We start from the raw sequence: 231,366 nt of genomic DNA, 5'->3' as shown, positions 1-231,366 counted from the left end.
AACATACTGTAACATGTGTAACATTTACTTTTTGGCCACTGAACCTACTCTACCTCTAACTATGGCTTTAAGCACACCACCACATGTGCGTAGACTGTGCCAGGGTGGAGTGGTAGGTGATGGACTAAGTGAAGTTGTACACACACTACTAATAGTAGATGATGATGTTGCCTTTATTAGGCCCCTCTGTCCTACTAACTCTCTGTGAAGGTTTATAAGTGCTGCAGTCTGTGCCAGAATAGCCTGAGTGAGGTCAAGCAGCCTTAAATCAATATTGTTATTCGTGTACCCTCCGCCTTTCTGTTAGCACTAGATATTTTTTTTAACATATGATTAAATATCCTCTGATGAGATTACCAGGTGTAAAGAAACGCATTAGGAAGACTGCGTACACCTTGCACACCAGCTCTCCAATATTGTGACATCATACAATACTGCCACAGACTGTGGGGACCCGATCAGGAAGCCTGCACTATTTGTATCCACCGTGATAAGAACAAGCGGCTATTGGAATCCTTACTTACCATCTTACTGACTCTGCTGCAAACCACAGAAATTCCCCGTGACATTCGGGAACTCCGGCAGAACACAGGACCATCCGGCTATCACCATCTCCCACAGGGTAGAGACAGCGGTCTCATCCTAGTGAGTGCACGGAGACGCCAATGTTGTACACAGATCCCGGAGGCAGACAAAACAAACAAATATAAAGGAGACGGAAGAGTCATGGGTGTAAAGTACATCTATTATCTGGGTAAGCAACCTGGAACATCCATCCATACTTATTTCTACATATTCACATTGGATCATATGTAATAATTTTGTTGCAATTCAGTGGAGTTACTATTCATCAGAGAACTGTTTTTCTTATACATAAACTAATATCTTCAAATGACTGTTTAATTGTATCCATTGTCTGGAACTGCAGGATTATTTATTAATTTTGGACATTCAAAGGACATCTACACTTCAATACTCTATATCAACAATTGGATTCGAACAAGGGTCCTTTCTGTGATGATATTTGTACTTTTATTGTATGCATACATATAGATTGTTTATGTTATTTTATAGTTTTTATTTTTATGCTGGGACCCATGCATTTAATGTAATTTAACAAGTGAACATTTTAATAAATTGTATTACATTTTTCTTTGTGGTATGTGCACTTCATTAAATGGTCAATTCAGCGCAGCTCTTATTTAGTATAATCTGTGCCCGAATAGCCTGAGTGAGGTCAAGCAGCCTTAAATCAATATTGTTAGCCATTCTAATTCATGTACCCTCCGCCACTCTGTTAGCACTAGATATTTTGTTTGCATATGATTAATGGAATCCATTTGCTGTGTTTGTCTCGCCATAAAGAAGACCTGTCTAAAGCTATCAAGGACAAAGCTATTTCCTCTACAGAAGGGGGTTATTGAGGTATAGGTGTAGGCTCTGGTGATGTGCGGTTCAGTTGCTGGTTGTTGTTAGTAACCACTTCTGTATTTTCATCCACAGCTATACCAGGATCTACTGTGACTAAAGGTGCCTACACACTTAGCGATATTTTACACGATTTGTCCAATTCCGACGCATTGTGACAACAAATTGTGTAAAATATGCCCAAATCGTGAGTGTCCACTCACGATCACGATGTCGGTGTGCATCCCCGCAGGTCGTACATCGCATCTTCAGAACTGCCGTGCTGTAGGGCAGATTTGCAATCTCGTACACGATGTGGTGCAGGTCGTGAGTAGTTTTTACGCAAGATCTATCGCATGTCCCATAACTTGACTGACAGATCCCTGTACATGCCCAATCGACATCTTGTGCAGCAAGAAATGTACCTAAAAATGTAAATCTATACATTACAATACAACCAAACATATAAACATTAAAAATCACAAAACTATTTAGAATTATTGCTAAAACTGTATATGTTCATATTTTTCTTCTTCCTAGAAATGTCTATGGATAAGGAGAGAGAATTTGTCAAGAGATTACTGAAGCTCCTTGAGTCCAAAGAATGTCTATGGTGGATAAGCTGTAGAGACTACTCCAATAAGTCCAAAAAAATTACAGTGTTGGAGGAATTGCTCAAGTACAGAAAGAAGTATTGCTCTGATGCTAGCATAAAAATGGTCCGCACCAAGATCCAGAATTTGTGCATGGTGTACGTGAAGGAACTGAAGAAAGTGGAGGAATCCAAGCATTCTGGAGCGGCCACCGATGATACCTATCAGCCGACGCTGTGGTACTACCACCTGATGTCCTTCATAAGCGAGCAGGAGCCACAACGTCAGTCTCTGGTGTTGATGGCCAAGCGAGAGGGAGAAGAGGAGGCGGCAGAAGTGAGTGGACCGTCTGAGGCTGTTTTGGTAAGTAGAGACATAGGCCCAGATTCAGAGCCGGACGCTCTGATCAGAGCGCTCGCTCTGAATCAGGGCTGTCCTATTTAATTTTGAGCGGCCTTGTGGACGCTCGCATAGCTGTGGGTTACCACCCACAGCTTATGCGAGCGTCCATGATGATGGTCGCGATGGTCAAGACCATCGCGACCATCGGGCTTGCGACGAGACCCTGCGGTAGGGTCTCACTGCCGCAAGCCCTGGAATGATTTTGGCTCTATCAGAGCCAAAATCACTCCCACTGACATCACTAGTGATGTCAGTGGGGCCAGACCCAGACGGTAGGCGCCTCCGTCTGGCAGCCATGCCCCCGGCACGCCCACCAAAGGGGGCATGCTGTCAATCACCATCAACAGCACGCCCCCTTTGGTGCGAGACCCGGAGCGACAGCTTGGATGTCGCTATCCGGGTCTCGCGCATGCGCACGACGGAGCTCGCGCATTTGGGTACCATCGACCCACTTGCGAGCGTCCTGCGCTCGCGAGCGGGTCTGAATGAGACCCACAGTTCATACAGCAAACCCTTTTTTTTTAAACAAAACATTTTTGAAAAATCAGAAATGTCCCCTTTAGTCATTTATCTCAGACAGTCGTCCAGCCATGACACCGCATCTGGTCCATTGAAATAGGCCATATACTCCTCCCTCACTTCTTTATGTGTATTAAATCTAAGGATAATGTCCTCATTAAAGCATGTTTGCTTTGGGTCTATTTCATCATTAAATGCTCATGTACATACTAGTTTGACGTTTTTCCAACATTTCTATTTTAGCGCATACCTGCAGCATGTTCTTTCACACGTGGACGAGCCCTTTTTGCCATTTAATTCTTCCTCCCTGAAGCAGCTGCGGAACAATTCCGGACATTATTATTTGCCCCATTACATGTGTTTAAAAATTATTTGTAGCAGTGGGCAAATAAAAATAAAAAAAAACCAGTGCAACCAAAAAAATGACTGTGGTTTTTAAGCTAACAGTGCAATGGCCCTTTCTGTGCTAGCTTATCTCAAAAAACATATTAGTGTTGAGTTCAATTCTATTTGTACATGCTGTAGCACAACACATCCCATCATGCCAAAACATTGATACCTTTGTACTCTGTGCAATCTAGGGGACAGCATACATATGTTTAGTTGTACAGCAGCAGCTTATTGTACAGTAATAGAGCAGTACCTACACCCCTGAAAATTATGCTAATACAAATATGTAATATGAGTATTGTTATGTTACTAACCAATAGGGGCTGGATATGGAGGTTTGTCTGTATCCTCAATCTGAGTTCCGGGTAGGATCTCTGGGGGAATGATCTGTTTGAGCTCTTGTTCATAAGATGTGCGTGTTCTCCCAGGAGACGTGTGAACACTGGTACCATAGCATATTGCGCCCACAGCGCGTCTTCCCAGGTAAAGGACCAGCAGACTCAGCCTCCTCTTCATCCTCCCCCTCATCTTCATTTTCCTCCTCCTCCTCCTATGTGTCATAATCCTCCTCCTGCACTTCCTGGTCGGACAAATCTTCCTCCTACTGATGATTGTGACTCTGCCTAACAAACACCTCCGGATCCTCCCCCAGCTCTCCTGCTTGCCATGCTGTCTCACTGTGTCTGCAGACCACACCTCTCCTCTCATTCACTCAGCTCCTCACTCCCTATCAAAGCACAAAATGGTGGCTATGGGGTTTATATAGTGTGTGTGATGCCATGGGACTTGGCACTGCCAATGGGTGATTCTCTTTTTGTCAGTATGCTTGCTGAAATGAATTTCGCATACCGGTTGGTCTAAAATTTGCACCTTTTCCTGGGAGTTTCCCCGCGAGATGTCGCATGTGAACGGCATATGGGGCTGAAATATCGCGACCTATCACATACATGATTTGAGAGTGATATTCGTACAAAAAACCTGCAATTTGGTGCGAATCCATATATGCGAATTGTCAAAGCCGGATAATTGGCTGAGACAGGCTCGTGTGGAATTAGATCGGGACGACGCCATTTTGCGAATGGCAATGAGACGCCATTTTGCAACTGGCCGCCCAGTGCCATTTTAGTGAAACTCGCCATTATAAGTACATACGGCGATGCTATTATTTAGCGTTGTGCGATTCCCAAGCAATAGAAAGTTAAAGGTCCTCACCATACAAATACAGTCATTAAAACATATAAAATGATTATCCCTGCAAAACACGTACCATGGTGTACTCCACAAAACACATAGTCGCACAATGCTAACTAGCGTCTTTTCCCAATTCCCCAATACTTACACACTGCACACTTACATAAAAGGTTCCCTAGCATTAAAGTGTAATATCCAAGGTTATGCAGTAATTATTAATGTTGTGTAATAAAGGTTATTTGATATCTAAGGTTTAGTACATGGTAAGCAGACCGTGTTTGGTGTTGTACTGATCCACTGTGTCTCCACAGATTTCCGGTATCATCGGTGAGAAGATCGCAAAATGCGTCTGCAAACTATGGACTACAGAGAGTTAAAACACTAAAATGTACTCTGTAATGTTGGCAACTTAGATCAGCATGCAGCGGGGAAAAGGACACAAAGGGTTGTTAGATGCTGTTTGTGTCCATTCGAATTGACCTATGAACTATCCTGTAACAGAAGCACCTTTAAGAAGAACCAATGGAATCATGTCAAACTTGTCTATTGTATTGCCTATCCCTGTAAGAGTATATATGTGCGCTCTGTGAGCCCAGTCTTGAGTCTTCTTGCTGTGCTGTTGACGGAGGTTTCTAATGCTGATGCCGGTATCTGGGCCCAGAGCGCATGCGTATATAATAACTGTACCTTGGGTCTGTATGATTTATTTGCAGTAATTGTCTTTAGATCACAGCGTGTAATAATAACTTTTTGTGCTTTGGAACCACGTTCAAAGTCTGAAAGCAATTATTTACTGTGCGACTCATTACGTTAAATAGCGACAATTTTAGAAGGTATAGGAAGGATTTTAGAAGGTATAGACAGGATTGCATAGAGGTTTTAATTAGGTATCCATAGAATAAACTCACAACCTATTACATTTGGCCCATAATCTTTTTTTTTTTTTTTTTTTTTAAATCCCGTGTGTGTGATTTTTTTTTTGTGTAATTGTAGTATGATTGTTTGTATTTTTTGTTTTATATTTTTATTTGTTTGTGTATTTCTGTTAAAGTCCAGTCATGTCTGATGAGAGACATCATAATCCCCCATAGCCTAATTGGATGATATTCCTAAAACAGGAAAGGAAATATATCAAAATAATCTGTTTTGATACCTGTTTTTAGAGTGTATCCAATAAAATGATTGGTTTTAAATTTTAATTTAGATTTAGACGGAGGGATATAGTCCACCCTACTGTAAAGTTTAAACTGATTCTTTCTTCTCCTCTAGTTTAGTATGGATGATATTCCTGTCAAACAATTGTTGCCTGTCAAAATCAATTCATTTACCTGCTGTTTCAGCAAACACACCTGTCTGAAGCTAGTCATTTTTTGGCAGATTTGCCAGTGGTTTTACAACAGTTTTCAATGACTGCTACTTTATAAATCATTGGTTTCTATTATATTCTTTCTATGGTCTAAAATACCGATGGTGCTTTGATATTCAATTCTGATTTATTCTACTCTAAAATGTGCTTTCTCTGCGGTTTTGACCTTAGTAAATCAGTAGATTACAAAACTGACTGGATTTAAAATCCGCTGCCTAGTAAAGTTAACCTAGTATCTTTTGCCAGTAATAAGGCTTTTTGACCTTTGATAAATATTACTTAATCTCCCAATGACATTTGTAAAACAATTAGTGGAGATCTCTGCTGTGGGACTTCAATGTTACCACAAAATCTCTTTTTCCCTTGACATTTCTGGGAAATACATCTTTGGAGCCTTCTATGGATGTAATGTTCCAGGATGATAAGGGAGGATAATATACTGCAGTGTGCAATTCTAAAAAAAAACTTAAATTGTGCAGTTCTAAGAATACCTTGCTTACAGCTACAGAGGTATTAATGCCCTCCTATCAGGACTTGGGGCCTGATTCAGAGCTGAACGCTCTGACCAGAGCGCTCGCTCTGAATCAGGGCCCTCCTATCTTTTTTTGGAGCATCCTCATGGACGTTCACATAGCTGTGGGTTACAACCCACAGCTACAGCGAGCATCCATGATGATGGTCGCGATGGTCTTGACCATCGCGACCATCGGGCTTGTGACGGAGACCCTGCGGTAGGGTCTCGCTGCCGCAAGCCCTGGAGTGATTTTGGCTCTATCAGAGCCAAAATCACTCCAACTGACATCACTAGTGATGTCAGTGGGGCCGGCTTCAAACGTTAGGCGTTCCCATGGGAACGCCTCCGTCTGGCAGGCACGCCCACCAAAGGGGGCGTGCTGTCAATCAACATCGACAGCACGCCCCCTTTGGTGCGAGACACGGAGCGACAGCTTGGCTGTCGCAGTCCGGGTCTCGCGCATGCGCACGACGGAGCTCCCTCCATCGTGCGCATGCGCAGTGGGGAACATCGACCCACTTGCAAGCGTACTGCCGCTCGCGAGCGGGTCTGAATGACCCCCTTGGTACACTCTCCTCTGACCTCTGATGCTCAGTCTGTGATTAAGGCTAAGCCAATAGAGACACTGCAGCAGGAATAACAGCCCCTGCTGCCCTCATTATAGCTGCCAAGCCAGCATCTGCATGTAGAGGGCTGGGACCCCGGTGTCAGGGGACCCAGCCACGGAGGTCGTCATTGGGCCAGGACCCAGATGGAACCTGGCCAGCAGGCTCAACAGTGGGGCTGGATCCATTGGGATACAGCCTCCCTGGCTTGCCCAGCGGGATGTGATGGCAGGCACACGGACAGCCCCCTGCTGCCGTTGCCTCATGTGGAGTATGGCGGCTGGCTTGTATCCACAGGGATGCTGGACCCGCCAATCTCCGCACAGTGCACCAAGTCTGGTGCCGGCCAGTGCCCCATCCCAATCACCCCGCCCCTTTGTGCTGGCTTATAACAGCCAGCGTGAGGCGGCGGAAATCAGTCTGGCGTCCGGGAGAAGAGCTCTCAAAGAAGGAAGAAAGAAGATGACGCTGGAAGCCCTGGGTGGTGGCAGCCATCGTAAAAGAGCTTAACCAGGCTGCTGCCCACAAGGTGAAGACAGAAGAGCCGATGACCACTATATTCATGGTTTGCTGTGTCTTATGTATACGCTGTGGCATATGTTAGCCAGTATAGGGCCTCTGGTGCGCGGAGCAGCTAGGCAGGAGTAAGTAGACTGATGCACACGGGGGTGTTGTTATGGTGCTTTGTTGCTGAGTGTGATCAGGACCAGCCGCCCATCAAGGGGACAAGGGTGACTCAGTGAATTTAATTCCTTTTGTATGTAGCCTGTGTTGTACATTGTCCTCACCCCTCTCCCTTTGGGCTTTTCCGTCCAGGTTGCACCCTTGTGCTTGGCACATGGGTGTAACTAGTCTGAGGCCAAAAGTGCTAATGATGACTAATCACTTATCCCAGTGGAGGTCATCTGGATTTAGCCGTATTATCTACCATAGGTCAGTCTCCACCATCCTCACCTGTCCCGGATCCCAGGACCATCCACCAGGGGAGTGACGACGGCCTGAAAGTGCGAGTGAGTGGCAGAGGTAAGTGCCCAAGGACACCATCACGGCAGCAGGCTTTTAGCACAACACCCCCTGTCACTCCTCCACATTCACACTGCTGTTAACCCTTTAGATGCTGACCCAGGGCACAATCAGAATATGCAGACCCCTTTTCTCCCAGTCTCTCTATAAGAAAGACATGTTCCACACAGCTCCAGAGAGACCCTACAATATAGCCTAATATATACATCCTAAAAGGCTGGCTTGTATATACACCATTACCCACATACATCACTGGCTGTTGTCTGTATGTTCTTCTCAGGCTCCTTCTCATTCAGGATAGAGGGTGTATGTATCTGCGAATATGGCGGCACAATCAACCAAACCCATGGTTAGGTCCTGCACCGTATAGTACATTTGGTGAATCTGCTGGTGTATACTATTTATTCTTCTTACTACCGCCAAATAGTACACACATATCAACAATACTCCAGGCTTTGGCTAAATTCATTGTACTTGGCTCATAGACAGTTGATGGATGGGGAGGGGAGGGGGGAGGGAAGGGGTTATGGGTGAGGTCTCTGGCACTGGGGGAGCCCTGCGTTTCTTTTGTTCTACTGGCTTTGGTATCTAGGAAGGGGAGGGGTGGCAGTGTGAATGTGGAGAGGTGTGGGCCCATTCATTCCCTTGCTTGTCATTTTGTTGCCTGTGCCATTAAATGGTTGCCAGGGCACTTCTAGTGAAAGGTGATTCCTGAGCGCAACCCCAATAACTTTTAATACTTTAAATTCAATAGGAATAAATTAAAGAGGCAGCTACACAGTCACTTACCTTACCTCTATAGCAGTGGCTGTTGCTACCTTTTCCAGACTGGGGGGGCTGCACGGGCTGCATCTTTGGTAAGTGCTGACCCAGACTCCAGAGTCCCTAATCTTGTATTGCGCATGTGCAGAAGCCAGGCTCAGGGAAGAAATAAAGGGGATGACAATTGTTTTTGCATGTACAACTGGTGTATAACAGCTTTAAGGGCTGGACAGTGTGCAACCCCTAAAGGCACATTACAGCCAATGAACAGCACAGACCAAGCTTCCTGCTGGAAGCTCTTAAGCTGGGTACACACTTATGCTGGGCATACACTATACAATTATCTGTCAGATATCTGTTCAATCTGGCTGGTTGGAATGAAAACCTGGTAATGTATGCGAGCAAATAACAGTCGATCATATTGTCTTAAACACTGGAAAATGGACAAAAAACAAATGTTCAATTTGTCTGTTTTAACTTATTTGTCTGAACGACCATTTTTGTCTGTTCCCTAGTGTTTGTGAGCAAATTGACAATTGTCATTTGCTCCCATACATTACCAGGTTAAAATTCCAACCAGCCAGATTAGACAGATATCTGACAGATAATTGTATAGTGTATGCCCAGCATTACTGATGTGTGTCCCCAGCAGTGCGACGCCCAATGGGCCAACATACTGGGCGACTGGTACACATTACATGATCCGGTGTCCGACTGCCCGATATGTCAGTCACCAGCTCCATTCACCTGCCTGGTGTTGGAAGCTCGGTTGTTCCGTCCGCCATACATGCAGGCTGATGGAATGACCCCAATGGATGACCTGTGGGGAACGCACATGGTTGTTCATAGTGGGTACACATTTGCTGATGTGGATGATACTTTAGCCCGATCCGCCGGACCTAGCAACATATTATCTAATGTGTACCCACCTACACTGTGCTAATCACACTCCGCAATGGCAGTCCCAAAGGAGGAGGACTTTCTATCCCTGAGACTGCCAGCCCTGTGTGAGATTAGCAGGTAGGGCTTCCAATAGAAAGCCACTACACTGCCAACACATGTAGGGCAGATCTAAACAGGGAGCCAGTCTCCTGCTCCGTGCCCTGCTAGCAATGATCGTACTCACGTCGATGAATGGGGGATACCAGAGCCAGGACTGGTCCTCACTGGGGACTCTCAGTGGTGAATTTTTACCTTTGGAGGGGGCTGCAGTCCCGTAAACCATAGGTAGAATCCACAACTGCTCTATAGTATCTGTCACACTCCTCTGCTGCTCTGCCTATAAACTTCAGTTAGGACAGGATTGTTCTCTTCTGACCATGTTGTCCGGCTCAGCCTATGGAATTGCACCACGTCATTGAAGAGGGCCCTCAGCATAGGACACCTCACCTCAATGTAGGGTTACTGGTCAGTATCACTGTTGGACTATTACATCTATATTTGACTAGAAAAGGGACGTTGATTATGCTGATTTTAAATCGCTACAGATATCAATTGCTGTACAGTTTCCCTGGCCTAATAAATAATGAACCAGGCTCCCAAATTTAACTGCCAAGGATATAAATTGTATATTTATCCACCTATAATTTGTGGTACAATAAAGCATAAGGTAAGGTTATCACTTATCTTCCTATTTGTACATAACAAGGACAGTTTTACAAAAGGAGAATTTGCCTACAAAGTTTGCCATTAGGCCTCTTAGGAATAATCAGTGCCAGATTAAGGTCCTCATGGGCCTCAAGCTGAAATCTATGAAGGGCCTATTGTGTACAGTCGCAAGGGGTATGACTACTGGTATGGGGGTGTGACCAGTGATGTGGGGGTGTGGTCTATCATGGGGTGTGGCTAGCACCATGGAGCATAGCTACCTACTTACATTTAAGCATCTTCATCTCCCTCCCCTCTTTGGTTATGAAGCATACACTAAGGACCATATTCAAATTGAGGTGAAAAGTCAAAGTCCGGACTTTTCGCCATCATCACCATTCACCATCACCGCGTGCCCGATTATCCCCGTATCCAACTATCATCTAAAAATTTCGGGAAACCATCCCGCCACCCCCCAAATGATGGTCTGACATGGGGGATCACTATGGGTACCCACGAATTGGCCAGCTAAAGGTAATTCAGGTTTTTTAAATGATCGCGGCAGGTGCTTTAATGCTCCTTTAAACAAGTGGTGAAGAATAGCATTTTGCATAATTTTTGGGGAAAAATAACTAGTCCCATCAAATTTGGGGTAAGATAAAAATGGGTGCAAGCATATTTTTAAGTCCCTAAAGTTAGTTTTTAAAATTCTTCAAAAATCCACCTGCCGCAACCAGCCGCATTCTAGAAAACACCTGCTGCATACTTGGGGACCCCCCTGACTCTATTTCACTAGTTTTTAACTTTGTTCCCCATCTTTTTTTTTACACCCCCAAAACGAAACCCCTTTTTTTGGGGTGTTCTAGGCTACTTTTTTAATTTTTTTTTGACACAGATTATTTTTAGGGGACATTCCAAAGGATGCAGGCTACTTTTTTTAAAGTTTGCACCCCTAATCCCCAATTCTGCACTTTTTTTCGACACCTATTCTATGGTGAAAACTTATCCCCGTTTTTTGACAAAGATTTTTCGCACCTGGGGATAAGTGAAAATGAAAATAATGGATTTTTCGGATCTAATTGAATATGGCCCTAACTGTTCTATAAAAAATAAAAAAAACACACAAACTATGGTTTATTAATAATATGCAACATTTTTCTATTAATAATGTGCCTTAACAGAAACATTCCTGAAAATTGCTAGTTTTCAAATAATTAACCTTGAACAAAGTAAAAGGTGCAGAACATAAAAACACAAATACTTAATAAACACATATGTACAATATATGTTTATACACAGTATATATATATATATATATATATATATATATATATATATATAATTTATTTATTTTTATTACACACCCACACATACAGTCAGGTGCATAAATATTGGGACATTGACAGAATTTTCATATTTTGGCCTCTATTCACCACCACAATGGCTTTGAAATGAAACAAACTAGATGTGCTTTAACTGCAGACTTTCAGATATAATTTGGGGGTAATTACATTCAAATCAGGTGAACGGTGTAGGAATTACAATGGTTTCTATATGTGCATCCCACTTTTTAAGGGGCCAAAAGTAATGGGACAAACTAAACAATCCTAAATCTAACTTTCACTTTTTAATACTTTGTTGCAAATCCTTTGCAGAGAATTACAGCCTGAAGTCTCTAACGCATAGATATCACCAGACGCTGGGTTTCATCCCTGGTGATGCTCTGCCAGGCCTCTACTGCAAATGTCTTCAGTTCCTGCTTGTTCTTGGGGCATTTTCCCTTCAGTTTTGTCTTCATCAAGTGAAATGCATGCTCAATCGCATTCAGGTCAGGGGATTGACTTGGCCCTTGCATAACATTCCACTTTTTAGCCTTAAAAAACTCTTTGGTTGCTTTTGCAGTATGCTTCTGGTCATTGTCCATCTGCATTGTGAAGCGCCGTCCAATGAGTTCTGAAGCATTTGACTGAATATGAGCATATAATATTGCCCGAAACACTTCAGAATTCATTCTGCTGCTTTTGTCAGCAGTCACATCATCAATAAATACAAGGGAACCAGTTCCATTGGCAGCCATACATGCCCACACCATGACACTACCACCACCATGCTTCACTGATGAGGTGGTATGTTTTGGATCATGAGCAGTTCCTTTCCTTCTCCATACTCTTCTCTTCCCAGCACTCTGGTACAAGTTGATCTTTGTCTCATCTGTCCATAGGATCTTGTTCCAGAACTGTAATGGCTTTTTTAGATGTTGTTTGGCAAACTCTAATCTGGTCTTCCTGTTTTTGAGGCTCACCAATGGTTTACATCTTGTGGTGAACCCCCTATATTCACTCTTGTGAAGTCTTCTCTTGATTGTTGACTTTGACACATATACACCTACCTCCTGGAGAGTATTCTTGATTTGGCCAACTGTTGTGAAGGGGTTTTTCTTTACCAGGGAAATAATTCTTCTGTCATCCACCACAGTTGTTTTCCGTGGTCTTCCGGGTCTTTTGGTGTTGCTGAGCTCTCCGGTGCGTTTTTTCTTTTTAAGAATGTTCCAAACAGTTGATTTAGCCACACCTAATGTTTTTGCTATCTCTCTGATGGGTTTGTTTTGATTTTTCAGCCTAATGATGGCTTGCTTCACTGATAGTGACAGCTCTTTGGATCTCATATTGAGAGTCGACAGCAACGGATTCCAAATGCAAATGTCACACCTAGAATCAACTCCAGACCTTTTACCTGCTTAATTGATAATAAAATAACGAGGGAATAGCCCACACCTGTCCATGAAATAGCTTTTGAGTTGATAGTCCCATTACTTTTGGCCCCTTAAAAAGTGGGAGGCACATATAGAAACCGTTGTAATTCCTACACCGTTCACCTGATTTGGATGTAATTACACTCAAATTAAATCTGAAAGTCTGCAGTTAAATCACATCTTGTTTGTTTCATTTCAAAGCCATTGTTGTGGTGAATAGAGGCCAAAATATGAAAATTCTGTCAATGTCCCAATATTTATGCACCTGACTGTATATATCCTGACAATAACACTGAAACTTGATATATCCGTTTGTCTATGCCTGTTATTGGCCGAGTGCCGCACCTTACTCTAGTGCCTGCGAGACTCCGAGTGCCGCCTGCACATAACTTTACTACATTGAGTGCCGGATCATTGTTGGTGTATGTAGTATATATATATAAATATATATATATATATATATATACACACACACAGGTTGAGTCTCCCATATCCAAATATTCCGAAATACGGAATATTCCGAAATACGGAATATTTTCAGCATGAGTGAGATAATGAAACCTTTGATTTTTGACGGTTTAATGTACATAAACTTTGTCTAAGGCACAAATTATTAAAAAGATTGTATAAAATAACCTTCAGGCTGTGTGTATAAGGTGTATATGAAACATAAATGAATTTCATGTATGTACACAAACTTTTTTTGATGCACAAAATTCTAAAAATTATTGTCTAAAATGACCTGCAGGCTGTGTGTATAAGGTGTATATAACACATAAATGCACTCTGTGTGTATATTTGGGTCCCATTTCCAAGACATTTCATTATAATATGCAATTATTCCAAAATACGGAATATTCCGATATCCAAAATACCCCTGGTCCCAAGCATTTTGGATATGGAGACTCAACCTGTATATATATATACAGTCAGGTCCATAAATATTGGGACATTGACAGAATTTTCATGTTTTGGCCTCTATTCACCACCACAATGGCTTTGAAATGAAACAAACAAGATGTGATTTAACTGCAGACTTTCAGATTTAATTTGAGGGTAATTACATCCAAATCAGGTGAACGGTGTAGGAATTACAACAGTTTCTATATGTGCCTCCCACTTTTTAAGGGGCCAAAAGTAATGGGACTATCAACTCAGAAGCTATTTCATGGACAGGTGTGGGCTATTCCCTCGTTATTTCATTATCAATTAAGCAGGTAAAGGGTCTGGAGTTGATTCTAGGTGTGACATTTGCATTTGGAATCAGTTGATGTCGACTCTCAATATGAGATCCAAAGAGCTGTCACTCTCAGTGAAGCAAGCCATCATTAGGCTGAAAAATCAAAACAAACCCATCAGAGAGATAGCAAAAATTCTGTCAATGTCCTAATATTTATGGACCTGACTGTGTATTATATATATATATATATATATATATATATATATATATATATAAATATATATATACATACAGACAAATCAAATGGACCGGCACTCCTCTGAAGAATCAACTTGCTCCAGTGCCATCACAACCAATGAAAATTAAACAGAACAAAAAACTGCGGCACTCGGAGACTGATGTTAATCAAATATATTAAATTGTGTCACAAAAAGAATCCAACGTTTTGGAGCTCTGTGGCTTCTTTGTCAAGGTCACGTTGACCTTGACAAAGGAGCCACAGAGCTCCGAAACGTTGGATTCTTTTTGTGACACCATTTAATATATTTGCTTAACATCAGTCTCCGGGTGCCGCAGTTTTTTGTTTTTATATATATATATATTTATATACACACACACACAGTATATATACACACATATATGTATACACACACTATATATACATAACATACACAGTATATATATATATTTTTAGAATGTTCAATAATTTAATATTATGTATAGATATGCATAGATATATATATGGTTGATATGCATACATATCAATACATAAACTATTATTATACAGCAACAGCCTGGCCAGAGGGACTGAAAAGCAGCTTACCTTGGGGGGACTCAAAAGATCACACAGACAGTGCTGCTGCTGTCACAATGTCACCAGCCTTCACGGAGGAGAGGTGAGCCTGAGAGGCAGGCTATGCTGCTGGTGGTGGTCGGTGCACAGCCTGGGACAGGCTGCGTGAGGGCGCGGTGCGGTGGCGGGCGGCACCTATGTGACGTCACACGCAGTGACGTCACATGACCCGCAGGCGCCGCCGCTGCCAATTAACTGTTAGCAGCACTGGGAGGACTAGAGAAGCCCAGCCCTCAATGATCTGCCATTATGACATACTTGCCGACATTCAGCTCCCTCCTTCCGGGAGGGGGCTGAATGTCAGCTTACAGCGGGGGGCGTGGCCGCACAATAACGCCGTTGCGGGGGCGTGGCCAGTGCGGGCCGGGGGTGTGGCCGTGAGATTGCGTCATCGCGGCTCCGCCCCCTCATCATAATGCCGGAGTAAACGGCATTGTAAAGCAGGGGGCGGGGCCAGGATGACGCTATTCAGCGCGAATCGCGTCACCGGGCCTCCCCACTGCGGGGGTTTCCCTAGTAACTCTGCAGGGGGATAGGGAGGGATGGTGGCTTGCGGGAGGCTTGCCTGCCTTACCGGGGGGCCGGGAGCGGCACCCTAAAAAAGGGAGGCTCCCGGCCAAATCGGGAGGGTAGGCAAGCCTGCATTATGTTTACGCACCGGTCCGGTGTCACAGCCACGGCCGGTGGAGGGTTATGCGTAGTCGGGAGGGGGGGGCGTGGTCGGCCCTCAGGCAGCTGTGGAGGAAAGAAAATCTTTCTACCGCAGCACACACACACATATCACAAGGCTGTGGGCCTATTCTGATGGTGAGCCTGGAGCTGTAGCTCCATCAACCCCATTATTAATCCGGCCCTGGGAATAATAACACTAATATAATTGTCCATGGTGACGGACTGTTAGAAGATACACTATATAGGAACAGCAGAAAGTATTATCAGACAATTATGTACGAGTATAATAGGATCAAACAAATGCTTTAAACTTAACATGCTGCTTTCAATATGTAGAAAAGGAAATAAGGAACACGTTTTATAACGCTCTGTATAAAAGTATGCCCCCTGGCTACCTATTTTTTTAACTATCAACAGCTAAACACTGATGAAAACTACAGGTATAATAAATAAAGTTGATAAGAGTGGTTGCAATATCAAAATGACACATGTCTAACACCCCCACTCAACATCTGCTTCTCAAACCAGTCCCCATCTTGGATCTCATGTCCTCACACTTTGGGATTGGCTTTGTCAAAACATCTGCAAACATATTTTGTCTCACAATATGTAAGCAGAATCACATCACATCGGTGCAATATTCGATCAGTTTGGAATGTCAGAAGCAAAAGGGTAACAACACCAATGGATGCATCATATCTTAAATTAGAAGAAGATCTCTTACTAAATAATGAACAGTACAGACAAGCAGTGGGGGTGCTTTTATATTGAGAAACCTCTACAAGGCCTGATATTTCAGTAGCTATGTCTCATCTCTGTAGATGTGTGAATAAACCTTGTCAAAAGAGATTGGATTGCACTTAAGAAAGTGAGTCAGTACCTGAAACACACACATGACTTGAAACTAACATTGCCAGCAGAATATAAACTTGGATTGCAAGGATATGTAATTGCAGATTGAGCAGGTGATTACAGGGATCGCAAGTCAACAAGTGGCTACTTGTTCAAACTTGGGAACAGTCCTATCTCATAGTCTATTAAAAAGCAAATGTCAGCTGTTTTATTATTAACAGAAGCTGAATACATTTCAGGGGCCTAAAACCATGCCAAGTTGTTTGGTTACATCAGCTATTACAGGATTTTGGAGAGTCAGCAGCTCAACCAATATCATTTGAGAACAATCAAGGATGTATAAAGCTGGCAGTGAAAAGATAAATGCTAGAACCAAACATATTACTGTGAAGCATCATTACCTTCATGATTCTGCTTACATATTGTGAGGCAAAATTTGTTTGCAGATGTTTTGACAAAGCCAATCCCAAGGCCAAAGTGTGAGGACATTAGATCCATGGAATGCTGTAGATGGGACTGGTTTGAGAAGCAGTTGTTGAGTGTTATTTTGATATCTGCAAACACTTTTCTCATCTTTATTATACATGTAGATTTCATCAGTGTTTAAATTATGCTTTGTTGTTCTATAAATTATAGGTGGATAAATATACAATTTACATCCTTGGCAGTCACTAACAAAAAAAAAATTTTTTTCTTGCCAAGCATTTAAGATCGGTTAGAGAGTACTCGCAGGTCCTGTTTTCGCATTAGATCTTCGCTATAGCTGAATTGGTTCCAGTTTTCAAATTAAATGAAAAATTATAAAATTCAATTATTTTCTCCATTGGAAGTACCTTACTAGTCTAGGCCTGTTTTACTTAACAGAATCGACTTAGTTTTGCTTTTTTAACAACTACCCTCTTTTAACAATAACAAGAATTTGTTTTATTTGTGATAATGTAGCTGGTAGTCACGTTTGAGACACATAACACATTCATATCTCTTCACTAATGCTGGGAGGAGGCGTGGCAGTGTACTGCTGAGCCTGCTGGGACATCCTCAGACCACAGCCACGCCTCCTCCCAGCATACAGAGAGGAGCAACGGAGAGGACCGAGTGACGCAGTTAGCACACCTCCTGTTCCTTTGTTCGGCCACCACAACCAATTTCCCGCTGTTTGGGCTTGTTTTGTTCAGTACGTCTTCAGCTTTTGTTGGGAGTTAGCACTGAATGTGTGAAACAAAACATTTTCACCATAAAAAATGAGTTCTTCTCGGAGATGGTGTACTAACAACCCTGATGTTTTTGTGTTATATTTGTAGCAGATATAGGGGCATATACAATTGGGCGTGAGGTTTAATGATGAAAAAAACATGCTCCCGATACTCACGGTATTCAATTAAATAAGTAGTAGTCGCGGGAATTTCAGCTCTGAAAACCTCACGCCGCGTACATAAAAAAAAGAAAAAATTCTTCACTTACCTGGCCGGGGGTCTCCGGTGGTCTCCGTGGTTCCCCGTGGCCTCCTCTCTCTCTTCCTACTTGAAAGGGGGCTGCTGGGAGTCCCGGGGGTGCCTGGGAGGCTCCAGGGTCTAGCCGCTGGTGGGAGGGGAAAGGGTTGCTGGGAGGTGTAGTTCTCCCAGCGCCCATTCCGGGGGCCACACACATTCATGCACACACACACTCGCTCATACACACTTACAAACACCACACACGCTGACATACTCACTGCTGCTGCAGAAGAGCCGGCTCCAGATGCAGGATGCAGAAGATAGCGCTGCAGAAAGTAAGTAATTAGTAATTATGGGCTAATTAAGCTAATTGGAAACTTCCAATTGCTTAATTAGTCCTCAGGGGGTGTACCGCAGGGGTGCCAGAGCAAATCACTGTGTTTTTTCCTAAAATTAATGATTTTAGGAAAAATCATGCTTGCTCTGGAGGTGTGTGAAAAAAATCTTCCCGTCATGCACAAAAAAAAACCACACATCTAATTGAATATTAAAAAACCTGCACCTGCAGGAAAAACCTCGCAGGTGTGGGTTTTTTGCTGTTCTCGCACCCAATTGAATATTCCCCATAGTGTTGTAAAATAAAGAAAAAATATAACTGTATTCGTAAAACAAGCGTATCAGGCTTATTTTGGACATCACATAAGCCAGCAAGACAAGATTTGGGTGCCTCACAAAGTTTGTAAAACCTGCGTGGAATCACTCCGCAATTGGACTAAAGGTGATCGAAAAGGACTTAATTTCGGCATACCTATGATGTGGTGTGAGCCAAAAGATCACTTGAGTGACTATTTTTGTGCTGTAAATGAGAAGGGTATGAATCGATTTAAGAAACGCAAATGGGAATATCCAAGTATGAATTCTGCAAAACAACCGATATCACATAGCAAAGATTTACCTGTACCATCATTCAGTTCTTTGTGTGAAGTTGAATATGATGATGTGGAAATGTTAATTTCATCCAGTGCAGGTGACAACACAGATGAAAGCGAGTTTGAGGAAAGTTCCCCTACTCCAAACAAATTTACCAAAATGAACTAAAACAATTTAATTTGTGACTTAAATTTATCGAAAAAAGGAGCTGAGCTTTTAGCATCCAGACTTCAAGAAAAGCACCATCTTGAGCCGGATGTTACTATACTGTTGGAGTCTGCACAGAGACTGCCGGCAACAAGAATACAAAAGAAAATCCTACATAAAAAGGTTCTCATAGCTTCCTAACACTTATGTATGTAATTATCCTGTGTCTTTTTATAACATTTTACGAATCAATTAAATCAGAATAAAAATATATCTTTTTAACATTGTTTAATTTAATTTTTCATTAAAATATTAAAGACATATGCAGATTTCAAAAAGTAGAGCCAGTTGAAAAATAAGCATGGTATATTCATGATCAGGAGCACAACATTAATTGAAATCGACTCAAATCCCTGGCAACAGATTGACTGTTCCCCAGTGTTATTTATTAGCCCAGGGAAACTGAACAGCAATTGAAATCTATAGCGATTTAAAATCAGCATCCGCGATGTCCCTTTTCTAGAGGTCTATTAATTATGTTAATTATTGTGGTCAGAACGGACCCCGATAATGAACATACTAACTTGATGTGAGTGCTGGAGCAATTTACCATTGCTCCGACACGGAGACAGCTGATCCGAAAATCAGCTGTCCTGGCAATCGGCTTCACTGCTCCTTTCGGAGCAGTGACACTAGTGCACATGTGGGACGTACAGGTCACACATGTGCACAAAAGCATTGGTGTCCGGCGGAAGGGCTGGGCAATCCCCCATGTGACAGGGGTGTGACACATGGACACGCCCTCAAAATCTCATTTAACAGGGGGCGTAGCTTTGCTGACACAAGGCCAAGCCCTTTTCATGAGTGAGCATGCAAGGAATCCACAGCGGGGGATGACAGGGTGAGTAGATGCACTGGGTGACACCAAACCCAGAGAAGCCACCGTGCATATTATTTGATAGGGGCCACGTATATTATTTATTAATTAAAAGGGGCCACAGATATTATTTATTCTTGGAAAGGAGGCACAAATATGAATTAGTTAGTAATGGGAGCAAATGCAGCTTAACTTTGGCCAGGTATCACTCCTCAAATGTATACATTTCGAAGGGTGAATATAACAACAATTTAGAATTATCCACTCTCCTAGTAGATGCCAGCATAAAGAAGCATACCTGGGAGTAATGAAATGTAATTACACTGGGTTGTTTTCATTATTTATTTATTACCAGTTATTTATATAGTGCACACATATTCCGCAGCGCTTTACAGAGAGAATATTTGGCCATTCACATCAGTCCCTGCCCCAGAAGAGCTTACAATCTATATTCCCTACCACATGCTCACACACATACACAATAGGGTTAATTTTGGTTGGTAGCCAATCAACCTACCAGTATATTTTTCCAGTGTTGGAGGAAACCGGAGCACTCGGAGGAAACCCAGGCAAGCACAGGGAAAATATACAAACTCCACACAGTTAGGGACATAGTGGGAATCGAACCCATGACCTCAGCTCTGAGGCAGTAATGCCAACCATTACACCATCTGTGCTGTAGTCCTACACCAAGTTTTTTTGGGGGGAGAATAATGTGGCTAGATCAAGTGCTTGGGAATCTGAAGTCTTGTTTGGATGCATCTGATATTATATTGACTTTTCTCTAATTGAGAGTGCGCGTGTTTACTTATTATTTTTGTATGTCCTAATGAGGGAGCCCTTGTTCATTGATTACTTAATACTGATTCATTTTGCCATTTAAATGTTAATAGCTCACTCATATAACTCTATTAACATATGTATAACTGACACCCATCAAAATATTATCCATGTTGAAGACGGCCACGTTACTAATAAGAGGGAGGTACCTTCTACCAAACATTTGGCTCTTTCCAATGTTTTTGTAACCCAGCACTAGAAATGTCTAACATCCACATCTGATAGGTTCGCTTCATTTTCCCAGTAAAAAAAAACACAAACCACAACCTCTAAATCAATGAGTCTGGATCTAGTGGCTTCAGTTCTTCAGAAAACCAATGAGATGCAAGTCACTTCAGATGCAAACCTGATAATTCTAAGCATATACCATTCTAAGGTTCCATAAAAGATGATTGTCCCTAGTGGTTATATTCAAATAAAGAATTTCTGTCCCGCCATATAGATTTGTTTCACATATTTTCATAGCAGAGCAGCGGGTGAATAGTTGCCGTGCATATCTATTCAGGCCCACAGTGAAGAAGACTTCACTTTGTAGGGAGGGAACAGGGGGGAGCCTAGCATCTCCGGGGATGCTGGGCTCAGCCCTGGAGTGATGAAAAGGGAAATGTTCTGCAATGTCACGCCCCTTCATAACAAGACCACACCCTCTTTCAGTTATGCCAGACCCCCCTTTTGGACATGCGCGCCGGAGTCCCAATTGTCATTTGTACAAAGTTAGGAGGTATGGTAATGGGAGCTAATTACTTAACATTGGCCAGGTATCCCTAGGTTTGGGGGCCGAGCATATGTTTAGGCCCTCTAGAACAGCTTTTTTAAAAATAATATGAGATATGGTAAGAACTTACCTTTGTTATCTCTATTTCTACGAAGTCCATAGGGTTCCACAGGATACCTTGGGGTATAGGTGTGACGTCAGTCCTCGGGCACCATAGAGTTAAGCTTTCAGCCTCCCAGGATGCACTAGGGTCCCCCTCCTATACCCCGCCCCCGAGCCAAGGCACATCAGTTAGTTACCAAGCCATAGGCCGGAGGAGGAGAAGGAAGAGAGAGAAAGAAGATCTGGATACACACAAGAATCACACTCTCACCAGAGGGAGACGGGAAAACCGGTGACCAGACCAAAGCCCATCTGTAGCACAGGTGCGACAGTGCGGGAGTCCTGTGGAACTCTATGGACTTCGTAGAAATAGAGATAACAAAGGTAAGTTTTTACCATATCTCATATTTTCTACTTCAGGGTCCATAGGGTATCCACAGGATACCTTGGGGATGTCCCAAAGCAGTATCCTTTAAGGGTGGGGACGCTCCTGTGCTGAAAGGAGAATCCGCCGCCCGAAGGAAGCATCCTGAGAGGCGAAGGTGTCAAACCTGTAATACCTCACGAAGGTATGGACAGAGGACCACGTAGCAGCCTTGCAGATCTTGACTGCAGAGGCACCACGTCGAGCTGCCCACGAAGGACCCACAGACCTAGTGGAATGAGCCTTCAAAGAAGGAGGAACCGGCAGACCTTCATGAAGCTTCAGAAATAGCCATACGGAACCAGGCTGCCAAAGTTTGCTTTGAAGCAGGCCAACCCTTTTTACGGAAGCCACAGAGGACAAACAAGGCGTCCGACTTCCTAAACGAAGAAGTGCGGTCAACATAAGTCCTTAAGGCCCGCACAACATCCAAAGTGGCCTCACCCACTGAAAGACCAGGTGAGTTAAAGGCCGGAACAACTATTTCCTCGTTAACATGAAACTGGGAAACAACTTTGGGAAGAAATTCAGGCCGAGTGCGGAGCACTGCCCTGTTCCCATGAAAAATCAAGAAAGGGGGTCTACAAGAGAGAGCCCCTAAATCAGAAACACGTCTGGCCGAAGCTATGGCCAGAAGGAAAACAGTCTTAGCTGTTAGCCATTTAAGATCCACTGAGCCCAGTGGTTCAAACGGCGGTCCCTGGAGAGCCCTCAGGACCACAGCCAAATAACAAGGCGCCACAGGTGGAACAAAGGGCGGCTGAATGCGGAGCACACCTTGCATAAAGGTGCGCACATCCGGGATTGTAGCAATCCTACGGTGAAACCAGACAGACAGGGCCGAAACCTGTACCTTCAAAGAAGCAAGGCGAAGCCCATGATCTAGTCCCGCTTGTAGGAAGGCAAGTATCCTAGACAGACGAAACTCCCGCAGTGCATAACCTCCCGGTCGACACCATTGGAAGAACGTATGCCACACGCGATGGTATATCCTCGCGGACAACGGTTTCCGAGCTCGCAACATGGTACGCACCACAGAGCTGGAAAACCCCCTGGACCTCAACACGGCGGTCTCAACAGCCACGCCGTCAAAGACTGCTGAGCCAGGTCCGGGTGAAGACAAGGACCCTGCGACAGAAGGTCCGGTCGTAGCGGCAACCGCAGAGGACTGTCCACGGACAGACCCTGAAGGTCTGAGAACCAGTGCCGTCTGGGCCACGCGGGAGCTATCAACAGGAGCGTCCCTCCTTCCTGTTTGAATTTCCGGATTACCCGTGGAAGAAGGGAAACCGGAGGAAACAGGTATGCAAACCGGAACGTCCACCGGAAGGACAGAGCATCCACCAGAGACGACTCTTCGTCTCTTGTGCGAGACCCGTACACCGGCAACTTGTTGTTGTGCCGGGACGCCATGAGGTCAATCTCTGGAAGACCCCACCTGTCCACCAGCAGTTGAAAAATGTCCGGGTGCAGGGACCATTCCCCCGGATGAACGTCCTGGTGACTTAGAAAGTCCGCCTCCCAATTTAGCACTCCCGGGATGAAGACCGCTGATATGGCCGGAAGATTGCGCTCTGCCCATACCAGGATCCGAGACACCTCTACGAGAGCCGCCCGACTTCGGGTTCCTCCTTGCCTGTTTATGTAGGCCGCGGTGGTAGCGTTGTCCGACTGAACCTGCACCGGACGACCCTGGAGAACCCGATGTGCCTGCTGGAGAGCACTGAAGACCGCACGGAGTTCCAAGATATTTATTGGAAGCTCCGCTTCTGCCGGCGTCCACCTGCTCTGGAACAAGTGTGGACCCGAAACTGCTCCCCAGCCCCGAAGACTGGCGTCCGTTGTTAACAGGACCCAATTTGGTACCCAGAACGGACGTCCCTTGCTGAGATGGGTCGTCTGCAACCACCAGGCAAGGGACAGGCGAACCTCCGGGGTGAGCACTATCGTCTGGGACTTTAGAGACTGAGGCAGCCCGTTCCACTTGGACAGGATCAGGTGCTGCAGAGGTCTGGAGTGAAACTGGGCATATTCCACCATGTCGAACACCGACACCATGGAGCCCAGTAACTTCATCGCCGAGTGTAGAGACACCCGGCGGCTGTGCAGACAACTGCGCACCCTCGACTGTAAAGCAGAGATCTTTTCCTCCGTCACAAAGATCCTTTGCTGTCCCGAGTCTAATAAGGCTCCGAGGTGCAGAATCCGCCGAGACGGGATTAGAGTGGACTTCTGCCAGTTGATTAACCAGCCGTGCCGTTGCAGCAGCGCACTGGTCAGGTCCAAGTGGCGTAGAAGGAGCTCTGGAGATCCTGCCACTAATAACAGATCATCCAAGTACGGCAACATGCGGACTCCCTGCAGCCGCAGAGAAGCCGCCATGACCGCCATCACCTTGGTGAACACACGCGGTGCTGTCGCCAGGCCAAAAGGTAACGCCCGAAACTGAAAGTGGTCGCTGCGGATTGCAAACCTGAGGAACTGTTGATGGCGCAAAAGAATATGGACATGCAGGTAAGCGTCCTGTATGTCCAATGACACCATGTAGTCCCCAGGTTCCAGCGCCAGAATGATGGACCGTAGGGTCTCCATCCGAAACTTCAGCACCCGCAAAGACTTGTTGAGAGCTTTGAGGTTGAGAATCGGACGATACGACCCATTGGGTTTCTGCACCAAAAAAAGATTTGAATAGAAACCCTGGCCCCTCTGGGAGAATGGAACAGGCACTATAACTCCAGCCTGGAGCAAAGTGTGCAAGACCTTCCGCAGCTCCGTGGCCTTGTTCCGGTCTGATGGTAGACCCGTGGTGAAGAATCGAGCTGGGGGTCTGTGCCGGAAAGAGAGGGCGTACCCGTGGGAGACCACCTCGAGAACCCAAGTGTCTGTCGTGGTGACCGACCAACACCGTGCGAACTGCAGCAGGCGGCCTCCCACTTTGGGATCCCCAAACGGGAGGCCCGGACCATCAGGCCGCAGGCTTGTCATCAGGCTTAGGGGCCGGACGTCTGGTACTCCATGCCTGCTTCCGGGGCTTGGCCGATTTCTTGGGACCAGCCTGTCAGGGAAAAGACTGTGGTTTGGGCCTGCCCTGGGCCCTATAAGACCGAAAGGACGATGGTCCTGAACCAGAAGAAGCCGCGGCCGACGGGAGATATGCCGATTTGGCTGCCGCCAGCGTGGCCACAATCTTGTCCATATCTGGACCGAAGAGAACTTCTCCGTTAAAGGGCAACGCCTCCAAACCCTTTTTGGAGTCAGCGTCCGCCTTCCAGGATCGCAACCACAAAGTGTGATGAGCAGCCACCGCTGCTGAAGAAATTCGAGACACCAGTGTACTAATGTCTAAGGCCGCCTCGTTGATATATGTGGCCGAATCACGGAGATTACTAATCAACTCCGTTTGTTCGGCCGGACAGTCGGAATCAAAGGACGCCTCCAATGAATCCGCCCAGCGCTCCATCGCTCTGGCAACCCAGCAAATGGCCATAGCCGGCCGCGCTGCCCCCCCGCGAGGGAATAAGCGGACTTCAGGCAGATCTCCACCTTGCGGTCCGTAGCATCCTTAAGGGAGGACATGGATGGCATCGGCAATGTGGCACTACGGACAAGACGTGTCACATGAGAATCCACTTGTGGAGGGGATTCCCACTTAGCAAAATAATTATCCGCGAATGGATAAGCCACTGCCAGGCGCCTCTGCGGCTGGTATCGCTTGCCAGGCTGTTTCCACGCCTCCTCTAAACGGTCCATTAACTGACCCGAAAGAGGAAAGACTGTGGCGTCACCCTTCACATCCTTAAAAAAGGCATACTTGGATTTAGCAGCTGGGGGAACTTTGTCCTCAATCACCAAGGCTGTGCGGACTGCCCGAATAAGTCCAGGAATATATACCTTGGACCTAGCGTCAGCGTCCTTAGTATGGAGAGGTTCCTGATCGTAAGGATCCAGAATCTCCCCATCATCAGACGTCCCTTCGTCATCCTCATAAGGAGCCGACAGAGACGCCACCGGCCGTTTATTTGGCCGCATCACAGTCTCCCCCTGCAACACATCCGACAAGTGCTGTACAGAACTCGTCAAGGAGTTAACCCACGCCGGCTCCTGAGAAACCGGGAGAGGGGAAATAGGGAGACTGCGGGGTACCACCAATTGTCTTGGGAAACCCTGCATGGGTGACGACACCACTGACTGCTGGGACAACCCCATCTGTGTAAACACGGATTGCGGAGCTAACTGGCCCACTAAGGTTGTAAGCGCCTGAGCGAAACAAGCCCAGGGCGGCTCCTGTACCGGTGCTGTAACCGTAATAGGCCACGCCATTGACAAACACTGCCGGCAGAGGCCCTCCGCGCTACCCTCCCCCTCCGCTAAAGGTACTTTACACGTAGTACACTGTAGCCGGAGAGGAAAATCACTTTCAGACATGATGGTACTAAGTATGTGACCCCTCTCACCAATTGTATTTTAAAGAGGTGAGAGACCACCCTGCAGCACCGCACCGCAAGGGCTTAGCAGAAAGAACAGGGACAGTAATAAAGCTGACAGTCAGAAGACAAGATACAGGCAGCAGCGCTAGCACAGTCACATACAATGCAAAGAAAATCAATTCCTGCACTAACCAGCGCTGATCACTCAACTACGCAGACACAGGGTCTGGTAGGACACAGCGCTGCATACACAGACCTGACCACAGCGGAGGAGAGGTATGCGGGGGGACCCAGACCAAGATGCTTCCTTCCCGGCTTCCAGCAGCGTTCACCATGCGTTCAGGAAGATGGCCGCCGAGGAGCAGAGAGGAGGCTGGCCTGGGGGAGGAGCGCTGCCACAGGGCCAGTCGGCAGAGTGCAGAGAGGGCTGTGTGCAGCGGGGGAGGCGCCGGCTGTGAGACAGGGAAGGCGCGCTCCCCTGGCATGCATTTAACCCCCGGGACGCCGCAGCGCTACCGCTCTGCTGCGGTCTGCTGTCCCAGGGGGGTAGTGGAAGCGCAGGTTCTTACCTGGCTCCACGCTGCAGCCAGTCCCCAGGGAGCCCCCTGCCTGGGGACTCTGGACCATGTAACAGCGGGGACCCACCGCGGGACCCCGCTGCTTACCTTGCTGTCCCCCTTGAATCCGGCCATGGTCCGGAACATCTGGGGTCACTGCTAGCTGTGACCCCAGATGCTCACCAGCATCCCCGGATCGGTACCGGCGTTCTGGTACCGGCGGGGGTGTAGGGAAGACAGCATGGACGTCAGGACTGACTGTCCATGCTGTACATCCAGATGTGCAGCCACAGCTGCATGCAGGAAAGCTTCAGGGGCTCTTCTTAGCCCCCACTCCAACAGGTGCACCCCACTCCGGCCGGGCACCAAACTAAACTGAGGTGCCTTGGCTCGGGGGCGGGGTATAGGAGGGGGACCCTAGTGCATCCTGGGAGGCTGAAAGCTTAACTCTATGGTGCCCGATGACTGACATCACACCTATACCCCAAGGTATCCTGTGGATACCCTATGGACACTGAAGTAGAAAAACCATGTTATCTAATGCTGCGTACACAGAGTACGATGGCAACGATCAGATAATGATCAGACGATCGTTGTCTGATCGTCCTGCATGTGTTGGATGTTCATCCAACACATGCAGTAGCTCTATAAAGACCCGCGAATGCCTATAGTAAGCAGGCTAAGCTGGTCGATATCAACCAGGTCTGCCTGCTTGCACAGACGACGGTAGCTGGTCAATAACGACCTTACATGGCCACCCATCGACCATCGTATGGTCGTTTGCAGGGGCCAGAAACTGTCAGATTTTAACGATAATGATAGGATCGCTAACGTTAAAATCTGACAGCTTATCGTACCGTGTGTACGCAGTATAAGGGTTTGAAATTGATATACATTGGCAAGAATTTACATTTTAACCCACAGGACCAATGGATAATAAATCTGGATGTTTGGAGGTCACAATCCCTGGTAAGGTGTGGTAATATGCAGTGATTTCAAACCCAGGAAAACCAGCATTTGGTAAATTTACCCGTCTCTTCATTAAGCTGCCTTTATGCAGCACACAATTATTTCTCTATACAGTGGCAAACACAGGATTTCTAGAGGCTTGATCTTAGAGTGAGTGTGGCCAGTCCATGAAGAGGGCATAATTAGCACTTAACCAGCTTTAATATGCGTCATACAAAGTATATTGTGTGTCATAATTCCAGCATATACAGGATCAGTGATCACAGTAAGCCATTAAATGCAGCAGTAGGGCCATCCTGCCTGAGCTGAATGTTTTTATTAGATGTGGGCACCATTCAAGAGCACGGGAGCAAGTCCGGGAGCCTGGGAGCAGCAGCAGAACTTAGCACTGCCCTGGACATATATGTACATATTGGCAGGGGCACCGAGAGGGGGAATGGGTACACTTTACCCGGGCTTCCAGAGGGGCCCAGAGGGCAGGGCCGCCATCAGGAATCACGGGGCCCAGTACAAGTGGATTATACAGGGCCCTCTCCAGGGGCGTAACTAGAACTTTTTGGGCCCCATAGCAACATTTTTAAGGGCCCCCCCTAACTTAGGTCTTACACAATAACCACAGTAGTTCCCCTAAAACATTAAATGCCCACTGTAATGGTGCCCCTTATGCAATGCCCACTGTAATGGTGCCCCTTACGCAGTGCCCCCAGTAGTGAGCCCCCTGTAGTTGCCCCCAGTAATGAGCCCCCTGTAATGCCCCCAGTAGTGAGCCCCCTGTAATGCCCCCAGTAGAGAGCCCCTTGTAATTGCCCCCAGTAGTGAGCCCCCTGTAATGCCCCCAATAGTGAGCCCCTTGTAGCTGCCCCCAGTAGTGAGCCCTGTGTAGCTGCCCCCAGTAGTGAGCCCCCTGTAGTGATCCCCTGTAGCTGCCCCCAGTAGTGACCTCCAGTAGCTGCCCCCAGTAGTGAGCCCCCAGTAGTGACCCCCTGTAGCTGCCCCAAGTAGTGAGCCCCCAGTAGCTGCCCCCAGTAGTGAGACCCCAGTAACTGCCCCAGTAGTGAGCCCCCTGTAGTGACCCCCTGTAGCTGCCCCCAGTAGTGACCTCCTGTAGCTGCCCCCAGTAGTGAGCCCCCAGTAGTGACCCCCTGTAGCTGCCCCCAGTAGTGAGCCCCCAGTAGCTGCCCCCAGTAGGGAGACCCCAGTAACTGCCCCAGTAGTGAGCCCCCTGTAGTGACCCCCTGTAGCTGCCCCCAGTAGTTTCCCCCAGTAGTGAGCCCCCTGTAGTTGCCCCCAGTAGTGAGCCCCCTGTAATGCCCCCAGTAATGAGCCCCTGTAGCTGCCCCAAGTAGTGAGCCCCCAGTAGCGACCCCCTGTAGCTGCCCCCAGTAGTGAGACCCCAGTAGTGACCCCCTGTAGCTTCCCCCAATAGTGAGCCCCCTGTAATGCCCCCAGTAGTGAGCCCTCTGTAATGCCCCCAGTAGTGAGATCCCAGTAACTTCCCCCCACGCGCGCGGGCGCGTGCACACACAAAACAAAAACAACAAAAAAAAAATTTCCTTATCCCCGCTCCTGTGAAGCCGCCGACCGCCCCGTCGCCCGCTCCTCGGCACTATGAGAGTGACGTCATGACGTCACTCCCATAGTGCACTGCGGGACCCGGAAGACGGAGCTCATTCCTGAGCTCCGTCCCCGGCGGCCGCTCCTCGGCACTATGGGAGTGACGTCATGACGTCACTCCCATAGTGCATTGCGGGACCCGGAAGACGGAGTGAGCTCCGTCCTCCGGCTGCCGCCGGGGGTTTGAGTGGGAGTCGGGCGTCCGCTGGTAACACAATCTCAGCGGGCGCCCGGCATATGGAATGTGCAGGGGGTGCGATCGCTGGGCCGGCGGGCCCCTTAAGCCGCCGGGCCCCATAGCAACCGCACCCCCTGCACCCTCCATAGTTACGCCACTGGCCCTCTCCCAAAGCCCTGAGGGTGTAAAAGTGTAGTGTAGAGTGCTGAGTGATTTAATAAATAAGAATCGTACTTACCTGGTATCCTCAGATTGTGGCGTTAAACTTGGTTGTGCTTCCCCTTCATCCATGCCTCTTCTGATCGCCAGCCAGCGGCCATGGTTCTATGTAGAACATTCAGGAGACGAGGATAGACAGACATAACGAATGGAGACGTGGTAGATGAGGAGGTAGAAAGTTGTGGCATAAGAAGAAAATGAATAATGTGGACAGACAGCAGAAAAAGATTTGGGAACAGATGGGATGGGGAAAAAGATGGATTAATGCAGTCCTGACCAACCTGTGACAGCTGTTGTGAAACTACAAGTCCCAGCATGTTTTACCAGCTAATCACGGGAGTGTAATCTGGGTGTTGTAGTTTCACAACAGCTGGAGAGTCACAAGTTGGACAGGTCTGGAATGTGACACATAGGAATAAAGAAAGTAAAAAGGTGTTAAGAGTCACACAAGTGGAGTGGATGCAGAGGCATTCATAAGGAGGGAAGGAGGTGCATAGGTACACATGGGAAGTGGAAAAGAAGCAATGGCACAATTGGGATTTGCAGTAGGAGGCAGGCACTAATGGGAAGTGGAGGGGATAGAGGCACTCATGGAGGTGTGAGGCAAAATCACCCAAGGAGTGGGATGGGGAGGGGCAGAGGCACACATACTGAGCTGCATAGAGTTCACTACAGTCAAATACAGAGTACAGACAGGGGAGAGAGACAGGGATAGATATCATGGTGGTAGGGAGAGAACATAGAGCTGCAGACACAAGAAATGAGATCCATGTGGTACTTACTGGGCTGTGTCTGCAGCGTTCTTCCTGGGCTGTGAGGACGACAAACCACCTGACCTCCAAGCTGCAGTGTGGATCACAGATATGCTAGGGGAATCCAGCACCTGAGAGCACTAGCTTGTGTGCTGCTAGTGATGTCTGGAGAGTTAATGAATGACTCATCACAGCCAGGCTCGGACTGGGCCACCGGGGATTCGGAGTAATCCCCGGTGGGCCCCGCAGATTCTTAGATACGCCCACAATTGCGGGAGGGCGGGGCCTACAGCAACTTCGCCTTTTATTTTAATAGAACAGGGCACTTGCCGGGCAGTGTATAAGACTGTTTTATATGCTGCCAGCGGTAGTATGCAGCGGGCTCAGTGATGACATCAGCAGTGGGGAAGAGCCCAGCTGCAGGCGTTCCCTGCACAGAGGAACCAGGTCCAGAAAGCAGGACCGGCTCGAGGGGGGGCACAGTGCGGCCGTTGACAGGATCAATGACCCTGAATCCGGATGTATACATTGCCGCATCCAGCAGCAGATGGACTGCAAATACTACTGTTATTATAGCGATCACTGTCAAAGTTCTTCATATTGCCACTGACTGCGGTGCAGGGATGATTGAAGTCAGACTGCACTGCCGCTACAGACATCAGTAGGAGGACTCTGTAAGAGGGCTTCATATACTGTAGAATAGATCATCATCAGACCACCCCCAGCATCTGCGGAAATACTACCGTGGATGTCCAGTGGGTTGGAGACAAGTTAACTACAAGTGAGTACTCATTCAGATTTGACAAGCAATCAATATAATTGCTATCTTTAAAAAAACAAAACACTGTCACCAGCACAATAAATACTTCTTAAAATCTTAAAAGACTCTTATTTGGCTGTTTATCAGCACTGCACTAGTCCAGCACAAGATCACTGCATTAAATATGGTTATATGAGAAAGCTACGTAACTATCTGTTAGTCCAATATTGGATCTTAACCACAGAATTAATTACCTGATCCTGTGATAGGATGATAGGAGTACAATCTTTGATGGTCAGAGGACGATCACTTAGTTTACAGAGAGAGCTGCAGTTAGAATCACGTTACGCTGCTCTTCAGATGTGATTTATTAAAGTGACATCAGAATTGCAGTGTTACGGTGATAAGGGGCGTGTGTGATCTCATAAATCCTTATGCTCGGTTTTATCAGTATGTTACGGATCAGGGAATTTGAAGGCTAACTTAAATCTTGGACTTGTGTGTGTTTTAGCTGACCTCTGATCAAATTATAAGCACATAACACATCTTACAGGAAAAGCTACAGTTATAATTATACTGCACTTTGTTTAAACTACTTCTAAATGACTGACATTAATATTAAATTGCTAAACTATATGAGATATAAGAGGTATGTGTGACCTTTCTTAATTTTCATGCTAAATAATACCCACGTAGAAACAGTCCAAGGAAGCAAAAACTAAAGCTGGGCACACATTTTATTTTACTATATATGTTGTACTGACATGGATCGGAAGGATACAATATGTCATTCTGACATGTGTACATCCGATTAGTAATGAACGACATTTGTTCATCGTATCATCCCATCTGCTGTTCAGCACAGCAGATGGGACGATGCAATGAGTGACTTGGTGCTGTTACATGCAGCATGGAACAACACATCACATTGTTGTACTCCATATTGTACAATGTGTACGGCGCAGTGTATCGTTACATTGCATCGCACCATTGCTGGGTACACATCGTATAGTGTGTACCCAGATTAACTCCTGAGCTTCTGCTTAACTATGATTAATACCGCTTTCACCCCGCATTGCTGGGTCGCATCCGGGATTTTGTACACTGGTCCATCACAGATGCGACCCTGCTGAGAACACATTCAGACTGGCAGCCCGACCCGGCTTATTGCCGAGTCGATGACGTCACCAAAGGCATGCGCCAAGCCGGCGCTTGGAGAGCACCGACTCTTCCTATGCTGTGAAAGGGACCCGGGTCGCATCGACCCAGGTTACCAGTTCACACTGCACCTCGAGCTGGGTTGAACACTTGTTCAACCCTGCTCGTTACCCAGGTTGAAATGCCAGGTTGCATGACCCGGGATATTTCAACTGGGCCATTTCACACTGCACAGTAACCCGGGTTATTGCAGGTAGTATGAAAGGGGTATTACTTTGCCCAACACCAGGATAATTAAGATTTAATTACAAGGTGCAATAAGAATCTTACATATATCCCACATCATATACGAGTACTGCTGTAGTCACAGGAGCCAACTTATTTAAAGAATCAGGGGTCCTCAAGTACCACCCATGCACCATATAATCTCTATGCCATGCGTATACATGGTTTGCAACAGCACAAGTATTGTAGGTGGCCGCAGAGCAGGTTTTTATTCCTAATCACAAATTATGGCAGGATCATGATGCAAACTAATGTGTGCTGAATTATGTCTATTGAAATAAATATGCAGTCAGAATATCGCAGATCACAAGATTGACAATATGTACTAATAGCTTTACTAATCGAACATAAGTTAAACTACCTTTTGGACTGTGTGTATCTTGGATTGTGTATGTTGTCTTGTGTGTTCAAGTAGGACTTGTGTACGCAGACACCAGTGCATCTTACACAACAGTGCTATGTCGGCATTTCTGAGGGCTTGTAATATTATGCCTTGTCCTGTGTGGTTTGGCCATGCCCCTCCAGTTGATGTCCACACCTACCCAATGGCTGGTCACACCTCTTCAGGGGGCCCTGCCATTGCATTTCCCTGGTGGGCCCTGCAGGCCCCAGTCCGACACTGATCACAGCTTAGCTGTGCGATGATTCATTCATATAACTCTCCGGTAAGCACTACAGCAGCGTTAGCTGTCCCATGTTACAAGTAATTAGCAATCAACTCTGCCTGTGGCCGGGCCCCTCAGCTGTCCGGGCCCGGTACAGGAGTACTGGCAGTCCCCCCCTGATGGCGGCCCTGCCGGAGGGGGCCCGGGTCTGGCTCCGCCCCCCCTCGTTTCCTTCCACCTCCCTCCCTCGCAGCAGCCCAGCACGTGGGAGATTACTAGCGGCTGCTAAGCAGCAGCACAGCAATCTCCTCTGCCTGAGGGGGGGAGAAATCACACTGATCGCGCCCCCCTCTGGCTTTGCGCTGGGCTGAGGGGCTCACAGTGCCCCCTCCCCGGCGCTCTCTACGGCCCTGCATATTGGGCTCTATAGCAGCACATCCCTACCAGTGAATGTTTTCCAGATCTCCTAGTTGGTGCACAGGTTATTATTACTGACTGATACATGTTAAAAGATCCACAGGTGGTGCTAATTATTTAATTTGTGATACTGAGAAGAACATGCAGCACTAGTAACAGTCTATTATATTACTGTTTCTATTGTGGTCATGGTGTGGGCTGGGGACGGGGGTTTCCAGGCAGATGGAAACTCCCCATGCGTTTGCCTATGCTATAGATAGTGGAAGATGGATTTATTTAATTGACTTGCCGAAAATCATTTTTAATATTGTTACTTAGTTAATTCCAGGAAATCTACACCAAGCACACTAACATCCCTCCTAAATACAGCTTATGCATTATGTAACATATACATTCACTAAGACTGGCACCAATGTCTAGGGAAGGATGACATAGGAGAGCACATCATTTAACGCAGTGCTTCTCAAACTCAGTTCTCAAGACACAGTAACTGTCCATGTTTTAAGGATATCCATGCTTGAGCACAGGTGACTTAATACCTGTAATTTTGAGAAGCACCGATTATGATATAGTACAGAGGTTCCCAAACTTCACCATTACAGTCCAGGTTTTAATGATAAGGATATTCGTGCTTGAGAATTTGGGGAACCTCTGATATAGTATATTTCTGATGCTTTTTAAGCATGATTATAAACTCAATGGGTGCTTTATTATGCATACCTGTACACTTGCTCATTAAAGCAAATACCCAATCAGCCAGTCATGTGGCAGTAACTTAATGCAGAAAAGCATGCAGATATGGTCAAGTGGCTCAGTTGTTGTCCAGAACAAAACCAGAATCTGGGAAGAAATGTAATCTGTGACTGCCTGTGGTATGATTCTTGTTGCCAGGGGCTATTGGAGTATCTCAGAAATTGTTTCCTGGGATTTTTATGCACAAAAATCTATCCTTTGAGAGTGGCAAGTTGGTCACTGCCCAAAGGGGGGACCTGGTCCCTGTCCAGTGAAGGGCCGAGGCTGTGCCAATTAAGGGGGGATGGTACTGCCTCAGGTCGGTCTACGCAGGGCGGGGATCCGCCCCTATTATTTATTATTGATTTCCATAGGGCTGTGGCCTCGGAGCACTGCTTTCTTCCTGCCACCTATTTCTAATTTCAATTCAATCAATAAATTCTGGCTGTGACCTCTTTTAATCGCATACATTTGTCGGTGTGTTTATTTCTCGGCTTAGGTTAAGTTAACAAAAAGGAATGGTAAAATAAATGGGTGACTTATGGATTCCACTCCCATCAGCTAAGAACAGGAAACAGGCTACATGCTCACCAACCCTGGATAGATGAAGACTAGAAAAACAGTGCCTAGTCTGCCGAATACAAATTTCTGCTGCAATATGCAGATGGTAAAGTAAGAAAACCATTTAAATCTATGGATCCCTCCTGTGTTGTTTCTACAGTTCAGGCTGGTAGTGTTGTAATGTTGTGGAGAATGTTTTCTTGGTACACATTAGGCTCCTTAGTACAAACTGAGAATTGTGTAAATGCCACCACCTACCTGAGTGTTGCTGACAATGTGCATTTCATTTTCTTTATGGCCACAGTCTAATGGCTACTTTAAGCAGGATAACGCACCGTATCACAAAGCACATCTCAATCTGGTTCCACAAGCATGGCAATAAGGCCAGTGTGCTGCAGTGGCCTCCAGAGTCATCAGATCTCAACCCAATATAGTACCTTTGGGAAGTGGTGGAACAGGAGATTCACAGCATGTGCATCTGACAAATCTGTGGCAACTGTGTGATGTTATTATGTAACCATCTTGAATCCATGCTACAAATAATTCAGGTCGTTCTGGGAGGAAATGGATCTCCTAGAAAGGTTACCTAATAAAGTGTCCACTATTCATTTGTAAAGATTCCCTTTGAAGAGGCATAAGTATAAAGGCAACAACATTCCTCCCAACTGTCCTGAATTTAGTGGGACAGTCCTGTTTTTCTGGGACTGTCCTGCTGTGCAACTCCGGCGGCCGCTCTGTCCTGCGTTGGGGGGAGTTGGGGGACAGCACAAACCGCTGCTGTGCATAGCATAAGTGTAAGCAGAGGTAGAATAGATGCTGTGCACATGCGAGCGGCATCTATTCAATAGTGTAGGGAGAGCCTGGATGCTGTCCAGCATATCGGAACGTGATGGGCATGCCCCCGGTGATTGTACATTTCACAACCCAGTAACATTCAGTTAAACATATACATTGAGATATGAGCAGGGTAGGGGTCCCTCTTCTGAGGTAGGTGAACACCTCCTTACACACAGCAGCCAGGAAACAGCATTCCAGTCATTGGTTTTCGTGCAAGCTGGTCGGCACTAGTTTTTATTGTGCAACACCAATAGTCAAATAATCCAAACATAAAATAACTCCTAGCCCGGCTGGGCACTGACTAGACAGGTAATTTCCTCTCTACAAGTGGCAAGGCCTACTACCTCACCACAAACACAGCACTTTCAAAAGGTCAGTGTGTCTGAACAAACCTCTGTGTCTGTTCTCCCCAGGGTATATGAGACACTGCATCTAAACTCTTACACAGCTATATTGAGCCACTTCCAGGTGTAATCCCTAATTAGCCTGAAAGGCCTAACACCTGAAACGGCCCTGTGGATGGAGCCCTCCCTTCTCTCTCACATCCACACCCCCAGGACCCATTCTCCGGCTTTTACCAGAAGACAACACTCAGATCTGTTTGTAAAACAGACTTTTCCTGGGGGTTAAAATACATATTACAGGAATCTGGGACACATATATACACCATCCCTAACTTCTCCAGTGCTCCTATCACATATCCCCCCCCTTTGTTTCGACCTATTGGCGGAACAACTGCAGCCCCCAAACAATGAACACGTGACAAAGCATCTGTATTGGCCATCTGGCTTCCTGGCCTGTGTTCTACTGTGAACTTGAAATGTTGTAATGCCAAGAGCCACCTTGTTATTAAGCTGTGGCTTTATTAAACCTCTGCCAATGGTGTAACCAAGATACGTAACTTCTTCCATCCCAAGGCAACATTTATTTGGGTTGGCTGTCAATCCTGCCCTATAGATGGAATCCAATACTGCTTGTACTCTGGGCAAATGAGATTGCCAATCAGGACTATGAATGACTACATCACCTAGACAAGCAGCAGCATACCCACTATGGGATCTTAAAATTCTGTCCATCTTCCTTTGGAAGGTAGCTGGTGCCCCACGTAACCCAAAGGGCAACATCTTGTATTGGAACAACCCTTCTGGTGTTGAAAAAGCTGTTTTTTCTTTGACACTTTCAGTCAACGGTACTTGCCAATACTCTTTGGTTAAGTCTAGAGTGGTTAAATATCTGGCCATCCCTAGCCTTTCAATTAGTTCATCCACCATTGGCATTGGGTAGGCATTCAACTTTGACACACTGTTCAATTTTCGGAAATCATTGCCGAAGCGTACACTCCCGTCAGGCTTTGGAATAAGCACAATGGGACTTGACCACTCACTATGCGATTTTTCAATTACACCCAATTCCAACATTTTTTTTAATTTCTTTAGACACTGATTCTTTTGGGGCTTCTGGTAACCTATTGGGCTTTAGGTTAATCTTAACCCCTGGGTCAGTGATTATGTCATGTTTAATGACTGTGGTTTTGCCCGGTACATCTGAGAACAAAACCCTATTTCTGATAAGAAATTCCTTAACTTCCTGCTGTTGAACAGTTGACAGGGTTTTAGCTATTGTCACTTCAGGAACCAAAGGCCCTAAGTGTACTGGAGGGGCCGGGACGGCTGACAGAGCTACTCTATCCTTCCAAGGTTTAATAGGATTTACATGGTACAACTGTTCTGGCTTTCTTTTCCTAGGCTCAATGACAGTTTTATAGGGACTGGACAGCCCCTCCCATGTCTCCTTGGTAATGTCAGGTAATCCCCTTAGATGTCTCCCGTACTGTGAAGACATAACAACGGGCTATCAGGGTCTGCGGATTTTCCACCAATCACGTTTACATTTTCCCTGGCTTTTACCAGAGTAGGGTCATTTAACTGCACCACTGCAAAGATCTCTTTTCTGTCCTCAAGATCAGACAGACAATCAACTGGTTTAACCACACTTCCCACCTCAGAATTCTCTGATTCACCAACCACGCTAGAAAAAGGGAACTTCTCAGACTCGGAAGAAACTTCCCCTGCAACATTCTCAAATGGGTCGGGATTATTTACTTCGGTAACAAATCGGCTTTCCCACAACTTCCAGAAGTGAGCAAAGTCTCTCCCCAACATTATATCATACCTCAAGTCATGCACCAAACCCACAGAGACTATAGCGGAACCACACTGTGTTTCTATGTTCACTTCCGCAGTAACAGCTGGATTTTGATCCATGGGCACCATGTAGTTAAAGCTTTGCTGCTCCCAGGATGCACTGGGTCCATCCTCCTATATATCCCGCCCCAGCCACAGGCACATGTATATAAATTGTGTCCTTGTCCTACTGTAACTTTACACATTTGCTTATTTGTCTCAGCCTGTCGGTCAGCAGCACAGGCAGGCTGTGCAAAGAAAGACATTCTGCGACGGACATAAGCAGTATCACATTGCATAGGTTCAGAGGTAAGTGGACAATTAGCAGCAATATGGCCCAATTCACTACATCGAAAACATTGTAGCAGATTATTATCAAGTCTCTTATGGGGTAAGAACCTTTCTGGCCTGGCTGGCCTATCCTGAGGTTCCAAACCCACAGTCTTAAGTTCATTCCACCGACCAGCACCCTTCTCCCCTCAAACAGTCTTACCAGTAGTCGCGGAAGATCGCCGTTTCGGAATCGGGGCCCGGTGGGACACACTCAACAGTTCCTCAGCTGCCACATACCTCTCCACCAGTTCGACTAACTGGTCTGTGGGACTTAGGGTCTACATGGCTCACCCACTTGCGCAGAGATGCAGGTAGCGATCGCAGATAGCCGTTCATCACGACTCTTTCCACGATCTGCGGTCCTGTCAGCATCTCGGGCTGTAGCCATTTTGTGGTTAGATGGACGAGGTCATGCATCTGTGAGCGTGGAGGTTTTTCCATTTGGAACTCCCAGCGGTGGACTCGTTGGGCCCGAACAAATGAGATGACTCCCAAGCGGGTTAGGATCTCCTGTTTTAGCTTTACATAGTCCTTGGCATCAGCCAGGCACAAATCATAGTAGGCCTTTTGTGGTTCTCCAGACAGGAAGGGTGCCACAAGACTTGCCCACTGTTCCTTGGGCCAACTCTCCCTTTCTGCAGTTCTCTCAAAGGCCGTAAGATACGCTTCCACATTATCACTCTCGGTCATCTTTTGCAAAAAGTGACTGACCCGTATGGAGCGAATGTTGTTTGGAAGTCGAGTGGAAGCATCTCCAGACCGGACTACTAGCTGTTTTACCACGTCTTTTAAGGCTTGGCGGGTTTCCTCTATGGCGATTTCATGAGCTCTGTTAGTTTCTTGCAAGGCTTTGTTAGTTTCCTGCTCAGTTTTGTTAGCTTGGAGCAAGGCCTTAACAATGTCCTCCATGTTGTCTTTAGGTGTAAGATGGAAGTGGAATCTTGCTTCTTTAAGCATCTACCAATGCTTCCTTTGTGGATTTCACCAAAACACAGGTTGACATCCAAACAACAAATTTGTGTCTGTCACTTTAAATTTTAAATGTAGAACTTTTCCTCTTGCTGCAATTTCCAGTGTGCATTGCCCGCATTCTCCACCAATTGTGATATGTGCGGGGTAGAGGTACCTCTTCTGGGATAGATAGACACCTCCTTACACACAGCAGCCAGGAAACAGCATTCCAGTCGTGGGTTTTCGTGCAAGCTGGTCGGCACCAGTTTTTATTGTGCAACACGATTGTCAAATAATCCAAACATAAAATAACTCTTAGCATGGCTGGGCACTGACTAGACAGGTAACTTCCTCTCTACAAGTGGCAAGGCCTACTACCTCACCACAAACACAGCACTTTCAAAAGGTCAGTGTGTCTGAACAAACCTCTGTGTCTGTTCTCCCCAGGGTGTATGAGACACTGCATCTAAACTCTTACACAGCTTTATTGAGCCACTTCCAGGTGTAATCCCTAATTAGCCTGCTCTCAGGCTGAAAGGCCTAACACCTGAAATGGCCCTGTGATGGAGCCCTCCCTTCTCTCTCACATCCACACCCCCACACCCTCCCTTCTCTCTCACATCCACACCCCCAGTCCATTCTCCGGCTTTTACCAAAAGCCAACACTCATATTTGTTTGTAAAACAGACTTTTCCTGGGGATTAAAATTCATATTACAGGAATCTAGGACACATATATACGCCATCCCTAACTTCTCCAGTGCTCCTATCATAATATATACAAGTCAGGTAACCCGTTCTCTACAGCTGCTGTAACGAATGTCCTCTCCCCTCTAATCTGTGTAAGATTGAATTTTTCCCCAGAAGATGATACTGCCTCCAATGTATACATCCTCCTAAATCCAGCAGATTATATCCTACTGATATCTTCACATGATTTATAAGGTGTCCTGTGATTGCAGGTCTTGTTACATTAATCTCACACAAGATTGCATGTCTGAGCTCTTAACACACTATCATCTGAGCGTGAACAACAGATTTGTACTATCTGTTGTATTGTTTTGCTTAGAATATATTTCTGGTAAAGTAAATGAAAAAAATCTTTAATAGAAAAGAACTAAATCTAAAATTGCCTTTATGGTAATACATAGCACTGTAAATATTTTCTTATATCCATTTCAAAGTGACACCTAAAGAGGCCTAGCGTTACCACTAGGGCCAATGTCATAGCGTTACTCATCCAGTGTATTTATTTTATTGTGCGCCTCTGCAATACACGTCAGCTACCGACATGAATGGGCAGCAGTCGGCAGCTTCTTACCTGTGTTCACAGAGAGACAACTTCAGTCGACAGGTGGGCGCAAGCTTCACTGCAAGTGAGGACACCTGAGGAGGATGTGGAGGCACTCTGTGGGATATTAGAAAGGGGAAATCCCCAACAGTGGAACAGTCCAACTTCCTAGGCTCTATTTCTGGCTAGAAAGTCCTGGAAAGCTTTATTTGGTTACGGTGCACAAAAAACACAGCAAAATCAACCCCTCATAGATCTTGGCCCATATGGGAGCAACCACGGCTTTTTTGATCAGAGCAGGTGCATCAGCCTTGGAAAAGAAAACCCTTTCAAATATATGATGTACATTTTATTAATTATTGGAAGGACCATAAATCTTTTTATTTTGTGAACCCAATGACTGGAATAATGATGAATGTACATGCAACACTTTAGTAGCTGCGGAAGTGCAGGAGGCAAAATACAGATATATTCTCTGAGCAGTAAGGAGGCACTCTTGTTATAGAGCATGTCATATTCTAGGGGCGGGCTAACAGGGCCATCGTCCGGAGCGCTGGCCCCTAGAGGGCACTGCTGATCCGCCCTGTCATTTTCAGCCTTTCAGGATTTTTTTTTTCATTAGAATTTCTGGCTGCCGGGCAGCTGCTGCTACTGGCTGCCTGATTTGTATAGCAGCATCAGTAGCATTCTCGGAGGCTGAGCCTGATCAGCTCCGCCTCCTTAAGCTCTGCGCTCAGTGCACTGGGAGTGTCCCGCCCGGGCATGGCTGCTTGCAACAAGGAAGTGTGTGGGAGGATGACAGCAGTACAGAGTACAGAGACTATACAGTCGTCCGGAAGGAGAAGACCAGCATCAGGTAAGAATTTTTTTTAACTAGTGTACTGCTGTAAGTAATGCTGGAGTTTTGGAAAGAGGGGGGGTAGTGTGGTGCTTGGGTGTTGGCAAGGTGGGGTGTGCTGGTGGTGCTGGGGTGTTGGTAAGGTGGGGGAGTGTGCTGATGAGGTGTTAGTAAGGTGGGGTAGTGTGCTGCTGGGGTGTTAGTAAGTTGGGGGAGTGTGCTGCTAGGGTGTTAGTAAGTTGGGGGAGTGTAATGCTGGGGTGTTGGTAAGGGGGGTGTGTGCTGGTGTGTTGGTAATGGGGGGGAGGAGTGTGGTGCTGGGGTGTTGGTAAGGGGGGGATGTGCTGGTGTGTTGGTAAGGGGGGGGAAGTGTGCTGGTGGTGCTGGGGTGTTGGTGAGAGGGGTAGCGTGCTTCTGGGGTGTTACTAAGGGGGGGAGTGTGCTGCTGGGGTGTTAGTAAGGTGGGGGAGTGTACTGCTGGGGTGTTAAGCAGGGGAGTGTGCTGCTGGGGTGTTGTTAAGTGATCGGTATGAATTACCGTCGCATGCATGCCCAGCGGCTCTAATGCAGACAGGTAAATATTTTCCTATTCACTACCCTAACCCTCCCTTAGGGGTGCCTAACCTTAACACCCCCTGTAAGTGCCTAACCCTCCCGCGGGGTTCCTAATCCTAACTCCCCCCCGCGACTGTCCGCACCCAGCTTACATTTGATCGGGATGCCGGGCGTCAGGTTCCCGGTGTAGGTAAAATGACAGGCGTCGGGATTTCGACGCCTGTCATTATACCCTTGCCGGGATTAGACAGTCGGGACGCCGACGGTCGGCATTTAGACCATCAGCATCCCGATTGTCATGCCGTTGTAAAGGGGGGGTGCTGCTGGGGTGCTGGTATGGGGGGGAGTGTACTGCTGGGGTGTTGGCAAGGTGGGGGGGTGTGCTGGGGTGTTGGTAAGGGGGGGGAGTGTGCTGCTAGGATGTTGGTAAGGGGGGGGTGCTGCCAGGGTGTTGGTAAGGGGAAGGTGTGCTGCTGGGGTGTTGGTAAGGGTGGGGAGTGTGCTGCTGGGGTGTTGGTAAGGGGATGGTGTGTGTGCTGCTGGGGTGTTGGTAAGGGAGGGTGTGTGTGCTGCTGGGGTGTTGGTAATTGCGTTTAGGTATGGGGGGAGGCTGGTGCTGGGGTGTTGGTAAAGGGGGAATTGTGCTGTTGGGGTGTTGGTAAAGGAGTGCAGTGTGATGGGGTGTTGGTAGGGCGGGGAGTGTGTAACTGCTGCTGGTGTAAGGGAAGGGGGTGTTGCTGCTGGTGTAAGGGGGGTGTAACTGCTGCTGGCATTAGGGTGTTGGTCAAGGGGGAGCAAGTACTGGAAGCAGGCTCAGCAACATCCATATACACCTGTAGCACCTTACACCTCCGTAAGTGCTGGGCACATCTCAAAGTGTGATGAATTGGGGGTGTTCCGCAAGGACACGCCCCCTTTCCGTAAGCAGTAATTACTTTTTTTTTGTTGTGGGGGGCTGTTTACACTCCTGCAGTAACTAAACTGAGGACTTGATTCATCAAGGATACGAGTAGCAAAGACGCACGCAATTGGTCGATTAATTCATTAGCGCATGCATCGCAGTGCGTGAACTAGCAATTGCGATGGGAAATGCATTTGCAGAGGCTATGCAGACCCAGAGCACATTGATTGACAGGAAGTGCCGTTTGTGGGTGGCGATGGGGGGGATGGTTGGGAGAAGGCAGGCGTGCCAGTGCGTTGCCGGGGCGTGCATAAATTATCCACTGCAATACCATATGCAGCCTGAGGTATCATAGCGTGTACTGAAGTTAGCAATTCCTGAGTGAGGTCTGACCTGCCTTAACTGTGCGTATGGATCCGATGTTACAGATTATTGTGCTATGTTACCCAAGTATATGGATGTGTGTAAGGGGAAGTGGGCGTCATTATGGTAAGCTGTGATCACAATGCGATTGCAAACATTTGCATTTCACCGCTAATATTAGCAACGGCGGGACGTGCGTTCTAGCAGAATAGCGATCCTTGCTGAATCAGGCCTGAGTCCCCAAATTTGAGGTCTACCCCTTTCCTCCATACTTTTGACAAAATGTGCTGCTACATTCTCTAACATGGCTATTCCGTATTTTTTACTTCTGTTAGGTTGTACATAGGTTTTGGTTCTACTATAGAAACCAAACAAAAAAACAACAACAAACAAATACAATCCTTGCATGGTAAAAAAAGAAAAGAAGTAACAAACCATATAAATGATACAATCAACAGTCTGTCGTAGTTCAGTTTATTAATATGTGTATCACAAATGCTCACAATATCAAAGCATTTTCCTCAGCATGCTAGATGGAGACATTATATATAGATATATAAAAAAAAATTATAATTTGTAATTCATCTTGAAAAAGGTTTGAACATTTCCAAGTTCTGTCCTTACTTATATCTAAGTTTTCACACTGTCCTGAAAATATCATTTGGTTGCTGCACGTCCAAAGCAACAGGAGTAGAACGAAAACAAAAGGGAACATTAGCAAGGAAAGGAAAGAATAGTCATGGATGCACACTGAGATTAGTTTTACACTAAGGATAAAAAAGCATCAATATACTGCCTTCACAGTAAGCAACAACAGTTTAGTACAGTGAATCACAGGTTCCTGGAATCTGAAGCAAAAAATTCACTAGACAAAGATCATAAAGCATTAGCCATATAGCACAGAGCCAGGATCCAGGTCTCAGCCTAACACAAGGCTCCTGGAGTCCATTCGAAGCACAACGTAGTTCAACATTACTCTTCAAGTATTATCATATCACAGATTTATTTTAATTATTGTGGTATCTGTATGCAGTATATGGCAAAATAAACCAAAATAAGTATGCCTTGTAAATAAATATATATATATAAAAAGATTAGATAGGCTATATCTGTTTTTCATGTACTGAGTTATATAAATGTGTGGGACATTTAATAAACCATTGTTCAGGACATCATTGTCCCTGTGTTTGTATCAGTTACTGCATGCACAGGCAGGTCGAGGCAGTTAATGGATTATCATAGTAACATTACAACTACAGTATGACTAAAGAACACACAGAGTGCCATCATACGAAAAGCCTTCCCAGAAGGAAGTGTGCAGATAGACACTATATAGGCTACTCTTCATGGCACGACTTTACTGGAACGGATGGTTACACTACAAAATGGGAACACGGAGTGCTTGGTGGATGCGTTGTGTGCTCTAACATTCTGTAAATTCCTTCTTGATTCTATCAGCTCCTGACAAAAGAAACTGGTGGCCCCTAGAAGAAAAGAAATACAGACAGATTATACATTTATCAAAAAAGTATAATCCTGATCATTTATTGTTCCCTCAAAAACATTAGAAAATAAAATGGAGCAAACATTGACCTATGTCTTGTAGCTCTTACATATATAAATGTCTACAACAAATGGCCTATTCCCAATGGGTGGGTTTGCAGTCCAGAATATCCTGAGATTTGTGGATTGGATTTTTTCAGGGTTCATCTTAATGTACTTAGCATTGACATGTGTGTTTAAGAGCATACCAAAAATGAAGAAACAACTGACATGATTGTTTAAGAAATAATTATACTTTAAGTTCTTTAAGATTTTGGGGATCATTTAAGTTTATCGAGTGCACATATCAATGCACGTAAATGTGCAAAGGAAGTGTCCACTACTTGCATGTAGTTTAAGCTGGAACTGAGGTCTCCTAATGGTGCTGTTGCAGAATGAAACGCAAGTCAAACGTAATTGTACTTGCATCTCTATCGCCTAACTGTCCTGATCGGTACTGTGGGTTTAATAGCCATCATTACACACCCTTACTAAACTTACTAGCGCCCGTTACCATCTAGTTACTCTGTTTCTGCTGCCAGTGGAGAAGAGTCATTTATGACTCAACATCGCCCTTAGAGAAGTACTCGTGGCTACATAGCATGCGCAGTTCAAAAACACGCAAGATCCATTCACAAAATTGACGTGTTGAGTTCTGCACAAGACCCAAAGTGAGCAGGCCTCTAGATCAGGCCTGGCCAACCTGTGGCTCTCCAGCTTTTGTTAAACTACAAGTCCCAGCATGCCTTGCCAGAGTTTTAGCAATCTCTAATAGCAAAACTGTGGCAAGGCATGCTGGGACTTGTAGTTTCACAACAGCTGGAGAGCCACAGGTTGGCCAGGCCTGCTCTAGAACATGTCATGGGGTTTAGGCTAACTTCACTAAGAATTGTGTTTGACTTCTACAGCATAATCGCTGGACATCCCTGGAATGATTTAGACTCAAAATCACGAATTTACTAAGCAGCGTATTTAACTGTCTATTTAGATCTGATCCATCGGTTTCTGCCATGTGTGATTTCAGTCAGATTGCCTCATTTACAATATAATCTGCTGACAAACAGAAGCATGAATTAACCAGCCATTTTGGTATAAATCTCTGATTTGCCAAATCAGGGGATATCGCAGAAAATGCCCATATCGACCAAAAACGATTCTTAGTAAATTTATCTCTTACAGATGACAATATCCTGTCAGTCTCACTTCTACAATGGTAATTTAATTTCACCAGACACATGGTAGCTTTGTCTGTTAGTGTGCATGGCATACTGACCAGATGTGGTCTATGGAACGTACAGGCATGGAGCTAGAAGGTTAAAATTAACATTCTATTTGGATTTGATACAAACATTTTTCTATGGCTATCTAATGTATTAAATAAACCAAGTTATAATAGCCGACAATATAGCTCCTAACATGAAACTGAAAATAATTTTCACTTAGCTCATCTCCTACACCAGAGATGAAAGCCCATTAATAAATAAATAGCATGAGCTGTGTATGCAGGCCACGCACACATATAAATAAGGAGACACATGCTGTTACCAGATGAATTGATTGGTTTTAAATCAAGGCATTTGCTTAAGTAATTTAAAAGCAAATGTGCTTTATAGCGTGAAAGTGGTGCTGGAAGCAAGTGGTGCCTTGGTGCAAGAATAAAAGGAAAGAAATTCACCTTCTTACACCATCTCGTACTGATTTGCAGTGATAAACCGGGAAAGACAACACGCCAGTAACATTCCAATTAGCTGGAAGAGAATGAAGCAGGATTAATATATTAGGCTGCAATCATGTTCCATTTTATTTTTATAAGTATCATCTACTTTCCTGTGTAGATTGTATTTATAAAATTGCCGCTTTGTTTTAAAACAATATCAAATAATGACTAAGGGGTCTATTTACTAAGCAGTGTTAGGAGACAGAGTGAAAAGTGATAAGAAAGTGATATGGTGCCAGCCAATCAGCTCCCGTTATTTTTCAAACACAGCCTGTGAGATGACAGTTGGGAGCTGATTGGCTGGCATCTTATCACTTTCTTATCACATTTCACTCTGTCTCCTAACACTGCTTAGTAAATAGACCCCTAAAGGACTACTGCTTCATATGACAGGTAGAACATTTATACATATTATGTAACTGATTTATTCACAATCACGCAATGTTTATATTGGACATTGGGCCTGATTCAGTAAGGATCGCAACTGCTAAAGTGTACGCAGATGGTCGATTGTTGCGTACTGCGCATGTGTATGCATTGCAGTGTGAGTGAATACCTCACTGCGAGCGAGGCTGTGATCGCAGCGAGTACGCAGACCCATTGCAGAGTGATTGACAGGAAGTACCATTTGGGGGTGGTGATGGAGGCGTGGTCAGAGAAACGCAGGCATGCCAGTGCGTTGAACGCTGTTACAGGGGCGTGCATGAATTAGCCACTACGATGGCATACGCAGCCTGAGCTCTCACTGCGTACAGGAAAGTTAGCAATTTAGTGGTAGGGTCAGACCTGCCTTAAATGTGCGAGTGGTTCCGATGTACTTTGCTGTTACCGATGTTTTGTCTGGATTATAAGGTATTACAGATGTGCGGGAGGGGAAGTGGGCGTCTGTATGGTGTCTGTGCAAGTGCTTTGCGACTGCAATTATTAGCATATTTTCGCAGCATCCTTGCTGAATCAGGCCCATTGTTTTTTCTCTGTTAATACATTTTGTGCTTTTCAGTTATATTTTGTATGTGTTTTTTAATTATGTGGGTACCATAAAGCACACTGTATATTTGTACTGTATACTAAATTACCAAAACATATCACATAGTGTGCAGACTACAGACCAGAAGGAAGTGTGATACCGCCTTTCCATACTGTACTAAGCAGTTATATAAGTAAAATTAGGTGCCTCTCTATAGTTGTTAGAGCGGCTAATGCATATTGAAGTGCTGCCGGAGCAGCTCTGGCCACGTGCCCAAGGGCTAATTGGCTGGATCATGTACATCCTACATAATTAGCCAAATTGGACAGTGATCCTGTCGCTAAGGCCACCATTAGACAGAGGAAAAATGTAACTCAAATTGCATTACAGGACATTTACTTTTCTACTTTATATTAGTAAGGAGTTAAAAAAGCACCTGTGTGCATTATCTAGGGGTGCACTATGCGCCTCCATGTTACAGTCAGCCTTAATGCCTTCCATTTGCTTCATTTCAGTTGCGCACAGATCATATTAAGGGGCCACTAAACCGGAAGGCAGGCTGCATAATAAGAATGTGCTATTAATAATATTGAGAATATGTAACATTTTGGGCACTAACAGAACCACCGTACACCAGGCAGTCTCTCCTCCAATACACAACAGACTTCTGTAATATCAAATGTCAAAGGTAATGCTAGCCGCTTGTGTGACTGACAAAGGACAATAGCTTATGGTGTATTGCAGGGGTGGCCACCAAAATGTTGATCATGGTTGACCGTGGACACATGACCAGTCAATCCCGGTGGACGTCCGGGAGCCGCCAGCAGCAGCCAATAAGAGTCAGGCAGATTCTTATTGGCTGCTGCACCCAGATCCGGCGTAATGCTCTTAGCTGGCTCTGTGCTGCAGGGAGGCACCAGGCTGGAGAGGTGTCACTGCTGCCTACTCCATTTTCCGGGTGCTGCATAAGGGGCACTACTACAGGGACATTGCATAAGGGGCATTGCATGAGGAGTACTACTACTGGAGGTATTGGAAAAGGGGCACTACTACAGTGGACATTATGTGTATAAGGGGCACTACTGTGGGCAATGTGTATAAGGGGCACTACTGTGTGTCGTAATGTGAATCAGGGACACTACTATGTGGTGTAATGCAAATCAGGGGTACTATGTGCATTGTAATGTGAATAAGATTGTGCTACTGTGTGGCGTAATTTGAATTAGGGATACTGTGTGTGATTTCGGGAGGACAGACCCCAATCCCCTTGCTGTGAGGTCACTCCCCCTATTTGCATACCACGCCCCCTTTTCGGTCTTGGTAGATCATGAAAGGTTTTTAGCTTTATAAGTAGATCACAGAGTCAAAAAGTATGGCCACCCCTGGTGTCTTGCATAACAAAGTCACAAAGCCAAACATTAACTGCTGTCATTATTCATGTAACATGTACATTTGTGACTGCTGCTTCAATATGCCTTCCCACATTGGAACATGTATTTCATGTTTACTGGCCCTTTCAGCTCTGATTACACAGTCTATTCATACCTGTGCACTGAGGGCTGGTAGCGGACATGGCATGGCATATAAGCCTGAAGATGAAGAGGAATGTAACAACAGCAAGACAGGACATTAGAGGAGTTGAGAAATGAATAGGCAAATCCAGTTGGTATTTTATATCATAACTAGGATGTTTTGCTATTTTTTTTTTATTTTCAGTTGTTATATGCAAGTTAAGAACCATTGTACTCGTGGTCGTGGTCCTAACTCCTTTATTGAGATAACAAGATATAACAGACCTATTACAGACAGATACATATAACTTCATGGTCCACAGCTATTACAACAAATTTAAGACAAATATCATGTTGCAATGACCATACATGACAAACGATTAAATGCAATATAATGAATATTAACATGAACAAAGGCCTATAGAGCAACGTAGTGAGCTGCTAGATAACAAACTTGAGAAAGGCCAATGATGTTATTGTATTAATACTTCCATACATTACACTCACTGACCTAGTAAATTAATAGAAAGTATCTGCCAGAAAAGGAAATGGACAAGGCTTTGATAAATTCCTCAGGGAAGTAGAACTCCATTACTGGATCTGTTCTTCTGCATGAGACACTTGTTTATGCAAGCTCATGTGAGAACTGCATTAATGCAAAATGGCTGCTTCTTACCAATTTGTCTACTATCTCTCAGCAAGTTTAGAATACATAATACATATAATGTGCGCAGAAGTTATTTTTTTAACATAATTACTATCTAAATATTAACAAGCCTTAAAAAATTATGAAATATGGTTGGTCGTCGAAACCTTTTATCTGTATTACTAGTGTTCCCTCTAGCTCGTCCGAAAAGGGGGCGTGGTTATGAAAAGGGGGCGTGTCTATAAGACGCGTCCCCCTTTTCGTCATACTTGGGGGCGTGCCTGGCGCTTACGGACATGCCGGGCAGCCCCCAAGCGCTGCAGAAAGGGAGAATAGACGCCGGGCGCATGCGCCCGGCGTCTATTCCCCGGCGGTGACCGGGTCACCGCATGTTTGTCCACCCGCAGGACACTGCGTCCCGCGGGTGAGAACGGCTCCCACAGGCTGTTAGGGCAGGGCGCTTTTTGCCCTCCTCCTGGAGGGCAGGGTGCTTTTTGCCCTCCAGAAGGAGGGCAGGGCGCCGCGCCCCGCTAAAACAGCCTAGCGGGAACACTATATTACTCTGCTCAAGAATCACAATAAAAGTGTTTTGCGACTCGGAACATAGAACAGAATATTAATACAGAAATATGTGGCGTCAATGCCTCCTAACCATCGTGTTAATTGTAAGTTGTGATTCAGCTCTGTGAAATGTAGCGACAGGAGTGATGTGATAGACAATGGAAGCTAAAATAGAATTTCATCCATAAATAACTGTCACAGTGGTCTAGCTGAAGTCTGTTAAACAATTACAGTGTAGAACAAAGGTCGCTTTCCATTCTAGCAGCAGATAATGTGGACACCACAGGTCGTTCATTCTGTCCAGTGATCAATCCTGGCTGCGCAGTCAAAACATATTTTCACACATCAAGTCAATATTTTCTCTTGGTTTCTATCAGCTCCTGCGGAGTAATGAGAGCGCCTGGCACAGCTACTAGATATGACATCAGTGTAAAAGTGTGGAGGGTGCAGCACTCTGATTTTATCATTAAATCTTAGCCGCATGAAGTCCTGCTATTTCTTCCCTACCGTATGCTATAAATTGCATTTTTAATTATAAGGAACAAAAAAAGCACCTCCTCTAGAGGTTCAGCTAGGGGCCGACAAGCCTCAATCAACCTGTAAGCCTCAATCAACCTGTAGAGTAGGAGCTAGTAGTAACTGTACCTTTCAACTGCTGTTGAACTACAACTCAGTTTACTATGAGTTACTTACAGCAGAGGACTGGCTAGGCTAGGATTTGTATGTGTACAGCTGAAGAGCCACATTGTACTGAAATTTGTTTTATTATGATTATCATCTTTTATTTATAAGTGCCACAAAAAATCTGTAGAGGACCCACCAGCAGAGGTAATGGTTAGCATTACAGCCTTACAACACTGAGGTCTTAGGTTCAATTCCCACCACAGCCCTATCTATGTGGAGTTTGTAGATTATCTTTGAAAGTGCAATGATTGTTGGCACTCGCAGCAGCTGGGACTAGGGTGTTGGGTAGGAACGCTGAGCCCCAGCGATGAATGAACACTTGGATAAGGGATTTACTATCTATAACATGTTGCTGGTACATGTGTTGCCTTAAAGACGTTTTTTTCACTATGGATATTAAACATTTATAACTTAATGGAGTGCTGGTCAAATCTATACATGAGCCCCTGATTGGATCTCCGGGATGGATAATTTTTGTATATATATAATATACATACACCTCCGAATAATTAGTAGACTAACTGATTATAGGCTGAGTACACATCAGAACAACGTCCAAAAGAAGCGATGGTCTTTCCAATTTCCCTTCATCCTAGAACACACAATACAGAGCTTACACACTGTGTAATCTTCCGAACACCGGCACAATATATCATGTCGGAGCATTGCATCCAATTACTCTTTTCTCCTGTACACACTATGCAATCATCATGTAGACCACTGGCAGGTCAGGGGATGTCTTCAGAGGAAAGATTGGACCAATATATCTTGTGGTGTTCCGGTTGAGTGTACACAATGCATAACATCTTCCCATCTGATGTGCAGCGTAACAGATGAGAAGATGCGATGAACAACGCACATGAATGCGCGATTGAGAGTACACATGACAAATCAGCCAATATATTGCCTAATGTGTACCCCATCTTAGGGCCATATCCAATTAGGTGCGAAAGGCCGTTTTCTGCAAAAAAGTATCGCGAGTGACGTCATTTCGGCATGCAAAAAGTTTCCTCCATATTCAATTCCAGAGACTTTTTGCCATTGCGGAAACTCAATGCATTGGAACCTGAGAAAAAGTTTCGCCTATGATTAGGTGTCGGAAAAAAGTGCAGAATGGGGGTTTTGGGGTGCAAACCTCGGAAAACCCCCGTGCACCCTTGGGACAGTCTCCCAAAGGTAAACTGCAGCAAAAAAAGTTTCAAAAATACTTTAGATCACCCCAAAAAAGTACTTTCATTTTGGGGGCGAAAAAGTCCAAATTTGACGGACAAACTTAAAAACTAGCGTAATAGACTCCAGGGGGGGTCCCAAGTATGCCCCAGGCATAAAACTTCACTTTAGCAACTTTAAAATATGCTAGCACCCATTTTCATGTACCCCAAATTTGCTGGGACTACTTATTTTCACCAAACACACAGCTAAATGCTATTCTTCAACAGTTATGCAAAGACGCAGCTATTGAGATCATTTAAGTTCCCCAAATACCTTTAGCAGGCCTATTCGGGGGTATCTATAGTGATCCCCAATGTCAGCGCATGTTTTGGGGGGTGTCAGGCTGATTTCCCCAAATCTGACAGTACTTTTCGCATGTTACAGTTTCGCCGGGTCCCGTTTTCGCCGATTTCTAATTGAATACAGGCATAAGCGGAGAAGTGCGCAATACTTTTTCGCATGGAAAACCAGCGATGACGGCGAAAAGTCCGGCATGCGAAGAGTATGGGACTTTTCTCACCTAATTGAATATGCCCCATAGTCTGAAGATAATGATAGAAGAGAACTTGGCATGGTAACAGCATGTTAACGTTAAAAACATAATTCTGTTAAGGCCTCAGCATAGAGAGAACAAAATGTCTTTATTACACCTCTCAAAACTATTCTCCATTCTGTGGCCTTACCATATCAAAGAGATTATAATGCAGGTGATTTATGTCACAGCGATATAACTTGTCACAAGACCCAATTATCCATTATGTCAGGAGTAGCCACACACTTAGCACTGTTCCAAGTGTGGAATTACCGCTGACATTCTGCAAACGTATGTTCGTTCTTTTGGCAATACCATTATATTCATCCAGGTTAACATTTTACAGATCCCCAACCGTGACTACAATTTTGGGTCTTTCTTCAAAAATGACATAGTGTAGTGTTATATGCAGCCACTTATCACTACACTCTGTTCAGCTTTAAAATGAGTGTGAAGATTAGTGTTAATACACTGCTGCTGTTTTGAAAACTTAATTTGTGTTATTTTGTCTAACGCATCCAAGAAGAACAAAACATTATCATTTTTTTTCTATGAAAATCAATTTGCACATTTTGATCTGAAAAAAAACATTGACAATGCTTTTGATCCCCAAGCAGTAGTGAATTAATGGACCTACTGTATTTGTACACAACACAATAGTGTATTAAAAATAAAATGTGTTTTCATTTAATTTTTAAATAATAGTGTAATGCCTCTTCTTCACTGAGGACTCACACAGTTTTAATGCTTGTATATCCTACATTGCTATACCTGACACGTACTGCTCATTTTGAGCTGTTCATACTGTAAAATAGTTACAATTCTACATAAAAATGAAAGTAGATTTTATTTTGTGTGTATTTTATATGTACACCAAAAGGCAGTGAAGTATATATCATGGGTGTGGGGTCTACATCCCACGCCCAGGAATGACCACTGTGTCTGCCTCTAGTGTGGTTGTTAGTGATAATTTCAGAAAGATGGCACCACGCAGGAGCTAGCAAAGACTCTCTCTGCTTTCTAGTGCACATGTGCCAGCTTTACTGTTATCACTGGAAAGATGGCACAGTGGAAAAAGCACAGGGAGTCGGCGCATTTCCACAGGTACAGGAGGGTGGTGGTGGGGGGAGTAGGGGCCTGCTTCATGGTGGTGGTGAGGGTCCGCTGCATAGGTGTCCCCAGTTCTTAATACCCCCCCTGGCCAAAGGCATAAATGCATTCATCTCTACTGTGCCATGCAAATACTATAATTGAGCAAGTGCAGTTTTCAGTTTCATTAATGAACCAGATATGTGCAGAACTACAATTTGACTACTGCTTTGTGATATCTTGTTCAGTCGCACAGGAAAGCTTATGCAGGACTGCAACTAGCGGGGGTGGAGGTGCACATGCACCGGGTGCGCCGCTGCAGCCGCCGCCAGTGTCCTCCAGCCCGGCGCCGCAGGGAGGCTCCAAGCCGGACGCCCGCTGAGATGTTATTACCAGCAGGCGCCCGGTTCCTTCCCTGCATCGCCGCAGTAGCCGGAAGCTGGAGTTCTCTCCTGAACTCCAGCTTCCGGCTGTCCCCACAGGCACTAAGGGAGAGACGTCATAACTCCATAGTTCCGAGGAGCAGACGGGCGGACAGGACGGCGGCGGATGTAGGAGCAGGGTTTAAGGTAAGTAATGTTTTTTTTCTGTGTGTAAATGGCACTACAGGGACATTACTAAGGGGGCATTACTATATGGGCACTACTACAGGGGCATTACTATGGGGCATTCAGATATGGGCACTACTACAGGGGCATTATAATATGGGCACTACTACAGGGGCATTACTATATGGGCACTACTACAGGGGCATTACCATATGGCACTACTACAGGGGCATTACTATGGGGGCACTACTGCAGGGGGCTTTACTATGGGGGAATTACCAGGGGGGACGCCAAATTACTGTTTTGCCGCGGTTGACAAAAATCCTATTTTCTGCCCTGGCTTATGGACTATCAAATGGAGATGGCAGTGTCTCTGGGTCTGCAAAAGATTACACTAACCAATCAGAGAATTTGGGGGGGACCAGGGAAGTGGCTTGCTGTATACTGATCAGACACATTAGTGTTCCTACTTTTGGATTGTATTCTGGTGGCAGGACGAGACTATTTAAATAATATAAAGTGTGTGCGAAGGAAACTGTTGACAGCACAGTGGGATCAGGGTCGGCGCTACCATTAGGCAACTGCCTGAGGGCGCCACTCAATCTGTCAAACATGAAACTGAAGGATGTCTCTGTATGAGACATCCTCCTTTTACAGTGAACTGGCGGCGGCTGCGGGTCTGATCAGCTGCAGCCGCTATCAGGCTGTGCCGCAGCGCTTCCTTTGCACTTGTAAATAGAAGTCCTGCGGTGCTTCACCATGGCAGCCCCTCATAGCTCAAACGCACCTCCTCATGGCGCCTGGATCCCGGCACCTGAGTGACTTCATGTCTGCACCCAGCTTGACGCAGCTGTAAGTACTAATCATGTTGATTTGGAGTCCGTTGTATCTGAAATACAACACTGTTCATAGTTATATACAGGGGCCGGATACGCGGGTTAGATTGACGGTGAAGGGAAGCTGGGATAAGCAGGGTAGATGGACTGTGTAGGTGATGACAGTAATACCACTGCCGTTCCTCAGAGGAATCCAGCCAAATAGGAGGGTAAACAAGAAAACAGCTAAGTTACTTATGGGGCTTTCTGCAGGACTGCAGTACAGATCTTACAGCCCAATGGGGGGAGGGGGTGTACTTGTTAAACAGAACGATAGGAAAAAAACACAGAAGAGCAATACTGAAAACACAAGCACTGATGTAGAACATATGGAGGAGGGGGTAAGCAATGAATTTACAGATGGGGGGATGGAGCACATTAAGGAGCATACATATATATATGTATGTGCGCAATACACACACATATATATATATATATATATATCACAGGGGCTCTGCACTCACCATAATAACTAATAATAATAATAAACATAATAAACAGTGGGGTTTTAGTTCATGAATTGATCAATGCATTTAAGCTTGCAGCCCATCATCACGTCACCCATTTTAACTAGTTTAATTAACTTGTGTCAGCTGTTTTCCTAGGTGCTTAGCAACAGGTGTGCTTGGTAACTGTCACACGTTTAAAAGCAAAGTTGCTGTGAGCTTTAAACCTTGACAGCATACCCTGAGTTTAACATTTATGTGATGGCTATGTCCATGCTATAATTCTGAGCAATAGAGTAGGGACTTGCAGTAAAGTGGGGTCCAGTGACGATGGGCTGCAAGCTTAAATGCATTGATCAATTCATGAACTAAAACACCACTGTTTATTATTATTATTAGTTATTATGGTGAGTGCAGAGCCCCTGTGATTTCTATTTAAACAATGTGGTCACATACCATGTTGCACCCCAAATCTAGGAATGGTGAGTGCCGTGGATTAGTGCTTTTTATATATATATATATATATATATATATATATATATATATATATCCCAGCCCACCTAGTGGCCACCTGTATACCCCTTTAGTAGTGAAGGCACTAGGCTGAAGCTTTGCCTAGTATGCCAATGGTGGAACTTGGGGTGTACCCCTCATCTGGGGGAACCATATTCACAGCATCCAACCCATCTCCTGTAGTTGCGCCACTGGTGCCATGGACGCTAAAGGACACTTTCTAATGCAATAGGTGGGCGAGTAGATAAGTAAGAATAAGGAAGTATTTGAGGTCCACACTTTCTGCGATTCATGAAAGAGCCTTATTATGTGTGATTCAGAACAGGCAGGGCCAGATTAAGGTTTGGAGGTGGCCTACATATAAAATTGTTAATAAAATATGCTGGGAATTTTGCCAGTGTCCCCAACTCTTGGTATATAGCTATGAATTGGGGCTCCTGGGCGAGAGCTTTTGCCACCATGTTGTTAATCTGGCTCTGAGAATAGTGGTGGCCAAGCTTGGTCCTCAAGGACCCCTAACAGTTATATTACCAACTATCCCATTTTAAAACATCCACAGGTAACCTAGAATACATACACAGTTAGGGGTCCTTGAGCACCAGTTTTGGCCACCCCTGATCTAGAAGAGTGAGTCTGCGTGATCCTGTCATGACCTCATGATCAGGTTACAGATGTGATACAGGACACCAGTTTACATGTAATGTGGGAAAGATCAAGTCAAGTTATATTAGCCCAGTATTGTTCATATTAGAAATTAGAGGACACAGATTGGTAACAGGTGCAGAGGAATAAGTGATATATAATTAAAAATGCCTAGGACACATTATAGTCTTTATCTTCTACCACCGTACTGTACCCATGCCAGAATAAGTTGCCATTTTTTTCTGTGGAAATTTTTTTTGTAACTACTCCTGAAGTTAATACATTGTAGTTGGTTTTTCATTCATAAAATAGGAACAAAGCATAATATTTTGTTACTAGCAGTAGTACAGTAGGAATTATTGAATTTTCATCTAGTGTTCATTATGCATCAGCAAAATAGATTGCCAATGAGCCTGTGCATAGAGTCCAGTTACTCTGCAGGAAAAAAATACACCTGAAAATGTCCCATTTCATCTGCCCGTTTTCTCACATATACAGGGGAGATGCATCAAATCCTTATACGGTTAACATTAACCTTTTCCTTATAAATATAGAAGTTGCCCATAGACACCAGCTTCTAGCCATTGTTTAGAAGCTGATTGGTTGCTAAGGGCAACTTCTTCACAGCATCTCTCTTGAAGGTCTGATGCATCTCCCCCATGTTCAGGAGCAGAGCATAGTGGGAAAAGCAGAAACATAGTAGACGTAACACCTGCCCTTACCTGTGAGAATGCAATTCCAAAGGCAACCCCAGCAATGATCCCCATGTTAGTTTCCATGAAGTTAGTGACCAGCTCATAGCAGCCCTAAAGAAATGAGAGGCACATTGATTTAGACATAAGCATCATCTTTATATGAAAACAGGTTGAACAGACCAGAAAGAATCAAGACCCATAACATCAGATAACCAATATAAGCGTGCACTGCAGAGGAGTTATATATGTGAATTTAAATAAAATATTTAACAAAATGCATTTAAAAATATATCCTATAATACACTTTCTATTTCTACATATACTGTCTATTGCAAGGCAGTACAGATTCTTATATAGAAACCACTATCTAGGACAACATGGATGAGCCCTGACAGCAGCATCTGTTTGGTGCATATTAAGTGATAATGGCAGTCAGTCCCTCCCAACATTATGCAGACATTCATTATAGTCTCTGAACCCTCATACCTATATAATAACTAGCTGTAGTACTGGGCGTTGCCCGGGCAAGTCCGTGACCAAACGTCATTAGAATGAAATTGAAAGGGGATTTTGTATGCGGACATCTGAGTGACGTTTAAAGTAATATTAGCTACAAACATTGTGGATTTTACTACGTGCAGCTACTCTATTCCGTAGTTCTGTGAGAAGCAATCTAGACATTCACTGCTGTGCAGCACATTGCCGGAAACCTGTGTATCCCTACTTAATATCTAAAAAGGAAATGTATGTTTGTTGCTGAGTCACGGCCAAAACTTTTAAATGCCTGACTTGATAATTTGCATAAGAGTAATTTACAGACTGGGTTAGAACATAGGCTACGTGTTTTCCCATATCTCTCACTCACATTCATGTTTTTTGGTACTATAAAAAAAGGTTTTGTTAAAATATGTATAACTGTATTGGTAATCAGTGTGAGATTCAAATACCGACGCTGGAATGCCAAATGGTGCAGAATCCCGACAGGTGCAGGTAAGGACCCTAACCCTCCCCTCTCTCCCCCTAACCCTCCCTTAGTGGTGCCTAACCCTAACCTTTCCCTAACCTCCCCCCCTCCCCGTGGTGGTGCCTAACCCTCCCTCCCCACAGCCTAACCCTAACCATCCCCGGGGGAGGTGCCTAAGCCTAAACCTTACCCCGGGGGTGCCTAATCTTTACTTACCGGTATCCTGATGTCCTTCTAGGTATCGGCATTATGGGAAAAGGATGTAAATGGTGATCTTACATAAATTGGAGGGAGGGGCCTGTGCTAAGACGGGTTGTCCAGTGACAGATGACTTCTTTAACAGCATAGAAAACAAATTTCACTTTCACTCCTCTCAGGTATACCCTTAACACTGGTTCTCCTGATCTTTTGCTAAGTATAGTAAGACCAGAAGGCTCTAGGCATCCTTAAATTTAGAGGGGAAGGGAGTCAGGGCGAGATTCTCTTTCCCTACTTGAAGATCTCTGATCTCATTCTGGTAAATGGGTTGTAGGACTGTGAGCCTGTGACAGAGCTTCTTTGGGAGGGAGCTGAGAGAGGAACACACTAACATAACAATCTCTGCCCACTCAGGCACATTTCTTGCAGATTCAAGGACTCTGACCTAGAGATGAGCGGTTCGGATTCTGTGGAATCCGAACGCTCCGAACATTGGGGATCTGAGTCCACCCGAACGCTGTTCGGGTGTTCCCTGCCTGACTCGGATCCCCGTTCGAGGCCGAGCCGCAGCCTCCTGATGTCGGATTCTCGTGAGAGAATCCGACGCCAGGGCTCCTCTAGTGTGGGGCAGATCTGCCCAATACAGATCAAGCACACAGCCGCCAGCGGCAGCTTAGTGTTCGTAATAGCAGCCAATGAGAGTCACACAGACTCTCATTGGCTGCTGCACGGATGGAGCCAGTTTTAGCTCACTCATGAGCTCCGTCTTCCGGCTCCCTCCGCGCGTTATACAGCAGAGCAGAGCGGGCGTCGGCGGGAGCGGGGATTCAGGTAAGTTTGTGTGTGTGTAAGGGGGCATTACTGGGGGCCTGCTAAGGGGGGGCACTACTACTACTGGGGGCCTGCTAAGGGGAGGCACTACTACTACTGGGGGCCTGCTAATGGGGGCACTTCTACTGGGGGACTGCTAATGGGGGCACTACTACTGGGGGACTGCTACTGGGGGGCATGCTAATGGGGACACTGGTACTGGGGGGCATACTACTGGGGGGCTTACTACTACTGGGGGCACTGCATAGGGGGCCCTACTACTAAGGGCACTGCATAGGGGGCACCACTACTGGGGCCATTGTGTAAGGGACACCACTGCTGGGGGCACTGTATAAGTGGCACTACTACTGTGGGCATTGTATAAGGGGCAATACTACTGTGGGCTTTGTGTATAAGGGTCACTGCTGTGGGCATTGTGTAAAAGGGTCACTACTGTGGGCATTGTGTAAAAGGGTCACTACTGTGGGCATTGTGTAAAAGGGGCACTACTGTGTGTCGTAACATAAATAAGAGACACTACTTTATGGTGTAATGTGAATCAGGGGCACTATGTGCAGTGTAATGTTAATAAGATTGTGCACTGTGACTCCTTGGGCCGTAGCCCACTTTGTAAACAAGTACTGTGATTCTGCTGGCCATATCCCACTGGGTGGGTGCACTACTTTTCATTTCTGCCACTGCTGTGTGGCAATGTTTCATAGATGTGCTTTAAATTGTGGTGTCTGTTCCGCTGCTTTGTCGCTTAGTAACCAGTCAGCTCACTGCAATCTTTGGCCAATAATGTTGAAAACAATACTATAAGCTGTGAGGTGGTCTAAATTGACTGTAAATGACTGGAAATTAATGTTATTGAGGTTAATGATACTCTAAGAAGACAAAAAGGACCAATTTATGTGATTTTAGCTTTAAAAAATCCAAATCCAAAGCCAGTCACCGCAGTTTGGCAAATCCAAATCCAAAGACGGACGACGAATTAGAACCAAATCCAAATACGGCAAAAATGGTCCGGCGCACATCCCTACTCTGTCCCCACATTATGCAGAGACCAGGCAAAGATCACACTGCTAGATAGACATGAAGTTTCTCTAAGCTGCCCCCAAGCCATCACGGCCAAGACACCACACCTGCCCTGTGTGAAGTAAGTTCACCTGATTAGATCACAGTTCTTATTAAATATATAATTCACAGGCAGCCAAGACTAAGGGGTCTATTCATTATTTTAATTATCGGACTCGATAATTAATATACTAACTCGCCGCGAGTGCCGGAGCAATTCATCACTGCTCCGGAGCGGATCCGAAAATCAGCTGTCTCTGCGAGCGGCTTCACTGCTCCTTTCGGAGCAGTGAGACAAGTGCGCATGCGTGATCTACAGGTCAAGCATGCCCACAAGAGCCCCATCGTCCATTGGAAGGAGTCGGAGAGTGGTGGAGGGATCCGAAAGGATCCCTTTTTGAGACCCGGGACTCCTTCCCATAGGGAAGGAGCGGGTAGTGGGAGCACTTGCCATCTAAAGATGGCGAATGCAATCAAGCTCTGAATATATTGTATATATTATACTAGTGTATGGAGACAGAGGGCCATTCGGGAGAGAAATGGCCCGCTTTATGATGAATGGCCCAAAACTTAATTTCTACAATTGCAGGTGAAAAATGACAATTTTCACCTGCTTTTGTAGAAATTAAGTGATGATGAATAGACCCCTAAGCGATGATGAATATACCCCTAACCGATGATGAATAGACCCCTAAGACACTGACTTTTCCCCGAGTTCTCTCAGGGGCAAGAGGTAAGAATGATCTCATGTCTGCATCCCGTGCTGAATACAGGTGGTATATGTTCCACTGGTGCAGGCCGACAATCCCTGCTGCATATGGAAGCAGGGCCATGCAGTTCTGACTGGCAGCCAGGGATTGGTCTCCTTAACTCCTGCCATACCTCATTTCTGCTACTCATGGATATGTGCTGCCACATTTATACTTGGCTCCATTCACACCCAAAATGTCTTTGAAACCTATTGTAAAGTGCTGGGTGATAGGTCTGCTCTATAAAAATACTTGATAATATTAAAAAAAACTCAGCCAATACAGTACAAGGGTCACATCTGCTGTCTTGTAAACCTGAACAAACACCGTAAGTGTATATATTATTGTGATTCACGCGGTTCCATAGCACTCACCCTCTGATACACTTTAGTTGGAGCAATAGTCATGTTGCGCATGTCTGATGGGTTGCAATCACTCATGTTGGAGCAGCAGCTCGGGGGGATCCCATGTTCATGGAAGTAAATGCTACTGGTCCAGTTGGTATAGCTCTGTACTCCACAACAGCTCAGCTGCAAGGAAACAGAAAAACAACAATGACCTCCGGACACTAACGTCTAATGTGTCGCACTTTGTGTGGTTCCTGCCGGGAAGTACATGAGAAAAGATTCCACAGCAAGCAGACACTTGATGTCACTGTTTAACTTTGCACTGTACAGATAACTGAAAGGGATGAATAATTGCTAACAGGTCGCTTCTATGCAAATGTTGCACCTAAATGCAATGTTTACAAACAAAAGTCACAAGTGCTCATTTACTCCCTACATTTATATTCCGGTGTACTGACAAATGCACAGTACTACTACTCCTATTCTGTATGCTGGGATGTGTGACAACACTACAATCACAGCTCCATCATTATACTATCCGCACCATAACATTAAATAATACACTACTTTGCACAGCTGTTGTCACTACCTTTTGCAATGTGATTTGTATGTTACAAATACATTCACCCTTGTGACTGATGTAGTTCCTGCTAATTAAGGTTTAGAATGACCTAACGGATTAGGAGCCTTTCATCCCAAATGGTCACAATAGAACAAGTAAATGTGAAAAACACTTGCTGTTTTTATACAGATAGTACATTTGTGAGGGTGTTAAATGAATACAACTTTAACATATTGATATTTACTGTAAATATCTGCTTTGGATGTTATGTATAATGTCCATTGTAAAGCAGTGATGAAACAAAAGCAAGTAATGTGCCATGTACTGTGTAAGACTTACACTTTTCTGAACATCATCAACTGCACGACTCCTCTCATCATTGCCGTTATAGTCCTGGATAGCTTCCGTGTACGTCCTCAGAAATGTGTCCTTTATCTAAATCCAAGAGAGATTTAAATTCACCTCTGACAAGTAAGGAACATTGAGTATCCTATAGATTACTTTCCGCTATGGATTAGGATTATTTATCTGCTACATCTAGGGCAGTATAATAGCAGAATTACATTTAGCACATCAAAAGAAAATGGCAAAAGTTGCAAAGAATAACAGATAACATGCACTGTACTGATGATCTACTTTTCCACTAGACAGAGTAACGCGGCACAGAGAATATAGTGTCACGCTGTGTATCCAGTATAATCAGACACTGCCGGTTTGTTCTAATAACATTACTCTGTGGCTCTGTATTACACTACGGAATAGGCGCAGACAGAGCAGCTTTGTAAGGTGACCCCTTGGCTTTGTGAAACTGGCCCACAAATTATATGTTACCACAATCACGAGGCCTTGGTCTAGAATTAGGACTTGGTTTCTGCAAGAATAATGAAATCAGACACTGTTCTAGCATGTATCATAAGCTTCACAAAATTAATTTCTAAGAGGAAGGGAACCTTTTAATGCCACCACTAATAAGCCATGCACTGCAATGGTTAATGTGCCCATAAAACTCATGTATACCTAATAAACTAGAGGCAAATTACCTTTGGCCTAGTGCAAGTCTTTAAGTAGACCTGCCAGCATTACCCATGTCCACTGTGTGATAGTGCTCTTGTATTCTACAGTTTGCTTTCCCATTGCTACAATGTTGGATGCATTATTCCACTGTGGATAAGGGTCATAATGTCAGGTTTGCTTCAAAAACTCAGGTTATGTTTTCTAAAATTCCTTATGTGTTTACTGTAAGCAGTTGGGCTTATGCAACCCTGTAGTGCACAACGTAAAAACAAAATCATTTAACCCTAGCATGTACAGTAATATATATATATATATATATATATATATATATATATATATATACATACATACATATTATATATATATATATTTTTTTTTTATTTTATTATTTTTCAATCAATCACTTGGAGGAGTTCAAATAGCTTAATTTGCCCAATAAAGACATGTCAGCTTTCAGGTGAATTTTGCGAAAAAGCTTAATAATGGGTTAAATGATGTGGGACAGGTATGTGGAGGTGCAAATAATGTTTGACAGGTATGTGGAGGTGTAAATTATGTGGGACAGGTATATAGAGGTGTAAATGATGTGGTACAGGTATGTGGAGGTGTAAATTATGCGGGACAGGTATATAGAGGTGTAAATGATGTGGGACAGATATATACAGGTGTAAATTATGTGGGATAGATCTATACAGGTGTAAATTATGTGGGACAGGTATATACAGGTGTAAATTAGGGTTGTGCAGGCTCGGATAGGTTCGAGTTTGCACGTTGAGTTCGGATTTTTCCCTCCAAAAAAACGGAACTCAGAAAGAGGCAAAACGTCATCTTACATGGACGAACATCATCATTCCTGGAAGTCCAGGAATGATGATGTTCGTCCATGTAAGATGACGTTTTGCCTCTTTCTGAGTTCCGTTTTTTTGGAGGGAAAAATCCGAACTCAACGTGCAAACTCGAACCTATCCGTGCCTGCACATCCATAGTGTAAATCAAGTGGGACAGGTATGTGGAGGTGTAAATTATGTGGAACAGGTATATAGAGGTGTAAATGATGTGGGACAGATATGTGGAGGGGTAAATAATGTGGGACATATATGGATAAATGTAAATGATGTGGAACAGGTATGTGGAGGTGTATATGATGCGGGACAAGTATGTGGAGGTGTAAATGATGTGGGGCAAGTATATAGAGGTATAAATAATGTAGGACAGGTATGTGGATGTGTAAATGATGTGGGGCAGGTATATAGAGGTATAAATGATGTAGGACAGGTATGTGGATGTGTAAATGATGTGGGGCAGGTATGTAGAGGTGTAAATGATGAGGGATAGGTATGTGGAGGGATAAATAATGTGGGACAGGTTTGTTGAGGTGTAAGTGATGTTGGACAGGTATGTGGAGGTGTAAGTGATGTGGGACAGGTATATACAGATCTAAATGATGTGGGACAGTTATATAAAGGTGTAAATTATGTGGGACAGGTATATAGAGGTGTAAATTATGTGGGACGGGTATATAGAGGTGTAAATTATGTGAGACAGGTACATTGAGGTGTAAATGATGTGGGATAGGTATTTACAGGTGTAAATTATGTGGGACAGGTATATACAGATGTAAATGATGTGGGACAGGTATGTGGAGGGGTAAATGATGTGGGACAGGTATATAGAGGTGTAAATTATGTTGGACAGGTATATAGAGGTGTAAATTATGTGGGACAGGTATATAGAGGTGTAAATTATGTGGGACAGGTATATAGAGGTGTAAATTATGTGGGATAGGTATTTACAGGTGTAAATGATGTGGGACAGATATATAGAGGTGTAAATGATGTGGGACAGGGATGTGTAGTTGTAAACTATGTGGGAAAGGTATGTGGAGGTGTAAATGATGTGGGACAGGTATGTGGAGGTGTAAATGATGTGGGACAGGTATGTGGAGGTGTAAGTGATGTTGGACAGGTATGTGGTGGTGTAAATTATGTGGGACAGGTATATACAGATCTAAATGATGTGGGACAGTTATATAGAGGTGCAAATTATGTGGGACAGGTATACAGAGGTGCAAATTATGTGGGATATGTATTTACAGGTGTAAATGATGTGGGACAGGTATATACAGATCTAAATGATGTGGGACAGTTATATAGAGGTGTAAATTATGTGGGACAGGTATATAGAGGTGCAAATTATGTGGGATATGTATTTACAGGTGTAAATGATGTGGGACAGGTATATAGAGGTGTAAATGATGTGGGAGAGGTATGTGGAGGGGAAAATGATGTGGGACAGGTATGTGGAGGGGAAAATGATGTGGGACAGGTATGTGGAGGGGTAAATGATGTGGGACAGGTACGTGGAGGTGTAAGTGATGTGGGACAGGTATGTGGTGGTGCACATGATGTGGGACAGGTATATAGAGGTGTAAATGATGTGGGACAGGTATGTGGAGGTGTAAATGATGTGGGACAGGTATATAGAGGTTTAAATGATGTGGGACAGGTATGTGGAGGTGTAAATGATGGAGGACAGGTATTTGGAGGTGTACATGATGTGGTACAGGTATGTGGAGGTGTAAATGATGTGGGACAGGTATGGGGAGGTGAAATTATATGGGATAGGTATGTGGAGGGGTAAATAATGTGGGACAGGTATTTGGAGGTGTAACTGATGTGGGACAGGTATGGGGAGGTGAAATGATATGGGACAGGTATGTGGAGGGGTAAGTAATGTGGACAGGTATGTAGAGGTGTTACACTGATGGGATTTGCAGTTTGGAGCTATAAGTGTTTATTCTGACTTTTTACAAACTTGTATAACACTGCAAAATGACTGGTCAAGCATTTTCCAGTACTCCAAACTGCTAGAAAAGCATTAATTTGACGAAAAACACGTGATTCCTATATTTTTTAAACCATTATTAAAGAGTGCAAAAAACAGATATGTTAACACCTTTTAAGAACCTTCAGTACTTTCCATATGGCCACTAACAGCCTTCTATATGGTCCTGCTTTGCAATTTGAGGGCCAGGATGGTTTTCCCACTTTTCAATGCTCTTCTCTTTTGTTCAATTTTGTTCACTTTTTGCACAAAATTCCTGCAACTTCACCACAAGTAGTGCAAAGTGGCATTGCTAATTGGATCTCTTGTTTCTTCTAAGTGCACATTAGTGCAAAGTGTGAGTTTCATGAAGCAATTTCACACCTAATTATATTGAGCACTTAATGAAGTGATCACAACATATGCACTATAGTGCGTTTTTATGCTCTACAGGAAGATAGACACCCAGTTTTTAAAACTGAGAGGGTCCTGCAGGATGCGCTGTGTGCAGTGCCACTACAGCCAATCACCGGTGGCACCGTCTTCTCAATCAATCGCAGCCTTTGGGTTCTCCTCAATCAATCGCTATAGGCAGCATCTGATCCAATTTCCGCCTGACAGCACCTCCCTCACTTCCATGCCCACGAGCGCGTTCTCCAGAGAGACTCTGCATCCACCTGATCCTCCCCGGTGAGACAGGGACAGCGGTCGAGACTCAGGTCCGGAGCTACTGGGGGGGACTCTTGGCGTATATAGGTATAGGGGACGTGCGATTCCAATTTACCCTGACTGTTAACTATGTGCACCCCGACCTTACCCCCAGCACTGCCTGTCCCCAAACTCCTCCTTGCCTCCAGACCTGCTCCAGCTGCTATCTACCCTTACCCCTCCCTACCCTTAGTACTGCCTGCCCCTAACCTCTTCCTTGCCCCCAGTACTGCCCCAGCTGCTAGCTACCTCCAGACCCCTCCTTTCCCCTTGCACTGTCGCAACTGCTTTCTGCACTTACCACTCCCTAACCCCCTCTATCCAAACTGCTACCTTCCCCCAACACTGTTCCAACTGCTGCCTGTCCCTACTCCCCATAATATGTGATGGGACCCAGACACAGTGGAGTAGAACCCCACATTTTTAAAGTGAGGTGTTCCTGGGATTCACTATTGTTTGCACTCAGCACTATCACTGTTAATGTAACATTGTAAATGTTTTTATGTTATGGGATCATTTTGTAGCCTTTTTATGCTCATGTGAAAAAAAAAAAGCATGAGCAGCTCAGTCTCCTAAAGACGTAATGAAGCTTTAGAAGCCACAGATGAGGTTGCCCATCAAATGTTAAAAGTATACTATCACCGCAAATATATTGGTTCTACAAAAAGCTTGAAAATGTCCTATTGTGCTATGTGGAGGGTGTCATTGGTTATAAGAAGGAGATTTGCAGTGGTTTAAAATTTTGATCATTGAGAATCACAACACAAAGCTGTGGCTACGTTATAGATTATAATATATACTTTGTTGTTCTGCTTGTAACTGCAACTTGCCCTAACCTCCTATTTTATCAAAGCAAATTCTGTGGGTAGCCAACAAATATCTTTTTATACACAAGGAGCATGGCATTATGCTGGAGATGGCAGTGGGGGTGATTTCGGGCTGCACATAACACACACGGATTAATGGTATCTGTTTCACTTACCTCATGACGGAAAACAAAACCTGAGATTCCAGCAATAAGTTCCGCCAAGAACACCAAGGATAAAAACATGGCATACTGCAAGACACAGATAGATATGTTATGTAATAATACTGCAGGTGTTTGTACAGTGTGGCACTGTGAGGAGATAGCTACATTACACAACAGAGCATTCATCAACTATGAAAAAGTTGTTCTATATGCCAAATTTATTTACACATTTGTACAGTCTGTGTACGGTGTGTTGTCATTACTTTATAGTACAGCGAGGGCATTGGTGACAATGAGTGGGTTTGGTTGTTATCCGGTGCTGTCCAGAGTTTGCTTTGCATTCCCCGCCAACGCTGGTTTCTTAGCATTAGACTATTGCAGAGCAGCATTTTGCTTGTTTTGAATACAGTTCTCAGTGAAGAGTCTATCACGTACTCACTGTCCAGAGTGATTGTATACTATACTAAAACAGTAGCACCTAAGAATCTTTAATAATGGTAATAAGGCTTACTTACCGACTTTGTAATAATCCTTTCCGGGAGAAGTGTGGTTTGGGGGCAGGGCCAGACTGTCGATGCAATTAGGCCCCACCTTTCCCAGGGGAAAATGTGATGAGGGGGTGGGGCTAAATTAGGCAAATCATGTTGTTTAGCCCCGCCCCCTCTATGCGGACCAGCAAATTCCCCGTTAAATCTCCCCATCCTGCCCGCTTCACTAGGGAAGAATGCAGAAGATCCGCCTACACTTCCGGGGATGCGGGGGATTACCTGACCAATCCTGAGCCACCCGCCACTTTTGGGAGTGTAGGCAAGTATTCAATAGGGGTATCTTTTTATAGAAAAAAATATATACTTCAAACATGTGAGAAGATAGCAACTCATTAGTGATGGTACAAAATGACTGCCATGTATGCTATAACACACATACATTTATTGTGGATCAGTTCCAATGCAAAACTTTCCACCCAAAAATGTGTGAATATTTTACCACCAATAAGATATTAATGTGACTAATGTCTGTGTCAAGAACCAGAGAAGCATAATGACTGACTACAACCTCAGTAGTATTCCCTTTTATGTGACAATTAAAAGTCGTCTTTACAAAAACAACAAAAAGAAAACTGTTAAGTGTATTTAACCCTTGTACCACATACATATTTTTAGAATTTTGCTGTAATTTTGTCATATTGACTAATGCTGGAAACACTTCATGTATGGGAATATCACACCAGCCCCCACACAATGTACTGACAAAAGTGCAGAAATTAATTGGTCTATCTGTGCTGGAAGGAAGGAAGGATCAGACTGTGCTGGCTGACTATAAAAAGATTCCTGAAAGAGAAAATAAATAAATAAATAAAAAAGAGTATATTGATTTTCTAATCAAGAGAGTTGGAAACATTTGTCTTAAGGCAAGACGTAACTATGTGATCCACGGTACAGCAAACCCCATCACAGGAACAGGAATAGGATATGAAGAGAAAGGATGATAGGGTAACTCATGATAGGCTGATGATGGCTCTGATCTTTTTCAGGAAACTTGTGACTCTAGTCCCATGATGGGTGAGATTCATAAAATAGCCAAATAGGAGGTGTATGAGAAACAATATACTGGCATTATAATATGCATATCCACATTTGAGGATAGATCTTCCCTAGCTCCTGTCACAGAGGTGGCATTCATTAAAAACTAGGAGTAAACAGCTTGTACAGCTGCTATTTTATTAGTGCAAGAGGAGTCATGGTGCAAAGTAAAGGACAATAATACAGGAAAAAGGAAAGAGAAGGGTCAGGGAGGAAAAATGAGCAAAAACTGTGATACTGCTGCAGAGATAGAAGGGTGTTGGAAATGATGTGTGTGCAGGTGTTGTTATTGCAGAGTTATATATACACCAGTGGATGATTCAAACTATGAACAGCCCAGTTACTTAACCAGTGGTGTTGGTTTACTGATAGATAACAGGTACAACTGTACACACTGTTACATGCACACTTGTAATGAAGCGAAGCTTAAGCAAAGCATAGCCCTATAGCTCACCAGCCAGTGAGTGTATGGTGCTTGCAGGTAGTGGTGCAAAATTTCTGGGACAGCATTAATAACAGATAATAACCAGATTTCTCATATAGGAGCTAAGTCTGTTTCCCACCACATCACTCACACACAGTACTAAAGGCCCCCATACAATAGCAATTGATTGCAGCAATCGTGCAATTTGCAATCGATTGTGTATAAAAATCTTTCCCTTTTTCAATCGATTGTGGCAATTCTGCAATCGATTGAAAAAGGGAAAGATTTTTATACACGATCGATTGCAAATTGCACGATTGCTGCAATCAATTGCTGATGTTTGGGGGCCTTAAGATGGATGCAGTCACATGTGCAGTAGCACATCAGGTTGGAGGACATACCTCCTGCAGACTCTGGGTCCTAGTGTCCAGCATGTATGTTTCTACCAAACACACAGATAGAGGCAGGAGAGCAGGATAAAGGAAGAAAGGCTAACACTAATAAAAAAAAAATATCCTCAATACTTAAGCCATTGGATCAGGGGGGTATTTATGGTGGGTGCAAGGTGTGTGGCGCACACGGGCCCCTGGGTACAGGGGGGCCCCACTCACTGCACACCCTGCACCCAAATATACTTACCGCTCCGTCGACCTGGCTATAACTACAGAAATCACTGGGAAAATGGTCACCATGGGCATTTTCCCGGATATTCGCACATGCGCAGTAGAGATGTCCTGTGACGCGGCATGGGTGCCCTGTTACCGGAGACGTGCGCATGCCCAGTAGACTCTAGCATAATGCCAGAGTTTTCTGCACCGCTGGAGAGGATGGGGCCCGATCGAAGCCTGCACATGCATTGGATGCAGCCTGCTATCAATACTCAGTAATCGTATCAAGATGGTGGGGGAAATGATTCAAAGCTTATAAGTTGCCCATAGCAACTAATCAGCTCCTATCTTTCATTTTATAGAATGTACTTGATAATTGCTAGCTAAAAGCTGACTGATTGCTATGGGTAACTTCACCACGTGTCCTCTTTAGACGATTTCCTACATCTCCCACAGTATGAGAACATCAGTGAAAAAGGGCTCTGCTCCCGCCGGGGTCATGCCACATTAGAGGATTGCTTCCAAATTGCTAACACCCCTTAAAATACCTCTGCATAACCACACGCCCCTGTAGCAGGGGACTGGGATAAAAGTCCAAGCTTTTGGGGTGGTGGGAAGTTCCCACTAAATACCTGGTGTGACCATGAGCTTATAGCTACAAAATAACTGCTCTACCTCTCAATCTTTATAACGCCTTTGTAGTCACTTGTTGCCTTGTGAAATAATGAATAATGCATGCCTAAGGTACAGTAAATAACATATAGAGCATATAATATGCAAGTATAATACTGTATATAATAATAAAGCCAAAATGATACATTTGAATGAAATATGTACTAATAATTGAAACATTTACATGGTACAATCATTTGGGCAAAGAAACAAATTCTTAAAACTCTGTACAGCTTTTAGCACGATATAAGCCTAAATATATTACGATTATAAGTTTATGATTTGTGTCCTAGGTGAATGGCCACTTTACCATCTTGACCCTGATTAACCCCTGATGTCCCAGAGGAAACAGTCACATGTGAAACTGGTCAGGTCTGGTTGGAGTTAGCAGTATGTACTGGATAGTGCTGAAATAAGCAAAGTTGGTTTTACTGCAGCAATATTCTACTGTGGAATGAATGTAACGAGGAAACTGGTAGTAAATGCCAGTGGAAGAATAAGTGCAACGTCGAGATGAAGTGTTTTTAATGTGTTCCAAATGATTAAACAAAACTTAGAGTGTCTGTTCATCCTTTCTGTACAGTAATTTATACTTCTTTACACAACCAACTTACAATAGGGGCACAACTAGTGTTCTAGCGAGGGTGGTGCTAACGCGAGTGTCATATAATAAATGAAAACATTATATTAGAAACTTTTCTGAAGATATATAATGTGGCAGTATACAATTACTATTATTACAATTATTAATAAATGTCCTACCTAATAATACTAAGAATATTTTTGGATGTTGTCTGTATTTTTGGTGCTAAAACCACAGAGAGCCTAAAACGATGATTGAGCTCCTCCAGCAAGTCTCTCGGTGTTATTGTGTGTTCTTGTGATATGGTTGTTTATGGTTCTGAGGACTGTTCTCACACGCTACATGGCGAGGAAAGTATGGCAGGCATTCTTTTTTCTTTTAAATGCAACTATGCACCCTCAGAAATACGTAGCAAGAGAAATTCACCGGCCTTCCTAGTTTTTACCTCACTCTACACTTATGCTGCATACACACGGGACGATTCGCTCCATGAGCAACATCGTCCAGTGTGTCCCCGGCAGGGGTGTGCTCAGTGTCGTTAACGACACTGAGCAGAAACACTGAATGATATCAGGAACGATATCGTTTAGTGCCGGGCTAACTCCCTCATCCCCGAACATGCTACAATCTGACAATATCGTCAGGTTGAACAGGAGGTTCGGGCGATGAACGTCAACGGCCAATGACCAGCAGGGGCGCGTATTTGTCGTTATCGTTTTGGGGCAGAAACTGAACGATATTTTGGACGACTGAACGATAACGTTATCGTTCCGTCGTCCAAAATATTGATGCATGTGTAGTATGTGTACGCACCTTTAGGGGTATATTTACTAAACTGCGGGTTTTTAGAAATGGAGTTGTTGCTCACAGCAACCCATCAGATTCTAGCTATTATCTTCTAGAAGATGCTAGATAAATAAGTAGAATCTGATTGGTTGCTATGGGCAACAACTCCACTTCTATAAACCCGCACTTTAGTCAATATACCCCTTACTGCCAGGCTGATCAATTTTTAAAAACTTTAAACAAAATAATTGACAAGTTTGAAAATTGTTTTGAGATATTTTCATAATGAATTTTTAAATAATACAACTCACACTAGTAGTAACTAGTGTTCTAAAATCAGATTGCACATTATACATAGCAATGGTGCCATCACTACTACTTCACACATAATAGATACCAGTACAATATCTGGCATACCACAAATAAAAAGCAGTAATGCAAAGCATAAAACAACTAGGCTGGGCATCTGCTTTAACATGTGTTTGTAAATCAACTACATAAAATGGTTAAATTGTTTTTTTTTTAATAAAGTTTTTTTTTTCCCACACTGAATTTCTGGTAAACCATGCTTCTATCTTTTTTTACTTTAAGGGTGGGTGGTTATGTTTTTGGTTTTTTTTTTAAAGCTGCGTAAAGTTGACATGTGATTTTTCACTTCTTTATCTCATAGCAATAGGTCTGTTGGAACAATGCCTCAGCTGTGTTACAGTTTTAGTGATAAATAATTTATTATTGTTTCATGTGAACCAGCGATAAGAAGTGGACATCAACATGTTTCTGCTGGCCCTGCTCCATGGGAGATATATTAAATAGTGCATAAAACATGAAAAAATTATTTATACAACTTTATAATAAGAAGTTAAAATAAAAAAAAATGTATAGAGCTAAAAAAAAAGTTTAACAAAAATCCTTACCAGCTTCAGCATCCATGGGCTACCGCGACAAGTGGCAAAGCATCCAAAGAGTCCGAAGACGATGATTGTAGTTCCAGTTCCGATGAGCACATAGGGAGCATTGGTGGAGTTTTCAGCAATGAGGGAAATATAAGTCCCTAATGTGAGCTTCCCCCACACTCCCACAGCTAGAAGAATAACGCCAGTAATCTGTAAGACATTCAAATATTAAGGTTAATAAGACAGACAAACCATAAAGAAAGAACATCCAAATACTTGGCCGACTATTAAGATATTTAAAACCAAAAACAACAATTTAGTAATGATCCATAGCACATTATTAGACACATGGGGTAAGTACAAGATTTTCATGGACAGAATTCAACCTGTATTGATGCGTAAGAGATGAAGAATTCCCACAAAATTGCTCTGCACAGATAAGTGACACTCACCGATTCACCTAATTCTGCTACATTTTCAGCCAACAAAATTTACCAGTAACTATTTCCAGTCTTAACCCAGCAATGCCACTCGGCAGGATTGATTAGCTGAAAAATTCTGGCCCATTTCTATTCATAGACAAAACACCATTTTTTTTGAAAATTGTACTTATTAAGGTTTTCACATTTTTTTGACATACATATACTAATGTAGTGGACAATAATAAAGGCACAATTGAAGACAGGACATAATAAGAAACATTAATCATGGTGGCATAAAAAAAGGAATCTGCAATCCTGCCTAGTGCCATGTAAAATAAGGTATGGAAAAGTTTAGAGGGTGTAAGTAACTTAAGGGCCCCATACATCAGGCGGCCGTTTCACCGATTCCTAGATCCAACTGTAACAGCTGGTTGGAAATGCCGATCCTTCTGGGAATCTGTGAAATTCTTAATGTTAAAATTCCCTGATTTGCTCATCACAATCATATTTTGATCGTGATCGGCAAATCAGTGTTGGATTTCACCGATGTACTGACCTGGCATCCAGGGATCAGAGAATTGGCTCAATCCATAGCTGATGTATGGTGGCCTTTAGAGAGTAAAGGGCCCAATAAATCTGGGGGTCGTTTTACCAAACCCCAGATCGGTGGGGATCAGTCGGGAATTCGGTCATTCATGTTAAAGACTCCAGATTTGCACATCACTGTCATATTTTGATCGTGATTGCCAAATCAGTGAATTCAAGATGCTGGATTTCACTGATGCCCCGACTCCGGCGTCTGGGGATCGGGGAATTAGCCCAATCAATAGCTGATGTATAGGGGCCTTAAGAAACATAGGGGGAAGGAGGAAGACAGAGAAATTAGGAAGGTGAATAGGGGGAACGGTGGGTGTGTATTGCCATGATTGATAGATTGTATCCATAGGATGGTGGAACTATATAGATGTTAGAGGGGTCTTAGTCTCAAAGTGGCTGGTCCATGGAGTCCAGACTTTGCTGAAGTTATCTGGGGTGTCATGCAATAGTGAGGTAATTCTTTCAATTCTATAAGTAGACCAGATTGCATTAATTGTGTCTGATGGAGAACATGGTGTAGACAAATTCTATCCTATGTAAGGTTCATTAGAAGGCTGGACTAAGCCTTGGCTGGGTGCCCTATCTTTAGAAGTGCCCTATTTTAAAAGTGTCAACTTCTTTTTAAATCGATTAATTGGCGTTGTATCAGCGTTAAACAGCAGTGAAACAGAAGGAAACCCACCAATCTACAAACAACAACCTAATTAATTGGACAAAGTGGAATGAACAATTGTGAGTTCAGTCTCCATACTACTAGCTCCTGTGGACACATAACCAGGACTTTCATTATTGAACTCCCTGTCTGGTGGCTGCATAAACCTGGTGCCTCCCTTGCTACTATTGCTGCTGGCTCTGTGCTTTACATATAATCCTAATGCATACTTATCTGTGTTATGTCAGTTTACCTCTATAATAATGTACTTTTACCTTAGCTCTTTTTCTAAGTCTTATATCTAGCTCCTACCACTGTATATTTTACTATTTAATTTCTGCTCACACCAAATCTCCACTTTTATATACTCAATAATAAACTTTTGCAGTACAGACTTTTCCCACACTGCACTATTACTTGCGTTTCTGGAAATCTGCTCTCTCCTACATTCTGTCTTCATTCCTACTTTTAACTTTTCTTCCCCTATTTACATCATCCTCACTATTACCATGTTTTCTTCAAAACCCACCTTCACTCAGTGTCTACCTAATCTTTTGTTCTGCCCCTTGCTTCCATCTTTATCCTTTCCCCCTTGTCTCTTCCATTTCCTCTTCCCCTTATCTCCTCTCCTCTGTTTACCTTCCTCCCCATCTTCTCCCATTACTCCACTTTCATTCTCTTATACTCCACAGGGGTCCTACAACCTCACTGCTAATCCCTCCTCCCACTCCCCTCTCCATGTCACTTTACCCCACATCATTAATTTCCCTTCCTGCCCACCTTCTACTGTCTCCCCTTCTAGCACTGGAGTCCGCACCATCGCTACACTCTATTCAGCTCGGTCCCCCAAATTAATCTCACCCCCACGCTATAGCAACCCTGATAATCTCATTCAAATCTCTCCAACAAACTCTGTCCCTCTATCCTGTGCCCTCTGGAATGCCAGGTCAGTCTGTAATAAAGTGGTCCCAACCCATGACCTTTTCATCTCCAACTCCCTGAATCTCCTAGCTATTACTGAAACCTGGATTTCACCCTCTGACACCGCTTCTCCTGCAGCTCTCTCCTCTGGGGGCCTCACCTTTTCCCACACCCCACGACCTGGGGGTCGCCATGGTGGTGGTGTTGGGGTCCTTCTATCCCCTGGTTACTCATACCAACCCATTCCCTCTGAACCATCCCTCACATTCTCTTCATTTGAAGTCCATGCTATACGCCTCTTCCACCCAGTACACCTCCAAGTAGCTGTCATTTACCGTCCCCCTGGCCCTCCCTCCAAGTTCCTTGACAACTTTGCTTCCTGGCTCCCTCACTTTCTCTCCTCAGACCTTCCCTCCATTATCCTAGGTGACTTCAATATTCCAATTGATATCCCCACAGAATCCTCTGCCTCCAAACTCCTCTCCCTCACATCGTCACTTGGTCTCTCCCAATGGACCTCCTCACCCTCCCATGTGAGTGGCCATGTGCTTGATCTGGTCTTCACACACCATTGTGATATTTCTGACCACCTCAATTCCCCATTCCCTCTTTCTGACCATCACCTTCTCTCTTTTAACCTGTCCCTCTCTCCTTCCCCTCCTCTACCTTCAAAAGCCTCCATTACTAAGCGTAACATTGACACTATCGACACAGGTTCCTTTTCTTCCCTGCTTGACTCACTTCTCTCCCCTATCCTCTCTCTCTCCTGCCCTGAACAAGCCACCTCCCTATACAATGCCTCCCTTACTTCTGCTCTGGACTCTGTTGCCCCAGCTATCACTATTCAAACTCGCAGATCTACTCCTCAACCCTGGCATTCCAAATGCACCAGATACCTGCAAAAGTGTTCTCGAACTGCCGAGCGACAGTGGAGAAGATCACGCTCTAAGGCAGATTTTCTCCATTTCAAATTTATGCTCTCATCCTATAGTGCTGCGCTCTCCCTCTCTAAACAGTCATACTTTAAGAACCTCATCTCCTCTCAGTCCTCTAATGCCCAGCGTCTCTTCACTACTTTCAACTCCCTCCTTCGACCACCCCCTCCTCGTCTCCCCTCCTTGCTCACTGCCCTTGACTTTGCTACCTACTTTACATCTAAAATTGATTCCATACGTCAGGACATCATATCCAATCAGTCCCCCAGCTCTCCACCTCCTCCTTTCCCTAGTCACCCCTCCCCATCAACTTTACCAACTCTAACATCCTTCTCCCCTGTATCTGGAGAGGAAGTCATGGCCCTCATCCGGTCCTCCCCCCCTTCCACCTCCCCCCTTGATCCCATCCCCTCCCGCCTCCTCCGCTTCCTCTCTCTCTCAGCCTGCTCCCATCTTGCCCACCTCATTAACCTCTCCCTCTCATCAGGCACTGTTCCTTCTGCATTCAAACATGCCCTTGTCTCCCCCATTCTTAAAAAACCTACCCTTGATCCTAACCTTCTTTCTAACTACCGTCCCATCTCTCTCCTCCCCTTTGCCTCCAAACTCCTTGAGCGGATTGTCTACAACCGCCTTACCACTTTTCTTTCCTCCCACTCCCTCCTTGACCCTTTTCAGTCTGGCTTCCGTTCTCTCCACTCCACTGAAACTGCCCTCACAAAAGTCAGCAATGACCTCCTTGCTGCCAAATCCCAAGGCCACTACTCTCTTCTCATTCTCCTTGATCTCTCTGCTGCTTTTGACACTGTGGACCACCCTCTCCTGCTGAATATCCTTCACTCCCTTGGTCTACGTGAAACTGCCCTCTCCTGGCTGTCATCCTACCTCTCTGACCGATCTTTTTCAGTTTCCTCTCACGACTCCTCTTCCCCTCCACAGCCTCTTACAGTAGGTGTTCCCCAAGGTTCTGTTCTTGGTCCTCTCCTATTCTCCCTCTATACTTCCTCTCTAGGTGAACTCATCAGCTCTTTTGACCTCCATTATCATCTCTATGCTGATGATACTCAAATCTACCTTTCCTCCCCTGATCTCTCCCCCTCTCTTCTGACTCGTATCTCCAACTGTCTCTCTGCTGTCTCTTCCTGGATGTCCCAGCGATTTCTTAAACTTAATATGTCTAAGACAGAGCTAATCATCTTCCCACCCTCCCACATCACCTCACTTCCCACTATTTCTTTATCAATTGATGGAATAACTATCTCATCTAGTCCCAAGGTGCGCTGTCTTGGAGTTATCCTGGACTCATCCCTCTCCTTCAAACCACATATCCAGAACCTTTCACAGTCCTGTCGTTTCCATCTCAAAAATATTTCTAAGATCAGACCCTATCTCACCCAGGATGCTACTAAAACCCTCATACACTCACTGGTCATCTCCAGATTGGACTATTGTAACCTCCTCCTATCTGGCCTCCCCAAATCCCATCTCTCTCCTCTCCAGTCTGTCCTCAATGCTGCTGCACGGCTTATCTTCCTCTCCAAACATTCTGCATCTGCCTCCCCTCTCCTACAAGCCCTACACTGGCTCCCCTTCCCTTTCAGAGTCCAATTTAAGGTTCTCACGCTCGCTCACAAAGCCCTCACCAAATCTTCTCCCATATACATCTCTGATCTCATCTCCCTTCACGCTCCTCTCCGCCCTCTTCGCTCAACTAATGCACGCCGCCTTTCATGCCAGCTGATTACTTCCTCCCACTCCCGCCTCCAAGATTTTGCCCGCACTGCTCCCCACCTCTGGAACTCTCTCCCACTCCACATCAGACTCTCCACCTGTTTGCAATCCTTCAAACGGGCTCTCAAAACACACTACTTCATCAAAGCCTTCCAGCCATCATTCTAACTCCTTGCTACATGCTCATTCGTCCCCATCTGTGTCAACCACCTTTGTCTTCCCCCACCTTTTTAGAATGTAAGCTCTCACGAGCAGGGCCATCTACCCTCTTGTGCTTCTCCTTACTATAGTGTCATTTACTTCTTACTCACCACTAGGGCACCTAACACTTGGTTGCTTATGCTCTGTTGCTTATCTGGGTGATATGGTCACTAATGTAGCAATATATATTATCCATGTCCTGTATTGTATTGTTCTGTAAGTCACTTGTATACAATTTGTTTTTGTACTTTGTAAGGCGCTGCGGAACACTTGTGGCGCCATATAAATAAATGCTAATAATAGTAATAATAATTGTGACGCAATATGGCATTTAGCTGCACTTAGGATATTTTTGCTAAGTTTTACAGAAATGTTGGCCTTTGGGTCGCCATTCCGCACTGTAATTGTAAACTTAATTTAGTGATATTTATAGTTGATGACGATGGTGTTAATGGAGGCCTGATTCAGAGATGGATTCAATGCTGAAGTATACGTAGTTGAGTGATTCTGTGCATACGTCTGATTTGCACTGCGCATTTGTCAAGTTTCGGTACCGTTGTCGCTCGCAGTCAGTATTTATTTGTAAAGTGATTGACAGGTAGGATTCGTTTGTGGGTGGCAACTCAAACGCAAGCGTGTTGTGACTGTTTTTGGGGCGTCTCAGTTGCCACTGCAATCCCGTACTCCAGAAAAATTGCTCCTGAATCGCAGTTCCGGCAGCCGTTTTGCGTGACCATAGGTTACTTAGAAGGCTGATTATCGACTGGTCTGCTGCCGATGGTGTGTGTTTGTACACAGGCACTTTGATTTGCGAAGCCACAGACGGGCATCTCAATACAAATCTCAGCGGCTGCGACATTTGCATATTTTTACACAACCGCTACGTACAAGTGCGAAGCTGTGGTGGCATTAGCAGACATCTGTGACTCAGGCCCTCATTCTGCTCTCATGTGTGTTTGAGGTATAACAATGGAGATGATCTCTTGGAACAAAAATCATGGCAAATACACACAGACCATTTACCACAGAATCATGCAGACTTTTGGGGCCAAATGTGGATAACCAAACACTCTGCAGAACAGGGCGAACATTTCGCTCATACTGTATGTGGTAGGGAGGCATGCACGTCTACCATAACACTAGCTTAATACAAGTGTATGTTATTTTCAAGTGGTTAACTGTGATGTTTTGAGTGAGAAATGAGTGTTGGAAAAAGTCTCATGTAATATTATCTGGAAACTTATATGTTTCACTGCTGCATAATTACAGATCTAATGAAGCATAATAAGCATACACAGTGCACCCATTAAACAATAATTACCAGTCATACTATCATAGAAACAGTGTATGCTGTGGTTTATGTCTACGTAAGCAAACTTCCCCAAGTCACATGGCCTCACATGCTAAATGCCAGCAGGATAAAGAGACAGTTACACAAGAGAAAGGGATGAGAATACACTGTTAGTACTATCACTGCTGCATGGGAAAGATGTTCTGTACAGCATAGACTCTTCTGAACTTAAAACACAAAAGAGAAACATAAAATTGAAAAAAAAAAAAAAAGTCAACACACTGTATTAAAAAGCTGTTAACAGCATGCACATCTCTTTATTCCTAGTAGTATTCAGCATGCATCCGATTTGCTCTATATCAAATCAAAAGATCCCCATCTTTATCAGCCTCCGCCCCCCTAGTGGTAATAGATCTCTGGAGCAGAGCCTCCACCCTCACCCCCAGTGTCAATGGGCCCCCAGTTTAGTACTATCCCTCCCCATGTACATTTTTATTTTTAATATATTCCCCCCCAGCCAAATAAAAATATTTTTATGGGGCAGCACAACCCCCCCCCCCCCTCTAGTGCTAATGATAATCCTTTGACCATCACTCCCAAGGGGCCTGAGCAGGAGGAGAAAATCTGTTCTGCACATGTGCAGAATGGATTTCCTCCATTTACACAAGGGGGACGCAGCAGGACAGAACTAATCCATCAGATACGACCTGATCAGGTAACGCAATCCTGGCTACCGTCGCATCTCATGTGTTACTTCCAGGCAAGTGGTTAAATGTAGTACAGAAGTTGTGTTCATATTAAGCAGTGATCCTGTCTATTGGTGGCCATTTGTCTACATGTGATCATACTGGAAAACCATTAGCCCTTCAATTTTGTAACAAAATAAAAAAAATCAGATTGAATGACCGGGCTATATCCCTACAAGATACATCAAAAAATAAATGCAACATATATATAACCTGATCCATGACATAGCATGCTTGACTGCGCCAACAAGTTCATGCATGTCATGAATGTCTACTGTGATGAAAGGGGTTTTTAAGCCATGCCCAGCCCACCTGAGATCTCCGTCACACTAAATACAATGCCATAAATTGATTCCCCATTTGTTTTTTTTAGTCCAATTCATCAAGTGAGTTTTCCAAATGAGCCAACATGTACACAGATTCCATATCCACTCATTAGATGTTCCCACGCTCTAAACTTTCAGCAGGGCGGTGATACTAAAGAAAATACCCACCAAGGCTTTAAAAACACCCATACGTCTGTCTTATACTTGCGTCTGCCATGGTGGCCTAATAGTCCCCATCACAGAAGTGCAGTCAGGGTAGGCAGAGTGTTACCGGATGCCCGTGCCCAATACACCGTCTCATAAGTTTATACAATACATGACGTTCTTCTGAACTGCTATAGAATTTTCAGAAAATTCAACTTTAGTTTCCACAATTATATGTCCCACCTATGTTCCTGGAGAAGGTGATTACCAATTAATCTTTAGTAATAACAAATGATCCATGGTCTAGTGATTGAATATGTTCAGGAGAAAAAAAGCCGGGTGCTATGTTTAGCTGCAGCTAATAATTAATGGTCAAAATCACAATACCAATCATACCGGGGTCAGTAATCCCACCGACTTTCGTTGGTCAGTGTAAATTCTATGGTTTACAACTACTGGTAGCTATAAGAGTCTTATATTAATAGTCCAACTGAGCGAATCTATTTAATTTATCATTAGTATATGTTATAAATACTTTAAAAATATGCACACTTTACGTTAACAATTTAAACTCTAGAAAAACAATCTTTCATAATTAATCTGGCTATTAAAGGATTCCTGTACTCTACAGCAATTCACGGCCAGCTTGTCTGGAAATTTCAACTAGGAAATTGGCCACTAGATGGCAACCAACAGAGCAATTCAATTGCCCCGTTTGGGTGTGCACAGCCACTGGCGCTGACACTTCTACTCGCAGCCCCCCCGCAGAAATGACAAAAAGAGACCTGTTTGAGTGCTCAAACTGGACTTTTCACAGGCGTGACAATGTCCCGTCATTTTGACGGGCTGCTAACTAGTTAACTATAAATACTGAACCTAGTTCAATGTAGTTGCAATGAACATCTTCTAAGAGAAGGGCACTTCAGTTTTTCATTGCAAGGGGTCAATCCTATTTTGCAAGAGTTCCCATGCGGTACGAGTACAGTAAGTGCCGCATTTACCGTACCTACAGACCACATCTATAATGGGTGCAGCGTGTGCGGTGCACCCGTACACACTTTATACTTACCTGTCCGTTGTCTCCAGAGTGCTGCTCTGCAGTAGCAAAAATCACGGAGAAAATGGCGGCGGCCATGTTCCTGGTGGCTTGCGTAAGCGCAGTACTGCTGTCCCTGGGAAAACGGCATGAGTGCCATTTTTCCGGAGACCCGTGCATGCGCAGTAGATTCTGGCACTAAGCCAGACTCTACTGCACCCGCCACGGCACTGCTAGAGAGAGGAGGGGGCCCACACTGAGTCTGCACACGGGCCCCCTCCTCATTTAAAACGCCCCTGCCCATAGGAATACAACTTTCCTCCCTCGTGGCTGATAAGATTGACCCCTAAGTCTGAAATAAAGTGGAATTTAATTCAGCGCAATGTCCTGCAACTATGTGCGGCTCCGCAACAGTAGCCTAACTTTGCTAATTTTCTGTCTCATGTATAGAGGTACGCCAGAAACTTCATTATGTTACGGTCTGTTAATGTCATTGTGCAGAACTGAATGCCAGCCTTAGGTTTTATTACAATTAGGGGTGAATTTGCGAATGTGAACTTGCATCATCAAACTTGCAAACACAGCGAATGCGCGCACCAGAGAAATGCAAAAAATTCTGAACCCCCCAGAAAGTGGAAGCTAAGATAGAAGGAAAGACCATATAGAAGGCTGTTATTGACAAAGTATTTGAGGCTCTTTAAAGGTGCCCGGCATCCATTCACAGTGACCGCGGCGCTTGGGGGCTGCCCGGCATGTCTGTAAGTGCCGGGCATGCCCCCAAGATCGATGAAAACGGGACGCGTCATAAAGACACGCCCCCTTTTCACTGGCCATGCCAACTTTTCGGGGGCGCGCGTGCCTTTGGCGCATGCAGAAGTGCCTTTATTCTAGGTCTGGCGCGCAGGGGGACCAAACTACCACCGAACGTGCAGTGATAGTCAAGACACCTTCGATGCAAATTTCAGCCCGATACCTTGCCAATATTTTTGCCATTGTGAAGAGGGGGCGGAGCCACGATGATGCAATTGTGTGGCTCCGCCCCCAAAACCATCTCATTACCCAGCCACGCCCCCGCTGTGTGCAGACATTTAGCTCCCTCCCGGAAGGAGAGAGCTGAATGTCGGCAAGTATGGCAAGAAGGTTTCTGCTTCCTACAGACACCTCCTGCTGCATTTGCACTTTAGATGGAGGGAATTGCACAGTCTCTTGTGTGCAGGTCTGCAGTTCCATCCATCTCTGAATTAGGGGCTTGATTCAGACCCGCTTGTGAGTGCTATGCCATCGCGTGTGCGCAAGCCCTGGAGCGAGTGAGAGATCACTCGCTTCGGGGCTCGCTACAAGACGGGGCGGCTGTCGATGATCGACAGCTCGCCCCGTTTTGTAGGTGGGGAGGGGCTGTGGCTGCACAAACGGAGGCGTTGCCATTTGTGGGCGGCCCTACTGACATCATTAGTGATGCCAGTAGTGGACTTCCTGCTCTATTAGAGCAGGAAGTCCACACAGGCTTGCGAGATCTGAGACCCTATCACAGTGTCTCCTCGCGAGCCTGAAGGTCGCGATAATCGATAATCAGCTGTGCGAGCGGCCTGGAGGCCGGACAAAAGAAAAAAAAGGGACACCCTGATTCAGAGCGAGCGCACACAAATAACGTGCGCCTCTGAATCAGGGCCTAGGTCCACAATCTGTTCACGTTACAGCCATAACTAGACATCGTTATGGAATATATTTTCTGTCAAACCATCATACTCTACTACAAATCTGAAAATTGTTTACTAAGCAGCTCAAATGTTAAATTCTAGAACATTTACATGAAAAACAAAACCAGAATGGCTTCAGTATAGATATAAAGAATTCTCTTGTGGTCATGGGGACACCTCCAAAAACACCAGAGGAAAATATGCAAAAGATTGTATAACACAGACAAAGTATTAAGACATTATTCTTGTTTAAGCCACAATTGTAATGTGGTCTACAATTTGGCTTCTTCAGTAGGAAATCCAACCTTCCAGCCACCCACCAATGGGTCTGGCTCATGAACAACGCGCCAAGATGCAGGCTGCTGTATGTAAATAAATTCACCCCAGAAAAATGATAATGCACTTATAGTTATAACCAAGAGGAAAGAATGACTTCTATGACCAAATTAAAGGGTATTTAAGCATTTCAGAAATTGAAAAACCATCACATTATTAACAAGAAATAGATCTTCAATTAACTTACGCTTACGCAGACCCATCGCAGAGTTATTGACAGGAAGTACCGTTTGGAGACAGTGACGGGGGGTGGTCGACAAAACGAAGGCGTGCCAGTGCGTTTGAACAACGTTGCAGGGGCGTGCATAAATTCGCCACTGCGATGCCATATGCAGTCTGAGCTCTCACTGCGTACCAGAAGGTTAGCAATTCCTGAGTAAGGTCAGAGCTTGTGCACGTGTGCGTGAGGCAGGAATGGTACTTGATGTTACTGATGGTTTTGCAGGCTTGCTAAGTATTACGGATGTGTGTAAGGTACGGTGAGAGTCCTTATGTTGTGCTATGACGGCATAGCGACCGCAGAGGATTAGCATATGATCACAGTGAGACTGCGTGCGTAGTCACTATTGAAATCGCATCTGCGATCCGTGCTGAATCAGGCCCTCAGTCCAGGGTTGCTGATATTTAGCTCCCTCCTTCCGGGAGGGCGCTGTCGGGCTTCTACACGGGAAACGTGTCATGGCAATAAGGGGGCGTGGCCCGGCAAATAACGCATCATTTGGGGTGGGGCATGGGGCCCGTTGATGGTATTGTGAAGCAGGGGGCGGGTCTACGAAGACGCAATTTGGTGTGAATCACCTCACCGGCCTCCCTCTGCCAAGGTTTATACAGATGGTCACCGGGGGCCAGGAGGCTTGTCTGCCTTTTCGGGGGGCCGGGATCGGCACCCAATTTTTGGGAGGCTCCCGGGAGGGGGGGGGGGTAGGCAAGTATGCTTCAGTCTCTTGCATGCAAGTGTTCAGTATGTGGCTCTATTTAACAATCTTCTCACTCCCAATTTTGGATTACCACAGGTAGGCGCGTTCCAAACACCGGTGGCATATAATTAAAAAAAAAAAATTGGTTACAGGTTTTTTTTGTGGCCAACTCCCTCCCCCCCTCCATATGCCCTGTGCCCAGTCCTTGGAAGCTATCTGCGATGGTGGAGAAGAGATGGAGGAGGAGGACAGCACTGCAGAAAGTGAGTAATTAAGGACTAATTAAGCTAATTGGCAACTTAATTTGCTTAATAAGTCTTTTGAGGGTGGAGGGGTGAGGTGTCCAAAGGGATCCAGTGCAGATGCAGACAATTTTTCCTTAAAATATGGATTTTAGACCTGCTGGAGGCATTCAAAAAAAAATTGATCGCTCAAATAAAAAAAATAAAAAAAAAAAACCCCGCACTCAGGGCCTGATTCAGTTTGGATCGCACAGCTGCGTTCGTAAGCAGCCGGTCGATGTTTGTGCTCTGCACATGCATCGCTGTGCGCGAACCAGCCGCTGTGATTGGGAAGCGCTGTGATTGGGAAGCATTCCTTCGACCACCCCAGGGGGGATGGTCGAAGGAATGCAGGCATGCCTATGTGTTTGAATGCCATCACAGGGGCGTGCATAATTAAGCCCCTGTGATTGTATACGCTGGCAGAGGTCTAGATGGCAACAGGAAGTTTAGCAGTCTGTGAGGTAGGGTCAGGTCAGCCACATCTGTGCGTATGGTTCCGATGTTACAGATGTTTTTGCTGACTTGCGGATGGGAAGTGGGTGGCTTTATACAGTGATGGGCATCTTGGTATAATGCTGTGATTGCCGTGTGATTGCATTCATTTGCATATTTTCACAGCTAGCGGGTGCATGCGAACGTAGCCGTGCGATCCAAGCTGAATCAGGCCCTCAACCGGATACCAAAAATTTAGCATCTGCGAGACAAACTCAGCAGGTGCAAGATTTTTGCTACACTCGTACCTAACTGGCTATGCCTCATTGTAGTAATATCAACATGCTAGGCATGTAGACTGATGAAATGTCGAAACAAGGAAAGAAGTCCGTGGCCGCACAGGTACACCAATACAAAAATATTTCTAATATAACAAATTGTGACTAAAAAACGAGTAGTATAGTATAAATAATTGTGGTGTATTATACTAGAAATCCCTATGTATCTGTATTCAAAAGGGAAACAGTATTAGCCTACTAGTGGTGCACCCCAGAGTCAGATATAGGTAACCTGAAAAAGTATCCAAAAGGGGAAAAGGATCACAAAGGACTCCTAGTAGGGGGCACACTTGAATAGTCACAGTGTAGTTAAATAATATACGTAATAAGAGAATAATAGTTATGCAGTAGCTATATGGGTATCGGAACACCCATATAGCTACTGCATAACTATTATTCTCTTATTACGTATATTATTTAACTACACTGTGACTATTCAAGCGTGCCCCCTACCAGGAGTCCTTTGTGATCCTTTTCCTCTCTTGGATACTTTTTCAAGTTACTGATGAAATGTTGTCATGATTGAAATATTGACAATAGTGACTTACGTGGTACTGCTGCTTTAGCAATGTCTTCAGGATCTGGCAGTCAGATGATGTGGACTTCCGGTGGATCTAGCAGCACTCCAAGCAGTGAGGATCCCTAACCCTCGGATCCCTAACCCTCCATCTGGGGCCAAACCCTAACCTCCCCTTCCGAGGCCTAACACATACCTTCCAACATCTTGGCTCATTAACTAGGGACCCCTGTGCACAGCAAAGGCGCGCATGCCCAAAAAGGAGGAGTGGCTACATTACCGCAAGTCCACACTCCCTTAAGTATGATGCTTTGGGGGTGTGACACTCGTTTTTTCACATCACGCTGGAGGAGAGTTTAGCACTCCAGCAGTTGCTGAGCTGCCCCCAGCCTCCTCCCTGCTTTGAAGGGGCACCGCTCTCATGCTCGCGGCATCCATTCAGCTTAACTGGCACCGCTGCTCTGCATAGCAGAGCAGATCTGCAGCAGTGCCAGTGTTCCCCAACCTCCAGCAGGACACTGCAGCCTGCAGGTGGGACATTGGGTCCATGTAGAATGTCAGTATTTCACATGTTGACATTGTGAGCATGTCAACATGTGCAATGTTGAATTTGACTACATCCTGCTGTCTTTTATGAACATTGCAATGTTTATATTAAGCATTGTATAACCGTCCTAGAAGTAGTACAGCCATGGCCAAAAGTTGAGAATGACACAAGTATTGGTTTTCACAAAGTTTGCTGCCTCAGTGTTTTTAGATCTTTTTGTCAGATGTTACTATGGTATACTGAAGTAAAATTACAAGCACTTCATAAGTGTCAAAGGCTTTTATTGACAATTAAAAGAGTCAATATTTGCAGTGTTGACCCTTCTTTTTCAAGATCTCTGTAATTCGCCCTGGCATGCTGTCAATCAACTTCTGGGCCACATACTGACTGATGGCCACCCATTCTTGCCTATTCAATGCTTGGAGTTTGTAAGAATTTTGTGGGTTTTTGTTTGTCCACCCACCTCTTGAGGATTGACCACAAGTTCTCAATGGGATTAAGGTTTGGGGAGTTTGCTGGCCATGGACCCAAAATTTCGATGTTTTGTTCCCCGAGCCACTTAGTTTTCACTTTTGCCTTATGGCAAGGTGCTCCATCATGCTGGAAAAGGCATTGTTTGTCACCAAACTGTTCTTGGATGGTTGGGAAAAGTTGCTCTTGGAGGATGTTTTGGTAACATTCTTTATTCATGGCTGTGTTCTTAGGCAAAATTGTGAGCGAGCCCACTCCCTTGGCTGAGAAGCAACCCCAAACATGAATGGTCTCAGGATGCTTTACTGTTGGCATGACACAGAACTGATGGTAGCGCTCACCTTTCCTTCTCCGGACAAGCATTTTTCCATATGCCCCAAAAAATCTGAAAGGGAATTCATCAGAGAAAATAACTTTACCCCAGTCCTCAGCAGTCCAATCCCTGTACCTTTTGCAACTATCAGGCTGTCCCTGATGTTTTTCCTGGAGAAAAGTGGCTTCTTTGCTGCCCTTCTTGACACCAGGCCATCCTCCAAAAGTCTCCGCCTCACTGTGCGTGAAGATGCACTCACACCTGCCTGCTGCCATTCCTGAGCAAGCTCTGTACTGGTGGTGCCCCGATCCCGTAGCTGAATCAACTTTAGGAAACAGTCCTGGCGCTTGCTGGAGGTTCTTGGGCGACCCTGAAGCCTGCTTCACAACTATTGAACCTCTCTCCTTGAAGTTCTTGATGATCCAATAAATGGTTGATTTAGGTGCAATCTTACTAGCAGCAATATCCTTGCCTGTGAAGCCCTTTTTGTGCAAAGAAATGATGACTGCACATGTTTTCTTGCAGGTAACCATGGTTAACAGAGGAAGAACAATGATTTCAAACTCCACCCTCCAGTCTGTTATTCTAACTCAATCAACATGAGTGTCTCCAGCCTTGTCCTCGTCAACACTCTAACACGCTAAGCTGTGTTAACGAGAGAATCACTGACATGATGTCAGTTGGTCCTTTTGTGGCAGGGCTGAAATGCAGTGGAAATGTTGTTTTTGGAATTGAGCAAAGAGGGACTTTGCAATTAATTGCAATTCATCTGATCTCTCTTCATGACATTCTGGAGTATATGCAAATTGCCATCATAAAAACTGAAGCAGCAGACTAGGCACTCCCCGAGGGTTAGGCTAGGGGAAGCGGGGTTAGGGACCACCCCTGGAGTTTTAGGGCTAGGCACCCCTAAGGGAGGGTTAGGGTTTGGGTGGGGGGAGGGGTAGTGTTAGTTTATTTACCTTCCCCATCTGGATTCTGGTATTTTGGGCTTACGGCATCTGCAGCTGAACAGCTGCTGGGATTTCAAACCCAAACCGATTCAGCCAGTGAGAGCATGATGCAGCTTCTAACAGCATAGTGTACAGTTCACTTCTTCATCACTCCAATTAGCCTTCACTGTAGTGACAGTAGTGGTATTAACCCCCTCCAGGTTGCCAGAATACTGCCTCTGCTGTTGTCTGCAGTGTGCTGCCTGTGTGTCAAGCTGATGACATCATCAAGTGAGACACAAGAACATCCAATCAGTGGTGGCCTGTTCACACTGCACTGCAACCCAGCTTATTCCCGTGTTCAACCATGCTCGATTGCAGGGTTGAAATGCCAGGTTGCTCGACCCGAGAATTTGTTTGGTGGCACGTTCACACGGCACCTCGACCGGCAATTTCCTGGGTTATTTTAGCAATGTGAGAGGGGTATTAGTGTACTGAGAAGCATGCTATTCGCAGATTCACAAAATCCTGTTTTTATATCAGTTCTACAAGAGGGGGTACAAATGAATGTTTCCAACAGGCCGCAGAGTCATATAACCATTACTGTCTATAATATAGTCTGTATATATCAGTCATAGTACTTAGGTTCATGAAGTGTGCATAACCCAGCACTAGCATTATGACATGCATGTACATTGTAGAGACACTGCAGTTTATCAGATATGTCAGCGCTGGCTGATTTCCTGATACATGCTTATTTAGGAAGTATGCTCGGCCGCTTATCACAATTTACTTGTTACATAGCAAGTTATGTCCTTATAACAGTGTCTTGTCCTAGAGAGAACATATGGAGAAAACTTAAGAACATGTAGAGAGATAATGCTCTTTATAAAAACACAAAGTAACAGGTTTTCATTTTCCTAGTGCTGGCATTATGCTAATGATAAAAGTTCTGGCTATGGGTGGATAAGTGTCTATGAGTATAAATGTACAAGTACATGTACGAGACCAAACTTTCTATTGTATATTTTATTCCATGATGTACCAAAATACGAATGGTACAAAAGAATTTGCTTCAATTAGCTGTGACTTGACTTAACGAATAAATGCGACCATGTGCCGCCCTTACTAAAGCCCCTGACTCGCGGATCTTTTTGCGCAGTCCCTGTGTAAAAAAAATCTGCTAGCCCAGGGAGAGATGGGGGCAATAAGTGGACGAGATTAGGTGCTGTTGCAGCAATGCACTTTGCGCTGCTCGCCACTCATTGTATTGACCCCTATATGTGCACATTAGAAAAATCTCAATAATGCTAATATATTTTAACACTCCTTCCTAGAACTTGTTTCACCAGGACAGGGGCACAGCTAAGGGTGGAGCTTGCATGGCCCCTGCCCTGGGTAAAGGAGAGAGGGTAAAGCCAGTGGGTGAGCGTGATGGGGCAGCACCATAGGGGATCAATCAGTGCCCTTCAGATCAGCGTTTAGCATGCTGACATTGTGCAAGCTCAGTGTGTCTATTGGCACAATAACCACACATGGGTCAATCCTATTCCATGCGAAGGGTGCGAGTTGCAGTTGTATAAAACGCCAGCAATGGCAGCACACCTTGCACCCCTTCCTGGCCCGCTCAGAGGCCAAATTCACTTATTTTTCCTCTGAGCTCTATGGGGCTGCGAGCACTTTTAGGAGAATCCGGGCTGCCGTCAAGCTGGCCGCCATTGTCGCGCTGACTTGCACCCGCGAGTACATCACATACAATTGGATTGACCCCACAGTATGTAGAGAGGAGGAGGGAGGCGGGACTGGGCAGTCATGCAGGCAGCTGAGGAGCAGTTGTATGAGCAGACTATCAGAGACTGGACTCAGAGATGCAGTAAGTGAGACTGCTGTGCTGGCCCTGGATTTGAAATAGCAAAATTAGGTAAGTTAGTTACAACAATAAAGTGGAGCTAGCACTGAAAATGGAATCTTAATGTTTACATTTATTCAGACCTGTTAGCCTTTCTTTCATTGCTCTGATGTTCCTGCATGATTGTAGGAGTGAGATAGAGTGGGAATAAAGAGATGAAGTATGATGTACAGGGTGAACCATAGGACAACTTTTACACATTTTGGTTTTTTACACAATGCCACCCTATATACCCTATACTGATGCTCTCTGTATTATATTGGGGTCACTACAATGCTCTCTATATTATATGGTGGTCAGCAATGCTTTCTGTATTGTATGGGGGCCACTGATGCCCTCTGTATTGTATGGGGACCACTGATGCCCTCTGTATTGTATGGGAGCCACTGATGCCCTCTGTATTGTATGGGGGCCACTGATGCCCTCTGTATTGTATGGGGGGCCACTGATGCCCTCTGTACTGTATGGGGGCCATTGATGCCCTCTCTATTGGCACTGATGCCCTCTGTATTGTATGGGGGCCACTGATGCCCTCTGCATTATATGGAGACACTGTGATTTTCGCTGTTTTATATGGTGGTCACTTATGCTCTATGTATTATATGGTGGTCACTGTGATGCTCTGTGGTTGATAAGAGAGTGTGGTATAAGCAGTGATACTCCTCTTTGAGTCTTGAGACAGAGGACCTCATTCAGAGTCAGTCGTTGCGGCTGCACGGTCTTAAGGGAAAAGGGGCCGGATATGCAAATGATGCACTCGCAAGTTGCGTCGTTAAGATGGGATCGTTAGCTGGACGACCAAGGGGAGGATGCGGCCGTAAGACTGAAAATACGCCCCCTTCTCGTTCGCATTACACGTCATCTCCGGGCATATAAGGATTAATCGAGACCATCGGGAACCATCGGAGCTGGTCGTAGAGCTTAAGTTTGACCATACCCTCTCTTAAGCTCAACGATCAAGTCAGTGTAAAATCCTCCCATGTCACGTGTGCTATGACACTACTTTGTTAATTATGCACTCCCATAAAATGCCGTTTGCATAGTCAGGCACACCTACGTTCGGATCTCCACTCCCCCGTTCACAAGCACCTTCCCCTGTTACCACCCACAAACGCCTCATCCTGTCACTCAAACTAACGACCTGGCCAAGTTCAAGGAGAGAGATATTTCCGATCGTAACAGCTAGTTTGTGCACGCGCATTGCGAATTTTACACATGCGCAGTTTAGCGAACATCGGCTGCGTACGACCAAGCGGCCGCAACGACCGACTCTGTATGAGGTCCAGAGAGTCTGCATTATGTTGTGTGACCTCACTCTACAAACATTTCAGTACTATCTACAATTAGTGGAGGTGCCGAGTTGAGGTTTTTCCCTGGTGACAGATAGCCTAGCGTAATCCCAGCACCAGACTAATCAGAGCAGGTAGACACTGACCACAGGACTGTCAGTAATTTAGTAGTGTACCAATTTTTGCATTGTACCGGCATCTCTTTTCACAAAAAAAGGCACTGAAAAGTAATTAGCATGAATTCCAAGAAAAGACATTGAGTACAAAGGGCAATAAAGCACAAAAGATTGAAAGCCACAGAAAGCTATTAATCAAAATAATCACTGTTTCCAATGCCTTGTATCCTTACATCACGTGCATCATTTGCAATGTGTTCTCGGTTTACCAGCTAATACACTTTCATAATGATTGCACTCATGCCAGCAAAAAATGTCAATATTTTCTGAAAAATCACAAGCAAGATCCATTAAACCACAAGCAAATGAACTAGAGAATAAGTGCTTAGCGACCTGCAAAGCAACACAAACAGTAAGACAGCCACAGAAATCTACAAAACTGCTGCCGGTATTGTGACGCCCAAATATAATTGAGTAGCAGAATTTGTGTTTCCCAGTTGTGCAGTTCTGGTGATACTGTACAATCATTGAGTTCTGCTTGTAATTTGCCAATTCATGGAAAGCGCTTCAGCACTGTATTTGTACATAAATTCCCTATCGGCAGATAAAGAGACAGACCAAGTATATATGCGATCAAAACTGTATTTTACAATCAGAGTATGGTGGCATAAGAAAGAATGGGCAGTAATCTGACGCCCCACTTGACTTATGCAAGGATGTAAAACACTCACTGAACGAGCTACTATCCCAATTCAAGTGTAATAGTGATATAAAACTTGCAAGGGCTGATATCCCTCTCTGGCAAGTGAAATGGTAACCAGCCACATCCCAATGCACTATTATAGCCCTCTCCCACGAGAGGTGCCGCTGACCCCAGTAGGGTAAAATCAGCCTAACCAGTGCATTGAAGGGGTCGCACCGCTCATACTGCAGCAAGGTGGACGCTTTATATATACTGCCGTTCTTTCCCGCCCTTGAAATAAAGCCGACACAAGAGGAAAAAAGGGGGAGGGAGGGTGGGAGTTAAGATTCAATAGAGGCAGTATAACCTTACAGACCTACCCACACTCCTATTAACCACACCCCTTGACACAACACTCCACCAATCCTTTCCTAATGTCAACCTGACCATAAAAAACTGACACTCCCCTACCTAACTTTATTAACACCACGCATCTCTGCCTAGGGGTTTATGTGCCCTCTGTTCTATCCGAACCTCTTTGAGGGGTCTATTTACTAAGCAGTGTTAGGAGACAGAGTGAAAAGTGATAAGGTGCCAGCCAATCAGCTCCCAACTGCCATCTCACAGGCTGCGTTTGAAAAATGACAGTTGGGAGCTGATTGGCTGGCACCTTATCACAGACTTATCACTTTTCACTCTGTCTCCTAACATTGCTTAGTAAATAGACCCCAAAGTCTTACAGTCCATGAATAGAGCTGGGACAATGATGTGCTATTAATTATACTGTGTATCGTCGTTGGGGCAGGTCCGTGGAAATCCCACAAGCAAAGCGTGCAAACTTCTGTGGACTAATGCGGAATCAGCAAAACAGCTTTGAAAATTTCACTCATCTCTGTTTCGTTATTGGTATCTGTGGTACAGAACCTTGGCTAGGATTTGGCAAAATTTGCAGTCATTCAGAGACAAGATAAAATCATAGTTATGTAGTAATAAATATTTAATTACATCACAGACGTGCAAAATTATGTTGAATTCAGGAGTTACCAAATTTAAGAGTGAGCAGGATCAGGTAGATGTACATTAATTGGCCTGAATGAGTTACACTAGTTAGGCAAAGGCATTCATTATGATTGCATATCGTCTACTTGTCTAACGGGATAGTTCAAGCTTGGGCCGTACCTAGAGTTGTGCAAGTGGCGCTGTCACACAGAGACCAGAGTCATGAATCGATGTTGCAGTGACGCCTGGAGTGTCCTCTGGATGCTCCAGAAAGTACTGTTCTTCCGAGTGCTGCCAGCCCAATCCCCTTGGCATGGCGCCGTTCGCTAAGGGGGTGTGGCCGGCACAGGGCGCTGAAAAGCCCTGTTACGGCACTGGGCCCAACACTGAATATGTAATTTGAACATATTGCAAAAACAAAGTTTCAAATAGCTCTTTATGATAAATAGTAATATACACTGAAGTGCCATAAAATCATGGGTCAGCAGTATGTAAAGGTAATGGTAGGTGGCGTCACCGTACTGTGACTTCTTGGAAATGCCCAGACCTGCATCTATTGTAATCTGAAATCTTGTGAGTCAGTTTGAACACCGGCTAGGCTGCTCACGGCAAGGTGATGTGAATTATCGGAGTTCGAACGGGGCATGATAGTGGGTGCCCGATGGATGGGACATTCCATTTCCGAAGTCGTACAGACATTCAACATTCCTTGATCTACGGTGTCACGTGTGTACCGGGAATACCTCATTGAAAGCATTTACCTTCCACCATGGACAGCACAGTGGCCAACCATAGGTGCTTAATGATCAAAACCAGTAGCGTCTAGCCAGAATTGTGCATGGTAACAGACAAGCGACACTGGCTTAAATCACATCCACATTTAATGCAGGAGGTACCACATTCATATCCAGTAGGTCAGTGCAGCGTTCTTTAGCTTCCATGGGATATGGGAGCAGAAGACCCTCCAAAGTGCCCGGTAACACTACAACACTGGACACAGCACCTTGGCTCGTGACGTTGCTAATTGGACCCTGGAGGACTGACAATATGTGGCGTGGTCCAATGAGTCACAATTCCTGTTGTTTCAAACTAATGGTAGGGTTCCGGTGTGCCGTAGTCTCCGTGGGGCCATGGACCCCAGTTGTCAACAAGGCACCATGCAAACTGGTTGTGGTACCATAATGGTGTGAGGTGAATTCATGTGGCATGGGTTGGGTCCGTCTGAACATGTCATTGACTGGTAATTGCTACGTTGCATTACTTGATGATCATTTGCAGCCCTTCATTGACTTCATGTACCCCAACAATGATGGAATATTCCAGCCGGATAATGCACTGTGTCAACAGTCCCAAGTTGTTCAGAATTGGTTTGAGGAGCTTTCTGGAGAGTTCCGACGAATGGTCCTACACGATACTAGGCATCTATCCCATGACTATGTGTATAATACCTAAAGCAAAATGTTATTGTACTATAACAAAGTAAGAAATACAGCTGCTCCCACTGCACTTAGCAAATGAAGTAATACAAAGAAATAAAAGTTCTCTCTGTAAAACTTTATATAACAGTTATAAAGGGGAGATTTACAAAGCCTATAAAAGAGATAACATGGAGAATGATGAAGTACCAACCAATCAACTTCTATCTATCATTTTACAGGCTATGCTTGAAAAATGACAAAATCTGATTGGTTGGTCTATCTGTATCTGTCTACAAGGCTTGATACATCTCCTCTTTAGAATTATACTACTTTTCCCATTAATCTTACAAATATACTCCTCATTAGCACATCAAATGCCATTTTCCATTTAGATTAACAAGTTTAACAAAAAAAAAAGAGAATGCAACAGATAAAAAGCACTGTACTGATCAGTGAATATGTAATACAAAAGAACTCTTTCAATTTGAAAAAGGGTAGAAAATTCACTAAACATAGTAAACAGAAGTGATCTGTTTTAGAGATGTGACGTTCAGTTCCCCAGAAATCCGAATCCACTTGAATTTCGTAAATCCGGACAGATCCAAGTCGTGTTTCTGATCTTCCCGTGGTTTGGAATTCGGATTTTAAATCTGAATATTGGGTTTTGGATTGCAAAAATTTCATGATTTTATTTATTTATTTTTTTAAACCAAGATCCATAACACTTGAAGGTGGTTTTGCAAAACCAAGGCCAAAATACGAAGATGAATCCAGATCCAAAACCAAAACACGGGGCTCAGTGCACATCTCTAGTTTTAGTTAATTCTATGTACATCAAACCACCCAAATTAAATACTGTGGAACTCACTCAAGGGCATAAAAAAATCAGCCTAAATTGGTTATTATGATTTGCGCTCAGACTCTGAATTTAACATTCCTTATCGCTGCATATTAAAACGATTTGCAATGTTTATTTCAGGGCAATTTATCAAGGGGTAGATCACTTTACTTTTGGGTTTGGACTCTGCTTCCTTAAAGCACAAGAGTGGTCATTGGGCCGCACATGTGCATCCTGAAGTTACTGGACAGATGGCGTTATCTAGCAGGGCCAAGGACCTGATGCAGACCCGTTCGATAGGCTACATTCGCACGTAGCCTGCCGATGCTTGCAATCTGCGCATAAGACGCAGTGCACGTGCTCTAACTAGTCCATGCAATCGCAAAACATTCGCACCCTTTACATAGACACCTCACAAGATTGAGTGACAGGACGAGCCGTTTGTGGGTGGTGACAGGGGGTGGTTGATGGAAACGGGGGTGTGATGGTGCAAACGCAGGCGTGTCTGAGCGTCTTAACGCCATTTCAGGGGCCTGCATAATTAAGACGCAGTGTCAGCATACACGTCACATGGCTGAATTACACACAGCAGCACTTGCAGTGCTTGCTGTAGGGTATAGTCAGCCACAAGTGCTGCGTATGGGTCTGATGTTACCGATTGTTGAATACACTTCCTGGACATGACGTATGTTACTAAGGGAAAGTGGCCGTCTTTTGACAGGCTGGTGGGCGTCTAAATACATACCGCGATCGCACGGCAAGACATAGTGAGCGTGCTAATGTCTTGCCATGCGATCGCGGGATTTGCATACTTTGGCAGCTGACGGCTGCCTGCGAACGCATCTAGCGAGTGGGTCTGAATCAGGCCCCAAGTTCCAAAAAGTTAACTTTAATAGAGCTTGGTAAACTGGCGATTCTCGCAGTAACCACAGAAATCTCAGGAAACTACTCTTGTAATCATTAGGAAAGCATCCCTAGCAGATCATTCCAATATCTACTGCGGTACCCCCTTGTTAAATTGGCCACATAATAAATTACTGTGGAAATCCTCTGAAAATGGCCATTTGTGGTAAGCTAGTACATTTAAATGAGTAAAACTACTCACCTTGTTATTGATTGTATCTCAAAGCATAAATCCGCAACATGCTGTGGGAATAATAAATTGTCTGTCCATGCCCACTTCATTATTTTGAGTAAATTCAACAGCCCATAACTTTCAGGTGATAAATAGGGTACACAGAGTATTGAGGGTAAGTGACAGTATAAACTATACAAAGGAAGCTTATTAAATCATACATTTGGTGAATCATTTGAGATTATGGTATACATCAATATATGGTACACATCAATATAAGGTATACATCAATATATGGTGTACATCAATATATGGTGTACATCAATATATGGTATACATCAATATATGGTGTACATCAATATATGGTATACTTCAATATAAGGTATACATCAATATATGGTATACATCAATTAAGAACATTTTATCCTCTGCAGTTTTCCTAATATACATTTTTTGCTTTGTTTGCAGTCTGCTACAGAAGTATATAGAGATGCATATAAGCGATCGATGGAACTGAATGACATCAAAAACATGTTTTTAATCATTTTTGGAGTATATTGTTTCTTTATGTAATTTATTATATAAGTAGTGTCCTTACCTCGTTTTTATTAAATACAGTTGATAAGACATCAAGTGATCTATTTTGCTATTATTGCTCGGTCTATCTAGAATAGGAACTTCTGACCCCAGGGTCACTTTTCTGCCATCATAATGTTAAAGACCGATATTTGATGAGCAATAATTATTTAGCTGCAGATTCTTAAATACAATCTGCATAATCGGTGTGCTTAATAATGCAGATCTTGCTTATAGATTTATATCTAATAAAACATGTCTTGTGTGCTCCCCAGTACTATTATTCTGTTTTAAACTCATGTGCTGCTCTAACATAGGTATTTACAAATGAAAAACGGCGCCCCACACCCAAAACTGCAGTACAAATAAGGCAAGTGTAAATATATGAGCGTTTATTACAATTGTATAATACTAGAGTTAGTTAATGATCATCAGCAATATACACTTTTTAGGTTTCTAAAAGTGAATGCAAGAAACAAACTGAGATTTGTATTCAGCAGTGTGCTTTTAGTACTGCATACAGTAATTTAGCTTTCACACCTAATGTACAACATGAATGCAAAGATTAACACTAATGACTTGCCTTGAATATTGAGTGAACAAGCTTAGGCACTTTACAAACATAATATATGCAAACACATGGAGGCTGTGATCCTCTGCTTCCTGTATCTTAAACATTTTGTTCGTAAATCAATGGTAAACAATTAATGCTGTTTAATTGGCAATTTCCTAAAAGCATTAATATGGTCAGGATTTAAAATAGGGTCATGATCTTAATGAACTGTTAAAATGCCAATATCATAGTTAAGTGGAAAGTCAAGGTTGTCTTAGCTTGTACTGGTTTTTGTGCAGCTACCTACTTACCTATATTTTATTGTGTGTGTATGTATATATATATATATATATATATATATATTTATTTATTTATTTTTTCAGAATATATAACCCGTCAATATGTTAAACCTTCAGATTTATTGGTACTTTCAACAAAATCAATGTTTAAACATAAAACCTCTTTTCTCCAGCTCGCAGTGCCACTCCTGCCCTGCACTGCAGCTGTAAGAGGAAGGTCCGACTGTGAGAGCACATGCCTCTGCAGCTGTGAGAGGACATGCTTCTGTGCCCCCCCTTACTCTGGCTCTGTGGCTGCAATCTGGAAGACAGGTAGAGATTGCTGCCTGGCCACTCTGATTGTGCGTAATTAATATCAGAGCGGGCGGGGAGCATCTTTCTCTGCCTGTCTCTCAGCCGGTTGCCCTATGCACAAAGCGAGCACTCCATGTAGATGCCCCCTGGTCAGCCCACCCTGCTCAGAGGCCCCTAAAATCGTGAGGCCCTGGGAAGCTGCCCATATGTTAAGGTGGCAAAAAGTTATTCTTAGTGATGACTCCGTTAAGTACTTACAACTGTTCTAGACCAATTGAAGTAAATAAAGCTTTGAATACTGATACAAACAGTTCCTACATGTGTCCCAACTTCTGTTGATTACAAACCTTTATAAAAGCAGTGTTGGAACAGTCTGTTATTATACCCTCTGAGGCATTATTTGGACAATATTGCACTGCAGTCTGTATATTGCCACCATAATGGTGAGAAAAAGGCAACTAACAAAGTAAAACAGACAGACCAATGTAACCCCTAAAAGTGTAGGGCTTTCCTTAAGACAAACTGCAAAGAAAGCCAAGGTCTCAGTGACTCCGTTTTCTACATCATCAAAAAGCTCCTGGAAACTGGAGGAAACGCTGACAAGAAAAGGTCTGGCAGACCCAAAACTACAGGAAACAGTTGAAGCCCAGCTAACCACTGGTTGCAGCAAGTCTCATTCTCAACTGAAGAGAAGACTTTGAGATGCAGATTTTACAGGTAAAGTGGCGGTAATAAAACCATTACTAATGGCGAAATAAGAAAGAGGCAATACCTGGGCCATGAAGCACAACCCAGTGGATAACTGAACATTGGAACACGGTTTTATAGACAGATTAATCAAAATGTGAAATCTTTGGTTTATTATGCAGGGTTTTGTAAGCGGTCAAGTAGATAAAAAATTGGTCTGGGTCTCTTTTACTAAAATATTAAAACACGACTGAGCTGGTTTGGGATGAAATGGACATGAGAAAATAAGCAACCTATAACTGCAACACATACAGTATGTGGGATTTCCACACAAATTCATAATCATTAGGCCTTTGAGCTTGCGTGGTAGTGAAAAAATCAGGGTAACAGAATGTAGGGACACCCAAATTTTCCATTAACCAGCACTAGACTTTACCATTACCCTAGTGCTAGTTAGTGGGAAAATAAGGGGAAACCCGTGCTCATTGTCTCTCCAATTTTTATACTATCCACTATTATCTATAGGGATCAATCTAGCACTTCTAAACTGCAGTGTTTTTGGTGCGGGTTTCAGGTGGAATCAGGATTTAGAAACAGGCGGACATTGACGGCAGGTACAGTTTAGAAGTTCAAAATTTTCTTTTAGAAAATTCAGTTGTCTTGACTATGAAGCTGCCATCGATCCGCAGCAATGTCTATACGTGTCAAACCACCTCCGAACCTGTCATTTATGCCCCTTTCACACTGAAAATGAAATTACCAGGTAAAATCACTTTTACCTGGTAATTTGTTGAACTACATAGGTTTATTACCTGTGTGAAAGGGTCATCACGCGACATAATTCCAGGGTCTCCAACCCTGTTTTTTTGCAGGGTCGGAGACCCAGGAATTATGTCCCGGGATGACCCTTTTCCCACAGGTAAAAAATGTATGTGGTTCAGCAAATTACCGGGTAAAAGTGGTTTATAAAGGCTCGATCCGGCAAATCCACCCGGTACTCAAAAGCCAGGTAAAAGCCGGTATTTCAGTGTAAAAGCGACATTAGTAACGTTTGTCCATAATTAGTGTCAATAGAATGTTACGAACATTTGATTGGCGCCAACAGAAAAGCAAGCGGAGTGTCAGCATTGGGTTAATTAATATAGTGATATTTCGCATGTCCTTAAACAGTGTTGCTGACAAGGCAGTAGCAGAAGGCTCCACCCGCTAATATTTCTGATCATGCTATTTAAAACAATAGATGCGTGTGTACTTAAAGAACAGTTTGAGAAACATATATATATATATATATATATACACACACTTTTTTTTTGCTTATGTACATCCAATATATCTTACTAATTCATACTGAATATATACTGCATATCTTGCTTATGCGATGCATAGATCTATAATTATTTTGCTTATTCAGTAAATATATATATATCTTTTTAGAATCCTAGCTGTTGTGGTGTAACTTATTACTGTTGCACACTGTACCCAGGAAATTCAGAGACGTTACATAACACTGAGAAAGCTTTATGTCACTAGTGTTCACTTACTCTGGGCCTGAGTCAGAGCTGCTCGTAAGCGGCCGCTCGATGTTCGCACAACTGCGCATGCATATGGGTCGTAATTAGGGATAAGCAGGCTCAGATAGGTTCGAGTTTGCACACCGTGTTCTGATTTTTCCCTCCAAAAAAACGGAACTTGTCCAGGAATGATGTTTGTCCAAGCAAGATGACGTTTTGCCTCTTTCTGAGTTCCGTTTTTTTGGAGGGAAAAATCCGAACTCGGCGTGCAAACTCTAACCTATCCGAGCCTGCACATCCCTAGTCGTAATGCGCATGCGCAAACCAGTCATTGCGGTCGGAAATCGTGCGCTCACAAAACAGCGAGGGGCTGCTAATTTGATTTACAGAATGTACCGTTTGTGGATGGTAACAGGGGAAGGTGCTTGAAAACAGGGTAGTGGAGATCTGAACGCAGGCGTGCCTAACGATCAAAAGGGCGTTTAATGGGAGTGCATAATTAGTAAAGGAGCGTCATCTACCACGTCACTTGGTTGTCTTTTAGCCTGAACTGCTCGCAGTGATAGCGGTAAGAAATACCTACCACAAGCACTGCGAGCAGTTCAGATGCCTTTCGATGTACCCGATTAATCTAATAAATACTGGAGATGACGTGTGATGCGAACGGCAAAGGGGCGTCTTTACAAAATAGCGAGCGCATTTTTCTTTCGCTCGCTCAGACATAGAGGCGTCAACAGACCGCAAAGAGCCGGCCCCTTTTTTGGAACGACCGTCCGCAAATAGCGTCCGGCTCTGAATCAGGCCCTCTGCTTCAGAATTATGGGAACCCTGTGCTTGAAGGCTGTTAAATCAATAGAGGCCTCGAAAAGCTGTAATTGTCAAACAACTGCTTTGTTATAAATATGTATTGCAGAAGTCTGGTGTTACAACACAAACAGCAAAATAGATGGTACAAGGAGCAGTATATACCTTTATATATATATAATATATAATAAGAAGTTATATAAATTGATGTAAACCTAAGTAATTTTTATTTAGCAAAATTTATTTTCAATAGAGAATCTTGGTGAAAGTACATCCATTTATGTGCAGGGTAACAAATACTTACCATACAAAAGACATAGGATTGATGGGTTGGGCACAGTGCCGAGTATGGTGTGAACTGTACTGGTGGGTAGGAGGCTGGTATGCGGGTCAACAGCCAATGAACGTATAGGATGTGTGGAGACATGGAGAGAAGGTTAGGCGGTCGCTGACTTCCACTAGATCGTGGACTGCTTATAATCCCAATATTTTGATAGATGGCGCTCACGGTAAGGATAGTTACAGATGTTTACACTATGGATTCAGTTGCCCCAAATAGCCCCTCTCAGCGTTGAGTCCAGGATGACCCTACATAGCTAGATTACACTAATTTGACACATCTGTGTGTGACCAAGTCTGAACCTGTGTAAAAAAAAAGCTCCAATACGAGAGGCTGCGGCCTTTTCTCACATCAAGTTCCGTTGTGCTTAATCTTCGACTTTGTACGTGTGTGTAAAACCAATTCCTATGTGGTTAATATTGCAGCCCAGCGTCTCTAGTACACTGTGAGTGGCTTTTTGCTATGTCTGAAATAAATAAAATAAGAAACTCCTCGCAAAGAATCTCATTGCGCCAGGCGACTTGCGCCAAATGGTGTATAGACTCCAGGTGTATGAGGACACATCTCTATGCAACAATTACCTGAGATGAGGCCATTCATAGTAGGACAACTGAGAGGACAAGCGAGAAGTCATTGATTAAACAAAGTCTACTTGAAAATACACAGGCATTTATTACTGGTCTTTCATTTGTTGGGTTGTTGTTTAGCAATTTAGCTATTAAATTCTATTTTACAGAAAATGAACTTACCCAATGACCTACTCATGATAAATGACCCTATTACAAATAAATCAATGGATTTCATGCCGCTATTAAACAAATGCAGAATCCATACTTATGTTCTGTAAAAATCTATACATATAAAAGGCTAAAAACTAAGAAGTAGAAAAGGTGAAAAAATAAGGATAACATTATAAAAGAGCAAAACTTTTAAGAGTGTACTCAGAAATTTCTCATGTACCAAAGGCCTGGCCAACTGGTGTGTCTCCAGCTGTTGTGAAACTAGAAGTCCCAGCATACCCTCTTCACAACAGCTGGAGAGACACAGGTTGGCCAGGCCTGTAAGATCATAAAGAATTAATTGATCATCATAGCTTTGCACCTCTGTGAAACAAATGGCCTGTCGCACTGTTAAACCTGGATTTGCATGAAATTGCACCACTCTCTAAATTATAGTTATATACCAGAACATATTTCTTCGACTATGCCTAGTACTACAAATAATCACATATTATATTACAGTGCCACTGTATGCTGTCCAATAAATGAATGCTGGATCTGCTAGTTGTCATAATATATATATATATATATATAATATATATATATTTTTTTTGCTTAGTCCCCTTGTCCGGAACGCTCTTTGAATTTGAATATCTGAAAGACTAATTAAGCTATTAATGGAATGGAATAGAACTATATAACATTTGAAGGAAACAAAAAAAAAAATATCGCCAAATATTATTAGCTATTACATAATGAGGGAGGACACGTGGGCGGCACAACACGTGAGGCTGCTGACATAGGGGCGCTCTTCCCTCATCTACTTTCTCTAACACGTCGATTCCAGGCTCGCAACAATACTTGTAACAGTGCATTATCATTTGAATCTATAAAGGCTCAGCTTGCAATACACGCTGGAAACGGTCCATTTTGCTTCAGAGTCCATGGCCAATTATATCATCCAATAAAAAAAATCCCCAAAAACCATAAAAGGGCGTGGCTTAGCCGGTTATGTTTTACACACATCTTTTATTACCCGATTCCGTCGAATTAACATATGATCTAGCCATTATCTAGCATTTTCCGTATTTATGTTCTGGGTTCAAATTGGCAAAATGTTTTCCACGGGAATACTAGTAGTAACTATAGTTTGCAAATAATGAAATGAATAACTTTAAAATACGTGTTTTCTTCTTTGTTTTGGAATACAAGTAAACCTCCAACAGACAATCACTATCGAACAGAGTTAAGAGCTTTAATGCTAAAAACCTGCAGTAACTATGTGTTATCTATCCAGTTATCCTTTGGACCCTATCACAGATATACCTGTGCAGCGCTCTATCAAAGAACCATGGCATCTTCATGAAGAAAAAACAACAAAGGTCTTCTAAAAAGCAATGACAACACCACTGTACATCATAGTAAATATCTATCAAGTTTAAGAATAACCATTATTTGGGATTGAGAGCCACTGGTTCTTCATGAACCTTTATATTTTTTAAGGCATTCAAAAAAAGAGCATAGGTGCAGATATAATGGATAAAATAATGGTTTAGGCATTCCCCCTTTCCAAGCAGTGAGTCCCTATCAGTAACAATATTGGAGAATGCATTTCAATGCACACCATGCCTACTCTCTCGGAATGGCTGGGAGGCTCCTGAAAACCAGGTGGCGCTCCAGGCTGCCCAGAAAAGTGGGCAAGTCTCCCAGCCGGTCACCTACCCCCGGTACCCACCGCAACAAGGGGGGGCTGGTGGGTTGATGACGCAATCATCGTGGCCCTGCCTCCTGCTCCACGATATTACGATTACACCCCTGCCATGCCACTCTTATGCCACACCACACCTCCTGCTGTGCCGACCTGGCACAGTGGAGGGAGCAGCCAGAATTTCAGCAAGTGTGACCCGATGCCACGGCTTTTGGCCCAACCATTGGCCATGAGTGCAGCATCAGATACTTGTGTAGATCAGTTGTAATTTGGCTTTGTCGGCCCAATTGTTGTATAGCTTCTCATCTGTAAAAATGGTACACTCTTCTGACATTACAATGAGTATTTTATTTTATGCTGCCAAGCTACAATATTGTTATTTTCCTACTGTCAGTAAATTAACACAATCGCACGTTTCCTGCACATTTTCCTGTTGGCCCATTGCTTATTCTCCTGCTTCACTTATTTCTTCTAGTTCATCTTATCTAGCACCCATCACCACTAAACTGTGCAGCTGGGATCTATTGTACACATTCACATTCTACGTATTCACATTTAATTAAGCAGATCAGGTTCCACTGACAAGACTGTTTCATTTACACCAGTACCTGCATTTTTGTGTGGGACATGAAGTACATTTTGGGGCTGGTATGTGCAGATTAATGCTCAGAGTATAATAAATAGACAAGACAAGGGACAGACTTAATCTCGCTTCAAATTACTGGATTTAAACCAGAACTGCAAGGTTTTTATTCTAATCCAAAACATTAATTTATTTTTCTATGTTCTAAAAATTCATAGTCACAGCAGGAATTATACAGTACACACACTGCGGGGATGGCTCTATATACGTAAAGACTATAATTGAATATACTCAGTGAATGCGGTGTGTGAGCAAACAGTAATTTGCAAATACATGGTGCATAGAGGTTAAACTTTTGGTACTAGAACAAGCAATAGGAGGATAAATATGATCAGCCAAAAGTGTGGGTCTTACCAATTTTTAACTCCAAGCATATGAGGCAATAATCTTTTAGTCAAAATTATTTCGGTCTTTGAATGATTGAAGTGATCTGCGAGTGCCTGGGATCATTTAAATTACAAATAAATCGTGGAGGCACAGAGCACAGATGTGTCCTTATATTCTAATGCCACAGTCGCGCCAAACAGCCTTTCTCGGCATACCAGTTCCTGTGCTACTCGACTTGTGCCAAGCATCTTTTTCGCCCAAATGTGCGTCTTATAAAAACCGTTTTAGGAGACTGCACTGATTCATTTTATAAGCGACACTTGTATATCTATGTGCAACGGAATCTGAGTCTGTATACAATGTGCAACAAATCAGCGGCCACCGTTTTTTTCGTGCCAAGTTCCGTTGTATAGATTCAGACTCAGTAGCACACTGACAGACAAGTGTCACATATTCAACTAATCAGTGCAGTCTTGTGAAGCGGTTTTGTTGCACTGCGACTAGGGCACGAATTCAATTACTTCGCGTAAGCGCTAAAGTTTCACTGCCATACTTTTCACCTACATTGCGTATGTTAGCCACGGAAACTTATCACAAGTGTACCCACGATTCGCGCTATTCAATTCCAAAACACGCGAAAAAGCAACCCGGCGAATGCAAACCAGGCGAAAAGTGCTGACAGAATTGGGGGAATCGGCCTGACACCCCCTAAAAGATGCACTGGGGATCAATGTACATGCCCCCAAATAGCCCTAATAAAAGCTATTTGGAATACTTAAGGTGGGTCAATTTCTTCTAATTAGCATCTTTGAACAAGTGGTGAAGAATAACATTAAGCAGTTATTTTTGGTGAAAGTAAGTAGCCCTGTCAAAATTGGGGTACTTGAAAATGGGTGCAAGCATGGTTTAAAGTTGCTAAAGTAAAGATTTAAAAAACGCACCTTAAGCAAGCACCTGCAATCAAAAAAACACCTCACCCCTACTTGCAGACCCCCAAAAGCCTACTTTGCTACTTTAAAGTTTGTGCCCCCACTTTGTACTTTTTCGCTGCCATTTTCAAAGTACTTTTTTGGGGTGTCCCTCACTTTTCTTAGGGATTTTTTGATGCAGTTAGTTTCCCCACCTTTGCACCCCAAATTAGCGATTTTGCTCTGTTTTTCTCCACCTATTCAGAGGCAAATCTTTTTCGCCTGTTACATTGCATTGCATTTTTGCGTATATGCGAAAAGCCGATGGAATTGAATACGGAGATAAGTTTTCGCCTGGCGAGAAGTCTCAATCGGCAATACTTTTTTGCGGATCTCGGCTTTTTGCTTCTATTTGAATACGGGCCTAAGTCGTAAATGCAGGTGAAAATGATGCTAGGCGCAAGCCAAATCGCACAGTATCTGGCTCACTTCTGCCAGGCATCTTGTGCCGTATGGCGTATTGAGGCTAGTTGTATGAGGACACATCTGTATACTGTTTTGTAGTACAGACATGTACACAGTTAACTACCAACTGCCCTGATTCTAGGGCTTTGTCGCAGCAGCTGTCATAATGTTGAGCGGTATTATTCAGGTAATTGTGGCTCTGCACGGCAAGTGATCGGGCACTACATGGAACCTATACCAATTGCGCAATGTAAAACAGAAGCATTTCAGAGGAGTAGAGGAATGTTGGAGACAGCCTATAACTTCAGAAGTGCTACAATTCCACCAGGAGAACGTAGTATGTTCCTTCTCAGGTAGTGTAACATTTCACAAGATGGAAACTTTAGGGGGTATACCCACAAAAGTTAGCAGAGCTACAGTGGCGGAACTGTGGGAGACAATGGAGTCAGCTGCCGCCGGGCTCCAGCCCTGAAGGGGGCACCTCCGCTCCTCCATTGTCTCCAGTTCCATGTCCTCCTGATTGCAGTGCTGTTACAGAGTACCGCTGAGCTGAGTGCGGATCTTTAATCTGCCGGGCTGGTTGACATTGCCTGTCAGCCCAGGCAGACTCATGAATGTGCTTCCAAAACTTGCGTTCCGCTGTGTAAAGCAAACTGGAAACTCCCGGCTCCTGTGTCCCCTCCCACAGCCTCCGCCGACTGTCAATTACCATCTCCTGCCTCTGTGGATGTATATTGAGTTCCCCGCAGGAACAGTGACAACAGGGCACCTCTCCTTCCGCCGCCTGTGCAGTGTGCACCAGCATCAGGAATTAGAACATGACCCCAGCCTCCTACAGAGCAGTGGTTCCTGGTGTCAGCAGCCATCCCCTGCCGGCCGGCGCGGTCTCCCTGCTGCTGCCCTTGACTTAGCACTCAGTCAGAAGACACCTCTCACTTCTCCCCAGAGCAGTGAACCACTGGCAAGGACCGGGGAGCTGCATAGAGGACTTCTTCCCGGTAAGTCCCTTCTCACTACTACTCCTGTCCCCTGCTTCCCACTAACTACTTCTGCCCCCTGCTTCCCACTACTCCTGCCATCCTGCCACTGCTTCCTACTACCCCTGCTATCCTGCCCCCTGCTTCCCACTAACTACTCTTGCCATCCTGCCCCCTGCTTCCCACTCCTCCTCCTATCCTGCCCCCTGCTTCCCACTACTCCTCCTATCCCTCCCCCTGCTTCCCACTACTCCTCCTATCCTTCCCTCTGCTTCCCACTAACTACTCCTGCCATCCTGCTCCCTGCTTCCCACTTCTCCTCCTTTACTGCCCCCTGCTTCCCACTTCTCCTATCCTGCCCCCTGCTTGCCACTACCCTTGCCTTCCTGCCCCCTGCTTCTCACTACTAATCCCATCCTGCCCCCTAGCCCCCACACCCCTAGCCCCGGTTACATACACTATCCACCCTACGACACCCCACCCCCATAACTAGGGACATACACTCCCTACCCTACCTCCCCGCCAACCCAGAGACATACATTATCCACACTATCCAGGCCAATTTGCTTGTTTTATTTTTTTTTCCTGTCGGGTCCAATGTCTTTTATATTTTCCTGCGGTAGCTAAAGTGCTTTTTTTATTTTCTGTTGGGGTCAATGTGTTTGTTTTTTTGTTTTGTTCTTCTGTGGGCCAACATGTTTTATTTTTTCTTCTGGGGCCAATGTGCTTTTTTTATCCTGCGGGGGCCAATGTGTTTCATTGTTTTATTTGGGGCTAAGGTGTATTTTTTTCCTGTGGGGGCCAATATGTTTTTTTTTCTTGTACAATGTTTTTCGTCTGCGAATGCGGTTGAGTTGCACCGTGCATGCTTCGTGCAGGGCTGCAGTACAGATACAGACACAGGCAGTTGGTTAAGAAGACGCAGATGTAATGTAGTATGGGCGTGTTGATGACTTTGCTTGTGTACAGTATAGAGCCGCTAAATTGCTCACATTGGAGGCCGCACTCAGATGGGTGATAATACACCTAGCATAGGGCTGGTGAAAGTTTTAATGGTCTGAGCGATGCTGGCATCTAAAGACTAAAAAGCATGTAGAAATAGTGTAATAATAAAATAGACCAGATACACCTCCAGTGCTACATGTATACAGTATAATATATACAGATTCGGCACTCCAAATCTCAAACAGATTAACTCACCGGGTGCCCTCCGATGGGATTGTAGGTACACAGCAGGGAAGCACGGCGGCACTCACGTTTTTTTTTTAGAGAAATAAGAACAACAACCCACTTGAATTCAACGTTTCGGTAATTTAAACCTTCATTCCTGATGAAGGTTTAAATTATCGAAACGTTGAAATTAAGTGGGCTGTTGTCCTTATTTCTAAAAAAAAAACGTTAGTGCCTCCGTGCTTCCCAGCTGTGTGTGTGTGTATATATGTATCTATATTCTTTTTTTTCCCGGTAGCACTTTTAAGTTGGGGTGGGGGGGGCACCAACACTTATCTTGCCTCCGAGCAACTGGGATGAAGTTACGCCACTGCAGAGCTAGCTGTTTGTGCAAAGGTGATACACTTTGAGTCTATATGTGCATACACATTAGACAATTCGCTCCATGAGCGATATCGTTTAGTGTGTCCCCTGCAGGGGTGTGCTCAATGTCGTTAATGACATTGACACACACACTGAAAGATATCATGAGCGATATCATTCAGTGCCATCCCGAACATGCAACAACCTGACAATATTGTCAGGTTGGCCTGCATGTTTGGACGATGAACAACAATGACCAACGACCAGCAGGAGCGTGCATAGTTGGCCGTTATCGTTCATCGTTTTAGTGTACACACTGGCCGATATAGAGAACGCCTGAAAGATAACGTTATCGTTCAGTTGTTCAAAATATCGGCAAGTGTGTACGCACCTTTACAATGGGAGTAGCTGCGCAGACATAAGCTCATCAGGGCATTCTGCTTCAAAGTGTGAAAAAAAAAGAAATATTTGTGGTATGAAATATTTTAATGAACTTCAATTGAGGGTTTGAAGGCATTCCATAGTTTTTACCAATGTTACACAAAAACAAGCCTATTCCAATACTGAATTTGATTGATGTGATCATGAAAAAGAATAGCGTACTTAAGGCAGCTGCCAAGATTGGGCAAAACTGTGTTGTATGGCGTACATCTAGCCTCACTACGCCATGCAGCGCACTATGCTTGGCGTGCGTGAGCCGCCAGGTCTTGAGAAAGTCTGCTAGCGTTAGACACATTTTCATCTAAAAAAGATTCCCAAGTAGTAATGTGATGCGACTAGGACGCACCAGGAGATTGTGCTGATTAATTTGATATGTGACACTTGTATATCTGTGTGCGATTGAGTCTAAAAAGGGAACTTCGCATGGAAAAAGCTGCATTATAGCACTTCGTATGCTGATTTGAGCAGCACAGTTGTAACCAGACAAACAAGTGTCACATATCAAATTATTCATCACAGTCTCCTGGTACATCTTACTCGACGTAGACAGATATGTGGAAAAAAAAGACGCAAAAAGACGCCTGGAGAAGCATAGTCTCACAAGACTACGCGCGTCAAGAGGGGCTGTTTGGCGCGACTGCAGCAAAGACGAGTGAGGACACATTTGTAGCAAATGTTGCTGTGTTACATTCAGTTTAACCTTCGGTAAAGATTCAAAAAATAAATATATAATGAAAGTCCATTTGTTTTGTTTTGTTCTTTTAACTCAAAGTTTATTCAATTAAAGAATTAATTTAGCTTAATATTTTGTTTGTAAGGAGAAAAGGCAATTAGCAGTAGGACTGTTAAACTTGTTAACTGAAATGTAATAGCCATCTACTGTATATACTAAAGATTTCCTTCCACTTTTAATTTAGTTTCTGGGTACAGTATTAAGCATCTGGTAACCTTCACAAGAGCCACAGACAATTATCAGCTAGTAACGACATGCAGAGTGAGGAATGTAGAGGGCTCTGTCTAATACCTTCTACAGTACACAGCAGAACTAGCATCACGGTTCAAATGTTGACACACTACTTGGAGCTGCCTTGGTATATAGAAAAACACTTACTTGTGACAAATGTCAGCTTCAGTCAACATATCAACACTGACACATGATATGAATGAGGTGAATGATTTGCATGTCAGCTTTGTAGCCACCGGGGATACAAATATGGCACATATCCCATAAACACTCTTACTCATTGACCTTGTGTTATTAATGGCTGGAAATATTTGAAATATTGTATACCGCACATTAATGTAAAGTAAAATCTCCTCCCTGAATAGGAATCTAAATCTTCAGAGCACAGTGAACCCGGCCAGTGCAAGTTTTTAAAATGTAGGTGGCAACCATTCTGAAGCGTGACCTGACATTAGATGCATACACCGTAGGTTGCGGTCGAAACCAGCTTTGTTCCAATTAGTGCAAGTGCACCTAGTTCTCTGCAAAAGGACATAGGTTTGTAAAGCAAGATGGCAACATTTGTGGAAACGCAGATGATCACACAAGGAAAAGTTGGGTAGTTTGAGAGCGTGACATGCACAGTATGGGAAAGGCCAGCGATGTGCACAATGTGGCCATAGTGTCACATGATGCCCGCTCTGCTTTCAATTGTGGCACCCTTATCCTTCTTGCTTTATACCTGTCAGCTCATCTGACTTTGGGCCTCATTTAAGACCGAACCTAAACACCAGCGACATATTTCATTTAGTATCACAGTAATACAAACAAATATGTCACTGGTATTCATAATTACTTATCTCGCCGGCGAGGTCCAGCGACGCCCACCTCCTCAGCGGCAACCTCCGCTCAGCTGCTGGCAGCCTAACGCTTACAGGGAAGGGGTTCTGTGTCAGGCGCATGTGCGACAGTCAGTCTGCGTATGTGCATGACTATTTCACCTGATGGGTACCCTGAAGTGCCTGGAAGGTGTCCTGTGGTATCTGGCACCAAGACGTTAGCAGCAGATTCTTTAAGTCCTGTAAGTTGTGAGGTGGGGTTCCATGGCTCAGACTTTTTTTCCATAGATCATCCCACAGATACTCAATTGGATTGAGATCTGGGGAGTTGGAGGCCAAGTCAACAACTTGCCGTCAAACCATTCCTGAACAATTTTTGCAGTGCGGCAGGGAGCATTATCCTGCTGAAAGAGGCTACTGCCAACAGGGAATACCATTCCCATGAAGGAGTGCATTTGGTATGCAACAATTTTAGGTAGGTGTCAGTTGTCAAAGTAACATCCTAGATGAATGTCAGGACCCAAGGTTTCCCAGCAGAACATTGCCCAAAGCATCACACTGCCTCTGCCGGCTTGCCTTCTTCCCATAGTGCATCCTGGAGCCATCTCTTCCCCAAGTAAACCACGCACACGAACCTGCTTGTCCAAAAGATGCAAAAGAAAATGTGATTCATCAGACTAGGTCCCCTTCTTCCGTTGCTCCATGGTCTGGTTTTGAAACTCACATGCTTATTGTAGTCGCTTTACACAGTGGACAGGGGTCAGCATGGGCACTCTGACTGGTCTGTGGCTACGCAGCAAACTGCAGTGCACTGTGTGTGCGCACAACTTTCTATAATGGCCAGCATTAACTTTTTTAGCAATCTGTGCTACAGCAGCCCTTCTGTGGGATAGGACCAGAAAGGCCAGCCTTCGCACCCTACATGCATCAATGAGCTATGGGCGCCCATAACCCTGTAACTGGTTCACCGGTTGTCCTTCCTTAGACCACTTTTGGTAGATACAGGTTGAGTCTCCCATATCCAAAATGCTTGGGACCAGGGGTATTTTGGATAACGGAATATTCTGTATTTTGGAATATTTGCATATCATAATGAAATATATTCAGAATGGGTCCCCAATATACACACAGCCTGCATTTATGTGTTATATACACCTTATACACACAGCCTGCAGGTAATTTTATACAATATTTTCAATAATTTTGTGGCTCAAGCAAAGTTTGTGTACATACATGAAATTTGTTCATGTTTCATATACACCTTATAAGCACATCCTGAAAGTAATTTTATACAATATTTTTAACAATTTGTGCCTTAGACAAAGTTTGTGTACATTGGACCATCAAAAATCAAAGGTTTCATTATCTCAGTCATGCCAAAATAATTCTGTATTTCGGAATATTCCGTATTTCAGAATATTTGGATATGGGAGACTCAACCTGTACTAATCCCTACATCCAAAACCTGTCATTTTGGAAATGCTCTGACCCAGTCATCTAGACATCACAATTTGGCCCTTGTCAAAGTCTCTTGGATCTTTGCTTGCCCATTTTTCCTGCTTTCAATATATCAACTTCTTGTACTGATGGTTCAGTTGCTGCTTTATATATCCCATCCCTTGCAGGTGCCATTGTAACTAGATAATCAATGTTATTCACTTCATCTGTCAGTGGTTTTAATAGTATGGCTTATGGGTGTATATCCAGGGATAAAGTTACCACACTAATATATACATTAAAATGACAAAAGTCATAGGATAGCAGTATGTAAAGGTATTGGTAGTTGGTGCTACCGTACTGTGACGTCTTGGAAATGCGCAGACCTGCATCAGTTGTAATCCGACATTTTGAGAGTCATTTTGAAGACCCCCCAGAGTGCCCCTGTTAACACTACAACAACAGACACAGCACCTCAAATGGGCTTGTGATGTCACCTACTGAACCTTGGAGGACTGGCAACATGTGTCATGGTTCCAGTTGTTTCGGGATGTAGTGCAGAACCGGTGAGGCCATGGACCCCAGTTTTCAATAAGGTAACATGCAGGCTGGGGGTGATTCCATAATGGTGTGGGGTGTGTTCACGTGGCATGGGTTGGGTCTATATGAACACGTATTTCACCAGTGGCCGCTACACTGCATTGGTCGATTATCATTTGCAGCCCTTCATGGACTTCATGTACCCCCACAACAATGGAACATTCCAGCAGGATAATGCATAGTGTCTTTGGTCTAAAGTTGCCCAGAATTGGTTCGAGGAGCATTCTGGATGTGAGGACATGGGATGTGTGTTACAAATTTACTGGCAGCATCTCAGTCATTGCAGAGATCAATTTACTTTTTAGTCCTTTTGTGTCCCCCATCCGTCTCCTAGTGTATGTGTGATCATTCTCAGGACACACATTTTCATTAGCATGTCTATTATGTACTGTAATAATGTAAGTTATTGAAATGTTTAATACTGGATAAGCCTTGATGTTAGCCTGGTCCATATGTCTGTGTTAGAGCAAGGTGACACCTCCCAAAACAAAAGACCCTCTAAGTTAATTCCCACCTCCCCAGGGGACGCTCAGGATTTACTCCTCCTTCCATTTGCCTGTTTTGTGCTTCACGTGAATCTGGTAGACTGAACGGAACCATCCCAGCAGGTGTTCGTCAGGGAAGTAATATCAGGAGGAGGTAGGAGAAAGTGACAGCGTAAGGGACCCGCACCAATCAGGAGATGGTGCAACCTCCCCTGGGTGGTCACAATATCGTGGGAAATTGGAAGATTTTAAAACATGTCACCGAAGGCAACTCCAGATGTTAGTCGCTGACTTTGGCTAAGAGGCCTCACTCTGCCAAGGTGCTAGTGGAACGCATCACCAGTTCTGTGGATTTATATTTTGGAAATTCTGCAAGGACCTATATGCTATTCATTGCTGTGTGTTTATGTGATTAGCTTCTACTGTATGGGATCCTGGAAACATTTGGTTGGCCCCAGGGACTATCAGTGCTGTGTGATCTCTGATAGTTTCTACGTGTGGGGTCCTGGAAACGATTGAGTGGACTTATGCGCTATTCACTGCTGTGTGATCAGTGATAGTTTCTACTGTGGGGACTGAGGGTCTCTAGCTATTTTGTGGAATTGTTCTGGGACATTATACTCTACTGGGACTGCCTCTGTCTGGACTTCTACCTGTTTATTACCTGTTCACTGTATTTACCGCTTGTCCTGACATATTATCTATTTCTGGGTGCTGTGGAAAAATAAACCATCACGTTGGTTTCATCTGCTCGGTGTCTGGGTGATTGAGAGAACCCCGTATCCTCACATTTGGCGGCAGCGACAGTGGGATCATTCAGACATCAATCAAGGAGCAGTGAAAGCGTGAAGTCACTCACAATAGAGAAGAGAGGATCAGGCCATATGTAAGGAATTTGCAGTAAAGTGGTCCCAGCAACTGAGTGGTCGCCAGTCCTGTAAAAGGTAAAATGGTGCTAAGGAAAGAAAGTCAGTGCCTCAAGTCTCCCAGGGCAGTGAAGCTCGTGGATGGAGGTACGTCGGCATGTCGGCAGGCTAGGAAGCCGGATATATTATTTATTATAAGGATGAAGTACATATGGGCGTACTGGAATGATGCTCGGAGGATGATTAGCGGGTGGAGAGTATCCAGCTTAACAGACAAATTGTGTTATCTGGGGGATGCTTTCATGCACTGCAGAAGTGAAGCAGTTGCATGGAATCTGCTGGATGAACCAGAGTTTGAAGAATTCATGGAGGAAGTGAAGGCTACAATGGCCCAAATGATACAAGGAAGCCACTGTACAAATACAGAAGGGCAGGTCCAGGATAAGTTGTCCTCCTGGACAGACCCAGAGGAAAGATCCAAGATAGGACTACTGCAACCCGGCCAGACAACCGAGGGGGTTGCCCCAAAATTAACTGTTACCAGTGGAGCAGGGTCGTTGTCAGGGGGGCCCCTAAGCCCTCTGGAAGAACTGTGCATGGAGGAGTTGATAGCAGAATGTCAGCTGCGGGGCATCCCTGGCCAATTCAGCACGCGCAGGGAAATCCTCCAGTGTATACTCCAGGACGAGGGGGACCCCACCAAAGCGTTCACTGATTATCGGACATTTATACTCGATCACAGCCCACCGATGAGTGTGGGGGAACAGCTGGAGTGTCTGGAGTCGTGCTTTGTTGTGGCAGAGGAAGAGGCCTCAGATCGTGGTCTCCTGGATACCCCAGGCTGGCGGGACCAGTGTTGCAGGTTGGATGTGGAAAGGCAGCGCCTGCAACAGCTTCTCCCACTCCCAAAGGACACAGCTGCCCAGTGTACTATACTGGGAGAGGCTAGCGTCCAAGTGAAGGAAGCAGTGCCCACAATACAGGCACCCGAGGAGGAGTCGCATTACACCTTCCCTTTTGCTGAGGTGGAAGATGGAGACCTATTAACCAGCTGCCAGGGGATCTATGAGGACGGTGTCCGAGAGGAGATCACAAAGGTTGGGGGAGTACCGTCTCACTTCCCGACCACAAGCATACCAGTCACAGATGGCATCGTGGTCCAGGCTGTTCAGCATACTCAGCTGGGAGAGGCCCATCATGATGAACTGGTAATGGCAGACTCTTTTATTTCATTGGGGGAGGCTGAGGAGAAAATGCCATGTGTATATCCTGCTATCCTAACTTCCCCAGAAGGATATGAAGTATTGTACCCGATCCTCTTTTTGGAAACTGAGGAATTGCAGGCAAAATGTTGGTACGTACCCTGTGATTTAAACGGAACATGGGTAGCAAAGACTGTTAACCTAACATCAGATCATAAATCAGAAGAGGATTTGTTATCACCCTGTAATAACTCAGACAGTGATGTGGACTGTAACTATGTGCCAGGGGATTTGCCTGCCCTTAGTAAGATTCCAGCAAGTACAGACCAGGTGGATGTCAGGAGACAGCGCTTGCAACCCCTTCTGCCACCCCAGGGAGAAGGCACTGCACAACCCGGCCCCCTGCATCTCACAGAACACGAGGCATTCACGGAGATAAGTTTGGAGTGTTCAGCAGTTAAAAGCCTGAGTGGTACCCAACCAGTTATCCAGCCGACCGGGCTAGTAGAGGGAGTTACCAAGGTGGAGGACAGTCCAGAAGAAGTTCCAGGTGAGACGCTGGCTTTTGAGGGGGGAGGGCTGGGACAGGACCAGCCTGTCCTGGTGGCTCCCCTGCAGCCACTAACTGCACATATACAAGGATCATCCTGGGGCCCGAGCCGTGAGGAGCCCACATGTTGCACTGAAAGTTGTCAGCCCCCCAGTTGGTGTTTGGGGGAGGAAGGAATGGACACTGCCACAGAAGTGCCATGTACAGAGCCCCAATATTTGCCTGCCCATGGGCAGCTGTTACTTGTACAAGGTGGTGAGGGGGAAGGTACCCACTGCCCCTGTGTTCCAGAAGTGAGGGCATTAGGACATCTGATTGGTATGCTTTGGGGAAAGGGGTGTGATAATGTGAAGGGGGAACACCGAACGTCTGACTTGAGGGAATTGCTAAATCCTCTGGTGGTTAAAGGGGACATGTTATATTGTAATTTTGTACTTGCGGATTGTCTAACTAGGCTGCTTCTCACATCCTGGGTCTTATGTTACATTACTCTGTGGGACACTGGTGGCACACTCACCCACAAGATGCTTTACCCTGCACCCCACCTCGCCCAGTCTGTAATGTGTCCTTATCACCCCTGGGAACAAGGCCTAAAAAGTGGGAGAGGAATGTGAGGACATGGGATGTGTGTTACAAATTTACTGGCAGCATCTCAGTCATTGCAGAGATCAATTTACTTTTTAGTCCTTTTGTGTCCCCCATCCGTCTCCTAGTGTATGTGTGATCATTCTCAGGACACACATTTTCATTAGCATGTCTATTATGTACTGTAATAATGTAAGTTATTGAAATGTTTAATACTGGATAAGCCTTGATGTTAGCCTGGTCCATATGTCTGTGTTAGAGCAAGGTGACACCTCCCAAAACAAAAGACCCTCTAAGTTAATTCCCACCTCCCCAGGGGACGCTCAGGATTTACTCCTCCTTCCATTTGCCTGTTTTGTGCTTCACATGAATCTGGTAGACTGAACGGAACCATCCCAGCAGGTGTTCGTCAGGGAAGTAATATCAGGAGGAGGTAGGAGAAAGTGACAGCGTAAGGGACCCGCACCAATCAGGAGATGGTGCAACCTCCCCTGGGTGGTCACAATATCGTGGGAAATTGGAAGATTTTAAAACATGTCACCGAAGGCAACTCCAGATGTTAGTCGCTGACTTTGGCTAAGAGGCCTCACTCTGCCAAGGTGCTAGTGGAACGCATCACCAGTTCTGTGGATTTATACTTTGGAAATTCTGCAAGGACCTATATGCTATTCATTGCTGTGTGTTTATGTGATTAGCTTCTACTGTATGGGATCCTGGAAACATTTGGTTGGCCCCAGGGACTATCAGTGCTGTGTGATCTCTGATAGTTTCTATGTGTGGGGTCCTGGAAACGATTGAGTGGACTTATGCGCTATTCACTGCTGTGTGATCAGTGATAGTTTCTACTGTGGGGACTGAGGGTCTCTAGCTATTTTGTGGAATTGTTCTGGGACATTATACTCTACTGGGACTGCCTCTGTCTGGACTTCTACCTGTTTATTACCTGTTCACTGTATTTACCGCTTGTCCTGACATATTATCTATTTCTGGGTGCTGTGGAAAAATAAACCATCACGTTGGTTTCATCTGCTCGGTGTCTGGGTGATTGAGAGAACCCCGTATCCTCACACTGGAGAGTACTGATGAATGGTGTGGCCAAAACGTCCGCCTGACATGAACCCAATCAAGCATTTATGGGACATGGTGGAGAAGTCCATTTGCAACCAAGATCCTACAAATACGAGGGAGCTGAGGGAAGCTATCCAGACGGCATGGGTCAACATTTCTCCAGGGGTCTTCAGTCCACTTGTGGAATTGATGCAACATTGAGTTGTTGCACTTCGCTGGTTTAGAGGGGGTCCTACACGATACTAGGCACCTATCCCATGACTTTTGGCACTTCAGTGTATAGTTTACATTGTGGACGTTATTGACCATTTTTATAAGGTACTGAATTACAAGTCATGTTCTTATTTTTCTTTATTCTTTTTGACATATGTAATCTGAAGTCACTTCATATACATTACAGAAAATTAGATATTATACGGTAAGAAAAAGTATACGCAGATCACCCAAGATCGTTAAAGTCAAGTATTTTAAAACAAAACAGCAAATGTTTTCATGATAGTCCTTTCTATTCACAGAAGTACAAATCAAAATTCTCTCAAAATAAGTTTAGTATCTAAAAATAATGATTTATTTTGGCAATTCACCATATTATTGTAGACAGATCACCATCTTTAAAGGCAGAGAAGGAGGTAAACCAAAGTACCAATCACAAGTCCCAACCTCTTTATTGTTGCTTGTGATTAGTATGTCCATCCCACATATCTATTTTCTACTGAGAGGTTGTAAGTGATGCAGCTAGAAGGAGAAATTCTAGGAAAATATTTTCATAAGTATTATCTCAGCAATAAAACACAGGCTGGTTGGTTCTCGTAGCTGGTAGGAATCCTCTGGTAAAACAAGTCTGACCAATGTTCAAAACATGGAAGTTATTTTTATTTCACAATAAACACTGCTGCAAAATGTGCTACATTCAACATATACAGTGATAAATGAACCCTTGGTCCAGCGATAACTACGTTTTTCTATTACTCATCGCATTAACTGAAAATCTTGTTTTGCCCCAACTTCCCAATAACATACCCTGAGAGGAGCTGAATGATACTGAGCTCCTCAGCCATATTGGTGGTATATATTTTTAGTATAGAAAATTTTTCAAATTGAAAAAAAAAAAAAAATGCTTTGTTTAAATAAAGCATTTTTTCCTTTACAGATCCCCTGCAATTAGGGGATTGAGCTATGCATGAAGAAGTCTTCGCCACAAACACGCGGTTGTAGCTATTGCTGGAAGTACCCAGAGATAGCCATTAACAGATGGGAGCTTTAGCAGACAGGGAGAAGCCCCATCTTCTGCTGTCTTGTTTAGCAAATGGACCAGACAGTCATAATATGAGGCTATCAAAGAGCCAACGTGCTTAAATAATAGTCATCAAGGAGTTTATTTAACGTTATAAAGCCTGCAGGTAGCACTGATGTCAAGGTTTCAATAGCAGACAGGTTTCAGAAATGAGCATAGTAATTAATATATAATAATCATTGTAATTGCTTTCACATGCTACTAAACGAATGATTCATTCATTAAAAACTTGAATGTCTCATTCATTAAAATCTCGAATGAGCTATGACTTTAAAAACACAGATTTGTGAACTGAACAATAAAAAATAACATGAAGGGAAGCCATGTCTATTATGATCTTGTGTAGTAGATAAGCAGTTAGGAGATCCGTGTTCCATTACACTCGCCATGACAAAACCTTTTTTCTTCACTTTGCCCTTTGTAACTGTTCTGTAAATTGGTCAAGTATATTTTATTGTATGAGAAAGAGAAATAAGCTCCTATAACTCTGCCTCTATAAAGCATTTGTGCGGTGCTGCAAGCTTGCTGCCTCTGAACTATTGTGCAGGGAAGCGGTAAAGTATTTTTCTGCTGAATTACTGTTCACTGCTGTACTTTCCAGAAATAAAGAAAGATAATACTAATGGCCCAGGTGCTCATTACCCCGCTGACTCTTTTGACCTTCTGATGGACATTTTGCTACACTAGCCCCGTGGGTTTCCATTAGAAATGACTAACCAGAGCTAACAATAGCTATACATAGATAATTCACTGAAAAATAGCACAAGGAAAACTACTAACCAGGGTAGTGGCCACTTACAAGCTTTGCATTTGCATCACAATAAAACACTTTCTTTTCCAAATTACACAATACAAAAATAACAGTGAAATGCAGATTCATTGCTGTGGTTCAGTCAAAATGTTGCACCCATGTGCACTGTTAGTATATGACCCCTGGTGAGTTCAGACTTTTAAAGCAACAGTGCGAAATAACTGAAACTTTACTACATATGAATACTAGCTGTTGCCAGCGGCTTCGCCCATGATGAAATCGCTTCTGCCAACATTTTTTTTTATTTGAGGTGTCCTAGTTGTATTGCTTTGCATATGGGTCCTGTTGCAGGAGTGGCCCATGTGACTGGCAGCGCTATACATTCTGGTGGCAGCAGCGCCTTCACCCACCACTCACATCATTATCACTATGTGCCCTGTGCAGAGACTGCTATGTAACATATCTTATTCAAGTAAGCATGGGACCAAAGCACGTCTCCTTACACCCCTAACTGGCCGAGTGCATTGTGCCACACCAATATCTTGCATTGATGAGGTCAATCAATTTTGTTTTTGTTATTGCTCAGCTTTAAGGTTATTTCTAGGTGTTTCCACTACAAAATAATGGCAGTTTTAATGAAAATCAATTCAGTAGTTTTTGCGCCAGCTTGGAACAAACAGACATTATAGTACAGACTAGTTGTAGTACCTGGCGTTGCGGGGCAAGTCTGAGACCAATCGTAATCCTAAAGGAGCATACACACTAGACGGTATGCTCCCTCAGCGATATCGTCTAGTGTGTCCCTGGCAGGGTGTGCTCAATGTCGTTCATGACATTGAGCACACCCGCTGAACGATATCATTAACGATATCGTTCAGAGCCCGGCTCTCTCCCCCATTCCCCAACATGCAGAAATCTGACAATATCGTCAGGTTGGCCTGCATGTTTGCCCGATGAACAACAATGACGAACGACCCACGGGAACGCGCATCGTTCATCGTTTTGGTGTAAAAAATGGACGATATAGTGAACGACTGAACGATAATGATATAGTTATCGTTCAGTCGTCCACTTTATCGCCCAGTGTGCACGCACCTTAAGGAATTGAAAGTACCAGTACTGTGTCAACAGTTTTTCTAAAACAGATCCCAACTTTTCCTAAGGATTTCCTTGTAATGTTGAGCTGTTTTCAAGTTATCTGCATTGTGAGGGTTGCTAGGGGAAATCCCCGCTGTTGGGATGCTGCTGGTCAGAATACAGACAGCGGCATCCCGACAGCCAGAATCCCGACACCCAAAAGGAAGACAGATAAAGAGTTTTTCAAACCTCTACCCTAACCCTCTCTCCCCGATGCCTAACCCTAACCTCCCCACCCTAGTGTCTAATCCTGCTCCCTGCACCATAAACCTAACACCCCCTCCCCGATGCCTAAACCTAACCTCCCCCTCCCCGCACCCTAATCCTAACACTCCCTCCCCGGTGCTTAACCCTAACCCTCCCCCTAATGCCTAACCCTAACCCCGCTACCTAACCCTAACCTTCCCCTAACACCCCGATACTTACCTTGGGGATGCCGGCGGACGGGATACTGGTGCCGGGATACCAAGCGGTCGGGATTTCGGCGCCGGTATTCAGACTGTCGGGTCTACAATCCGGCTGCCAGCTCTAATGAATAGTGTTCTCGAGCAGTATATCCATGTTACTTTATGGCAGCAATCAGTAGACATGTTTATTGTAGCAGACTTCTACACATTGTGACAGAAGACACGAATAAACTAGAAGCTACAAACATTGTTTACTATGTGCAGCTACTCCATTCCAAAGTTCTGTGGAAAGCAATGTTAGACTTACTTACTGCTGTGCAGCACATTGCCTGAAATCTGTGCATTTGTATATATTATTTATTTGAGCTTAGTATCTCTCTGATACAAACTGACTGTATACATTTGATTGTGCTAAATGGTATTGTTTGGATTGCATCAGTCATTGGAATGTAATGTATTTGGTATGTATATTTCTTTAATTGGATGTGTAGAATGAAATGTGCATTATATTTCAAGTAAACTATTCTGGGTCGCACATTAATACCCGCGTGAATGGCAGCACTACAGATCTCCCTATTATGTGCTCTGCATGGCGGGTTCCTTTCCGCACATGTGTGTAAGAGTTTGTTCACCAGAACCGAAAAAAAAAAATGTGAATGTGAGTGGGAACACAGTTGCGGCTCCAGAGGCGGGGCTGCAGCGCGGTCCAAAATTCAAATAGGGGAGTCACACCAACTGTCATACTAAATTGTCGCCAAATATCACTGCCAGATGGTGTGGCTCACCTACTTGAATTTTGGACCGTGCTCCTGCCCCACCTCTGGAACCGCCACTGGTGGGAAGTAGGGGAAAGCACAGCCTGTTTTATCCTGGCCTGTAAACTATTCTTATGCAAATTGTCCAGTCAATCGATTCAAAGGTTTGGCCGTGATTGCAACGTTTAATTTTATATATATATATTATTAGGGATTATCTGCAGAAACTCCATTAATTAGACCCTTAGCATAACAGACTGTAAAGCGGGAACAATTCTTTGCTGTTACATAGTATCACAATTTTATTGCCACACCCCCATGTTATACCAAGAGAACTTATCTCACTGCTACCATGGGGGACAAGTGAGTGGCTGCTGCCCTGGCACTGCTGTGGCCACAGTCATAGAAGAGAGGTTAGTGTTAGGTTGCCAGGGTGAAGAGATTAAGGGATTAAAATTCGGCTCCAGTGGGGAAGTTTAGGTTCTGCTATGGCTGTTTGAGATGTAAGGGGGTGCAGTGACGGTCTCCAAATAGACACAATCTATTGCTGGGGAGTAATTATGTATGAACTAAATATATGCAATATGTGATTGTGTTCTAATGGAGTGTTAACCAATCCACATTAAATTGTAGCTCAGAACAACTCTATCAACAAACTTAAAGATCAATGAGCAAATACAGTTCTATTATATAACAATGTCAGTCTTCATTAATTTCATTACACGATTAGTAAATTACAGAAAATCAATGTAGGTTTTGTTTACTACAACAACAAATCCTAATATACTGTATGGCTGAAAACTGAGAACAATAGCTATTAGAGACAAAAATGTCCACATGCGTAGAACTAGATCAGTCAAATAGGCCAATGAGAGGTTGTTGCCAGCTGCTAATTGGCTCGGTTTTGGAATTTAATACCCCAAAATACCACTGCTTTATTCCACTCCACACACACACACACACACACACACACACACACACACACACACACACACACACTTTGCATTAAAATGAGTGGTTTTAGAGGTTTATACAGGTTTAAAAAACTACTGAAATATTATAATGATTTTTTTTCAAAGTATTTTAATCTGTTTTATTCACAAAAGTATCTTTAAAGACTACTGTGCTTGAAATTTGCATTTCAGGTTTACATTAAAAAAAAAAAAACTGTCAAAATGTAACTTGTGTGAAGCGGCTCTTGTGTGCTCAAATCAGACTCAATAGTGTCAAAAAGTCTTGAACATGGTTGACTCTCGCTATTTTTCTGGTATGCCCTAAATCAGAGGTGCTCAAACTGGGTGCCGTGGGGCACTTGCAGGGGTGCCATAAGATGGTGGTTTCTGAAAAAATTATTTATGGTCAGTGTGATAGGCAAAAGAGTGTTGGTTGGTGGTTGCCAATCATAACATATGGGGACAAACAGAGGCGCAACCCTGTCCACCAACACATAACTGAACCTATGGATGACATATAAGCACAACTTACTTAATTGAATAATATTTGCCGAATTTGTCAATAAGAAACTTTTGGACACCATGAGAAAAATGCTGATATTCTAGAGTACTGAGATTTAAGAAAGTTTGGGAACCACTGCCCTAAATGATTCAATCTAGGTCAGTGTTGTCACTACTAGACAGGACAATCATTTTTTGGTGCGGATATCACTGCATGCATCTGCATGTATGGCCAGCATTAGTCTCTAGACCAGTGGTTCCCAAACTTTTTTGAATCACGGTTCCCTAGAGTATCAGTATTGTTTTTACGGCACCCCTAAGCCAAAAGTTTGTTATAGAGAAATTGAAAAAATATCAAGTGAAGTAGTAAAGTGAAGTAAATTGTGCTTACCTGTCATCCTTAGGGTCAGTTATGTAGTGGTGGACAGGTTTGTGCTTCTGTTTGTCCACATATTTATATTACATTGACCATAAAGACTTAGATTTGGTGCTGGACCACCAACCTGAGGCACCCCAGGGTACCGCGGCACACAGTTTGGGAACCACTGCTCTAGGCTGTTCTGTATGCAGACTTGGAAGGACATCTCAACTGACTGTATGGTCTTTCTGGCCTGAAAAATGACTGAAGACTTGTTTTTAGCAGCCAAGAACAGACAGAATACTGCTGTGCAGGCAATTTCCTTTTTTTTTTTTCATTTTAATGTGTTTTGACAAACTTGTACAATAGCCCAAAAATTAGATAGCCTTTGAGAGCTGCCATATTATTTAATCAAATAAATCATGAAAAATTTAGCATTACTGTATATTACAGATAAATGCACATTATAGACAACTTAAAAATAGTCCTCTCTTTTTATACGGACAACAGATCTTACATAGTCCTGAAAAAGTAAACATGTTTCCAGACCTGATACTAACGAGACAGGAAATATCAGCCAATAATTAAAATGAAATGTTTTCCATAAGCAATAAATGACACTGCTTTGCCTGCCATACAGAACTCTTTCTACATAATGCAGACTCTTGTTCGGAAACAGTATTCTGCAGACTCTATGACCACATCCATTTAAGAAAAAAAAAAAGGTACGAAAGTTGCTTTGCGGTTTTGGATTCAGCACTAATGGTTTTTAGGGCCAGCCATAGTCTGAGGATCACATAACTACATACGATAGACCAAGGGTAAACTACAGGGGTATTGTTTGTGTTAAATGTTTACTCTGGACCTATTTTACTATTAGAGTTCTATGTGTAAATAATACACTTTGTGAACTCTTGCGCAGGTGAGAAGACTATTTTTACCACATGTGAGGTAATGGAGTCTTAATATAGGAACAGCTCCCCTCCTTTACACAGGAGTTACTGGCACATGAAAGTGTTCCATCAGTAACAGCTCCTGGAAAACCATTAAAACATACAGCTCAAACCAGTACTTTAAATATTGAATACGTCCACTAAATATGCTTTAGATTAGGGCACAGGTTCTCAAACTCGATCCTCAGTACCCCAAACAGTGCTTGTTTTCCAAGTCTTCTCACAGAATCGCAAGTGAAATAATTAGCTCCACCTGTGGATCTTTAAAATGTATCAGTGAGTAATGAATGCACCTGCGCACCTGCTGGGTGACCTGGAAAATGTGACCTGTGTGGGGTCCTGAGGACAGATTTTGAGAACCCCTGGATTAGGGCGAGTTGGGCTATAGGCGACTCTCTACCTGTTGATGAACTACAGATGCCAGCATGCCCTGCACAGTTTTAACAAGCCCTGATATCAATAGATGTGTCCCACAGCAGCTGGAGGGCCACTGATTGTCCACCCCTGGTTTAGACGCTTATCAGAGCTTGATACTAATTACTTCTGAATAACAGTATCTCCCCCTGGATTAAAAAATATCTTCAGAACCCACTTTCTAAGCACAAAAACGGCCACAGTCACACTAATGAAACCACACTGTTGTGATTACCTCAGACTCAATGGCAGTGTAAAGTGTCTTGGCACGCAAAAGGAAGCTTGCAAAAAGCACCTCCACTTACAGTACTGACTGTAGCCATTCACACATTATCCCCAGGAATACCCCAATTTTCTCTAACATATACATCCAACATTGTACCCACATGTTACCTCTGGTCTTAAGTAGGGGTGAGCGGGTTCGGATTTCTGAAATCCGAACCCCCCCGATCCGAGTCCGATCCGAGTCAGGCTCGACTTTTCCCGCCTGACTCGGATCTGAAATCGAGGCAAAACGTCATCATCCCGCCTTCCGAGTCTCGCGGGTTTTGGATCCTATATAAGGTACCCGCGTCGGCGCCATTTTCTCACTCGGCTGTGGACAGTGAAGAGGGAGGGTGGGAGTTAGGGCTGTGTAGTGTAGTGTAGTGTAGTGCTGCTGTTGTCCACTATTTCAAAGTCCATAGGGGCTGGCTGTGTTGTGCTGTGCTGCTGTTGTTAATAGGGGCTGTGTCCACTACTTCAAAGTCCATAGGGGCTGGCTGGACTGTGTTGTGCAGTCAGTTCTCCATAGGGGCTGTGTCCACTCCAAAGTCCTGTGCAGTGTCCCAGTCCTAAAGGGGTGCTGTAGTGTTGTCCAGGGGGTGCTCTGTCCATCAGGGGTGCTCCCCCCAAGTGCTAAAAAAATAATATATTTTCTGTGTTTGTGAATTGTGTGCGCAGTAGCCGCACGTGCATCAACAAAGTAGTGCCAAGCGTGCGCCTGTGTCATAAGTAAAGGGTCGGCTGGCTTGACCGTTAAGGGTGCTGTAACCCCCGAAAGTACACTCCAGTCCAAACCAAAAAAATAATATATTTTCTGTGTTTGTGAATTGTGTGCGCAGTAGCCGCACGTGCATCAACAAAGTAGTGCCAAGCGTGCGCCTGTGTCATAAGTAAAGGGCCGGCTGGCTTGACCGTTAAAGGGTGCTGTAACCCCCGAAAGTACACTCCAGTCCAAACCAAAAAAAAAATTATTTTCTGTGTTTGTGAATTGTGTGCGCAGTAGCCGCACGTGCATCAAAAAGTAGTGCCAAGCGTGCGCCTGTGTCATAAGTAAAGGGCCGGCTGGCTTGACCGTTAAAGGGTGCTGTAACCCCCAAAGTACACTCCAGTCCAAACCAAAAAAAAAATTATTTTCTGTGTTTAGCCGCACGTATATATCAAATCGATATAACATAAATGGAGGACCAAACTTTCTCCGATAAAAATAAAATAGAGAAAGATCAAGAACCACTTCCTCCTAGTGCTGAAGCTGCTGCCACTAGTCATGACATAGACGATAACATGCCATCAACGTCGTCTGCCAAGGCCGATGCCCAATGTCATAGTAGAGGGCACATACAATCCCAAATGGCAAAGTTCAGGAAAATGACCTTGAAAAAGACATTTAAATCAGCTGAAGAGAAACGTAAACTTGCCAATATGCCATTTACGACACGGAGTGGCAAGGAACGGCTAAGGTCGATCCCTAGTATGTTCATGACTAGTGGTTCAGCTTCACATGACGATGGAAGCCCTCCTCCCACTAAAAAAATCAAAAGAGTTAAGCTGGCAAAAGCACAGCGAAGAGCTGTGCTTTCTAAGAAGATATCACAAATCCCCAAGGAGAGTCCAAGTGTGGTGGTGGTTGCGATGCCTGACCTTCCCAGCACTGGACGGGAAGAGGTGGCTCTTTCCACCATTTGCACGCCCCCTGCAAGTGCTGAAAGGAGCACCCACAGTCCACTTGCTGATATGCAAATTGAAGATGTCATTGTTGAAGTACAACAGGATGAGGATACTGGTGTAGCTGGCGCTGAGGAGGAAGTTGGCGAGGAGGATTCTGATGGTGATGTGGTTTGTTTAAATCAGGCTCCGGGGGAGACAGTTGTTGTCCGTGGGATGAAAAAGCCCATCACGGTCATGCCTGGGCAGAAGACCAAACATTCCACCTCTTTGGTCTGGCAATATTTCTATCCAAATCCGGACAACTGTCTTGCCATATGTACCATATGTAAAGGTGAAATAAGTAGGGGTAGGGACGTCAACCACCTAGGAACATCCTCCCTTATACGGCACCTGCAGCGCGTTCATAAAAAGTTACTGTCAAGTTCAGAAACTTTGGCTAAGACCGTAAGCAGTCCAGGGACACCTAAATCCCGTTGTCCTGTCGTATCCAAGCGCCTGCAAACCACACCGTCAACTCCCTCCTCGTCAATTTCCTCCTTAGTAAGGATCGGAAGTAGTCCTGCAGGCCATGTCACTGGCATGACTGACTCTCCTATCCGGGATTCCTCTGGAGGATCCTGCATTGCTACGCCTACTGCTGCCGCTGCTGCTGTTGCTGCTGCTGGGAGTCGTTCATCATCCCAGAGAGGAAGTAGGAACACCACTACTTTTACTAAACAATTGACCCTCCAACAGTCCTTAGCAAGGAGGATGAAGTACGACAGCAGTCATCCTGAAGCAAAACGTATAACTGAGGCCTTGACTGCTATGTTGGTGTTAGACGTGCATCCGGTATCCGCCATTAGTGCAGTGGGATTTAGACAATTGATGGAGGTAGTGTGTCCCCGGTTCCAAATCCCGTCTAGATTCCACTTCACTAGGCAGGCGATACCGAGACTGTACAGAAACGTCAGAAAAAGTGTCCTCAGTGTCCTGAAAAATGCCGTTGTACACAATGTCCACTTAACCACGGACATGTGGACAAGTGGAACAGGGCAGACTAAGGACTATATGACTGTGACAGCCCACTGGGTAGATGTATCACCTTACGCAGCAACAGCAGCAGCGTCACCAGTAGCAGCATCTCAGAAACGCCAGCTCGTTACAAGGCAGGCTACGCTGTGTATCACCGGTTTCAGTAAGAGGCACACCGCCGACAACCTCTAAGAGAAACTGAGGGAAATCATCGCCCAGTGGCTTACCCCACTTAGACTCTCCTGGGGATTTGTGATATCTGACAACGCCACCAATATTGTGCGGGCATTACATCTGGGCAAATTCCAGCACGTCCCATGTTTTGCTCACACAATAAACTTGGTGGTGCAGAATTTTCTGAAAAGCGACAGGGGCATGCAGGAGACGCTTTGGGTGGCCCGAAAAATTTCTGGCCACTTTCGCCATTCAGCGACTGCGTGCCGAAGACTGGAGCGCCAGCAAACACTCTTGAACCTGCCCCGCCATCACCTGAAGCAAGAGGTTGTGACGCGGTGGAACTCAACCCTCTATATGCTTCAGAGGATGGAGGAGCAGCAAAAGGCCATACAAGCCTATACATCCACCTATGACATAGGCAAAGGAGGGGGTATGCACCTGACTCAAGCGCAGTGGAGAATGATTTCCGTGTTGTGCAAGGTTCTCCAGCCCTTCGAACTTGCCACACGTGAAGTCAGTTCAGACACTGCCAGCTTGAGTCAGGTCATTCCCCTCATCAGGCTTTTGCAGAAGCAGCTGGAGAAAGTGAAGGAGGAGCTAAGACGGAGCGATTCCGCTCGGCATGTGGGACTTGTGGATGAAGCCCTTCATTCGCTTTGCCAGGATTCCAGGGTGGTCAATCTGTTGAAATCAGACCACTACATTTTGGCCACCGTGCTTGATCCTAGGTTTAAAGCCTATGTGGTGTCTCTCTTTCCGGCCGACACAAGCCTGCAGAGGTGCAAAGACCTGCTGGTGAACACACTGTCAGCTGAAGCGGAACGTGACACGTCAACGGCTCCTTCTTCATTTTCTCCCGCAACTGGGGCTGCCAGGAAAAAACTTAGGTAACCAAAGCAACCCGCTGGCGGTGATGCAGGGCAGGCAGGACCAAGTTTGGACATCTGGTCCGGACTGAAGGACCTGGCAACAATTTCTGACATGTCTACTGTCACTGCATATGATACTGTCACCATTGACAGAATGGTGGAGGATTACATCGGTGACAGCATCCAAGTAGGCATGTCAGACAGTCCATACCTGTACTGGCAGGAAAAAGAGGCAATTTGGAGGCCCCTGTACAAACTGGCTCTATTTTACTTGAGTTGCCCCCCCTCCAGTGTGTACTCCGAAAGAGTGTTTAGTGCATCGGGAACCTTGTCAGCGAAAGGCGTAGGAGGTTGCTTCCACAGAATGTGGAGAAGATGATGTTCATCAAAATGAATTATCAGCTCTTCCAGGGAGACCAGCCTCCAGAAGGTACAGAGGGACCTGTGGTGGTGGATTCAAGTGGGGACGAGTTAATACTTTGTGAGGATGAGGATGTACACACTGAAGAGGGTGAGGAATCGGTGGATGAGGAGGATGAGGATGACATCTTGCCTCCGTAGAGCCAGTTTGTACAGGGACACATTAATTGCCAGCTTGTTTTGTGGGGGCCCAAACGAACCAATCATTTCAGCCACAGTTGTGTTTGATTTGTTAAAGTGTGCATGTCCTGTTTATACAACATAAGGGTGGGTGGGAGGGCCCAAGGACAATTCCATCTTGCACTTCTTTTTTTCTTTGCATTATGTACAGTTTGGGGCCTAGTTTTTCTAACTGCCATCCTGTCTGCCACTGCAGTGTCACTCCTAGATGGGTCACGTGTTTGTGCCGCCCACTCGTGTCGCTTAGCATAGTCATCCAGCTACCTCGGTGCAACCTTTTGGACATAAAAACACTATTGTGAGGTGTGAGGTGTTCAGAATAGACTGGAAATGAGTGGAAATTAAGGTTATTGAGGTTAGTAATAGCATAGGAGCAGAAAAACCTACAAATTCTGTGATTTTAGCTGTTCTTATGCTTTTTTAAAAAAAAATACAGATCCAAAACACAAAACCCAGAACCCAAAACACGGAAGGGTGGTTTTGGCAAAACCAATCCAGATCCAAAACACGAAGAAAGATCCAGATCCAAAACCAAAACACGAAAAGTGGCCGGTGCACACCCCTAGTCTTAAGGCGCATATCCATTACACAATTAAAAGGAACGACTGAACTATAACGACATCGTTATTGTTCATTAATCTAAAGTAATTATGCCGGCAACAACCAGCGATGCGCGCTCCCGCTGGTCGTTATCGCCATCTGTCATCGCCTTAACATGCAGGTCAACCTGACGAGATCATCAGATTGTGCATGTTCGGGGATGAGGGAGGGTGCCCACACTGAACGACATATCGTTCAGTGTGGGCACATTATCCACTGTGCAGTATGATGAACGATTACGATGTTTTAATCATACAGTCGTTCTACACTCGTGCAGTGGATATGCACCATTAGTATCCATTAAATATTTGCACTATAAAAAAGTTTTCACCTCATTTGGATAGTTCACAATTTATTCCCTCACATCATGGAACCAAAATGGAGATTTCTGCAATGTAAAAAAAAAAGACAAAAAGAAAGTTTTTCTTAAGGGCCCAATACATCTGCCTGCCATTTCCCTGATCTGCCGGAACCGCCGGTCGGAAACTCCGATTGGCAGCCATCGATCAGTCGGTGAAATTCTTCATGTTAACAATCCTCGGTTTGCTGATCACGTTGATATTTTGGTTGGGATTTGAAAATCAGGGAAATCCAACATGTTGGATTTCACCAGTGCCCCAACCCTGGCATCTGGGGATCTGGGAATTGGGACAATCTGTCGCTGATGTATGGGGGCCTTTACCTGAGATTTAAAAAAATTGTACACACAAAAGGTAACCATAAAGATAAAGATACCCTTACCTACGTGATATAATTATTTCCTTATTGTCCCGTATTTTTCATAATGTATATTTCTCAAGCAGTTATGCAGCATTTGATCAACCCAGGAGGATACAGTTTGCTCCCGCAGTGTAAAATATATAGGCTTCCTGCGTTCAAATTAACATTGAAAAATAATTATAATGACTAAGGCCCTCATTCAGAGCCGTACGCTCTGAGCAGAGCGCACGCTCTGAATGAGGGCCGGGCTCCATTTTCATGGAGCGTCCTCCTGGACGCTCGTATAGCTGTGGGTCACCACCCACAGGCTATACGAGCGTGCATTTTGATGGCCGCGATGGTCGAGACCATCGTGACCATCGAAATAGCGAGCCGGAGCCTGCGGTTGAGGTTTTCAACCGCAAGCTCCGGAGTGATTTTGGCTCTATCAGAGCCAAAATCACTCCCACTGACATCCCTAGTGATGTCAGTGGGCCGGCTTCTGACGGGAGGCGTTCCCGTGGGAACGCCCCCGTCAGGGAGGCACGCCCACCAAAGGGGGCGTGCTGTCAATCAACATTGACAGCACGCCCCCTTTGATCGGACACAACGAGCGAAGGACTTTCCTTCGCTCGTCGCGTCTGGCGCATGCGCACGACGGAGCTCCCTCCGTCGTGCGCATGCTCAGTGCATAACATCGACCCACTTGCGAGCGGACAGCCGCTCGCGAGTGGGTCTGAATCAGGCCCTAAATCAGGTATAGTGTTTAGTGTGCCTCAATACAGATCCTCAGCAAAAAAAAAAAATTTTTTCATCATCACTACTCAGCTCAGCACACAGCCCAGGACCCCCAACTCCATCCCACCCCCCCCCCTCTCGGCACCCCTTGAGGTCACTGACAGGAGATCTGTGTGGATGCTAATGACTCTTATGACCTCAATTACCTCTTCTGTATAAAATGAATTATAATGTTGAAATCCAGAAAATGTACCAGAATTACTAAATTAGAACATAAAAAAAAGTCCTAACATCCTGCACAGTTTCATTTGACATGTCATTGCATTATCAGGATAATAGTTGCGGTTGTCAAATTGCAGACAACTATTTGTCTTAGTTAAAAATACATTTAGAGATCTATGCGTGTATGAATTCGTAATAATATTTATTAAATGTAATACATTGTCTATATGAATATGTAATACACACTGTATATCATAGAACACCAGGCATTTGGACAGGGAACAAAAAAAAAAAAGGTTTGAAGTGTAAAAGCAACTACTGTACTCCATAGTAACAAATGAAATGGTTTGAATAATGGGGCCCATAGATCAACCATTTCCCACGATTTAACAGTTCTCTAATCCACCAATATGCAACCATACATTACAGAGAGTGATTTGCAGATCATTTTCACCAAATACCAGATCTGCCAATCATGAAAGGCTCATCATTTTACTAGTAACAGTCGGCAAATTGTCCGATTGTTCATTGTTGCCATACACTGGCAATCTACAGCCCCGATTGGGCGGTGAAATCCAACAGAAAACCTGATTCTGATCTCTTTTTGGCCACAATCAACAATGAGCGAACATGATTGGGTAAAAATATCTGCAATGTCGGAATCTGCAATCATCTGCAAAAATGGGAAGATTTCCCTAATTGACTGCTTTGGTATGGGCCCCATAAGCCTCTGATTAGAACACATAAGGATACAGGTTTACACCTTCTTACTATTACACAACAGTAATAATGATGATGGGAGTCTAGAACTAACAAATATATGCCCCAATATCTACTGTATGCAATGTAATTATTTATTATAAGTAGGGAAACTGTATAAGAGAACAGTGGCAATAATCACCCCCCTTTCTGTAGCTTGGCTAAAAATTCATCTGGTACCCTCGCAGTTTTACTGTAGAGTGACTTCAATGGCTGAAACCTTAAATGATCTTTCCTCCACTACAACATTTCCATTCTCCATCCAAGAGGTCAATATACTGTACCTAAATATTTTTTGCATACAATTTTTATTATATACAATATTCCATTCACAAAATCTCTTTTACAGATCTCAGAGCTCATAAATATTGATATATCAGCATAAGTAGATACTTTCAGTGATTTAAATGCAAGAGGGCACATAACATCTCCGTCGATTTCCATTCCTACAAGGGACATGGCAACTTAAGACAACACTCATATTAAGGCTAACATTTTTTATAACATTATTTATTATATTTTTTAAAATGCTAATATAATCCTTTATGGCTTTTCAACACTCAGTATTTATTTATTTAATTTGTTTTTCTTTCTGTATTTTTTTAAATTAAATATCCTTTCTTTGATAAATCAATAAATATTTTATGATTTTACATACAATAAACAAATCACATTTACATACGAGTGCATAAAATGCATGAATATGAATTCTACATTATTTTGGAAGAGAGTTTACCTATTTAGTTCCTGTAGAGGGTTATTTCATGCATCTTAATATCAATAGGTACAAAATCCTTCTCAAATATAAATTGTATTGATGTCTTATGGTTATAGAATACACTTGAACGGAACACAGTTATTGTACTTTTAATTCACTCTAGACCTAATCTCACACTTGCCGATATTCTTGCTGCCCCATCGGTCGGTACAGTGGAAGGGGGGGGAGGATGATGCTGCATATGGGAGTGTGGCTGGGGGCATGATAGAGCATTAGGGGGGGAGCAGGGGCGTGATCGCGTGATTGCATTATCGTGGCCCCACCCCTGCTGCACAATGCAGAGATTACCAAAATTATGAAACAGGTGGCAGGGTCACGATGACACGATTCAACGCAAATCCCGTCATCGGCCCCTCCACTGCCAGGGGAGTGTAAGTGTGGGGGTCCAGTGGTATGCAGGCGAGTGGCTGCTGGGAGTGTCACACAATTTTCGGGAGCATCTTGGCCATTCCGGGAGTATGACTCATCTGGACATGCTATGCTAGAAGCACCACCATTTGGCAGAGAACATACCAGAGCAGGTGTCTGGATAGGGTAAATGGCAAGTGTCAGCACAACTCATATTTACATTTCAACCTCTGACAGTAAATAACAACAGTGTTTATATGTAAACCATATAAATACATCCATCATAAAATCGAAATTAATACCGAGGTGCTTTATTTTTATTTAAGGCAATACTGGATATTGCAATAGTGATTACGAACGCAGTCTCACTGCGAAGATATGCTAATCCTCTGCGATTGCTTTGCTGTCGCAGCACAACATAAGGACGCCCACCTTACCTTACACACATCCGTAATACTTTGCAAGACTGCAAAACCATCGGTAACATCGAGTACAATCGGAGCCTCACACACACTTACACACGGTCTGATCTTACTCAGGAATTGCTAACCTCATCGTACCCGGTGAAAGCCCAAGCTGCGTATGGCATCGGCAATTAAAACGCACTGGCACACCTGCGTTTCGCCGACTACTCCCGGTCGCCACCCCCAAACGGTACTTCCTGTCAATCACTCTGTGATGGGTCTGTGTAGTCACTGAGATCGCAGTCCCAATCACAGTGGAGTGTACACGGATTGCAATGCATACGCATGGGCAGAACGCAACAACTGGCCGATTGCGTGCGTAATCGCGACTGCTGCTGAATCAGGCCCATAGTCTTAGTGTGTTTTGCCAAGTTTGACCTGAGTAAACAAAATGGAGTCATGGTAGCACATACACATGAAATAAAGTGGAGTTGAGGCTTTAGGAGTATTACAGAGTATGACAGCAGTCTATGACATTGTGCTCTGTAAATTTACTGTTGACATAAAAGCACAACCATGGTCTTAGTACTTACACATTTATAATTTATTGCTTTAATCTATATAGTGCCATCATATTACGCAGAGAACATTTTAATCATTCACACAAGTCATTATTACAGTCTAAATTCCCTACAACACAAACACACCCTAGGGTGCAGTAATCCTTCCAGCATATTTTAGTATGTGACAAAAACCACCAAGAGAATTAGATAAAGAGTCATATAACTATTTTTTTTATTGATATCCTCTAAAAATGATTTGCAATTAATTTTTTTCTGCTCTCTTGAAAACATATTCACCTGATACAAGACAGAATGATTCTCCAGCAAGCAATTAGATGTGTATGAATAATAATAATAATAATAATAATAATTATTATTATTATATTAGTAATTATTTATTAACAACGTGGTTTTTCCAAGTGCCATTATGCCCTGACTTGCTAGGACCTGTAGTTCAAATGTAAAATAAACAATATTAATTCTAAAATTACATATTACCTTCATACCCACCACAACCAGCGCCCCAGTTTGTGGGCCCTACTCTCCTGGAGAAATTAGTCCCAGTGCCAACCTGCCTAATTCTAGTGGACTCATGGTGGAGGGGACCTCCACACTTCTTGTCTTCCCTCTTTGGTTCCACAACTCATGGCTGATTAAAAATGAAAAGCCATGCACTACGCATTGTTATTACATGAAGTTAGGTGCATAACCCTAAATTATTTTTATCTGCTATTTTGCATCCTAGCAGAGGCTGATTTTATCTAGAGGCTGCAGGCCCTCCAGTAAAGTCCTCCACCTCCAGTGAGTCCTAGCACTGGCATCACTGGCAGTGGCTTCCCATTGGAAGCACTACCTGCCAATCATACACAGGACAGGCTGTCCAAGGGGAAGGTGTTTTCTACCCCTGGGACTGCCGGTCTAAGCTGCGATTAATAGAGAGCGGGCTTCCCATAGGAAGCCACTCCTCTGGCTTACCGTCAGCCCTACCCAGCTTCCAGGTGCTGCAGCTGATGCCATCCCTAGAAGCTGGCGTACGGTATGCAGTCGGGAAGCCGGCGAACCTAATCACGACAGCCGGCTTCTCGACTGTCATATTTCGGCAAGGATCTAAAGACAGGCGTCAATATGCCGAGCTCATTTGCATCAGGAGAGGCAGGATGGGAGAGGGAAGGAGTGGACTAACATGTAGTAAGCCGAGATTAGTACTACAAGTGCCTGTTCATGGGATTACGTGATGTGCATGCGCCTGTATCATTTGCCCGAGGGTATTTTCTTCAATGCTAGTTCATATAGTGTGTGTGTGTGTGTGTATATATATTTTTTGTTCTTTTCGTACACAAGATGGAGTTTTTTTCTCTATATTAGGGAAATCTATTATACATATTGAACCTTAATATTGAATACGTGTTTCACAAACTAAACAAACGGTTAAATACATGAGTCTGTATGTTACATTTGCTGGACATGAATCGTGTAGCATAAAAATATGCTATTTTTACATTCTGTGTGTAAATGATGTCCAATATGAGTCCTGCGCAGCATTAGGCCCAATGTTAGTATGCCTATAAAAAACGGCAACAATCAAGTGACCGCTAGCGCTCAATTACGGCAAAGAGGCATGAAATTATATTAGTTTAACAATACTTAGGTAACCAAATGGGCATGACATTAACCCTATGTACTACGTACGGTACAGAGTTTTTTGATTCTTGCTTTGGCTCCACCTTTGAAAAAGTAGCAAAAAGCAGAACTTCATTACAAAATCTGCACCTGATAATGCATTTTTGGGCACTTTTCCTATTTTTAATATTCACCTCACCCTTCACCCTAGTGCTTTCAACTTGGGGCTGGTGTTTCCTATTAGGGGGAAGAGTGTGTGTGTTGTTCTGGGGTGCGGGCCTGACCCCACTATACAGTCCTATGCTGACCATCCTAAAGCTGGTTTGCAGTATGGCAACCCCGTGCAGCCTGTTTCTCTGCTATAGAGCCGCCAACCCTTACTGGCAAAGCCTAGTGCTAGTGATGGCAATACCTTTACAAGAAGTATCTGCAGAGTCTTCAACTCTGCATTCCTCATAAGGTGCATTAGAACGCACCTGCTGTATTCGGATTAGATCAGTCCACCCTCCACCATTCAGTCTATATAATTGCGGAAAGTCGCAACAGGGAGATACATCTACACAGTATAAAAGAACAATATTCCACATCAAAACTTTATTACAAACACAGTTTATGCACATTAGGCAAGGGTGCACAAAAAAATCTACAATTAAAATCTATTTTTGAGACTCCCAAAACACTCACATCTGATCTTGATGCCCTGTGAATGAGCCTCAGCAGGGCACGGAACATGAATCACTGAGTACTTGTCACATTAATGATAAATGCAGACTCACACAGCGGGAATGATTCTGCAGAATAACTTGAAAAATGCCCATATGATTTGTCAATCATGCAGTGCTATGTTCTAATTTCTATTACTATATAACTTTACAGAATCAGATAATCTTCATCTATGATTAATTATGATTCTGTATTTAGAAGAATTCATCATTGGTAAGGAAACATGCCCTATTTTTCAAGTATCAATTTATGCTGAGGGTGATTTCCTGTAAGAAAATTGGAGGATGGAAAACATTTTATTGAGACAATCCAGTGACATCTGCGAGCATACTGAATCACAATGCAATAACTCAGCTGCCCTACATTCCATGTTAGCTGCCGCAAGGTGGGTTAAAATTTAATTTATTGATATCCATAACTTTATGCATAAAGTTAGAGTTCAGACTCCAGCAAAGCCACTAATTTTTCTTTCCAGGGGTGCCAAGAAACCATTATTCGTAATACACAAACACTTAGGTGACTATATGAAACTGATGACACATAATTTCAACAAACTTTTTGCCACAAAAGAGGATATTAAGATCATTCACCCATTAAGGTAGTAATATCATCAAGATTTACTGCAGTGTACAATTTCTACAGGAATGGGGAAGCTGAAACTTTATTTAGGTGAAACAGACCACAGTTAGGTCTAGGCTAAAGGACCTCTGATCATACATGCCAACTCTCCCTGATTGTCAGGGAGACTCTGTGAAATAGTAGCAAACTCCCTGATGAGTCCAGCAATATCCCTGATTGCACCTTACTCCCATTATGAAGCGGTTATATAAAAGAGAAAACGGAAATATGTACATTAAAATGGGATCATTAGAATAATTTCCCTGCATTGGATATAAGGTACAATGATCTCTATGGCTAAGTATCAGTGTGTTTTCAATCAACACGTAGATTTTACTAACTGCTTTGGGGCTCATTTAGATTTGGATGCAAGTCAATTTTATGACATGCCTCTTGGATGTAGAAGTACACGCCCACTTTAATGCGCTCTCATATGTGTTGCTTTCACACTCTGAAATGCTTTTTCCAAAGTAGGCAAGTGTGCTCCGATGTCACAACCATGTGACACGCAACGGCAGGGGGAGGAGCAAGGTCCAGAACATGGGACTTGCTTGCTCGCCAAGCTTCGGACAAGGAGGCTCACTTCACTCGCCATATGTTACTATTCCCAATAGATGTCTACATGGATAGTAAAACTGCTAGCCCACTGGTCTTGCCCTTCGGTCACATGGTTGTGATATCAGAGATCCTTCAGTCCACTTGGCTCTAGCATCAAGCCACTCGGACAGGCTTAATTACATGTTGGACACACTGCCACCATTAAGCCTCTCAGCTTCCAGGATACACCTTGCAGAACTTTTTAAATTACATTAAATAGGGGAGAAATCTTTAAAACTGATCTGTTTCCCCTGGCACCCAAAGACTCAGAGAGGGTCTCCTTCATCAAATGATTTGGTCTACAAGAGGTTATTCTCTGTTGATCATGTGTGATCACCAGAGAACTCCCCTGCATTGCAATAATCATGTCATACCTAGTGAGCGGGGTCAATGGCTCCAGGAAGTAGAGCACTGCCCAGAGCATCCTAAGAATGCTCCAGGCAGCTCTACAGTCTGCAGGATGCCATTCCAGGCACCCTGCAACCTACATACAGGTACCGCCCCCCAGGGCCTTGCGCGATGGCACAGGTCGTACACCCCTAGTGAAGGCCCTGCGTGAAACTACAGGTCAAAGCATGCTGAGGTTTACAGTTTTACAACCCCTGGAGAGTCACACATGTCTAGACTGGGCCTATGTAATTATTTTATCTTAGGAAATAATAATATATGTAAGGGAATTATAATGGGATCACACAAAACCTTAAAGTGAGTTTTACTTAATGCTCTAATAATTGACAGATCATACAAAGATCACTAGATATATAGGCCCTGATTCAGAGCCGGACGCTCTGACCAGAGCGCTCGCTCTGAATCAGGGCCCTCCTCCATTAAAATGGAGCGTCCTCCTGGACGCTCGTATAGCTGTGGGTCACCACCCACAGCATATACGAGCGTGCAAAAAGATGGTCGCGATGGTCAAGACCATCTGACTTGCGACGGAAACCCTGCGGTAGGGTTTCCCAGCCACAAGCCCTGGAGTGATTTTGGCTCTATCAGAGCCAAAATCACTCCCACTGACATCACTAGTGATGTCAGTGGGGCCGGCTTCAGACGGTAGGTGTTCCCATGGGAACGCCTCCGTCTGGCAGGCACGCCCCCGGCACGCCCACCAAAGGGGGCGTGCTGTCACTCACCATCGACAGCACGCCCCCTTTGGTGTGAGACCCGGAGCGACAGCTTGACTGTCGCAGTCCGGGTCTCGCGCATGCGCAGTGGGGAACATCGACCCACTTGCGAGCGTACTGCCGCTTGCGAGTGGGTCTGAATGACCCCCATAGAGTACTACATACATGTTCCATATACCCTTGACAAATCTATAAATATTATACTTTGTAGAGCATCTTAAACTCAAAGTCAGGAATCACAAAAAAGCTGGATTTTGAGATCCTGGACAAGATGTACTAAATGTAAAAATACGGTAAAACCCCCAAAAATGCAGTTTTCAGGGGTTTTAATGCATTCCCCGAATGTACTAATCACCTGGAATGTGATGCATTCCGGTGCTTCGGCCCGATGGGTAGCGCCACCTTCAGGTCTGCATCGGAACAATGCAGGGGCATATATACCGCTTGGCCAGGCACTCACCAGGGGGGCTGGCTTATGAGGGGGGGGGTAGAATCCAGGCCGGGGCCACCATCTATAATGGGTGCAGGACCCTGGAGAGCTGTGTGATACACCCCTGGAACAAGGTCTTGTCCACCTGACCCCTGCACATCTTGTTTGTTCCAACTCCCATCCAAGTGTAATATGGTTGGAGCAGACCTGCAGAACAATCGCTTGCAGCGAGTGACAATAGAATTGGATCTACACAGACAGGATTGGGACAGGTGCAGTCTATAGTGGGTGTTGAGAATTTAAGCACTGTAAAGTTTGAATAGATCGGTCAGGTTAGTCCCAGGAGAGGTCTATGGTAAAGGCTCCCGTTTTGAAGAATCTAGTCCATCCCTGGGATCATAAAAGGAAAAAACAATCAGCAAATAAACTCCTGGCAAGATGCTCGGCAGTGTAAGTATTTGACAGACACCTTGACCCTTATTGCAATCTCAGTTTGTATGCATTGCTGTATAAATTCAAAACATGATTATTGTTGAAAAAAAATATCACAATGTTTACCTGGATAAAAAGTATATCTGCTGGGTATAACTCAAAAGTTGTAAATATACTGCAACTATACAAAGAACAGTACTTATTTATTTCTGCCAAAACAAAGTAAATATTGGTGATACAAAGTCAGTGCAGACAAACGACAATATTTTTTAGTTTGTGTGCTCTGCGAAGCCAGATAAACAGGACCCATGTTGACCATCCATTTTGTTGTCACAACAGTTTCCTGTTAAAGTGCTGAGTGTGGGTTTTCAGAACAAGGGATCAATAAAGCAACGTTTACGAAAGCCTTAGAGATAACACAAACATGCCACATGATCAAACATGCTCTCCTAATTCTGTAACACACAATCAATTTTCTTGGGCTTCAGTTCTGTTGTACATGGATAACATACACTCACATAATATATTTTAGACCTAATATGCTCTGGACTACAGTGTGTTCCATTTCTTAGACATTGCTGTATTCTATTTCAGCACTGGAAATCTGTAACTGTATAATACTGATGCATGTGGATCAAGGCTGCGTCAGCACTGGCGATTTGTCATGCAAAACACCCAACATGAATGAACTTAAAAAAACACTCATCAGACAGAACAGAGAACACTCCTTATTCCCCTATGGAGTCTGCTATATATACATTGCTTATCAGTATGGCAGATAAAATTCCAGTGTCATCTCTGATAGAAGAATGGAATGGGGAAGATAGTGGGTCAGGACAGATTTAATTAAAGGGACTGTATAGGTGTTGCCAACAGCCAAACACCATGTTTAGTAATTATTGCTCTAAAGAACATACTGGGGAAAAAACAAAACAGAAAACACTAAGCTGAATAACCTATTTTAGTATACACACTACTTCTTTACATGTATGTTATTTAGCTCAGTAATAATATATTCAGAATTGTTACTGTCCAATAGTAAATTTTTCTTTACCTGATCAAATACAACATCTAAATCAATGATAGGCACCCAGAAAAGCTTCAGGGGTTGAGCCTCTCTCTCACATTGAAAAAAGGGCCTCATGCAAAATAACTGTTTCTTTAGCAGGTTAAAGCAAAACATTTAATTGGTGAAAAAGCCAGTTGTCTGCATACCTCCCTACTGTCCTGATTTTGGCAGTACAAACCTACTTTTTGGGCACTGTCCCGTAATCCCGCTTGCGGGCCACAGTGTCCGCGGTGAGTGGGGGGAGTTTGGGGGGAACTCTGTGAATGAATGTCGCATGTACTGGACTTGCCCCCTTGTGTGATGAGAAAAGAGGGGGTGCGGGTGACCGCATTATACACCAGGGGACGAGAACTCCTGCCGCAGATGTTGGGTGGTAAGTAAGCATCTGTAACTTTATATTAGCAGGTCTTTAAAACAACAATAAAATGTGCCAAGACCCACACCTGAAATGGTCTGTTATATTCGGGCTAATGACGCCGCTGCATCAACAGGTAGCAATATCCAACAATCCCAGCAAAAAGCTATATAACCACAGAGATCCTACACCCAGAAGATGTCCTAGAACAAGATATTACTCACCGAGAAAGCAATGTTTTCTCTCCCTCAAAGATAGAACATTAATAAATCATTACACAGAGAGGTGTATTGAAAAAAATCAATTACTTCTTTGCTGTAGATTCCCTGGAAGCCACAGTAGTAGTACATCAAAAAAACTTAAAACTTCACATTCATATACCAATTGAAGCTGGAATTTAAATTGCAAATACAATATATTTAATGGAATGTCATGTAAAAAAAATAACGTATGGACAGTATAATATATATATCTCGTGACAGTACCGCCAAAGATGGCACTGGTGAACAGCAGATTCTGTGTGGGGCTGGAGGGATCCGCCCACACAAGGACCGAAAAGAGTGTATGACCACACCTAGATGCTGCCCAGTGGATTCAGTCCAGCGAGGACTGAGGTAGACCAGTCAGACAGTCCAAGTTGGATTGTGAAAGGCAGACAGAGCTCATTGTGCTGGCAAGCCATTGAGGGCCAAGAGGCCTGAGCCTAAACCTGTGGGAGACAGGGGAGGGCAGAAAACTCTGGGATCTATGTAAATGTGAGTAGGCCGGAGCAAGGAACCAGGCCAGATTGTGAGACTGAACATGTGAGCAGGTGTGGCTGCCAAGCCAAGTGGAGCCTGTGATATACAGTACCTGTGAGACACAGAACTGGAGAGACTTAGACAGACTTTGGACCTCATTCAGAGTCTCTTGCAAAGATGCGATCGCTCACTTGCAAAAAGGGGCCGGGTATGCAAATCAAGCGATCGCTCTTTGCGCTGTAAGGACGCCCTCTATGTCTTAGTGAGCGACGGCAGTTAGCGTACGCTGGACTATAAAACCTCCCACCTGTCACTCGTCAGCACAAGTCATCTCCAGGAAGAGTCTGATTAATCGTGAACATCGAGGGCCATCGGAGCTGCTCGCAGCGCTTGGGGTTGACCTAACCTACCCCAAGCACTGTGAGCAGTTCAGGCTAAAAAACAACCAAGTCACGTTGTCAATGACGCTACTTTGCTAATTATGCACACCCATTAAACGCCGTTCTGACGGTCAGACACGCCTGCTTTCGCACATGCACACCCCCTTTCACAAGCACCTTCCCCTGTTACAACCCACAAACGGCACTGTCACTCAAAGCAGCGACCTGAAAGTGGCTTTCGAGCTAGCAAAATCAGATCGCAATGAATGACTTGCGCACGCACACTGCGAATTGTATGCATGCGCAGATGTGCGATTATTGCTCCCAGCGAGCGTGCCCTAGCGAGCGAGAGACTCTGAATGAGGTCCTTTATGTTTGCAATTAGCTGCCCAAGGCTAGTGAGAGCTCAAGAAGTGAGATAGTTGCCCTGAATGGGGACAAGGCTGTTTGTTATTTTCTGATAGATTTATGCTGCCAATAAAAGCACCATATATTTCATTTTACCATGAAAGTGATGTTTGGATCCTGATTAGCACACGTATATACTTATGAAAAAGCATTTTTTGGAGATTGTGAAAGTAACACCTGAAGAGGGGCATGATATTACTCTCTCTGAGAGGTGTAGTCATAAAAATGATTTAGGTACAAATATAAATGAGTCCCAAAGCAATAACATAGTTTTGCACATGTAAAATTATATATGAGAGGGGAATGTGTTAGTATAGAGGTGAGGGAGGGGAATGTCAAATGTGTTACTACGGGGTGAGGGAAGGGAATGTGTTACCACACGGGCGAGGGAGGGAAATGTGTTACTAAAGGGGTGAGAGAATAAGTTACTACAGGTGTGAGTGAGGGTAATGTGTTACTACAGGTGAGAGGGAGGGATTGTATTTCTACACAGGTGAGGGGAGTGAAAGTCGAGTGTGTTACATCACGGGCGAGGGAGGGGAATGTGTTACTACAGAGGTAAGTGAGGATAATGTGTTACTACAGAGGTGATGGAGTGGAACGTGTTAGTACACAGGTGAGGGAGGGTAATGTCTTACTTCAGAAGTGATGAAGGGGATGCATTACTATAGAGGTGAAGTATTACAGTGTTACTGGAGTGGCGAGATGAAAATGGAAACCGTAAATATCTATGGTCTACTATAATATATATATATATATATATATATATATATACACACACATATAATGTTCAACAGCTTGCACTCACATAAACAAGTCCAACTTACAAGATTGCTACATAAACATGTCACTCATATAACTCCAAAGGACTTGTGACAACAACAATAAGCAAGAATGTACACATGAGCACTCTCCTTATAAAGCAATACTTGATTTAATCACTACACAGAAAAGAAACATGTCCATATAAGTCATGCGGTACTTATCTAAGTAGCAGTGTAGTATATGAAAACGGTCACAGATGTGACCGAAATGTCGACCTCAATGATGGATGTCTACTCATATAGGGCGGGATGCAGCATTTCTCATATGCACCAAGTCCCAGAATTCGATGCACCCCGGGCCTTGGTTGCGGTGGGTATTGCATTCTTCCTTATGGCATTACCCTATATCAGGAGAGTGCTGTGAGAGGATCCAATCGGATCCCCCCACAGCGTGTGTGCGTCCTTCTGAGCATGTGCAGAAGAACACTCAGAGGCGCTTCTGGGTCATAGACCCGGAAGTCCCTCATTTGCAAAGGCCACTCTTACCAAGAGAGTGGTACTCTGTGCATTCCTACATGCATACAGGCGTTACCAAAGCCGGCATGCATGCAAAGAGCGGCGGGATGCATCCCGTCCATACTATGCTGCTAGTTAGATAAGTACCTATATGGACATGTTTTTTTCCGGGTGATGAATAAATCAAGTATTGCTTCATAAGGAGAGTGCTCATGTGTACAGTATATTATAAAATACATTTTGTTATATATATATATATATATATAAATAACAGCGGCACTCACAGGACTCTGATAAAGAAGACTCACGAGTTCTTGATAAAAGTCGCCAGACTGAAACGTTGAACTTTGGCCTACCTGAGTCGTGAGTCTTCTTTATCAGAGTCCTGTGAGTGCTGCTGTTATTTTTATATATTTTGGGATTTTTTTCCATTGGATGGCACCCGGGCACTTACTCATTATTTTGTGGAGTGCCGGCCATTTTTTTATATATATATATATATATATATATATACACATTACATACACACATACACACATATATTAGAAATGAGCTGTTCCGAACTTTGAGGTACAGAGTTGATGATTCCTCCCAGGAAATTCATCTCTCAAAACAGTGCAAAACATAATTTTCCTGGAAATGTCGGATCTTGCGTATTTGGAATTACTTATGAGTCCCCTTCTGTCATATTCCTATTCCTCCCAGATGCAGCTCCGCTTTAGCGGGCGGTCAGAAAGCACTGGACAGGTCACTATAATCTGTGCAGGCATTGTTAGATGTTAAAAATAGAAGAAATGGTTAATTTAAAAGAAAAAAGAACGTGTGGGGTCCCCTCCTCCAAGATCCATAACTAGCCCTGGACATCTGAGCCTGCTCTGGTATTGGAAAATAGGGGGAAAAAACTGTGTGGGGTTTCTCCTATTTCTCAATATCAGTACCAGGCTGAACCAGCCTTTGGGGTGTGTGTATGTATAACGCTTTAGCATGGGGTTCACCTGCCATAATGTTAACCAACCCCAAACTGGTCAGCCCATCAGAAAGCAGGGATCCCCCCAAAAATGGGGTCTTACCTGTACCCTTTTTTTTTTGTACAGGCAGACTATAAGCCCCAACAATACTGCCCCGGTTTTTATGGCGCCAGCATGCCCAGACATTAAGAACCCATGGCACTTGTAAATAAAATAATAATAATGAAACAAAAGACATGTCACACACACACACACACATACCGAATATTGTATACATCTTTTTTTCAAAAACACTCCCCTACACATCCCTCTTTAACCAATTTATTAATGATAAAATGCATGGATCACATCTTCTTCTTTCCATGGAATATCCCGACACTCGCCAAAACAAAAATCCCATCGGACTGGTTCTGTGAACAGTGTGCAGCGGAGTCACAATGTGACAGGTTATTTCCGGTCACTCCATCAGGGCCGAAGCTAGGATATCTGTCACCCGGTGCAAGGCAGTAATTTTGCGTTCCCTCCCTTCCTGTACCTGAATTTTGTCCTTGCTCCTCCATAAGGCAGTGCACTACTCAGACATCCCTGGTATAGTGACTTACATTATTCCACACACCATAATGCCCATTACACATTATGCCACACACTGTAATGCCTATTACCAAAGTGCAACTTACATATTTGCTCGACACCATTTTATGCCCTACATTAAGGATTCTAATTACTTTAAAATTACCTGCTTGTTGTAAGGGGTTTTATGCTCATTACCATTTCCATGCTCGTTGCCAGGGGTTTCATGCTCGTTGCCATGTGGTTTCATGCTCGTTGCCATGGGGTTTCATGCTCGTTGCCATGGGGTTTATGCTCGTTGCCCGGGGGGTTTCATGCTCATTGCCAGGGGGTTTCATGCTTGTTGCCAGGGGGTGTCATGCTCGTTGTCAGGGGATTTATGCTCATTACCAGGGGTTCCATGCTCGTTGCCAGGGGGTTTATTTTCGTGGCCAGGGGTTACATGCTCATTGCCATGGGGTTTCATGCTCGTTGCCAGGGGGTTTATGCTCATTGCCAGGGGATTTCACGGGAGAAGATGCAGCTTTCAGCATCTTCTCCCAGCAGCGCCAGCGCTCCCAGCACTTCCGGGAATGCTGTGTGCATTGCGCTGGCCTAACAGACACTAGAGGTCCAGTAGGACCTCTAGCATCTGTCTCCTGCTTGGCGGCGGCCATTTTTGGATGGCCGTTTTCAGCAGAGTCCATGCGGACAGATAGTCCGCATAGAATCTGCTGAAAACAGCCATCCAAAAAAATGGCCGCTGCCAAGGAGGAAACAGACACTAGAGGTCCAGTAAGGACCTCTAGCATTTGTCTCCTCTTTGACGGTGGCTATTTTTGGATGGCCATTTTCTGAATCTGCAGCCCCCAAGCCACCACAAGTCATTGGAAATATACAGAACATTGAGGCTAATTGAGCTCACGCTCACCAGCTTTTAAAACTATCAACCATAAATATAGCAGAGTTTAAGAACATATAGTATATACTGTTTTCACACAGCATGGAGGACACATTCTGCTTCCATCACAGGCTGTGGGTATAAACAAAAACATGCATCCACTTAAAACACTTATGCCTGGTCACAAACAGTTCTTAATAAAACTATTCTACATGCACTAATGGACTTTATTTTTAAAGCAATTTACAACAGCTTTACATGCTCTCAACTGCACTAATATGGAGAAATAGCAGCATATGCCCAATGGTGTTTGATCATACAAGGGTAATGTATGAAATGCAAACAACAAAAAAAGAAGACATTTTAGAGTTCGGTCACAAATTACTGATCACTTACATTTTTTTTTTATTTCAGTAATTTTTATTAATACACATGGTTTTGTTATACATACACACAGAAAACATCCACAAGAGATCAATCTAGAGCAGTAAAGGTCTCAGATAAATATGCAGAGAAGAGCTTCCAGATAAAAGGAAAATAGACCTAAGATTACATCCAACAAGTATATTCAACAACCATCGCATATATATGATGAGTAATTAAAAACACAGAGCCCCAAGACATTGCAAAAGTGCTAGTTATGAAAGGAGCCAGGAGTACAAAGTACCTGTTTAGAGAGCCCAGCCAAACCACTAAGTTCTCCATGTGAGTTCTAGTAGTAAATGGAGTCACCATACTTGTTCATGTCCAACCGTATCATTCACGTGAATCGTAGGAGCCTGGGAGCCATTCACGTCCTGGCCAGCAGGATGTTACCAACATACATACAGTAGACACATGGGCTCTATTTATTAACATTATTTTTACTAAAATAAAGTGAAAAAGGGTGTTTTCACACCCTTTTCACATTATTTTAGTTTCACCTGTAGTTATTACAGGGCAATTGGAGTAGAATTAGTAAAATTCTACTCCAACCCCTAAGTATCACTTATTTTTAGTAAAGCAGATCGCATTTCCCATAATTGTAATGGGAAATGTGATCCAACCACAGTTACTAAAAATAAATTGTAAAAAAATACCGGGGGAAGCCCTGTGATAACACCACCTGGAGGTGGCGTTATCCAGGGTCTCCCCCGGTTACCGGGCTCCCACTCTGCTCTAACGGGGAGAGCAGAGGCGGGAGCCGGTACCAGTAATCAGCTGTGTGGTCTAAGCAGACCGCAAGCTGATTGCTGTAAAAAAAAGAAAAAAAAAAATTAAACATTTTTTTTTTTTACTTACCTGAATCCAGGGACCGGTGATCGGGCCTCTGGTGGTGGCTCCTCTCCAGTCAGCTGGTCTCCCATAGTACACTGGGGCCCGGTCATCAGGTGATCGGGCCCCAGTGCAGTATGGGAGATCACCTGATCGGGAAGCCCGGAGAAGATCACCGGAGGCCAGGAGGATGCAGGTAAGTGTAATGAAGGGGGTCCGCGATCGCGGGGGGCGGGGCTTAGCGCCAGTGGTGGGGCATAGCGTCGGTGAGGGGGTAGTAGCGGTGGTCGGTCAGCGCATGCGCGGGCTCTTAGTCGCGGTATTTTTTCCAAAAATACCGCGACTAGAGTGCGGATGGGATCCGCAGGGACAGAGCTTTATCGCAAGCTCTGTCCCTGCAAGAGATTTATAGTAAATCCCTGTGATATTGCCTGAATTCGCAATGCGAATTCACTCGGTAATATCACACTACAATCCGCATTCAATATTGTAGTAAATAGAGCCCATAGTAAGACATCAATATTAGAGGGACAGACAAACCCATACTGGCAGTACAGCCCTGTATTATGAGCCTGATTCAGTACGGATCGCAATGCTACGTTCGCACGCACCCGAACGTTGCAAAATTATGCAAATGAATGTCATCGCACTCATTAAAAAGATGACTGTGTCAACCACGTGCGATGTTTAATACACTTGTCGCATCCATATGGTCCCCTGAAAAACCAGACCCAATACGTTAAACCCATTTTCAACAATTTTCTTTTTTTCACCCCAAATTTGACTAGTCGTTTTTCTACAAAGTACGCAACTTATGATTTTATTTTTATTTTTTTTGGGGGGGGGGTAATTTATCATTAGGGGGTGTCCAAAGGGTTCTGAAAGAAAACAACATTTTTAGGCAAAAATAGTGATTGTGCATTTTTTTTCTAATGGTCTGAGATGGAGAAAACCTTTTGCCTGTTTCAGTCTATCCTATTATCGCAGGTGCGAAAAAAAATCGTCGATAATCGGCCGATATCGCCGGCGATAGTATCGCCGCTAATTGAATATGGCACAAAGTTTGAATCTGAAAACCAGGCAATGTAATTTTCCCAGAAAACTCAAATCTCTCTCTATATTTTATATGCAATCTAAAACACAGAAAATCCGAGCATTATTTTTGGGAGTAGTAGCACAAAACGCGTTTTATGATATCAGTTGTTCTGGGCGGAAAAGCTATCTAACTTGTTTGTTTTAAACCAAAGAATGCTAGTAAAATATCTAAGACTATATAAGACTGTATTCCCATGTGTTTGGCCATCTGACACCAAGAAACATGGTGCATTTACTATCCATTCATTCGGTTGGCCCACCAAATAATCAGCAGATAAAAATGGTGATTTCAAACAGACTATGGGGGAGATTCCATTAGCTGTGCTGGACGATTCAATTAACTGGGTCTTATTGCCCATGGTAAACCCCGAGGTGTGACTTTTCCTTGCAGCTTCAGGAGCTGCGAGGAAAAGACCACAATGAAAAGGCACCCTGATGGGGTTTAATACACGGGGAAACCCATTCATTCTGCATTGCAGGCAGAATCAATGGGTTAATGCAGGTTAATCCAGGATTTACTGCTCAGGGAAAAGACAGACGGACGCCAGAGGAACTTCTGGGTGTTAAATCCGGAAGTCCCTCTGCCCATGAACTGTGGTATGTACCCGCTAATGCGATGCTTAGTACATCCAGCCGATAGACTTGTTCGCAAACACAATGGTGTGTGGTCTGCGCATGCACACATGCTGAGATGCCACTGCAACCCCAGTCACATTGTCCTGCAGCCCACAGCCGTTTGGGACCGTTCTCCCTCCATTTTGTGGGAGTGCCGAGGCCAGGGTCTACATCTTTTATGGGTCTTTATTAACCTTTTACCTTCTAGGTATCCATGCTAACATTGCATCACAATTAGGCCTTGCCTTTTTTGCTTATTCACACTGTTTTCGTCTTGTCAGGAATAAATGTTTTGGGGGTTTTTCAGCTCAAATGTAATAATTTTTGTTTTCTGTGGGGACAGACAAAGCTCTCTTATCTATAACAGAGTAAGCTATAGCTATGTATTAACATGACACATGGAAAAATGTTTTTAATAAAAATGCTCCATTGTATTTCTTCCCTTAGCTGCTATTACAAAATGAATTTAACCCACAAACTATCCACCTTCTTTAGCTGTGGCAAAGCCTGTTTTATGAAAGGAAACCATTTTTATTTTTGCATGAATTTACATAAATAAAATTAATACCAACAATGTACCTTTGCAGCAGAAAAATACCCAATACATTTGGGAGACTAAATTGCTTTTATACACATTTTCTCCTTCTATTCTTTTAGGTTTACCGCTAGGCTGTTTTAGTAGGGAGCAGCACCCTGGCCATTTGTTTAAAATAACAAAAGTGCCCTGCCCTATTCCGGTGCACCACAAAGAGAATGAGGAGTAGGGACGTGGTTTAGTCGAGGAGGCCTCGGCGCAATGCTTTCTTTCTCTCAAGTACAGCCTGAAAGCAGCACATTCAGCATCTCCTACCCGCGAGCTTTATGTGGTCCGGACTCAGGATCCTTCTGAGCTGCAGCTGTTCCAGAGCTATGGCTGCAGCCGAGATGCCACACTGCTGCATGAAAGGGCTGGTATGTGTGCATTCTCTCCTGCACACCACAACACAGAGCAGGACTGTAAACTTTAGCCTCTGATGGTTTTACCCTTCCCGTAGCGACCCTCCAACCAGGCAAGATTTTATAATGTACATTACACCCTGCCTGTTCCAGCATGCAGGTATCCAATTAATTGAAGGGGTATGTGGGGTAGTCTGAGGGGTATTGATGGGCTACATGGGCTGTTTTAAGGGACATTGATAGACTATGTGCTGTGGTTTGAGGGACATTTATGGGCTATGTGGGGTGATCTGAGGGTCAAAGATAGGCTATGTGTGGTGATCTGAGGGGCAGCGATGGGCTACATGGTGTGGTTTTAGGGACATTGATGGGTTATGTGGGGTTGTTTTGATGGGGTGGTTTGAGAGGCATAAAGTGCATTCCGCCATAAGCTGTGTTAGGAGATAAAGTGAACGGTGATAAGGTACCAGCCAATCACCTCCTGATTGCCAAGTCACAGGATGTATTTGAAAAATGGCAGTTAGGAGCTTATTGTCTGGTACCTTATCATCGTTCACTATATCTCCTAACAAAGCTTAGTAAATAGACCTCTCATTCTATTAAACACACTTCTCTCTGGTGAATCCAAGATGCAATGCTGGTCAGTGTCTGAAGAGCAATGTAATAATTATGCTATTGAAGTGGTAAGGTACATTTTGCCATCCCAATTTTTTGAATCTTTATCTGTGGACATTACAGCCATTCATGGGTTTGTTTGAGGTGGTAAGAAACCGCCAAAATAGAAATTACATGGAAAACATACAAGAACACTCTATAGCGTTTGGTTTTAAGTAAAGACACTGGTTCAATTAAAGGTTTTCTTCCCCATGATGATCTTTATGGGTGCCTTATGGGGGTGTAGTTATTATCCCGGCTGTTGGGATGCCGGCACCTGACAGTAAGTATTGGGGTTAGGGGCAGGGATAGGTTTAGGCTGCGGGGAGGGAGGGTTATGGTTAGGAGAAAGAGAGTATACTTACCTCCTTTGGTCGGGAATGTGACCCTGTCGGGATGCCATCGTCAGGATTTTGACCACCGGTAGCCCAATCACAGGCATCCCATACCCAACCCGCTTCAAGTAGTGCCCCTATCCTTCACTGTTTTGCCACAGATACCAATTCAAATCCTTAATGTGACCCTGTTGCCCACAAAACTTAGAGACACAATTTTGCTGGCTACACCAATATTTTTTGGGTAAAAAAAGTTTACAAAGCTGATTATAGTTTTGAGTTACAAAAGCCCATTACTCCTATGTTAATGCAGGGATCGGTCCTACAGTGATAGCAGGTAGTGACATCCTTACAGTTTCTGCCATGTGCAATTCCTTGCTGACATAAAACTGGTCTGCACAACCTTCAGGAGAAACACTAATCGACAGAATATGGGCCTGTAACTTATTTATATGGCTAAATAGAAGCATTTCCCATTAATGAAAGGCTCATGCGGGTTGCATTTTCCTGGTATGTACAGTGCAGAAATCATATATACATATATATATTTTTTTTTTTTTTCCACAGTGTAGAAATCATATATCACTGTAAGAGAATACTAAGCACTCAGAGGTAGATGATATACACCCTCTTTCAGGAAGAAAGAGAAGGTAAACAAGTTCTGTAATCTGATAGTTATTTTGGGATCCACAGTTTATAATTATTTTCAGTTTACTTGGTACACCCTTTCATGATGTTTACTCCCTTTTAATAAAGCTAAATGTTCATTTTAAGTTGACCATTTTGAAGTATTGGATCAGTATGCAAAGAATCAATGCAATCCTATTTTATTTGACAGATTCCATTTGATACATTATTGAAGAGCGAGACAATTCTCAGCCTTCCAACACAATTCTGCCATTCAGACAGCTGGCAAGCAGTGAGTGCTGACCTAAATACAAATTGCAGCACACACAGAGAAGCATTGCAAAAGTCACTCAAGATTCAACACATAAAGGGATAATGCATTCAAACCCTTCGCCCACTATTATCTTTAACACCATAACTTATGTTAGTCGGGTCCATTTGAGAACATCATGTTGCCTCAGCTCTGCAGCAGCCATTTTGTGGACAAATATTCATAAGAATACACCCTATTATTTCTCTATGTAACAGGACCTTATGAATAACATCTTGGTTATGAAGTACTTCAATTATGTCACTTGTTCCTAGTTAAACAGATATGTCAATAAACATAAATAGACATGATACATTTTTCCTGTTACATTTTTCCTGTATTTCAGCAGTATAGTTTCTTCTTATATCACCAATATGTATCTATATAAAGCCAAGAATCTAGCAGGCAGGTATGAATGGAATCAGTATGTAAATTCTGACAGCGAAAGCCAGACAGGGGTGAAGATCCCGAAGCTAAAAAGGTAAGTAAAACTAACCATATTCTACCCCCTAACCCTAACCCTCCTTTAGGGGTGCCTAGCCCTAACCACCCACCCCCCCTAGTGCCTAACCCCCCCTAAGTGGCTAAACTAACCCCCCTGCAGCCTGACCCTAAGTCTCCCAGGGGGGTGCCTAACCCTAACCTCCCTCCTCGGGTGCCTAACCCTAACCTCCCCTTCACCTAGCCTAACCCTAACCCTCCCATGGGGAGTGCCTAACCATAAGTCCCCCCCTGGGAGCCCCTATCCTAACCCTCCCCCCAGCGGCTGTCCGCGCCCGGCTTACCTTCGATCGGTATGCCGGGCATCGGGTTCCCGGCGTAGGTCTAATGATAGGCCGTACTTTGGTGGGATTTGACAGTCGGGAAGCCGGCGGTTGACATTGCGACAGTCAGCTTCCTGACTGCATCCCGTATGAATAAATATTTAGGAGTGTGTAAAAGGGGACGTAGCTTATATCCCGGCGCCAGCATCCCGACAAGTAAGTATTGGGATTAGTGGAAAGGTGCTAGCTTTAGGGTGCGGGGAGGGAGGGTTAGGTTAGAATACGCACAGACAGGTGTCGGTATTCTAACTCTGTTGGGATTCTTACTGCCGTCATCCCACACCTAACTCGTGTAAAAGACCTATGTGCTGGGACACTAATGTTTCTGTATAGGTTATATTATCTAAAAGATTGGCCCCCATGTATCAATCATACTAAACGAAAAATTGCACTGGTGTTTAATATCTAAAAGATGGCGAGAGCGATGCTTGACAAACAGCGGTAGTCTTAAATTACCACTGTTTGTTAAATCCAGAAACCTGGCATAACCCCTTTAGCGCATAACCCCTTATTTCTGGACAAGAAAATCCTGGCTTGCTGCAAAAGAAGTGGCCACATGTTTGCGTCATTTTGGCCCAACCTCCGCTACACAATGCTGAGATTACCGGCATGGTGAAGCAGGGGGCGGGGCCAAAATAACGCGATTCAGCGTGAATCACGTCATGGGGGATTCTCTCATAACTGCTGGGAGTGGGAGAGGGGGGGGGGGGTTAGGGGTTGGTGGCCGCCAGGAGGCTTGCCTACCTTTCCGGGGGTGTCGGGAGCGGCATTGTACCCTACCACAAGCACTGCGATCACTTGAGTGTAAAAAAACAGCCAGGTGACGAGTACAATGACGCTTCATTTTAATTATGCACGCCTTTCAAACAGCGCTGAGACGATCAGGCACGCCTGCATTCGCACCTCCACTCCCCCGTTTCTAGTGGCCAGCCCCTGTTACCACCCACAAAATGGGCTGTCTATGCTTGGCGAGCGAACTCATCTTGATCTTTCGCACTGGTTCGTGCACGCACACTGTGATGCATACGCAGAATGCGAACATCGGCCAGCTACGAGCGACCGCTTCTTATGGTGCATACACATGGTCAGATATGTCAGATGAACGATTGAACGATTTCTGACGGTATTAAAATGAATGGAATCATACAAATCTGACAGCAAACACATCAGATGTCAGATATCGTTATCGTTCAGATCTGACAGAAAATCTGACCGTGTGTATGCACCATTAGCGTCCGGGTCTGAATCAGCTCCTTGGTGCTCTGTTGCCTGATGCTTAATAGTAGTAAATTGATATAAAAAAAAATTAAAAAAAAGACTTAAACTACCTCTGGTTACAGTACTATTATTGTACCATCCGTAGTACTTACTGTATATTTTAAATAAATGTGTTATAGTGTAAAAAGCAAGCAAACTATTCTTTCATTCCCTTTGGAATTTTGTATTATGGCAACAGCACAAAAAAAAGCACAAATCTGTAAGTTACTCATACGTGCGAGACGTCAGTTTGGTTTTCATTGTTTTATAGCTGTTGATAAGGAAACAGCAAAACCTGCAGTGATATTTTAAAAAACCTTGGATGCTTCTACAAAAGGTTTGCATGCACATTAACTGCCAAACATAAAATAAAGGTATGATCAAAAGAGGCAATGGCCATACCAAGTTCGAAGATCCACCAATTATGAAACAAAATAATTCCTATTATTTTGAGACTTCAGAAAATACATCACTAGATGCAACTTTAGCTTGAATGACAGCTTTAAAAATATTGGCGTTCCACATTTATTTTCTACAACACAGGATTTAAGGCAATTATTGATTTATCTTCCACCTGCACTGAGTTGCGAATTATGCTCTGTAAATTACATCAAAAGTAATCCAGGAAATAAGCAATTTTTTTCTGCCTCAATTGATGAATGGACCTCTATTGCTTATAAAAGATATATGATTATTATCTTACATGGCCAAATTCTGGAGTTTGGGTCTGGTCAGAGTTCACAGATCAATGACTGCAAAAAAAGGAGGAGGACCTGCCCAGCTGACAGCAGAAGTGTCACCCGCTGTACGTCACCTCAGAGTGGCGTAGAGTAACACCGTCAAATTCCGAAAATACATAATTTTCGGAATTTGATGAATAGAATAATTTCCATATCCCCATACTAATGTATGGGGAGTGTGGAATTTAACGCAGACGGACTGAACCAGGAGATATCAAGTGATATCTCCTGTGTTAAGTGTCTTCATGAATACTAAAATAACGGTAATTAATGAAAATGTCTGGGGTTGCCCATCCCTGCTTTAGAAGAACACAATGTCAAGCTATTTGTTGAAAAAGTTAATGTATTGACTCCAATACAAGAAGCTGGAGAAGCGTTGTGCAGACAGGATTCAAATTTATGTATGACAGATGCAGTTGTAAAGTTTCTCATGTCACAAATACAGAAACATAAATCTAATTTTGCAATCAATAAGTTATAGGTCTTAAATAATGGAATAGGTCAACGGCACAAAGTAGACATTTCAGGCGCCTTGAAATACTTACAGAATCCCACATACAACAAAATGTCTCCCTTATGCACTATAGCTAGTCAATAATAAGGAGGCAAATAAAAACAAAAATATTTGAGAGGCTATCAATATGCACAAATGAACCAGACACAACTGTACTAGATTCAGGAGGAGGAACAGCAAGAAATACCCCATGAAGAGTCAGACTCGGACCACGATCAGACACAGTTGCTGTTCTTTAAAGCAAATATTTGATCTTGAAATAAAAAAGCAATGAAACCGGAACCAGAAAAGCCAAAAACTGAATTAGCAGCAACAATGATAATAATAATAATAATTTAAAAAAAAAAGAGAAATGGCACTGTTCGAGGGGGAGGTTACCAAGGCCAGCAATTGGTACAGGTATACTAGTACCTACTGTCTATTCCACCTACTAGCGTAGAGCCTAAACGAGATTTCTCTGCAGCCAGGTATATAAGGAATAAAATCCGAAGCCGATTTAGCAAGGAGACCCTGGACGCCCTATTTTTCTTAGGTTGTACTTTCAGCAAATGAAAAGAAAAAAGTAAATTTTGTTATAATATTGCAGTTTGCTTTACATTATCTGACCGGTCAACTAACCAGTGTAGAGATTTGGGCTGTTTTAACATTATTCTTTTGTATTTTTTCTTAATCCCAATATTGAAATGAATCCCAAAAACCCGGACTAGCCCAGTAATCCTGAAATCCCGGGATTTGTGAAGAATTTCGGGACTTGAATCCTTATGTACACATCAATGAGCACACGAGCCAGGGATCCATGGCTAAATTGGTATGATCAAATACAAAGTCACTTTTGGTCCAGCTGCATAGGTGCAATTTCAAAGACTTTTTTTGGCAGGTGGAGCGTTCACTTCCCTAGCAAGGTCACTGCTCCCAACTTTTCTAATGTAGGAGGAAAAATCCTGTAGATTATAACATTTGTCCCAATTCCAAGACGTACAGTGACTAGTGCTTGTGGCACTAAAGGAAGACGGCTGCCTGGCATTTAAAAAACTATTACATGGACCCCATGGAAGCATGGTAACCAACCTTTGTGATGGAGTAGGGACACTATTGCAATTAGGGCCATCCAAGACTTAAGTAACAGCTGCAGTGATTAGTCACTGCTGCTAATTGGTTGAGAAATATGTGCTGCTGAAACGTTTTTCATTCTTTTGTAATTTCAATGGAATGTCGAATGCGGCTCCACACTTCATGTTGTCTGAATTATGAAAAACAATGATACACTTCTTTAAAACAAAACTGAACACCAGTGGTTTTCAACTCCAGTTCTGCTGTAACAAACAACAGGTCATATTTTCAGGATTTCTGTCAGTTAGAAGCAGGTGGGATAATTGCCAATCCAGAAAAATAGATAAAAACACTTCTCTGGATAATTAAAGATATTCTGAAAACACTACTGGTTGGTAGAGAACTGGAGTTGAAAACCCTGCTGTACCCATATGACCAATCTCTGGCAGCTGCATAAGAATGACGTTTTAGGAGCTGAACCAGTAGTCCATACCTCCCAACCATCCTGAATTTGGTAGATTAATCCCAATTTCAGAGACTGTCTTGCAATTAGGCCGTTTGCACCCATTGGCGGTAGGATGGAAGGTATGTCCACAAAATAAAAATTGTGTGGTTTTTTTTTTTAATGAAAACCGCAGACTGGGGTACCTTGCCCACTGGAGTTGGGGTGACTACACCAACTATGGTGCAGTCACACCGCTGGTGGGCTCTAGCCATGCCCAACATTCTGATTTACTATTAACTGATGCTGGAAGGTAATAGTCCTGCATATCACAATGGTTACATTCTCCATGTGTTGGTGACAGATGCATTAGAAGTTATTTAAAGAGTAAAATGACTCACATAAAAGCCTCATCACATTCCCTACAAAAGTAGTTTTAGGGTATATATCAGTAAAAAATATGTCATGTCACAAGACCTTTTCACTTTATGTATTGTGCTTGGTAAACAGATTTTTAGTAAACCACTAACTGGAGAAATTATGAGTTTAGTCACAATGAAACATGGACTTCTATAAAACGTAAATGTTTGCTTCTTGGATACATATTTTGACTCACGTCTTTGTTCCGCAAGGTGATAAAGTATAGAAAGATTGCCGACACAGTTTTCTCTTCAGTTTACTACACTAAATCATCCAAAGGTCATTTGGAAGTCTTGTGTACTGGATCTCAGAAGCATCAAGTGTAAAATAGAAAATCAATGGGTACACTACATTTTATTGCAATCTTTCACCTAGGTTGGCTTAATATTCATGCAACTCCTCAGAACTATATGACATCTAGAGAGGGCTAGTAATAATAAAAATAAAATAAACATCCACAAGGCGGTCTGATCTTCTGGATGTAAACTTGATCAGATTAGTTTTGCTCAGATCAAACACTGGAATGGGGAAGAGATGTGATCTAAAATGCTGGCTGTGGAATGACTGTTGGTGTCAGACAGGGTGAATTGAATATCTCAGAAACTGCTGATCTCGCAGGATTTTCATGCACAATAGGCTATAGAGTTTAGAGAATGTTGTGCAAAACAAAAAACCTCCAGTGAGTGGCAGTTCAGTGGATGGAAAAAAGAGAATGGCCACACAGTAACTCACATGACCATGCATAGCAACAGTGGTTTGCATCGCTGAATGCACATTACAACAGAGTATGTAGATGACCTACAACGACATAAAACTTCATAAGGTTCCGCTCCTGTAAGCTAAGAAGAGACATTGGAGGCTACATTGGGCAGAAACTTGCCAAAGCTGGACAGATGTAGAATGGAAAAACTTTGCCTTGTCAAACAAATATTGAATTCTGCTGTGACATGCAGATTGCAGGGTCACCATCCTACCTTGCGCCAATAGTTCAGGCTGGTGGTGTAATGGTGTATAACTCATTACATCCCTTAATACCAATTGGGTATTTTTTAGCTGCCACAGCCTATCATACTATAGTTTCTGACCATGTGCATCAATTTATGGTCACAATCTATTCATCTTCTAATGGCTACATGCAGCAGGACAACGCGCTGTTTCACAAAATAGTTATACACATCATTTCAAGCTGGTTCAATGAGCTCAGTGTACTCAAATTGCCTCCACAGTGACCAGATCTAAACCAATAGAGTACCTTTGGGACGTGGACATTGTGAATGTGCAGTTGACAAATCTGCAGCAACTGCATGGTGCTGTGATGTTAACACAGACCAGAATTTCTAAGGAATGTTTCCAAAACCTGATTGAATTCCTGCCATGAAGAACTCCGGCTGTTCTGGGTGCAACATGTGGTCTAACTTGACAGCATAATGCAGTTGCTACAGATTTGTTGGCTGCACATTAACCACTGTATATCCCTTAGTTTCCTGTTCTTTGCCGACAGGCATTACTGCAGATTTGTTGGCTTTAGTTTGAAATATGGTAATTGTTCGAATACACCTAACTCAATGTCATGTACTTGAGAGGACATGTACTTTGTTACATGGTGCGCTTCGAAGAGGAGTAGGCTCTTGCTTTAAAGGGATGCAAATGGTCAGCAACAATAATCAAAGAGGCTTTGGCATTTAAATAATATTCTGTTGGTATTAAGGACCCTAATGTGTGCCAAGATCAAATCCAACACAATATCACCACAACCACCAGCCTGAAACACTGACACAGGGCAGGACAAATCCATGGATTCATGTTGCTTATTCCAAATTCGGACCTTAAAATCTGTATGTTGCAGCAGATTCATCAGACCAGGTAAGATCTCTTACAATCTTATACTGTCCAGCTTTGTTAAGCCTGTGCCTTGTTGTTAAGCAACATTACTGGAAGCTTTACTGCTGTTCTAGCCAATACATTCAAGGTTTACAACATGGATGTAAGTGGAATGTACATGTAATATAAGAGGCAGCAAACTTGAGATGCATCACACAATCGCCTACTTTCCCGGATGTTCGTGAGACAGAGTTCCAAATAAAAGGGTCTTGTGAACTACCCAGGCAACAGGCAATTGACAATGAGAGTTCTTAACTGAAGCAAGCAGGTTGTGACCATGACATGAATCACATCTTTATGCCAGGCCACCTCAGTAAACACCAAATTTTTACCCTCCAAACATCACAATTAGGGTAAAACTTCTGTTTTCCTGATAAAATGGGCATAACATTTACATATATAAAGCTACCAAAAAAAGAAGAAAAACTAAAAGGAAGAAAAAAAATAATCACAACATACTTATAGTATAACTTTATTAGAGTTATTCCATGTGAAATACATATTGCCAAAGGGGCAGATACTAAAGTTTCTCTTTATAAAGTAGTTACTGCTAGCAGCAGCTTGTCAGGACTGAAGGCATTTCAAAGAAACATCTGATTGTGGAGTTGAGAATCTGTTTCGCATACTCAAAAGCATTTTTGTTTTTATTATGTATAAAAAGATATTAATCTTTGACACTTCGTAGATCATATTCAAGCCTGAATATGTCTGATGACAAATAACAATAGCTTGTATTCAGCTGTACAGCACAAGGACCGGTCACGTATGTTTAAACATTGGCTCATAACTGAAAACTTTCAAACTAAAATTCATTGATTGCACTCTGTGGTACAGGGATGGGGAAACTCCTGCCCGGGGCCATATCAGGCCCTCGGAATAATTTGGTCTGGCCCTCTGAGCTTTTTTCTGCTAGCCTCATCTGGCTAGCAGGGTGCCTAGAATGGCAGCCTGCAACTAGAATCTATGCAGCAGTGAAACCTGGAGCGTCCTTAGGAAGCTTCAAATGGTCACAAAGTTGCCCTTACGGCTCCTGAAGATGCTCCGGGCATTGCTGTAATAACCAGCGATTGTAGCCACGCCCCCACATGACATCACGCTGATGGTGCGTGGCCTCCACCGAGCCCACAAATAATGTTAAATATATCAAAATGGCCCTCGGCAGACAAAAAGTTCCCAACCCCTGCTGTAGTAACTTATAAGCACTTTCCTTGACAAACAGATAGTGTGCTCACTGCTTACAGCAGCTCATGCTATATATTGCTCAAAGCTAACTAGGGAGATAGGTAAGAGATCACAGATTTGTGGACTGCTATGTGAAATGCCTTAGGTGCCAATGCAGCAGTAAGCAAACTGGTACAGATGCCACATGGAGACCCTCCAATGTTCAAAAGGGTTGCATATTACGCTTAATATCAGTAATAAGTTAAAAAAATACATCAAAAACAGACGAAACTCTTTATAATCACATAGCAGGTATTTTAAGCAAATGTTATAAGCCTTACAGCTATAAGATATACTGTAAATACTGCATGTGTTCACTATATAAATAACTATTCACAAATAAAGTGACAACCAAAAGCTGCAGGCACGGAGGGCCGCCTGTTGCCCTCACTTTTTTAACACCTAACAAACTGAGTGCAGCAAGTTTCATTTTTGGTTTGCCCAGTTTGCTGACAGTGTGGCACATTGTAGACATCAACATGCCACTATTTTGAGGGTTTCTATTACTGCATTTATCTCTTGGCTGCAAGCCACAATATGATGGCCGGACATTTCAACATGGGGCTCAGATCCGGCATTCCAGTTATAGAACAGCAAGCCAGCTGCTAGGATTGTTTACAGCCTACACACAGCAAGTCTGTAAGTTACATGATTTCATGGTGTGCATGGTTACACTAACTTTTTGGGCTGATGCAGTATAATGAACAGAAGTTACTCTATGCTATCCAGAAATAAATATCTTTTGAAGTTTCCAGCAATGAGAAATTAAGTGAAATTGGGGAAAAGAGGCTGAAGTGGAACAGGCTAATTTGCAAAGGTGCGAAGTTCCAGTCATACAGACATTTGAGCTTCATTATGCAGACATTAATTTCCCACTACATTCATAAATTCACATTTCACAAAATGTACAGCATACAGAGCTGGGATGGTCAATTTTTCTGCAAGATTTTGCTGGGGTACAACTGGGATCATTAAAGTATAAATTGTACCAGCAAAATGTTAAATTTCACAGTCAAATATTGAATGAAACATATATTTCACAGAAAAATGTAGAAAATTCCATTGTCCATACATCGGTATATCCAGGGGTTAAAGTGGGCCGGAACGGGGCGGAACTGCGTTCCATCACTTCTATTTGGAGACAGAACCAGTACTGCCTCCTCCGACCCCCCTCAGCGCGGCGTCGCAGGGAGGCTCTATTTGCCGGGCGCCCGCTGAGAATTTGTCATGACGTCTCTCCCATAGTTCGGAGGAGCAGCTAGGCGGACCAGACGGCAGCGGACGCGGGAGTGGGGCTTAAGGTAAATATTAGGTTTAGTTTTGTTTAAGCGGCTTCACTATGGGGAGCATTACTACTGGGGTCACTACTAATAAGGGCATTACTCAGGGGGCACGACTACTGGGGGCACTAATACAGGAGGAATACTAATGGGGGCACTACATAAGAGGCACCACTCCTGGGGGCACTGCATTAGGGGGGCTCTGCATAAGGGGCACCACTACGGTGAGCTCTGCATAAGGGGCACTACCACTACTGGGGGCACTGCATAAGGGGCACTACCACTACTGTGGGCTATGCATAAGGCGGCACTACCACTACTGTGGGCACTGCAGGGGCAATACCACTATTGGGAGAACTGCATAAGGGGCACCACTGCTGAGGGCACTGCATAAGGGGCACTATTATTGGGGGATTACTAATGGGGGCATTGCATAAGGGGCACCACTCCTGGGGTACTGCATAAGAGGGGCACTACCACTACTGTGGGCTTTGCATAAGGGGCACTACCACTGTGGGCACTGCATAAATGGCACTACCACTTCTGGGAGCACTGCATAAGGGGCACCACTACAGTGGGCATTATGTGTTAGGGGCACCACTACAGTGAGCATTATGTGTAAGGGGCACTACTGCTGTGTGCATTGCATAAGGGGCACTACTACTGTAGGCATTGTGTATAAGGGACACAAATGTGGGGGCACCGCTGTGTGTCATACATGAATAAGGGACACTACTATGTGGTGTAATGTGAATCAAGATTGTGCTACTGTGTGGCGTATTTTGAATTGGAAATACTATTGTGTGACCACGCCCCTTTTCGAGACCATACCCCTTTTTCCGACGCACGCCTGCTGTGCGTGCTATCCCTTTATTGAAAAAGCACGAGGGTGGGGTGGTGAGTTACACCACTTTCCTTAGGACCACTTTAGGCACTAGGTAAAAGAGCAGGAAGTTCACTACTGACTTCATGTGTGATGTCAGTAGGGCCGCCCACAAACGGCAGGCGTTCCTTCGGGAACACCTCCGTTTGTGCAGCCACCCCCCCCGACCCGCCTACAAAATGGGGCGAGCTGTCGATCAACATCGACAGCCGCCCCCTTTTGCTGCGAGCCCCGAGTGAGTGAAGTTCTCACTCGCTCCTGGGCTCGCGTGCGCACTGCCCGACCATTGACCCGCTTGCGAGCAGGTCTGAATCAGGACCTAAGTCTGGATAGAGCAACTTTATTAAAGAAAAAAAACAGTTGAGTCTCGGACTGATAAAAATTCCCATGGGTGAACACATCTAACATGGCTTCTCTTACTATTAATACAATTACTAAGAATCACTGGTCAATTGTAACATCTGACGATACATTACATTTGGAAAATACATCCCTAATGCCGTGCTATGCACGAGGTAGGATTACCCGGTGAAAGCGGATATCTCTAAAAATGATACGAAATATGCTTCATATTTTTTACAATATGGCAAATTAGGATGTATTCGTTCTTTGTGTGTCACTTGTCAATATTTGTTATCAGGAGACTCGTTCCCACACCCGCAGACAGGTAGAAAAATACAGATATGCCATTTATTGAATTGGAATACAAACTTTGTTGTTTATCAAATTATATGCCCATGCAGCTTAAGTTATGTCGGTAAGACTGACCGAAAATTCAAGGAGCGCATGGCTGCTCACCGCTCAGCCATTCGTAATGCCCTGGCAACTGGAGGGATTGACCAACCAGTCGCACGCCACTTTGCGGAGTGTAAGCATCCATTAAATAGTTTAAGGTATCGCATGATTGACCATGTCCCTTTATCAGTGAGAGATGATCGATCATTAAAGTTGTTGCATTGCGAGGCAAGGTGGATAGCCCGTTTGGATGTTATTTGCCCTCGGGGCTTAAATGAATCCATTTCCTATGGTTGCTTTCTATGACAAACTCTCTGAATTTAGGATATTTATATAAGAATAATGAAATCTGTTGACTGATTATGTAAAGTATTTACTATGATATGGAATCAGATTCATTGCTATACTGTATTCTGATATTGTAATAATGTAACATTATTGTTCCACAGTTAATTATGCTGCTGTTACTACGGTGAAGGTAAAACACTGACGCACCGGGATCAGCTGGACAGCGCGATGATGTCATCTTTGAGCGTCCACGGGCGGGTGTGTGGTCCCGACTCAAGGAGGCAGGTGCGCTGCACATAGGGTGATGTTCACTGGTATAAAAGGTTTGTTTGTTTTTATATGTTATTGAACCTGAAGACAGTGATAAACTGAAACGTTGTTAAGCTACCCAGCTTGTGAGAATTATTTATTGAAGTCTCGAGTACCGCACCTTTGGCTACATATTCATTTATCCGTGAGGGCTCCGACTGCAGTTGTCATTATTCCTTGGGAGTGCCGGACGCTTGGTAGAGAGAGAAAGATATAATATATGTCTTTTTATTATGGCAGAATTGAATCTAGGTACTCAAAACTCACGAACTGATGCTGTGCTAGAGGAGAACATTTACAAGCTGATTAATTACCAAAAGATTGAGCATTTAAGCTAACATTCTCTTAAGCCTCCCTCGTCAAAGGGCTGTTTGGGCACTTTCTCCAATTCAATTACATTGTCCCTCACTGCTCATTTTATTTAGCCGACGAAGCACATACATACATATATACTGTATGCATACTGTATGTTATAGAGGCTGCACATCGAGCGGCTTGTTCACTAACAGAGGAGCGTCAGACATATTTGCAGAAGCAGCTTGTTTGCTCATAGAAAGACACCACAGCCTTCTGGTACAGCAGCCATTACTATAGTAGCACATACACACTGAGAGTACGCTACATCTAGTATAGCAGTCACAGAAAGATGCAGGAGACTAACTCGCTGGCATCTAATCTAATATCTCTATCTATCTTGTGACAGTATCGCCAGAGATGGCGCTGGTGAACAATTCGCCCACACAAGGAACGAAAAGAGTGTATGACCTCACCTACTGTAGATGTTGCCCAGTGGATTCAGTCCAGGGAGGATCCTGACAAAAGAACTGAATAAAATAGTCCTGAAATGTTGATATACAATATGCTGACTATGTAATTGATTTGAAAAGTTGACCTGAGTGCCTCCCTTTGGAGAAGTTATCATATCCCTTTGTCTTAAGGGTTTATGTGGAGGGCACCAAGTTGCAGTTATTTTCCAAGCATAAATAAACTTTTCTTGTTCAAAGTTAAGATATTAAAATATGTAATATGAAACAATAGCCACAATATATATCTCTACCCACCCGAGATTTGATCTCTCAAATCTATCTTTAGTATTGCTGTTACTCTGACACCTAGCCTACATAGCCTACTGCAGATGGAATATCTTTAGAGCAGCAGGGACAAGACAATTTCCTTAGCTTAGATACATTTATAAATGTAAGTGAAAACCCATGAAAAGGGCTAAAATAAAGCCCACTACCTCCAGACTATTAACAAGAAACGACATCGCTATTAACCTTAGAAGTAGACTTATTACATATATATTGACACATCAAGCATCTATTCTTATTACATATAAAACAGACCTACAATGGGTTGTAAAAAATTGCCATTGTAACAGCCATAGTAAACTTGGGTCGTTTGGTAGAGGCCATCCTAAATAAATTGTTAAAATATATCCATATATAAATTGGCATAACTAGGATCGAACCTAGTGCCCATGGCCTTTCCCATCACCCGAAGGAAAATAAAAAAATCAATTGTGAGTAAAAATAAATGTGATGGATTCTAAAATAAATTTCTTAAGACCCTCTGGGATTCCCCTATTTGCTGCTAAAAATATGTTTAGCGAGTATGACCCTCAAATCATTTGTGATGTGGGTATAAAGAGCCTGAATATCAAGAGATAGAAAAGTGTAATTAGATTGAAAAAAATATCTTTGATGACATTAAGAATGTGCTTCGTATCGCGGATAAGGGATCTTAGAGATATGACATTTTTTTGGTAAAAATAAATCAATAAACTGTGAATGATTACAAGTGAGGGACCAAATACCTGAAATATAAGTCTCCCAGGAAGGGCTATGAGTGACTTATTGATTTGGGAATCTGATAAAATAAATTAGGTGTAACAGCAATATCAATATGCAAGAAAGAATAATCTTTCAAAATGATTTATCCTCGGGGGGCCACTTCTAGATGTCTTTTTAATTGGTTCTGAAATAAATCAGTAGGGTCACTGGATATTTTCTAGTAAAAAGAGATCATCCAATTGTTGAGTATGGGGTCCCGAAGGTCATAATACCTACAGCAGCATCCCGACAGTCAAAGTCCAGACGGATTTTGGTAGGTATTGTAACCCCAATCCTAACCGTTACCCACCCCTTGTCAGGACTCTAGGAAAATTGGCCTCCTGTGACGAATCAGACTCTGCGGGCTGGGACCGTGGAAGTAGAAACTGAGGAGGTTTTAGATAGCTTTTCCTCATAGGAGAACTAAGGTAATACCCAAACTTGATGGTGAAGGATACGAGGCTTTATCGAAAAAACAAAGAACTGATTGGAACGATGAGTTCTTTGAACTAATAGTCTTCAGAACTAATAGTCCAGGATGAAGAATGACTTAGCATGTAAGTCCTGGGAATCTGAACCTGGAAAGCAACTAGTACTGATGCATGAACTCCGCGACAAGCAGGATAACACTAGTCAGATGACACTCAATAATATCCTAATATCCTTTTCCTTATTGTCAATCATTATCATTTTGTAGCCATGTGATACATTAGTTGCTATATTATACTAATTGGCAACACATATAATTTTGGTGCAGAGCTCAATCATATTTTATATCTATACATGTCGATATTTTTATTCCTATTTGTCTATTAGTATGGATATATTTACATTTACATCATACGTTTTATGCAATTATATACACTTCATGTCTTACATGTGACATTAGCGCCATCCCACCTTCATTTATTCTTGACACTGAATAATGAAGGAATCCTGGGTCATAATCACCGGGGTATAACCCAGGTAGATGAGGCTGGGTTCCTTGGTCAAAAGGTACTGATGTGTATCCAGATAGACAGTGTGGTATTGCTGGCTTGAAGAGAGTGTAGAACTTGAGAACACAAAATTGTGTCGAACTCTTGGTGTGGAACACTGATATGCATCCTGGGGATATAGGTTGAACACACAGGTGTGCGTTTTAGGTGCTGCGGGTTTTGTACCCAAAGTCGCATCTTTGGACAAAAGGACAAGACACGGGGATGCATAGGAAATCCAAAACTTGAAGGAAACAGGAGACAAATATTAAGACTTGAAGAGACGTTGTACAGGCACTGAATGAACATCCATGAAGCGTTTATATAAGCAGTGCCTGTCGCTGATTGGCAACTGAATCCCAGCAGACCTTAGAAGCTGATTTGATTGGAAGTTTCAGAATCACATGACTGAAGCAAAATGGCCGCGCCCATGGACCGGAGTCCTCGCTGATAGTAATGGAGGATGATGCATACTGTGTGAGAAGTATCAGTCAGCACAGAAGGGAAGACCTGAAATTAAGGGACCCACGTTCAACGCCTGTGAACCAAAGACCAGAAGTATGTAACGCCGCTGAGCGGATTTTGCATCGGGACCTGGTGGTCACATTACTGACACCCCTCCCACAGCCTAACCCTAACTGTCCCATCCCACGGCCTAACCCTAACCATTTAAATATTAGATTCCCTAGTTGGCTTTTGGACACACAGTTATTTAAAATCAGTTTCTTTTTTTTTATAGAAATATATTTTTTGCACTTATCTTGTGACCATTTGGAGAAAAAGATGATTTTAAGTCATTTCGGAACATAGCTCTACTTTGATTAATATAAAAAAGAAATACATTTTCTTTGACATTACCAAAAATGTAAATTAAGATCAATGCACATTCTAGAAGTCTGCAGCAGGCGGGCATATTTATAAAGGGATACTCATTTATCTATATAGACTATATTTTCTTTGTTGTGGTCATGTTTATTTCTACTATGGGATATATATTTGTTATTAAATATTAAAAATATACTTAGCGTGTCTTGATATCAATCTGTACATCTGCCCTATCACTTTGGTTTAATAATAAATTAGCGCAGTTCTACATATAATTTCATTATTAAGCTCTATTTAATGCATGCATTGAACGTATTGAGGTCAATCTAGTGGCCCCCAATGACCAGGAATAAAAAGGCTACAAAATGCATTTGACATACGGTTTCACTAGCATTTGTACTTGTGTTATTCCAATGCCAGTGAGTACAACGCCTAAGGCAGGCAGCACACAGGCTTGAGGGCAGTGGAAGAAATCTGATAGCAAGTTGTTCTGTGGCTAATGAGACAAGGTCAATCTCTTGTTTAATAAGCTTAATCCCCTCTGCATCACGTGCAAAAAGGTGGAACAGACACTTCTTTGCATTTTAAATGGTAAGTGATGTATGAAATTCACTAATGCACATTTTCCTCCATACTTTGGACTTCTAAGTAGCTTTTACATAGAAAGTTAGTAACAATGGTAAAATAAATGTGTCATTTTATAAAAAGTAACAATATTTTTCTTGCATTACTATGGAAAGGTGATTCTAGCAATCAAGTACCAGCATGTTAGCAAGCAGACATTGGCAGAATATTATAGATTATCCTTATATTTACTAGATATTGAAATGCCTACAGTACATTGACTGAAGCTCTATAATCAAAAGGTTGTTTTGATTTGTATTATTTGTGTTTGGTTCATTTGCACCAACTAATCGTTGCATGGTTGCTTTGGTCTGTTTTTATTAAAGTTTGGTTTCATTATCATTACTTTACTGAGGTTTTCTTGCCTTCAAAGTTAACTTTATAAATGTTCAGCTATATCCGCATAGCTTGTACATTTCTCTCAATGTTATTTTGGTCACAGGTTGTTGTCTGTCATTTTGAAAGGAAAACTGTAATGGTACTTACGGAATCGGTATGAATCACCGCCGGACCTAAGCCCGGTGGATGAAATACCGATGCCAGAAGGCTGGCAGCGGAAGATCCCGGACAGGGGAGGTAAGTAGGCTATCCCTACCCCTTGCCTATCCCTAACCCTCCTTTAGGGGTGCCTAACCCTAACCTCCCCCCTAGTGCCTAACCTCCCCCCAGGGGTGCCTAAACCTAACCCCCTCTCCGCACCCTAAATTTAACCTCCCCCAGGGAGTCCTAATCCTACCCCCCCCCCCCCCCCCCGCGCGGCTAAGCGCTCACGACTTACCTACAACCGGTATGCCGGGCGTCAGGATTTCAGAGTGGGACTGATGATAGGCGTCGGTATTTAGACGCCTATCATTAGTCCCATGCCGGGATTTCACAGTCAGGAAGCCGGCGGTCAGCATTTCGACCACCGGCCTCCTAACTACATCCCGGTACGTACACATGGTACAATTAGTCAGCGATAATGCTATCGCTGACTGATCTCCCTGCACCTTTCCAGTATGCTGGATGATCGAAATCGACCATCCAGCACACCACCAACAATGAACCAGCGACCCCCGATCAATAATCGCTATGTAATCTGGATTGTTGGCTGAGACCAGATGATTGGCTGAGATCAGATCTCAAAGTTAATATTGGGTGACGCCATTTTATGTTGCCCCTGATGATGCCATCTTGCGTCGTCAGCATGAAACCATTGTGTGCGATGCTAATATGCTATTATTAGCATCGTGCAACTGCATTGCTACCACATATTGTTAAAAGTCCTACCATACCCCATACACACATGAAATCATACATATAATATACAAGACGCACAGCGCACAGTTGCGCTGTTTATTAAAACACTCTGCACATAGAACGCACCACGTATATTAGCGACTACACGCAAAGGCAGAGGTTTCTTAGTTGATACCGGGAAATCTGGATCCAGAGCGCATGCGTATGTATCGACTGTACCTTGTATTTTATATAACCTTTGCGCTAATTGTATTATAGATCAAGGCGTGTAACTATATGCTTTTTATGTGAATAATAACTTTTGTGCTTTGGAACCACACTCAAAGTCTGGAAAGCGATTATTTCATATGCGTACGCAATGCTAAACAGCGACTTTAGGGTATAGAGGTTAATAGGAATTCATAGGATGATATCGACCAGGTTGGCCTGCATGCACGGCTGATGGTCGATATCGTTATCGTCCATACGTGCCCGCACATCGCTGGTCGTTTGAGGTTTGGAAGGCACAAAAAAAATTAACGATCTGAACGATCTCGTTATCATTCATATCGTGCATTTTTATCGTACCGTGTGTATGCACCATAACTCTTAGCTTGTATGCTTTTATAGTTATTAGGCAGCCCAGCATTAAACCTCATACATTGACTGTAATTAAAAAGACATGAAATGTGGTACACGAAAGATATGAAACTTCGTTATTCACATCTGAATGTAAGCGGTCTGTGTGTCATTTTTCTGCCCCTGGCTACTTTATTTCTTTTTACATACACCATACAGAAAGAATGTGAATGCACAAAACACTATACTGATTAATATGAAAGACATACAGTACAACAGGTTCAAATGTCATACATCAGACATACAACAGGATCTTTCTTACACTGAGTCACATATAGGAGAAATTGGATACATACAGTAAGAGATACGCTACTTAAATAACATGTGCTCACACAATTCAATTATGCTGTATGAATTGTACTTTGTTATACAGTTTTCTTGTTGTAATACAAAAAACATTACGTATCTGCCTCACTATATTAAAAGCAACAATGTATCGTTCAATCACACGATATGTGAAATATCACCACATATAATAATATAAAACAGTAGGATAGTGATGTGTGTGTGGTCTGATATGTAGACAGTCATAAAGTCAACCTTCATGAAATGTCGACATGCTATGTCGACATATTGTCCCTGGTTGCCCAGAGGTGGCTTACAACGGCTGCAGTGAGTCCAGTTCGGCTTCCGGCGGTCATGTGACTATGACTTGCTGGCAGATCTCCAATCCTCATGCGCTCCGTTGAGAATTCCTCCCTGTACGGCTAACTGCTAACCATCCCATCCATCTAGTGCCTGACCATAACTTCAATTCCCCCCCCCCCCCCCGCAGTCTAGCCCTAACCTCCCCCCACTTGTCGAAACATTGCCTGTTGCATCTTAACAATGTCGACATTGTCATTGTCGACCTTTTTACTACATCCCTAGTTATACTACACAAAATAGTAAATAAAAAAGGATACATGTTTAATATATTAGAGATAACAACATACCTATGTACACCTCAGCATACGCATGAATATGGTGCACCCCTGGTGTACAAGACAATTCTCTTCCATGCTTAGGCCCAGGTACCCAGAAACGCACATTTCACGGCTGTAGAGACAATGCTGTGATTTGTCTGTGGCAGAATCACTCAGGCACACAAGATGCATATGTTTGCTACAGCACATCAGTAGTTCATTCAAACTGACTAGATGCAGCTACATACGGACCTGCGTGTGAATCAGAGGCAGGTTCTAGATGTGCTATATATACACTAACGGCATAGCATGCATGCACTTCATAAGCGATCTCCAGCAACAAGGTGAAGGCATAAACTACCATTTCTAAATATCACACTAGTTATTTAATAAGAGTAATTTAGACATGAGTTAGGTGTTCCACACTTACTAAGGACGCCTAGATTGAACTCCTTCAAATCCTTGTGATAATCTTTTAGGTGTCCTGACAGTTACTCACTCAGATAATCTTTTGAATAACAAATTGTATCACTTAGTAAAGCCTTACATATGGGATACACATCCTTAGCCTAAGCTGCATTGTTCATCCTCTTGACATACATATGAGGAAAGACCTTTTTTTTAGGTCAATTAAGAAAGTCAATATATAGTAACTAGCCCCTGTATTGCCAATTAGTACAGGATTCCTCACAATGTAGTTCATTTCATATCCACCTAGTTGATTTGAAATCATTGTTACTACTTTTTCTGATGATGCACAATGCAGTACAACGTCTAACTGTACTTTTGTAATGTTGTTTTTCCCTTTTGGGAAAACACCATTGAAAGAGGATTGAGGATTTTTTTTTTCGATGTGCTCATTCTAGCCCTCTGCACCTGTCACAACCCGCGTAGTTCTTTCCTGCCTGGGGTGTCGCTCTCCGCTCTGGTCCTTCTAGCACACTTGGCTGATGCAACAATCTGCTGAGATACACCCAAGAGTGTGCTAGAAGCACCAGAGCAGAGACCGACAGCCCAGGCAGGAAAGAGGAACTGCATGGGTTGTGACAGGTGCAGGGGGCTAGAATGAACACTAATCATCTATAAAAAAAAAAAAAGCTTTCAACTGTAGGCTGATCCTAAAATGTTATTTTTCTATTTAACCACAATAGCTACATTGTCTGTATATATTGTGTTTTAGTGGTTAATTATGTTTTGTTAATTAAAACAAGTCAAGCAGTAGCTTTTATTAAAACATCAATTTGTTTTCAAAGGAGAAAATTGCATTTCACTAGTTATTGCTAAAGGCTAAAAATTATCCAAAGGCTCATAAAAAATTCTGCAGTCAGTTGTTTGAAGGTAAGAAACTGCTCAAATTTCAAGGATACTAGTAAAATAGATTATTTTTGGTGTAGTTTTACAAAATGTAAAAGGGATAATACATAGAGAATATTATTGCTCTGAAAACTATTTCAAACAAAAATAAAACATATATTGTGGGTCTATTTACTAAGCAGTGTTAGGAGACAGAGTGAAAAGTGATAAGAAAGTGATAAGGTGTCAGCCAATCAGCTCCCAACTGTCATTTTTCAAACACAGCCTGTGAGATGACAGTTGGGAGCTGATTGGCTGGCACCTTATCACTTTTCACTCTGTCTCCTAACACTGCTTAGTAATTAGACCCCTAAATAAGCAAAGGGTTGTGACTTCAGCAGCAAATCCATAATAAACACTTTCTCTTAAGTATATAACGTTCCCAAGTAATTAATTTATATCCTACCATGGCACTCGGGTTAAAAGACAGTAGGTTATCAATTACATATTCGTGTTACCTGATTTCATATGCAAATAGTTTGAAATAAATCAGTAGCAAACAAAAACTGTGATGCCAATCAAACATGGGGGACAACACCTCCCCTACATGTATGTAATTATAATATTACCAATTGGTGAGCATGTGTACCTTTGTACATATGATCAATGGCAGGAAAGCAGTTTAACATTGCCTTACAGTCATTATATAATTACCTCAATCATTAGTTATGAATCTTTCACCATTGAAAATCAAAACTGGTCATAAATACTGCAGAATGTGCACCCAATTATTAGAGACCTGTTTCTAAGCATAACACAAAGATCTCACATTTTACAGTTGCTCCAGAGAAAACCAAATACTTGTTTCCATATATGACATGAGTACTGGGGTCCCTTCAACTGCACCAAATACCATTGACGAAATCAGTTTGTAAAGGGGCCCCCCATACTCCCCCCCCCCAATACTACATTAGCCTACTTTGAAATGTAATGACATCAGCCTGCTGCTGAAGGAAGATAGGGAGAACACACTCCTCCTCTGTGGAAGCCCAATTTCATTGGGTGACCAGCACCTTCAGGACAGAGGACGCATGTTGAAAAGAAGACACTCACCACTCAAGTACATGTTTTAAATCACTTTCCAGGAAAGACTATATGCTTGTACCCTTTTTCCCCCAATAAGCTTTTTGAAAAGGTGCTAATAACAATACCTGCCATTCTATTTCCAACCATTGCTTAAATATAGTCTGTAACAGTATGGAACATATGCCTTTATGAGCAGACGTCCATAAGCAGTTGGCTGGGTATATACAGGCCTTTGTCAACAGGGTGTCACAACCCCAAAGTGACTGAGTGTGAACTGAGTAATGTTAATAGCTTTTCTCAGCACTGTTTACATTACCAATGTCAGGTATATGACATGGTAATGCAGGCCATACGTGACAGAGGCGTGCATTTGTCCAGCCCACAGAATTTGCAACACTTCTTTTGCCCTCCCCATAAATACATTAATAAATAATAAGGTGGATTCAACCCTATCACAGTAAGACTGAGTACATAAAGAGTCAAATATTTAAAGAATATGGGGTCTATTTACTAAGCCTTGGATGTGGATAAAGTGAACGAAGATAAAGTCCCAACCAATCAGCTCCTAACTGTCATTTTTCAAACACAGCCTGTGACATAGCAGTTAGGCGCTGATTGGTTGGGAGTTTACCTCCACTCTCTTTATCCCCATCCAAGGCTTAGTAAATAGACCACTATATTCTGTATAAAAAGGTCCATTCAGACATATTAGATGCACATATATCTTTTGAAGGCACTAAACAAAGTTCTCTGTGATAAATAGAAAATGTGACCTCTCCTGCATAACTTTGGAGGAGTCTAAATGGTCTTTCATTTACTATGGTATCATAATTAGCAAGATAGATAGATAGATAGATAGATAGATACCTCAGAGTTGCCATTATTTTAAAGTAATTTCCAGTGGAAATGTACATGTCTAAACCCAACACGTGATGATATCGCTGTAGATTTGGCAAATTAGAATTTCCTGTTTGTCATGTTTACAGATTTTGATTATAATGCACTTTTTGGAATTTTAAGTACACCTCTACAAGAAGTCTTCACATCAGAAGGCCTAGAGAATGACAACGACATTTAACATGCAGAAAAAGCTGAATTTTATTGGTCAATACTGAAAAACACAAACACAGACATTTCCAATGACATCTTTAAAACCTGGGACTTCCCTTGAAAAAAAAAAAAAAAGGACTGTAGAAAACTAGGGCAGTCTCCAAGTGTGGAGACCATCCTAATTCTGTTCTGCTGTTTGACACTTATTACTAATACATAGGTTCACAAACTCCAGAGATTTTGTAGTGAATGCAGGGCTGGAAAAATACAATGTGTCAAGATGCAATTACAATTGTCACATCACATCACTCTTTACCTAAATGTTCCATACCTGGGCTAAGCAACCATTTACAAGGAATCGATTTAACATGTTTTGCAAACAACATTGAACAATTGATGCAACACACCTTATACATACAGTTGTAATCATAATGTATTTTACATACCACAATTTACTATAGTCATAATAATCAACCATTCAAAATCTGAAATAGATACTGAAGGATATAATCAGCATTATTTTAAGAAGACTGCCATGCATTAAGCATTAAGACCAACTATGAGATAGATTAAAGAGACAGAGAGATACTGACTGCATAGACAGGATTGTCTGAAGGTTTGTGCAGGAATTTCTTACAGTTTTGCTTTTCATTTCAAGAGATTTACAGATTATTAACTATAGTCTAATAGATGTAATTCACTAACCCAAACAGTTGGAAAATGAATGAGAATTACTGCAAAAATCCAAACTATATAATTTTAGAAGTAAATGAAAATGTGTATGTGACCCAGCATGTTCTCTATATTATGTTGTACTTTGAAGTTACTTGTTTTGCATCCCTTGAATATTACAGATCATTTAGTGCAATCTACAGTAACTGGACAAAAGCCAGCCTGTGTTATCAGTACCCAGGAAATAAATTACATATACAGCAACAAATACTGTTTTTAAACCCCCAATACGAGTTCAACACACAAAAATGTGTGTGCATTATTTATCTCAACTACAATGATGATATCTTCGTGGGTTTAGATTTACTTATATTTAAACAAAGAAAATAAACATTATTTCCTAATAGATTTGTATTTTAAGTGCACTGTATTGGATACGTCATATAACAGGAATATACAGCAAGCGGCAATGGGAATACAGATGCCCTATGGTACATACACTACATTACCAGCACTGATACAAGCCCAACCTTTGCAGTAGCTGATTACCTTTGTCATCATTACATTCGCCTTTAGTACACCCAGGGTCCTTGGCAACACTGGTTACAGACATATCTCTATAGTATCAACAAGGTAGCCGAGCTCATTAATTACACCATGTACAGCAACAGCCGTGCAGTACAATGCATTATGTATTTACGAGGCTGAAGGGGTTAATACGTCCAGTGAATATTATATTATATATATTATATTATATACACAGACACCACTAATCTCATGGCAGGAAGACGTGACTGGCAGGAAAATTAGTCACCATACACCTTTACTATTGACAAGCAGTGATTCCCCCAAACGCCTCTTACCCCAGTGTGTGTGTGGATGCCCGGTGTCTGAGTCAGTCTCATGCCCCCAGACTGGCACAACAAGGCTCTTATTTTGCGCAGTAACCATGATTAGAGCAATGCAGGAGGAGTGGATAGGAGACAGAGGGGAGGGCATGTAAAGCCCAGAAAATATAGCTTATTAATTGTGATTGTTTCCATCTAACAAAGAATATAGGGTGCCCTGAGTGTCAGTGGCAGAAGGCAAGGCTGGTGTTACTCACCCAGAAGACGAAAGAGTAGATTATCAGGAGGGTTTTCAGACACGTTATAACTGGCTTGGTCTCCATTCTCCTTGATGCCATGCTACTGAAATCCAGCAGCCGGGTGTTACAGTTGCTGCTCTCAGCCCCTCCTGCCTGCAGTTTATCCCCAATCCACAAGAGGAGGAAAGAGGCAATGAAAGCAGCCTTCCAAGCAGGAGCTGTCCCTCACCACACAAGTCCCTGCCTCATATGCAGATAAGAGGTTTCACACTGTAGCAACCAATCACTCCTCCCTTGGATGAGATGCCTGGCCCTGGTCATTTTGCTCTCCTCTCCAGCTGGGCAGCAGCAACTGCCTGGTATTTCGGTGTCCGGCCTCTTTTGCAGCAAACTGTGAATCTGAGTTGAGTTTGGATTACAGAACAATACATCAAGTTACTTTTATTGCTTTAAGTGAATCACAAAATGCATTTTAATTGTAATATTGAATGTGTTAAATACTTAGCACCTAATTGATTGCACATGATTTCTGCCTTAGGCATTCACCTATTTAATAATGATCGCATTTGCAATACCACCTGGGTGCTATATTGGCGCACATGATCACATTGCAGTATGCAATCATAGCACCGGGATGTATGAAAAAGCACGTGCAGGGACAGGGGCCCTGAAAGGAGTCCGTCCCTGTGATGTGCTGGGAGTGAAGTGACGGGGAACCTGCGCATGTGTAAGAGGGACAGGGGGTGGGCTGGTGTGTGCGCCTGCTGCCGTGCAGGTGTGGCAGAGCACTTACCTCTCGCACCCCGTGGCTCTCACCTTCAGGCCGCCTTGGTTACTCCGACCGACAGTCTGGGTCTCTCCGGTTTGGCACAGCCAGGGACAGTCTAAACTGTAAGATAGTTCGGACACGCTGAGCCTATGGGCTGGACCTTGGTGCCACAGGACTGACTGACAGACAGGTGTTACGGGGACTAGAAGATGGTCATCATTGGCACTTTTGGCCTCAGACTGATTTACACCCGCGTGCCAGGCACATGGATGCAACCCGAACGAAAATGCCCGAAAAGGGGAAAAGGAAGAGGGGATGACACACGACAATGATACGACACGCGAACACAGAATGCGCTCACCGGGTATACCCCTTGTCCCTTTGCTGGGCGAGTAGTCCTGGTCGCTGTTCCTGTAAGAGAGCAAAGACGCCTTGCGCTGCGCAAGGGCAATACCTGCGGCCTAGCGCCGCACGGTGATGGTACAGTGGGTACACAATACCCTAACTCAGATGCAGTGGTCTCGGCCTAGCGCCGCACGGTGGGGGTACAGTGGGTACACAATAACCTAACACAGATGCAGTGGTCTCGGCCTAGCGCCGCACGGTGGTGGTATAGTGGGTGCACAATAACCTACTACAGATACAATGGTCTCGGCCTAGCGCCGCACGGTGGTGGTACAGTGGGTGCACAATAACCTAATACAGATACAATGGTCTCGGCCTAGCGCCGCACGGTGGTGGTACAGTGGGTACACAATAAACTAATACAGATACAATGGTCTCGGCCTAGCGCCGCACGGTGGTGGTACAGTGGGTACACAATAACCTAATACAGATACAATGGTCTCGGCCTAGCGCCGCACGGTGGTGGTACAGTGGGTGCCCAATAACCTAATACAGATACAATGGTCTCGGCCTAGCGCCGCACGGTGGTGGTACAGTGGGTGCCCAATAACCTAATACAGATACAATGGTCTCGGCCTAGCGCCGCACGGTGGTGGTACAGTGGGTACACAATAACCTAATACAGATACAATGGTCTCGGCCTAGCGCCGCACGGTGGTGGTACAGTGGGTGCACAATAACCTAATACAGATACAATGGTCTCAGCCTAGCGCCGCACGGTGGTGGTACAGTGGGTGCCCAATAACCTAATACAGATACAATGGTCTCGGCCTAGTGCCGCACGGTGGTGGTACAGTGGGTACACAATCACCTAATACAGATACAGATGAGCAAGAAAAAGGGGCCTCACTGAGGGCTTACCTGAACCGCTGAATCGCGTCCTAGATCCTCTCCGGCGGCGATCCTGCAACGCTGGTAACTCCCGCACAACTCTCTTCCCAGGCCGCACGCCGGGGTTTAAATATCCTGCCGCGAGTCATCCTCGGGTTGATGATGCGGCGGGTCCTCATTGGCCCTCCACGTCGCTTGGTGATGGCGCGCCACACCACGTGGGCGCGCCCGGCGACGTGAGGTCCGGTCCTGGTCGGCGTCCTTGTGGGAGGCGGGGCGCTCTGCCCTGGGCCTCCCACACTCTCCCCCTCTTTTCCTTTTGTGGTCCCCACAAAGACAGAGTCGCATGACCACTCGAAGTTGGGGTCCGCGAACCGTGGTGGCGGCACTCCCAGGGTTGATCTTGTGGACCTCCGGGCAGGAGCATCGGGGGCCGTGTCACCTGGGGGTGTGTTGTCCGGGGGTCAGGGCTGGGGCGGGCCTACCTGTGCTTCTAGTAGGGGGGTTTCGGCCTCTGCTGGCCCCTCTGCGGCGGCTGAGGTGTCAGGGGCACTGGGAGGGAGTGGGGGAACCCACCATGTGAATGGGGTAACCCTCGGGGCCCCCAGTACGGCTGGCGGGCTGGGTGTTTCCCGGCATGGTCCGCCCGGCTGAGTGTTGCGACCAGACTCCTGCGGCCCCTGGATGTGCGGGTCCTCAGCCTCCCATCGTCGCAACAGGTTTCGGTGCAGGATGCGGGTGTGACCGCTGCCGTCCTCGGCCCGTACCTCGTAAACCGCGTTATCGGGGGAGACTTGTCGCTGCACAATGTAGGGCAGCACTTCCCACCTCGGACTTAGCTTGCTCCTAGGGCATTTGTCGCGGACCAGGACTCGCTGCCCAACCGGGAAGGGGTCCTCCATGGCCCCTCGCGGTTGGGGGTGCCTGGTGGACACGATGTTTAGTTCTGCCATCTCTCCTGCAATCCTCAGCTGTCGTCTTTGTTCTTCAATCCACCCGCCATAGGTCCACTCATCTTCTCCCGTGGGTAACGATAGGTCGAGGTCCTGCAGTTCCCTTCCAGGTCGACCGAACAGCAGGAGGTAGTGTGAAGTGCCCGTGGTCCGGTGTACTCTGTTGTTGTACACCCACACCATCTCCTGAATGAATTCCGGCCAGCGGCGTTGTTTCTCAACAACATCTGCAGCAGAGTCCGATTGAATCGTTCACAGGCCCCGTTCCCCTGGGGATGGTAGGGCGTGGTCCTGGACTTTTGCATGGCATAGGTCTGGCAGAGTCGTTCCATCACGCGGCCCTGGAAACACGCCCCCTGATCCGAATGGATGCGTTCAGGACAGCCATACCGTCGGATGAAGTGTTCCACGATGGCCTTGGTGGCTGTCAACGCTGTTTGGTCCCTGGTGGGCACCACTGCGGTAAACTTGGTGAAGTGATCCGTCATCACCAGGGCATACTGATACCCACTCGTCGATTCCCCGATCAGCACGTAGTCCACCATCAACAGCTCCAGGGGTCGCTTTGTGTGGATGGTCTGCACTGGGGCTCTCTGTTCGGTGGGCTTGGTGACCCCGCACACTGGGCATGCCCATCACACGTCCTCCACCAACCCTTGCAGCCCTGGGAAGAAATACTGGCGGCGGATCCACTGCAGCGTCTTGGCCACCCCAAGGTGGGCCCCCTCATCGTGCGACTCCACCACTAACCCTCGGGCTAGGCCTTCCGGGAGTACCACCTGCCATACTTCACGAAGCTCTTGCTCCAGGTAGGTGCGCCGGCACAGCACTCCCTCGTGGACAGTCAGCCGATCCCACTGGTGCAGCACCCTCTGGCCTATTCCCCCGAGCTGGCCCCTCTCGCTGGCGGAGGGCCAATGGCCTTGTTTCTTCCAGGCGCGAATGGCTCTCAGATCGGGGTCTTGCTTCTGTTGCAGGGCCCACTCGGGGGTAGTCCTCCGTAGATGGAGGACGTAGCTGGTGGTTTCTAGGGGTTGGGGGGGTGGCCCTCTGGCCAGGTCGGGGATTTCCAGCCCCTCCTGGTCTTCATCAGACGGGCCTCTAGGCGTCTCGACGGGGTAGCGGGACAGGGCATTGGCGTTGGCGTTGTCCTTCCCAGGCCGGTATCTGATTTTGTATTGAAATTTTGCCAGCCGGGCAACCCAGCGCTGCTCCAGGGCCCCCAACTTGGCTGTACCCAAGTGTGCCAGGGGGTTGGTATCCGTGACGACCTCAAACTCGGCCGCTGTCAGGTACTCTGCAAACTTCTCGGTCACGGCCCATACCAAGGCCAGCAACTCTAGCTTTAAAGAGCTGTAGTTTTCAGGGTTCCTTTCAGAGTCCCGCAGCCCCCGGCTCCCATAGGCGATCACCCGTTCTTGCCCATCCTGGCCTTGGGAGAGAACCGCCCCCAGCCCCTTGTGACTGCCATCGGTGTAGGATTAAGAAAGGCTTGTCAAAGTCCGCTTAGGCGAGTACTGGCGCCTGGGTGAGGGCCTCCTTCAGTTGAAGGCGTCGTCCTGCGCACGGCCCCATGCCACCGTCTTTTTTCTTGCGTCCGTCGCCACTCCTCTCAGCAGCTCGTGCAGGGGTCCGGCTATTTCGGCAAACCCCCGAATGAACTGACGGTAGTAGCCGACTAGCGTCTTCCATCCCTGAATTGCTGCCAGCTTGCCGGGTGTGGGTTCCACCCCGTCTCGGGAGACGATGTGCCCCAAATACTCCAGGCTGGGTTGGAAGAGGTGGCACTTCCTTGGCTTCAGCTTAAGCCCATATTGTTCCAGCCTCTGCAGTACCTGATCCAACCTCCGGAAATGCTCGTCCAGTGTCGGGGCGAACACGATGATATCGTCCAGATAGATCAAGATGGAGTCAAAGTTCAGGTCCCCTAGACAACGTTCCCGGAGCCGCTGGAAGGTAGCTGGCGCATTGGACAGTCCAAAGGGCATCCGGCAGAAGTCGAATAGGCCCATGGGTGTGATAAAGGCGGTCTTGGCTTGATCTCCTTCAGCCACTGGCACTTGCCAGTAGCCGCTGGCCAGGTCCAATGTCGAGAAGAAATGAGACTTCCCAAGGGCCACCAATGACTCCTCAATGCGGTGCAGCGGGTAGGCGTCCCGTACAGTGCAGTTGTTCAACCGCCGGTAGTCCACGCAGAAGCGTAGTGCCCCATCCTTCTTTTTAACCAGGATGATAGGAGCTGCCCACGGGCTCTTGCTTTCCTTGATGACGTGGTTATCCAGCATCTGGCGGATCATGGTCTTCACCTCCTGGTACAGCTTTGGTCGGATGGGTCTGTAGCGCTCCCGGATGGGTGGCTGGTCCCCAGTGTTGATCTCATGTTCCAGCTCCCATGTGTAGCCGAAGTCCTCCTCGCTGCGAGAGAACGCCTTTTGCCTCCTCCACAGTAGTCGCTCGAGCTTCTTGACATCGGCCGGGCTGAACTCGTCCAGAGGGGCGTCCACTTGTTCCAGTATGACTCATCCAATCCAGTCCTCTGTGGGCTCTTCCCGCTCTTCTACCCTCACGGCCAGCGTCCATGGCCGACGCACGTCGGGGTCTAGGAGAATGGTTTGTCCTGACTGGACACCGCCCTCGGGCACAGCCTCTACTTGGGCCAGGATGGTCCTGGGTGAAATCCTGGCAGGGGAGTCCCCCAGGTTACAGATTCGGACAGACACCACCCCATGCCTGACCACTGCCAAGGTCCGAGCCACGATCAATCCGGCTTCGGTCTGGCCAAACCAGCAGGGTTCTATCAGGACTTCCCTTCCCTCCAGTCGCTGCTGTGCCCGTACGGCCAGGTCCAGGACCACCTCCTGCCTGGCGGGGATCTTTATCATTTATCCTTTATCCCGGTTTTGATACGCCCCAGAGGGGATGCGTTGGAGGCTGGGGATGTTTTCTCGCACAGGCGCACCACCCTCTGCAAGGCCTGTTGCACAGGCTTCTGGACCCCCAGGTGTCTCCAATAGCTGGGGCCTCTCTCTTGGACCAGGGCTTAGTCCAAGCAACGTAGTATATTCATCCCTAGGATGACAGGTCCATGCTTCAACTCTTCTCCGGCGACAACCATGATGCCCTTCTTCCCTAGTGGTTGGTCGTATAGTCCCACCTCGATCCACACCACGCCCAGGATGGGAATGGGGAGGTTGTTTGCGGCCATGAGGGTTACCCAATCTCCGACGTTGGTTTTCTGCAGGTGGGAGTAGTTTTCTCTGAAGCATCGCTCGGACATGGTAGACACTTGGGAACCTGTATCCAGGAGGCAGCACTGACTTTTTCCCGCCAACTGGGCTACTACAATGGGGCACTCTCCAATGGGATCCGACGAGTGGGTCAGGTCCACTTGTTCGTCTCTCCTCCTCGCAGTTTGGCCCGCAACCCAGAGGGATGTTAGTTTAAAGGTCTCTGGCGATTGTCCCGGCTGGGCCGCGCCTCCGGACACTCGCGGGCGAAATGCCCAGGTCGCTCGCACTCCCAGCAGATCGGACCCCGGGTGTCACGCCGGCGGGGGCCCGTGGGCTCCCAGCGCCGGGGTGGGTCCCTATCAATCGGCTGGCGACGTGCGATCTCAGCCCTCTATCCTTCGGCTCTGTCCTCCGACTCGGCCCGACTGTCCTCTGTCCGCTCCGCCCGCTGTTTCAGCTGAGCCATCTCTTGCTGCACCAGGAGGAGCGCGTTGGTCAACTCCTTGACGCAGCTCTCCATTGGGCTGAGGTGTGGTTTGGGGATGCGATCATCAGGGTGTGCCGGCTTGAGGGACACAGAGCAGGAACCAATCTCTTCGTCCTGCTCTTTCGCCAATGCCTTTTCCAACACTTCGTGGAACATAAGGCGGGGGTCCTCCTCAATCCGGTCTTGGAGTTGGTGGCGTAGAGGCCTGCTCTTTAGCCCTGCCATGAATAAGTCCCATAGGACAGCTTCTGGGTTGCCCGTCCGCGTCCGGACGGGTCCGTATCTGTTCTGTGCAACGTTGGAGGGCGTCGGTAAATTGGGAGATTGATTCGTCCTCGCGCTGGATCCAGGCAAACAGGCGTTTCCGGAGGTTGGTGGTTGTGGACCGGTTCCCGTACGTGGCCTTCAAGATCTTGAACACCCCTTGGAGGTCCCTCCTTTGGTCGGGGGGCCGATTGGTGACGGCTCGTTTGGCTGGCCCCAAAAGGCCTTGCAGTGCCAGTTCCACCTGTACCGTCCCGGGGAGACTATACAGGCGGATTGCCGACTCCACCTGGTCCATCCAGTCATCCAGCTCCATGTTCCGTCTGTCAAACTTCTGGAATATTTGTACGGCGGCACCGATGGCCGGGGCGACCTGAGGGTCGAAGGTCGGGACCGGCCTACCTGCCGACAGGCTCTCGGTCGGGGAACCGGCGGCTGGGTCCGTCATCCTTCCTGAAGGTCCTCCGCTCGCGTCCGATTCTGCCAACTACGCCAAATGTAAGAGGGGCAGGGGGTGGGCTGGTGTGTGCGCCTGCTGCCGTGCAGGTGTGGCGGAGCACTTACCTCTCACACCCCGTGGCTCTCACCTTCAGGCCCCCTTGGTTACTCCGACCAACGGTCTGGGTCTCTCCAATTCGGCACAGCCAGGGACAGTCTAAACTGACACGCTGAGCCTATGGGCTGGACCTTGGTGCCACAGGACTGACTGACAGACAGGTGTTACGGGGACTAGAAGATGGTCATCATTGGCACTTTTGGCCTCAGACTGGTTTACACCCGCGTGCCAGGCACATGGGTGCAACCCGAACGAAAACGCCCGAAAAGGGGAAAAGGAAGAAGGGATGACACACGACAATGATACGACACACGAACACAGAATGCGCTCACCGGGTATACCCCTTGTCCCTTTGCTGGGCGAGTAGTCCTGGTCGCTGCTCCTGTAAGAGAGCACAGGCGCCTTGCGCCGCGCAAGGGCAATACCTGCGGCCTCCGTTTGGGCTGCCACCTCCCCGGCCCACCTTCCAAACGGGACGAGCTGTCAAACAACATCGACAGCTCGCCCCCTTTGGAAAGAGACGCTGTCGGTCGTAGCGGGTCTCACGCATGTGCACGAGGGAACTGGCAAAACATCGAGGCGGCCGTGCAGTCGTAGACCGTACGGCCGCCTCTGAATAAGGTCCAATAACCTAACACAGGTGCAGTGGTCTTGGCCTAGCGCCGCACGGTGGTGGTACAGTGGGTATACAATAACCTACTACAGATACAATGGTCTAGGCCTAGCACCGCACGGTGGGGGTACAGTGGGTGCACAATAACCTAATACAGATACAATGGTCTCGGCCTAGCGCCGCACGGTGGTGGTACAGTGGGTGCACAATAACCTAATACAGATACAATGGTCTCGGCCTAGCGCCGCACGGTAGTGGCCTAGCGCCGCACGGTGGTGGTACAGTGGGTGCCCAATAACCTAATACAGATACAATGGTCTCGGCCTAGCGCCGCACGGTGGTGGTACAGTGGGTACACAATCACCTAATACAGATACAATGGTCTCACCCTAGCGCCGCATGGTGGTGGTACAGTGGGTACACAATAACCTAATACAGACACAATGGTCTCGGCCTAGTGCCGCACGGTGGTGGTACAGTGGGTGCACAATAACCTAATACAGATACAATGGTCTCGGCCTAGCGCCGCACGGTAGTGGCCTAGCGCCGCACGGTGGTGGTACAGTGGGTGCCCAATAACCTAATACAGATACAATGGTCTCGGCCTAGCGCCGCACGGTGGTGGTACAGTGGGTACACAATCACCTAATACAGATACAATGGTCTCAGCCTAGCGCCGCACGGTGGTGGTACAGTGGGTACACAATAACCTAATACAGATACAATGGTCTCGGCCTAGCGCCGCACGGTGGTGGTACAGTGGGTGCACAATAACCTAATACAGATACTATGGTCTTGGCCTAGCGCCGCACGGTGGTGGTACAGTGGGTACACAATCACCTAGTACAGACACAATGGTCTCGGCCTAGCGCCGCACGGTGGTGGTACAGTGGGTGCGCAATAACCTAATACGGATACAATGGTCTTGGCCTAGCGCCGCACGGTGGTGGTACAGTGGGTACACAATCACCTAATACAGACACAATGGTCTCGGCCTAGCGCCGCACGGTGGTGGTACAGTGGGTACACAATCACCTAATACAGATACAGATGAGCAAGAAAAGGGGGCCTCACTTAGGGCTTACCTGAACCGCTGAATCGCGTCCTAGATCCTCTCCGGCGGCGATCCTGCAGTGCTGGTAACTCCCGCACAACTGTCTTCCCAGGCCGCACGCCGGGGTTTAAATATCCCGCCGCGCATCATCCTCGGGTTGATGATGCGGCGGGTCATCATTGGCCCTCCGTGTCGCTTGGTGATGGCACGCCACACCACGTGGGCGCGCCCGGCGACGCGCGGTCCGGTCTTGGTCGGCGTCCTTGTGGGAGGCGGGGCGCTCTGCCCTGGACCTCCCACACGTGTGGTTCACAGACCACACATGCCCAGCGGGCATTCCTGGGGATGGAACCAGGGGCGTTTTAAGAGAGGAGGGGGCCCATGTGCAGCCTCCATTTGGGCCCCCTCCTCTCTGACGGCGGCTCAGCAGCACTGAGCGTTGTAGCTTCTGGCTTAATGCCAGAATCTACAGCGCATGCGCGGGTCTCTGGGAAAATGGCGCCCGCGCCTACTTTCCCAGGGGACACCTTTTCTGCGCATGCGCAGATCACTGGGAAAATGGCAGTGTTTGCTCCTCTACAGTGCCGCTTCGGCAGAGAGGTAAGTATAATTGCCTATGGGTGTGCGGGATGGGCACCACGGGGGCCCGTGTGCCCCGCCCACCCTGCACCCATTATAGATACGCCCCTGGATGGAACCCTCTCCTGGCTAGTTTTGTAATGTGTAGCCCACAGGCTACAACTGTTTACGCCGTCTTCAGATGGTGTAAGCAGTGGGGACCAAGTTCTGGAATGCAAAGGTAAATCTGGCAGCATCGCATCCCCATAGAGACCTATGGGGGTTGCAGTTGTAGGTGGAAATGGAGGGACCGCAGCAGACATTGGAGATATCTGCTGTGATCCCTCCATAATACATTCAGGGGCCAGTAAATATTTGCGGGTATCCCCGGGGGAATAAGCCGCAAATATTTAATGATAAATGAGCTCTTTAATGAAATGCTAATTTTTACTAATGATGTGTAAAAGGCAATTACAGATGACCAATAAAAATTATTTAAAACAAATTTAGGCTTCCATGATTTTACTGCATTTGTGGCTGATCCATGGTTTCTCCCTCTCTTGCTTGGGAACAACAGAGGCATTTGGCACCAGGATCAATAACACAGGGGGCCATTCAATTCAGTGCGTTGTTAATAGCACCAGGAAGGATTTCCCGGGGCTGTGCAGTTCAGCACACTGTTATGGGGGGCATCCACTAGACGATTTTATCTCTGTCCAACCTCTTAACAATTTTCTCTTGAAGTTTCCCTTGAAATATGATCTTCCACTCTGAACAATTTGCAAAAGATTTGCAAACGATCTAACAATAAACTATGTTGTTTTAATCTGTGATTGAGAGCTTTCAGCTATAGTGGGCAGACAGTGGTTCATCGTTTGATCGTTCAGCGTGAACGATGTGTAAACGATGTATAAACGATTTGTAAGCAATCAAGTGAAATTGACCTGCATGTTCAGTCGATGGAGGAGACGATCAAACGACCAGCGGGAGCGCGCATCGTACATCGTTATAAACAATTACTGCACGATTTGCAAACGATGTTTGAACGATTATCGAATGATTTTATCATTATCGTTCAATCGTTCATCTTTATCGTCTAGTGGATACCCCCCTTACGGCCAACTAAAGGATTTCTTCTAGCACACTCCTGAGAGTGTGAGCAGAAATCCGACTAAAGTGCTGTTTTGCTTTGCAGTTTGCTAAATACAGAACAGATGACATAGCCCTTTTGGTGAGTTCTAATGGGGTTTCTTAAGTGGAACCCTAAATTCCACATACTAATGTAATTTTAAGTTCTTTTTATTATCATTTATACATTGTTTTGCAATCAATATGCAGTATATGATGTAATTGTACTGTAATTTAAATGTTTTGTTAATTTATTCTAAACATGACATTTCTCATCTTGTTGCCATGTCAGGGATATAAATCACATAAAGATATTTATTTACTTTGAGTTCCTTGATTGACATATTAATTTCATCTATTTACAGTATTTGTTACCATACCAGATACAGTTTTTCATATTTTGTTGTCAGCAGCATAGTTTATGCACCATTACTTTCTTACATTCACTCCCACGGCTTTGAGAGGGCCTCAGTGTGTGCTCTTTTCTATGAAAGTGTAGATACCTTTTATGTCTATCCCCAAAGTTGACTCTTCACAAATACAATTTTCAATAACTTAGCTTTATTATTTTATATAATTATTATTGTGGTTATTACAAACTAGGCATCTTGCTGAGCACATCACTTGGAATACTATAGCACTTGGCATGTTAAATCTTGTGAATTATACTTTTTATATACTGTAATATATTATATCTGAGTATCATGAGGGGCAGTTCCTGGCTTGGACAGGAGTCTGCATGGGAGGAGCACACTGCTAGCATTGGAAGAAAGATTAGGACACTAGCTGAGGAGGAGTCACCCAGCTAGGCCAAGCTGCGTGTACATCTCTGTAGGGCCACAGTCCGGTTTCCAATGCTGTAGCCTGTTAACAACCCGGCCTCCATTATGTTTACTTGCATAGTCATACCCCCAGTGGTTTTGTTACACCACACCTGTAAACACAAGAACAGGAAAAGAAAGACAACTGAAAGTTGAAAGTGCACACCGAACCATCCCGGCATTCACTGCACTATTGATGTCAGGCGGCCGGTAATGCGATCCCCGCGGTGACCCATGAGTGAGCTTTCCCCCACCGGCTATTGAGCACACATTACAGGACGGAGCACCGGACCCGGAGCACCTGCACTGTGTGTCACATAACAGCGTGGCCGAACACAGGAAGAGAAGGAGATGGACGGAGAGGAGGGAGCTATACTCATAGGGTAAGATAGGGAAAGATTTGTCTCCCGCAGTCCTAGCACAGTATGGTATGGGACTTTATCATACACTCCCAAAAGAGCTAGAAACAGTGATTACTGTCTCAAGTCATTTGTTTTTTCATGTGTTTTTAACGTGTGTTTTATATATATTTACATGTATTTTTTTTCTATTATTTTATTATGCACGATATGCTGCCGCCAATCACTAGGTTCACACTACATTTAACTGCAACATAACCAGTTTACTACATTTAAGCAAACCATTATAGCACTTTCTCATTAACCCCAATTGCTAGCAGACTTGTTCTGTGAATTAAGGAAGCAGCTTTTTAGAAAAGGGAGCTCTAGTGCCATAGCCTGTGACATGAACAGGATGACAGCAAGAAGGAATGCGAAGGGATTTGACGGCGGCGGGAATGGGTTGTAACTAACGGGATATACTGAGGTGACCCAGCATATGCCATGTCCAATGTACTAGTAGAACATATTGGGATATATTTATCAAGTGGTGAAAATACATATTTCTTGTGTTAACCTTCATGATGTCTCCTTATCGAGTGACATTCGCATAGGCGGGGGGGGGGCTATATCACCTCTGAAGAAATAGCCTGTGCTTGTAGGCTTAGAAACGCATTAGAGGTTTAACCCCCCTCCCCACTTTTCTATGATTCCAGGACTATATTGTTTAGCTCAGTAGTGAAGCGGCTGTGTCAGGGTTCGGCCTAGGATTGTTGTTACTCACCCCAGCACCAGCTTCCCCTGACTTCTCGTGCGGTCAGACCAGGGCCGGTTCTATGATTACGCAAGGTACGCGGCCACGTAGAGCGCCACATAGTGAAGGGCGCCGCGGCCGCGACCTTGCGATTAATTAATTGCCTTACTAGCCGGCACCCAGCATCGTTGAGGCTGACCACGGGCAGACTGTGTCACTGTGACACAGCTGCACCGCGGTTCCAATGGGCGGCCGTCCGATGGCTTGTATGCAGTGACGTCACGCCGCAAGCAAGGTCGCAAACAGGGCTGGCGGGAGGAGAGTGGCAGCTGTAGCCAGCCTTTGAGAAGGATCGTGTTCCTTCTGCAGGGCAGGCTGAGACCGCCCGTCCGGACTGCCAGTGACACGGAGGGGGAGCAGTGCAGCCAGGTCGGCCCTTTAATTACGCAGGGCACATTGAGGGGAAGTAGCCGCAGGGTGCAGGCAGTCTTCAGCTGCTCTCTTCATGCCTGGCGCCAGGGGACAGGTAAAGGATGCACCCGGCCCCCTACTGCTCATATTGTGTTTACTTTATAACACAAAACAAATATGCAAGGAAGGACACACACTCCGTTTGCTCGATATGAGACAGGCTCCGGATCCGAGTCCTGGACGGGGGAAGTGAGAATCTCCCTCTGTTCCGTGTAGCAGCAGATTTAGATTAACCCCTGCATTGCTGGAACTGGCCACTGTAGATACTGTATGTATCTACAGTGGCCAGTTCCAGCAATGCAGGGGTTAATCTGCTGCTACATTATCTACAGTGGCCAGTTCGAGCAATGCAGGGGTTAAACTGCTGCTACACGGAACAGTGGAGACACTGAGGCAGATTCTCACCTCCCCCATCCAGGTCTGGGCACATGCAGAAACGTGAGTTGCCTGGCTGTCACTAGTCTCCACAAGCTACTATTCTGCCTCTGGAAACAGCAGTAATGTAATGCTCTCCTGGAAGGAGCAAGTAAGCAACTGCTTTTAACTTCATTGTCTCAATAGCTTCTTCCAATGCACTGGGGAATGGGGAGGCACAGCATGCATGCACAGTCACTAGCAGGAATACCTCCATTATACACAAACCCCCTCTTCCCAGCCTGTCACCAGGAGGGATGCTGTCACCACCTGCAGAACAGCAACAGGTACCTGGATCCTTCTCCCTGCACTCTCAGCCCTATTCCTGATATGCACTCTTAACTGACTCCTACTTCCCCTGACCACCTGTATGATAACACTCAGAGAGCTACTGATTGGCTGTGACCAGTGTCAGTATGGCTGAGGGGTATCCTACATATTACAACTTGCATGCAGCTAAAAGTTCCTACACCACCACCCTGACACCTCTATACCCACCACTACCACTTTGTGCTACCTTCCTGACCCCTCCATGCCCACCTCTACCTCTTCGCATCTCCCTTGCCCCTTCATACTCTCCTCTCTCTGCCCTACCACCCTGACCCTTCCATACTTTACCTACTACTAGGTATCTGCACTGCTCCCTGAATCCTCCATGCCCACCACTGCCTCTCTGCACCACCCCCCTGACCCCTCAATATCTGCTTCTATCTCTGCACTACTGCCCACACCCCTCCATATGGCACCTGTCACTATGTACCCGCACTTCACCCTGAATCAGGCTCTATCTATCTAATCTTAACCCGGGGGAGGGGTGTATTAGGGAGGGGAAGGAGTAGGCAGAATTTCACCTAGGGTGCTGAGAAATCTTGCATCGGCCCTGACTGTGTGTGAGAGCGAATGGGTGACTGTGTGTGAGAGCACATGGGTGACTGTGTGTGAGAGCGAATGGGTGACTGTGTGTGAATGGGTGACTGTGTGTGCGTGTGTGTGTGTATGGGTGACTTTGTGTGTGAGAGAGAGAATGGGAGACTTTGTGTGTGAGAGAGAGAATGGCAGACTTTGTGTGAGAGAGAGAGAATGGGTGACTGTGTGTGTGTGAATGGGTGACTGTGTGTGAGAGAGAGAATGGGTGACTTTGTGTGAGAGAGAGAGAATGAGTGAATGTGTGTGTGTGAGCGAGAATGGGTGACTGCTGTGGGTTTGTAATACAACGTCTGACTGGTGTGTGTGACAATGGGTGACTTCATAGTAGCCATATCTATCCTCAGTAAAAAAAAGAAAAGGCGGGTAGCTGCTTTTTGAAATAATTGCCGTGCACATGCGTGCCACATCTATACACTGGAGAAGGGGTCTGGGGGCATGCCCAGTAGCTCCCGGAGTGCTGGGCATGCATCCAGTGTGACAAAAATGGGGTTTGGCTCATGGGTATGGCTTTTTCCATGAGACCACGGCTCCTTAATTTTTTATGGCACGGGCAACAATATGCCTGGGGGCGCCAAAAAATATATTCGCTTACCAAAAAATTTGGGCTAGGGCCGGCCCTGGGTCAGACATCAGGTGCGGCGGCGGGTGACGCGCTGAGGATTTTGCCTTAGGTGCCCTTGGACTTCCATGTGCGGCTGTGACTTGGTTACTGAGGTTGCCGTCATGGGCACAGCCATGATTGTCTGCATCACCTGACTGTTCCTTCAACCAATGGTAGCGTGGTCTCAGTCAGCTGACACCGAACTCCTTGAACTGCTACCTTAGGGTATATAAGTAGGCTCTGGATACCAGGAAGTTGCCTGTGCAATGTTGTCACTTCCAGTGTATGCTTGTCATTCCATTCCAGGTTTCTGTTCCTTGCTCTCAAGTGATTTCTATTGCCATCTCTGTTCCATTCTCCGGTGTGTTGAGATTCACATGACATGTACTCAGTACACATCATCGAGTACAACTACTGAACCATTGTGTGGTGCATCTGTATTCGCATGTTGTGCACTTAGGGCCTGATTCAGGGTTGCGAATAGAGAGAGAGAGATAGCACTTACAGTAACTGTGTATCTGGACAAACCATGTTGCAATGCAAGGGGTGTAAATTCATATTTATTTTTTTTGCATGTAGGGTAAATACTGGCTGCTTTTACATGTAGCCAACAAATACTGCACAGCTTTATTATTACTCTACAATTTAGATATCAGTTTGGACACCTCCCTCCCAAATCTAAATCTCTCTGCACATTTTAAATCTGCCCCACCTGCAGTGCAACATGGTTTCACCAAGATGATTAGTTGAGAGAGATATCTCTCGCTCTTCCCAACTCTGAATCAGGTCCTTAGTACACACTATTGAGTACAGTTGCTGAACACCTCCCGCCAGGTTAGACTCCGCACACTAGGTCAGGTCTCGTCAACGTCCGATACTTGTGGATGAGGAGAACCTACATCCAGGCCCCTCGTCTACCCAGGACCACAGTTTTCAGCCCCTCAGTAGGGGATTCCATGGAATCAGGCATGACAAGCTGACTCTGACTCTTGCACCGCTGAGCAACGGAGCTACAGTGGTGTACATGTCACACCTTTCATGACAGCTGACTGTTGTTCTCTGACGCTGAGTGGCGCTCCATCTGACGTGCACGGAGCAACATCTGCACACACCGGTCATCACAGATCCCCCCGTTTAGAGTCCAGGAAAGGCCTCTCCCAGCTCCAGTGGCGTAACTAAGGTTTTAGGTTGGAGCCTGGGGCAAGTTTAAGAATGGCGCCCCACACACACACATATAAGCACAGCAAAAAAAAAAAGTGTGCGTGCCGTAGGCGTGCGGCAAAAAATGGGCGTGGTCACATGCCGAAGGGGCATGGTCACATACCAAATGGGCGTGGTCACATACCGAATGGGGTGCGCCGACATGACACGCTACCTTTTTCTCGTCACTCTGGGAACATTCTTTTCCATTCCATATGCACCTTACCTATGCGGTGGTTTCTCACAATGTGGTACTTCTGAAGAGATGTATCCTCCCTGGGATGACGACGTCTTCAGTCAGTATTCAATATTCATGTACTGTAGGTCACATCGTCTGGAAGATGCCTGTTTGTGTAAGAATATTAACAAGGTTAATATTGTATCGTCTCTCAGCCACACCATCGCCTCCCCCCTGTGTCATCTCTCAGCACACCATCACCTCCCCCTGCGTCATCTCTCAGCAACACCACCGCCTACCTCCCTGCGTCATCTCTCAGCATAGCATCATCTCCCCCGTGTCATCTCTCAGCACACCCTCATCGCTCCCCCCGCACCGTCTCACAGCCACACCCCTCTGTCGTCTCAGCCACACCATCACCTCCCCTCCATGTCATCTCTCAGCACATCATCACAGATACACACACACTGACAGATACACACACACTGACACAGACACTCTCTGACACGGACACACACATACACACATACTGACACAGATACACACGCACACTGACACACACACTGACACAGATACACACACACTGACACATACACTGACACACACACTGACACAGATACACAGTGACACACATGCACACACTGACACAGATACACACACACACTGACACAGATACACACACTGACACAGGTACACACACAGTGACACACGCGCACACACACTGTTACAGATACACACACACTGACACAGATACACACACAGTGACACGCACACTGACACATACACACACTGACACAGATACACACACACTCAGTGACACACATTGACACACATACGCGCACACTGACACACTGACACAGATACACACACACTGACACAAATACTGAAACACAGTGACACACACACACCTTTCACACAAATGCAGCCAGCCAAGTAAAAACAAGGCTGACATCAATTGAAAGTTACTCCCCCCCCCCCCCCCCTACCAGTAAAAAAAAAAATATTAATACTTACTTACCTGGCTGCAGTGGCTGGTCCAGAGCAGAGACAGCGCTGGGGCAGGAGAATCATCCTGGCCTCCGGCGGCAGCTCTTAATGGCAACACTGCCTGGGAGGGGCTGCGCACTTCTGCTGCAGCTCCCCGTACAGTCCCCAGGAGGCAGTGGCACACTTGCCTGCTTGTCTTCACAGTCATACAGTCGTCCGGGACCAGTTGCAATGGTGGCGGGGGGCGGTGTAGGTACGATGTCATGGCCGGCGGTGCCCCCTCTGTTGAGCCTGCCACAGCGCCCAGGGCACGTGCCCCGCTCACCCTGCCCTAGTTACGCCACTACCCAGCTCAGTACTGTGCCATTACAGATTTGGACAATAAAACACATTATGACAACATAAAAGTATCCTAAACTTATATATAGAAAGACAGGACAAAGTAAAATTAACAAATTTTCCTTCATCCTGTCTTTCTATATATATATATATATATATATATACATACATACATACATACATACATAAATATGTCATTGTGTTCCCTACGGGACCAGATACATGTTTATTGGTATATATATATATATATATATATATATATATATATGTGTGTGTGTGTATATTTTTTTTTGAGATATTAAACTATATTTGGATATTTTACTGCTCCCAGTTTTTTTCTTTATCTATTCTTCGAAGGGTTAGCCACCCTTATCTGGTGAGCAGCTTCAAGATTTTTTTAACACCAGACCTGCATTGAAGCACCTAGCTTACATGTTAGTGAAACTTTGGAAATCCTTGAATGATATGTGATGCAAAGATTTTTCTGATAATTTCACTTCAGCAGAATCACTGTATCAGGAGTAACCAAAATGTAGTTTTCAAGCCATTTTGATGTACAGTGCTCTCAGTCGGTTTTGCATCAGATTGTGACAAAGGCCTTCATTCAGACCCGGACGCAAGTGGCCGTTCGTACGTTCGGCGTACGTACAGACATATGTTAATTCAAGCACTCGCTCGTAATTTCGAACGCATCTAAACATCCTCCCCAAACTCTACCAACCCCTCCTCTAACTAACGAGCGTGCCAAATAGCGAGCGTACATCCCCAATGTGGCTTGCAGGGAACGCACGCACAAGTACAAACCGGAAGTGGGGCTGTCAGATTCCGATTACCTGCTCCTTTATTCTGCCTACCTCCCTCAATCGTATCATGCCAATCAATATATCAATTATCTTAATTGCTCTTTTTTTTTTTTTTGACAATGCAATAAACTTTACTCTTGTCCGTGTTTGTGTTTACCCGCAGAATACGTACGGCTTAAACATTCACTTTTATTTGTCAAAATACATGTTTGAGCCAATTAAACATTTGTTTTATTTGTTTTTAACCACGCATATTTTCCTGGGTTCATTTCTTTATTTAAATTTGCTTACGCATGTCACTGCATCAAGCCTATCATAGCTCTCAATAGATTTGTGGCCCTGTCGAACACATGACTCATACACTAACCAATAGAATTGGTCCTGTTAATTACCCAAATACATTAGCCAATCAAATTTATTTTCGGGTCTTTATTAAAAATGATTTTTAGAAAATACACCATTGCCATCATGAGAGCCTCGGCATTCACCAGGCGCGAGCTGATGGTGTTAACCGAGGTCATGGACAGGCGGATCACCAGCCAGCCTCCCCCCATTACCAATAGGGAAAAGCGTTCCGCATATGCGGAGGTACGTGGCCGCCTGTGTTCCTTCGGCTCACGCCGCCAGATCGGCCAGCTGGAGCGCAGGTGGTCCGACCTGCAACGGCGGACGCCCCGCTTGCTGGCATGCTTTTGCATGCAGATCGCGGAAAGTAAGTTTTTGTGACTGTGGTTTTCATGTTTTTCTTTGTACTCATATCTGCATGGCCATGTTTTCATGTATGTCCTATTTATTCATTGTACTCATATCTGCATGGCCATGTTTTCATGTATGTCCTATTTATTCTTTGTACTCATATCTGCATGGCCATGTTTTCATGTATGTCCTATTTATTCTTTTTACTCATATCTGCATGCCCATGTTTTCATGTATGTCCTATTTATTCTTTGTACTCATATCTGCATGCCCATGTTTACATATTTGTGTTGTCAAAAATTAGTGTTTAACTAGGTCTGGGTTGAAAATAACCACAATTTGTTTCCCATCTTTTAGGGGCAGAGCGAAGACTACGGCGTCATCGCCGTCAAAGACGGCGCTCTCGGCCCGTCTCCCCAACCCCCAGCCAAACATCCACACCCCAAAATTCCATTATTTCCCCCTCCTCCCCAGCCTGCACAGACCCTGTGGAAGATGTTTCGGGGCTCCTTCCCCTCCATCCCTATTCCCCCTCTCCTCCAACCACCCCTCTCGTAACTACCCCCTCCCCTGAATCCCAAATCACCCCTCCAACCTCGTTGGGGAATGTTTGCACCTCCGAGGAGGACGAGGGAGTTGCTTCTGTCCCGGGCGTTATTTTGAACGGTATGTTTTGTTTTTGTTTTTTAACTTTTTTTATAAAACTGTATGTAATCCTGTGTCTGCCTTTTTTTGTGGGGTTTGTCAGAATTTGGTGTAGATTTCTGTTTGTCTTTACCTTTTACTGCTGATTTCCCCATACACATATCACACCTGTCAGAATCTGATGTTTTTTGTTGCAATTTTTGGGGTGTCCATTTTTGGGGCCTTGGTTTTTTTGGGGTAAATCTGCTTTTGGTCACAATATTGTCATTTTTGGTTAGCTTTGTTTGGCATGTTTTTTAATGTGGTTTCATTAATTATGTATTAAGCCCCACACTTTTCTAACCCACAGAGGAACAGAGGCATTTGGCGGACTTAGCAAGGATGCGGGGCTACGTCATCTGGCTGCTGGTGGTCTTTGACCATATGTCTGTCATCCTGCGTCCCTAATTTATGTTAGTTCTTAAAAAATAGTTGTCTTCAATAAAATGTTAATCTTAACGTTCTGTCTCATTCCTTGTCTCCAAATCTTAGATTGTTTACACTGACATAAGTAGACTCTTCCAGCAAGTATTTGCATTTAATGTCACTAAGATTGTGTGTTGTATTTTTTAGGAAAACAGGCACATGAAACACCTAACAGTAACAATCGGATTGGCCTTTTTTTGTGTGTGACAATTTATATATTACTACATTTTACAGGTTCCAATTTGGGGGGCAACCTGCTTAGGCCGAGATTACAAAGCCAACTGATTGTACAGGATTCCTTTTGGTGTTGGTTTTGACCCAGAAACCATCTTTAAATTTAGATCAAATTGCGTCATTACAGGATTAACCCTTATTAAATTTTAACGTGGGTGAACCTGGTTACACTTGCTTGTAATGGGCAATAAAATGACCAAAAATACACTCTCAAAACATTTATTCACAACATAACTAAAATAACAAAGTGTTCACTCACAAACAATACACACAGTGCAAACCAAAAATACAACCCATAAAACAGCATATGAAAAAAGAAATGAAAAATCAAGAACTGGTTGACGAAGGAGCATGCCAACATGATTCCACAAATGTGGCGTTGCAATATGGGTTCCAGAATAGATATCCAATGTGTCCCCATGACGGATTTTTTAGGGTAGCAGGAAGTAGTCATCGTTTGAGTCCCAAATATTATGAAATCAAACAGAAGATGGGAAACAAAAATCAAATTAATTAGATGTTCTCCAAAAAACCTTACCACATTGTGTCTAAACACTTTTGTGTTGCAAATAATTACCTAAAATATCTGGCCACCACATCATCGCGTATGGCCCCCCCACATACTGACCTCCGACCAACCTCGGGGGGGCCATCCTCAGGCAAGGCATCCTCTGGCTCCATTGGGACACCACTCCTTATGTCGATGTTGTGAAATATCCCACACAGGACCACAATTTTCGAAACCATACATGAGCTCACCTCCAGAGCGGTGGAGGCATCTGAATCGGCCTTTTAAAAGGCCGATACAGCGCTCCACCACTTGCCTGGTGGCTGTAAGTGCGGCATTAAAATTACTTTGTGGCCCTGGTGTGGGAGCCAAATAAGGAGTGAGCAGCCAGGGCGTGCAGGGTAGCCACTGTCTCCTGTGAAAAAGAAGTGACAACATCAGGATCACTGTGTATCAAGCTTAACATTGTTATGTACTAAAGGTCTCCACTTACCCAGAAGCCACGCATCACCAGCTTGTAGGTTGTTTAATTTGTGCCATATCCCTGATTGCCGGATGACGAAGAAGTTATGTGCACTTCCGGGTAATTTTGCATTCAGGGACAGGATCTGGAGGGAGGCATCACATACCACCATTACATTCAGGGAGTGATAGTGTTTCCGGTTGCGAAATATGGCCTCCAGCCGTGCTGGAGGCTGAAGTGGTATGTGAGTACCATCCACAACCCCTATGATGTGTGGGAAGCCAGCTATTTGGTAAAAATTGGCTTTGGCCACACTAAGGGCACCCATATCCAAAGGCATTTGAATAAAATGATGGAGGTGCTTGAAAAGGGCCTCCATCACTGCCCTCAGGATCCGGGAAAAGGAGGATTGTGAGATTCCCGCCACTATTCCCACCGTTGTTTGAAACGATCCTGAGGCACAGAAATGTAACACCGCCATAAATTGCGTAAGTGGTGGTATTGCTGTAGGACTGTCAATTTGCCGCTCAAGATCAGTCTCAATGAGAGAGTGTCTATGATGATTTTGGGCGGAAGATGGTAGCGTCTTAACACCTCATCATCGGGCATTCCAAAAAGGGTGACACGTGTTCGATATATCTGGGGCCTTGCACGCCTACGATGCCTACGCCTGGGACGAGATTGAGGTTGGTCGGCTTCCGGGAGCATGGCCAGAACAATCCAACCAAGATCAACCTGAAATGGCAAGATTTGAATGTAAGGCTTTTTGTGTCAAAAATATTTGAAAAATTACTTAGCTTGATGATACAATCCAATGATGCTTACATGCCGGGGTATTGTCATGATTGGCCAAACCTATAAATAATAACAAATAAACAATGCAACAATTTAGGGTGGGCATTTTGGAATCTAAATTGGGTGCAACACAAAACAGAAAAGGGGCGAAACACACATTTGGGCAAAGAGCAAAACGACAGTGCGCAGACTACCTCAATTTGGGCCCAAATGTATTAAACAAATGCTAAAGGGAAAACACAACCAATTTAACGGGTCAAAATAAGCATTTAAAAATGCGCTAATTAGTTCGCAAATACAAGTCAAAATAGAAACAGATAAAAACGCTAATTAGTTCGCAAATACAAGTCAAAATAGAAACAGATAAAAAAGCGCTAATTAGTTCGCAAATACAAGTCAAAATAGAAACAGATAAAAAAAGCGCTAATTAGTTCGCAAATACAAGTCAAAATAGAAACAGATAAAAATGCGCTAATTAGTTTGCAAATACAAGTCAAAATAGAAACAGATAAAAAAGCGCTAATTAGTTCGCAAATACAAGTCAAAATAGAAACAGATAAAAAAGCACTAATTAGTTCGCAAATACAAGTCAAAATAGAAACAGATAAAAATGCGCTAATTAGTTCGCAAATACAAGTCAAAATAGAAACAGATAAAAATGCGCTAATTAGTTCGCAGATACAAGTCAAAATAGAAACAGATAAAAATGCGCTAATTAGTTCGCAAATACAAGACCAAAAATTCGCCGATAAAAAAACATGAATTAGTTCATACATTTCGGAATCACAAAACCAAAGGTTAAAAGTGTAAGGTCAAACAAAGTTGCGTTAAAATAAACATGCACATTTAATAAACAAGTGAAAAAATAAACTTACCAATAGAGGATATATAAGTCACCGGATAAAAAGGTCGTTGGGGCAGAGCCAAAAGAAACCTAACAAAGGAGAATTTTTAATAAATTAACGAGCAAAAATTCACAAAAAGAAGGAGACACAAAGTGAACAAAAGTTAAACTTACCAAAAAAATACACGACAAAAAAACCACACCAAAAAAAGCGAACGGAAAAAAATAAAACAAAAAGACAAACCAAAAACAACTCCCAACAACGCCAAATCCAAATCCCGCCAACAATCCACTCCGACCAACGTAACCTTCAACAACCAACAACCGCCACCTCGAGACGCCCCAAGCGATAAATAGTGTTTATTTTCCCGCACAAATTAAGGAGGGATCATAGGAACGCACAATCAATGATGCGGCCGAAAAATAAGGACGCATGTAATAATACGTCACGAGCCAAAAAAAACGTTCTGGTGTATTTCTTGTTTGGAGATAACAAATGGCTACAGACCAGGGAAACAATAGGCAAGAGTCTGCCGGTAAGTATTTCATGCATTTCCAAACAATTATTATTTTGAAACATAATATAGTGCAAGTTGTCAAGCTTAAATTTCTCAACATTTAAACAAATAGGTGAGGAGGATGACATGGAAGAGGCTGCTGGGCCTAGTATTCCGGCCAAAGCAGGGAAAAAGAAAAGGCAGCCACAATTCACAAGAAAGGAGATGGAGGTTTTGGTTCAGAAGTGTGTGGACATCCTGCCACAGACAGACAGGAATATGAGTGCAAGCCAGAAGTGGAGAATGTGGGAGGAGGTAGCCAGTGCTGTCAATAGGGTGGGCGATTATGTCCGTCTAGCCCGGGATGTCAAACGGCGGTAAGTAAAAACTTGACCCCCCTAAAACCAAAACCCAAAACAAAAAAAAGGATAATGGTTCCATTTTCACCCACAGATGGGGCGACTTCAAATATCGCCTGAAGCAAAAACTGGTGGACAGGGCTAGGCATGCAAGGGGTACAGGTGGGGGACCCACCCCTGTGTCATTGGAGTTGAATGATTTAGAAGAGCTGGCACAGGGGTGTGTGCAGACTGTGGAGGTGTTTGGCGTGTCCAACATGGATACGGACATGCCAGACTTTGCGGCTCCTCATGTTGTCCCAGGTAAATATTGTGATGTCACCAACTCTGAAATGTTATTGTGCCAATATGTAGATTCTAATGTGACTCTTTTCTCATTTTGCCAACAGAGACACAGGCGGATGAGTCTGCTTCAGAGGGGAGCCTTGGCCGCAGAATTTCTGCTGGCTCTGCAGGGGAGGAACCAGTACATCCGGCTGAGGACCCTGCAGAAGCCAGTCCAGGGCAATCCCCCTCGCAGCCAGTGTCCCTCCTCACAGAACTCAATTTTAAATCGGATTTCCATACGGAGATTCTGCAGAGGATGGATGCCAGTCTGGTACGGGTGGCTGAGGCCCTGGAGCAAAATGCTGTGACCAACGTGACCATTGGTCAGGCCCTGGCGGAAAATATCAGGGCCAACATCCGCATCGTCAATGCCCTGGAGCAGCTCGTTCGCCAGCACATGGTGGAGCCGATCTCCCTTCCTGCCGGAACATCAGGATCCTCCACCTCTGGCACAACATCAGCCAATCCTCCAAATGTGCCTAGCCCTGTGCCTAGTCCAGAGGCCACAACATCTGCCTCTGGACGGGCCAGCCCGATGACATCCCGGACCCGGTCTGGCGCCCTCCCTCCCCCAGCCAAACGGGGGAAAAAAAGTTGACAGCACTGGCTACTTTTCCCACACTCCTGTGCTTGCCCCATATTCCTTTCTGGCCAAAACTTCCCTCTCCTTTCTTGTGAATTGTTTTTAATTTTTAGTTTTAAGTTTCCATACCTTTTATGTTTGCACAAATAAAAAAATTTTTGGGAAGAACACTGCCAAAAATGTTTTGGCCAAAAATGTGCCTGAAAATGTTTTTAGTTTCCAATAAATTTAGCAAAAATGTTCGACATTGTATTCTGACATTATTTTAGAAATGGTTTACATTTAATCCTGGCCCACAAGGCAAAAACGAGCTCCCAAAAAATGTAAACTAAATCACAAAAAAAAGGCCTCTTTAAGGAACACTTTAAAATTTACATAAGGATGCAAATTCTCCAGACAAAAGCAAAATGGAAAAATACACACAAACATGATGACATTACAATAGCACAAAAACCAAATATCAACCAAAAAAAAAACAACAACAAATGTACGCTAATTGATTGTGTAATCCTCACATTAGCAGCTATGATTTCCACCTGCGTACGGTTTTGTACTAACCCAAAAAGCTGATTGCAAAACACATTACAAGCTGGTTTTCAATACAAAACTAATTGTTTTTCTGACAAGCCGTGATTAATCGATGAAACATCGTGGAGGGCCGGGACGAAGGAGAAGGCCATCGCCAATGTGGTCGAGTAATCCAGACCCTAAGCTGTGCGAGCATTTTGAACGGAAAGAGGATCATCCAGTGACGTATGACTTGGTACGAACACATTTGACGTTCGCATCTGATAATGTATGTACGCCCAAAAAACGCCTCGCCACGCCTGCGTTTTTCCATCTCCATCCACGTCAACGCCCCAAAACGCCCTGTTCTGTCAATCACATTTGACATGTCACTTCCTGTACGCTATTTGACGAACGAGACAAAAAAAACTCGCAATATGCCGTACGCACATGCGCAGTGTTACACCGACGCATGTGCGCTTTCTCAACATCGGAACGCAACGAGCGTACTGCTGTTAACGAGCGGCTCTGAATGAGGGCCAAAGTCCAGTATATGTCAGTATGTTTTAGAATGCTAACTAGTTAGCTATTGCAAATGTTTAGTTATGTGGCCAAACATAGTTAATCCAAATAAACATTGTTACCTTCAAACTAATCTAAATACATACCATGAATGTTGTTATTGAGATATGAATTCCAATATTCGTAATTGAGGCAACAGTGCCCCCTACTGTCTATTGATATTTATGTATGTCTCTAAAAATTACCTATATACTGTACCTGTTAAAATGCCTACTCGTAAGCGGCCGCTCGTTCGCTCTGAGCGATGTTCGCACAACTGCGCATGTGTATGGTTCGCAATGCGCATGCGCAAACCAGTCATTGCGGTAGGAAATCGTGCGCTCGTAAAACAATGAGGGGCTGCTAATTTGATTGACAGAATGTACCGTTTGTGGGTGGTAACAGGGGAAGGTGCTTGAAAACGGGGGGGTGGAGATCCGAACACAGGCGTGCCTAAAGGTCAAAACGGCATTTAATGGGAGTGCATATTTAGTAAAGGAGCGTCATCGACCATATCACTTGGTTGTCTTTTAGCCTGAACTGCTCGCAGTGATAGCGGGAAGTAAATCCTACCACAAGCACTGCGAGCAGTTCAGATGCCTTTCGATGTTCCCGATTAATCTAATAAATAACGAAGATGACGTGTGATGCGAACGGCAAAGGGGCGTCTTTACAAAATAGCGAGCGCATTTTTCAGACATTCGCTCAGACATAGAGGCGTCAACACACCGCAAAGAGCGAGCGCTCAATTTAAATATCCGGCCCCCTTTTAAGAACAAGCATCCGCAAATAGCGTCCGGATCTGAATCGGGCCCATAATCCAGTCTTTAGATGCTGAGAGAAAGGCTCCTGGATTTGCTGATGTGATTGCTGTATCTACTGAATTAATCGATGACTGTAGCTAATGGAGCGTACACACGGTCAGATTTGTCAGACTTGTCAGATTTGTCAGATGAACGACTGAACGATTGAACGATTTGAACGATTTTACCAAAGTTTTGAACGATTGAACGATTTTTGACTGCATTAAAATGAATGGAATCGTCCAAGTCTGACTGCAAACCCATCAGATGTCAGATATCGTTATCTGACAAACGGGAACGCGCATCGTTGATCGTCCATCGTTCAGGCATGTCAGATATGAACGATTTTCCTTCAGATATGAACGACTGAACGATTTTTAAATCGTTATCGTTCATATCTGAAGGAAAAATCTGATCGTGTGTATGCACCATAAGTATTATAATAAGTTTACACTTTTGTATTCAATTTGTTTGTTTAAGTATCATTTCTGGGAATCCACCCATCTGGGATCTCTTAGTTTGAACCCACCTGAAACATTGGGCAAGCCAGCCAGGAGATCCCGTTTGGACCCCCAGAAAGTGCTATATACTGTGTTGTGTAAGAAAATGTTTAAGTGATTATTCAGTAAAAAAAGAGGGCAAGTTTTCCTTCATGGCTGACTAGATTCGGACCCTGGCTGGCATGATGGAAATTGCCTGTAAATACATGCAACCAATCAGAACTGTAACACCTTTAAAAGATTTGACAAATGTTGATTTAAATATGTATTCTGTATTCTGCGGCTGCAATTCTAAATCTCGCTGCACAGGCTGTCTGTGAGCTGGTCTCACAGATGTAGGAAATTACAGTAGAGCGAGATTCGTTAAGGGAAGAGAATGCTGTACTGAGGACTTGTTTATGGTCCCAGAAACAGTGTACCCATGAATTGCTGACTCAGGGCCTGATTCAGAGCCGGATGCTCTGACCAGAGCGCTCGCTCTGAATCAGGGCCCTCCTACCTAAAAATGGAGCGGCCTCCTGGCCGCTCGCATAGCGACTAGTGATGTCAGTGGGGCCGGCCCCAGACGGTAGGCGTTCCCATGGGAACGCCTCTGTCCGGGCAGCCACACCCACCAAAGGGGGCGTGCTGTCACTCACCATCAACAGCACGCCCCCTTTGGTGCGAGACCCATAGCGACAGCTTGGATGTCACTATGCGGGTCTCGCGCATGCGCATGACGGAGCTCCCTCCGTCGTGCACATGCGCATTAGGGCACCATCGACCCACTTGCGAGCGCTCGCGAGCGGGTCTGAATTAGGCCCTCAGTTTGAACAATATGTGATAAACAGAGTGAACCATAAAAAACAGCAAGGTACAAAAATCAGACATGATGCTGCACAAATACGTACATTGGTTACTGCTCAGAAATGGTAACAGCTAGACAGTGATTCTGAGGTAGAATATGAGGAACATGTAACGGGGCAGCTGCGCCCTGTTAGGCATACTGTCCGTACATCTACACAGGAGAGTAGACCGCAACAGGTCCTAGCAGATGGGATAGCTATGGACTCAAATAATAAACCTTCTATGTTACCAGTGGTAGGAAATGATGGGAGAATAGCTATAACAGGACCGGGAGGGGTACAACTGTTTGTGAGGAATCCTCTGTATGTAAACTCCCCCGAATCTGTAAACATACAAAGGACTAGACAAGGGGTACGGGAGCAGGAAGCCACTGCTTCAGAGACAGAACACGCTTCCGTGGCAATGGAAGATTGGAAACAGAGATCTAATTGACATGTCCCACAGATTGAGACGGGGCTAATGAATCCCTTCTAGAATGGGTACTCAGACTGTGGGAGGAGGGAGGAGATTCCATTAAGTTAAATGCCAGGGGTCAATATATAGAGTCCCTAGATTCTTCTGTCCAAAATCACATACTAATTTCTCATGGATTGGGTCAGCTGCTCCTCTTGAATGCATCACTGACCGGTAACCGCTATGTTGCTTTGCTTGATGACCATTTGCAGGCTGCCATTTATGGACTTCAAGTACCCCCACAATTATGGAATATTGCAGCAGGATAATGCACCATTTCATAGGTCCCAAGTTGTCCAAAATTGGTTAGAGGAGCATTCTGGAGAGTTCCAATGAATAGTGTGGCCATGTTCTCCCAACATGAACCCAATCAAGCATTTATGGGATATAGTGGAGTGGTCCATTTACACCTAAGATCCTGCATATACAAATAACAGGCAGCTGTGGAAAGCTATTCAGATGGCATGGATCAACATTTCTCCAGAGATCTTCCATCCACTTGAGGAATCAATGCCACATCAAGTTGCTGCAGTCGCAGGGGGTCCTACACAATACTAGGCATTAAATCTATCCCAATAAAAAATATACCCCATTGCTAGGCTTATTGTCATAGTGCAACTTGTTCATATTAGTATATTACTGTACATTTTGTTGGGAATTGTACTTTGCATATTATGTTTAAGTTTGCTTAGCAATTTATATAAGCCATCCTGTTTTGCTTATTGTTTGATGTATAGTATAACATATTGCTTGGCATATTACATCTTACATGTACTTATTACAGTATATCTTAACTAGACATGAGAAAGACTATTTATATATGGGTTTACTACAACCCCCCAGTAAAAATGTTAAATATTATATACTTTGTTATTTCATACAATGTAAAAAATATACAGTTTAGACTTATAAAAACTTGACATATATATTACATATTGATTATTATCATTTTATATTTATGTAGAGGTATTTTAATAAATTAATAAAAAAAATATTAAATTAAAATACAGATAAGAAGAAAAAAGTTGAATAGATAATACATACAACAGGGGGAAAATTACTAACACTAGTTTTGGTGCGATTTGGTGATTTTCAGTAATAAAGGCATTGGTTTGCAAATCATGAATTTACTAAAGGACACATGGTTATCGCATGTCAAAGATGACTTCGCACTCCAAATCATAGTATATCACTATCAGACTAAGGTGCCTATTTACTAAGCAGTGTTAGGAGACAGAGTGAAAAGTGATAAGGTGCCACCCAATCTGCTCCTAACTGCCATCTCACAGGCTGTTTGAAAAATGACAGTTGGGAGCTGATTGGCTGGCACCTTATCACTTTTCACTCTGTCTCCTAACACTGCTTAGTAAATAGACCCCTAAACTTCTTATGATTAGCATTGTCATCAATACAAAGCACGAGTTTACTAAGAATCGTTTTTGACATGACCGATCTCGCACCAAAATTGCAACGCAATGCACAAAATGAATAGACTATCAAATCAGTGGCATGTTTGCATGTACAAACCATTACAATTAGGACAGTCTCAATTATGATGCTTATAAAAGGCACCGAACTCAGCTTCAGCACTGCCTGTGAATCCAAATATAGCATAGGCAGACTTTTCTGTTATTTGGATTGCACCAGCTGACTCAAAGGGCCCAGGAACATGAAACAGAATAGTGGAAACAGCAGGTAGAGATACCACAGAACCTACATAGGCCCAGTTTCTTTCATGGGCTGTTAAATCTCAATGCAGTGTCTGATGACAAGGTCATCCAGATTTTCCACTTCAACTGCAACAGCTTAATGAACCTGTATGACCTAGTTAATACTCACCTTGATCCAGACACTGCATGGTCATCACGAGCCATATCAGGCCTACACAAACTGCTGTCTTTTCTGCATTTTGCTACTGGGAACTTTTCAGTCAGTGACGGGGAGGGTGGTTGGAGTATCGCAAGCTACCGTCTCCTGCTACCTGGGCCAAGCTCTAGTAATACTCAAGACCCTCTCCTCCACCTATGCTTCCATAGCCAGGAGTGGCATGATGTTATGTTAACTTTTTATAGCATTTCAGACATGCCAAATGTCCTGGGTGCTATAAACTGCACACACGTTAGGCTGAGACCACATAGGGCTAGGGCCCACATTTACCTCAACAGACACTATTCTACCAATGCGCAGGTGGTTTGTGAAGCAAAACAATGAATCATGAGTTACCTGCTAGTACTAATTAGCTCCCAGTTGCCTCTTTAAGCATTCCCAGCCAGTCTACAGCCCTGTGTTTGTCTGTGTAAATCTGCACCAGCATTCCTAGCTTTCCCAGTATATGCCTGTCTTCTCTCTGTGTCTCACTGTGCTAATCCGCTCCAGAATCTGTTACTCTCCCAGTATTTGCCTTTGTCCACTCTGCTCTGTATCTTATCTGTGCAAATCAGCACCAATATATTTAACTATTTCCAGTCCATACCTGTGTTCTAGCATCCAGATTCTTTCCCTGTTTTCTAAGTATTCAGATCCAGCTCCAGAGTTCAAGCATTCGGTTCACCACCAGTATTATAGCATTCATTATAGTTTCCTATCTTCTGCCATTTCCAGGTACCTGTCCAGAGGGCCGCGACCAGCTCACTTGGTGCAGCGGGAAACCAAATCCCAATTGGAGGGGTCACTGGAGAAAACCACCAAGTGAGTTAGACTCCGCGCTTCTGGGCAGGTCTCACCAAACCTGGGTTTGGCCGCACCTAGGAGACCTAGTCCAGTCACTCCCATAGTCACCCGAACCCCCTGGCTCACCATCCTCCACAGAGGAACACTTGCACCGGATCGTGACAGTGCTGAGTGCAAGTGTAATGATGCACATAAGACCATTAGATCTTTGATAAAACTTACATTTGGGCTATTAAAATGGCGGTTCTGCTTTCTTGAAAAGTCTGGAGGGATTTTGTTATATTAATTTGATAAAATATCCGACATTGTGCTCAGCTGCTGTCTATTACATAAATTGTGCTTCAACAACCTTCCCCACCAGAATATGCAATAGACAGTGAGCAGGCAGGGCTATTGGTTACATCCGGTGACTCTGTGAGCATGGAAGGTGGGAGACAGATTAAAGCTGGCTACACACTAGACTAACTTTCATCCAACCAACCAACTAGTTGATTGGTTGGAATGAAAATCTGGTAACGGATGGGAGTAAATGATGATCAGCAATTTGCTCCTAAATGCCAGAAAACAGATGAAAATGGTCATCAGACAAGTTTGTTAAATGTTTTATCTAAACAATTTGTTCAAACAACAGTTTTTGTCCATTTTCTAGCGTTTGGGAGCAAATTGCTGATTGTCATTTGCTTTCATACCTTACCAGATTTTCATTACAACCAATCAACTAGTTGGCTGGTTGGATGTAAGTTGGTCTAGTGTGTGGCCAGCTTAAGGCTTTGGTGATTGCCAGCTATTTCAAGTAATTTTTTTATTTCATGAGTTTGTTTAGGTGCCTATTACATAAACCTGTCTGCATTAGCATAGTTTCGCTGAGCACTGATGGTAACATGTGCAAACGTGTTCCCAGTCGCACGAGGTACGGCGCAACGTGGGAGTGGTTTTAGATTCATTGTAACAACTTGCCTCTGTAACAACTAGCCCCGCCTTCCCCTACAAGCATAAGCAGTACCCTGACCACCCAAAAAATGGCTGAACCTACTGTAAGGATGATATACAAGCACAATTTACTTAAATAATTAGTTTTTTTCTGAATTTCTCAATAGAACTTTTGGCCTAAGGGTGCCATGAATAAATACTGATACTATAGGGTCCCGTGATTCAAGGAAGTTTGGGAATCACTGTCTTAAGGCTCAAATGTGGCTGTTATGTGTTTTGTTTTTATACATTACAATTTTTGACTATAATAGATAATATAATTTGTACAAAAGAACACGGAGGTGCATGGCATATGACTGGAGTGAGACTGGAGCACTCTGCTTTGACATGGCACAGACAGAGTTAAGGACATCTTAGTTTGCTAGTTAGGGCAACAGGATTGGTTGTTGGTAGTTTGGGAAAGGGCTTTAGTTGATGTATTGGAGCTGTGTGGAAGAAGGGGTCTCTTTGTTCATTTGATCTTGAATGCTTTATTAATCTTTTATCTGTCTTTCCCTGTCGCTTTTTACTTTCATTCTTACCCTAATTTTTTTGATCTGCTGGGGTAGTCATGGATCGGCCTTGTAGGACCGTGGCTATCCCCGCACGTTATCTGGCCTCGGTGGGGGTGCTGTCGGTGCTCTGTGCTGTAGCTACTTACAGGGGTCGCGGGTGTGGGCAGCCCAGGGTCCGCGCTGCCATGCGGGGTTTGTGTGGTTTTCTGGCACCGGCCCCCAGAGGCCACGCGGGGAGGGGCATGAGATCTCGGTGCGGGGGTCCATGGGTTCTTCCTATGTCATCTACGACTATCCGGTTAGCTAATGGCTTGCCGGACGTTGTAGGGAGTGGGACTGCATCAGCAACGGATGGTGATATGGTGCACGGTAATGCTAAAGCGTCCTGGGGCGCGAGATGGCAGCGTCAATCTGTGTTAGGAGCTGCAGAGCGTAATGGCAGGGGGGGTACACCCGTGAAATTGTTACAAACTCCAGCAGCATGGAGTCGCTCGTTAGCTCAAGCAGAGCTTCCTCACAGGGTACTAGGATGTCACACCTTACTCCGGGGGGGGGGGAGTTCTGGGAGACGCAGGCCATGACGAGATGGGAGAACTTATGCGGAGGTGGTGCATCAGTTGCCTGTCCCCGGTGGGTCCTGTGCGGTGCCTGCAGTGTCGGCACTAGGCACGTCCTTGGTTACTGCTGGGGGGCAGGGACGGTTTCTCCTGGGGTGGACTCTGGGACTTTGGCGTCTCAGATAGCGCAGGCTATTGTCCCTGAGGTGGCTGTGGCGATGAGCAGAAAGGGAGCTGGCGGTGTAGCACGGGACTCTGATCAGGTTAATGTGAGACTGGTGGTGGTGTCAAATGCAGTGTCTGCTTGTGTACCCCCAGAGTACTGCAGTCTGTACTGCAGAGTTTTCGATGGCAGAGAGGATAAATCATGCTCATGCGTACAGTGGTTTGGAGGATTGTGTGCCTGCGGCCCATAGCAGGCACCCAATCCTGGAGATTCCGGTGAGTCTACACCTGACCCAGACTGGGAGATGGGTATGTCAGCTTCCATGTCTTCCAGCGGGTCTTTGTCATACACTGGGTCGAGAAGGGCAGGGGACACGGGTAAGGGGCAACATGCGCGGAGCCGTGCAGGGGGCAGTAAGGAGGGGCGTGCTCTTAGTTCCTCATCCACATCCTCGAGTAACTCTTACAATTCAGGCAAGCATTCTCGGAAACGTGGTGGGGTCGCTATAAAAGTAAACGGCGCTCCTCCAGCAGTAGAATGTCCGTTGAATCCTTACCCTCTGATGCAGTACATTGTTCTAATACAGCAGTTTTGCGAGGCCTGCGGCCGAGGGTGAAGGATCGCATATGGAAAGGGCGCTACTTTAACTTTTTCTCTTTAACTAGCAAGGTGAAGAAAGGCTTAGCCACAGCTAAAAAAAGAGGTGGCACAAGCGAGGAGGGGTATCTATCATCATAACTGGCAAAAAGGTATGCTCACATTCGTAGCGTGTTATTTGGAGACTAGACCCGATGAGCACATGAATGTGATACGATATATGTATCTCATTCATGAGCATTTTTAGTTCTGCGCATGGGATTGTATGGAGGGTTTACGATGAAGAGTTTCGTCACAAACAGCACGGGCAGGAAATTATGGATTTTGGGTCAAAAGACGTGGAAGTTTTCATTGATGTCATGCAGCCTCAACATTTGGCAGCTGAGGGGTCAGGTCAGAGGCAGACGCCAGGTGGTGCAACATCAAGTGGTACATGGGGCGGTACCTTCAAACCCAGTAGCCTTAAGCCTGTGCATGGCAAGTGTTTTGGATATAATAATGGGCAGTGTATCTTGGGTGTTACGTGTAGATTTCCTACTCTTTTATTAGGTGCAGAGGACCCCATTCCATCCGCGACTGTGCACGGAATAGCACTGGTAGCGCCGTTGGGGGAGGGCGGGGTGGCGGAGCAGGAGCTGCCCAAAGCCGCGGTCTCATGGCAGCCCCTCCTAAGTAGGGCTCCCACCCCTGTGCGGCTGGGACCGATTCTGCCCTACCTTGTTGTCTATCCCAACCATGTTGATGCCTTTTTTACTGGAAGGGGGGTTCGACGGGGGGTTCTCGCTTCCCAATGGAGGTGTGGTGCGGACCGGTACAGTTAGGAACCTGTACTCAACATAAGATAGTGCACCTGAAAAAGGACCATGGCTTCATGGGGAAGGGCCAGGGAAGAGATAGGGGGGCCAGGAGATGCTGGGGATAAGAGGAAGCTACAAGTGAGAATGATAATAAACTGGAAAATTGATGGGCCCAAACAGTGCCCCCTGCCCTGTGGTGCCCAGTGCCATGGCACAGGTCACACTACCCTAGTTACGGCCCTGGAGCCTACGGTGGGATGCACTGCATACAGTCTTGGGCCAATCAGTGGTGTCTTTCGGGTTTCCCTTGTTCCTTGTCAGCCATTTGGGCGGGAATGCTTTGACCAGTTAGGGATGGCTATTTTTACGGGAGGTCTGAGGTTTGAGGTCACTGTAAGGCAAGTTTTTGGTATGGTGGTGGCTGCGGTTCTTGAGGAACTTGTCGTCTGGCCGGGTTCAGAACAGCTGTTGTTTGGATGGAGTTTTTCGTGTGTTATCCCTGGGATGTGACTCTTACCCTGGCAGAGGATAGGCGTGGACATCAGAGGGTAGGGGGCCAGGTGGGTCCTAAGCCTTTGCCAGGGTTTTTGGGGTCGCAACTCAAGTTGGAGCTGATGGCGGCTCTCAGTCTCATCGCCTGGATGTCTTGCCCCGTAAAGGTGGGGGTTTTGGCCTTTCCCTTGCGAGTTGTCTGACAAGGAGGCAGGGTGAGTAGCTTTCCTCGTCAGTGGTTTAAGGTTTCATTGTATATACGTTATATTTGTTACAAGTATTTAGCTTATTATGCTATGCTGTTGTTTACCTGCCACCATACATTAGATTTAAAATTAGTTTTAAATAGGAATAGAGTAATAAGAAATTGTCCCTCTATTAATAAAAAGCTGTACCAGTTTCCACCCGCATATCCTGTTGTCAGTGTCATTATTTTATTTAGAAGTTAAGTTTGTGTGGATGAGGAGTGTTCTTGGCCGTTAGAGAGTTTATAAAAATTTTTATTTTATTAACAATGTTGTATGTGTCTTGATACTTGCAAATAAAATTAGTTATGGTTCTCCATGCTTTGTGTACAAGGCAAATTAGGTTTTGGTAGTTCACCAAAAGATTAGGGTGGTCTCCATGAGTGTGTGTGCTAAAGTAAATGTTTGACATCTATTCACACCAATAATTATGGTCACGTTTTGTTTTGGTTTTTCGTTTGCTCTTGTTTTGGGGGAGGGTGTTATAAACACATTTTTTTTATATACTTATATAAAAAATGTTAAAGAGAAATTCTTTTGGGGTTTACTAGTGTTTTGGATGACAAAAAATAAATGTATTCACAATACTTCAAAGGTCTAGGTCACAGGTTCTCAAACTCGGTCCTCAGGACCCCAAACAGTGCACGTTTTCCAGGTCTCCTCACAGAATCGCAAGTGAAATTATTAGCTCCACCTGTGGATCTTTTAAAATGTGTCAGTGAGTAATGAATACACCTGCGCACCTGCTAGGTGACCTGGAAAATGTGAACTGTGTGGGGTCCTGAGGACCGAGTTTGAGAACCACTGGTCTAGGTAAATAGCTATTATTTGCATATACTGTATTATAATATTGCTACAAAGTCTACAAAATACCACTCTCATGTAAAATATGATTGCAAAAATGCATATGTAAATTTGCTAAAATGTGGCTGGAAAACTGCAAACAAAATATACTTTTGTGTTTACTAAAACATATTGAAATTCTACAATTAATGATAGAATTGTTTTCCTATTGTATAATGTAATTTATTTTTAAATGTAGGCAGGTGTGCACATGAGGCTTTTGTGATGCAGGAATTCATAAGTTGTTTTAAATCTGTTATTTACAATTCAAAACAATATAGTTACATGTTGCCATATTTTAAACAGAAAAGCACTCATTACATCTGTGCGCAAAAAAAGTGTTTCTAAAATCCACTACATTAAGGTCCCCATACATCAGAAATCTGAAAACCACAATTGAACAATTTGAAGATTTATTGCCCAATCTAGCAATCTGCGCCCATACATTAGAGATCATTTTCAGTGATTTGCAGATCGATTGCAGCAAACACAGATCTGCCAATCTTGAATGGCCCATCATTTTACTAGTAATGGTCTGCAAATCTGCTGATCATGTCTATACACTAGCAATCTACAGCCCCAATCCATCTGTGAAATCCAACATGTTGGAAAATCTGATTTAACAATTCCAATCACTGTTTGGTTGCAATCTGCGATCTGTGAAGCCCATACATTGCAGATTTTTATACACAATCGATTGCAAATTGCCACAATCGATTTCTGATGTATTAGGGCCTTTAGTTAAGCATTAAAGTAAGCTAATAATTGCATTGAAAGTAATCTCACTTGTAACTGCTGTTGTCTGCAGTGCTCCAATAATCAATGGTTTAGTCGATCAGTCATCATTAGTAATAAGTTCTGAGTAAAGGCCCGCATACATCAGCAATCGAGTATGGCAATTCGGCAATTTGTAATCAATTGTGTATAAAAATCTGTAATGTATGGGCTTCACAGATCGCACATTGCAACCAAAATGTGATTGGAATTGTTAAATCAGATTGTCCAACATGTTGGATTTCACAGATCGATTGGGGCTGTAGATTGCTAGTGTATGGACATGGGCCCTCATTCAGACCCGGACGCAAGTGGCCGTTCGTACGTTCGGCGTACGTACAGACATATGTTAATTCAAGCACTCGCTCGTAATTTCGAACGCATCTAAACATTCTCCCCAAACTCTACCAACCCCTCCTCTAACTAACGAGCGTGCCAAATAGCGAGCGTACATCCCCAATGTGGCTTGCAGGGAACGCAGGCACAAGTACAAACCGGAAGTGGGCCTGTTAGATTCCGATTACCTGCTCCTTTATTCTGCCTACCTCCCTCAATCGTATCATGCCAATCAATATATCAATTATCTTAATTGCTCGTTTTATTTTTTGGTTTTTTTTGGGCAATGCAATAAACTTTACTCTTGTCCGTGTTTGTGTTTACCCGCAGAATACGTACGGCTTAAACATTCGCTGTTATTTGTCAAAATACATGTTTGAGACAATTAAACATTTGTTTTCTTTGTTTTTAACCACGCATATTTTACTGGGTTCATTTCTTTATTTAAATTTGCTTATGCATGTCACTGCATCAAGCCTATCATAACTCGCAAAAGATTTGTGGCCCTGTCGAACACATGACTCATACACTAACCAATAGAATTGGTCCTGTTAATTACCCAAATACATTAGCCAATCAAATTTATTTTCGGGTCTTTATTAAAATTGATTTTTATAAAATACACCATTGCCATCATGAGAGCCTCGGCATTCACTAGGCGCGAGCTGATGGTGTTAACCGAGGTCATGGACAGGCGGATCACCAGCCAGCCTCCCCCCATCACCAATAGAGAAAAGCGTTCCGCATATGCGGAGGTACGTGGCCGCCTGCATTCCTTCGGCTCACGCCGCCAGATCGGCCAGCTGGAGCGCAGGTGGTCCGACCTGCAACGGCGGACGCCCCGCTTGCTGGCATGCTTTTGCATGCAGATTGTGGAAAGTAAGTTTTTGTGACTGTGGTTTTCATGTTTTTCTTTGTGGCCCTATCTGCATGTGCATGTTTTCATGTATGTCCTATTTATTCGTTGTACTCATATCTGCATGTGCATGTTTTCATGTATGTCCTATTTATTCTTTGTACTCATATCTGCATGGGCATGTTTTCATGTATGTCCTATTTATTCTTTGTACTCATATCTGCATGTGCATGTTTTCATGTATGTCCTATTTATTCTTTGTACTCATATCTGCATGGGCATGTTTTCATGTATGTCCTATTTATTCTTTGTACTCATATTTGCATGGGCATGTTTACATATTTGTGTTGTCAAAAATTAGCGTTTAACTAGGTCAGGGTCGAAAATAACCACAATTTGTTTCCCATCTTTTAGGGGCAGAGCGAAGACTATGGCGTCATCGCCGTCAAAGACGGCGCTCTCGGCCCCTCTCCCCAACCCCCAGCCAAACCTCCACACCCCAAAATTCCATTATTTCCCCCTCCTCCCAGCCTGCACACACCCTGTGGAAAATGTGTCGGGGCTCCTTCCCCTCCATCCCAATTCCCCCTCCCCTCCAACCACCCCTCTCGTAACTACCCCCTCCCCTGAATCCCAAATCACCCCTCCCACCTCGTTGGGGAATGTTGGCACCTCCGAGGAGGACGAGGGAGTTGCTTCTGTCTCGGGTGTGATTTTGAACGGTATGTTTGCATTTTTTTTATCTTTTTTTATCTTTTTTTTTTATAAAACTGTTTGTATGTAATCCTGTGTCTGTGCCTTTTACTTTTTTTGGTTTGTCAGAATTTGGTGTAGATTTCTGTTTGTCTTTACCTTTTACTGCTGATTTCCCCATACACATATCCCACCTGTCAGAATCTGATGTTTTTTGTTGCAATTTTTGGGGTGTCCATTTTTGGGTCCTTGGATTTTTTGGGTTAAATGTGCTTTTGGTCACAATATTTGTCATTTTTGGTTAGCTTTGTTTGGCTTGTTTTTTCATGGGGTTTCATTAATTATGTATTAAGCCCCACACTTTTCTAACCCACAGAGGAACAGAGGCGTTTGGCGGACTTAGCCAGATGCGTAGAAGGATGCGGGGCTACGTCATCGGGCTGCTGGTGGTCCTTGACCATATGTCTGTCATCCTGCGTCCCTAATTTTTTTGTGTTATTAAAAAATAGTTGTATTCATTAAAATTTTAAACTTAACGTTCTGTCTCATTCCTTGTCTCCAAATCTTAGATTGTTTACACTGACATAAGTAGACTCTTCCAGCAAGTATTTGCAATTAATGTCACTAAGATTGTGTGTTGTATTTTTTAGGGAAACAGGCACATGAAACACCTAACAGTAACAATCTGCTTGGCCTTTTTTTGTGTGTGACAATTTATATATTACTACATTTTACATGTTCCAATTTGGGGGGCAACCTGCTTAGGCCGAGATTACAAAGCCTACTGATTGTACAGAATTCCTTTTGGTGTTGGTTTTGACCCAGAAAGCATCTTTAAATTTAGATCAAATTTCGTCATTACAGGATTAACCCTTAATAAATTTTAACATGGGTGAACCTGGTTACACTTGCTTGTAATGGGCAATAAAATTTCCAAAATTACACTCTCAAAACATTTATTCACAACATAACTAAAAAAACAAAGTGTTGACTCACAAACAATACACACAGTGAAAAACAAAAATACAACCCATCAAACACCATATAAAAAAAGAAATGAAAAATCAAGAACTGGTTGACGAAGGAGCATGCCAACATGATTCCACAAATGTTGCATTGCAATATGGGTTCCACAATATATATCCAATGTGTCCCCATGAAGGTTTTTTTTGGGTAGCAGGAAGTAGCCATCGTTTGAGTCCCAAAGATTATGAAATCAAACAGAAGATGGGAAACAAAAAACAAATTAATTAGATGTTCTCCAAAAATCCTTACCACATTGTGTCTAAACACTTTTTTGTTGCCAATAATTACCTAAAATATCTGGCCACCACATCATCGCGTATGGCCCCCCCACATACTTACCTCCATCCAACCTCGGGGGGCCATCCTCAGGCAAGGCATCCTCTGGCTGCATTGGGACACCACTCCTTATGGCGATGTTGTGAAATATCCCACACAGGACCACAATTTTCGAAACCATATCCGGCAAATACATGAGCTTTTAAAAGGCCGATACAGCGCTCCACCACTTGCCTGGTGGCTGTAAGTGCGGCATTAAAATTACTTTGTGGCCCTGGTGTGGGAGCCAAATAAGGAGTGAGCAGCCAGGGCGTGCAAGGGTAGCCACTGTCTCCTGTGAAAAAGAAGTGACAACATCAGGATCACTGTGTATCAAGCTTAACATTGTTATGTACTAAAGGTCTCCACTTACCCAGAAGCCACGCATCACCAGCTTGTAGGTTGTTTAATTTGTGCCATATCCCTGATTGCCGGATGACGAAGAAGTCATGTGCACTTCCGGGTAATTTTGCATTCAGGGACAGGATCTGGAGGGAGGCATCACATACCACCATTACATTCAGGGAGTGATAGTGTTTCCGGTTGCGAAATATGGCCTCCAGCCGTGCTGGAGGCTGAAGTGGTATGTGAGTACCATCCACAACCCCTATGATGTGTGGGAAGCCAGCTATTTGGTAAAAATTGGCTTTGGCCAAACTAAGGGCACCCATATCCAAAGGCATTTGAATAAAATGATGGAGGTGCTTGAAAAGGGCCTCCATCACTGCCCTCAGGATCCGGGAAAAGGAGGATTGTGAGATTCCCGCCACTATTCCCACCGTTGTTTGAAACGATCCTGAGGCACAGAAATGTAACACCGCCATAAATTGCGTAAGTGGTGGTATTGCTGTAGGACTGTCAATTTGCCGCTCAAGATCAGTCTCTATTAATGAGAGAGTGTCTATGATGATTTTGGGCGGAAGATGGTAGCGTCTTAACACCTCATCATCGGGCATTCCAAAAAGGGTGACACGTGTTCGATATATCTGGGGCCTTGCACGCCTACGATGCCTACGCCTGGGACGAGATTGAGGTTGGTCGGCTTCCGGGAGCATGGCCAGAACAATCCAACCAAGATCAACCTGAAATTGCAAGAATTGAATGTAAGGTTTTTTTGCCCAAAAATAATTGAAAAATTACTTAGCTTGATGATACAATCCAATGATGCTTACATGCCGGGGTATTGTCATGATTTTACCAACCTATAAATAATAAAAAATAAACAATGCAACAATTTAGGGTGGGCATTTAGTAATCTAAATTGGGTGCAAGACAAAACAGAAAAAGGGAGAAACACACATTTGGGCAAAGAGCAAAACGACAGTGCGCAGACTACCTCAATTTGGGCCCAAATGTTTAGAAAAATTGCTAAAGGGAAATCTCAACCAATTTCACGGTACAAAATAAGCAGATAAAAATGCACTAATTAATTCGCAAATACAAGGCAACACATAAGCAGATAAAAATGCGCTAATTAATTCGCAAATACAAGGCAACACATAAGCAGATAAAAATGCGCTAATTAATTCGCAAATACATGGCAACAAATACGCAGATAAAAATGAGCTAATTAATTCACAAATACAAGGCAACACATAAGCAGATAAAAATGTGCTAATTAATTCGCAAATACAAGGCAACACATAAGCAGATAAAAATGCGCTAATTAATTCGCAAATACAAGGCAACAAATACGCAGATAAAAATGAACAAATTCGTTCATACATTTCGGAATCACAAAACCAAAGTTTACAAGTGTAAGGTCAAACAAAGTTGCGTTAGCAAAAACATGACCATTTAATAAACAAGGGAAAATATAAACTTACCAATAGAGGATATATAAGTCACCAGATAAAAAGGTCGTTGGGGCAGAGCCAAAAGAAACCTAACAAAGGAGATTTGAAAAGAAATTAACGAGCCAAACTTCACAAAAAGAAGGAGACACAAAGTGAACAAAAGTAAGACGGGCAAAAACTTACCAAAAAAAACCACAACAAAGAAAACCACAGCAAAAAAAGCGAACGGAAAATAAAACTCCAACAAGACAAACCAAAAACCACTCCAAACAACGCCAAATCCAAATCCCGCCAACAATCCACTCCGACCAACGTAACAACCAACAACCGCCACCTCGACTCGAGACGCCCCAAGCCATAAATAGTGTTTATTTTCCCGATCAAATTAAGGAGGGATCATAGGAATGCACAATGAATGATGCGGACGAAAAATAAGGGCGCATGTATAAATACGTCACGACCCCAAAAAAAAATTCTGGTGTATTTCTTGTTGGGAGATAAGAAATGGCTACAGACCAGGGAAACAATGGCCAAGAGTCTGCCGGTGAGTATTTCATGCATTTCCAAACAAGGATTATTTTGAAACATAATATAGGGAAAGTTGTCAAGCTTAAATTTCTCAACGTTTAAACAAATAGGTGAGGAGGATGACATGGAAGAGGCTGCTGGGCCCAGTATTCCGGCCAAAGCAGGGAAAAAAAAAAGGTAGCCACAATTCACAAGAAAGGAGATGGAGGTTTTGGTACAGAAGTGTGTGGACATCCTGCCACAGGCAGACAGGAATATGGGCGTAAGCCAGAAGTGGAAAATGTGGGAGGAGGTAGCCAGTGCTGTCAATAGGGTGGGTGATTATGTCCGTCTAGCCCGGGATGTCAAACGGCGGTAAGTAAAAACTTGACCCCCCTAAAACCAAAACCCCCCCAAAAAACAGATTAATGGTTCCTTTTTCACCCACAGATGGCAAGACTTCAAATATCGCCTGAAACAAAAAATGGCGGACAGGGCTAGGCATGCAAGGGGGACAGGTGGGGGTCCCAGCCCTGTGTCATTGGAGTTGAATGATTTAGAAGAGCTGGCACAGGGGTGTGTGCAGGCTGTGGAGGTGTTTGGCGTGTCCAACATGGATACGGACATGCCAGACTTTGCGGCTCCTCATGTTGTCCCAGGTAAATATTGTGATGTCACCAACTCTGAAATGTTATTGTGCCAATATGTAGATTCTAATGTGAGTCTTTTCTCATTTTTCAAACAGAGACACAGGCGGATGAGTCTGCTCCAGAGGGGAGCCTTGGCCGCAGAATTTCGGCTGGCTCTGCAGGGGAGGAACCAGTACATCCGGCTGAGGACCCTGCAGAAGCCAGTCCAGGGCAATCCCCCTCGCAGGCAGTGTCCCTCCTCACAGAACACAATTTTAAATCGGATTTCCATACGGAGATTCTGCAGAGGATGGACGCCAGTCTGGTACGGGTGGCTGAGGCCCTGGAGCAAAATGCTGCGGCCAACGTGACCATTGGTCAGGCCCTAGCTGAAAATACCAGGGCCAACATCCGCATCTCCAATGCCCTGGAGCAGCTCGTTCGCCAGCACATGGTGGAGCCCCTCCCTTCCTGCCGGAACATCAGGATCCTCCACCTCTGGCACAACATCAGCCAATCCTCCAAATGTGCCTAGCCCTGTGCCTAGTCCACAGGCCACAACATCTGCCTCTGGACGGGCCAGCCCGATGACATCCCGGACCCGGTCTGGCGCCCTCCCTCCCCCAGCCAAACGGGGGAAAAAACGTTGACAGCACTGGCTACTTTTCCCACACTCCTTCTGTGCTTGCCCCATATTCCTTTCTGGCCAAAACTTCCCTCTGCTTTCTTGTGAATTGTTTTAAATTTTTTTATTAAAGTTTCCATACCTTTTATGTTTGCACAAATTATAATTTTTGTAGGAATAACACTGCCAAAAATGTTTGGGCCAAAAATGTGCCAGAAATTGTTTTATTTTTCCAATAAATTTTCAAAAAATGTTCGACATTGTATTCTGACATTATTTTAGAAATGGTTTACATTTAATCCTGGTCCACAAGGCAAAAACGAGCAAATAAAAAAATTAAAAGTAGCATTTAAAAAAAAGGGCACTTTAAGGAACACTTTAAAATTTACATAAGGATGCAAATTCGGCCGACAAATTCAAATTGGAATAATACACACAAACATGATGACATTATTGTTAGAATAGCACAAAAACCAAATATCAAAACTAAAAAAAAGACAAACAAATGTACGCGAATTGATTGTGTAAACCTGAAATTAGCTGCTATGATTTCCACCTGCGTACGGTTTTGTGCTAATCAAAACACATTACAAGCTGGTTTTCAATACACAAATGATTGTTTAACTGACAAGCCGTGATTAATCGATGAAACATCGTGGAGTGCCGGAACGGAGGAGAAGGCCATCGCCAATGTGGTCGAGTAATCCAGACCCCAAGCTGTGCGAGCAGTTTGAACGGAAAGAGGATCATCCAGTGACGTATGACTTGGTACGAACACATTTGACGTTCGCATCAGATAATGTATGTACGCCCAAAAAACTCCTCGCCACGCCTGCGTTTTTCCATCTCCACCCCCGTCAACGCCCAAAAACGCCCTGTTCTGTCAATCACATTTGACATGTCACTTCCTGTACGCAATTTGACGAACGAGACAAAAAAAACTCGCAATATGCCGTACGCACATGCGCAGTGTTACACCGACGCATGCGCGCTTTCTCAACATCGGAACGCAACGTGCGTACTGCTGTTAACGAGCGGCTCTGAATGAGGGCCATGATCTGCAGATTTGCAGATAGTTACTAGTAAAATGATGGGCCTTTCAAGGTTGGCAGATCTGTGTTTGTTGAAAATGATCTGCAAATCACTGAAAAAGATCTGTAGTGTATGGGCACAGATTGCTAGATTGGGAAATCCTAAAATCGGGCAACAAATCTTCTAATTGTTCAATTGTGGTTTTCTTATTGCTGATGTATGGGAGCCTTAAGCGGCCTATACATTACACGACTTTGTGAACAATCCGACCAAAACCAGGAGGTTTTGGTCGCATTGTTCACAAAATCGTTCAATGGATACCCGGCAAGGACCAGCGATGCGCGTGCACGCAGGGTCCTTGCCGACCCAGACTATCTACTGAACATGCCCGTCAACATGACGACGCTCGTCAGGTTCCGCATGTTCAAAGATAGGAAGTCGGACTCCTGCACTGAATGATTTTCAGTGAATGCCGTTCAGTGCGGGCACCGCATCTCGATGACCTGAAGGTCTGAACGCTAGACGTTCAGTCTTTCAAGTCACCTAGAGGATAGGCCCCTTTAAGCCCTCTCTTCTCAAGCTGGTGCTTCACTATGTTCGACAAATAGACTGTACACACTTTAAAATATGCAAATTAATTATTTAATTTTCGAACTTGCACAGTTTACGTTTTCATTGCTTTGTGCATGCATATTTTGCCGGTTATCGCCCCTAGCAAGCGTTCTCTTATTTGCGTCCATCTCCAAATCAGCCCTTTATCACTACATATGCTACAGAACTATGCGCACGTATTATGGACGATACTGAGTTGTGCGCAACTCAGTCGCATCTCCAACTGCGGTCTAAGGGATTTAACTTGGTGGTAATGGGGCATTTGCACGTAGGCTAAGTTTAGTAAGGGTGGACCCAGGGTGAACCAACTGAAGGCTATCCAGAAGATATGCTTGTTTTCAGACAGATTTGTTAGGGCTGAGGCAAGTGTGCACTAGTAATAATGACAACTTTGAAACTTAAGCTGGGTACACACTGAGACGATGTCGGCATGATATGTAATTTCTGGCCGACTCAAAATGACATTGGCCTTGTACTTCCAATATGCACGCTCCTGTTGGAACAAAGGATCACAGTGTGTATACGGAGGGATTACAGTGTGTACACAGCATGTACGGCCAGAATGCGTGCTCTTGTGGGAATGAGGGATCATTCCGTCATTCATTACCTTGTTCTAATGTGTACCCGAGGTACGATATGTCAGTACTGGAACATATGGCTCAGTGTGTACCCAGCATAAGTGTCTGAATAGGATTGACTTGCATTCATCTCGACATCAGCCCCACAGTGTTCTATAAGAATGGAGGTACCTATAGGATGGTGAAGGTCTAAGGTTTAAGTGTGAACATGGGTGTAACTAGGTATACACATTAAGGTATCTTACATAGAAAGAATCATATCCATTAGGGCCCAATATTTTCAAGTCAAACAGGAGATAGATGAGACAAGTGTACAATTGTACATATCTTGAGGGAATGTCACCATGGCTTACATAAACCATAGGAACACTTAAACAAAAAGAGCAATGGAATGTTCCTATGCATATAAGAATGTTTCAGGAAATGTCAAGCCCATATGCACAATTGTGAATAAGCAATAAACAAATATTGAACATGAAACGGAATGGGTATGAAATACCACCGGCCGCATGACCGGCGGTTCGATTCCCGTCAGCGGCAGTCCGACAAGAGCAGAGTTCGAAGCAGCGGAAGCCCGACAGCTCTGGAAATCCCGATCGTGGATAGGTAAGTATGCACTAACCTAACCCTAACCCTCCTTAGGGGTGCCTAACCCTAACTTCCCCCCAAGTGCCTAACCCTAATCCCCCCTCTAAGTGCCTAACCCTAACCACCCCTTTCCCCGCTGCCTAAACCTAAGTCCCCCGGGGGGTGCCTAACCCTAAGTCCCCCCCGGGGGTGCCTAACCCTCCTGGGGGGGTGCCTAACCCTAGGTCCCCCCCGGGAGCCCTAAACCTAACCCTCCGCCCCGCGGCTGTCCGCTCGCGGCGCCCGGCATCACTACGATCGGGATGCCGGGCGCCGGTCTTCCGGCGTCGGGGAAATGCGGGCGTCTACATCTAGACGCCCGGCATTTCACCCTTGCCGGGATCTGACAGTCGGGAAGCCGGCTGCCGGTATTTAGGCAGTCGGCTTCCCGATTGCTTCCCCATGAAACATGCTCGCTCCTCACCCCCTGGGAACACATAGTAGTAGGAGGATCGCCCTCCTGACCAGCATTTTTAAAGAGCCCAAATAACTGTATGCAGTCACAAAGTTGATGCTGATAATATCGACACAAGAATGTCAACAGTTATGAAGTCGACACCTGGAAATTGTCTACACGGACAGAATTATGATTTATGAAATGACAACCTTGTGAAACAGTAGACTTTATGGTTAAGCTTAGGTTTAGGAATTAGGTATGTTGTTTGGGTTAAGCTTACCTTAAGCAGACATTGTTGACATTCTGGCCATGTCGACATGGTGAACCTATCAACATATTCACAGCTGTCATTATGACCATGTTGACAATATCATGTTGACATTATGAATTGTCAACATGGTGAATGTAGACGTAATATACGAACTCCAAATAATGAGCATGTTTATACAGCTCATACAACCAACATAAATAATATAATTATATAGTATAAATGACCAGCATATTCATGTATCCCAGGTGACCAGTGTGTTACTAGAGCGCTAACAGCCAACATGCTACACAGCACCCAATAAATTGCAAATAAATCTTTCTACGAGCGACATCGGTAATGAAACTTGCTGCATGCACAGTGTGACTCAAATACATGCGCAGATCACCGATAAACGCTCAACTGCGTAAACCGGCATTGCGTGCATTGCTGAATCGGGTCCTTAGTTATTAAATGTTTTCCCGATTTTAGATTATTTCGATTGTAAGCTTACTTGGTTAAAGTTATTTTCTATTTAATTCTATTGTATGCCATTTGTTTCTTTCACGATCTACTCAATGTACAGTACAGTGCTGAGTAGTATGTTGGTGTTGGTAATCCTAAAACTAATGTATTATTTTGGTAGATATTAATTTTGATGGTTAATGAAAGCCCTCTTTTGCAGTGGATTTGTGTGAATTTGGCTTATTGAAGTGGACTTAAACTTTTTTCCCTGTAAATACATCTCTTCGGGTGTACAAGTTGTGGTTACTCTCTAAAAGCATCTTAAAACAAACTAAGGGGTCTATTTACTAAGCTGTGTTAGAAGATAAAGTGAACGGTGATAAGGTACCAGCCAATCAGCTCCTAACTGCCCTTTTTCAAACACAGCCTGTGACATGGCAGGTAGGAGCTGATTGGCTGGTACCTTATCACCACTCACTTTATCTCCTAACACAGCTTAGTAAATAGACCACTTAAAGTATGTGCAGAAAATATAATTGGTTGTAAGTGATAGTAATGTCATGAGCACTGCAATATAAAGTTATAACACACTTTAATATTCTACTGTCAATTAAAGAGTTACATGGATATGGACAAAATATAGTTTTATAATATCAACTAATGTGCTTTTAATTGAACTGGATAATTAAAATAAATGGTTTTATTGATAGCTGGTAATAAATCTTAGCCGGTCTCATTTGCATTAGCAGATTCAGACAGCCATATAGTCAAAAGGGGCTGAAATAGAAATCGATTTGAAGTAAACACATCGTTAATACAAATTTTAGTTCAATATGAAAATTGTAATAGTTAACATTATAACACACAAAATTAAACAACAGTCTCAGAGCCTGATTCAGCAGTGTACACAATTGCGATCACAGCTGCAATTTCGTATGGTACACAGCTGCAAACATATGCTAATGCTTGAAAAGGCAGCCGGCATAGGGATGTCCACTGCTGCTTTCTCATATCCGTCCAACCTTGCTTTTCTGCATATACATCAGTACCATCGACGCACATCGGTCCGTCAAGCAGCATTGACAACAGGTCTGATCAGCCGCAGAAATGGCAAGACTCATTGCACGCAGTGGGCTCTCAGGCTGCGTAAGCAATCGCAGTGTATCATTTATGCACCCCCATGAAACAGCATTCCAACGGACAGACGCGCCTGAGTTTTTCTGACCACACCCCCGTCACTACCCCCAAACGTTGACAGTCTGTAACTCACTTTGCGATGGAGTCCTTTGTGCATCCGTGATCACAATGTGAATGCTGCGCACACGCAGTGCGGCTTGTATGCATGAAAATGGCAAACAATCTGTAATCGCATCTGTAATCGCTATTGCGTACGCTTCTGAATGAGGCCCTCAATCGGATTATGAAGCCAGAAGTGTTGATTTTGGAGAATTAAGAAATTGCAACATATTAACAACTGATTACAGATCCATAGTCATGTCCACCAAGAACCATCACTGTTATTTATGAATACTGTATTATAACAGATTATATTGTTTGTAGTGACATTTTATGCCTCTTCTGATACTTTCTTGCATGAATCATTGGCGTAACTTCATCCTAGTCACCCGGAAGCAAGATAGATATTGGCACCCCCCCATCCCATGACGACTATTCAACTTTGTAAAACGAACAACACGCCTTTGACATCCCTATGAAAATGAGTTGTATTATGTGACTCAGTAATCCCCATCCAGTTACTTACAACACAATTCCCACTAACCTGTTACCTCTCATTTTCACCCATTAATGCAGATCCATGCGACATTCGACTGCTAATTTGATGCATGGCAGTGTTATCCCAGAAAATTAAACGTGCAGTAATATAAAAATTGCTCATTCCATCTGCAATCTTAGTGGCTGCCAGACACTACGGAGAGCATTTTAGTAAACGCCAGACAATACAGAGAGCATTTTAGTGATCGCCAGACAACTGAGAGCATTTTAATGAGTACCATACAATACTGATAGCATTTTAGTGAGTGCCATACACCACTGAAAGCATTTTTGTGACTGCCAGACAATACAGAGGATTTTAGTGACCACCATATAATGCAGAGAACATCACAGCGTCCACCATATCATACAGAGAGCATCGCAGTGCTTGCCATATACTACAGAGACCATGAGTGACCTCCATATAATTCAGAGAGCATCCATCACAATGCCTGCCATATAATACAGAGACTATCAGTATCCACATATGCAGAGAGCATTGTAGTGCCCACCATATAATGTAGAGAGTGTTGCAGTGCCCACCATATAATGCAGAGTGTCACAGCACCCAACATATAATGCAGAGTATTGCAGTGCCCACAAGATAATGCACAGTGTTGCAGTGCCCCTCAGATAATGCAGATTGTGGCAGTGCCCACCATATCATGCAGTGTTGCAGTTCCTGCCATATAATGTATACTGTTTCAGTGCCCACATAATATAATGCAGTGTCCACCATGTAATGCAGAGAGTGTTGCAGTGCCCACCATATAATGCAGTGTTGCAGTGCCCACTATATATTACAGTGTTGCAGTGCCCGCGCAGCGCCCCCTATATAATGCAGTGTTGCAGTGCCCGCCATACAATGCAGAGTGTCACAGTGACTGCCATATAATGCAGTGCCACAGTGCCCGCCATATAATGCAGTGTTGCAGTGCCTGCCATGTGAAGCAGAGTGTAGCAGGACCCACCATATAGAGTGTCACAGTGCTCACCATGTAATGCAGAGAGCGTCACAGTGACGTCATAAAATGAAGAGACCATCAGCAGTGACCCACATTTAACACAGATAATATGAATACACCACACACACAAATACTATTAACACACCCCACCACACACATTAATACAGCACCCCACCACCACAGACAATGTTAAAACACATCACCCCCCAGAAAAGAAACAAATAATGAAACACACACATATATATTTAATGGAATGGGTCTGTAATGCTAGCTGTCGGGATGCCTCCTGTCAGAATACAGACAGCGGCATCTCGATGATTTTTTGGCGCGGACCAGTGGTGATGAAGTCATGTGACACAGAGACAGTTGCAGCGCAGGATTAAAGGCTACCACCCCCTTCCTCCCTAACCCTAGCCCTGCCTTCTCGTAGCCTAACCCTTCCCAGCATGCACCCTAACCCTCCCCGTTAGTGCCTAAACCTAACCCCCCCCAGTGGTGCCTAACGCCAACCCTCCCCCCTAAGGGTGCCTAACCCTAACCTCCCCCAAAAAAACCTAACCCAATGGTGGCCACTTACTGTTAGGGGACGGAATAAGCTGGTTGGGACAAAGGAGAAGTGCCCCCTTCAGAGCTGGCGTCCGGATGTAACCGCCTCCATTTTCTCTGGCAGTTCCGCCCCTGGCATGAATAATGATTTTCTTTGGGGAGTTAGTTGGGATGAGAATGCTGCACGTGAAGCTGGGCTACAGAGTGGGTTAAGGAACCTGCATAATCGTGATGCTTGGTAAAAATAGGTCCAATATTGTTATTTTATTCTCTATGGTTAATTTATTTTTCCATTTTTTTCCATAACTTCCTGTTGACCAGATGAATGCAGCTCAATGACAAGAGTCATTTTCATGTTTATTTTTTTATCACCTATTAAAAACATCTGCTTGAAGCAGTGAGTTGCCAAAAATGAAGAAAGTGCCAACCTGGCCAGGGCACCTGGACCAGTGTTTACTTTTGTTCTTTTTCTTTTCATATACTGTATATTACCACACAATCTGCCTAAACCAATTTTTAGCTTAGTACATGCTGCTGAACTCAAAAAGATGAGTTGATATAAAAAACAGATGGGAAAGAGCTCTCTGGACCTAATCCAATGGACCCAGTAAATTTATACAGTGAAAACCAGGTTTATGGTCACCACTACTGTCCTCACCTTGGGTATGTGGGATGGGATGAATGGGTCAATCCATTTGTCAGAGTACCCTTCTTATGTGGCCAACCCTACCTCTCTCCTGGAAACTTTAGAGTGATGTTGGGAGTATAGTATATGTTATCATGCTTTTGCATCATGCTGCTGGTGATTTTGTGCCCTTATATTTTGCAGAAATGCAGAGGAGAAGTTCAATTGTTAACACCATATTTTATCAGTATTTGCAAATGTCACTTTGTGTGCTTAAACTTTAGCTAGGGGTCAGATGGAAGGAAATGTAAATTTTCTCCCAGCAGAAAAGGAACAATCTGTTTTTTTGCACAACTTTATCAGCATTATATTGTGCAGCCCAAGAAACAACCTGGGATCTGGGTACCTCCTTTTAGTGGCATCACAAGGGGGGTGTGGACCTCACTCGGGTGTCACCCGCCGAGGGGGTGACACCAAGGTGCAGATTCCCCCTCAGTGACAGCACTCCGCTCCTGACATTGTGAGGGAGCTGGCACTGCACACAGGACAGAGCAGTTGGCACCCCTCCTCAGACCCCCCTCAGACCTGCACCCCCAGGTCCCTGAGAAGCAGCACTAAGTCTCTGGCATGTTGTAGGTGCTGTGGCTGGTAGTCTGTGCAAACACTACTGGGGGCTGGGTGTCGCATCTTGGAATTGGTCACATGTCAGGAAGGAGCCAATCCAGTCTGAATGATTCACATGGGCTCTGACAGCCAATCCAGCTCCAGCCTTGGGTACTTAAGGGCTTCCTGGGAGTTATCAGGTTGCCAGTGCAACGTCACAGCTAGTCTGTGTGCTAGTTCTCTGTGCTCCTTGTCTCATTTACCTCAGTTGCAGTGCTCAGGTGGCGAATTTGTTTGCTGCCAGCTTCAGTTCATAGTGCCACTGCCAGTGCTCTGCTCTTCTCAGTTCCGATATTCTGCTGCTACCTGCGTTACGTTACACAGC

General features: G+C 44.3%; 1 protein-coding gene and 1 long non-coding RNA gene across 2 annotated transcripts; one reads left to right on the top strand and one right to left on the bottom strand.

Annotated features, from left to right (window-relative positions):
* Positions 1 to 44,075: 44,075 nt before the first annotated feature.
* On the bottom strand, positions 44,076 to 178,543 carry TSPAN7 (tetraspanin 7). The gene is made up of 8 exons (XM_088451552.1): positions 178,355 to 178,543; positions 73,591 to 73,779; positions 68,033 to 68,107; positions 62,845 to 62,940; positions 61,971 to 62,126; positions 57,826 to 57,909; positions 46,836 to 46,908; positions 44,076 to 45,102 (listed from the first exon to the last, which is right to left on the bottom strand). The coding sequence occupies exons 1-7, from the start codon at positions 178,433 to 178,435 to the stop codon at positions 46,840 to 46,842; spliced, it is 750 nt and encodes a 249-aa protein (XP_088307678.1). The 5' UTR covers positions 178,436 to 178,543; the 3' UTR covers positions 44,076 to 45,102; positions 46,836 to 46,839.
* Positions 178,544 to 191,419: 12,876 nt separating this feature from the next.
* LOC148539313 (uncharacterized) lies at positions 191,420 to 198,792 on the top strand. Its single transcript, XR_015870253.1, has 3 exons — positions 191,420 to 191,623; positions 198,071 to 198,379; positions 198,708 to 198,792. It is a non-coding gene; the product is annotated as an uncharacterized LOC148539313 (long non-coding RNA).
* The last annotated feature ends 32,574 nt before the right edge of the window (positions 198,793 to 231,366 follow it).

The sequence above is a fragment of the Taudactylus pleione genome, unplaced genomic scaffold (assembly GCF_031769625.1).
Source record: "Taudactylus pleione unplaced genomic scaffold, aTauple2 ptg000026l, whole genome shotgun sequence".
Classification (NCBI taxonomy): Eukaryota; Metazoa; Chordata; class Amphibia; order Anura; family Myobatrachidae; genus Taudactylus; species Taudactylus pleione.
This window is presented reverse-complemented; position numbering and strand designations above follow the sequence as displayed.

Excerpts from the sequence above, each read along its gene's own strand:
- TSPAN7 (XM_088451552.1), bottom strand. The coding sequence starts at position 178,435 with ATGGCATCAAGGAGAATGGAGACCAAGCCAGTTATAACGTGTCTGAAA. Across the intron at positions 62,127-62,844 it reads TTGATGATGTTCAGAAAAGT|CTGAGCTGTTGTGGAGTACA; the intron begins GTAAGTCTTACA and ends GTTTCCTTGCAG. Across the intron at positions 46,909-57,825 it reads TTGGAATTGCATTCTCACAG|CTAATTGGAATGTTACTGGC; the intron begins GTAAGGGCAGGT and ends ATTCTCTTCCAG.